Source organism: Electrona antarctica (genome assembly GCF_951216825.1).
Source record: "Electrona antarctica genome assembly, chromosome: 7".
NCBI classification, from domain to species: domain Eukaryota; kingdom Metazoa; phylum Chordata; class Actinopteri; order Myctophiformes; family Myctophidae; genus Electrona; species Electrona antarctica.
In genome coordinates this window covers 41,534,692-41,823,049 of record NC_136812.1, presented here as the reverse complement: position 1 = coordinate 41,823,049, position 288,358 = coordinate 41,534,692, and the positions used below count along the sequence as shown (strand labels likewise).

General features: G+C 42.5%; 10 protein-coding genes and 1 long non-coding RNA gene across 19 annotated transcripts; 6 read left to right on the top strand and 5 right to left on the bottom strand.

Moving 5' to 3' along the window:
- Window positions 1-5,408: 5,408 nt before the first annotated feature.
- On the bottom strand, window positions 5,409-7,832 carry LOC306927291 (dynamin-2-like; the record flags this gene model as incomplete). Its single annotated transcript, XM_079507000.1, has 1 exon — window positions 5,409-7,832. One exon carries the CDS (start codon window positions 7,830-7,832, stop codon window positions 5,409-5,411), a length of 2,424 nt encoding a protein of 807 aa, XP_079363126.1.
- Window positions 7,833-8,968: 1,136 nt separating this feature from the next.
- Window positions 8,969-11,482, bottom strand: LOC306927290 (dynamin-2-like; the record flags this gene model as incomplete). The annotated part of the gene is made up of 1 exon (XM_079506999.1): window positions 8,969-11,482. The coding sequence occupies one exon, from the start codon at window positions 11,480-11,482 to the stop codon at window positions 8,969-8,971; it is 2,514 nt and encodes an 837-aa protein (XP_079363125.1).
- A 54,346-nt stretch (window positions 11,483-65,828) lies between these two features.
- Window positions 65,829-70,266, top strand: LOC306926264 (sterile alpha motif domain-containing protein 9-like; the record flags this gene model as incomplete). Its single annotated transcript, XM_079505531.1, has 3 exons — window positions 65,829-65,991; window positions 67,449-70,100; window positions 70,256-70,266. 3 exons carry the CDS (start codon window positions 65,829-65,831, stop codon window positions 70,264-70,266), a joined length of 2,826 nt encoding a protein of 941 aa, XP_079361657.1.
- A 115-nt stretch (window positions 70,267-70,381) lies between these two features.
- Window positions 70,382-71,050, top strand: LOC306926263 (sterile alpha motif domain-containing protein 9-like; the record flags this gene model as incomplete). Its single annotated transcript, XM_079505530.1, has 1 exon — window positions 70,382-71,050. One exon carries the CDS (start codon window positions 70,382-70,384, stop codon window positions 71,048-71,050), a length of 669 nt encoding a protein of 222 aa, XP_079361656.1.
- A 5,249-nt stretch (window positions 71,051-76,299) lies between these two features.
- Window positions 76,300-82,082, top strand: lsm4 (LSM4 homolog, U6 small nuclear RNA and mRNA degradation associated). The gene is made up of 5 exons (XM_079506405.1): window positions 76,300-76,501; window positions 77,052-77,093; window positions 77,519-77,617; window positions 78,947-79,133; window positions 81,000-82,082. Exons 1-5 carry the CDS (start codon window positions 76,499-76,501, stop codon window positions 81,131-81,133), a joined length of 465 nt encoding a protein of 154 aa, XP_079362531.1. The 5' UTR covers window positions 76,300-76,498; the 3' UTR covers window positions 81,134-82,082.
- Window positions 82,083-83,028: 946 nt separating this feature from the next.
- LOC306926970 (pyroglutamyl-peptidase 1-like) lies at window positions 83,029-93,730 on the top strand. 2 transcript variants are annotated; one of them, XR_013790466.1, is made up of 6 exons: window positions 83,029-83,207; window positions 85,605-85,657; window positions 89,493-89,609; window positions 89,990-90,225; window positions 90,370-92,708; window positions 93,017-93,730. XR_013790466.1 is itself a non-coding variant. In XM_079506526.1 (5 exons), exons 1-5 carry the CDS (start codon window positions 83,174-83,176, stop codon window positions 90,566-90,568), a joined length of 639 nt encoding a protein of 212 aa, XP_079362652.1. In that variant the 5' UTR covers window positions 83,029-83,173; the 3' UTR covers window positions 90,569-93,730. The 2 variants fall into 2 exon arrangements, 1 of the variants encoding a protein (XP_079362652.1); XM_079506526.1 differs by having other exon boundaries at window positions 90,370-93,730.
- An 8,437-nt stretch (window positions 93,731-102,167) lies between these two features.
- LOC306926485 lies at window positions 102,168-131,160 on the bottom strand. Of its 3 annotated transcripts, XR_013790392.1 has the most exons (7): window positions 131,075-131,146; window positions 130,885-130,946; window positions 130,335-130,553; window positions 128,726-128,899; window positions 128,572-128,627; window positions 126,866-127,049; window positions 102,168-102,684 (listed from the first exon to the last, which is right to left on the bottom strand). It is a non-coding gene; the product is annotated as an uncharacterized lncRNA (long non-coding RNA). The 3 variants fall into 3 exon arrangements; XR_013790393.1 differs by lacking the exon at window positions 102,168-102,684 and having other exon boundaries at window positions 126,773-127,049; XR_013790391.1 differs by lacking the exons at window positions 102,168-102,684; window positions 130,885-130,946 and having other exon boundaries at window positions 126,773-127,049; window positions 131,075-131,160.
- A 3,403-nt stretch (window positions 131,161-134,563) lies between these two features.
- LOC306926483 (regulator of nonsense transcripts 1) lies at window positions 134,564-155,946 on the top strand. 2 transcript variants are annotated; one of them, XM_079505790.1, is made up of 24 exons: window positions 134,564-135,063; window positions 137,446-137,588; window positions 137,704-137,793; window positions 138,470-138,637; window positions 139,494-139,674; window positions 140,859-141,020; window positions 141,462-141,549; window positions 141,889-142,002; window positions 142,901-143,009; window positions 143,547-143,706; window positions 144,356-144,474; window positions 144,711-144,875; window positions 145,118-145,232; window positions 145,617-145,760; window positions 146,157-146,370; window positions 147,107-147,224; window positions 147,916-148,072; window positions 149,350-149,492; window positions 150,347-150,521; window positions 151,054-151,135; window positions 151,536-151,703; window positions 152,153-152,379; window positions 152,735-152,857; window positions 153,491-155,946. In XM_079505790.1, exons 1-23 carry the CDS (start codon window positions 134,884-134,886, stop codon window positions 152,852-152,854), a joined length of 3,342 nt encoding a protein of 1,113 aa, XP_079361916.1. In that variant the 5' UTR covers window positions 134,564-134,883; the 3' UTR covers window positions 152,855-152,857; window positions 153,491-155,946. The 2 variants fall into 2 exon arrangements, with proteins under 2 accessions (XP_079361916.1, XP_079361917.1); XM_079505791.1 differs by having other exon boundaries at window positions 134,565-135,063; window positions 141,889-141,987.
- Window positions 155,947-156,611: 665 nt separating this feature from the next.
- Window positions 156,612-167,898, bottom strand: ddx49 (DEAD (Asp-Glu-Ala-Asp) box polypeptide 49). Its single transcript, XM_079505792.1, has 13 exons — window positions 167,638-167,898; window positions 166,076-166,199; window positions 165,483-165,568; window positions 164,823-164,944; window positions 163,919-164,106; window positions 163,605-163,745; window positions 163,303-163,378; window positions 162,789-162,865; window positions 162,224-162,321; window positions 161,520-161,594; window positions 160,667-160,755; window positions 160,232-160,303; window positions 156,612-159,602 (listed from the first exon to the last, which is right to left on the bottom strand). The coding sequence occupies exons 1-13, from the start codon at window positions 167,750-167,752 to the stop codon at window positions 159,336-159,338; spliced, it is 1,530 nt and encodes a 509-aa protein (XP_079361918.1). The 5' UTR covers window positions 167,753-167,898; the 3' UTR covers window positions 156,612-159,335.
- Window positions 167,899-174,416: 6,518 nt separating this feature from the next.
- On the top strand, window positions 174,417-266,098 carry LOC306926673 (homer protein homolog 3-like). Of its 5 annotated transcripts, none has more exons than XM_079506062.1 (11): window positions 174,417-174,980; window positions 177,576-177,630; window positions 217,874-218,030; window positions 218,553-218,684; window positions 219,751-219,858; window positions 236,243-236,251; window positions 243,847-243,989; window positions 248,150-248,306; window positions 257,245-257,355; window positions 260,212-260,292; window positions 262,356-266,098. In XM_079506062.1, exons 2-11 carry the CDS (start codon window positions 177,608-177,610, stop codon window positions 262,539-262,541), a joined length of 1,107 nt encoding a protein of 368 aa, XP_079362188.1. In that variant the 5' UTR covers window positions 174,417-174,980; window positions 177,576-177,607; the 3' UTR covers window positions 262,542-266,098. The 5 variants fall into 5 exon arrangements, with proteins under 5 accessions (XP_079362188.1, XP_079362187.1, XP_079362191.1 ...); XM_079506061.1 differs by having other exon boundaries at window positions 248,147-248,306; XM_079506065.1 differs by lacking the exon at window positions 177,576-177,630 and having other exon boundaries at window positions 248,147-248,306.
- An 8,760-nt stretch (window positions 266,099-274,858) lies between these two features.
- uba52 (ubiquitin A-52 residue ribosomal protein fusion product 1) lies at window positions 274,859-278,552 on the bottom strand. Its single transcript, XM_079506874.1, has 5 exons — window positions 278,436-278,552; window positions 277,890-278,001; window positions 276,750-276,836; window positions 275,446-275,548; window positions 274,859-275,026 (listed from the first exon to the last, which is right to left on the bottom strand). Exons 2-5 carry the CDS (start codon window positions 277,990-277,992, stop codon window positions 274,933-274,935), a joined length of 387 nt encoding a protein of 128 aa, XP_079363000.1. The 5' UTR covers window positions 277,993-278,001; window positions 278,436-278,552; the 3' UTR covers window positions 274,859-274,932.
- Between the last annotated feature and the right edge of the window lie 9,806 nt (window positions 278,553-288,358).

The following is a 288,358-nucleotide window of genomic DNA, read 5'->3' as shown; positions in this document are numbered from 1 at the left end:
GGAGGATGAGAAGGCAGATGCAAGCTATATCTTCCTGGTGAAGCGTCATGTGATGAACACTACATACGGTATACAGATACCCTTATATGGTCGAAATGACTGGACACTATTTTGGGGGTCTTGTCTGAGGACGATCTAGAAAGAGAAAGTTGGGCTGATTTTAATTAGGCCTACTTTATGTGCTGCTGGGTAGCTTAATCATGAATAATAATGTACCAGTCCATGTAAACATATAAGGTATAAATAATCTAAATCTGCAAAGTAAAGTCATCAGATATGTTTTGTGAAGTAAAAGTATAATATTTGCCTCTAAGCACCTCAAGGTTTTATTTTTGATTGATTGAATATTTTATCAACTGTTTAAAAAGTAGGCTACAGTAGTATGAAAAAAGAAAAGCCTATGGATAATCACAAGAAAGCAAAAGGCGTGTTTCCATTGTTGTCCATAAGCATTCAAAAATATAGCACTCAGCCTTCAAGGGCTGGAGCCAGGCTAATACAAATATGCTGTTTAAAACAATTAAAGATGCACTGATATTACACTGATATTTATAAAAGCTTTTCCATAATAGGCACAAATAACCAGAAAAAAAACATTTACTTTTATTATTAATGTTTATTCATACACATGGTGCATATATCCACTGTAATCATGTATAATTATGGTTTGTCTTAATATGAATATTGGGAGTAAAACGGTTTAATATTTGAAACAATCCGCACTTAATCATAAATGAAAATTATTTAAACCATTTAACTTAAATATGCATTTTCATTTACACACGGTGCATATCATTTGGGAATAAAATGGTTTAATATTTGAAATACTCTGCATGTCCTGTACTGACACCAAAGGGCACTCCCGCTGTGCATACTCTGGAGCTTAATAGGGTTGGTGTTCATAACCTCACGTCACCAGGCTTTCCGCAATACCTGGTTCCTTACTGCTCAGTGCAAACATAAAACGTCCATAGACTTGGCCACACACATGACGTCAAGGGCGGCACACTCAAACCCAAGTCGACAATAATAAAATGACATAACTACGTGTACATCATAGGTATCTATTTCCACTATGTCATACTTAAATAACCACAAGACAGTTCCATAAGTGGGACTTTTGCCAAGCACACAGTATAACATCAGTCAAAAGAAAACAAAAATCTAAGTTGAAAAATCAACTGTTGTCTTTAAACGGCCACGTTAATAATGTCAATGAATGATTGACATTGGTTGATGACAGCAGACAGACAGACAGACAGACAGACAGACAGACAGACAGACAGACAGACAGACAGACAGACAGACAGACAGACAGACAGACAGACAGACAGACAGACAGACAGACAGACAGACAGACAGACAGACAGACAGACAGACAGACAGGATATACTGTAGAAGGAGAGTAGTACTGAACCTGAGATAAAACACTCAGTTGTCAATCTGAAGGATTCTTCTTTGTCAACAGTTTACCGGGCAGTGAATGGTCCCACTGCTGTCAAACTGATATATGATAAATGGTAAACACTGATATGATGAATGGTAAATGGTAGAAGCCCATATGACAATTGGTAACCCATTATAATAAATGGCAGTGTGGGGTGGGGGGGAGTTGCAATTCCAGGCCCCAGAGCCTCTCAAGATCCATTGGTCATGTTCTGGAAACTCTTCTTGGCCAGCGTTCGAGCCACATCCAGCTGTTGTAGCCATGGTCTCTCTGTGAATACACTTCATCATAGAAAAACACAGAAATTATTCAGTTAATTTATATCAGAGATTATTTTGTAAAATGTCAAAGTGCATGTGTAAAAGGAAAGTAATGAAATAAGTGCAAATTGCAAAGTGCAAAATCTGACCTAGCCATAGCCAAGCAATACATGGCATTCTCTCTTGGGGTTCGACCAAAGTGTTGAGAGAAGGATTCTAAAGACGACTCTGTTGGAGAGGAGCTTGGCGATGAAAACATATACAGATGCCTGGGATTGGTGTTTGTGGAGATGGGAGGGAGCGGGACTCTGCTCCTCCATTGGCTGCTGTTCTCATCATTGGTTACAGTTGACAGGCCTTTCTCTCTAGTGTTAGTTCCAACGTGCCTCAGTGTCTTCAGTATCTTTATGTCACCTGCAACACACGGATGGGGAAGTTGCTGTGGTGAGGCCTGTTTGCAAGGTAGATGGTTCGGCCTAGGGGCATGGATGGTTGGCAAAGGTCGCAGGGGGTTTTCTCTGACCCCTCTGCCTGCTTTACCCTTGCCCCTCCTGGGTTTGGAGGACATCTTTGGCTGGGTGTAGCCATCGACGAGCACCGTATCTCCCACCCTGGCTTTGAGCGGAGCTCCGGTTCCCTGGCATCGCTTCGTGGCTGCCTTCTTCCGCCCCAGTTTCACCCAGCGTTTCACCTGGACGTAGATGTGCGCGGGCATGGACATATGTGGCAAAGACACTACCGAGCACAGTTTGGCACCCAAGTAGCGCACACACTCCCTGTGGCTGTGTCTGATGGCAATCCGCAATGGGTCGCGACCGTAGGGGTTCCGACAGGCCAAGGTCGAAAGGTCATTGCTGACGAAGAGTTTGAGGATAAGGAGCTGACCTTGCTCCGCGGCAACGTGGATGGGACACTTGGCGCTGTCTGGGTGGGCTGTTTCATGGCACCACTGGCGGTACGGGTGAACCCCCACAGGCTGATGTGCACGCACCCCTAGCTGCAGTAGCCAGCTGGCCAGATCTAGGTGTCCTAGAAAGGCAGCGATGTATAGTGCCACCTGCTGCTGAAACCTGGAACAGAAGAAAAACATGATGTCAAAACCGTATTGAGTTGGAAAGGCTATATACATTGATTCCCTCTTCGAGATAATTAATAGGACCTGAAGACCTATTCTGTATAAAATAATGCCTTGTGTCAGCAGCACTGAATTGACCAGTGGTGGAGTAAAAAAGTAGCCTACTCACATTTCTTTAATACTCAAGTAAAAGTATCAATAGGCCTACAGCAATGTAGAAATAGCCTGGTAAACACCTCCCCCCTGAATGAATGAAATGTTTTCAAGGGGGAGGAGGGGTTTACCAGGCTAATGTAGAAATACTCAAATATCAAAATGAATTGAAAAGAAGTTTTCAAATTAGCAGATCTACAAGATTGACTATTTTCAAATGGGTAATGTATGTTTCGCAATAATAAGCCAAATCTACGAAGTAGGGGGGGGGGGGGGGGGTCTGACCTCATCACTGGCCTCTCCTCAGAGAGGTGACTCTGGACTCTCTGTCTGTGTCCCAGAAGGCATCCATGGAGAAACTCCACCCACCCATCCCATGTGTCCAGACGAACCGTGGTCCCTATAGGTTCAAAGCAGATGATAACGAAGGTTACGTAGGTAACCACGGTTTGGTTCGGTTATGAGAGGGATTGGATCACTCCAATATATAGTTCCTAACTATCAGAGAAGTATCAAGGCACTTTATTGGTCTCTATCTGATTAAAATAAATCACTCTTGTGTGAAGAAAGGGGCACCTTTGCACAGTGGTGTAGACTAGGAGAGTGGTGTCGCAGAACATAGCGCTCAAGCGCTGCTCATGCAGCTCTGGAGTGTGATAAGGCTGAGCACTCATCATGAGCAGCCTTCAGCTGGGTGAAGCTGAAACCCTGCAGGATTAACAAAGGTCTCTCCTCCTCCCATGTGGATCTCTAACATCATAATGATGATGTTAGTCTTTCCCGATATGGTGAAACAACAGCTAGGACATTATGCATTCTGTTCTGCGCTTTGCATGACTGAATTCGTAGTGAGAAGGAAAGACTAGCTCAGAGACATGAGGTTTATACAATATTTCTGGTGTATTTGATGATGTAATATTAAAATGAATCAACACTGTGAGGGACGCTCTCATCATCATACATGATGTACGATGATAAGACATAACATGTCGATTTGCTCACACATAATTATGACTTAAATTCTCCATTCATTGTCAATGGGGATTTTTGTGTAGGACGAAAATAGCCGATTTGGTATATAGATAGATTTACAGAAAATGACATAATTAAAAAAAAACGCCAAATGGCCGAAAAAGCCTTCAATTGTTTTCATTGTGGTCCACGAAAATAGCCGATTTGGTCAGACACATATGATGTAAATTCTCCAATCATTGTGCAAGACGAAAATCTACACTAAGCTGAATATAGGAGGGGCCCTCAAAAACTGAAAAGTAAGTTGAGGACAAAATTTGTTGTCCACTTATCTTTCATTTTTTTAACAAATGTGGAGGTACTAAATTGACACATGCAAGTTGTGGTTAGTCAGCTGGTTTACAAGATTATCTTGGGTTTAATATAGATAAGGTTTCACCGGTAGTAGTATACTGTAATCCATCACTCAAATAGCCCATAAAGGGATATTACGGATTATTTAGTGTAAAAATTCAATGTTTAAAATAAACTTAGTAATACATATATTAACTTTATGAACTTAAATACAAATGCATTGGACATAAACAAAATACAATAGGCCTATATACAATGTACTGTGGCAAATTAAACAGGTGATTTAAACTTCCATGTTTGGAATAGGAATAGCTGAAATCAACCCACAGATGGCATTAAATTAAGGTGGGGCCTATATAGATCATAAATGAGACAGTACACAGTGTACAAGTGAGTAGAATTTCCCTTCTTTTTGCATAATGCCACCTGGTGGAGAATAAAAACAAAAATCACACCCATGTGAAGTGAGGGGCGCTTTTATCATCGTACATCATCATGACGTAAAATACACACTATGCCTATTTGCTCAGACACTATGACGTAAAATTATCCATTCATTGTCAATGGAAATGTAATGTTTGGTTAAGACAAAGTTTGTGGACGGTAACTAATAGCTGGATGTAGGAGCGCCCCTCAAAAATCACAATTTACAATTTCAGCATTTAGCAGACACTCTTAATCCAGAACCATTTACAGTAAGCAGGGTAAACACAAGGTAATACATCAAATGCATAGAAATAGTAATCTAAGATCATAGGCAAGTTAGGCAACCATGAACCTTTCATCAGCCTAAACAGTATAATATCAATAGTTCAAAACATAAATGATCTGTACATTGAAACTACATATTAACATCACTTGAGAGGTTTGGACGATGCCGACTGTGACTAAAACACAACAGGCCGCCCAACCCTATTGTGAATGCACACAGAATGATGCGTGTGATGCTCACACGAACATGCACAATCTTCCTTTCTCACATACGCACACCTACAGTACATACACACACAAGCGAGCGCAAGTAAGCACGCACGCACACGCACACACACACACACACACACACACACACACACACACACACACACACACACACACACACAATCGCGCGTGCTAAAGTAGTCCTGGCTATAGGTCTAGTAGGGAATGTTTACAAGGACCAAAGCGGAGGTGTTCGGCGGGCTGACCGGGAGGGAATCGGTGGTGGGGCATTGAAGGGGTCCTGGCCATTGTTGAGGGCTTTTGTTGGTGAACCTTCAGCTCTCACCACAAACCTGTGCTCAGGGGTTGGGCTGTACTTCTTGAGCCAGATGTCCCTGATGGCCGGTGGCACGAAGGTGGGGAGGGTGGTGGTGCTTATGTCACTGATGATGTGGAGGGCCTCTTTGAGGGCGTGGTACATGCGCAACATCTCCACCTTGCGCTGAGCCTGCTCACTCGGCACCTCCATCAGTCTGTTCAGGTCTCCGGATGAGTAGAGGTAGGATGGTAGCTCTGTGTGGATGAAGTCCTTTGTGCAGGTGATCATGAGGTGCATGATGATCTTGGGCATGAGGTCTTTGATGGACTTCTTGACGATGCCCATATACGATTCCACCAGGTTGCGGATGGTCTCCACCTGCCTCTCCAGCTGAGGGTTCTGAGAGGAATTGCCGCCATTATACACTGTGTCTACAGCTGCACCCTCATCATTTTCAATCTGGTCCGTCTGAAGATAAACTCCTGCCCTGAGGAAAGAGGCCTTCCAACTCTCTACATCCTCCTCCGAATCACGGGCCAGCTCAATCTGACGCAGATCTTTATACACATTTCTCTGCTCAGTGTTAAAAATAGCAAAGACGTGCTTTGTAGACATGAAGCCTTTCTCCGCGTCTCGTAGCTTCAAGTTATCCAGGGGCAACATGTACATCATCTCTTTCTCCTGCTCATCTTTGTACCAGGAGAGGGACTCGGCAGTCAGGACAAACCAGTACAACCGGGGGCCTCCCTTCATGATTCTGATGTTCATGGTGAGCCAGCCTTTACGGATCACCTGATTGGTCCTCTTCTTGTTCGCAGCTGTGTTCCCCTGCTGGGCATTAGAGAAGCCAATGAAGTCCTCGTGGTTTGTGTTGATGTAGGACTGCTCAATGTCAATCAGGAGGAGAACCTGGTCCTTGGTTTTGCCTTCCCTCTCTCTGACATACGTATAGACAATAATCTCTGCTTCCTCCTGCAGTCTGGGGTAGAAGCTGAGCTTTTTGGTGCACTGCTTGACTGTGTTGATGAGCTCCTCTATGACCATATCAATACATTTGAGACAGGGCGTTTTCAGCTCAGCAAGCTGCTTTTTCACAATGGTCTCAAACGCCAGGTCGGGAACAAACAGCCCACCTCTGACACCACGGACGTTCCTAATGGCATTCTTGATCTCCCTCCTTAGCTCTTTCTCATTAGAACTGACATTAAGCAGCTCATAGTTTAAGCACTCGTTGAATATGTGGTTGATCTTGGCACCGCCTGATAACTCATTAGTGTCCACCACCTGGTATCCAGAGCCCTCAATGCACGTCTTAAAGTCCGCGCTAAACTGCTGCACCATCTGCAATAAGGCCTTGGTCTTGTGTGTGGGGTCATCAGGGAGGAGATTCTTGTACTCCTCCACCTCTTTCTCCAGAGAGAGGAGTTGGCTCTGAAGGTTATTGCGCAGGCCAGGCAAAGTATCACGGATATGATTAATAAGTTGCTGGTTGAGGGTCTTCTGTAGGTATGGTGTGCCCATGCAGTCGGCCATGTGTCTATAGACTGTGTGGGACAGGAGGAACGTCCTCTCTGCAGCCAATGCAGCGTGAATGTCCTTCCTCTCATCTATGTCCTTCTGACTTCGGTTTACCACACCAATATATCCTCTACGCAGTGGAAAAACCTTATTCTGTAGGATGTCCTTTGCGTCCGTCCCTTCGTCCATCAGGTCTAGTTTTGTGATAACACCAATGGTGCGCAGACCATGTGGGTCCACCTGCTTGGCGATCTTGAGAGCGTCCGAGTTGGCAAGGTCGATGTTGGCGGGGGTGACGGCCAGGATCAGACAACTCTCTTTGGAGATGAACTGCAACAGCATGTCCCATATCTGGTGCTCGATGTCCACAGGCTGGTCCCCGACCGGCACCTTGATCATCCCTGGAAGGTCAACCAAGGTCAGATTCAACACGTTTGGGGAGTACACCCTCAGGGTAATGGGGATGGGAGAGATACCCTTGTTGGAGCCTGTGATCCGGTCGGTCTCTGCCTCAATCTCCGATCGGACCTCATTGAAGTCCACAAACATCTTCCCTTTGCAGTGCAAGAACTCTGCATATTCTGTTTTATTGTTGACCAGCTGCAGGATGAGAGGTCGGCGGGTAACAATGCCTGATCCACGTGGAAGGAAGTCTCTGCCAACAAAACTTTCCAAGACTGAGCTTTTTCCAGAACTCTGTCCGCCGACAACAGCAATTTGTGGAAGGTCAAAATTACAACTCTGGCCAATGGTGGTGAAAGTGTCTTGAAGCTTGTTGATCAGAGGGATCAAGCCCTCCATCCCCGGGTTCCCCATTTGGCTTTGTTTGTTGGGTAAGTTCTGATGCTAACTACAACCAAGTATTGAGATTCCCAGTGATTTAAAAACTCCAAATGCATTTCCTTAAATAGATGCACACTCAGCTGCACACTGATTGGACAAAGAATTTTGATGATGTCAGTCAGGTTTGAGCGATATGGTAGCAAAGATCGACATACTTAGTTACCATGTGTATGCCCAAAAATGGAGTTCCACCCAGCCATTTTGATGGTTATGCTTATGTACAGTGTATGTATGTATGTATGTATGTGTGTGTGTGTGTGTGTGTGTGTGTGTGTGTGTGTGTGTGTGTGTGTGTGTGTGTGTGTGTGCGCGCGTACGTATGCTTTTCGTGTTTGTGTAAACACAAACATTGAAGACAAAAGTGAGGACAGAAAAGTGAAGACACAAATTGTGATTGGCCCGAATGAGATGATGATAAGAGCACCCCTCACTTAACACGGGTGTGATTTTGTTGAAATATGTCTTTGTTATTTTTGCGGCTTTCGCCTTTATTTTATATTATAGAGGGACAGACTGTAGGCTGACAGGAAATGGGGGAGAGAGATGGGGGAGTGACATGCAGTAAAGGCTCGGGATCGGGAGTCGAACCCGCGGCACACTGCCAGACTCAGACTACCGGCCAAGGTGCCTGGACCGCTGAGCCACGGCCCAGGCCTGAAATATGTCTTTGACAATACTTTCTAGAGATTGGAAAGATGAAAAGATGAAGTGAGGGGTGCTCTTATCGTACATTATCATACATCATCTCATTCCAGCCAATCACACTTTGCATCCTCACCTTTGTCATCAATGTTTGTGTTATGCAATGTTTGTTTAAAAATGTTATGTAATTTGACTATGACGCAAAATTCTCCATTCATTGTCAATGGGAATTTAATGTTTGTGTAGGACAAAGTTTGTGGACACACACCAAAAGCCATAGGACACATAGGAGAGGATAGTGCCCCTCAAAAATATAATCACTCACCCGGCCTCCCTGCCCTGAATATGGGCCAATTGTGTTTGTGTAGAACACATTGGCCCAAATTCGGGCCCATGGCCCATGTAGACGCCCGACAAAGCCAGTTGCACCATGGTGGATTCAAAATGCTCTTTTATTAATAGAAAACTTAGAAGAACTTCCTCAACCACAACTGTATGGGGGCTGGCCGGGAAGGAATCTGTGGCAGAGCACTGATGGCAGCCGCAAATGCTGGGCTGTGGTTGAGGGGCGGTTGCAGGTCTTGCACTGCAGGTGGGCAGCTCGGAGCGGGCGCAGGTGCTTCTGCAACCACTGGCCCGCAGTGAGGGTTTGGGCTGGCCTTTTTGATCCAGTGGTCGCTAACAGGTGGTGGCACGGGGGTGGAGATGGTGCTGATGCTGATGTCACTGATGATGTGGAGTGCCTCTTTGAAGGTGTGGTACATGTGCAGTATCTCCTCTCTGTGCTTCAACTGGTCGGCCGACTCCTCCATCAAACTGTTCTTGTCCACAGATGAATAGAGGTAGGATGGTAATTCTGTGTCGATGAAGTCCTTTGTGCTGTTGATCATGAGGTGCATGATTATTTTGGGCACGAGGTCTTTGATGGACTTGTTGATAATGCCAATATATGAGTCTGCCAGGTTGCGGAGGATCTGCACTTGCCTCTCCAGCTGAGTGTCCTGAGAGGAATTGCGGTCATTAGACACTGTGTTTGCAGCTGCACTCCCACAGTGTTCATCCTGGTCCTGAGGATAAACTCTTGCCCTGATGAAGGAGTTCTTCCAACTGTTCACATCCTCCTCAGAAACACCGGCCAGCTCAACCTCATGCATATCTTTATACACATTCCTCTGCCCAGTGTTGAAAATTGCGAACGAGTGTCTTTTGGACATGGAGTCCACTAAACACCTCTTTGGGATTTTCAGCCATGTCTCGATGCCTTTCTCCTCCACATCTCGCAGCTTCAAGTCATCCAGGAGCAACATGTACATCATCTCTTTCTCCTCCTCATCTTTGTACCAGGAGAGGGACTCAGCCATCAGGACAAACCAGTACACCTTGGGGCCTCCCTTCATGATGCTCATGTTCATGGTGAGCCATCCTTTACGGATCACCTGATTGGGAAGGGCCCTCTTCTTGGCAGATGGGTTACATTGCTGAGCATTAACAAAGCCGATGAAATCCTCGTGGTTAGTGTTGATGTAAGACCGCTCAATGTCAATCAGGAGCTGAACCTGGTCCTTGGTCTTGCCTTCCCTCTCTCTTACATACGTTGTGACAATTCTCTCTGTTTCCTCTCTCAGTTTGGGATAGGAGCTAAGCTTGTTGGTGCACTTCTTGATTGTGTTGATGAGCTCCTCTATTACCATATCGATACATTTGAGACAAGGCGTTTTCAACTCAGCAAGCTGCTTTTTCACAATGCTCTCAAACGCCAGGTCTGGAGTGAACAAGCCACTTCTGACACCATGGACGTTCTTGATGGCATTCCTTATCTCCTTCCTCAGGTCCTTCTCATTAAAAGCTATCTTAACCAATTCGTAGCTTAAGCGCTTGTGGAATATGTGGTTGATCTTGGCACCACACGATAGCTCGTTAGTGTCCACCTCCTGGTACATGGAGCCCTCAATGCAAGTCTTAAAGCCTACGCCAAACTGCTGCACCATCTGCAATAATGCCTTGGTCTTGTGTGTGGGGTCATCAGGTCGGAGATTCTTGTACTCCTCCACCTCTTTCTCCAGAGAGAGGAGTTGGCTCTGAACATTATTGCGCAGGCCAGGCAAAGTATCACGGATATGATTAATAAGTTGCTGGTTGAGGGTCTTCTGTAGGTATGGTGTGCCCATGCAGTCGGCCATGTGTCTATAGACTGTGTGGGACAGGAGGAACGTCCTCTCTGCAGCCAGTGCAGCGTGAATGTCCTTTTTCCCATCTATGTCCTTCTGACTTCGGTTTACCACACCAATATATCCTCTACGCAGTGGAAAAACCTTATTCTGTAGGATGTCCTTTGCGTCCGTCCCTTCGTCCATCAGGTCTAGTTTTGTGATAACACCAATGGTGCGCAGACCATGTGGGTCCACCTGCTTGGCGATCTTGAGAGCGTCTGAGTTGGCCAGGTCTATGTTGGCGGGGGTGACAGCCAGGATCAGGCAACTCTCCTTGGAGATGAACTGCAGCAGCATGTCCCAAATCTGGTGCTCGATGTCCACGGGCTGGTCCCCGACCGGCACCTTGATCATCCCTGGAAGGTCAACCAAGGTCAGGTTCAGCACGTTTGGAGAGTACACCCTCAGGGAAATGGGGATGGGAGAGATACCCTTGTTGGAGCCTGTGATCCGGTCGGTCTCTGCCTCAATCTCTGATCGAACCTCATTGAAGTCCACAAACGTCTTCCCTTTGCAGTGTAAGAACTCTGCATATTCTGTTTTATTGTTGACCAGCTGCAGGATGAGAGGTCGGCGGGTAACAATGCCCGATCCACGTGGAAGGAAGTCTCTGCCAACAAAACTTTCCAAGACTGAGCTTTTTCCAGAACTCTGTCCGCCGACAACAGCAATTTGTGGAAGGTCAAAATTACAACTCTGGCCAATGGTGGTGAAAGCATCTTGAAGCTTGTTGATCAGGGGGATCAAGTCTTCCATTTCCGGGTTCCCCATTAGGCTTTGTTTGTTGGTTTGGATCTTCTGCTAAACGGCAACGCAACTCGAAAGTATTCCCACTTTCAGTGATTAAAAACTTGGTTCCTGCAATTGCGTTTGTGGTGAAACCTGGTATTAGTATATCAACCTCTCCACCGCTAGAGAAGATAGAATCAATCTATGTATCTATCTATCCAGATCAAACTCAGATGGAGGTAACTCCAAAGCTTTCACTTATAGGCCTACCGTCAAAAGCTTGTGTGTCACAGCTGCACAATGATTTGTACAGGGTATTTTGATGATGTCAGGGTTGCTATGGTAGAAGAGATCGAACCGTACTGCAGTTATGAGTACGGTTTGTGTGTATTCCCAAATATGGAGTTTCACCTGGATACTTCGATAGTTATGGTTTTCCTAAGACTTGTGGGAAGTGTAAGAATTGTCTTACTCTACCCTATATTTCATGGTGCTACTTGAAGACTTGATATTCATGTTTTGCCATGAATGTGTTTTTGCCTTTGTACAATATGACATGTTCGGTCTATTGATGTTTAACTAACTCTGAATTCTTTCTATACCTATTTTCCTGTAGTTTATACATGAGTGTATATGTCAGTCAGTGTACACTAAACCTACGGCCCTATGCTCCATCTAGGAGACTGGAATAATCAAGTCAAGTATGCCAGTAACAATTGTAAACCATCGGCTTCACGTCGAGCTACAGGTATTACCAATTCATGGCTTGCCGAAATTATGTCATGTGGCAGCCAAGTCTATGGACTTTGTTTAGAGCACTTTGAACAAAATTGTTTGCCAGACAAGTCTATGGACTTTAATGTTTGTTTAGTGAACTATGTCAACGTGACGTCATATGGCCGATATACAGTAAATGTAACTTAAGTAATTTTGTTTCATACATGGAGGACAATTAATGAGGATGATGATGGTGCAAGACTTTTAGCAACACCACTAAAGCATGAGAAGTACATTTACTTTTCATGCCCCCTCACCTTGTGACATCATGTGGCAGCCACATGCATGCGGGTTATGGTGCCCCTCACTTCACATGAGTGTGATTTTTTACTTTTGCACCATAATGTTACCTGTGTATTTTAACAATCTATAATCTATTGTGTTAAACTAGAGATTTGTGCCACAACGCTTCTCCTCCCTCTCTCTCTTTACCTCTCTACCCCTCTCTCCTCCTCTACCCCCCTCTCTCTTCTCCCCCTTCTCTCTCACCCCCTTCTGGGGATTCAAAGACCAAAATGGACTTGATCTTTGCATTGCTGAAGTATTTTGACTTTGCACTACATTGCACTAGCGCTATTGCACTTTGGGTTATTGTACACAGTATGGTAATTTATTTGTATGCCAGTGGTGAAGCTTTAAACTGAATTTCGTTGTTTCGTGCAAGCAATGACAATATCTATCTATCTATCTATCTATCTATCTATCTATATCTCTCCCCCTTCAGATCTACGATGATCCAGTCTTCTGTCCGGGAAGGAATCTGTTGCAGAGCACTGATGGGATTGATGGCAGCCACAAATGCTGGGCTGTGGTTGAGGGGCGGTTGCAGGTCTTGCACTGCAGGTGGGCAGCTCGGAGCGGGCGCAGGTACTTCTGCAACCACTGGCCCGCAGTGAGGGGTTGGGCTGGCCTTTTTGATCCAATGGTCGCTAACAGGTGGTGGCACGGGGGTGGAGATGGTGCTGATGCTGATGTCACTGATGATGTGGAGTGCCTCTTTGAAGGTGTGGTACATGTGCAGTATCTCCTCTCTGTGCTTCAACTGGTCGGCCGACTCCTCCATCAAACTGTTCTTGTCCACAGATGAATAGAGGTAGGATGGTAATTCTGTGTCGATGAAGTCCTTTGTGCTGTTGATCATGAGGTGCATGATTATTTTGGGCACGAGGTCTTTGATGGACTTGTTGATAATGCCAATATATGAGTCTGCCAGGTTGCGGAGGATCTGCACTTGCCTCTCCAGCTGAGTGTCCTGAGAGGAATTGCAGTCATTAGACACTGTGTTTGCAGCTGCACTCCCACAGTGTTCATCCTGGTCCTGAGGGTAAATTCTTGCCCTGATGAAGGAGTCCTCTTCTTGGCAGATGGGTTACATTGCTGAGCATTAACAAAGCCGATGAAATCCTTGTGGTTAGTGTTGATGTAAGACCGCTCAATGTCAATCAGGAGCTGAACCTGGTCCTTGGTCTTGCCTTCCCTCTCTCTTACATAAGTTGTGACAATTCTCTCTGTTTCCTCTCTCAGTCTGGGATAGGAGCTAAGCTTGTTGGTGCACTTCCTGATTGTGTTGATGAGCTCCTCTATTACCATATCGATACATTTGAGACAAGGCGTTTTCAACTCAGCAAGCTGCTTTTTCACAATGCTCTCAAACGCCAGGTCTGGAGTGAACAAGCCACTTCTGACACCATGGACGTTCTTGATGGCATTCCTTATCTCCCTCCTCAGGTCCTTCTCATTAAAAGCTATCTTAACCAATTCGTAGCTTAAGCGTTTGTGGAATATGTGGTTGATCTTGGCACCACACGATAGCTCGTTAGTGTCCACCTCCTGGTACATGGAGCCCTCAATGCAAGTCTTAAAGTCTACGCTAAACTGCTGCACCATCTGCAATAATGCCTTGGTCTTGTGTGTGGGGTCATCAGGTCGGAGATTCTTGTACTCCTCCACCTCTTTCTCCAGAGAGAGAAGTTGGCTCTGAACATTATTGCGCAGGCCAGGCAAAGTATCACGGATATGATTAATAAGTTGCTGGTTGAGGGTCTTCTGTAGGTATGGTGTGCCCATGCAGTCGGCCATGTGTCTATAGACTGTGTGGGACAGGAGGAACGTCCTCTCTGCAGCCAGTGCAGCGTGAATGTCCTTTTTCCCATCTATGTCCTTCTGACTTCGGTTTACCACACCAATATATCCTCTACGCAGTGGAAAAACCTTATTCTGTAAGATGTCCTTTGCGTCCGTCCCTTCGTCCATCAGGTCTAGTTTTGTGATGACACCAATTGTGCGCAGACCATGTGGGTCCACCTGCTTGGCGATCTTGAGAGCGCCTGAGTTGGCCAGGTCGGTGTTGGCGGGGGTGACGGCCAGGATCAGGCAACTCTCCTTGGAGATGAACTGCAGCAGCATGTCCCAAATCTGGTGCTCAATGTCCACAGGCTGGTCCCCGACCGGCACCTTGATCATCCCTGGAAGGTCAACCAAGGTCAGGTTCAGCACGCTTGGAGAGTACACCCTCAGGGAAATGGGGATGGGAGAGATGCCCTTGTTGGAGCCTGTGATCCGGTCGGTCTCTGCCTCAATCTCCGATCGGACCTCATTGAAGTCCACAAACGTCTTCCCTTTGCAGTGCAAGAACTCTGCATATTCTGTTTTATTGTTGACCAGCTGCAGGATGAGAGGTCGGCGGGTAACAATGCCCGATCCACGTGGAAGGAAGTCTCTGCCAACAAAACTTTCCAAGACTGAGCTTTTTCCAGAACTCTGTCCACCGACAACAGCAATTTGTGGAAGGTCAAAATTACAACTCTGGCCAATGGTGGTGAAAGCATCTTGAAGCTTGTTGATCAGGGGGATCAAGTCTTCCATTTCCGGGTTCCCCATTAGGCTTTGTTTGTTGGTTTGGATCTTCTGCTAAACGCAACTCGAAAGTATTCCCACTTTCAGTGATTAAAAACTTGGTTCCTGCAATTGCGTTTGTGGTGAAACCTGGTATTAGTATATCAACCTCTCCACCGCTAGAGAGGATAGAATAAATCAAACTCAAAAGCTTTCACCTCCAAAGCTTTCACCTATAGGCCTACCCTCAAAAGCTTGTGTGTCACAGCTGCACAATGATTTGTACAGGGTATTTTGATGATGTCAGGGTTGCTATGGTAGAAGAGATCGAACCGTGTATTCCCAAATATGGAGTTTCACCTGGCTACTTCGATAGTTATGGTTTTCCTAAGACTTGTGGGAAGTGTAAGAATTGTCTTACTCTACCCTATATTTCATGGTGCTACTTGAAGACTTGATATTCATGTTTTGCCATGAATGTGTTTTTTGCCTTTGTACAATATGACATGTTCGGTCTATTGATGTTTAACTAACTCTGAATTCTTTCTATACCTATTTTCCTGTAGTTTATACATGAGTGTATATGTCAGTCAGTGTACACTGAACCTACGGCCACTTGCACCATAATGTTAGCTGTGTATTTTATTTATTATTTAATCTATTGTGTTAAACTATAGAGATTCGTGCCGCAACGCCTCCCCTCCCTCTCTCTCTTTACCTCTCTACCCTCCTCTCTCCTCTCCCCCTTCTCTCTCACCCCCTTCTGGGGGTTCAAAGACCAAAATGGACTATGGACTATGCATTGCTGAACTATTTTGACTTTGCACTATTACATTGCACTAGCACTATTGCACTTTCGGTTATTGTACACAGTATGGTTATTTATTTGTATGCCAGTGGTGACGTGTGTCACGAGGCATGATGTCATGAGGCGTGATCATATATGGAGATGCTAAGGGTCTCCATGATTTCACGTGATGTCACAAGGTCAGATCCATATATGGAGATCTAATGGTCTCCATGACGTCACATGATGTCACAAGGCATGATGGATTGGCAACCATATATGGTGGTGTGACGGATGTGAGACGCAGGATTTCATAGTAAATGCGACCTTCGGTTGCAGTAAACGTGTAATATGTCATCCCCCCCCGACATCATGTGGCATACATCATCATCATGATAAAGGGCACTGCTCACTTCACACATTTCTTTTAGATGTATAAGTGTTGTATAAGTGTTGTATAATGCCTTTTTTATTTCCCCTTTTTTAATGTGTTGAATTTGATTGATTGCAAGTACACTGGCAACATATTTTTAGTGGTATTTCTCGTAGAGTTTTCAGAGACAGATTAGAACAGATAAGTATGGTGGTGACTTGTGTTGGAGTCTGGTAGAGCCTAATGTCTTCAGACATTTTGATATTTTTTCTTTTTTTCAATTGCATCAATCTATGTACATTTATTTGTGCTTCATTGCTACATGTTTTGATTTTGTATTGTATTATGATACTGTTATACTGTATTGTATTTGTGGAACATGTCCCACCAGCATTCTGCTGCACATAGAACTAAACAAGTCTCCATATTCAAATGCATTGACTTGACATTGCATTGTGTTTTACCCTTTATTTTAATACATATTCAAAGGCAATAGTTGTTTGTTTATCTGTGGTTAATAAGAGTCCAGTTTGCTCATGACAACGGCAGTCTGTAACATGAGATACCCATTTAGGTAATAACCCTTCTAATGTTACATTGTTATTATTGCTGCATTATTCAATTTCATTCCCAAATATTATTCTTGGTTTCACTGTAATGTTACATGCAGATATGCTGTAGGCCTACATTATATTTAGATGTGCTCTGTCTCAGAAGTTGATCACACTTTGTACATTTTATTTGTAGATAATAATAGCGTGGATAATCTTTTAGTCAGTCAAATTACTTAGAAGTTCACAATGTTGTACACTGTGTACAACTGTTCCGCCAGCTGTGTTGTTGCGCAGTCTGCACTGTTCAGTACACTACACACATGATTACACACACAAACATTTGGACACATGGGGTTTTCATTAAGCTTTATTCTACAGGTAATTAACAGTGTGGACAGCACATCCACATAATGCCCTAACTAAATATACACAACGTAATTCACACTGGAGGGAAACCCTTTCATTCCGATGTGGGTGTAAAAGCTGGTCTATGTTTTATTCCCCGGTGGGGATTATATTTCAGAATGCAATGTATTGCTGAAGTTACCATGAACACAGTAGGCCTGCATGTATAATTCACCTCAAACTGTGTCTGAGTACAAATTAACATTTCATCTTATTTCTGTAAAGGTCACTGCTATCCATTGTGCATGTGCTGCTGTCATTTACATGTAGATGAACAATCTATGCATGTCCTTGAGATGAATGGGACTGTCTCTACCCCCTCTTGTTATTCAATTTGGATCCATTGAGCATATTGGGAGAGGATCCCTCCTCCCCCAATATGCTAAATGGATCAGTGGAGGGCCAGGCCCTATTGTTCTATTTGGCCAATCTTATCAAAGCAGTTAGTGGTTCCACCTCAGACTCTCTGGTATAAGAAGACTTGGTCTGTGTCATTTCTCCACAACTCCTCCAGGATATCAATAATTTCTGATCACATCTGACTGTGGACTCCAGACTTCAGCTGAAGATGAACTCTCTTGACCCCACCAGGGACATTTCTGCTGAACAGGAGGAACCCAAAGACCTTGGTATGTTACTCAACCTCCCCTTTCACTCCCTCTTCTGTTTTTATTATCCCCTCAATATTCTCAATAGTCATTGTATTATTACATTTTATCTTGAATCTTACATTGAGTATCAATGCAAGTTGTCCAGTAGCTTTGTTGTAGATCATTTCTGTTTTGCATCACAGCGAGAATCAAATATCAACTATGACTAACATATAACTACTACTTAATATTATTACTTAGTATTAAGTAGCCACTGAATTCCTATAGTTTTAGTCATGTAATGTAGTATGGTATTTGAGGCCATTGTTAGTTGTGGACTTCAAATTAGTTGTTGTGCGACAAATCCCTGTCATGTAGCTGTTTTTCTACCTATCAACAATATTCTTTGTATTTCTTTCCAATGCAGTGTTGCATCATCAGTCTGACTGCCCTGACCTACCAGAGGTGAATGAACAAAGAAGCTTGGCAAAGAAAAAACAACACTGCTGTGATCAGTGTGGATATGTAACTCCTTACATATCCACACTTAAAAGGCACCAGATAATTCACACTGGAGACAAACAATATGGATGTGATCATTGTGGACAACGCTTCTATAAAATGTCAAACTTTAAAAGCCACCAGTCAATTCACACTGGAGAAAAACCCTATGGATGTGATGAGTGTGGAAAACATTTCTCTATAAAGGCCAGCCTTAAAAGGCACCAGATAATTCACACTGGAGAGAAACCCTATGGGTGTGATCAGTGTGGACATCGCTTCTCTCAAATGTCTAGCCTTAAAAGCCACCAGACAATACATACTGGAGAGAAACCCTATGGATGTGATCAGTGTGGACAACGCTTCTCCGTGATTTCAAACCTTAAAATCCACCGGAGAATTCACACTGGAGAGAAACCCTATGGGTGTGATCAGTGTGGACAACACTTCTCTCAGATGTCTAGCCTTAAAAGCCACCAGACAATTCACACTGGAGAGAAACCCTATGGATGTGATGAGTGTGGAAAACATTTCTCTATAATGGCCAGCCTTAAAAGGCACCAGATAATTCACACTGGAGAGAAACCCTATGGGTGTGATCAGTGTGGACAACACTTCTCTCAGATGTCTAGCCTTAAAAGCCACCAGACAATTCACACTGGAGAGAAACCCTATGGATGTGATGAGTGTGGAAAACACTTCTCTATAATGTCCAGCCTTAAAAGCCACCAGAAAATTCACACTGGAGAGAAACCCCATGGATGTGATCAGTGTGGACGTCACTTCTCTAGAATGGACAACCTTAAAAGCCACCAGATAATTCACACTCGATAAGTTCACAGGGTTGTAGACACTGGATTTAAACTGTTCCCTTGTGGTCAGTGTGGAAAGAGTTGTACTACTTCAAGCAGCAATGTCATGATCGCATGCATATGGAAGATAAATCTGTTTAGTGTAAACAGTATGACACAAGCTTCATTTTAGAAACCCACCCACATTTATATTATGATTATTATTAAACTAAACTCTTTTTAGTGGAATTTCTTATTCACAGGTTCAACAGTTTTCAGAGAGTGGTGACTGGGGTTGGAGTCTGTTAGAGATTTGTTTTTCTTTTTGATTGATTGTTTCTTTTCCCATTGCATCTACATTTATTTTTCTCTTCTCCATTGCATCTGACCCTACATGTTTTTTGTATTATATGGTTGTTTTACTGTGGAACACCAGCACACCACATAAAGTTGGTATAATACCTTTTTTGATTGACTTTTTCTAATGTGTTGATTAGTTGCAAGTAAACTGAACACACAGTTGACCTGTTTTTAGTAAGTAAGTAAGCCTTGCCAAGCCATAAGGCCTCTAGGGCAGGAGCCTATCTCCTGTTTCTGGACTCCCTTGGTGGTATTTCTTATTTACTGTGTCAACAGTTTCCAGGGACATTATTAGAACAGAAATGTATTGTGTTTGAGTCTTTTATAGCCTATTTTTTTACTTCTGTGTTTTGATTGGTTTTTTTTGCCATTGCACCAATCTACCTACAATTTTTGTTTTTGTTTCATTGCATCTGACCCTTCATGTTTTTTTTTATTCTCCATGTTCAATTTCATCCCTGATCTTATTCTTTTTGCACTGTAATTCACTGCAGATTTGCTGTATATTATTGTCAACGCTGAGTAAGGCCCACCTGACTTAAACGCGTTGGCTCATCAGAGGTAAATAAACATGTGAAAGGGACATTCATTGAGTGCTGGCATTCCTTCTTTCATTGTATCTGACCCTACATGTTTTATATGATACTGTTATATTGAATGGTCTCTGTGGAACATGTCCCACCAACATTACGCTGAGATAGAAATAAACAAGTGTCAATATTCAATTTAATTCCCAATCATATTCTTTCTTTCACTGTTGTTGGACCTGCAGATTTGCTGTAGGCTATATTATATTCAGATGAGCTTGTATTTCTGTAATTTTGGGATCCATTGACTGGGTGGCAATGGAACATGTTCAGTAACTGTTTCTGGCTCTGAAATCTAATGCGGATGTGATTCTACAGTTTGCATGTTGTGTTGTTTCTGCCATTGAAGGTATGTGAGTTGTAACAGGGAACAGTATGTGTACATGTGGCACATACTTTGTACAATTTGGAAAGACGGAAAATAATCACTCACTCTGTAGATGCCCAATTTAAAGACTGATGCAAGTCGGGAAGGATGCAAATTGGGAACGCATGCCATGCCCATGGGTTATACAATACCCCTAGGCGCTACTCTCCCTCTGCCAACCTAGGGAGAGCCCCGAACTGAGCTCATGATTCCTGAGTGAGCAGGCCACTTGACAACTCCAAACAGCCCCAAACACATGAGGGGTGTTTATTCTGCAATAAGAACGTATGTGCCAGGACGTTTTACGAGATCCGGTTCCCTAGTAACACTGCTGTTCACTACATCCCATAACCCGGAGAGAAGATTGCTCTGAGATTGGCTTGTCCATTGTTATAGGGCAGGCCAACCAGCCGACCAATCAGTCACTTAGTTCAATTTCATCACTTAGTTCAATTTCATCACTTGGTTACATTTGCAGGCTTGGTCCTTTCAGGTCCAGCCACGGGAAAATTAAAATGTGGCTGAACGCAAAATGAATCATAGAGAACACAGAGAAAGAGAAAATGGCTCATACCCACTTCAATTGCGTAGTCATGCAAATGGTTGCAGTCGTAGAGTTGCACTCCACTGGCCATGCTCAGTCTGAAGGCACTGACAGGGAGGCCGCACTGAAGGGAGACCATGGTTTTGAGTCTGGCTACAGATGTGCTCAGGACAAACTCATCTCCCATGATAGGTAAGGTCTCTCTTGTCACAGCATTGAACACATGCATCACAGGCTTGTGTTCATTCTAGAAAGAACAGACAACAAGAATAAAATCCTCATTTATAAATTCACTCTTCCAAACAATACTATACATAAAATAGAATGCATGAAACAGATTTCATAGCAATTATACTTTGGAAGTGGGCCATTAAGAGAGACCGGATACTGCAATTCTAGAAATGTGCTTTATTCCAGAATGTGTTACATATCAATTTGTCCATATGATTGGAATAATGTAATAATTTCCTTTCTGCCTTATAGGACGAGCAGAGCTCCTTGCTGGAATGTGTTGCATACCTGACCTACATGTAGTATATCCTGCTATATTTCCATCACCTTCTGAATCTCTAAGCGCTTCTCTTGAGTTGTGCTTTTTGGGCACTAATAAAAGCAAGAAGCTTCCAATCTCTTGTATTTTTATTTATGTCTGCTGCTGGGTCATTCCTACTATTCGGTGCCATTTCAGCCTAGTAACCTTTTTCAAAACAAAATACATTTTTACAGGATTTTAATTTGTTCTGAAAGAGGGCATGTTCAGCTGTCAGAAAAACACATTTGTCCAGGTTAATCCATTATTCCCATTATTTCCATATCCATATCCATTATTTACACTGTAACAGTGGGGACATTTTATGCTAAAGATGGTAATGGCCATTACCTCCTCATGTAATGAAGAATATGGTAGGACATTGACATTGTGAACACAGATTAAGAATTGTAATATATTTATCAACCATATCTTCAGAATTATGAAAATCTATCAATTTTCTGCTATAGTTAAGCGTAACAGTGGACATGTTATGCTTTGTCGCAACCTAAAACATTGATATAAAGGCAAATTAAACAGTTATACTTCTACGTCTTCTGGTACTACTTTCTGAAGTCACGTGGCTAGAGGAATGGGACATTTACAGGTGGATAACAGGGGGGACAGAAAAGTCAGGGACAAACAAGATTTTAATTAAAAATAAATGTATCAAAATGAATAACATTTGGTGAGAAACATTAGAACTAATACTATATAATAATAATTCTAAAGTTTGATTTTGTTTTAATTCGTAACTGAAGCTGAATAAACATGATGGGGGACATATACTGTAGCCTACCTCTACTCAATTAAGGGATTATTTATATTTCACCCCAATGGTAGAGAGGCTTTAATAGTATTAAGATAAAATTAAATTAGTGTTTTTGCTTATTTTACACAAGATATTCTGTATTATGTTATGGGGACACAAATGGCACCGAATACTAGGAATGACCCTGCTGCTACCTTGTGGATAAAGTAATGTATTGCACACACTCAATCTAGACTTGAAGTCAGTGGAATATCCCCCCACCCTCCAATCTCTCTCTCTCTCTCTCTCTCTCTCTCTCTCTCTCTCTCTCTCTCTCTCTCACGCACACGCACACGCACACGCACATGCATACGCACACACACACACACACACACACACACACACACACACACACACACACACACACACACACACACACACACACACACACACACACACACACACACACACACACACACACACACACACACACACGTCTCACACACACACACACACACACACACACACACACACACACACACACACACACACACACACACACACACACACACACACACACACACACACACACACACACACACACACACACACACACACACAGTATTAAAGCAAAGTTGCCTAGAGATGGGCCTAGCCGCCTAGTATGTGCAATAGTAAAACCAAACTCTTGTGTTTGATTGTCAGTTACAACATCATCAACATGTTTTGTCAATGTAGAAAACTAAAGAAGAGTCATAAAGCCATTCTCCATTAAACTGGCTTTCCCTTGGGGACACAGTGTTGCTATCGCAATACACAACCACAGTCTCTAATGACGTCTTTGGGGTAACATAACAAGTTATTACTGTGTATTGTATAACATTTTGTTCTGTGATAACTATCTGATAACTATTCTGGCCTCATTAGAATCAAAAAGAGAGTAGGAGTTTATTTAATTTCATGAAATTGGTATTCTGACCAGAGCATTTATTTATTTTCAGAGCTGGAAAGATGGAGAGGCTGGCTTTCGTATATCTTCTTGTGCTCTATTCACTTCACATTTGGCAGATGTATTGCTGAGGAGTGAGGACCCAAGGACAGTATGAGAGCTAAATACTGTAGATTAAAACATTTGATCTGATGCGATTTCAGTGTGTCCTTTGGCAGGCATAAAGTGGTCATCACAGATCATGTTAATAATACATTTCATGGTTCTATTGTTTCCTCCCTGTCTCCCCCAATACGCCATTTTTACAGCAAAGGGGATCTTAACTTTCTTGTTGAAACTGTGCCATTGATTCCATGAGCACACGTCTGGTAGTTTGAAAACTTAATTTAAAGGAATAAATACATTCAAGTTTTTTTAATCTCAGATTGATCTGAGTTTGTCAATTGTACAAGTCATATATAGAATTCATAGCCCAGTCAAAAATCACTCCTAAAGCCTGATTTACATGCCGAAAAGAGCCGATCTACAAGCTCACAGGGGTACTCTATAGACCTTGCCATTCATGCATTTAGAGTAGATAGGCTATTTGCAGCATGTGACCCCACATAGCAGCTATGAATAACACAGAGCAATAAATGTCTTATCTCACATTGTATTATTTCAAGTAAATTAAATAAATCTGTGAAAGATCCCTATCTCTAAAGATCTGAGACAGCGTCTCTGTCGTTTCTATCTGTCACTCCAATCAGTCCAGTGCCATTGAATAAAAACTAGAAAATATCAAATATTCATGAATTGCGTCTGTGTGAACGGTACCTTAATCAGGCATCTGATGGCACTGCCTGCAGTGATGCCGACGTCAGACAGAGTCCAGCTGTCCTGCATGGCTCCGCCAGCATAGCTCAGCTCCAGGAAATGTCGGACCTGGTTGTCATCTGACAGTTGCACATGAAAGAAATCCTTAAAAAAAAAGAGAGATTGGGGACGTTTAAAAAAAGCTAAATTCAAATGCAGCTCAAAGTGCCTAGACATAAGGCAGTTCAATTGTTCAATTAGCGAAATTACATTTGTGAAAATAATTTGCAATATAGGCTATTTGTGATCTACCCACACAGACACACACCCAAATAACACAATTTCCACTGATGCATTTGCCTGCTGCCAAAACAAACATTTGCTGATACAGCTGACTCTATAGCAACGATGTCAAATTACCATAGAGAAAGAATATCAGTCAAATTAAGGACGCATTTTGTTTTTGTCAACAACTCAATCCAAAACAATGATGAGAATGGTCTCTGAAGGCCCTCATTACAGTTTGTTCTTACCTTGACAATCTGCTTAATGGCACCCACAGTCTGATCAGGAGACATATCAAAGGGCTCCCAGGTGTCCTCAAAGGAGATGAAGACCCTCATGATGGAGACGTGTCCGTCCGTCCAGCCGGCCCCTCTGCCCCACGGCAGCACTCTGAGCAGGCTGGACAGTGGGCAGTGAATGAGAGCTGTGTGTTGGAGGCAGGGCCATAGCAAGCATGGGAGGGTCTCTGGAGTGGAGAGATGACAGTCCCATACAAGCAGAAGTTAAATGGTAAATGTTAATTTTCTGCATTTCTATACCTCCTTTATCTATAGCGCTTTACAATTTCCGTTTTGTTCACCCATTCACACACACATTCACACTCTGATGGCAGAGGCAACCATGCAAGGCACTTTGATTATTTAATGGGTTCAGTGTCTTGCTCAAAGATACCTCAACGCAAGGTCAGGAAGAGAGATCAAGCCAGGAACCATTCCAGGTCACAGCCACAAAAGTAAAGCTTAACTAGAAAGGTCGCAATTTAAAAAAATTGCAAAGTGTGGTTGCCGCAGTGGCTTACATATGCCCCTCCCACTGATATTGCTAGCCAATTACAATTTCAAGTCACACATGTGATCATGTGTAAGTATTGTAAGGGATTTATGCCCCCAAAAATCATGTTTTTGCGACAAACGGTTACATTTCTCGCATTTGCGGCGCCCCCTATGGATGCAAATAGAATTGCTTTTGGTACTTGGTTGATTCAACCACCCGCAACATGTGATTCAAATTTGGGATGGATTGGACATTCCGTTCGTGATTTATGGTATTTTTTGTAAAATAGGCCCCTCCTACTATCTTCGGACGACGATTACGGCCGAACGATACGCACTATCAAAATTCTGCAGTTGGTGTTTTAATCGGATAGGTCTGGAGATCATGTTTGCCGATTTTTGTGAGATTTGGACAAAATCTGTAGGAGGAGGAGCCAAAAATGTGTTTTGGAGAAAATTCTAAATGGCGGAAAATCTATCATGACGCAAATAGGCGTGGCCTATATAGGGAGATGCGTCATAACCCAATAAATCCAGGGAAAAAATAATTTTGATTTTACGACCTACGGTTCAAGAGTTATAAGCCAAAAGGTAAAGTGGGCTGTTATAGCGCCACCATGAGGCCGACCGATAACATTATAAGTGAATTAATTTTCGTAAGTATTACGAATTATCCCTCCGAGTTTTGTAACTATAGCCCTTACAGTCTCTGAGGAAAAAATACTTGAATGTGATTTTTCGCACTTTCCCATTCATGTCAATGGGGAAATTTAAATCACTAATACATTCATATCAATTAAACTATACAACATTTCTCTTAAAAAAATACAAGCACATCCTTCCCGATGAAGCCGGTCAATTTGAGATATGGCTCAAGTGCGTACAGTCAAAACTGTGGGAGGAGTAGTACATAAAAAAAAAGGTTACTCCAGTAAAAAGAAAGAAATAAAGTGTTACAATTACAATAGTCTGGTTGCCCTTTAGGGCAACCACACTAAAGGTATATATTCAGTGATTTCACTAAATTCAAATATCACTTCTTTTTTTGATTTGTTGTGATAATCCTCCCTACTATAGAGTGTGCTGACCATATAAGGAGTTCATCCCAAGATCGAGCGGGGGCGGGCCTTGGTGTGTGTGCTGTTGGCCTGTCGCGTGTCCCCCCACTGTAGTGCGTGCATGTGCACATCTTGTTACCGGGGCGGACTGTTTTTTCCCCCCAAATCACTCAAATCACTGAATGCTCCTTTAACAATGGCTATGCCAACTCCAAACAGCCCCAAAGACACGAATCCAGCACTATTTGACCCCACTGATTCCGAAAACAGAAATAAAAGGAGTATGGAACTGTATTCGGAAATACCGATTTGCTTGCCAGGAACTGTCCACCCCCCTTTTCTCACACCAGGTGAGTGATAAATTAATAGAAATGGCTGTTCCAACTCCAAACCTTAGAGTATATATGAATAGAGATGGCACCCGGAGGAAACCCTGAGGAGAAATGGACATAGTGGCCGAATTTGGTATTGCAGCGTGGGCCTAAACACATGACACATGAACGCTGTTTCATACGTGAACGCACGTGAACGCGTGCAATGATAGTCAACGGCAGCGCGTTCATGTGTTTGGGGCAAATCCATCCCAGAATGCACTCTGTTCCTACCCGGAAGGAGGAGTGAAATCGCCTCATGCGCTTTAGAGCAACTTAATGCAAGTGGATGGGAGGAGAACTCGGGTGCCGTCTCTATTCATATATACTCTAAGCTCCAAACAGCCCCAAAGACATGATGACAGCACTATATGGTAGGCCCTATTTGACCCCAATGATTCCGAAAACAGAAATTAAAGGGTCAGGAACTGTCTACCCCCTTTTCTCACACCAGGTGAGTGGTACATTAATGAAAATGACTATGCCAAATCAAAACAGCTGCAATATGTTGTTCCCACAACCGAGAAGAGTATTTTACCCTTTACTGGAGGTCCTAGGCCCTAAAATGACCCCATGAGGAAGCCGTAAGATGAACCTAAATAGGTTTGAATGGGGTTTCTAGGTGTAAGTATGTAGGACTAGTAGCATGCCAAAGTTTGTGCTATTGCCATTGAGAATGCATTGGGCGTTTAAGTTAAATACGGGGAGGAAATATGACAGCAAACTGTCATATTTTCTCCCTATTCCAAAGCCCCCCCAGGTACATTATATATTTAAACTATTAGCAATCAGCAATGGTACACTTATTTTTTCAGTGGGTAGATCTTGTTGAGCTGGTCATTTTGAAAGTAGATCTCACGTCATAAATGTGTGGGCACCCCTGTTCTAGCCCCTAGGATGACCCGAGGCCCACCACTTAAAAACCACATGCTACGGTGCCCAAATCTGAATTTAGGTGCTCAAATGAACTCAAACTGAAGCAATTCAGTAAAGGTCAACACTTCCTCCTGGGGTCATTTTAGGGGCTGGGACCTCCAGTAAAAGGCCTAAATACTAAGAGTTGGGGAACAAAATATCAAGAGAGTGGAGTGGTAGGCCCTTGGATTGACCCAGGACCAGTGATTAAATGTACCCCAATGAAAAATAGCAGATCTACAAGCTCGTAGCGTGGCACTCGGTGCCGCACTACGAGCTTGTAGATCTGCCCAAAGTTGAAGGGCTTCAACCTTGGGTACTGGGTAGCTGAAGTTGAAGCTCTGCCCTTCAACTTTGGGCACTTTTACATGTAGGCTGACCCAAAGTTGAAACAGTTGCAAGGGGGACATCTTTGGGCATGGGGTCCTCATCGTTGGATATGTTGTTCCCACAACCACGAAGAGTATTTTACCCTTTACTGGAGGTCCTAGGCCCTAAAATGACCCCATGAGGAAGCGTTGACCTTTACTGAATTGCTTCAGTTTCAGTTCATTTGACCACCTAACTTCAGATTTGGGCATAATTACACCATTGCTTCAGTTTCAGTTCATTTGACAACCTTCTTTCAATTGTGGGCACTTTTACATGTAGGCTGACCCAAAGTTGAAACAGTTGCCAGGGGGACATCTTTGGGCCTGGGGTCCTCATCATTGGATATGTTGTTCCCACAACCGAGAAGAGTATTTTACCCTTTACTGGAGGTCCTAGGCCCTAAAATGACCCCATGAGGAAGCGTTGACCTTTACTGAATTGCTTCAGTTTCAGGTCATTTGACCACCTAACTTCAGATTTGGGCACCCTAACATGTGGTCTTTAAGTGGTGGGCCTGTGGTCATCTTAGTGGTTAGGAGGATGCCAAAGTTTGTGCTATTGCCATTGAGAATGCATTGGGCGTTTAAGTTAAATAACTCAGAAACTACAAATCATTTCAAAGTAAAAAGTTCCTTTTAGCAAAAGGCCGATGCACACCTCAAGGCTATTGACAGGTGTGTAGGGCAATAAAGTATACTTAAAAGGGTATCTTTGAAAAACAAAGAAGGGTCCCGCACACTGTCAGAAAACTTGCCAGAAATGTTGCTCTTTATTCAACGTTTCGGTCTATTCGACCTTCATCAGGACAGACAATACAGGACACAATAACCACCAAACATTTATAGACCACACCCCCAGTAAGGTCATGGAGATGCAGGTCATTGGCTGCACAGATAAGGTGTATGCAATCCCATAAAACAAAATACAACAATTTATCAGGGTCAGGGCATCACTAAAGAACAAAGGATCATATGACAGTGTAAGTCATCCAGGTCTTCAATATCTAAAAGACAAGAAAAGTCATATTAGTGGACCCAAAAGTTTAAAAACACACACAGTGAGAATACAATATTATAGAGAAGCCACAAGAGTACAAAAAATAAAAGCACAAATATATAAAGGCAGTCCATCCAATCAACGCATGATAAATCACAGCATAATGTTAAGTGTGAATTCATCATTAAGACCCTAGGGGCCAGGGTTTGCAATGTAAAGATCCAGAATGTTTCTCTTCTTTTTAGCATGAGGTCAAGGTCGCCACCTCTGGGTGGCATTTGGACTTGTTCTATCCCCTGAAATCTAAAAGAGGATATGTCATGCTTTAAGTCATTAAAATGAACAGCGACAGGATATTCTCTGTTGTTCCTGCGGATTGAGCTCTTGTGCTCACTCATGCGTTCTTTTAATTTTCGGGTGGTTTTACCGACATATGCCAGTCCGCAGGGGCATGTAATTAAATAGATAATCTGTTTTTTAAAAACAGATTTAATGGCTTGCGAGTGGGGCGAATATGTTGTGATACAGGTCACTGAGAATTTCTTTTCGGTCTTATTGCTGGTAGTTAGTAATTCGGAACGAGGCTTGTGGAGCGCTGCATTATAAGCTTGATCCACCCAAGTGGTCGGGTAGCCACGTTGGTCACCAGAGATTTCGACCCAGGACTATTCGACCCGGACCATTCGACCCGCTCTCGACCCGCTTGGACCTGACTTTTCGACCCGGACCGCGAGAGAGAGAGACAGAGAGAGACATAGAGAGAGAGAGAGAGAGAGAGACAGAGACATAATAATAATAATATGTACATTGATTTACCAAACAATTATTGTGTTGGTGTTTTTATTTACCAAACAATTACAAAGCTAATGGAGGCTAATGGAGGCTAATGGAGGTGATCAACGATCACATTCCTAAGGCTAGCAGCCTCATCCCCATAGCAGAGTATGACGTTTTTTGCTAGTGGGGTTTTGTGAATAATCACATGAAGTATAAAAGTATGATATATAAGAAAAGTTATAGCTATAATGGTAATGCCTTTATTGATTGTATGCTGTGATTTGAATACACTATATTTTGTCATTCAGTCATAAAGTGACGTTCAGTCTACACATTAGCAGCAGCTCTGTGTTGTCTGACAATTATTCTTGCACTCATTTTATTCTCCCATATAGAACGACACAATATAACATAGCTCTGTTTACACAATGCTGTACCCCCCTCCAACTGTATATGTTCCCCATCTTAAATCTTGACATGAAGTATAAAAGTATGATATATAAGAAAAGTTATAGCTATAATGGTAATGCCTTTATTGATTGTATGCTGTGATTTGAATACACTATATTTTGTCATTCAGTCATAAAGTGACGTTCAGTCTACACATTAGCAGCAGCTCTGTGTTGTCTGACAATTATTCTTGCACTCATTTTATTCTCCCATATAGAACGACACAATGTAACATAGCTCTGTTTACACAATGCTGTACCCCCCTCCAACTGTATATGTTCCCCATCTTAAATCTTGAATATGGAGAATTAGGCATCATATATGAGATGCGAATATTATAATTGGGATTTCATTTATATTGCATATTTCATCTTACTTACATTTTGTTTACAAGGTGAATATGTACACAGCATATGACCGTGTCCTTAATCATGTTTAAGGAGGATAGGCTATCATAAGCTTTTAGCTTCTGCCTATTTCCTTTTGATCACCTCAAACACTGATGGATGTAAGATTGTATAAATGTGTGCTTGTACTGTGAGTTGATCAAATAAACTAAAACAGTGCCCCACCTCCGCCTCCAATTAAGTGTGAGAATACCACCTTATTCAAGCACAGTCATTGAGATGGATCTCCCTTTAATGTTAAAACTGTATATAGAATGCAGCTATATGCAGAGAAACACAGGCCATCAACGATCACATTCCTAATTTCCTTTTGATCACCTCAAACACTGATGGATGTAAGATTGTAATAAATATTCCCCAGTTCAAAGTGAATGGGTTGAGATGATGACTGATGTCTCCTTGTCCTCCTTATTCCTCCGTGATTTGCATACTGGTGTGGTGGTTACCTCCAAATTATCCTCAGGTCAGTTTATCTGTTGTGGCCATATAGGAAATAAGCTAATTAAAGTATGTTAAATACATTTCATCAGAAAAGTGAACATTCCAATGTGTTTATAATGCAAACAAATACTAACTTTTAAAAAAAATGGTGTTTAGAACCAAAAATCAGACATCAGGCAGCTTTTTATACAGTTCTAATTTCCATTCCTTGTTTCTTGGCCCAAAACATCTCTTCTGCTTGTTGCCTCTCCTAAGCAGAGATAGGATAGATATGAAATGACCATGAAAGCCTGATTATTGTAGTCATGAAAATGGAGGAAACACATTGAATCAGATGGTGTTTGCCAGGGTTGTGTCCAAACTTTTGGCCTGTACCGTAATACATACATAGACATACATACACACACACACACACACACACTCACTCACTCTCTCTCTCTCTCACACACACTCACTGTCTCTTTCTCTCTCTCTCTCTCTCTCTCTCTCACACACACACACACACACACACACACACACACACACACACACACACACACACACACACACAAAGAGTAAGGCATCAAAATGTACCAAAAGTAATATTTCTAAAAACTGCCTACTCATGCAGGGAAACTCTTCTTTCCTGCTGCTCACAAAACAGGCAAATATAATCCCATCCCATTACCGAATGTTGAGTTACTATAGGCTTTTTTTTGGTTATATCATTTTAGTTGACCTTGTAACAGTAAACTCATGTACTGTACTGGTATACCTTTTCCTGTGCAAACTTCAATCAATCTAAAGGATCTGGTATTTCTATTATTGGCATATCTTTTTAATGTTTAGCTGTTGTTGTACATCATAGTAACTAATCAATTGTTTTTGTATATACTACTATTTTTGACTTGAAATTGTTTTACACTGCCCTGTTTTGTCAAATAAAATAACAGTTACGTTAATTCATTTCACCTCTTGTGTTGTGTTTAATGATGGGGACTACTGTAGATCTGCTACTTTAGGACAAAACAGACAACATTACAATAAGGCATACATTATTATTTCATTTAGAAAAGAAGGTTTACAAAAAAACCTTCTTAAAAAAGTATGCAACTGGGGGAGCATGCATAACTATTTTTGATAACTTGTTTTTCTATGACTGAAATAGTGCACATTCAATCAGACTCAGCCTTTTTGTAATATACATTTTATTTCAATTGTTTTTGTATATACTACTATTTTTGACTTGAAATTGTTTTACACTGCCCTGTTTTGTCAAATAAAATAACAATTACGTTAATTCATTTCACCTCTTGTGTTGTGTTTAATGATGGGGACTACTGTAGATCTGCTACTTTTCAAATGATTTTAGAGGAGAGAAGGACAAAACAGACAACATTACAATAAGGCATACATTATTATTTCATTTAGAAAAGAAGGTTTACAAAAAAACCTTCTTAAAAAAGTATGCAACTGGGGGAGCATGCATAACTATTTTTGATAACTTGTTTTTCTATGACTGAAATAGTGCACATTCAATCAGACTCAGCCTTTTTGTAATATACATTTTATTTCAATTGTTTTTGTATATACTACTATTTTTGACTTGAAATTGTTTTACACTGCCCTGTTTTGTCAAATAAAATAACAGTTACGTTAATTCATTTCACCTCTTGTGTTGTGTTTAATGATGGGGACTACTGTAGATCTGCTACTTTTCAAATGATTTTAGAGGAGAGAAGGACAAAACAGACAACATTACAATAAGGCATACATTATTATTTCATTTAGAAAAGAAGGTTTACAAAAAAACCTTCTTAAAAAAGTATGCAACTGGGGGAGCATGCTTACAATATTTACTCACCACCGTCACCTTGTACTCTACTACCCTCTAGGGGTTACACCGTTTGTCTGTTTTCTGTTTTTCTGTTTTGTGTGAGGACTGCGGATGAAAATTAGCATCTTTGCTAATCCCGGTGTATTTACGTTCATGTGACGTTCATTAATATGCTCTGTCCTGTCTAAATAAACAAATAAAGTAAAGTAAAGTAAAGATAATTCGACCCGGTAAAAACGGGTCGAACGGACTCGAATTTGCGGTTGGTCGAATAGTCCTGGGTCGAAATCTCTGGTGACCGCCACGTTGCACAAACCTTTCTCGCATATCTGAGGCTTTCTCACAAAAGTCTTCAGTAGAGTGGCACACTCGTCTTAGTCTATAGAATTGGCTTTTAGGGAGACCTCTTTTCAGGGGTGTAGGATGAAAACTACTAGCCAAGAGAAGTGTATTTCTATCGGTCTCCTTTCTGTATAGTGTAGTGAATAGACTTCCATTGCCTTTTATGACCCACATGTCCAGAAAATGTACTTTCTCTAAACTGTGGTCCATAGTAAATTGTAAATTGCAATCATAGCTATTTAGCCATTTCAAAAAATCATCAAGTTCATCAACATTACCCTGGTATATACAGCAAATGTCATCAATGTAACGGTACCATTTTAAAATTCTCTTCAAATGGGTGTTGATGTCAGGGTTGGAAACAAAAGTATGTTCAAAATATCCCATATATAGGTTTGCATAATTAGGGGCGCAAATTGAGCCCATGCTCGTGCCCGAAACCTGGAGATAAAAATCATTGTCAAATTTAAAGTAGTTGTACTTCATGACAAGGCGTGCCAACTCAATGATAAACTCATTGGGGGGGTTTATAGAATCGTCTCGATGCAACAGAAAGAACTTTAAAGCTTCAAGGCCGCCGTCATGTGGAATATTAGTATACAAACTTGTCACATCCAAAGTTACTAGTAAAGCATCATCTGGGATATTTTGAATACTGGAAATCTTATTAATAAAGTCTGTAGAGTCTTTAATATAAGATGGTAGGGATTGTGCAAAAGACTTAATATGGGAATCAACAAAAGCAGATAGTGGAGACAGCAAAGTAAAAAGTTCCAGCATTTGTCTTCACAGTAAGCTGAATTATAAAATGTGTGAATGGAGTTTCTAGGTGAAAGTGATTTTTTACGTGCCATTGAGCCCCATTATACATTTCTCAAATTTGAAAGCACTATATTTCTAAAACTGTGAAACATTTCAAAGATTCCATTTCAGGCAAACATGTCCACCGTAAGATGAACCTAAATAGGTTTGAATGGGGTTGTATTATATAGAAATTTCACGAAATACCTTTCGTTTATGGGTAGGTTTCCTTCAAAACCTAGCTGCAGAACATTATTTTATGTACTCCCAGGACAGAAAATTCTAGAATTTTCGCTGTCCTGGGCTCTAAGGGTGACGTAGGAAGCCACGCCTATCCCGTATAGATACCTGCGTGGCTACGTCAGCCCTCATTCAACTTTTCTTCTGCTAAGCTGCGAGAACGAACTTTAACATTCCAGTGTGTGCAGGGTAATATATCTCGCAAACTCGGCCGAGAGATTAATTCTTTAGGACCGTGAGATCTCTGGCACACTCTCGAAGCAAACAGAAGGATACTTCTCGAGAAAAAAAGCCGAACTTCGACACAAGTGAGTTCTAGGCAACTTGTTGCTACGCTAGCTTGTCGAAAAAACAGCTCGCGCCTCTTTTTCTCTCTCGCTAAAGCTAGCGTTTGTTAGCTTAAAGCTATCCATAGTTAGCTTAGCGCTACTAGGCAGATACGCCTGTGGTCTACTATTACACGCCACGAGGAAGATAAACCTGTGGCTGTTAAGCACTCGGACTCCTCTCTCTACAAGCAACCATGTCGCTGACGAGGGAGACCCAGCCCGGGGAAAGACGCCATCGAGGACAGCCGGTGCCCGCCGACTGTCAAGAAGGCCCCAAACAAAAGACGTGCTCCACCTGGGGATGCGGGAACACGATGTCGGGCAAAGACGGGCATGACGAGTGCATGTATTGTCTCGGCCTCACCCACACCCGTGAGTCCATGGAGGAAATCGGTCCCGTTTGCCTCCATTGTGAGAAAATGGACGACGACGTCCTAAACAACAGGCTCGGACGTGTCCAAAGGTATTATGACAACTTTGCCGCCCACGGACTCCGAGAGAGGAGCCCCACTCCTCCCCCGCGACGAGCTCGCATACAAGTCCCGCCAAAGGGGCTTTGGCCCCGCGTCACCACCGGAGAGGGACAACGAGCTACCCCGAGACAGAGGCTCGACTACTCGGGCAACAGAGCCCCAACCGGAGCCTCTTCTTCAAGAGCAGCACCTGCCGGCGCTAGCCGAGACAGGTACGCTACTTCAGCCTCTGCAACCAGGGCTCACGAGGCCACTGATTACGAGGCTCATGGCGCGAGGCCAAGGGATACCTTCGCACCGCGCCGCTCTTCCCCAGCTCCACGTGCTCGACAACACGTCGTGCAGGCCACCATTGAGTGCCCGCCCAGACATACAGCTAGACGCAGACAGCCTGCCGTTGCACCCAGCTATATGGTGGACCGCCTGGACCCTTCCCCAGACCGCGCAATGTCTCCCGGTGGGGAGCATTGGACTACCAGGGAGGAAGGGGAGCTTCGTGATGACGAGCTCCCTTCCTTCCAGGAGCAACTCCAGGACTACCATGTCCTGGACGAGGCCTACGCGGACGAGCGAGATGGCCATGATGACCTCTCCCCCGGGGACTACGTCAGCACCACTCGTCGCCCCTTCGACGACCTGGATGCCATGGACATACAGGAGCACCAGCAAGCCAGGGCTCCTGTCCCCCCGCCTCCTGTACCCCCCATGGATGACTCCAATATTTACGAGATATACAGGAAGGCTAGTGCACGTTGTAACCACACATGGCCTAAGTCAACTGTCAAGGTACTACCATGGGAAGGCAGGACTGATGAGTCCGCCCCCCCCCCTGCACCTAGAAGACAGAAGCTCCCTATGGCACAGGGCTTCGAGGAGGCCATGATGCACGCCTGGGACGAACCCCTCCTGAAGGTGGATTTTCCCAAGGCCAGCGCCAAGGGGCCCAACGACATACCAGATAAACAAACCCTCGCCATAGACTTCATGCCAGCTATGGACAAGGCTATAGCGGCCTACCTGGCCAACCCTGCAGCTCCTAGAGTGGATCACCACGTAAAGGAACCGCAGCTCCTGTCCAGCAGCGTGAGGGAAGCCTCAAAACTGAACAAGTGGCAGTATGCACACATGTCATTCGTGGCGAAGGCCCTCAATGCAGGAGCACTTCTCCAGGGTTCCATGAAGAGCCTCCTCATTGAGATGGGACAGAAGTCCATTAAAGTCCAGCTAGCGGAACTGCCAGAAGACCTGGCCGAGTTACGCCGCCTGAATCACGAGATGGCCACCCTCCAGAGGGACTCCACTCTCCACAACGCCAAGGCAATGGCATGTTCCATCCTCCAGGAGAGATGGCGTTGGGTCGATCAGACCAGCGCCATCTCCCTGGAGACAAAGAAAGAGTTTGTGGCTGGAAATATCCACCCAGACAGTATGTTTAAGGACGCTCTGGCCAAGATGTCAGAGACCATCCAACAGCTCGAGTCCTCCACCAAGACGATGAAGGCGCTCGAACCGCTGGCCAACCAGGCCGCCCCGGTAGGCCGCCCCAAGGCTAAGAAGGCACCCTGGAAGGCCAAGACCGATGACAAACCCAGGTCCCAGGACCGGAGCGGAGATAGACAGCGACAGCCTGCAGGCCGAGGCAGAGCAGACCGCCGCACCTCTCCGCCGCCCTACAAGGCCAGGAGCGCTCCCAGAGGCCGAGGCCAGGGGAAGCGCAAATGACCTGCCCGGGCCGGGTCATCTTCCCCACCACACTCAGAGTTCAAGGCCAGAGGTGGGGATCACAGATCTCACCTCAGAGCCTGCGCTGAAGCGCTTAAGGGGGCCTGTACACAGTGCTGTGAGCACCGTCGTACAGACCCCGAAAATTGTTATGTGCAATTCACATGTGTATGTTTTTCCACGTTGTTCAATAAAGAAAACAAAAAAACAAAAAACACAAAAAACAATAAAACCAACTCTGAAGGGCATAGGCCCAGTGGGAAAGATAACCCACACTGTGACAGCTTTAGCTGTCACAGGCCAAAAACTCCACGCCAATTTTTTCCAAACTCAATACCGAAAAAATTCACTAGAGGGAGACATTTCACACAAAGTAAGTCTTCCCCTAGGCAGGCCATGCACCACGCTGACAAGCACAGGGAACCCTTTGTCACGTCATCTGTCACAATGGCGGATATCCGGGGCTTCCCCGTGGATAATCCGTACAATTCAGACAGGATACAGGCTACAGTTCGCCTCGAAACCGCCCACTTCCAGGAAAATTATTTTCTCAGAAGCGAGCGGGCAAAAGGCCGCCATTCTGCAAGAGGAAATCAATTCATTAATGCAGAAAGGCGCCATCACAGAGGTGGCCCTCGACCAATCAATGAACGGTTTTTACTCCCGCTATTTCTTGGTAAAGAAAAAGGGGGGCGGACTCCGTCCCATTCTAGACCTGAGGGCATTGAATCGTCACTTAAAAAAGCTGCGATTCAAAATGCTTACTCCACCAGTCCTCCTACGCCTAATTCGCGAAGGGGACTGGTTTACGTCAATAGACCTGCAAGACGCATATTTCCACATTCCGATTTACCCGCCGCACAGAAAATTTCTGCGCTTCGGGTTCAGAGGAAAAGTGTACGAGTACACAGTCCTTCCCTTCGGAATGTCACTGAGTCCCAGAGTCTTCATAAAGTGCACCGCGGCAGCTATCGCTCCGCTCCGACAGCAAGGGATCCGTCTCGCTACATACGTAGACGACTGGATCCTACTTGCAGACTCTCCACGAGAAGCACTGTCGCACACACATCGTGTGCTCAGCCACCTCGACTCGCTTGGGTTTATAATAAACCACGAGAAGAGCATGCTTATGCCAACACAGTCAATAGACTTTATAGGCATAACACTGAACTCAATCTCTTACACGGCCCGCCTGAGCCAAGAGAGAATAGACGCAACACTGCAGTGCGTGGCGTCATTCAAAAGGGGACGCTCGATTCCTTTTCATGCATGCCTCCGGATGGCGGGGTTAATGGCCTCTGCGGTCTATTTAATCCGCCTAGCAAGGCTACATATGAGACCTTTCCAACGATGGATAGGCTCTCTACATGTACCAATGCACCGTCGGCACCAGAAGGTAACAGTAACATCACAATGCATACTAGCCCTTCAATGGTGGTCAGACAGGAAAACCCTCTCAGAGGGCGTCCCCATGGGAAAGCCTCTGATCAGGAAAGTCATCACTACAGACGCCAGCATGACAGGCTGGGGAGCCACGATGGAAGGACTCACAGCCAGAGGTTTATGGTTGGGGCCACTACGTGCCCTTCACATAAATTACTTAGAGCTCATGGCAGTCTTCCTCGCCCTGAAACACTTCGAGCAGCGCATCCTGGGTTGCCATGTCCTAGTCAGGACAGACAACACCACGGCCATGTGCTACATCAACAGACAAGGTGGACTCAGGTCCCCTCGTCTTCATCAACTGGCTCAGAAACTGATCCTGTGGTGCAACACACGCGTCCTCTCAATAGTAGCGTGTCACGTCCCAGGTCTTCTGAACACAGGGGCAGACCTGCTGTCCAGAGGACCTCTCCGCTACTCAGACTGGTCACTACACCCTCATGCAGTGGCCCAGGTCTGGAGCAGGTTTGGGAAATCCAAGGTGGATCTCTTTGCCACAGAGGAAAACACGAAGTGTCCCCTCTTCTTCGCAATCAGGGGACCATCAACGTTGGGGCTAGACGCTCTGTCACACCAATGGCCCAAAACCCTTCTCTACGCCTTTCCCCCGCTATCCCTCATCAGCCCCACTCTGGACAGAGTGAGGACTCAGGGTCTGAAGGTGCTCCTAATAGCCCCGTCGTGGGGGGTCTGGAGGTCGGAAATAACCCCTCTCCTCTACGACCAGCCGTGGAGAATTCCCCTTCGAGCGGATCTCCTCTCTCAAGCGAGGGGGGAGATCTTCCACCCTCACCCCCAGGACCTAGACCTATGGGTCTGGCCCGTCAAAGGGTGATGTTGACTGCCGTGGGTCTACCTCCGAACGTAATCGAAACGATTCAGAAAGGCAGAGCCCAGTCAACAAGGGACCGTTACGACACAGCCTGGCGCGTCTTCGAGCATTGGTGCTCACGAAGACCAGACCAAACAGTCCCCTACCAGGCCTCAGTGATCGACGTCCTGTCATTCCTGCAGGAGCTCCTAGACAACGGTCTAGGCCTCTCCTCAGTCAAGGTCCATTTGGCGGCAATCTCTGCCTGCCACCCAGGCTTTGATAACCAGACGGTGTGGAAGCACCCGCTGGTAAAACAATTCATGAAGGGTGTACGCAGGGAACATAGGACATGCAGATCCCTCGTTCCCTCGTGGGATTTGTCCCTGGTTCTAAAGGCGCTGGCTACAGCACCCTTTGAACCACTACAAACCGTGAGCCTCAAGCTCCTAACCCTGAAGGTGGCTCTCCTGATCGCACTCACGACAGCAAAAAGGGTCAGCGACCTACATGCGCTCTCGATCTCTCCAGACTGCATGAGGTTCGATGAGGGGTCGACCAAGGTCACCCTAAAGGCAAACCCCGCCTTCATTCCCAAAAATGCTCTCTCAGTGTGTGTGCCAGTGAACCTACAGGCTTTCCATCCCCCGCCGTTCTCCTCTGACGAAGACAGCAGGCTTAATTGCCTCTGCCCAGTCAGAGCTTTACGCATATACGCGGATAGACTGGCTCCCTTCAGACAAGGAAGCCAACTCTTTGTGTCCTGGGGTGCCAGGACCAAAGGAAAGCCCGTCACGAAGGTCACTATCTCTAACTGGATAGTGGAAGCCATCCGTCTGGCCTACACTAGCCAAGGCGTGGATTCCCCTCAAGCCCTGAGGGCCCACTCCACAAGAGGTGTGGCAGCTTCCTGGGCACTCTACAAGGGTGTCTCCATTCAGGAAGTCTGCACAGCAGCAAGCTGGTCTACACCCTCGACTTTCGCCACATACTATAACCTAGATGTGGCAGCGCCTTCGCTAGCGCACGCGGTCTTGGGGGCCGCTGCTCAGTAAGGCATCAGGGCAGCATAGCGCTGCCTCCTGCTCTCCACAAGGACTAGGTTCTGGACCCAAAAGGGTCCGAGCCCCTCCCAAAAGGTTTACCTGGGACCCACTGGAAGTTCAGGTCACGGGAGTTCATAAAGTCCCATAAACGAAAGGTATTTCGTGAAATTTCTATATAATACAACGTTAAAGGTTACTTTAGTAACCACGGTTGTATATATAAATTGAACGAAATACCTTTCGTGGAACGCCCTTCTGTTCTCTAAAGCAGAAGAAAAGTTCCGAATGAGGGCTGACGTAGCCACGCAGGTATCTATACGGGATAGGCGTGGCTTCCTACGTCACCCTTAGAGCCCAGGACAGCGAAAATTCTAGAATTTTCTGTCCTGGGAGTACATAAAATAATGTTCTGCAGCTAGGTTTTGAAGGAAACCTACCCATAAACGAAAGGTATTTCGTTCAATTTATATATACAACCGTGGTTACTAAAGTAACCTTTAACGTTTCTATAGGTGTAAGTATGTAGGACTAGTAGCATGCCAAAGTTTGTGCTATTGCCATTGAGAATGCATTGGGCGTTTAAGTTAAATAACTCAGAAACTACAAAACATTTCAAAGTCAAAAGTTCCAGCATGTGTCTCCACAGTAAGCTGAATTATAAAATGTGTGAATAGAGTTTCTAGGTGAAAGTAATTTTTTGACGTGCCATAGAGCTGCCATTGAGCCCCATTATACATTTCTCAAATTTGAAAGCACTATATTTCTAAAACTATGAAACATTTCAAAGATTTCTTTTCAGGCAAACATGTCCACCGTAAGATGAACCTAAATAGGTTTGAATGGGGTTTCTAGGTGTAAGTATGTAGGACTAGTAGCATGCCAACGATTGTGCTATTGCCATTGAGAATGCATTGGGCGTTTAAGTTAAATACGGGGAGGACATATTTTGACAGCAAACTGCCTGTCATATTTTCTCCCTATTCCAAAGCCCCCCCCCCCCCCCAGGTACATTATATATTGAAACTATTTTCAGCAATGGTACACTTATTTTTTCAGTGGGTAGATCTTGTTGAGCTGGTCATACGATGCCAGCACTATATCTATATCTATATCCACACTGATTCCGAAAACAGAAATGAAAGGAGGCGGACTGTATTCGTCAATACAGATTTGCTAGCCAGGAACTGTCCACCCCCCTTTTCTCAGACCAGGTGAAAAAGATGGTTATGCCAACAGCTGTTATTGAATTACAGTTATTGTATTCGTCCGGTGTCATGAGAGGAATGTCAAACACGCTAATGGACATGATCACACACACGGAAAATATAAACAGGAAGGTACAGGGTCAGGGAAAACAAACCATGTCCTGACAAATGCCAAGAGAGGAAGATGACAAGTACAGGAGGACTTGATGGTTCTATGGAACAACAAAGTATAATGGGACCACCAACAAAGACCGTATAGGTACAGATACTGAAAATATACTTAAAGGGATTGTGACATTAAAAAAACGTTTTTTGTAATTTTCTGAGCTCAATTGCACCCAAAAAACCTGAACTTTTAACATTCAGTAGATTTTCTGTGGTCTGGGGTTTTCTGGCTCAAACAAGTGCTCTGCCTGCTGTTTGTGATGTCACAGCCTGCAAATCCCATAAATGTCAATGGGATTTGCCAGTAGATGTCACTGTTTTCACTGTTTTGCCTGTTTTCATTGCAGCTCAAAAGGCTTCAGAACACACAGAGAAACCCCAGGCCACAGAAAATCCACTGAATGTTCAAAGTTCAAAGGCCTAATATAATTTCAAAAAACTCATTTCTCATATCACTCCTGTTAGTCCGGCAGTCGAGGTGGACGGATGGGAAATTTGGTATATAGTCTTTTTTATTGGCCTAAAATATTGTCTATATATTTTCATCCACCAGCTGTCTAAAAACCCGGAAGAGACGCCGGCAGACAGCTTTTTTTGTCCGCGCATGGAATCTTAGGTGTGCTTACACTCAGCCACAACCCCCTTTTTTAAACCAGTCCCTTGACTTGAAGTGCTCTTGGGAGGTTCCCTCGTCAGGAAGTGCCCCTCCAGCTGAATCAAGTTCCCTTGATTAGGGTGTTGTTGTTTTGTTTGTGTGATTTCATTTACAGTTTTTCACAGTGTCTTACACTGGGTAAATTGTGAACATCAGTTGGAGAGTTGTTTATTCTGCATCAGATGAAGAAATGTAAATTTCTACCTTTAGACAAATGCAGGACATCATGGTTTTTTTTTTCAACAATGTATTTATTTTCCTTTTTACACACATGACAATACAAATATACAAAAAAACAACAATGAACAACACAAGACAATTACTGATATAAAGAAAGCAAAACAACAATAACCAAAAAAAGAAAAACAACAACAGCACTACTCCTCTTCAGCTTCATCCAAATTACTCATACAAAGAAAACAAAACAATGACCAAAAAAGAAAAACGACAACAGCACTACTCCTCTTCAGCTCCATCCATTAAATGTGACAAATTATTGTTCTTAATGTATCTTATAAAACGGCCCCACACCTCCTGAAACATTTCTTGTTTGTCCTAGGACATCATGTTTTAGTTAAACACAGGTTGGCACAATAAATGCAGTTTTTTTTCCAGCTATGAATCGATCATGACATGGTCTGCCTGGTGTTACAGGCAGTAGAGAAGTTTTTAGAGCAAACAAGGCAGAAGTGCATTGTTGAAGAATATACCATTTTGGTGTGTCTACTCTTGGTTAATAGATTTGCTGAATTTTGTGCTGCACAAATTCATCCATAAAGGCTATGAGAGACTAGAAACCAGGTATAGATGTCCCAATCACGTTTTTGTGCTCCCGATCCGATTCCGATCATTTGGTTTTGAGCATCTGCCGATACCGATTTTTCCCGATCCGATATTTATATTTTATAGAACAAGTTTATGCCATATCACAATAGTACAATATCACCAAATCATAGACAATTTCCAGTCTAATATCATGATATGGATATAATATTGATATAGGGATCACGTTTTTTGGCTCCCGATCCGATTCCGATCATTTGAAAATGACGTGATCGGCCCCGATTTCCGATCGGGACAATCTCCACCAGTCTTAAGTCTGGTGGAGATAATAATGTGACGGCAGGTTGAGGAATACTCGATTACAAGTAAAAGGCTTATTCAAAATGTATAAGTAGTGAAGAAAAAGTACAATATTTGCCACTGAGATGTAGTGGAGTAGAAGTATAAATTATATTGAAAATTGGAAATACTCCAGTAAAGTAAAAATACATCAAAATGGTACAGTACTTTAAATTTACTTATTACTTTCCACCACTGGGGAAAATACTGTAACGTAGAGGTGAACATATATGTACCAGAACATGGAGCTGCATTATTGAAGGAATGTCGCTGACTGTAGTTTAACATGCCATTTGATAGACTTTTACAGTTCTGCTATAAAGTTGTACAATGGGCTGCTAATTTGCATTTGACCTTTTAAAGTTTATATCTGTTCGAGGTTTTTGTGTGAGTCTTGGCTGGGAAGTCTTGTGAAGCCGGCTTCACAAGATCTTCTTGGCTGCAGATTTCCTTCACCTTATTATCTCCACCAGACGGAAGGTTGCACTCCTGTGTGCACTCCTGTTATGTGTGGAGTGCAACTGACTGAGATCATTTTGCATAATGTCGCCTGTCACATCAAATTAAGGACCCCAAAAAACGTATCTGGCCGCAGAACCTAATATGAAAATACCATATATAGTTACAGTTTTAATAAAACCTTTTTCAGGATTATTTGAAAATAGCAGGTCTACAAGCTTGTAGATCTGCTATTTTCAAATAGCTAATGAAATAGTTATAGTTATATAGTAATAGTCTTACATAATAGTTTTATATATTATTATATATAATTTGGCCAATTTGGTATTAAAAGGTTCTTAAAAGTCATTAAATTGTTACTTTAGAAATGTGCAGATACCCTGTAGAATACACACTTGTATTGTATTGTATTGTATGTTGGTTTATTTACTGTTGAGTGAGACAATTTTGCACATTTATAGATAGAGATTTCACATTTCAAAGATATTTATGAAAATAAATGAAAAAAGTAATGGAATTAACACGGCCCCTCACGTATTAGGAGGGCTGTGTGAGTAACGGAACCAAGGATGGGCGTTAAAATTGAGTTTTAACACAATTTGAAGTTGGGTTTGTATAGGAAGGGGGCGTGTCGATACAATGAATATCAAATATCTAAATACTGAATCAAGCAACTTAAAAACTGTCCGGTATGCTCCCAAAAAGCCTGATTAGGTGATAAACTAAATGTGAAGTTGTGAACGTGAAATATCCCTTTAATAATCTGGAGACAACACCCCCCCCCCCCCCCCCCCCCCCCCCCCCCCCCTTCGGAAATGTATGTGTGCAATGCAATGGAATGCAGCTTTGTTGTCATGCTATTGTGCAATGTCATTGCAGTGTATGGGTTGAGCTTTTCCCTATTATTCAATGCCGATGACAGCTGAGACACTGCCGGCTGATTAAAAGAGAGCCTAGATATGTCTATATGGCTGGCTGGCTTGTTGACTGGTGGTGTGTTGGGTCGTGGGAGCATTGTCATGACGACATGTGGAGCTGCTGTGCTTAACTCCTGCTGATGGTTCGGTGGCGTGCTGCTTCGTGGTCCTCGTGGACCAGCCATCTGGGACCACTGATGAGAAATGACCGCATGGCATGCTCCCCAACCTGTCGTAAACTAGCACTTACAGGTGGCTGCAATTCGGAACTGCCCCTGTAAAAACGTTAAAGCCTATACCATAAGTGCCCTGGTTGCATAATGATTTCTTCTGAATTATGTGTTATGTTAGAAATGATTTGACTGATTTATAGTGTTATTGCGACAGCAGGTCGCAATTAACTATGAAATCGTGCATTTCCCGTCAGTCAGTCACGCCCCATATGAAAGGGACTGTTTTGGGTAGAGCTGCACCTTGAATGATAGGCTGGCCAATCGTTAAAATCTTGCCACTACATCGCCACTAGTGACTAGTCCTCTCTCCTCTGGGTGTTTATGACTGCTGGCTTTTCAATCTGCAAAAGCAGAATACAGACGATAATTCATTGGTGGTCGGTGGATGATGAAACAGGCTGCAAACTGATTTGATCAGTACGCAAAGTAGAATGGCATCTGGAGTCTCTGGAAAAAAAGGCACCTTACCCTAAAAAAATTGCAACAGAAGGTTTCTCAACTGTTTTTTGTAGTAGTAGGTGTCCTTAATAACATACTAAAAGTTTACCAAAGTTTGACCATGCAAAAGGTGTTATTTTCAAGGTGGCGTCCAAGATGGCGTCCGGAATCATTAAAATAGCCTAACTCCTTCATTATTCACCCTAGACAAGTATTTTTTGTGTCTAACCCTATGTTTTTGGGGTCTACGAATCCATTGAACTTGTCCAAATTGCAGAGATACATTTAGATAATTAGTGTTCTGTACCATACTGTACTGTACTATACCGTACTGTACTGTATTGTTCCATACTGTACTGTATTGTTCCATACAGTACTGTATTGTTCCATACTGTACTGTACTGTATTGTTCCATACTGTACTGTACTGTATTGTTCCATACTGTACTGTACTGTATTGTTCCATATTGTACTGTACTGTTGCAGACTGTACTGTTGCAGACTGTACTGTACTGTACTGTACTGTACTGTACTGTACTGTACTGTACTGTACTGTACCGTAATGTCCTGTCGCAGTTTTTTTGTCGCAGTGTTTTGTCTTCTCCCAAACCTCTGCAGCAACAAAAGCTCCTTTTAACAATACAATATCGAAATCATTTCATAATCATCTAATGGCTTGAGTGGTTAAAATGGTCCTACAGTATGTATGTATGTACCTATTTTCACACAAGCTCTGACGCATCTTATAATGGAGGCAAAAGCACACATCCTGCTGGGAGCCTGTGGTGAGTGTGGTGGTGCAAACGTGGTCAAACAGCTTTCCATTTACCATCACGCTTAAGCTGACTTGTTGAAATGAGGTTGAGTTGCGTAAAAGCAGAGGACAAATCAATGTAAAAGTGTAGCATGAGCCCCATTTCCTTCCAAGTGTTTTGAAAAGTAAGTTAGTGAGTGACAAGGTGGTGGAAACTATAACTGATCACGGAGCTACAGGATGTGGTCGATCCGTTTCATGTATGTCTTTGAACCTTGTCACTGTCATGCCAATACAGTTTTTTTTATGTGAACTGAAGGATTGCAAAGTATTAAATCCGTATAGGCATGATTTCATTTGACTGAAGGTAGCATAACAGCACTCTGGCCTTGAAATATATTGTGTGGGTGAATTGAATATTAAATATCTTGGACATACTGACATCCAACAACAGTGTTGCAAAATACATGATCTGCTTTTAAGTACACTTGTTCTGTGAAATGTACACTGTTCAGAGCATGTGTCTCTCCCCCCCCCCCCTCTTACAGCGTAAAAGTAGGCTGCTGATTCGGTAGGATTGCACTAGTATCCTTTTATTGTACAGTAGTATGTTTTATCTCATTTGCATTTCATTTATCTTATGGTACCGTAAAAAGAAAACATACAAATAAGAGATTACAATTACAGTAGGCCTACTGAAGAAATTATATATATATATATATATATATATATATATATATATATATGTATATGAGGCAGCAGCAAACAGAAAGGACTTTAGCTTTGATTTAAAAGAACTGAGAGTTTTCTGGGAGTTTGTTCCACATACTGTATGTGGTGCAGAATACTGCTTCTCAACATCAACACTGATTCATTCAGTGTTTTGTGTTGTATGCTCGTATCTGTTAAACTGGTATCGAGGATTCTGGATTTTTAAACTGGTATCGAGGATTCAGGATTTTTTTTCTTTTAATCTTTCTGTGCATTTAATGCAGTCTTTACATGTTTGCAGCAAACACCTGTTGATTTGACACATATTACTGTTCAAAATCTACTATTTTGCACGCATGCACGCATGCATCATTATACTCGTATAATGTATTGTATTGTATTGTAATACCCACACAGATGAGAGTCTTCTGCCTCTGTCACCTCAAATCATTTCCTGAAAGTAAAGACCAACAAATTATGTAAGACTCTTTTGGGGTATTTTGAATTGTTATGCTTATATGCTATCTTTCTTGTTGTTTGTTAAATTTGTCCTGAATTCGTGTTTTTCTATGTCAAACTTATTTTTCTTAAAGTTGTTTAATAACAGTATATTATACCTGTTTTATAAATACAAATATTTCTATTTGTTCTAATAGTCCTAGAGAAATCTAAAATGTTTCTCACTGTGGTGGTGTATATCCGCATGCAAAAATACATTTTGGGCTGACTGACATTCAGACAGGAAACCAGAAAAACTGTGAGCAAGTGTCTGCTGGTTTCCTGTCCCTTAAGAGTTTCTAGTCATACACAGTTAGGGATCATACTTGGATATCCTGTGTAATAAGTAGTGGTACCGTACAACATCTCCAACATACGTGAGTATTTATACTAACTACTATATTTTTGTTCCAATTTTACATCTGATTGTAGATCAGATAAGGTATTTGAATGTGGAGGATCATATGATATTAGAAAAGATGCAATTGCATTTCAGTGCCATCAGGACAGTATACTTTCATCAGTTCTATGGTAAAAGTTGATGGTGCTATACTATCAGAATTAACTGGGTTAAGATTTTTAACTTAAAGCATAACCGCAATCAATATGAGATCATCAGCTATGCCTCACTGAGTAAATCTCAATACTGATGCTGCTTGGTTGTCCCAAATTCGATTCCGGCAATTTGTCAATGTATGACCCTGAGCAAGACTTAATTACTCTATGGGCTCACTGCTCCTAGTAGTTATACCGGTATATATGCAGAGGACAAATTTCACGTATGTGCAAATATACTGTGGAGAGGGGGGGGAAAGAGTGGGGACTAACTGTACTGTACTGTACTGCAACACACTGTATTGGACCATACGGTACTGTACTGTGCAATACTGTACCATACTTTTCCGTACTGTACCATACTTTTCGGTACCGTACCATACTGTGCTGTACTGTAGCAGACTGTACTGTACTGTACCATACTATACCGTTCTGTACTGTACCGTACAATACTATACCATACTGTACTGTGCAATACTATACTGCTGCATTTATATAGCGCCTTTATCCAAGGCGCTTTACATAGATTGTGCATTACATTCACCCATTCACATGTACATTCATACACCGATGGCGGCGGAAACCATGCAAGGCACCAACCAGCACATCAGGAGCAATTAGGGGTTCAGAGTCTTACTCAAGGACACTTCGACAGAAACTCTGGGGGAGCCCGGGTTCGAGCTGGTAACCTTGTGGTTACCAGTGAAATACATTTTGCACTTAAACCCCAAAGTAGTACAGTTTCGGGAATAAGAAGATGCCTGTGACAAGTACATCTGAACCCTATCCGTGCCACACTCCACCACCATCCCTGCGCCTATACACCAACTACATACATTATGATAGCTCTGTACTGACTTGAACACCCTCTCTGGGCCCATAAGGGGGCTTTTCTCTCCACTGTATCCCCACTAAGGAGTCCCATCTTCCCCATAGACCAGACAAGTGGCCATTTGTTCCTACTAAGTGTGTTTGCTGCAAAGACTGAGCTTGTAGATCGCCTATTTTCACAATGTTTGTCCCGACCCCCAGTTTGGGAACAACTGCCCTAGGGGACTTGGATTATTATTATTTTGCCAGACACCTTCAGGGCCGCGGGAAGGTATTTACAGTAGGAGGTGCTGAACGTTTAGGAGGGGGTGCACACACGTAAGCGCGTCACAAAATGTGCGTGCACACACCTCGTGCACGCACATTTTCGTGCATTTTCACGCGGAAAAGTGGCTTTTACTTTCCCTCTCTCCACACGCAAGTTATATGAACAAACCAGGGGTCATCATCATGTCAGCTTGTGTTGGACATTTTGATCAATATTTTATTTTTGTCACAAAATAAATGGTCAATAATTTTACCAGAAACCCAAATAGCTAGCCCTAAATGTATACGAATGGACTCATAATGTGCCATAGTGACTATTCCTGTGTGCTACACATTTTAAAGGGGGGCTAATTCAAGAAGAACAGAAGGGCCCAACAGTCTCATTGTGGGCATGGCATCTATCTATCTATCTATCTATCTATCTATCTATCTATCTATCTATCTATCTATCTATCTATTTATTGGGCATGGCATCTATTTAGCCCTTGTCTTTTCATCTTATTATAGACCACTAATTCAGATGTGTAGGCTATAATTATGAAAAAAAAGTGTAATGCACATCAAACAATAATAAACATTATTTATGATTAACATACTGTCTATTACTGATGATTGCACCTGACTTGATAAGGCAAAATGGTTGAAATGTCAGTTCCTTATTTTATTTCCTTTTCTCAGTTATAGTCTGCTGGGAATGTCTAAATAATGATGAGAGAGCTCTATCCAGTTCCATGTATGGTACACAAATACATATGGCTGAGATTTCACTTCTTTATTTCTTGTTCTCAGTTCTCTGTTTGTTGCTGGGAACTTCTAGTCAAATGATTTGTGGTTTGCCAGAAAGGGTCTTTCCAAGTTACCTTTATTCACTTTCAGTTTCACTGCATAGTTGTACTACCGTATATGTATTTTGTGTCATGCCGTCTGTTCCCAAACTCATTTAACTGATGTCTTGTCTCATTAGTAGTAGCTTAATAAACAGGTCAATCCTGTGTTAATTCACTCCATCACAATCATATTTGTTAGTTTCAAGAGTAGTGGTTTCCGTTAAGGTGAACAAGTACCGGTATTCAATGTTGATGAGAAAGTCTTAGACCATGCATACCGGTAGGTGGTGTGATGTAAGTTATGCCAGTGGAACAATGAAAGAGCAACAATGAAAGGCAGCTACTAGAAAACATTACTTCTAGCTGTCTGTCTTGTCTTGCATCCTCACCTGACATTAATGAGCATGTCATCCCGACACTTCACCAGTCACCAAGATAATTCAAACTAATTATTTAAATATTTTGATATATTGTCTTGCCACGGACATGTGTGTCCATGTACGAACATGTTGATGACCCCTGAAACAAACCGAATTAGGCGCCGATACTGGGATACATACAGCATATTTATTAGGCATAGTAACAGAAATCTGTTTTGAACATATAAATACTTTTTTTTTTTTTTAAATATCATTATTTCTCCCCTTCTGTCCGCGGGGGGGGGGGGGGGGGGGGGGGGGGTCTATGCCTGGGGGGAGGGGGTGCTCCAGCGCCCCCAGCACCCCTACTTGCCTCAGCCATGGACACCTTTACAAACAATAGTGAAGACATTTCTTGTTAAGAAATTTCTTCCAAGATGTGTGTAATATTCCCAGTCTATCACTTGGCAGCCATGCTTTTACAAATGTCACAGTACCAACCATTAATAATAATCAATAATGAATGCACTCCTTATTGGTATGGAATCAAATCAAAATAAATCTCCTGAAAGCTTCAACAGAATGTGAATTATGTGTATATGTGATGAATTCACCAATCCTGGGCATTACGGCATATAGAAAAGGGAGAAATGTCCTATTACACTGTTATAACCTTATAACCAATTGCTTTATTATATAATTGTACTTGTAATTGCTTGACTATAATTTAAATATGCTAATTGGATTCCTAGATCACCAAAACATGGGGTTAGGCACCAAAATTACTTGTCTACCGTGAATAATGAAGGAGTAATGGCCTTTTATGGAACTGCGGCCATCTTGAAAATCTGACCTTTCGCATGGTCAAACTTTGGTAAACCATCTTGAGCAGCTATCTGCTCGGTGAATGTAATGGAAATGGTTAATTTTACAGTGAAATGTGTCGCATATTTATTTTGGATGTGGTCTTTATTCACATCTCACTATCCTCATCTGTTTTTAAATTATTATTATTATAAACCAATCAAGCTCACAACATGGCATTGTGAGTTTGTAGATTTTTTGTTTTTTCAAACAAAAAATGTATGTTATTATTTTAGAAAACTTTTGAAAGTAAAACTGGGTTATTGTAGTCTGAATTTACTCTGAAAGTCCACAATCCATGTTACATATGGCAATTGAAATTAGAAATTGATTTTTTTTAAATGTATTATTTCAAGTTTTCTTTATGCTTGTTCATGTTCATCTTTATTTTATTTCTCACAAATACAAAACAATCACAAAATAGGCTACCACAAAATGTGTATGGAAGTATGGAAGTATGGGAGTGTATTGGGAGTGTTTGTGCATGGCCGGGCGGGCGGATATCAGCCACACTAATCCATACCAGAGTGCGTTTGTGGTTCATATAAGTTGCCACTGTGGTATATGGAAGTACTACTAGAGTGTAATTGGGAGAGTTAGTGTAATGTAAATCTGTGAAGATCTGTCTCTTCTCTAGAGTCAGCACTAAGTGACTTCCTCTTTACCCTTCAACCAAAAGACCAAAAGAGTTACTACAATGTAATGCATATATGAAGAAATATATTCCAGGCAAAAAATGGAGAAAAAAACCAAAAAAAACATTTGGCTACAAGCTACATACAGTTGGAATCCAGACTGATTGCTACGTTCAGCGTAGCGAATCAGTCTAGATTTCCTGGCTAACATACAGTTGCTGTTTGTCTTGTCTTGTTTTTTACACCGCTTTTTACCCATGCACGCACGCACGCACGCACGCACAGGCGTGCACGCGCACACACACACACACACACACACACACACACACACACACACACACACACACACACACACACACACACACACACACACACACACACACACACACACCTAGGCTGATACTGACTACTAGTACTGACTTAGTTTCATTTATGTGAAAGAGAAAGTATGGTACAGGCCAAAGCATTTGTTTGTTGTGGCTAATGATGCTACTGACTTTTGTTTGTTTGAGCACGTTACTTAGTTTGTGTGAACATCATTGTTTTATTTGGTCTTATTCAAATGTATTTATTTATTTCAGTTTTCAAATGAAGTGTTCTGCTTGCTGTGTCTAGAGACCTGGAGATACTGGTAAAACAGTATACATTTTATGCACTGTATGTGTATATGTGTCTGCGTTAAATGCAGTTTTAGTTTTGTAACATCACTGTCTTTTCTTGTAGCTGCTGCGGTGCTGTGGATGTCCCCTCCGCCCTTGGCCTCGCACTGATTGCACTGTAGAATAATTTGCTGCAAATCAAAGTAGGTTTTATTGTTTGTTATTTTAATAATTATTTGAATGCAGACATGCAGTGTTTGTATTATGTTGAAATACTAGGGCTGGCACTAATGTTCCTTAAACTTAAAGGGACCAGTCCAGCCAGTTTTCCACTGTTATTTTACCCTTTTGTTTGGTGTTAGATTTGAGTTTGTTTTCTACTGGCATGTTTTAATTGTTTTCTCTCTCTGTTTTCTCTCTCTGTTACAGTGTAACCTTGTTCAAGGCCTCTCTTGTTGGAACTGCATTGTGGGACCTTTGGGTTTTTATTGGTGTGTATGTTTACCCCCTGGCCTGCACTGTATGTTTTTGTATTGATTTGATGGTGCTAGCTAGGCCTGTCCCCTTTCTTTCCCCAATATAGTTTTGGTATAGTTAAGGTCCCACTCCCTGCACACTGGACGCATTTTCGTATTTTTAGCTGCGTTTTTCCGTCGGTTTTCCGAAAAACGTGTCCAGTATGCAACCACCTTTACAGTGACCCACCTTTCCCTACAGCCAGGAGAGCTAACTATAAACCTGTCATCTTATCTTGCTTCGTGCTGCCCTAACATTTTAACATATTATTTGTGTAGGCTATAGCTATTGATATAAAGTTGTTGCCTCTCGTAAATTGTTCCTGTTAAGGGGAAGTTCAATTGAACAATCAATCAATCAACTTTATTTGTTCAGACTCAGGGTCCAATAAAAACAGACAACATAAAACACTACATACAGAGAAGAAACACCCCTAACCCATAAAAACATACATTTTACAATAAACATTCATACCAGTGCTTCCAAAAAGCAGACCGGTACCTTGTGCTACTGAAGCTGGGGTTACATAGCAGCATAATTATACAGTTTTGAGACTCATTGAGCCGACACATACATTTATACATTAAGTTTCTCAGTAAGGCATGAAAAGTGTATAAATACTCCCACACTACAGAATAACTCACTTGCACTGCTCCGCCTTGGTTTTTTCAACAATATCTGCATGCAATCATTATAGGCAACCTGCAATTTATAAATGCTTGCTTTCTTAAATTTAACCCACAAGGGGGCGGTATAGAGGGGAGTGCAGTATGCTCTGAAAAGATTTACTTTAACCTCAGGTGAACATGAGTGGAATTTCCTCCCAAGCATGTTCGCCTGAGCATACAGTATACGGCGCTGCCTATACAGATCATCAGATAGTTGGTCAGTTATCACATGTCCCAGATATTTGGCTTTACTGCAAATGGATAACACCTGACCAGATAGATAAAAGGAGGGAAAGGAGAGGTCTTTATCCCCTTTCGTCCTGCAGACCATTACTACGCTCTTTTTGGCATTATATTTGATATCATACGCTACCCCATAGTCAGAGCATACATTTAGCAGCTGTTGAAAGCCAGCACTACTGGGAGAAAGTATTGCCAAATCATCAGCGTACATTAGATGGTTTACCAGGGTTCCAATCATACACCCTGTGTTACAGTTAAACAGAGAGATCATTCATATAGAGATTAAATAGGGCTGGGGAGAGTAACCCCCCCTGCCGGACCCCATTACCTACAGTAAAAGGAGCCGAGACCCCACTTCCCCATCTAACCTGCATGCTCTGGTTAGCATACCAGTATGCCAGGATTCTTATGGTGCTGTCAGGCACCCCCCTTTCCCTCAGTTTTAAGAACAGCTTCCGATGACAGACCCTGTCAAAGGCACGGGACGCATCAATAAAACCAACTATAACAGAGGAATTATGTTTTAAGGTTAAGGTTTACATTTTAGGGGTTCCTCCTGCCCCCCTCAACAAGCGGGAGGTAGGCGTAGTCAGACTATTAGTACCAGTTACTACGTTATAGCACAAATAAAGTTTGTGTGAGTTTAGCCTAGCATGACCAGACTAATATTTTTGCACTGGCAGATTCGTCTGCAGTTTCCAGGCTAGTGTGAGTTACCGCTTAACAAATGGGGGCTTGTCCAGGATAAGTCTAAGACATACCGTAATATCAGTCGAATAACGTCCTCATTATTCCATAATATTATAGACATCCTGCTTTTTATGACTCTGGAGACCACTGGTTTGTTTAAAGGTGGTAGTGCAATGATACAGTTAGTGCTAATGGACTCAAAATGGAGCCTGATGAAAAGGGAGAACCACCACAAGAACACTGGCTTTAAACTTCATCTAAACTCCATAACGGGCCAGGACTCAACTTGTTTCACAATCATGTATTTAGTATGTGTATTTAATGTTTAATCTTTAGTATCTCCACTAGGCGTGGGTTATGGTTTGATGATTTGATGATGCGATGCTTTATTATGATCCATGTTCTGCTTTTGTTTTTAGTTGATCCAAAATGAGCCACACAGGAAGGGATCTGCCGCCTGATGTTGAAAAATGGACATTGGAAGAAGTTCATCTGTGGTTAACGACAAAGGTCAAAGTTCATGACAAATACGCAGACACATTCCGTAAAGAGGAAGTGCTGGGAGAGCATCTGGTTCACTTTAAGAAGGAAGACGTGTTGGAAATGGGAATAAAACATGGACCTGCAGTCAAAATCATAGCTTTTTTACAAAAAAAAAAATCAAAGTGCCCAGCATATGTGGAAAAATGGACAAAGGAGCAAGTGTACCAGTGGGTGAGCCAGGAGTTGAAACTGTACACTTCATATGCAGAACGCCTTCAAGAGGAGGAGGTGTCAGGAGATTGCCTGGTTTTCTTCACAAAGCAAGATCTTCAGGCTCTAGGTATAAAACAGGGTCCTGCAGTGAGGATTTTGTCTGAGCTTCATGATAAATTGGACAGAGAACTTGAACCTACACTACAACCCAGCACACATGTTAGCAGTGAACCATCAGATTCACCAAAGCATATTGAAAGACAACCGGACCTGTCTGCCAGTGAACTAGTACCAGTCAGTACTGAAGAACCAGTCAAAGACGAGGACAGAAGTCTGAAGCAACACGTTTCACAAAAGAAAGAACCCAAACATGCTGCAAAGATAGAAAGTGCTAACTATGTAAGAACTTTTACGATATTAATTTATTTCATAAGCAGAGGGCAACAAGTGTCACACATGTGTAATGTGTGTATTTGATTGGCAGAGGCTATAAGTCACCTCATATCACACTTGATAATGGTTGCACAATCAGGGAACCAATCACTTTAAACAAACAGGAAATGCATGTGCATTAACATCAACAAAACAAAAAAACATGACAGAATCAAATACCAACGTGACACATACTGTAACCAGGCCTACACATGGAGAAAATAAATTCCAAACTGACCAGTGGCATCTGGTCTACGCCCCCCCCCCCCCCCCCCCCCCCCCCCCCCCCCTCTTGAGGCATTAGTTTGACTCGGTCAATTGTGAAAATAGCTGATCTAGTTAGTTAGTTAGTTAGTTTCATTTGTTTGTCTTCGGTCTCAAACAACAGTAACAACAAACAGCAACAACAACAACAGCAACAACACTAAAGGTGGCCTTACACTAGCCGATAATCGGGCATTTTTGACGCTCGGGGGGTGTCCGACTCAATCGGGCACCCCCCGCGCGCGATCGGGATCGGCCCGATCAACATCAAGAATGTTTGATATTTGCTCGGCCCCGCTCCGATTATCCTGTAGTGTGTGGTGCTGTCAGATTTCAAATGCCCGATTATCGGCTAGTGTAAGGCCACCTTTAGGCCTGACTCACACCTTCGCAACAGATTGATGTATAGCTGATGCATGAGACTTATTGACTGATGCAAGCTCACAATGCATTTCCAATGGGAGTCACATGGTTTGACACATTTGTGTTGTATGAGGGGGTGGGGGGCAGTCGAAACACAGCCGAAAGCCGTACAACACAAATGTTGTGTCAAACCATGTGACTTCCATTGGAAATGCATTGGGGCAAGATGTAAACAAACCCTTTCATACATCTACTGTAGCATGCATCAATGTTGTATGCTAGATCGAAAGGTGTCAGTCAGGCCTTACACAATTAGCTTCATGGCAAAAAATGGAGGGAGGGGATGCAGGACAACAGTGGCAAATACATTAAAAAACTAATCTAGCGAGACATGGTATCATTTAGTTCCTTAATGGCATTAGGAATGAAGGAATTTTTAAAGATGTTACGGACTTAAGGTTAGCTTTTGGTACTTTGTACCGTCTACCAGAGGGAAATAGTTCGAACTCCCTGCAGAGTGGATGAAAGGGGTCATTTGCTATCTTGACAGCTTAATTGTTGTTCACTATTTGCTGCAGCTTGCTTCTTCCTTTTACATTAAGATTGCCATACCACATTGCCATGTTAAAAGTCAAGATTCCCTCTATCAGGTTCTTATAGACTGTTTCTATGATATGCTTGCTCACTCTAAAGGAGTTGAGCTTGCGTAGTAGGTGGAGGCGTGGGTTACAAGTTTTAAAAATCTGGTCAGTATTTTTACTGAAATTGAGTTTGCTGTCAAAATATGTGCCTAAATATTTACATTCTACACACTACAAGCTCTCAATGCTAACATGAGTTGCTTCTATCGGCTGAGCTGAGCTTTTGTTTTGATAGCATTGAGACATGATATTGAAATAACATGACTGTGTACAACAGGATGCTGCTGGTGACGGCTTGACTTCTGCAGAAAAAACTGATGCAAAAAAAGAAGGTGAGCTACTGTTCTGTACAGTGAGTTGTGTACATCCTCGGTTTCTCATTCCAAAACTATAGTCTATAAATGTACCATAGTTGCATTACTATTAATGTGGGGTGTACATATGCAGAGACTTCTGTATTTCTCATTGAAATAATGACTACATTATCTGTGATGCATCTGTTGTACCCCTGGAACAGGGGATAATAGTATGTGAAACAATACGCAGACGTCTTCTCTCATTCAAGGCTTTGTATTCAATCAATTATCAAATAATCAACACATCATAGATAAACATACATATTACAGCATCTTCACAATCAAGGTACGTATGAATCATCATCAATTATACAGGACGAGAACCAGGTAAGTGTATAGGTAGCTCGGTGTCCATAATAACACATTTAACTTGGCTTACTGTACATTCCATATCCCTGAGATAAATACTGTATATAGGTAAGCATGTGTTAATAATCATTTTAAACCAACACTTTTAGCTCTAGATTAATTATCACTTTTAACTTCAATAAACTTATGTCTTCTTTTCATACCATTTGCAATGTGACTTTAACCAGCCTAAAATGTACCCAGAAAACATTAGTGCAATACAGAACAGTAATGATAACTATGCACCACTTCTTCAGAGTTGTGCATTCTGGCATCCAGCAAAACCGTAACCCCTTTTCTATGAGTGACGTCATCACAAACAGCGACGTGCTGTCTGCTGACATGGCTTGTGCTACGTTAGCTTAGCTTAGCTCATAGTATACATGTTGTGGTCAGTGAGTAAGCACTACAAACGCTATTAATGTTCTTTCTCCCATCAAAACACACAAAACCCTGAGTGCAAAAATAGCATGAAACTATGTATCCACAGGGTAACGTTTCCCCATATATTTACCTGGAACAGGGGATAATAGTATGTGAAACAATACGCAGACGTCTTCTCTCATTCAAGGCTTTGTATTGAATGGAGATTGGTGCTGCGGTTCCCCCTACAGGCAGGCTGAAGGCATGAGCAATCGATCGATCTCACAGACATTACTAGTCAGTTATCTTCACTGTAGAAATACTATGCACTGTATGCAGTTCACTATCATGCAGAAATATGTAGAAATACTATGCACTGTATGCAGTTCACTATCATGCAGAAATATCATTCTATTACATACTCCCCCTCAAAAACAGATGTTGTCCTCAACATTGTGATCAGTAATCCTGTAGTGACCGGCAATACCCTAGTCCCCACTATTGAAATCTGGAACTCTTTTGAAACATGAAACTCTTTCACCAAATAAAAGTCATTGCAATGTTACATTCTTGGAACTCTTTTGCAAACATTCACATTCAAGTATGACAATCCGGAACTCTTTTTATACCCTCGTTAGTAGTTTGCTGTGTGTAACAGTCTGTGAGTTTATCTGTCACTCGGCTTTGTTTCAAGTCCACGAGTAAGTGACAGTTCAGGACAATGAGTGTATATGAAAAGGGGTGCATTCAACAGTCTATAGATATTCCATATATGAAGGGAGGCTGGTAGCAGTATGGCTGCATCGGAACTGTCCATGGCACATGGGCATTTGCATAATAAGGCAGCACCGCTATGTTGTGGCAAGTTGGATTGCCAAGCTGGTCATACGTGAATATCTTCGGTGGTCTGCACTCCCTCTGAGGCCGGGGAGATCTCTGCTCTTCCCCAACACCTCGGGCTGGCGACTGAGGTACTTCTACAGGTAAGTTCTCCATTTGATTATTCTCAGGTAGGTTCCGGTAGGTTCGGTTTCCATCGCTGTCAGGTAAGTTATCCTCTTGACCCTCCTCGCTCTCAGGTAAGCGTTCCCCTGAGCTCTCCCCGCGGTCAGGTACGTAGTCCACTAAGTCTGTCCATTCATCCATGTCCTCCGGTTCAGACAGCCAACTGTCGACAGGTTCCCCTGTAACAACCTCCTGCTGATCCTGTGGTTGCCGTCGTGGCATGTCCACCAAGTAGTACTCCTCTTCATCATCGTCGTCGTCGTCTTCAGTAATGTCTTTGTCCGTCTCCGCTGTTTTCCGCGGTTTCACGCGTGGGTGTACTTGATCCTCCAGTGGCAGGTAGTCGCAGGGCAAGAGAAGATTGCGATGTAATACCCTAGTTCTCCCTTTCCCTTGCTCTGGTTTCAGCTCATAGACTGGTACATCTCTCCCCACTTGACGAACGACAGTATGGATCGTATCTTCCCAATGATTCCTCAACTTGCCTGGACCTCCCCGAGGCGTCATATTCCTCACCAGGACGCGGTCCCCTGGATACAATGCTGAGCTCCTGACTTTGGTATCATAAGCTCCTTTGCTCTTTACTGTAGCTTTATGCATGTTTTCTTGTGTGATCTTATAGGCCTCTTCCATGCCTTTTTTCCATTTCTCCACATAGTCACGGTGACTGCCACCGCTTGGTTCAGGATTCAAGTCGAATAGCATATCAATGGGTAGTCGTGGGGACCGCCCAAAGAGGAGGTAGAATGGGGAGAACCCCGTTACTTCACACCGAGTGCAATTGTATGCATATATCAGCTTGTTCAAAGAATCCTTCCAATTTGACTTTTGTTGGTCAGTGAGCGTCTTTAACATCTGAAGTAATGAGCGATTAAAACGCTCTACTTGTCCATTCCCCTGAGGGTGGTAGGGCGTCGTCCTCGACCCAGCGACGCCGCAGTACTTGCTCAGTTGGGAGAAGAGCTGATTCTCAAACTCCCCCCCCTGATCATGATGTATCCTCGACGGAAATCCATACTTGAGTGCGTAGTCATTAAAGATCCGATCAGCCACAGTTTTTCCTGACTTATTTGTGGTAGCATACGCCTGGGCGAAGCGAGTGAAGTGGTCAATGATTACGAGTATATATTCATACCCACCCTTGCACTTGTCGAGGTGGAGGAAGTCAATCGAGACAAGTTCAAATGGTTGGGTTGTGATGATACTGGTGAGTGGTGCTCTTGTCTGACGGCAGGGTGTTTTCTGTTTCAGACAGCTACAACTCCTAAGGACATACTGCTCCACTTCTCTTTGCATATATGGCCAAAAGAACCGCTCCCGTATCAATGATGTTGTCCTGTCTATTCCTTGATGGCCCATTTCGTCGTGTAGTTCCCTGAACACTGTAGCTTTATGCTTTCCCGGCAGCACCAGTTGTCTCCGTTTTGCTGTCTTCCTGTAGAGTACTCCACCGTCACATATCTCAAGCCTATCCCATTCCCTTAACAGGCATCGACTGTGCATGCTGAGACTTTTCAGTTCTCTCCCAACTGGTCTCGTTCCTGACAATTTGTACTGTACCACTGGTGCTATGTTTGGGTCATCGCTCTGACTCTGTTGTATCTCTGCTACGGTGAATGGTATAATAGATGCACTCCTGGTTGCCACTGCACATGTAGCCGAGATAGCCATCGACCATGCGACGTCAGACTCTTGCTGTGCTCCTACTGCCTGTGAAGTTGCTCCCACTGCATCAGATGACATCTCCTCGGTACAGTGTCGCATTAGGGTCTCCATGTCTATGGGCATCCTAGACAAGCTGTCCGCATCTATATTCTCTTTTCCTGGGCGATATTTAATGGTGAAATGAAAATCAGCAAGTTCTGAGACCCATCGACTCCCTGTTGCGTTCAATTTGGCAGTGGACAACACATATGTGAGCGGGTTGTTATCGCTGTACACTGTGAAGAATGGGGCGTAATATAAATAATCACGAAACTTTTCGGTGATGGACCATTTAAGAGCCAGAAACTCCAGTTTCCCCGAGTGGAGATTGTAGTTCTTCTCTGGTGCTGTCAACGTTCGTGATCCATACGCAATGACTCTGAGTTTCCCAGTCTGTCGCTGATATAACACAGCTCCTAAACCCTTGTTGGACGCGTCCGTGTGAAGGATGAAAGGCTGAGAAAAGTCTGGGAATCCAAGGACTGGAGGCTGAACTAGACAGTCAATCAGCTGCTCTAGGATCCGTTGGTGCATGTCTGTCCACTTGACTGGTGTGTGTGATGGTACTCCTCTGATCTTTGCTTTTGTCTGCAGCTTCCTTCCTCTGTATTGTCCCTTGTTTTCTTCTTCCGGCCCTTTGAGTAGGTCGTAGAGTGGACTGGCGATGCGTGAAAAATCCTTTATATATTGCCTATAGTAGCTTAATAGGCCCATAATACTCCTCAGCTCACCGACAGTCTTTGGCTTTTTCTCCTTGAGGGCCCGTACGGCTGCAGTGTCGGCTGGGTCCATTCTGCTACCTTCCGCAGACACAATTCTGCCAAGATACCGGACTTGAGTCTTGAAAAGGTCACACTTACGTGGCTTGAGTTTAATCCCATACTGCCGCAGACGCTGTAGTACTCTTCTGACATCGTTGACATGGGTTTCAAACGTTTTGCTGAATACAATTGTGTCATCCAAATATGGAACACATATTTCATCCCTTAAATCATCTAAACACTCCTCCATGCAGCGTTGGAATACTGCAGGTGCATTCATGAGCCCGAATGGGATTCTAACCCACTCATACAAGCCCCACGGGGTCACGAAGGCTGTCAGGTGCTTGCTTTCTTTGGCCATGAAGCCCTGGTGGTACGCTTTTCCCTGGTCCAACAGAGAAAACAGGGTGTTCCCCCCCAGGTTATCCATAATGTCCTGTACCCGGGGGATTGGTTGCCGGTCAGGGTGAGTCTTCTTGTTCAACGCTCTGTAGTCTATACATAAGCGCAAAGTGCCGTCTTTTTTCCTTACACAGACCATAGGAGAGGAATAGGATGAGTTTGATTTCTCAACCCAGCCTTGTGCAATCAAATCAAGTATATATTCCTTCATTTCCTGGTACAACGGCTTTGGGACAGACACGTATGTTCGTGCCACTGGGTCACTGTCTTTCAATGAAATGTACAACTGTAACTGTTCAATACAGCCTATGTCATCATCAGTCCTGGAGAACGAACTGGATTCCTCCCGTAGCATTTGACTTACTATTTGTCCCTGTTCTTCACTTATGTGACTCAGGTCAACAGGGGGGTCCCACAGCTCCTCACTGATATCATCCTTGTTGGCACCACGATTCTGAATGTGGTTTACATTGACAGGTGAGTGAGCCTTTTCCAGTATGCTGGCTGGATATATTGACTTGACGGGCTGTGCAGTGCCAATTAGGGTTTTCCCTGATAAAATTATATCATGGTTGGTGGGGTTTTGCACATCCACAGTGACTTTTGGTGAAGCTCCCTTTCTGACTAATAAGAGGGTGTCACAAAATTCAAGCCCTTCTGGCCATTGCTGGTTCTCATCTGGCTCAAATACAAGTGTTGTGTCCTCTTCAAAGGGCCTTGCCTGCACCCGACATTTAACCTGAACTGCACAATGTTTTGGCACAGTGATCTTCCCAATCATTGTTTTTACTGAATATTCACCCATCTGTTCTGTACTCACTGCGTTGATGAAAGCCCTTACTTGGTTCTTTTTCAAAGTCGGGAAAGCCATCTCCACGGTCTTCACCAAATTCTCTGGGTGAGTGTATTCTGTCTGCTTCTTTAGACTGTTTACGATGATGCACTCAATAACATTAAAACCAAGTATGGGGCAAGGCTGCTGGTTACCTTTCAGCACCAACACTGGGATTTGGAGCTCTGGGATTTGGAGCTCTTTAGCGTCCGCTGCCAAACTGAAAGTCACTTCTACATACCCGACATAGGGCATTCCGGTTCCATTTGCAGCTTCAAGGTGTAAGGGCTTAAGTGGATCAATAATCTCTGCAATCTCTCTCAGTTTTACATCCGGTAAGTGTTCAGCCTTCCACTCTTCATCTATAACACACACCTGTGAGCCTGTATCCCATAGCATCTGAGTTCTCTGTCCCTGTAAGTAAGCTTCAACTAGACATTTCTTTCCCACCAACTCAATCACTGTGGATCGACTTCTTGTCTGGCTGTTCCTGCCTTTATCATTAACACTGTGGCATGTGTAAGTTCTTTGTCTCTCTTCTTTTGGCAAGTTGCATGGTGTACAGTTGTTTTTATGTTCTGACCAGTGGATAACTTGACATTCTCTTGAACAGTAAATTGTTTTCTTACAGACAGAGCACTGTTTCAATGTTTGGTTTTCCTCTCCTCTTCCACAGTTTGCACAGCGTTGGGACACATTTAAGTGTCGGGTCACTCCCGGTCCCGTGGAAGCGACCGCTCTTCGTTTAAAGGACTCTCACGGGCTGGTCTTGGTTCTCTGTACATCCTGCAGCCTGCACGGAAGTGCTCGCTACTCCCGCAGTTGAAGCAATGCTGGCAGTACTCCACACCATTCTGTCTGCAGTTGAAACATACTGACCGGGAACGTGGTGCGGTGTAGAATCGTTGGGGTGAAGATCTCTGTTGAAACTGCGCTGTTTCTCTCGTTGGCCCCTGTCCTTGAGCTGACCATTGACCCTGTATCGGCCCGGATGGGTGATTGTAGGCTGGCATATTTCCATATTCTCTATCGGCCGGCTGATATTGCTGAGGCCCCTGTGTTGGCTTCTGGATACTTTCTCTGATGTGGGCGACCTCAGCTTTCAGATCCTTTAACATCACCATGTCTGATCGTAATTCTTTAAGCTCCATTAACAAATCAGATGCAGGGGTGGTTGTCTGCTGTTGTGAGTTACATTTCTTCTCGACAGAAACATCACTGGACTGGACTACATGGACATTAGTGGAACGAGGTGGTAAGTTCTGTCTCTTTTTATCCTGCCTCTCTTTGTCATTAGCGCATGCAACATTAAGTTTCTCCAGCAGCATTTCATCCGAGGTAGATGTCTGTAGGAGGTAAGGTTGTAGGTCACTCTTTACACTGTCACTCTGTAAACCAGTAAGTACTGTATGCATGAACAGGCTCTGTACTAGTGTGGGGTCGTACTTAAGGCCAGACTCTGCCTCCTGAGAGGCAAACAGAATTTTCTGTCTCAAGTCCATTGTACGCAGGAGAAAGTTCTGTGGGGTCTCCTTTTGACCCTGTGCGTCCGCGGTAAGTTGCTTGTACAGCTCTGTTGCACTCTTCTCCTGATAATGAGACCTGAGGATACTACGTAAGGTAGGTAAAGTGAGATCTTTTTTTCCTTCAAGGTAATTCCGCAGCTGCAGGCCTGGTACGATAGCTCTGATCACAGCGTCCACTATTTCTAGGTCTGAATAACCTTTACTCAGCCCGTTCTCCATTTGACGCGCCAGACTAGAAAACGTGAGCCGGTCTTTCTGTCCAAGTTCTCCTATTTGACCAGATATCTTGAACTCTTTGCGCCAGGGTGCACTATCTGGATGGGCCGGTACCACATTATTTTGTGGTGAGTTGTGGTCTAGAGTAGGATCCACCTTTTTATTCACCAACACCTGCATTTCACTCTCCTTCTGCTGCAGAGCAAGTTTCAGTGTCTCTAGCTCCCTTTGCAATTTTTCCTGCTCCTCATTTTGTTTTGGTTTAGCTGATGAACTCATTTCACTAGTATCTTCAAATTTCTCCATCGTATCCTTTAAACTCAGCATCCATGCCATGCCATCATCTTCTAGGTTCGCCAAATAATCACTGTCCACATATTTTATGACATGTGAGATAAGAGCGTTGCGAGTTTTGTCCATCACATCCTCCTTCACTGACTGTGGTATTTGCAGCTCAATGATTTTTATCAGTTGGTCTCTGTTAAGTCTGTACAATGCTCCTTTAATCTCCAGCTGTAAGGTCTCCAACATAGACTCCATTTTAGCAGGTAGGTGGACAACAGTGCTAGTGTAGAGGGTTTTCACTGAACGTTGCTGCTCCCTAGTGGTCACTTGGTTCACCTCAGAATGCACACGTACCAGTCACTTTTGGCCCTCTTTTATAGCCACTTTGTCCTCTGCTGCCTGAGTTGTTTTTGGAAGATGCTTGATGAGAGGGGTCCTTGTGGGTACTGAGGATGGTCCTCCCTTCTGGCATCTCAGCAGTGCCTCCAAATGTTGTACCCCTGGAACAGGGGATAATAGTATGTGAAACAATACGCAGACGTCTTCTCTCATTCAAGGCTTTGTATTCAATCAATTATCAAATAATCAACACATCATAGATAAACATACATATTACAGCATCTTCACAATCAAGGTACGTATGAATCATCATCAATTATACAGGACGAGAACCAGGTAAGTGTATAGGTAGCTCGGTGTCCATAATAACACATTTAACTTGGCTTACTGTACATTCCATATCCCTGAGATAAATACTGTATATAGGTAAGCATGTGTTAATAATCATTTTAAACCAACACTTTTAGCTCTAGATTAATTATCACTTTTAACTTCAATAAACTTATGTCTTCTTTTCATACCATTTGCAATGTGACTTTAACCAGCCTAAAATGTACCCAGAAAACATTAGTGCAATACAGAACAGTAATGATAACTATGCACCACTTCTTCAGAGTTGTGCATTCTGGCATCCAGCAAAACCGTAACCCCTTTTCTATGAGTGACGTCATCACAAACAGCGACGTGCTGTCTGCTGACATGGCTTGTGCTACGTTAGCTTAGCTTAGCTCATAGTATACATGTTGTGGTCAGTGAGTAAGCACTACAAACGCTATTAATGTTCTTTCTCCCATCAAAACACACAAAACCCTGAGTGCAAAAATAGCATGAAACTATGTATCCACAGGGTAACGTTTCCCCATATATTTACCTGGAACAGGGGATAATAGTATGTGAAACAATACGCAGACGTCTTCTCTCATTCAAGGCTTTGTATTGAATGGAGATTGGTGCTGCGGTTCCCCCTACAGGCAGGCTGAAGGCATGAGCAATCGATCGATCTCACAGACATTACTAGTCAGTTATCTTCACTGTAGAAATACTATGCACTGTATGCAGTTCACTATCATGCAGAAATATGTAGAAATACTATGCACTGTATGCAGTTCACTATCATGCAGAAATATCATTCTATTACACATCTATTCTTATCTCAAGTTCCACTCCCCTTTTCTCTTAATTGCAAAAAGCAGATTTTGTGATCCAGTACAAGGGACAGTTGATTCAAAGGGTTATCCCAGTTCTGGCTATAGTAGAGAGTCTACAAACCATCAATCCGGAAATGGTCCATTCTGAGATCTATGACAAGATTCTACATGAGAAGATCCATGTGAACCAAATGAGGACACTGTATGACCTGGTGTTAAATCCAGGGGGAACAAAGATTAGAGCAGCGTTCTACAATGCCCTTGAACACCACCAACCCCTCCTGATGGAGAGTCTTGGTAAGATCAGATGTACTACTATTGACTAGATACATTATTATTAATTGTACATTCAGTTTAGTTTGTTGTTGTTGTTATAATAATAATAATAATAATAATTAAAGCTGCATGCAGCGATGACCGGGCCCTCCCACGTCTGTGCACGTTACGGGCAAATATTGACCAATCAGAACTGGGAGCAGAGCTAAGTAACTCTACTGAAGGTCAAGGATCAGTGAGGCGCGACTCATGACTCTGCATGTGACAAGTTATGGCAAATTATAGAAACTATGGCATATCGACCAATCAGAAGAGGGGGAGGGGCTAATTTTCACAAATGAAGGGCAAGGACTCTGAACCAAGGCCAATAGATTGACCAATCAGAAGAGGGGGTTGGGCTAAGTTACACCAATGAAGAACAATTAAGGACTCTGAACCAACTCCAATGACACCACAAGTCTGTACACAAAAGTTATAGCAACAGATAGGAATTAAAGCTGCAAGCAGCGATGACCGGGCCCTCGTGTGTGCAAGTTACAGGCAAATATTGACCAATCAGAACTGGGAGCAGAGCTAAGTAACTATACTGAATGACAAGGATTTTCAAATGAGTCCAGTGAGGTAACTCATGACTCTGTACGACTATCTGTTCAAAGGTTATGGCAAATGATAGACACTATAACATATTGACCAATCAGAAGCGGGGGCGGGGCTAGGTTTTACCAATGAAGGACAAAGACACCACCCACAAGTCTGTACATGTCAAACCATTGAAAAGTTATACCAGACAATAGTAACTATCAAATATTGACCAATCAGAAGAAGGGACGGCGCTAAGTTACACCAATGAAGGTCAAAAACACGATTCATTTTGGATAAAATAAGAATAATCATTGCGATTTCAATAGGGACTCACTGTGAGTGCTCGGGCCCTAACTATCAAATATCGACCAATCAGAAGAGGGGACGGGGCTAAGTTACACCAATGAAGGACAAGGACTCTGAACCTATAGTCTAATGACACCACCCCCAAGTCTGTGTGACAATCAGTTCACTACTTTCACTTTCTGTTTGGCGTTGACGTTTGCCGCTTCGCCACGGTCACACCATTTTACAAAAACTCAAAAACTTGTCATCGTTAAGGTCTTTTGTGTATGCTGAGCGAGTTTTATTTGGAACGGACCATCCTGCTAGGAGTGCGACCCGTAGAAATGGCATAAATTGCACCAAAACACCAACCAGTATACAGTGAAACCATATTATGGGGCTTCAAGCACAAACTTTTGTAGGGGGCCCTGTTGAGCCATTATACAACTTATTTTGAGATGATTAAAATACATAATTTTTCGCCACTTGTGATGTGTGTGCAAAGTTTGATTAAGGCCATTTGAAGTTATGACATGCATCAGTTTCACTGACAAAAACATGGTAGATTTGAACTAAATTTTGTTTATTGTATTTTCCACTTTTTCACATAGGTCAACTGAAGAAGCCATGCAACGTAAAACATGTTTCAAGTTGCGAGGCAAACCATGGTAGCAAGTTGATTAATTTGTTAACATGTGGGACGGACTCTCTTGACCACTATGATGACTTTGTTGTTGTTGTGAACAAGAGCACCCAAGAACAGATTCAATATCTTCAATTCCTATGCAAGTTGAAGTTGTTCTGTGTTTTGGAGTTTGACCCAAACTCTGCAACTCTAGGTGGACTATGCCATTCCTACAGAGAATCACGATGGGCCAATCTGCATATGCCTTCTCAGTTTGTCGGACAGACAGATGTTATGAAGAAACTTAATCTTGACAAACAGACCAGCTGGGTGTTCTGCAATGGGAGAAATGACCTTGGTGACATTGAATTGGACTACAAGAACTGGCTCAGAAAATCTTGTGGAGATGTAGAGCAATTAGTATCATTCATTTGCCAACCAGAAGTTCTTCGGCATAGAAAACATCTTGTCATATTTCTCTTGCTTTCACCTGTGCGCAATGAGAAAGACCCCATGCTCGACATTTACATGGCTTTCATCAAACACACAGCAGAAGAAAACATCATCAGTATTTGTGAATCTCGGAGTACATATGAGCAATGGAGCCGCCTAATAAAGAAGAAGTCTGAGTCAGACATCAGTATACATTCAGTATATGAGCTGACACTCAGTGAGGTTAATGGAACTATATTGGCACTTGGACCATTTAACCAGTCATCTGAAAGATTACTTCCCTCTTCTGATTCCAGCTTTGTTGTGCTGAAGCAAAAAGATGAAGATTTAATGCCAGCTCTTGACATTTTGTGCTTGAATCAGTGTGAGAATGTTTATAACGATGAAAGTAGCCAAACGTTCCAAGAATTCAAAATCAAAGTTGAAGAGGAATTTTTCAGAGGAGGCAAAGTCAAATGGTGGAACTTCTACTTATGTGAGAAGTCAAAGCCATTCATCCGAAGAGACAAATTTGAGAAACTCAAAAACATCATCACATGTCAGGAAAAGAAATCCACTTGTATGCTGATCAATCTCTTCCACCACCCAGGTTGTGGTGGCACCACCTTAGCAATGCATATACTGTGGTATCTTCGTCAACAGTTCCGATGTGCTGTGCTGAAAGACAACACATTACCAAAAAGAGAAGTTGCTGATCAAGTCAGAAAGCTAATGAGGCTGGAAAGCGAGAAACCAACTAAAGTTTTGCTGCTGGTCGATGATGAGGAAACAGAGAGTGTTCGTGATCTTGTCAACTGCATCCAAAAATGTGCTGTAGAAGATGGCCTCAGGAGAAATATGGATGACACACCAAAGTCTAACGTTATCATTCTAAATTGTGTTCGTTCCCATAGTCCTGAGGTTAACTATCGGCAACATAACACAGCAGAATGTCAGTGGATTACAAAATCATTGACACCAAAAGAACAACATGATTTTGAGGAAAAACTGAAAGAGCTTAAACAATATCATGAAAAGCCTGAAAACTTCTACAGCTTCATGATCATGATGAGTAACTTTGACAAAGAATATATAAAGGGCGTTGTTCATTATACGCTGAACGTTGACATAACTACACAGCAAGCTCGGCTCTTTGGCTTCATTGCATTGTTGAACACGTATGTGGATGGATCTAAAATCTCTGTGTCTCTATCTGAGGATTTTTTGGGAATCAAAAGTGTACACTGGTCACGCCCAGAGGATAATGATAATGTCTTTAAGAGAATGGAGCCATTTTCAAACCTGCTCATCAAAGACGAACGCGGAGGATACAAAGGAATCCGAATCGTTCACAAATCAATGGCATCTGCATGTCTTGAAGTATTGGAGAAAAGACCCAACAAAAATGTAGGTGATATAGCTTACGACATGCTTTGTTGTGACCTGTTTTTTGAAACTGGAGTTGTGAAAGATGCACTCATGAAGTCAATTCGCCGTATGTTGATTGAAAGGCCATGCAAGAAAGATAGTGATGAGAGAGAGACATTTTCTCCACTCATAAACAAAATTCATGAGGAACAAGGGAGACAAACTGTTGAAGAACTGTTTGAGAAAGCATCTTCCCAATTTGTTGGAATTCCATCTATTCCCCAGGCACTGGCAAGGTATTTGTACATCAAAGAAGGTGACTTTCCAAAAGCTCTGGCATGGGCAGAAAATGCCAAGAAAATAAAAGAAACCCCCTACACAGTTGACACAATTGCACAGGTGTACAAAAGTGAATTGACATCTCATATCAAGACTGAAGAAAAACACAGAACTTTCAATCCAGAAGACTTGGACAGAAACATCAAAATATCACATGAAGCTATAAATGCTTTTGAAAGAGCTCAAGAGTTGGCAGATACACAGTACAAACAGAACAAACCCGAGGAGAATACCACTGAAGAGGATACAGGAGACAGAAGGTCAGACTCATCATACAATGTATATGGTTATGTAGGGGTGGTGGAAGTTATTTTCCAAGTCTTTCAAATATTGAGAAGATTGCCATTATTTGATGAAAATGATCTCATGAGAAAGAGAAAGAGATACTTGCAGAGATTTCTAAAGGGAAAACTTCCAATCAGTAATGTTGACATGGAGAGCAATGCAATCAACAACAGATACATTGACATTATCAAAGAGCATGAGCAATTTCTACTTGGTTTGAAAACTAAAGTAAAAGAAAACTTTGAGTTCTTTGTCTGTTACTTTGCACACATTAAAGGGAACAATAAAGAAGAATTTGATTCAAAGAATCGCTGGACTATCTGTGATCACTGGAAAAAGTATCTAACGCTGTTTTGTGCATCACCCGAGGAAAGACGTAGCGAACAATTAAAAAGCCCTACGATGGAGATAGAAGAACACAGGATTTTGCTTGAAGAGAAAGAAGCAGACACATTTGCTGGGATAATTATGTATCTTGACAAATCTGTTAAGGATATGGAGATGATCGCCCAAAGCTACACTCTTTTACAACAACAGAAAGTAAAAAGCCCAAAACAAAAAGCAAAGGAAAGAATCAATTACATTTTGTCAAGCATAATTCTCTACCTTTTGGAACCAACATCTAAATATGTTAAGAGTTACAAAGAGCTCTCTGGTCTTCTTTTAGACACGCTGAACGACATTGGATTAAGGTATCCCTTCCCAGATCCATACTATCTGGCTCTGCTCTTATTTTGGCCAACTCAAGAAGACTCAGAAATAAAGAAATATGTGAATGCGATTAAAATTGCATCCCGTAAGAATGTTCTGTTTCGGAGACGAGGCACTGTTGCCCACTTGTTCTTAGGAATTGGACAAAACCTGAGGAGACTTGTTTCAAAACTCAAACTTGACAAGTGTTTTCCTAATATGGGTCGAAATACCTTGGCAAATCTTTGGCAGACGGGTGCCATATTTAAGGAAAAGGAAATCATCAGCCGCCTTCAAAGAGTCAAAGGGATCATCGAGGCTGAGGAGGTGTTTGCCACATACGGTAAACTTAAAATCCCTGTGCGACCAGCTTTACTTAGAGCAGTAAGTGGATGCAGCACAGAAAAGGTCTCCTTCTACATTGGTTTTGCCATTGATGGTCCCCTTGCATATGATATTATGAATGAAAATTAGGCAAAGTTCGTAATACAGGGACAGATGTGAAGGGACACACATGACCATAGTGGTACTATAGGTATAGGACTCATCTGAGAACAAGGAGAACTTGTAGCGCTGTGCACTCATAATAACCATGATCTTCCACTTCAACAAGCTGAAGTGGAACAAGAAAGTTGCCTCCATTGTCAGGAAAACACAGCAGAGACTGTTCTTCCTAAGCCTTCTGAGGAACCGTCGAACCGTAGTATCTCACCAGCCATCCTGGTGAACTTCTATTCAGCCATGCACCACTGAGTGTCCTGACCACCTCCATCACATCTGGTTCCACTTCGCTTCCTCATTCTACAAGACCAGGCTGCAACATTTAGTCTGCTTTGCTGAGAAGAGAACCACCCAACAATCAGATAATCAAAAAAATTGAGTTTTTGAAATGATTATATTTGGGGCCTTTATTCGACCTGAAAGGCCATCCAAATTCCCATCCTGAAAGACAGCTGTGTAAACATGGAGAGGACTATGTACAGTACTGGACCTTTAGCACAAAGTGTCGGCCAGAGAAAGAAACCACTAGCCTGCAGTTTCTAAATATATTTACAAGTATTTAGTTTAAATGTATCCATCTTCAGCATTGTTCTGACTCATGTGACTGTATAGTGACTGGAAACAGAGGTTTCTCATGCTTAAAGATTGTCAAACACATCTGAGATCGCCCATGCCCCTGCTCGAGCATCAAGTAACAAGATCACTGGACAAATATGAATCAGTGCATGCATACTCAACACTCATGAATAAGAGAAGATCCAGTTCCAGATAGGGCTATACTGTTCATGAGATTGAATTAATGGTAAGTCTTTTTAACACATTTGTAGATTTATTTTTTACAATTTTGATATTATTTAAATAATAATGTACTTGTTTGACTCAACATGTATAGGAAGCAACCCACATATTGTTTTTCCAATAGTAAATTCTCTTCCGGTCTCTCTGCTTTATGCTCTCCAGGCCTGATGTGAGCTGTCCATTCATGGTGCTGCAGAAGTGTGAAGCGCAGTTCCCACTTCCCTGTAAACTACCCGTTGTTGCAGACACTTTATAATTCCCAAATTTGGCATTACTTTTCTTTAATTTGAGGAATTGTTGAACTGCCCTAGGGAAGAGCACAAAATGCATATTTTAACATCTGAAAATCATCATTATGGAATATGGATGCAAAATACATCTGTTTTCGTGTGATGTGGGAGCCCTACAATAGCTCTAAAAATCACACCTGTGTGAACGGAGCGGTGCAACTATACATTTATTGTTATAGTTACTGTACTGTACTGTGCTCTGTACTGTATTGTAGTGTACTGTGCTCTGTGCTGTACTTTGATTATATTTGGAAAAAATATTTGAGAAATGAGTTACTGTGTGGGGGTCCCCCGAACATCCAGACCCCCATGAACATGCCCAGGGGCCCTGCCCTGTTCCAGCAAGCCTTCCCGCGTCCGAAACGGTCGAGAAATGACAGAGTTAACGTGTTGCAGCTTTCGTGCTCGGACGGACAGGGACAGGCATACATACATATACGTATGGACACACATAGCTGCGTAATGGAGCAGAGGCACCGCTCTAAAATGGGCCTCAGATCCTTAAGTGCACCTCTGCCTCGATCAACAACACCACACAGACTTCCTCAGTACTGCTGAACGGTTTTACATGAAGTGGATGATTTGTTTTGATAGAAATACTGACTTAAAATACTGATACTGGGCCTGAAGGTTGTCATAATGTCTCCTGTAAATTGCTACTGTCCTGTTTAATTTTAAACCTTTACCAGAACTATAAAATGTATTTCCTACACTGGCAATGAAGTGCCTCTGATTTCCGAGTAAGGGTGAATCGGACCAGAGAAAAACAGACCAGTGTAAAAAAGACCATTAAATCATTATGCTTCTCCAGCAGTTGTTCTTATTGATGAGCAACCATAAGGAACTAAAACATACGCACGATGTGAAGCTGTGAACACCAAATGAAATATTGGGTACAGCTCATTAGTGTTGTTTTTAAACAAGCATGGTATAGTCATGAAAGTGCAAGTTTGGTTTTATCTTCAAATTGTTTTTACTTGCACTTATAATCATAGAATGACTTTAAGATTATATGCAGACAGCATATAAACTAAATCAAATTAAACCTCTAACCCTCCTCATCTCATTATCAGGACGCAATGCAAATGTTTTGTCATTAATTGTATTTATTGCATGCAACAGTCAAATATTTTTGTGTAATACGTTATTTGGTTGTTGGAAAATTATTATTATTGATAAAAACCTGACCAAGGTCATAAGCAGTCTAACTGAACAATTCCTGCTATAGAAACTGGCAGGATTGTTGGAAAACCTCCATGGCACTGCTTTTCAATGTTCAAGTTCTATTTGAGGGATGTTTTTTGTTGGTTTCTTTCTTTCTTTCTTTCTTTCTTTCTTTCTTTCTTTCTTTCTTTCTTTCTTTAATTATTACTTTCTGTCACATGTTTTTATTTATTTAGACATGATCTCATTGAGAACTGAAGAGATATGTTTTAATTGATTTGTTGATTTTTTTGTTGACAAAAATGTACATGAACATATCTTTTAAAAGGATAAAACACAGGAAAAAAATAGCTTATTTCCATTATGGTCTTTTGAGTGTAAATGTTTGGTGGTTACATTTTTGTACACAAAGGTAAAATATTGAGCCACGTATGGCTTTAATGTTTTTGTTTAAAAAAAAACTCTGGCTCTTCCAGACCAAACATGCATGCCAGCTGTAACAGCTGTAATTTGATTGATTGATAGATTGATTGATTGATTGATTGATGAATTTATTAACAGATTGGAGAATTACAGTACATTTCAAGCACAACTCAATACAAAACTGTTAACTGTGGACGACACAGTTAAGTATTACACTTGTTTACAATAGGGTCCATGTTGAATTCATCATAACAATTAGAGACGGTACAAATATACTCTAAATAGCCAAAAACAGGAAATCATCATAGAGGAGGTAAAAAGAAAGAAAAAACATATACAGTGAGGGGAAAAAGGGGTGGTTGTGGGATTCAGGTTTTACGGGGGCCAGTTTTGAATTGCAGCCGTCCGTAGGTGCCCTTTGAGAGCGGTTTTGAAGGAGTCAAGGGATTCACATGTCTGAATGACTGTTGGTAGGGCGTTCCACATTTTGGTGGCGAAAATAATTTAGTCCATTGTTTGTGCCGAATCTGGGTTGCACATGGTTTGTTGAGCTCCCTCTGGTGTTGTGGGTGTGGACATTAAGGAAGTATTTAGACAGGTACATGGGTATCTTGGTGCTGTATCGAAACTTGTGGACCAGACCCATTGCTAGATGCTGTACTCGGTCGTCAACCCTAAGCCATTCCAGTCTGTCAAAATGGGCAGGGGTGAGGTGGGTTCAAGGAGTGAGGCCAAGTAGTAACCTGACCAGTTTGTTTTGGGAAGTCTGGAGCCTTGTCTTAAGGGCTCCTGTTAGGGTCTTCAAGGTGTTTTTGTTGACCAGTGAGGAGATCCTGTATAGGAATCTTGTTCTTTGGTTGACTTTTTTGATTACGTTGGTGGCCATTTTATCACCGGAAAGATTTGCCTCCGGGATGGAACCTAGGTAGGTAATTTCATCTTTTCGTGTGATAATATTGTCACCCACTCTAATCAAGAAGTCATCAGCCTTGCTGAGATGATTCTACATGAGAATGTTGAATCACTGTTGTAATGTAAAGAATTGAAGCTAACTCTGTGAAAGTAAAAAATATATATATTGCTAATAGCCCTACTGGACTTAGGTAATAGCATAGGTAATATTGAACATTTTGAGAGTGCACTACACCCCAGGAAGAGTAGCTGCTGCCGTGTACAGCAAGCTAATGGGGATTAGATCTAATAAATAAATAAATCCTGTTAATCCTCTGTAGCCTCTGTTGCTGCAGGTTCCAATTGGTAACCAGAACGGTGGGCACCAGGTATTTCTGGGCACCATTATTTCTTGAAATGTGTTCATATGATGTCCAGTCCAATTGTCATGTAGGGTATGTAGGCCTAAATTGCAGGGTCGTTTCAATAATTCATTGCAAATGGCACAACATGTTGGATATGATTTGTGTGGTTTATTTGGTCACCTTCATAAGGAAGGTGCTAATTTACTTTGGCCTCCTAAGTGGATGGCCTGTTTTAAAGGAAGCCAGTGAACCAGAAATAAAAACGTCTGGGTTTCCGAGGCTAGTGAACCAGTGATGACACAAAACGCTCTAGAATTCATCATAAGCTAGCAGACGACTACAACACCCCTTTTCATCAACCAAGCTGCCTCAAATCCATCTGATAGTTTACTTATATTATTTATTATATGCACTTTATGCAGCCTAGATTACCAATGTCCTAGGCATGGGATGACAATTCTACTGTAGTCAAACCAATAGTTACTATAGTTAATAGTCAACACTTAAGACACACTCCTGATTCCTGAACTTTGCACACATGTTTTTTATAATAAGTCTGTATGTTTTATTGGGTGTATGTTGCAACTTAACTAAACTTTTGTTCAATCCACCTCCCAATAGAGGCAAGGAGAGCTCAGTTTATTAATTCAACAGAGACATACAGAAAAAAATTAATCAGACATTAAATAAATTCAATTAATTCATATAAAACAGCACTAAGTCTGTTACGATCCAGGACCAGTAGAGGTCACCATTATACAACGCAAATGGACGCCAACCAACCACGCACCCGTGGAAGGCCCTTTTTGAAACTAGCTCCTCGCCACTCGCTCTACACACTTCCACTCGGTTAAGTGTGTACTTCCAACGAGTATGCTCAAACAAAGTGGAAGGGCGAGTGGCAAGGAGCTATTATGTGGCATCGGTGGCCGAACGGATTGCGGAGCGGTCTTGATACCGGAAGGTCGCCAGTTCGAATCAGCGGTCCGACACGTTAAAATTACCACCGCTGAAGTGCCCTTGAACAAGGCATTGAACCACTACGATGAAATGTTCTATGAGCAGGGCCTGGCTGGAAACAAGTTCTTGAGCTTAGCCCAGATACCCTGGGTAAATATAGTAATCATTTCAATCATTTCATCATTAGTTTAAAAAAGGGGGGAATAATAGTAAGAGCGTGGCGACAGCCGCGACACGATTGATTGATTGGGAGTCAACGCTAGTGTCGCCACTCTCCTACTAGAAGTAGATTACTCTGGTCTGGTGTCGCCACTCTCTCCACTAGCCTCGGTCCCAGGCTTACAACAGAGAAGACGTCCGGCCTTAAGGGTCCGGCACCGCGACTCGTGATTGGTCAGCATGTGAACGTCATCAGCGCTGTAGAACAGCTGATTGGCCCAGACACGCACAGCTCAAGGAAGTTTAGGTTGTCAAAGCGTGGACATCTCACACAAGCGTCTCGGATACGAAACAAATCAACAAATATCATAATGGTATGTTTTTATAATGATTTAGTGACACGTTTATAATTACAGGAAAAATGGTCTATCATTAAGTCACCTGTGTTTCTCTGTATTATAGGCAGCTCTCAAACAGGCTGCGCTACTTGCATGCTAATGCTAACAAATAGCCGATCTACAAGCTCACAACGCTCCGCAGCGCGACGCGTTGTGATCTTGTAGATCGGCTATTTTCGTCCTACGAAGTATGTACGTAGGTCTCAAGTGGCTAACTCTCCGTAGCTGTACATGTTTGCAGACTGCAGCTCCAAACATAATAATAATGCGTTAAAACAAATGCTATTTACAAAACATATGACATTGTTTACTGGTAGTTCGCTCATCAATCATTAGCTTTAGCTTCTGTTAGCTGTGTTGTTGGTCAGAGTCAGATAACAGAAGCGTGCGTGGAATCAATTTGGATTGATCATGATGGGATACTTAATTAACAGTTTGCGGATTGTACAGAGGCATGTTAAAAGGATAACCCTAAAAAGGCATGTTTCCATTGTCCTGGCTGTAATGCGTTTCATTGTTCCACCAGCTTCCCCTGTCTTTGCTGAAGACTGCTCAGAACCATCCCATGGTGAGTAGAACACAGAACTCTCAAATCAATCTCTCATCTTCAAGGTAGCCGCAATTTGCAATACTAGATTTTTTTGTAATGGTCCTGGAATTCATCTAGAGTTTCAATACCCTCCATTCAGCCTAGCCTAAGATTTAGACTCTCGTAGAGGTCTAAATTCAGATTTCACGGGGGGCAGTTTTTGTTGACCAGTGAGGAGATCCTGTATAGCTGTGAGGCAGCTTGATGTAGTTGTACTACAAGTACACCCCCTGGACAGGCTGGACATGACGCTAGTATGTCGCAGGGACTTACCCCCAATCCAACCATTGATGCTGATTGCCAAGCAGGGAGGTCCCTAGGTCCTACTTTTCACAGTCTTTGGTATGACCCGGCCGGGGTGATTGAAAGTTAATTAATTACTGTGTGTGTGTATGTGTGTCCAGCTGGTGGAGTTGAAGAATGGAGAGACGTACAACGGTCACCTGGTCAGCTGTGATAACTGGATGAACATCAACCTCAGAGAAGTCATCTGCACCTCCAGAGTAAACATCTCCTTTCACCTCACAATATGAACTAGATAGAGAAGTCGTCTACACCTCCTTTCACCTCACAATATGAACTAGATACACTAGATAGAGAAGTCGCCTACACCTCCTTTCACCTCACAATACACAATATGAACTATATAGAGAAGTCGTCTACACCTCCTTTCACCTCACAATATGAACTAGATAGAGAAGTCGTCTACACCTCCTTTCACCTCACAATATGAACTAGATAGAGAAGTCGTCTACACCTCCTTTCACCTCACAATATGAACTAGATAGAGAAGTCGTCTACACCTCCTTTCACCTCACAATATGGACTCGATACTAGATAGAGATGTAATCTGCATCTCTAGAGTAAACCTCTCCTTTCACCTCACAATATACGGCAGTGGCTCAGGGGTAGAGTGACCGGATGGAAACCGGAAGGTTGCCAGTTCGAACCCGGGCTCCCCCAGAGTTAGTGTCGAAGTGTCCTTGAGCAAGACACTGAACCCCTAATTGCTCCCGATGTGCACGTTGGTGCCTTGCATGGTTTCCCCCGGCATCGGTGTGTGAATGTGTGTGTGAATTGGTGAATGTAAAGCGCCTTGGATAAAGGCGCTATATAAATGCACCATTTACCATTTACCAAAAGTGATGTGAAAATAAAGTGACACAGAGTGAGACAGTAATGTCAGATTAGTGTGAGCAATGTGCTTGTGATCAGAAATTCCTTGCCACTTTTGGTTTGCAATGGGACGGGTTGAATCACTTGCGGTGCAGACCTGCAACGGGGCAATTGAGGCGGTTTTGTTGCATTGTTGAGAATCAATGGTTTGGACTGGTCTTCAGAGTGACTTATCTTATCGTGGAGGGTGTATGTCTAGAAATGGGACCAAAATGAAGCCTATTTACCTCGGCTTTAATTAATTCTACTGCTTATCAATGTTTTAATGATATTGACTTTATCATATGTATTGGTTTAGTTAAGAGTGCATGTTATCTTTTTATCATCGTACATCATCCATTCATTGTCGATGGCATTTAATTTTGTTTGTTAACAAACACAAAAATAACCGATTGCTCAGACACATATGACATGAATAAATTCTCCATTCATTGTCAATGGCATTTAATGTTTGTTAGGACAAGAATCTACACTATAGCTGATTATAGGAAAAATACCATATAATAAAATCTTTCTACCTTTTTTCAACATACCAGATCATGTGTTTTATTGATGTATATATTGTATAGAATAGGGCAGGCCAAAGTAAACCGTAGTTTGGGTTGACCACCACAGGGTGGTGCAAGTGCTCTGACTGCACTCTGTGTGTTGTTTAGGATGGTGATAAGTTCTGGAGGATGCCAGAGTGCTACATCCGTGGCAGCACCATCAAGTACCTGCGAATCCCCGACGAGATCATCGACATGGTCAAAGAGGAGGTGGTCTCCAAGGGGCGTGGCAGAGGAGGGGCCATGCAGCAGAATAAACAGCAGGGCAAGGGGCGAGGGGGCGGAGCCGGCAGAGGTAAGACAGAGGATGACCAATCGGATGCATTCTGGGGGCTTGGACTAGGGTTGGGATCCTTTATTTTTTACAATATTTTTCCCCTTAGAGATTCCCTCTTAATGGTTTCCCTTTAACGATTCCTATATTTTAGAATTGGTAATGGTTCTCAAAAGTGAGGCCCAGGGACCCTCTGGGTTCCTTGAGGCCGTTACAAATGGACCCGTTCAGGTTCCATTTGTATACTGTCAACTGGACACTGGAATAGAAATTACATTTCTGTTTGACAATTGGGTTTTGAAGTTGCTCAGGGCAGATATGATAAATAATTTTATACTTAATGGTAGTGGAAATAGCCGTTTTGAGCTTGTAGATTATTGATTAGCTATTTCCACTATTTTCAAAACATTTTGCAAAAAATGTTTGCGACTATCCCTAATAATTATGATTAAGCGATTTATATAGGCTAATAATTGTGATTGGCCTACTCAAAGTTACCAGCTATGTGTGAACAAGTCCACATGCCAACTCATGCCAACTTTTCTGGAAACGGTTCCAAATGTGATCCCAACCCTAGTTTGGACCGTTGGTGTGCATGGCAACACATTAACCCTGGCAATGGCACAGGGCGATATCATGACTTCAAATCAAACTTTCAAACTTTTGCCTCGTTTTTGATTAATGAAATATTATTTTCTACACCTCCCTCATAGTTATCTGACGATGTCTATACTGTAAATATTATTGTCTACTATATGCCACTATTATACAAGTATATTTCATGGCATAAGTGGTTAATCTGATTCAATTATTCCCCCCCCCCCCCCCTGTTTGGAATGCCCCTCTGGTTATTATGCAGTACCCGACCCGTATTCATAGTACTTGGATATTCAGTTATAGATATTTCGATGATGATGATTTCAACCCAGAAAGTTGATTGTGTGGGCGATGAACCAATTGGTTGTCGAGTCACCAGAACCAACGCATTGACGGCAGAAGTGCTCTTCAGGCTGCTCGGCTCTTGCCTCGCAGAGCACCTGGGCGCCTGCCTTCCTGTCAATGTTTTTAATAATTCTAATGTTTGACAACATTGTTGTGTTCTCAATATGACGTTCTCACATGATGCCTCCCGTGTCTATTTCAAATGTTGTGAGTCGTATATACTGAACTGTGAACTTTTAATTCCACTTCAACTCTGTATACCATATAGCGATAATAGCCGTAAGCCGATCTACAAACTTGTGAGCTTGTAGATCTATCTACTATCCCCCCCCAAAAAATACAATGCTCAAAATAAGGTATGCCAGGTTGAAAGTGGTTCTTAAAAATAATTTACTGGTCAGAAAAGTTATTTAAATTTGAGTTTGCAAGGCAAAGTCAGGGTATGGTCACACTGTTTTTAAAAACATTGTTTCACGTTAACATCTATGAGAAATCTTATACTTTGTATAAAAATAGATTATTATATTCATGCTCACAAAGTGTTGGACCGTGACATGTGATTTTCGAGATCTGCTATTTTGTGTTTGTGAAATGGATTTTTTAAAATGTGTGCCTATAATGTCATGGCCAAAGTTGGGTTGACAGTTGAATGTGCCTAAAACAGGCAGACAGCGTGAACATGTCCTCAAAGGAGTAGTTCACCCAACAAGTGACATCATTTACACACCTCAGGAAGCCTTAGGAATGCAACAAAAAAACAAATCTCCATAAAATCAAGGCTTCATGGGGTGTGTAATTTGGTTGAATTACTTCTTTAAAACTGTATTTTATGTGTTTTCCTGTGCTGATGTAGGTGTGTTTGTCTCTTGTTGGTGTAGGTGTGTTTGGCAGTTGTGATGGAGGCATGTTGAGCTGTATTTAATGTGTTTCTCTGTTTTGGTGTAGGTCTGTTCGGGGGTCGTGGGAGAGGCATGTCTACCGGGCCCGGGGGAAGAGGAGGAGGACAACAACAACAGCAGCAACAGCAGCAGCAGGACAAGAAACCTGGGAAACCCCCGGGGATGAAGAACCAGCACTGATGCAGCTCTGCTGCTGACAGCCAGAGAGAGTTTGGGTTTGGGTCGGAGCCTTGGTACTGGCTCATCTTTCTCTGGGGTTTCCCAGGGCATGATGAACCAGCACTAGAGAGAGAGGGATATAGATGGATCAGGGGAGAGAGAAAATGAGTAAGTGGATGAGTGACTGACTGCATGCAGAGTGAAGGGAGATCATATATCGTCGCTGTCGGGTGGAAACCTTGCAATGTTCAAAATGTTTACTTTTCAGGTAAAAGAAAAAGTGTGTCAGATGGATCCAACGTAGGTATTTAGTTTCAAGCTCTCGTTACGGATTTCACTTTCAAAAGTTTTCAAAAGTAGCTCAAATGGCAGATCTACAGACAAGCTCACAGAAAGGCTATTTTTGACCCTTCTTGTGCAACACTTTTGTTCGAAGTAGGGCATTAATTTCCGAAAATATGTAGATACAAGGTTTCTGCCCGAAAACGGCATCGAAGTGTGATTCCCTAAACCCTGTGACCCTTGTAGTCATGCTGTTTTTTTGTTTTTTTTATTCAGTTTGAAAACTGTAATTTAAGTTTTCTGTGTAAAAATGTTTTTTGTTTTTTAACATTTTCTGTCCATAAGGCTGGTTGCTTTCTGATTAGTTTTACGTTTTCATTGGGCTACTCTGCCCCAACTCATCATGCATGAATATTTCTGTATAGTGATTTGGTTTGATTCATATGAATATGATGGCAGGTTAATTAAACCCTCATCACGTTGGATTTGTTTTAAGTACTGGAAATTTGAGTACTTTAGTTAAAGGGTTTATACAACCTTTTGAATTCCAACAAATGTCCTTGTTCTCTCGTCTGAAATGGATGTGTCAACCATGTGGTTGGTTGCTTGGTTTTGTTTTAATTTAGTAAACATTACGTGTTTTACGTTATTTACAAGAGAACATAAGAATAAAATGGCTTTTGTTAAAGTGGTTGTTTTGATTGATTACGTTATTAACAGTTTGAAGAAAAAAAGCACAGGAAAGTACAGTTCAATACAATGTCTGCTAAGAGGATTTACCTGGTAAAACCCAAGAAAACCTATGGATTCCATTCGGGTAGAGCAATAAGGGCATTCCACATTTAGCTCACAGAGCAAAACAAATGTACCCCCCTTGTTTGAGCCAAATCTGTGTTGAATGTGATTAGTGGAGCTCCCTCTGGTGGTGTGATTGTGGAATTTGTGGATGATGTTGACATTATGGAAGTAGTTTGATAGGTACATGGGTGTCTTTGTGGTGTAGCATATAGTGTAGACCAGGCCCATTGTAAGTTACTGTCCTCTTCCCTGAGTCATCCCAATCTAGCAAAAAGTTGTAGAAGTAAGGCCAAGCAGCAGCCTGACAAGTTTGTTTTGGGATGTCTGGAGCCTTGTTTGTAGGGCCTTTGTGGTGTCATGTTACTGGTTCATGCATAGACTAGTCGAAGAAACCTTGAACCTCAACCTTGCTCTTTTCTTGTCTTGTGATAACATTGTCACCCACCAATGTTAGCAAGACTGTTGTCTTACTAACATGAAACACTGATAATGTTTGTTTTTAGTTTCCTATTTCGAAGGTCAAAGGACTGGTTTCTATTGCTGTTTACAGTTACTATTATAAAATAACGCAAGTCCAGCCACACAGACAGTGCACCTACATTTTAGTTATCACCTTTGCAGTTGTTAAAGATTATGTCTTAGCCTAAAGATGGTCTACAATGCAGTATTGATACTTTCAAAAGTAAAACAAAAAAATGTGAGTACTTTTTCCAAGGGTTGCCTGACAACGTAAAGTAGCCAATCGCAGGGTGCCGCTGACCCTCCAGACTATGGGACATGATGACGCATGAGCCGGTGTCGCAATCAGCTGCAGCTCTGTCTGTGTTGTTGGCCCAGAGACTAGAGCAGCAGGGCAGAGCAGAGCGGACGGGCTGCTGCTTGTTGTTTTGGTTCTATGGTTCTGGTAGAATAGAATGCTCCACTTCCCAGGTTCCCCACCCTGCAAAAAGAAAAAAGGTTCTTTGTTCCCCACAACACGACATGGATAACAGCAAAACAACGGTGCTTGTGACAGGTTAGTAACACTCGCTGGGGGTTTCCTCTTCCAAATGTCGGCCTGTTAGACGCGTGTCGAAAAAGTTATGTAAAATGTAACCAAAGTTATGTAAAATAGATTATGTAAAGTCTATACCAGGAATATGAAGGATGTTAGTCCTATCTATGTCAAATCATCAAATGTAACAGTGTCAACCAGTCAATGACAGTGAACGGGTTGTTACTTTGCTTCTACTTTGCTTATAGTTGTGTTGTGAATTAAACACACTGTTTTAATGTTAGTATTTGTAATGACGGAGTGACACGGTTAAAATATGTCAATGCATTGAAGTGTTCACCACAATTACCAGTTGCCAATGTTAATTAATAATGGTTTAGGCGTACTGTTAACATGCAGACATTTTAATGTTTTTCCCCCAAAGAGTGCACTTTGTTCTTGACTTTATCAAACCAAAAAGGTGACATTTCAATGTATCGAAAAAAACTCAAAACATTTGAGATGTCATCAAAATAATATATATATAATAATATATGTATTATTATTTTACCGTTAGCGTTAAATAAAATAGCTGTGTACTTGTTGTTTGTCTCCCAGCCTAGACAGACACAAAGGCTAGTTGAAGTGCACAGTTAAAGGGCTGATTAAAGATGTGTAGATGGCATGGGAACAGCAGCTTCACAATGGAACGACTAGCTGCCAGCTGTCGCCCCCTATGCACCCCCCATCAGACAGACTGATCCCCGACCCCCATGGGACCCCCCCCCCTCCTCCACACACACACACACACACCAGGAGCAGGCTGTGTGATGGGGGATATTATATTGTCCATGAAGGTATAATTTTAACTCTTCAAACCCATTAAAGACCTGGGGCCTTCTAAATCAGTAGTTTTCACACTTTTAAGATTTCTAAAAAGTAGCAAATGTACAAAGTCACAGCGCTGTGAGCTTGCATGTCTGCTATTTTTGAATAGCCAATGCTAAAATATAAAACAACACAGATGCTTTCCCGGTTTGAATGGGTTAATTAATTGATGGTCGATCGATAAAGTGAATCAACTATCGATGAATAATTTCATTGATAATTTGCATCACTATCTACATTCGTGTTTGATTGCACTCTGAATTAGTAACTAGTACTACTGTAGTTGCCAACGGTTGGCCCTGTACTTGTTCCGCTCTACACCAAATCTCTTAATAGCCGATCTACAAGCTCACAATGCAGTTTGTGTTGCGTGCTTGTAGATGGGCTATTTCCGCCAAATGTTCTACAGAACAGAACAGGGACACTAGGCTCAAGTGGTTAATAAGCTTCAGAACATGGCATGTGACACTTCCACGCTGTCATCTTGCTTTGTGAGTGCGGCACATGCTCACAGAGGTGCATTTTAACTGACGTCACCTATAACTAAATGCTTTTTGGGATATCAACAGACATTGCTACATGACAATGGCAGGGCAGTGTTTCTCAAATTTTGTGCCAGGGACCTTCATAAGAGAATATGTTTTTGACTTTTTGTTATTGTAGATTTGATTTTGTACAGAATTCTACAACGGTCCACCCATACTGCACAGTAGGTGCAGAGGTGATAACAGGGAAGACGGACAAACCTATGATCTGATCTGATCTAGTAATTTTGTTGGGGAACCCGCTTTGAGAACCACTGCACTGGGGAAGTGATTCTACTGTAGTAGGTTACTGCTAAATAATGATTAATGAACAATACTATTTTTTGGGGGTGAAAATAGCCGATCTACAATCTCACAGATCATCTACATTCTACACTCTTGTAGATGGGCTATTTTCACTGATTCTGATTCAGATACAGCCTAATATGGTCAGATGAATCAATTTAGTCGATTATAAACAATCTATTAGAAATGCCTAAACAATCTATTAGAAATGCCTAAATTATAGATTGTTTTCGGGTTGATTAGAAAAGGAAAAATCACACTTGTGAAGTGAGCAGTGCATCATCATTTCATCATGAAGATGATGTATACGTCCTTCCAGCCAATCACAGTGTACAATTCCGTGCTCAAATGGACAGACAGACACAAAGCTGCATTGGAGCGGCGGCATCACTCAAAAAAAGAAAAACGGAAGTCGATGATTGGTTAATATTATCGGTTTTGATATATTTTCGGTTAATTGTCCAGCCCTTGTAGATGGACTATTTCTACCTTGTGACTCCAATGTATGACAACAGCTTAAGTGGTTAATTGGCTGAACCACCTTTCGGTACAACTATGAATGAGTTTCATTCTGAGTAGGTTTGAGTTTTTGCATTGATTCATGCAACAAACTGGATCATCATTTTGTATCTGTAACAGCACATTTCCTCTGGGGGGGATGCTATGTAATCCTCACTCTAACTCGGTTATCTTTTTCTTTTCTTTTTCTTTTTAAACTCAGGTTTTGGGCCTTTTGGAGAGCACAGCATCAATGCTAGCTGGGTGGCAGTGCAGGTATGTACTTTATGATATTATGTGCAATCACTAGCCGAGTAGTGTTGTCATCAGGTTAGTTTCTTATGGTTGCTATGAAAATAGAACTCGCATTGAAAAATCATCCTAATCGGACGGTTAGGGTAATCATTCTGTTGGTATTCGCTCTCATTTTGAGCGACCTGCCAGGTATGTGACTGGCACCTGAACATGGATCCTGCAACTTTGACAGAGATTTGTGACTTCGACTACCGTTTTTCAAAATCTCGCAGCGAAGCAAGGGTGAGGAACGGGTGAGGAACAGGGACGGCCACGTAGCGCTAAGCGGTCTTTTATTTCACCAGTCTCACGGAACTTGGTGCTAAGTTTGGAAATGGTACCAGGGCTGACACCAAATTACAATTTACAATTTAGGCATTTAGCAGACGCTCTTAATCCAGAGCGATTTACATTAAGCAATAACAAAAAGCATGGCATACATCACATATATAAAAGTAGTTATCATGAAACATGCGTAAGCTAAGAACGTAACAGTGGAGTATCTATGTAAACTATACATACTATACTATATTATATATTATACATGTGTACTATAAAGTGATATGACTACATAAAAATGCAATTCTAGTGCTGTCTACGTAACATGCTATAAGTCTGTTTAAAATACTATCTAAGTCTACATAACGTGCTATATTTAAAATACTATCTAAGTCTACATAAAGTGCTATCTAAGGGGCTAGTGCTACGGGCCATGGTGGAGTCTGAACTCTGAAGAGGTGGGTTTTCAGACTATGGCGGGAGATTGGGAGTGAGGCTGCAGTTCAAATAATGCTGAGACTTGCGATGGAACATCAGCTTCTCCACGTGCCCTATTGCACAGGCCTTATCTTGAAGGACAGGGGTCATCAATATGTCCGTACATGGACAAGAAATGCTTTTGTGGCAAATACCTTGTCTGTGGCAAATTTTAGATTTCCTTCACATTTACACAATTTTAGATGTTCTTATTTCCATCATAAGACACAACTACTGAATGTAAAGTCTCCAGAATATGTACGCCACTGACTTACTATGGCACATTGGTACTAGTGGTCCCCAAATTCTTTGTTTGCAAGGACCCCCATAACTCTGAAAGTGTACAAATGGAACCTATGTGTCCATTGGGTTCCATGTGAACACTCTCAGAGTTACAGATCTGTTATGGTCATTCAGGGCTAGCTCTTTATGTGTTTCTGGTAATGTTATTGTCCGCTCATTTTGCATGTTTGTATTGTCGTGGCAAAGATTACATTTTTTACAAAGATGTCCACTACAAGCCAGCATGGTGAGAACAAGCTGCGCCAGGCTAGTGAGAACCCCTGCTGAAGGGACAAACATGGCCTCTTTCTATGGGGACAGTGTTGCTGCTTGGAGCGCACACAAACTCAACAATGTTACAGGACCCATCCTCAGGTGCTAGTCACACACCTTGCTGGCAGTGTTTGCTGGCAGGTTTCACAAAACAAGAGCGATCACCAATAGAAGCTTTAATATTGGTATTTTGGCACATTTTGGTGGCGAATCAGCGATACACAATAATGTAGCTGTGTTGCTGAATTCCACAATTGCATGATCCTTACAGGTTACACATCCTTGTAAAGGCAATGAATCAACAATAACAACGACATAAAATACAACATGCTATTGAAGGGGAGAAATAATCGACTGAACTGAAGTTTCTGAACTTATTTTGAGGATTTTTGATTTGCCAGTAATTCTCTTAAGGCATTATTATGATTTGTCTTTCTATAAACCAGCAGCGTAGGTTAGATTTATGAATAATGTTCATGTTTTTCAAATCAGGCTATGCGTAACTGTCATATTTGAATGATTCTGTGGGCTCAGAGATGGTACTGCAAGGGCTGGTACATCACCGCACTGGGTTCCTTTTCCTTTTTTTGTAAACTATTGTTCATGCTGACGATGATGAGCTTCTCTCTCCTGAATGGATGCAATTGGTATGACACCTGACAATATACTTTACACTCTACAGTATATACTATCAGAATACAGATAAACAATAAACCTTTTGTTTTAACCAAAAGATTTCACCTACAGTACAGCACCTTTTTTAATGGTCCATTTGTACCCTCCCAGGGTTATGTTAGCACTGAGGATTTGTGTGTGTGGAGCAGGTCCAGAGCGTTGCTGTGAAGCCCCACACAGGACAGCAGATGAGGAGAATGGTTGTTAATGCCGTCTAGACGGCCCGGAGAAGGATATTAAAAGCAAACAAAAGGCCCCTTTGTGACTGGGGTCACTGACGTGGTCAAACACCCCTCTCTTCAATATATGCAGGGCTGTGGCCATTTTGTGTGTGTGTGTGCGCGCGTGTGCGTGCGTGCATGCGTCCAACACACCATGATGGTCACGTCTTGTCTTTGTTGTGCTCACACACTTAATATGGAAACCAAATCCATGTGGTTACATTTGTACACTCACATTTACAAATGGATAAGTTATAGTGGGTGTAAGTGATCCGTTTTGTTTAAGAGTTAAAACTATTATGAAATGAAGCAGCACATATAAGTAACAGATTATGTACACAAGGTTCTAGCCTGGCATGACCAGACTAATATCACTAGATGCAGATTTGTCTGGTTTCCAGGCTAACAAGGTGCATTAATAGAATTGCAACAGATATATAGAACATTCCAGACAGTGCAGCAGCAACAGAGCACCCCTGCAGTCTTATACACACACACAGTGTTGTCAGGACAGCCTGGTGAAGGACGGTGCTCAGCATTTGTTCAACTGTCTGATGGTAGCCAGGTGGAAACTGCTTTAGATATCACGGTAGAGCTTGCCTGGTGATGCCCACAGCAACGGTAGCCGTGTGAAGGCGTATATCTCGTCTGTGTCCAAGCATAGGCATGGTAACGCCCCGCCTGCCTCTGATTGGCCTACCGACACTGCCCGTCTTGTCTGATGCGAGGTTACTCCGTGGTGGGAAATAAATTAATAATACAAGTGGCCTACGGTATGATACAAGAGAACTGTAACTTGTAACTTTTATTTTTGTAGAAGAGGGCAAACTAATATTGTTTATGCCGTTTGCTTTGATGGAATAATTGATTGAACATGTGTGTTCCAATTCTAAATAAAGTATTTGTGTTGATTATTGTGAATTTGTATACAGTGTAAACTTGAAACATTATTGTACTGTAAAAATGTCTCCTTTTCCTTCATCTTTATCCTTTTTAGTATAATAGTATTAGTTTACTATAAATAGAAAATTAGATGATACACGATAATCAACACTAACACTTTATTTAGAACACACCCAAAACAAATCATATAGTACACCGTACGTGTTCAATCAATTATTCAATCAAAGCAAACAATATTAGTTTGCCTCTTCTACAAGTTAGTTACAAGGCTGCATTCTGTCGTGCTTGCCAAGCTGTCATTCTCTTGTATTATTTCTCAACACGGAGTAACCTCGCATCTCGGAGGACAGTCAAGACGGGCAGTGTCGGTAGGCCAATCAGAGGCAGGCGGGTCGTTACCATGCCTATGCTCGGACACAAACGAGATATACGCCGTGTGAAGGGATTGTGTCTGGGCTGGTGAGTGTCTTTGATGTCTGGTTTACCTTTACTACACGCCACTTTCTTGTGTGTATATTCCCTCAATGTGCTGGGCAATCCGCAGCATTACTCTGTTACTCTGCAGGGTTTTCCTGGTGGTGATGCAGCCCGACAGGATGTTCTCTATGTCGAGGGCTGCAGAAAAGCATTCATCAACGCGTCATGTTAGCATGTGGGCTTTTGCATCCATAAGCAGCATAATATCCATGTATCTTCTTGTCTTGTAGGAACTGAAGAAGCTGGGTCTGGGTCATGAGGTGGACCTACACGTGTATGAAGTTCCTGTTGAGTATCAGGCCGTACAGAGTTTGCTTCCGTCGCTATGGAAACGATATCACCCGCAGGTACGTACATACTGTAGAGTGGTGGTTCTAAAAGTGAGGTGAGAAGGCTCCAGGGGTCCCCAGCTAAATAATTGCATAATTGTGACTCTCAGTTACAGGTATGCAGGGACAGTATTTTATAAGGGGTCCATGACCTAATGCATAACAAACTGGGGTTGAAATTAAAACGTTTGAGAATCACTATGATTAGCATTGCTTTTCAAAGTGTGTGTGTGTGTGTGTGTGTGTGTGTGTGTGTGTGTGTGTGTGTGTGTGTGTGTGTGTGTGTGTGTGTGTGTGTGTGTGTGTGTGTGTGTGTGTGTGTGTGTGTGTGTGTGTGTGTGTGTGTGTGTGTGTGTGTGTGTGTGTGTGTGTGTGTGTGTGTGTGTGTGTGCAACCAGTTGGTAGTTCACGTGGGCGTGTCGGGCATGGCGACCACCGTCACGCTGGAGAAGTGCGGCCGTAACCACGGCTACAAGGGCCTGGACAACAGCCGCTTCTGTCCGGACTCGCAGTGTTGCATTGTGGGAGGCCCAGACTGCATAGACTCCGTCATTGACATGGAGTTAGTGTGCAAGAGAGTCTCCGCCTCCAGCGGCCTGGGTGTGGCCGTGTCCGTCTCCAAAGACGCTGGAAGGTGAGGCGTTTGTAATGCAGCTCGTGAACCATTGCATGCCTACACGCTCTGGTTTGGGCGTTAAAATATCACATCTGACAGACGTGTCCACAATCAGTACCTCTTTGAATGCCGTTTCTTATGTGTTGCGTCCGATCTCCTCAGATACCTGTGTGACTTCACCTACTACACCTCTCTGTACCTGAGCCACGGGCGCTCCGCCTTTGTCCACGTGCCTCCCGTTGGGAAGCCGTACAGCGCGGAGGACCTGGGCCGAGCCCTGCAGGCCATCGTCCAGGAGATGTTGGGTCTTCCGGACCAGGCTGAGGAGAAGATGCACTGCCAGAATATGAAGATCCACTAAGATAAAGTGACCTCTTTTTGCTGAATTTATACTTGGTGTGACGGTGTCGTATGACTAAGTATAAATCGGGCCTTACACCGATGCAGCCTATTGAACCCCTGACACAAGAAAGAAATTGCACTTAACCACAAGTAGCCAAACATTTTATTATGATTATTATTATATTCTGCTGGGGTACAGCAGTGATTCTCTCAAGCCTTTTGGTTTTGTTTTTTCCCCCCAAACCAGGGACCCCCGTTTAGAATTTTCTTGTTTCACTTTGGGTCCAAATAGTGAATTCTCCATAGTGCTGTACTCGGGTCAGTTCTGGTTTTATCTCCCTACTCCCTGTAGTGAAAACATGCAATGACACGGCAGTGACAGCACTGACAGCAGTTGTGGCGGGTCAGGTTTTATGTGACTATTTTGTTCCACTTCCATAGGAACATGAAAATGTGTGATCTACAAACTAGAAATACAGGAAAAGCTAGATGGCAAGAGTGCTTCTGTCATAGTTCACACATGTCTAGCACATGGATCAGAAATGTGGTGGTACTGTAACTACTGTACTGTATGCAATCTGCTCCCCCAAATGTGACTCCTATTAATGCACCTTATAGGGTTAGGGATAGTGAAATTTTTATAGAAGTTACCTTTGGGGCAACTGTTGAATGTGCTTCACATTATTTGAGTCAGTGCTGTTCATGTTTACTTCCCGTTTCATTGTGTGACCTGAGGTACAGTTGACATGTCGGGATGTCTGTGTTCACTTGTTGTGCTGTAAGACTATTGTACCTTATTGTGTATCCATGTAGAAATGTTAGTGGCTCATTGTTATTAGCTTAGCTCCTCATTCATTTGATTTCCTTCAACTTCAGTTTTCCAAATTTGAAGCTGAACAGTTTTTTTAATCTTTTTTTCTTTATAAGAAGTTGTCATTTTGCCTGCTTATACGAAGGTTATTTAATCGGGGAACGGGTTGGTTCCTGTTCATACCCCACCCCCAGCTTGCTGGCCCATTTCTGACGGACAACCTTTTGACTAAATCTACACCGCTGAGATCTGGCCTTGGGCTGTGCAATGTTATTATACAGATCTCTTGTTGATTTAGGATGTCGACAACATTAAAACTGCAATACTTGGCAACAATACAATGGGATTTTTGAATTGTTTAGACCTAAATTTTGCTCCCCTTTAAAGCTTTATCCGGTTCTCTTTATTCAATCAGACCTAGCTGCTTATTTTATCTGAAAGTTTGATTTGATAAAGTTGGACTCCCAGATTGTCAGTCTAGTCCGATTTGGGCCATTTTTACTTCTGTAGCACTTTGTTCCATTTTTGTTTCCCCTTTTTGTTTCTTTAATTTCCTGTATTACGGAAAAGGCTTTTGTCGAGTTGTGTGAAATGCTTTTCATTTTCAGTCACTTTAACTTCTGTAGCCTGGTAGACACGCTTACATAGGTCCTTTACTCCTTTTTATTGATGGCGTTGTCCTCACTGTTATGTTTTTACAGGTGAATTGTGCTTTGTTTGTCTGAGGTTGGACTTCTCCTGAACATTACAGACCTCTCAGGTTTAAAGTCACATTGTTGTGGCGTCTTTCATTGGATCAATTGTCTTTTAATTTTCACAATGTACATAATGACTCGTTATAGTCTTAGCAACCTAAACACTGTGTGCTTAGTGTCAACGGTGCTTTGCGATAGATGTTGAAGCACTGCGCTGTGGATCGTCCTTGGTCATTTATTCTGTTAGTGGGTTATTTTCTAAGGTTCATGTTCTAAAACTGTCTTAAGGAATTATAGATTATATAATTGGGTAGGTTTAACCAGTTAGGCCCTATATACCTCATTGTACGACACATACGACCAAAATAGGGATGCCAGGGTTAAGATGGTTTGGAAACCTGTATTATTCTCATTGTGCATGGCATTGTGAAAACAGATTATTATAACAAAGTATGTGAAAGGGTTGTGATGTGGACTGACCCTTTAAAATGTCTCCAATTAATCACCTGAAAGTGAAAGATGTATGAAGTTTACATCTCTGAGATTACTTTCTCTTCCGTTGGTGCTTTACCTGTGCCTTTCTGTTACTCATGAAGTGGTAAGAAGGCCTTAAATAGACTGACTCACAGTCCATGCATCAGTTTATACATACAGTTGGGTGCCACCGATATTGTCCCTTATCATTTGACCCATTTAGGCCTGACCTCAACATTTTAAAAATCCTTCTAAATCCTCCAGTTTTCTGAAATAAATATTTTCACGATTTTTCAAAAATAGCAGACCTACAAGCTCGTAGCGCTATGAGCTTGTAGATCTGCTATTTTTCAATAGCTAAATTATAACAATGTTTAAAACACCAAAAGGGGTTCCCGCCCAAAATGGGTTAACTGTCCTTTTGCGCAGATCACGCAAACCTCAGCAAAAAGAAAAGGACAATATCGATGGCCTCCAACTGTATCAGCGCTGTCGGGGGGAGAAACCTACACATTTTCTCATAAAAAAATCCTATTTCATGCTTTGTTTTTTGGCAACTTTTGAAAAATACTTTTGAATATATTCACTTAAACAAGGATGTTCACCCAAAAAAATATTTTCTGTCAATTAGGAACCCCTTGAAGCCTTGAATTCATGGAGATATTTTTGGTTTTGTTGCATTCCTGAACCAATCATTTGATGACCGGGAGAGTGTCTACCGGAAACTCTGCCGGACATCAAATGATTGGCTCAGGAATGTGACACAAACATCTCTATGAATTCAAGGCTTAATGGGGGATGTAAAACTACTCATTTGAAGTGTTTATCCAGTGAAAACTATGAACAAGTAAAGAGCTTGTGTTATAATATATTGGTTCCATTGGACACAGGTTCTTTTTTTTCCATTTCCTTAAAAGTTTTACTGTAGTGTAGATTTACAAGTTTTCCTCCCGACAGCGATAATATATTAATTTACTTGTTAATGGCCCCATGTCCACTCAAAAGTGTAGCTACCTCTTAAATACTGATTCTCCATGTGTATTCAATTGTATGACACTGTATATTGCTTTTGGATTTTTTTATTCAGTCGGGGGATATTCTCTTAAAGATATTGTCCTGCTTCTGAAAATTAACAGCATGGTTATGAAAGGCGAGAGTGAATTGGCTTTGTGTGTAACAACATTCTAAATAAACTAAGTAATTATTTGATTACATTTGTTAATTTTTTTTACCCTGGCTATCTAATCCTGCCACATTTTCATGTGTGAAAAACTTAGTTTAAAAGTAACTTATTTTCTATAAATTACACCCCTCATGAAATTTAATTCATTTTGTTTTTTCGCATTCCTAAGCCAATAATTTGATGACCGGGTCATCGGTCAGTAGCTACTGTAGGACAGTGGTTCCCAAAGTCTGCAGTCTAAATGATAGTTTGGAACCAAATGGACCCTTATGGGTCTGTAACTCTGGGAGTGTTCATATGGAACCAAACGGACCCTGACGGGTCCATTTGTACACTCAGTTAAATTAACATTGATTTTACAATATAAATTGTGGGTCCCAGACTCCCAGAGATAGAAATGCCATTAAATGGGGGTCCGTAGACTAATGCATGTCAAACTGGGGGTCCTTGAAATTAAATGGGTTGAGAATCTGCTAGTCGTAAAAATCTTCTTATGGGGGTCCCTGGCATATCTCTTCAAATGGGGGTCCACGGGCTAATTAGTGTCAACTTGGGGGTCCTTGACATGAAAAAGTTTGGGAACCACTGATGTAGGACATGTCTCATCTTTGAGTCTCTTCCCGGACCCCACTTTGAGGACCAATAGGGTACAATGAATAATAGACTGCGTGATAACATTTATTAAATACAGAATTGATTGATTGAAATTTGTATTCACAGTATGCAGAATGGGTACATTTCAAACGAAAGCACAACTCAATACAAAACCTAACGACACCATTACAATTGTTTACAACAGGGTCCACAGTTTTATTAATGAGAATTATCTCATTGAGATGAATGAGAATTGGAAGAGACAGAGCTGAATGGAGTAAAAGAATCAGACCCGTCTTAAAGGGTAAGACCACTTTTTTAGAGGTTTGGGTTGTTTTCTTACCTTATTATGGTCAAACTAGTCCAGTCCAGGAGTTATTTCGCTCCATAGTGCAGTTTTACAGAAAATAACGTTATAAAAAATACCAGCCCATTGACTTCCATTGTAACGGGGAAACAGCTCTCAAAGTCACTATTTTAGTACGTAAACAAACACAAACAAAGTTGTTTCATACAATATAGAGCAACACCAAAACTCATGTGGTTTTATTTCTTCATAAAAATGGTAACTTCCTGTTGATTTTACTATATGAAGATCTGGATCCGGATCCATGGATCCAGTCCGGGTTTTCTTCTGAATAAAAATGGACAAATCAACAGGAAGTTAACATTTTTATGAAAAAATAAAACCACATGAGTTTTGGTGTTGCTCTATATTGTCTGAAACAACTTTGTTTGTGTTTGTTTACGAACTAAAAGAGTGATTTTGAGAGCTGTTTCCCCGTTACAATGGAAGTCAATGGGCTGGTATTTTTATAACGTTATTTTCTGTAAAACTGCACTATGGAGCGAAATAACTCCTGGACTGGACTAGTTTGACCATAATAAGGTAAGAAAACAACCCAAACCTCTAAAAAAGTGGTCTTACCCTTTAAGTGAGTGGTACTGTACTGTACTGTACTGTACTGTACTGTACTGTACTGTACAAGCCCTCCTCCCTGGCCTGTGTGTCTGTCTGTGTGTTAGGCTGTGCAACAGTGACACAAACGCTATAACGCTATTTTCTTGCTCGGACACAGGGACAGACCCAGGGACACAGCCACACACATACCTGTTTATAGGAGTGGTTGCACCACTCAAAAAAGTAGTGGGAGAAACTAAATTGGCTCGGTGTCCGAACCAAGCGATAATAATGAGGTTGACTGATCACAATTCACAAGTCGATCTACTGTGACAAGACTTCTCTTGACTTCTATGTAGGTTGGCATTCATATGTGTTGCATTGGCGCCATCTACTGGATGGCCTACAGCTTCACACCCAAAGTGATTCCATTCACCAAACAATTGAACACAGACACCTAGTCAGTTAGTGTGAATCTATCATAGTCTGGCATGGGCGAAATTAGGTATAGTCTTTATTGGCCTAAAATATTGTCTATATACATATATTCATGAATCCACATGCTGACCGGCTGTCAGCATTGAGCAATTCTTTATAGGGGTTTATATGTGACCAATATACCATTAACATCCTATATAAGGCAAAAATGTCATTATGTTTTAAGTAGCATGTGACAGTGACATTTTTTTCCTTGTGATTCTGAATCCATTGTCCATTAGTTTTGCACAAAAAACACATGAGGGTGAGACAAACACACTTGGAATGGGGAAATAGAGGAAAAATGGAATTGGTAGGGTTTTTGTATATAACTTTGTAATGCTACTGACGTTTGGGCACAGCAATCTTTTTAGGACCATGCCATGGGATCTGCACATTTGTGCACCCCTGGTATGGGGGGGGATTGATTCGAACCCCCGACCTCCCAGTCTCAGGTTGTACACTCGCCACAAGGCCACTGAGCTGGTTACATACAGTACATACAGACATACACACTTGGCCAGTCATTGGAGCTGTTAGGCACCGCTCAAAAAACTATATGCAATACTCACAATAAGCCATAGAACATATAGAACACTGAAGTTGAGAGAAAGAAGACCATACAATTAACAACTGAGCATTTTAAATAGCTGACCCTAACCTAACCTCAGTAAAACTACTGTACCTAAACCTAGTGTTGTAGTTCTCGAGACATGGTCTCATCTCGAGACCGGTCTCAAGACCAAATTTTCGTTGTCTCGGTCTCGTCTTGGTCTCGGACCAATTGTCTCGGGTCTCTTCCTCCACCGAGACCACTCGACACGAGACAATGCAAAATGTTCTATTATATCAACCCGATCGCAAGGACTGATCCCATTCATATTAACATTAAAGACAGCTGTAGGAGCACAGCGCAGCGCTGAAGAAGAGCACACATCTAATCTTAAGTCTATTGAAATTCCGTTGGAACATGTTCCGATTGTATGAAATGACCATAGGCCCTTCGAGCTTGATCCCTTAATTCAAAATAATGGGTAATCTAAAGGTCAGAGGTCAAAAGTCACAAAAGTTGTTCGGCATGAGATGTATAATAAGAGTATCAAAGTTTTATTGCTGTAGTGTCAACGGTTCATACATGAGCTATGCCTATTCAAAGTTTGCATTTACAATTGAGTACTATAGCGCCACCATTTGGCCAATGGTTGTGGGCTTCGTGTGTGCAGTCTACCGGAGTGTTGTGGAACTGTGCTGGGCTTCACCATGACTAATTTGCATTGATGATGATCTTTCTTTCACCAATAAATCCCAAAATAGTGTGAATACTTCCATGGCCTTACTAAAGGATAAACTCTCCATCTCTCAGTCATTTCGCACACATGCGACAAGGAATTTAAACAAGACAAGCAGTGTGTCACACCAAAAGTGATGACCTATTGAATATGGTAGATTAGAATGATTAGAATGATGATATTTATTTTGAAATTTCACTGGATAGTCCCTTGAGTTGCAGCATCTCATTTTCAAGGGGGCCCTCAAAACAATTACGCAATCGCCACAGACTGCAAAGTATGGTTCACATGCTTGCAGCCTTGCACGTCTCCGTTGACAGAGATGAGTTCATTAATTCAGGAAACATTGCAAATGCATCAGGATTCTCTTTCCTTTGTGGCAACAGAAAGAACAGGGAAATATAGGTCTTAAATGTAACAAAGTAACGTTATATTTTTTGGAAAAGGTGAGTAACTGTTACCCAAAAAGGTATTCTGTTACAGTAACACCATTATTTGTCGTTACTCCAAGTGCCCCAACACTGCTTCTGATGCATTGAAGGAAGCATGAGCTCAGTTCAGAGCTCTCCCCAGGTTGGCAGAGGGAGAGTAGTGCCCAGGATTACAGCTTAGGCAGCAGGGTGAAAAATGGGTTACAAAATCGGGGGATAAAAAACAAAAACGTATTAGCTCATGTGATAAGTGTATGACCTAAATTAATAATGCACAAGTTAATATTCAGTGATAATCATGAATGTTCTCATAACGTGTCATATACGGACATAAACACATCATCACTGGTCTTCTAGAATCTAGATGTATTACAGTCTTAATATTAATCAGTAAAACATACAATAGACAACAATGCTTTTCAATGTGTTTATTGACACAATGAATATGAGCATTATATAGAGGTAACAGTGTTACATAGAATAGACCAGAACACCACTGAACATAGTGTAGTTGTCATCATAGTCTTCATAGATCCTGTCCCCTGCGTCTAAACGCATGTCAACTGTGTCCCCCTCCTCCAGCTCTACGATCATTCCATTAGATACCTGTTCATTACCTCCACGATTGTATCCACAGTTAAGCATGAGTCTCTGCTCATTCTTATACATGTGGATACAGAAATACTCTGATGACCAAGTGCCAAGTGCAGCAAATGTGAAGTGATAGACTCCTGCCACTGGTGCCGAGAAGACCCCTGAGACACATGAGAGAACAAATTCAATTAATAGGGGGAAATATAGGAGGAAAAAAAGTTTCTCACACACACACACACACACACACACACACGCACGCACGCACGCGGAAGTGCCCTTCATGCCTGTGCTCTGACATCACTCCCTTTACCTATGCGTTTTCAACCCAGCTTTTGCAGTTTCCGTTTCTGAAAGCTGCGATGGACAGAAACTTTAAAAACGTTATTTCAGTCAGCTAACTCACAAATATATTTATTATAGACTACATTTTTCTCCCTGCTTGGCACAATTATACAACCATCATTAACCATTAAAAGCAGGGAGATACATGTAGATATACAACAACCCCCCCGTGGGGAACGGAAATAGAGGAGCCCACCGGTGGTGCTGGGGTGGCAGAAGCAAACAGTGCATAACACCAGGAACGCATATGCAGAGGAAGGAACAGAGGAAGAATCCAATCTTAGGTGAGCTTAAATACCCCGCCCAATTGGTCAGTTGATTGCCACGTCAGCGAATACCATGTGGGTCCTTGCATAATCTGAATGAGCCCCTTGAGTATAGTATCATTTCTCTTCATAAGCGTTAATATTGTAACCCACGACGCAGCAATGAGCATCAAACATGAACCCAGAACGTCCGCAACTCAGCATTATGTTCAACTACAGCAGATGCAGCCTAGATTGACAATAAAAAACGTTTTAAAAACGGCGCTGAAACAGGAAGTCGATGACGGGCACAGCCGACATGATTGGTTCAGTATGATTGGTGATCTAATAGCCTAGTTGGAGAAACACAGACAGATGTGTAAAGATAATTAACATTTGGTTTAATAGGCACCAACCTGTAGATGGATTGTATGAGTTGCCAATGTTACTGAAGACCTTCTTGTAGATCAGAGTGGTGGTAGAAACATACGGACCAACTTGTCCATCAACACCCAAACCAGCCGAAAAGGCCACCTTCGGTTTGTCTGTCAACACAGGAGCATTATCAAATTGTTTAAATATCATAAAAGCATAACATTATACTACTCTCTCTGCTCTCCCTCTCATTCTCTCCCCCATTTATATTGGCTCATGTGGCACACTCGTTATGCGATGCTCAGCCGATAACAGCGCAGAATGGCACACCTTCCAGCCAATCACAGCACGCAATACGTATGTATTACGTCCTAAAAAGTAAGACGCCCTGAGGGCGAGAAGAAACCTCATGTCTGGGAATGCCCATATGGATTTATTTTTTAATTGACGTTTTCGGGGCGGGTAGGGCGAAATATGTGTGCTAATTAGTAAGGCCAGGCGGGGCCTCAGGCCGGCCCAGTTAATGCCCAGGTAGGGCCAGGCCTTCATTTTCGGGCCTGTTGAGAACTCTAGTTTTTGCCGGCTGCTGGGCACTAATAACTTTAAGGTGGGCCCATCCAGAGATTGAATGGACAGGTATAAGTCAAGAAATTTGGCAATATGGTTTTGGCCCGGGTCGTGGGAATCGCTCAAGAACTGAGGCTCACAGTAATTTGTCGAATGACCTCTGGCCTTTAGGTCTCCCAATGAGTCAATTATATGATTTGCTTGATCCACTCTGACTACGTTAAAAAAGCAACATCAAGGACTTTCGTAGCCTAGTTGACCACTCCGCCTTGAATTCACATTTCCATTCATTTGTGCGGAGTCTGGCATGGTTGGCTGCAGGAGTACAGCATTGACAGACAACCCCTTCAGCCAATTAGCATAAAAGTGAGTCTCCAACTTTATGGCTTGGCCTTATCGCTGCTTGCAAAGTTGCAGCTATATTTACGGTATTATTATTACTTACTCCACAGTTCCTGCACTTGGCGTTGAGCAGCAGTGAGCCTGGTTTCTATGGTGGACAGCTGAGCAAGATGGGCTGAAATCAGTAGTCAATCATACAGTAAATACTCATGCAGTTTCAGTGTTGAGTGGCTAAGCTTTCTCATGTGGATTATATGGATCAACTGTAGGCCTACAGTAAATTACATGATCAAAGGTATACATTTTCTGAGATCAGAGTAGTTCACCCAAATTACATTAATTACACACCACATGAAGCCTTAAATTCATGAAGATTTTCATTTCTAAGCATATAATTTGATGACGGTAGTCATCAAAATATTGGCTCAGGGATACTAAGTAAGTCCCTTTTCAACACTACATGTGTACTTGCATTCACTGAACGCCATCCTGATCAAATTACCTTCACTTTTTAACTTCAAGTCTTCGACCTGGACCTCACCGGTGCCGACTCTGGTCTGGAGGGCTGCAACATGGACCTCACTGGTACCAAGTCTGGTCTCAAAGCCCTCAATCTGGCTCTCACTGGTACTAAGTCTGGTCTCAAAGCCTTCAACTTGACTCTCACTAGCACTAAGTCTGGTCTCAAAGCCTTCAACTTGACTCTCACTAGCACTAAGTCTGGTCTCAAAGTCTTCAACTTGACTCTCACTAGCACCAAGTCTGGTCTCAAAGTCTTCAACTTGACTCTCGCTAGCACCAAGTCTGGTCTCAAAGCCTTCAACTTGACTCTCACTAGCATTAAGTCTGGTCTCAAAGCCTTCAACTTGACTCTCACTAGCATTAAGTCTGGTCTCAAGGCCTTCAAATTGACTCTCACTAGCATTAAGTCTGGTCTCAAGGCCTTCAAATTGACTATCACTAGCATTAAGTCTGGTCTCAAGGCCTTCAAATTGACTCTCACTAGCACCAAGTCTGGTCTCAAAGCCTTCAATTTGACTCTCACTAGCACCAAGTCTGGTTTTAAGGCCTTCAACTTGATTCTCGCTAATATTCAGTCTGATCTGGAGAAATTTAACGTGGCTCTCACTGGTGCCGACTCTTGCCTGGAGGTCTTTCACGAGGCTATCGCTATCACTCAGTTTGGCAGCCATTTCTGAAAAACAGAGAACCGTACGTGTTAAACACATTTCAACCTGTAGCGTTATAACTTCTTCAAAGTCAATTTTCTTTAAGACCATCCTAACCTGTTATTAACATCCCCTGATTCTTGGCTTCTTCCTCGCTGATTGCCAGCCTGGTCTCCGTGTTGCTCAGCGTACCAGTCTGTAGCACCACGGTGGCTCCCAACCTGTGCACCATGTTCCTCAGCTCAATCAGCTCCCCCCAGAGGTCAGATGTTAAGAGGGAACCTGGTTCAACATCGCCCCGTCTCTCATTGACCAGTCTATTCTCTCCCTGAGCCCCAGACAGGCAGAACAGTAAAACAAGCAAAGCCCCACAGCCCTTCATCCTGAAACGAGTTACTATTGATATTGTGCAGCTGGTTTTTATACTCTCCCTACTCGTACACCAACACTAGACACGTCATTGTACCCAGTGGAAAGTACTGGACACTAAATGGTGTCAAGGACGACCTGAGAACTCCAACATGTGCTTTGATAAGATCTGGCAAGGATGGCCTGGCTGACTCTGAAAAGAGTGGCTGTGAATATCTTTAATGTAATCAGCTGCAGATAATTTCTTCAACAGACATAAACCACAATGTTTTGTGTTCATGTACATCGTCTCTGTCTAAAGGTTTGTGTCGAGACCAGCATTTATGTTCCGTCCACTGATCTGAGAACACAGAATGTCAGACAATGTAAAATGTGCATCTTTTTAAAATTACATTAAGTCTACTATATATATATATATATATATATATATAGATATCTATGATCAGTGGCGTATCCAGGAATTACGTTTTGGGAAGGCAAGATGTGTTAATTGTCGTCTGGTCATTATCAGGTTACTGAAAATCACCACTAGTTAATCAGTGGTGAAAGAGGAATTGTTGATGGATGCATACCACTATAGGACAAGTTATTTGTATAATGGAACACAGTATAAGTTTATTCATATAATGTAAAACATAAATACAATAGTATGATGGATAGCCAGACAAGACAAGTTTTACCTTTTCTTTTTTGTGATAGTTATTTTATTTTTTGTTAAAAGAAAAAGGGGGTTTCCCCCACCCCACCCCCAGGTTGAACAGCAAAACAGATACAAAATTACAATACATCAAAAACAATCATAATAATAATAAATAAATTAGTTTATTTACCATTTTTAACATGTTTCATACAACAGGTAGAGACTCAATGAGCTTGACCGTATAATGTAGGCTAATCTAGAAAGGTTGGTTCAGTAGAGAGAGCAAATGACCAGCCTTCTGCTGCATGTATAATAATGAGATTTATATAGCACTCACTTGATAAGTACTCAAATAAAAAGATTAAAAGCATTAAAACAGTATGCCTACAAGTAGAAATCAAGTCAACTTGGAAAGGCTAGTCTAAACAGGTGTACCGGTAGATCTTGTATATTCTGACTATCCTAATATTTCTTTTTTATATTCTACTACACACAGTAAAACAACTTTTATACTTGGCGTTTAACAATTAAACCCCAACATTCCTATTCTGGGGGGGGGGCGGCATTCACCACAAATAGCAGATCTACAAGCTCACAACATGTCAGGTTTCGGTGAAGAGACTTTGTGTACTGTAGGCTGAAAAAGCACAGTACAGTTTAACTCAGGTCCGTTTTACCAAGTCTAGACGGTTTAAGTGATAAAACGGAAGGGAGAATTCTGAGGCACCCTTGGACTTGAGTTAAGGCACCCTAGGGTGCCACATCACCCACATTGAGAAGCTCTGGTCTACAGCAGTCATTTTCAACCCTTTGAATTTCTTTTTGATACGTACCACAGACCTACCATTTGATACAATGTTTATCCCATGGACCCAATCTATACTGTAAAATCCTCAGTATTTGTATTTGAACTCTGAGAATATACAACCAAATGGACCCATAGCTGTCTCACACACACACACACACACACAGAACAGTGGAAACTAATATAGGTCATTGTACCCAGTGGAAAGTCACTGTACACGCTGAGCACTAAATAAAGTCAAGGACTACCTGAGAGTTCCAACATGTGCTGCCTTTGATAAGAATTAACTGGCAACACTGAACAGAGTAGCTGTGAATAGATTTAGTGATCAGCTGTCGTTTTATACAATATAGAAGGGTTGTTTTTATGGTGTGGTTTAAAGTGAGTTTAAAATGTGCCATGAGATTTTCAGGTAAATGATCAAATATAGATAATGTCTTCAACAGACCACAATGTTTTGTGTTCATGTACATCATCTGTCTAAGGGGTTTGTGTCGAGACCAGCATTTATTCTGTCCAGTCCACTGATCTGAGAACACAGATATTGATATTATGCTACCAGGAAAACTATGTAAATAATAATAAATATAGCTGCAAAGTGTAATAAGACAAGGCCAAGCAATTAAAAAAAAAAAGATCACACCCACGTGAACTGAGCGGTGCAGGCTGCTCAACAACACAGCTGGCTGGCTGCAGTTAGTGCTCAGTGTGAATGAGACAGACAGACATACTCAGCCACACTGTTTTACTTTTCATGCCAGGAGCTACCCCTGTGTCTCATATAGCAACATGTTTTTTTTTATTTTTTTTAATCGGCCTCAGGTCTAAACGGGTTAAAACAATTCCAACATTTTTCTAGGGAAAAAAAAAAAAAGTTAAGTGGTGTAGATCTGCTATTTTCACAGTTTGGGTCCCGGGCAAACTTCTATTTCTCTTTTTGGTCTTGAGCTAAAAAGATTGGGAACCACTGATAGGCTAGCCCTGTGGTTCCCAACATATTCATTCCATATGATACATCCTACGGGGGAAACTCCCCTGTCAGGTGATAAGTGGCCTGCTCACTCCTCACACCTCATCTGCACAGGCAACGAATGAGCGTTCCGCCGGCGATATCGCACGAAAAACTGTCCCGATATGGAGCGGCCGTCGCGTTTCCACGTAGCCTTAACCAATCAAATAACCAATAAATAGTAGCGTGTAAATTGCATGCAACCAATAAATGTTTGGGGCCGTGAAACCTCGCTCAAATAGAGAATATAAAATGTTGCTGCACGGAATCAGGACAGTCTCATTGAAAAACATGTGTTCTAATGACATTTCATCGTTCGCATCGCTGGCAGTGCAGATGTGTTCTCATGCTTGCTTCAATGCATGACCTCAGTTTGGGGCTCTCCCCAGGTTGGCAGAGGGACTGTAGCGCCCAGGATTACATTTTAGGCATTGGCACCGGGTAAAAAAATAAATAAAAAATAAAAAGTGGGATAAAAACTATAAGAAAAAACCCGCCCCTGCAGGCTGTGAGTTACTGATACACCGTTCTCTTAACAAAACAACGATGTATCCGTAACTCACAGCCTGGACAATCATCAAGAATAGGAGTAGAATAAAATCCATTATGAATTAGTGGTGGTAATAGTTTACCAAGTTTGGCTCCAACTTTGGGTCTAAGCTGAAAAGGTTTATGAACAAACACTAATAGAGCTCTGATTCTCTGCTCCCATGTCACTACTTGAGAGTAAGACGGCAGTACTTGCAGGCACACTATGACTAATGCTGCCTTCACATGAATCAGGCACGCGGTAGACGGCAAAACCTGCTGGACGGCACGGAACGGTAAAAAGTTAAAATATTTTAACATTGATGCCGTCTGCTGTCTACCGCTTGCCTGATTCCATGTGAATGCAACATATGGCATCGCTGTCAGGATGGAAACCTTGCATGTCCATGTCCAAAACCGCCGTCACTTTTCTCAGGAAATGTAAAAGTTGATTTTATTAAAACAGACAGTTACATACTGTTTAACATTAAACAACGTTTTGTGAGTTTGTAGATCTGGGATTATGTGTGCAACACACTTGTGTGATGAAGCAGTACATTAATCTACAAAAAAAACATGTTGAATATGGACTTGGTTTCTGCCTGACAGCAGAGATATGCTGTTATAGGAAGTATTCACAAACAGAACGGTCATTACCAGTTCAGCAGATGCAATATGGAATGTCATCTTTGGCTATTATGAGGTTATAAGTCCAATGCAAACTCATTAGATCAACAAGGTCACTGACATGCGTGTCAGCAAAATGTTAGTCTAGTCTACTCTACACAGTCTTAACACTTTGAGAGCCCACGCAAAACTGCCAAAAATCACTTTCACCTAGAAAATCCATTCACATTTTTTATAATTCAGCTGACTGTGGAGACACATGCTGGAACTTTTTACTTTGCAATGTTTTATAGTTTGAGTTATTTAATTTAAACGCCAAATGCATTCTCAATGGCGAAAACAAACTTTGGCACCAGTTTTTTTTTTTTCAAAGACGTCCACAGACGTCTTGGGCTCTGCCCGTGCGGTAATACCAAAGACGTCCACAGACCTTAAGATGCTTAATTTCCTCCTTGTAATGGCTTAAAAATGGAGTGCTGTGATTTTTGTACTTTTTGTACACGTCTATGGAGTTACTCTTACTGTGTATTTTTTGGTTTCTTCCTAAAAGCTTTGAGTCAAAAAGGCCCAATCGAAATGCACGTTTAACGTTAGTGACATTACAAAATCATCCCTTCCCTAACCTCTCTCCATTTATTATACAGCTGTGGGTGCAAATTCAGTTCAGTTCACCACTCACCTGAAAAGCAGGCATACTTAATGAACTGGTTGTGATGTGGCCACATAAAAACATAATTTTAACACTTCTGTACACTAATATTATTATTAATAAAATAATGTTTTAGGGGGGGGTGCAGGGGGGATCACGGCACTCAATCTTTAAATAAAACTATTTTTCATGCCCGTCTTCAGGTGAGGGAGTCAGGAGAGCAGTGTGAGATCGAGGGCTGGCCATCCCAGCCAGCCACTTGAGGTGCCTCCCAACCAGAACAGCCAAGACCTCTATAAGTAATATCACTTACTTTTACAGTCAGGCAATATTATCAGAAAAATACAGAGGAGTCCAGAAACAAGGAGCGGGTTGTCATTGAACCGTACATGATTCACACAAGAGCCCGTTCCAGTGCTTACTGGGTTGCCCGTCAAATATGTAGAGACCAAAGGGGGCACGGGTTCTTAATAGTTTCTCCCCAGAAGAAAGCCATCCGAAGCCCAACGGGGGATGAAATGAGCTTGCCAAACAAGCTTGTTTTGAGCAAGCTGAGGTGGTGCAAGAGAACCCATCTCTGCCAGCAGATGTGGCACGGCAGGCGAGTGACACTGAGGCCTTCAAGGAGAAATTTCGCGGAAGGAGGAAGGAGGAAGGCAACGGGAGAAGTCGAGGGTCCCGTGTCTTGGGTCCAGGACAAAGCGCTCGTCGCCACAGAGAAGTCCAAACGGGTGACCAGGGCCAATGGAAGGGGCTTTGCGGGGATGCAGGAAGCACCAGGGACAGCTCCTCTCCGAGCCCTTCCTGACGCTGCCCTCACGCAGGGAGTACCCCGACTACTACCAGCAGCTCACCTCTCTGCAACTCATCAGGAATGGGAGCAAAATTGCTACCCTCAAGCAGTGCCCCTTGCTACGGCCATCGAGACTGTTAGTCTTCGAACCATTGGCCAACAGTGCTAGCGGTACTTCAGTAGGTGAGTTTGTGGCGGCAATCAGTGAGATCAAATGCATTAAAAAAAAGAATCACCCCCGTGTGAAGTGAGGGGCGCCAATATATTAAAGTCTAACTCATGTTGATTAGGTGATGTAAAACAAACGGTGCAAACAAACATTAAACACCATTAACAATAAAGAGACAATATGACGTAATGAGGCACACTATGACGTACATTTTCCCTTCATGGTCAATGGCATTTACAAAACAAACATTGAACTAAAGACAAACATTAAACCTGTGTATAGGAGGGGCTGGCGCCCCTCAAAAATAATCAAGAATCATATGTAAGCTAAGAACCTAACATCCATCTAACAGTGGAATATCTATATATTGAAACTATGGCTATGCATACACTATAGAGTGCTATGTCTACATAAATGCTATCTAAATTACATAAGTTGAGCCTTTGCATACGCCTGTAAGGTCATCGAGGCTAGGGCAAGTGCTACGGGCTAAGATGGAGTCGGAAGAGGTGGGTTTTCAGACTACGGCGGAAGATTTGGAGTGAGCCTGCAGTTCTGATTGCAATGAGAAGTAGCTAGTTGAAGACCAAGCAAGCTGCGGCATTCTGTATCGATTGGAGGCTTAAGTGCGCATGCCAGGCCAGTAAGGAGACTTTTTTTTCTTCTACGGAAAACGATAAGATGGGAACGATGCACAGAAACAAATTTCATGCACTACTTCTGTAAACCTGTGATGTGACAATAAAGCTGATTCTGGGGGGGGGGGGAAGCATTGTTTCCCAAGTAACTGGGCAGAGCTTCAGAGAAGCCTGCACCAAGGAGTTGGTCGCACTCATCATCCTCACAAAGTACAACAAAACAAAACATATAGGATTGCTTGAATATAATTTATGTATGGTGTACAAGTAAAGGAAAAACTACTTATCGCTTACACCCAGTGCTTAAAGGAAAGCAGGGATTGTGTAAAAATTATATATTATTTTTTATTATTATTATTATCACATAATTATTACCACCACCACAGAAAGCTCCGACAGCTCACTACAGTAACAGCTCAGCAGCCTTGTGGTTAGTGTGTCTGCCCCGAGACAGGTCAGGGTTTGATCCCCGGCCGGGTCATACCAGAGACTGGGACCCAGTTCATCCTTGCTTGGCACTCAGCATCAATAAGTCCCTGCAACATACTAACGTCATCATCTCGTACATCAAGTTGCCACGCGCTACAGAAACAGGAGACATGCATTATGGGCCTCATGGCTCTGCAAGGCTAACCAACTTATTTACAACTTTGGAGGAGGTCCTTCCTTCCACCTTCGCAGCCTGTCCCAGTCCAGAGTGGTGCTGCCTCGACAGGGCAGATCTCCCCCAGCCATGCCCGCTCTGCTGAGAGCCCAGCTCCTACAGCTGTTATCCCAGATAGGCCTGTCACAATTTACATAATCGCCTAAATCGCAATTATTTGAGATACCGTAATTGCAATTATTTTGTCATAATCGTCAAACGACAAAAAAAACAATGTCCATCAGTCTTCACTTGTGGGGACAGCTGTGTCTCAGCTGGAGAAGACACTCAGTCAAGAGATGAAGAAGCTGTGTGATGCTGAGCTATCGGACCAGCTCAACAAGATCTACCCACCAAAATAGTTTAAAAATATACACCATGGGGTGCTGATCTCAATGGGATCCCCCCCAACATCGTCCATGTATCGTGAGACGTATTATACCCCAATATATATATTTTTTTTTAAGAACAAAATAAAATGAAATTAAACAAAAATAAAATGATTCACAGGAGGCAGGCAGTGATCAACCCATGTGCACACGCCCCCCACCACCTCGTACAATTCAGCAGTCAAAGTCTCGAGTATACCGGTATATATATTATATAGAGAGAGCTTTATTACTTATTTAGTATATAACTAAAATACGTTGAAGAAAATCTATACTGCTCCAACAGAACTAGGGAATATGCTCAGATGGCAGAGCAAAGAAACTTAAACACCGCAACCATGACCCGCCGGCAGTGCCCGGGAAACCAAGGTTATTGGGTTCCAGAGGTTCAAACAACGATACGATGGACAATGATGCACAGAAACAAAGGCAAAAATCTACTTTCTGGCCTTGACATCCCATTCATCCGAACAGAAAAGTTGTATTTGATTCCATTAAACAATGTTAAACGACATTAAATACCCTCTATATGCTCAGATGGCAGAGCTCAACATCTTTGTCAGCAAACCAAACTGTCTAATGTTAGTTTGACAAGTCACAGTAACCCAGTGGAATGTGTGCGGTTAAATCGTTCAGAGGTGCAGGTCGTAGCAGGTTCACAGTCAGGATCCCTGCACATTTGGGACTGGGAGGCTGCTAAGATCTTACAGACTCTGGAGGGACCATTAAGCTTTGGGACGTACATGCGAGAAGATCACAGAGTTCACAGCTCACAGTGGACCTGTCAACATTGTTCAGTTCAGGACAATCAAAATGTGGGAAGATGAACACTACTTCTATGATGAATGGACCAGTGCGTTAAACACAGCCTACACCAATCTTACTAGCAGACTTCACCCAGGGGCAGAACCTGACTGAGGAGGAAACTCAGAAAACGACCCAGAATTCATGAAACGGAACACAAAGTTCCAGAAGATGAGCAGTGCATTACACCCTGACCCATGACCCGCCGGCAGTGCCCGGGAAACCAAAGTTATTGGGTTCCAGACGTTCAAACAACGATACGATGGACAATGATGCACAGAAACAAATTTCATCCACTTCTCTTCTTCTGTAAACCTGTGATGTGACAAAGGAAAATAAATAAATAAATAAAGTTAAAAAATAAACTGGGTCAGTTGTGGATATCAACACGACATCAGTAGCTTTGGACAATCTAGACAGTCACCGAGAGGAAACACTGAAGTGATGGCCGAAAGTGCTATTGCACTATGCTCCATAGTCCATACGTGAACGCGCGCAATGCTATGAACGGCCCAGCGCGTTCACGTATGGCCCATAACCAATCCCAGAATGCACTTTGGTCCAACCCGTAACCACACCTCATGCGCTGGGTGACCAACTCAATGAAAGTGAATGAGGAGAAATCCAGTGACACGTCTCCCTCTCTTCTAGCATCAAGCTGCCACACGCTACAGAAACAGGAGACAGGCGCCTGCCCTATATGGGCCTCATGGCTCTGCAAGGCCAACATAACTTTTTTCATTTACAACTTCAGAGGAGGTCCCTCCTTCCACCTTCGCAGTCTGTCCCAGTCCAGAGTGGTGCTGCCTTGGCGGGGCAGATCTCTCCCAGCCATGCCCGCTCTGCTGAGAGCCCAGCTCCTACAGCCGTTATCCTAGGTAGGCCTGTCACGGTTATTACATAAATCGCCTAAATCGCAATTATTTTGTCATAATCGTCAAACGTTTACATGTTGAAAAATTGTAGTACATTACAAATTGCTGATAAGGAGCTGCACCAAGGAGCTGATCACACTCATCCACACAGTACAACACAACCTACAGGATTGATGATATTGCATGGGATCACACAGCTAAATAAGTAGCTAGCTATGTGGAGACCGCAGGCTCACACCATTCTTTGGAGTCCAAACTGCAGGAGAAGGCAACATCTCCAGACTACACCAGGGTTGAGGAACATGAACACCAATCTGATCTCAACACTCATTCCGTCCAGACTGGTGAAGACAAAACATCTCTATTATGATTAGTGACGTTTCATCTTATCGTTTGTCCTATATGTTGTTAAAAAGCCTCTGTATGTACAGTTTATAATAGTTTGTTATGCCAATTCATTTTTAAATGTGCTCAATAAACTAGATTTGATGCTTTGATGTAGCCTTACTGAAAAGCTTCAAACACAAATCACTGTGACCAATGTTGGAAAAGCTACAAAACATCTGTGACTAGTGGGAAAATCTTCAAAAACAAACCCTAAAAACTGAACACACATTGGAGAGAAGCCAGACCAAAGAATGGCCATTGTGTGGGAAGGTTTTACACATTTTACTCCCAAGTCATGGATGGATGGATGGATGGATGCATCCCTGGGAATCAGGGATTGTGTGCAAAGTATGCATGTATAATAGCGACTACATAATGTATCTATGATGGTATATTATAAAGGAATATATATAGCTTTATTACTTATTTAGTATATAACTAAAATACGTTGGAGAATCTATACAGCTCAGAGCTAGGGAATATGCTCAGATGACAAAGCGTGAGACGCAAAGATCAATGCCTGAGAAAGCGTATATTTGGTTATAATCCTGCCTTAGTTTGGTTATGTTAGGGTTTATTTGTGACGGGTGTCAGAAGGCTGTTTTTCTTTTTCATATGAGTTCCCTTATGTTTTGTTGTACAATCATATATGGTGTTGGCCGGGAGAACGCAGTACCTCGCTACGTTACCCAGTTCTAGTCCTACATGCTGAAGTCATATTGGTTCGAATAGAAGACTGGCCCAGATGTACTTGTGTGTTCACAGTGATTGATTGACGTGATGTAAGAAGAGTACCCGGCTATCCTCCACAACGACACTTTATAGAGAGATCCTCCACAACTCTGAGATCCTCCACAACTCTGAGATCCTCCACAACTCTGAGATCCTCCACAACGACACTTTATAGAGAGATCCCACTTACCGCTGCCTCAATCATTGCATATTTGCTGTACCGGAGTTTTAAAGAAGTATATTGGTTTTGTGTGTTTTCTTTATCGTTTTGGTTTATTATTTTGTTAGGGTATAGTTAGTTAATTTTAGGATTGGGGTTTTAGTTTGGATATTGTATTTTAGTCGGCCATATATAGTGCCCCCTGTATTAGATAAATAAATTACGCTTTACATGGTTTGTCACCACTTTAAGCTGCTGTGTTGGTCTCAGTCATTGGCCTTGCACCTCTCAAAAAGCAAGTGGTGACTTTTATTATTATTTTATTATTTGTTTTAACCCTGGTCTCCCTCCCTGTTATTTGTCATCACCAAGAGTCAGCCATGACAGATATAGCGTAGTACGGACTCATTGGCCATTTTTGAAACAGGCTCCTCGCCACTCGCTCTACACACTTCCACTCGGTATGTGCGTTCACGCATATTAGTCTGGCAGCCAACAGGCTTCTTTTGTTTAAAGTGCAAAATGTGGTATATAGTCTTTTATATTGGCCTACAATATTGTCTATATACATTATAGGCTACATACATTCATGAATCCACTTGCTGACCGGCTGTCAGCATCGAGCAAATCTAGGGGTTAATATGTGACCCTACCATTAATCCTATATAAGGCAAAAATGTCGTAGTAGCAACTAGCAAGTGACAATTCAAGTTCACGGAACAGCAATTCAGGCTAGGAACCCAGGTTACCGAAGATGACCACTACTTCTGCTATGATGAATGGACCAGTGCACTACACCCAACCTATTCACAAATCTTAATAGCAGACCTCACCCAGGGGCAGAACCTGGCTGAGGAGGAAGCAGTGCATTACACCCATGTCCCACCGGCAGTGCCCGGGAAACCAAAGTAATTGGGTTCCAGAGGTTCAAACAACGATACTTTTGAATCTTTTTTTTTAGGCCTGTTAATGTTCTACCGGTAGTTTGAGTTCCAAGTTGTATATAAATACCCCAAAAGGTCTATGGGAAAGTCAATATTATTTCAACTGAAACCCCCGTTTTCTTTCACTTGTTAAACGTATTTGTTTTGTGTAATGTAGGCCAATACAAAATAGCATGCAGCTAGCAGGACACCATTAGGGCCGATTCATACTCCTATTTTAGAGCCGAATAAAAGTCGGTTCGGCGCTGTAGAGCCTACAATGTGACGTCATTTGAGGTTCGGGGGGGCGGGGACCGTCCTAAAGTCGGCTCTTCGGTGCTACTGAAAATGTCTGACGAGCCGAACTCATTGGCACTACAGCGCCGAAACAGCGGTAAAATAGGAGTATGAATCGGCCCTTAGTTGTCAGTTAACTAGACAGGAGGGTAGCCTACTGTATGTGAAACAGAAATAGAATGAAACTTACATTCTCCTTTGACCATTATCCCATTCAGTACTGTCCCATTAAAGATTCTACTGTTTAAATGCATATATTTCTAAATGGTTGAATAATTGATGGAATGATCTAAATTGGCCTACATGATTATTAAAGGTTATTCAAGTTTGTGTTTGTCACGGGGCAACCCGTGCCCTATATACAAATGCATTGAACACATGAAACTGCTTTCTATAATATGAAAGGACTAATGTTTTAACCTTATTATTGAAAGTGTAATCACTGATTTGTTGTCTCCTGCACTGCTGGTGGAAATTCCCTTGATTAGGAATGGGCCAAGTGCTGTGCAGGAGAGGGGTGTTTCTTCTTATGCTTTGAGTAATATAATTGTCATTGAGTTTTCAGGCTTATTTATATTTGTTTAATTGTAACGCATCTTTAGTATGTTTAGGTTACTTTTATACAATGGATTATTTATGGAAGTATTTACAAGTATTTATGTATAAGAAATGTTGTTAATTGATTCTATGTCCTGTGGTAGGATCCACTCCTATTTAAGGGAGGCTGCAGGGACAGACTAGTCAGTTCCTGACGCAGCTTTACTTTATACCTTTACCTTACTCCAGTTTTGGCTTCACTGCACTGGCTTCCGGTTGTTTTAGGATTGATTTTAAAATTTTACTTGTTTATAAAGCTCTCAATGGTCTCGCACCTTCCTACCTACATGGCTGCCTGCCTAAATATGTCCCAAACCGCCCCCTAAGGTCTTCCACTGCGGGCCTGCTCGCTTTGCCTAAAACAAATGGCAACTAAAAAATACGGGGAAGCAGCGTTTTCCTTCTACGGGCCGACGGCGTGGAACAAACTCCCACTGTACCTTCGACAGGCAGCCTCTGTAGACATTTTTAAAGCGCAGCTCAAGACTCACTTCTACACTCTGCTTTTAATTGATCTTAATTATTTTTTGTTATTCATGTCCTCACTGTATTGCATTACTGCGCTTGTTTTTTTTATGTTTATGCCTTGCTTTCTTTTTCTCCATTGCTCTGTAAAGCACTTCATGTCATGAAAGGTGCTATACAAATAAAGTTTTATTATTACTACGGATATCTGATCTATGCTGAGGTCCGTGTGGGGCAACATTGTCTCATCATGATTACCTCACCTTCTGACGTTTGGCAAATACTTCAATTACCTCAATTCTTGACATATTTCGGAAAAATATTACGTCATGGCGTGACTTTAATGTAAAAAGGTCTGACGTTTATTTATTGGCTTGTTTTTCCGAGGTGGGTTGGCTTATATCTCTCACGAGAGTTGGCAACAATGCATTGCGCCGTCATAAAACCCCACGAACAAGAAGAACAATGCATTGCGTGATTTGCGTCCTTTTGGCTCCGTTCTTTTGGCAAATCTAGAACTTCCTGCCAGAGAGCTAGCAAATTTAAGACATCCGGTTGCTTTCAGAATAAAAGCGTAGTTAATTAAATAATTATTACATTACATTATTAGTATTATTACATTACAGTTATTGTGAAGACACACATTATGTTTCTGTGTAAAAATAAGTAATTCAATAACGTAAAAAAGTTATCTAAATGGATAAATGCCCAAGTCCATGCACTGGAGTGCCCAAGTCCATTCACTGGAGTGCATGGACTTAATAAAGTGGATGCTGGACAAAATCCCTGCTATGTTTCGACTAGTGTGACATATGCACGCGTCCGGGGAGACCTCCTCTACAACACCACACTGTCCGCTAAGCAGCAGAGGTGTAAAACAAAAATTGGCACCAGGTCACAGGTCAAAAAACTTCCCATTTCCAGACTACAGTGGACTAAAGTGGACACTGGACAAAAATCCCTGCTATGTTTCGACTAGTGTGACATACGCAAGCGTCCGGGGAGACCTCCTCTACAACACCACACTGTCCGCTAAGCAGCAGAGGTGTAAAACAAAAATTGGCACCAGGTCACAGGTCAAAAAACATAAAAAAACTTCCCATTTCCAGACTACAGTGGACTAAAGTGGACGCTGGACAAAAATCCCTGCTATGTTTCGACTAGTGTGACATACGCACGCGTCCGGGGAGACCTCCTCTACAACACCACACTGTCCGCTAAGCAGCAGAGGTGTAAAACAAAAATTGGCACCAGGTCAGATGTAAAAAAACTTTAAAAAACTTCCCATTTCCAGACTACAGTGGACTAAAGTGGACGCTGGACAAAAATCCCTGCTATGTTTCGACTAGTGTGACATATGCACGCGTCCGGGGAGACCTCCTCTACAACACCACACTGTCCGCTAAGCAGCAGAGGTGTAAAACAAAAATTGGCACCAGGTCAGATGTAAAAAATCTTTAAAAAACGTCCCATTTCCAGACTACAGTGGACTAAAGTGGACGCTGGACAAAAATCCCTGCTATGTTTCGACTAGTGTGACATATGCACGCGTCCGGGGAGACCTCCTCTACAACACCACACTGTCCGCTAAGCAGCAGAGGTGTAAAACAAAAATTGGCACCAGGTCAGATGTAGAAAAACTTTAAAAAATTCCCATTTCCAGACTACAGTGGACTAAAGTGGACGCTGGACAAAAATCCCTGCTATGTTTCGACTAGTGTGACATATGCACGCGTCCGGGGAGACCTCCTCTACAACACCACACTGTCCGCTAAGCAGCAGAGATGTAAAACAAAAATTGGCACCAGGTCACAGGTCAAAAAACTTCCCATTTCCAGACTACAGTGGACTAAAGTGGACACTGGACAAAAATCCCTGCTATGTTTCGACTAGTGTGACATACGCAAGCGTCCGGGGAGACCTCCTCTACAACACCACACTGTCCGCTAAGCAGCAGAGGTGTAAAACAAAAATTGGCACCAGGTCACAGGTCAAAATACATAAAACTTCCCATTTCCAGACTACAGTGGACTAAAGTGGACGCTGGACAAAAATCCCTGCTATGTTTCGACTAGTGTGACATACGCACGCGTCCGGGGAGACCTCCTCTACAACACCACACTGTCCGCTAAGCAGCAGAGGTGTAAAACAAAAATTGGCACCAGGTCACAGGTCAAAAAACTTCCCATTTCCAGACTACAGTGGACTAAAGTGGACGCTGGACAAAAATCCCTGCTATGTTTCGACTAGTGTGACATACGCACGCGTCCGGGGAGACCTCCTCTACAACACCACACTGTCCGCTAAGCAGCAGAGGTGTAAAAGAAAAATGTAACAACAGACATTGTAATTACTGGTGTTGGAACACTAATGTCTGCATGAATGGTAATGGTAGTACTTAACTACTGTGAAGTACTATGTAGATCGACCATTAACAGTCATAGTGAAACATTGATAGCTCTAAATTAGGGCTTTTAGGGTTTGACAAGTTGTTAACGGCATGCATGCACACTTGAGTACAGCCATTACTGCCCCCCCAACCCAACCATCTTTCTTCTGGCTGTCCACCACTGGCTGGGCGGTGCCCAGGTAATGAGGTGACAACGATCAATCGTTGTCACCTCATTACCTGGGCACCGTCACCTGGGCACCTGGGCAATCGTCGTGGAATGTCTTTGTTTCAACGATCAGCTCCCATTTGTTGTCATCAAACATGGGAGTGTCCTCCAGTTTTAATATAAATTGAGGTCAGATAGAACTGACTTTTAATTCCAAGTGACTTGCGAAGTTGCATGAAAGGAACTTCCCTCTGCTGCTTAGCGGACAGTGTGGTGTTGTAGAGGAGGTCTCCCCGGACGCGTGCGTATGTCACACTAGTCGAAACATAGCAGGGATTTTTGTCCAGCGTCCACTTTAGTCCACTGTAGTCTGGAAATGGGAAGTTTTTTTATGTTTTTTTACCTGTGACCTGGTGCCAATTTTTGTTTTACACCTCTGCTGCTTAGCGGACAGTGTGGTGTTGTAGAGGAGGTCTCCCCGGACGCGTGCGTATGTCACACTAGTCGAAACATAGCAGGGATTTTTGTCCAGCGTCCACTTTAGTCCACTGTAGTCTGGAAATGGGACTTTTTTAAAGTTTTTTTACATCTGACCTGGTGCCAATTTTTGTTTTACACCTCTGCTGCTTAGCGGACAGTGTGGTGTTGTAGAGGAGGTCTCCCCGGACGCGTGCATATGTCACACTAGTCGAAACATAGCAGGGATTTTTGTCCAGCGTCCACTTTAGTCCACTGTAGTCTGGAAATGGGAAGTTTTTTAAAGTTTTTTTACATCTGACCTGACATCTGACCTTGTTTGATACCAGGTATCAAACAAAATATGAACGCTGCACGGGAGAAAGACAGAGCAGCAGTTACCGTAAGTAAAGAGACATTGTGTACTACTAGAAACTGTACACAACCTAGCCCTAGAATGTCTGTTACATACAGTTGGTACAGTATTCCACATAAAGGAGCTATAGATCAGTGTCATGATTTGCGGTAAATTGTTGGTTAAGCTGGGTATGGTAGAGAGTAATCATGTAGTGTGTGCTGACCATTAAACTACAGCAATGTTGCTTCTAAGATTATAATCTAGATGAGACTTGTGGCAGAACAATGTGTGTAATTCAATGGGTTTAATTTATGTACCAACTGCTTTTGTTAATTTCAGGTGACCAGACTTAATGCTTTAGGCTATCAACCACTTTTACTATACGGCACTAAGAAAAGTAATGGATGGGTTGCCAACATTGAGACAATGCTCCTGCCAAGCTCCCTGTTGAGCAATTTGCGGAGAATATATGAATTTATCCTGAACGGTAAGAAGTTTTTTTTAATCTCTTCTGAAATTTGAAATGCACATTTTGTCTTTGTACACACAAATGAAAGTAAACATGTTGACCAATCAAAACCACTACAGGTCCCACTAAGGAGCAGCCATCACAGGACACAGAGAGTCCCCCAGAGGAGGAGATGATTGTACTAGATCTGATTGAAGTGGACCCTTCTGATCCTCTCCCTGGCCCCACTGTGCCTACACCTCTCTCTTCTGCTTCCTCTCTCACCACTCTACCAGAAGTGGACCCTTCCGCTTCCTCTCTCACCACTCCTGGTACGGTAGGAGTGGTGAGAGAGGAAGCAGAAGGGTCCACTTCTGGTACGGTAGGAGTGGTGAGAGAGGAGGAAGCAGAAGGGTCCACTTCTGGTACGGTAGGTAGAGTGGTGAGAGAGGAAGCAGAAGGGTCCACTTCTGGTACGGTAGGTAGAGTGGTGAGAGAGGAAGCAGAAGGGTCCACTTCTGGTACGGTAGGAGTGGTGAGAGAGGAAGCAGAAGGGTCCACTTCTGGTATGGTAGAAGTGGACCCTTCTGATTCCTCTCACCACTCTACCTACCGTACCAGAAGTGGACCCTTCTGAAGGGTCCACTTAGATCTAGTACAATCATCTCCTCCTCTACTCTCAGTACTGCTCTGTCTGTCTGTACAACTGGTCCGTCTGGCAATAAGAGGGAGGCTGACAAGAAGCGGCAAGAACAAGGAGAACAACAAGATGAAAAGACAGGGTAAGTTTTGTTTTGCATGGTTTTACACCACACTTAATACATTCAGTGGTAATCCTGGCTTAATAGAGCTCCGAAGTCTGACGTCACTTTCAGTAGAGGTCGTCAATCTCCAGGTTCATGTATTTGTTTATTTGCATTGAGATCCCCAAACGGCGATTTTAGGTCGCTTCATACAAGAACTGTGTTTGAAAAATAAACCGACCACCTCGGCGTTTCTGTCAGGGGAGTGGCTGTGCGTCGTTAATGATGTCCATTCATATTTGATACAGCCAGTTTCTAGAGAAAATGGAATTAATGTGACCGCAAAAGCCTTGAAACTACATATGAATGCAATGTCGCTGAGCATATACGTCACGCCCAGCTGTCAACATATTGCGTTCATGAGATTCCTCGTTGACGTAAGCTCAGCTGGTGGTGACTCGACTCGTACTAACCACGATACATTATATATCAATAAAATAAAAATAAACGTAATTAACGTTCAGTTTCTGTTGTGCGACGGGCTGCGGGAAGAAGCAGCCTACCCGGAAATGTAGTCTCTGGGTTGTTTGGCTCGTTTCTAACGCTTATTTTGTTACTCTTTGGGTATATTTGTACATTTCCACCTTCAGTCGATGCTTCATATCCATATGAGTGAAAAGGCCGGGGTGATCGGTTTATTTTACAAACACAGTTCTTATATGAGGCGATCTAAAATCCCCCTATGGAGAGTACAATGCTTATAAAAACATACAGGAACCTTTGAGCTCACTGCCCTCTACTGGTAGTAGAGGGCAGTGACGTCAGGACTTCGGTGCTCTATACAGGTTATTTTCATTGAATTTGGTAGCCACAATACCCAGTTTTTATTTTTTCTCTGTAGTTGTGAAGATGAGTTCTCCAGAACCAGTCGGAACCATTTCTCCAGAGCTCCCAGCAACAGGACGGGGGAAGAGACCGATCAGATCTAGTACAATCATCTCCTCCTCTACTCTCAGTACTGCTCTGTCTGTCTGTACAACTGGTCCGTCTGGCAATAAGAGAGGGAGGCTGACAAGAAGCGGCAAGGAGAACAACAAGAAGATGAAAAGACAGGGTAAGTTTTGTTTTGCATGGTTTTACACCACACTTAATAAATTCAGTGGTAATCCTGGCTTAATACAGGTTATTTGGGATGGGATGAGAATGTGTTGTGTGGGGACATGGCCGGAGACAGGAGGGGGTGACGAGTTGGCGTCTTACGCACAGGAGTCAGACCACGAATCTCAAACAGAGAAGGAAAAGAGAGTAGGATATGAAAACAAAAGGAAAACTGAGACATCTAGCAGCTCAGCTGGTGAAGATGATTCTGAGGAGAAATATGTCGTTGGATTGCGTGACGTGTCCAAGACAAACTGCTTGTTTAGCGACCCACATGCAATGAGCAAGTATATTACAAAGTAGGAGAGATACGATCGATGTGGGTAACAAGGTCTGGGATGGTTATCATAAAGTGCAAGGACAAGCAGCAGATGAAGGATGTTTTGAAGTGCAAGCGGTACAACGGGAAGGAGGTAACATGTTTTCGGATGAGTGACAGACCAAGGAAGAAAGGAGTGGTTAGTGGCGTTCCACTGTCGGTTGATATGGATGCGATTTATATGGAGTCTAATAATGTGTACGAAGCCAGGAGGATGTCGAGATTCAGGGATGGAATAAAGGAAATGAGCGAGTCGGTCTGTGTTACATTCAATGATGAGTTGCCAGACAGGGTTTTCATTGAATATGTCAGTTACAGAGTCAGGCCGTTCGAGGCAGCACCCTTGAGGTGTTTCTGTTGCCAGGAGTATGGGCATGTGGCTGCAGTGTGCAGAAGAGATCTGAAATGTGGAAGGTGTGGAAAAGAAAACATTATGCAGGAGCTGCAGAGTGCCCAAAAAGAAAGAAGCAAGTCAAGGTGAATAGGATCAGGAAAGAAAAGAATACGACATATGCGGAAGCTGTGAAGAGTCTGGAAGGGAATGACAAGGACATGGTGCAAAAGGAATCCGAGGGAAAAAGGATCGGAGCTGGCCAAGTCTGCTTTGATATTAAAAGGTTTCTGGCATTCATCGCAATGGTGATGAACTGTGCGGTGGAAATAGAAAGGAAATCTGAGAGAATAAAGATGGTGTTGGAGGCAGCTAGGAATGTTCACCAAGTTCAAGAGGCAATCGATTGTTTTTGTTCTGCTCGGGCACTTAATGTTCATTTTGAAGATATCATCTATCGATTGGTGAGATTACTGGGGAAGATCTGGATGACATCCTACGAGAGGAATTTGCGCCGGCCCAGACAGTGATGTCTGAGCCATAAATGGGCAATGGTGTGAAAGGGATATATTGGGGTGGGGCACTATATATATATATGTATATTGCACTGATGCTGAAACTAAGCAGTTAATGTAGTGGAATCTAAGTTCCACACTTAGTCTAGTAGGTGACTAGTCTAGTAGGTGACACTGTCTGGGCCGGCGCATTGATGCGTGATGTGATCACAACTGTGCCACGTCACCCATCGTCTGCAGGACGGAGATCAAGACCCTGACCCATGGCTGGTTGAATCTCGATCTTTATCGAACAAATCACACAGGCTGACTAATATAGCCTAGTGTCCAATCCAAAGACCCGGACATCCAGACACATCCAGCGAAGGAGGCCGCCTCCTAGGGTTTTGTATCAACTTACTTCCTACTATTACTATTATTATGTTATAATTATTAGTTGTATTTATTATTACTCTATTATTATTATCTCTTATATATCTGTTTATAATGTGCTTTCCCACCGTCCCTATACTGTCCTCATGTCGCCCTAGACACTACCTCTACCGTCACAGAGATCCCTCAAATCTCATCTATCCAGCTCGTTCACCCAGTCACCACATTGTGGTGGAGGGAGGCCTATGGAACTGCCACGCAGCTACCAAGAAGAATATGCCTGAATTCATTTCAGGCCAAGCCTCCCTCAGGTCTCTGCATTTCCTTGCTGACTGAAACCTGGATTACCCCAGATAACACTGCAACCCCGGCCACCCTCTCTGTTTCTCACAAGTTTACCCACACCCCTCGCCCAACAGGTGCAGGGGGTGGTACAGGACTACTAATGTCCCCCAAATGGAATTTCCGTGTCTTAAATATCTCTCACCTTTCTCTGTCCACATTTGAATTCCATGCTATCTCAATATCACAACCAGTCCCCCTCACCCTCATTGTGCTCTATCGCCCCCCAGGAACTCTAGGGAACTTCCTGGAAGAACTAGATTCTCTGATCAGCTCGTTTCCGGAGGATGGCACCCCACTGATCCTACTGGGTGATTTCAACCTACCTACAGCAGATAAGTATCTTCCCGTTACATCCCTTCTGGCCTCATTTGACCTCTCCCTATCTCCCACTCACAAGGCTGGTAATGTTTTGGACCTGGTGTTCTCCAGAGCCTGCTCTCCCTCTACACTCTGTTACACCCTTAATTAGGTCTGACCACCACTTCATAACCTTCTCCCAACAAAAGGCAGTGATTGACTTTCTGAACGAGATAGGGATCTTTCACAGGATGTAGGGTGCAACACCCCTCAATACTAGTATAACATAACATTTAAGGAATAAGGTGTATGGAGTCGAACTAGACACTCCGGTGCAGTAGGTGGAAAGCCAAAGAAGAAGAAAAACAGACTAGTCAGTTGGATGTGGGCAAACTGTGCATTGACACAAATAACATCCATGAGGGAGAGCTACAGGGCCTTGTGTGATCAAGGTACAGCCTGCAGAGAGCTCTCATCCCGTTTGGGTTTTGTTAAGGAGTGTTGCCTAAGTATTTATTTATCTTTGTCTCTTTATTTGGTTGCCAGTATTAGTTTGCTATTGATAATTCTTGCACTGACCAATTCTGTATGTCTGGACTTTTGGTGGAGTTGAGAAAATAAAAGCCCTTAACTTCAATTTCTGACTGTTCTTGGAGCCTTGGCCATTTGGGCAATTTCACAGTGTTCCTGTACCGTTTCAATGCATATATTGCTAAATGATTGAATCATTGATGTAATGATCTAAATTGGCCTACATGATTATTACATTTTGTTCAAGTTTGTGTTCCTCGACAAAAAAAAAAGGGTATATCCAATGATCTACCAACACGTCTCTCCCCAGTCCAGGAGAAAGAGGAGTTGCAGCAACTCAACGACCGCGTCGCCAACTATATCCAAGACGTCAATGATCTGACAGCCATGTTTCTCCGTCACGAGAAAGAGAAGTTAAAGACCCGAGAGATGAGCAGCTCTACAAGACAGAGACATAGATTACTGTCTGAGCCTGGATCTGGAGGAATCATTCAACTTCAGCTGACCTGGGCCTGGACTCGGCCAGGAGGAACCCATCTTCATCCCTCAATGGCGCCGGACCACTCAGAAGCGCCCTGGGGTCAGTGAAGATGACTTTCCATAGGGTGGCCAATCCCAACCTCTCCTCCAATGCAAGGTTATTATACCTAACTAAAACCAACAAAAAAAAAACTATAAAACTAAATAAACATTTTAGTTAACTGAACTAAATAAAAACTAGGAGAATGAAAACGATAACTGAAACTGTATAGTGTGCTTACAAAAACTAACTGACAAGATAGATTAGTTAGTTTTTGTTATTTATAAGATTAATCTGTAATGCTGCATTCACACGGGCAGATGCAAAGGTACAGTCTACCATTCATTGTCATTTGTCAATGGAAGCCAGCATTTTGAGTTTGGGGGTTGCAGCATGAAAAGGTTGAGAACTGGTTTAGACCAGAGTGGCTAAACACCATCTGATACCTAATGTTCAGCTGGGTTATACTATGTGTAGGCTATATCATTTATATCTTAGATATTTGCCCATCAGACATGTTTCTATGGACCCCCCCCCCCCTTCCTGAAAACCACAAGAATGATGTAGGTTGCACAAAAATGAATGCCACGCCTGTAAAATGTGGCAAAAGTTGATTCTGAAAGGGAAAGATATCGATGGTGTCGCTTGCTGAAAGAACACAGCTACAAGCATTGCATCAACAAGTCGCCAACCGTCGTACTACAGACTATGAATAAGGCTCTAGTCTATCCAGACATCCACCTGTACAAACCCCACATGCATGGCTGAGGGAAGTAGGGGTGCTGGAGGGGCTGGAGCAAGAAAAAGGAAATTATTTTAAAAAAAAAGATATATGTATATGGATGATTGTAGCATTCACCCAGAATCGCTAATGGGAGCTGTACTTATTAGGGCTGCAAGATATTGGGAAACGGTGTTGAATATTGTGATATGATCCGGTTTGCTGCTCACATAGAACCCAGGTGTGCAACTGTGCGCGACTGGGTCTAAAAGAAAAAAAACATAACCTGAATTGTAATGGATTATTTTCCATATTTTGTAGCCCTACCTACGACCTAGTATGTCATCTTAGCACATCAATTCTGATCTTTATTTCTTTGTACAGGTGGAAGATCAAAAGATATGCGTGTGCATCCGCAAGCGGCCATTCAACAATAAAGGTATGTGGGCCATTCAACAATGTTTAAAGAAGACACATGTTATCAAAACCTTTCATCAGTTTTGCATGGAATAAAATGTACACTACTAAATGTACTATATCTGTGTTATCTCGGTGATCCCATGTTTCTGACCTTTACCACTTACATGATGTTACATCCTATACTTTGTTCCTATGAGGTCGCTGGGAATAGTCAATCATACCTACCCAGTGATGTAAATAGGGTGCGTTTTGCGTCCCAAAACGCACTTTATAGTTATGGGACGCAATAAACCACCAGCCTCTGCATCCTGTGGACGCAACTTTATCCTGGCTGCACTGAAGACTATGGCACTCTCTCGGTCACACACTGTTCTACGTGGAAGTCTAGCACTCTTTCGGTCACACACAGGCTGCAACATCGGGTCTCATCACAACCCAATGCGCGACCCGTGGGGAAAATAATAAGAGAGAAAAGAAAAAGACGGAGTGACAAATCGTTAGCAACAAGCTATGCTAACAGACTGGTGGTGGTGTTGGCTATTAGCTTGTTGCTGCTGCTGATTCAACGCACTGATTGAACTTCACTTCATGTCCGCCTGTAACGTGAACGAATCCTGACACCAGCGCTGCAAAAACAGACAGATCTACAAGCTCTCAACGCGCTGCAAACGGCGCTGCAGAGATGGGCGCATCTGCGGGTTCTCAACACGTTTGTTTTTGCAGCGCTGGTGTCAGGGTTCGTTCACGTTGATCTACAAGCTCTCAACACGTTGTAAACGGCGCTGCAGAGACAGGCGCATCTGCAGGTTCTCAACGCGTCGCGTCCGCGGCCAGTTGAGAGCTTGTGAATCTGTCTTTTTTGCAGCTGCCATTCTTCCCTGTAGACAGGGACTCAAGTGACTTCTAAGTTCCACTTTTCCAAATAAATTATTTTACATCAACAATGGCAAACCTATTTGCATTTTGGCTAAGTACAATAATTGCAACTGCAACTTTTGGTTGGTATATTAAGCTATGTTAAATCCACTGTTGCCCACTATTAGTATTTCTTACTGAGTTGTGCTTGCTAATACTACTAGCCTACATAAAAATATATACTGTATAGGCCTATTTGATATTCTTATATATATATTTTTTTTTTATAAAAATGGTTTTATTATTATTTTTGAGTGGTGCAACGGAGCTATGTGTGTCTGGGTATGAGCACAAAAATAGCATGGTTGTTTTTCACCATCTGTGCGCAACCTAACGCACACACAAACACACACGCACGTATTAACTGTATATATGATGCTTTCGGGGGGTGCCAATACATTACAGTACAGTAGAGGGTACAGTAGAGGGACCGCCACACGGTAACTGTCCTTTCTCAACCGTTTCGGACGCGGCACGGCACGCCGGAACCGCCCCGGTCCCCTGGGCGCATTCCTGGGGGTCTGGAACTCCCCCCCCGCGAACCCCCTCACGGAGTTGCACCACTCACTTCACACAGGTGTGATTTTTTTTGGGACTCATAAGAATTTTTTGGGACTCATTTGAATGACCACCTGTGCATCCCGGGACCCATTACATTGAAAACCTATTTACATCACTGTATATATATATATATATATATATATATGAATAATAAAAATGTCACGTATTTATATAAATAGGTGACATATATTTATATAAATACAAGTGGACTGGTTGGAGGATAAAATAAATTGTATTTTTAAACTACACTTGTGTGACTTTGTTTGTTTTTATATTTATCATAGTCTCTGCTCTGCTGCCGACGCCATTTCCGGTTACCTTTACGCAAGGGGTGCACGAATTTGAATTTCTCCGGCCACAAACCATGTGGAATGTTACAACCCCAAAACCATACAGTGGTCCATGACCATGTGTACTCCCATGAAAACACAACACTTCTGGGCATTCGAGTACTCTCTCAGTACTACACACTCAAGTACAGGATGATAGTCCGTTTCTCCAAAAGAAACATCACATGGATTTGAGTACAGTATGCAACTATGCATAGCTTTTTCTTCTCAGTGCTAAATTCTTTTGCAGTGATGACAAGCCATTATTTATAGGGCGAATGTGGCTCAGGAGGTAGAGCAGGTCGTCCAATGATCCCTGGGTCGGCGGTTCGAATCCCGGCTCCTCCTGTCCACATGTCAAGACACTGAACCCTACATTGCGTCCAATGAGTTGGTCGGCGTGAGCTTGCCACCATAGGTGTGTGAATGTGGGAAGTGGTTCGCCGCTTCACCTCCCAATGTATGAATGAATGAACCATTGTAAAGCGCCTTGAGCACTTGGAAAAGCGCTATAAAAATGCATGAAAAACATGAAACAACTGAAGCATGGAGGAGTGTATTAAGATCCTCGGTTATCAATAATAATTACTGTAGGAGCCATTATGATAGTGGTAGGCCAGAGGCCTATATTTGTTCTGTTGGCAGTATTATTATTGGACACCATTCTTACCAGCCAAGCAGACAGAACAGGAGAACAGATAATCATACACTGCAATATCAATGGTAGGCCTACAATATGACACAATACTATGGCCATAATAATGTTTCTGGTGTGAAGTACATAACTGTAAAGCCGCCAATATGTTTGGAGGGCCCACCCTGGGAATCTTCTCATAAGGCTCACAGTCAACTCTTAGGAGCACCCATGGTAACACACTTGTTGATCTACTTCTCCTGTGAGGTTGCATTGGACTGTTATGGCAAAAAAAAAAAAACACATTCCATAATGCACCGGCCGAACTGCTAATGACAGCAATCTGCTTGACTTTGTGACAGCATATTGTTGCCGTCAGGCAGAAACCTTGTGTTTTTGAGCAGTGCAGCCACTGCTATGCACAGCTTTGTGTGTATGTCAGTCGAGTGCATGCGTTCGGACCATAGTATGCCTCCCATGTCAGTCTGAGCACGGAATGTGCTTATATGATTGCACATCATGTTGACATCAGATGTCATTGTGATGACGGACATCATTGTGATGATCAGATGTCATTGTGATCACTTCACACCAGTGATTTTCAATTAACGGCCTACTTCATCATACAAGAGTGTGTTGCACAAAAGTAGTGAAAATAGCAGATCTACAAGCTCACGATGTGACACGCTGTGAGACTGTACATCGGCTATTTCTACCATTTTATTTTAAAAATACCAAACAATTTAAAAATAAAAAAGGAACGTTTGACATACAAACACGACAGCGATGCCATGTACCTGCAAGCACGGTAATCTCTTCTATAATGGTGTCTTCTTCTGTGGTAACGCAGACTTCCTGGAGGCACTGCAGTCTTCTAGAACGATGTCTTCTTCTGTGGTAACGCAGATTTCCTGTAGGACCACACCTGCTGCCTGTCGACCTCCACAACGCCAAGACGTTTTGTTCCAGTACGTTATACACCTGAAACCACACAACAGAAATTCGCGTACTTCTACTTTACCTAGAATCAGTGGTGTAAAGTAACCAAGTACATGATTTACTCAAGTAATGTACTTAAGTACAACCAAGGTTTTTTCTCTTTACTGTAATATTTCCAATCATTTTACTTCTACTCCACTACTACATCTCAAGGCTAACATTGCACGTTTACTTCTACTCCACTACATCTCAAGGCAAACATTGCACTTTTACTCCACTACAATTATTTGAAAACGTACTTGTGAATTTTGATTATTACTACAAAACATACAGGCCCCTTTTCCACCGGTTGGTTTCCAATGGGTTCAGTGCTTTGTGGTTCTATTAGTCCATGAGCCAGAACTCCATTGGAACGTTATTATGAATTGGGTGTGCAAAACCATACGTACCTATAATAGATTGTCATCACCATGAAACTTCCCCTGTTGTTTACTTACACGAAGACAATGATTTATTGTATTACAAATTTTAATGTTTTATATGTGCAAATGAGGCATTAGGCCTATATAGGAAAATATGCAAAACATTGAAAAAGCTACTACTGTGGAAGGGTTATCATATATGAATTTACTTATATTGATCCTATAAACAATTTAATATAGGAATAGTTTTGCCCACTCAATTCATAAATAATGTTCCAATTTTGGAGCTCAGGCTCATGGACTAACCACCAAAAATAACTAAACCGGTTCCCATTGTGAACCAACCAGTGGAAAAGGGGTCACAGTAACCACTTCAGCCCTATATGAATTTTGTCAAGCTCATAATGCGTTGTGATGACTCATTGTGAGCTTGTAGATCTGACAGTTTTAAACAATTTGTATACATTCGACAACTTGTAACAGTCTGCCTAATGAGTTCGCTCTGGATTAAGAGCGTCTGCTAAATGCCTAAATTGTAAATTGTAAATTGTGAGTTCCTTTCTGCATAATGGAGTTCCCTCTACTTTTGGTACTTTAAGTACATTTTGAAACCAATAGCAGTATTTTTGCATTTTACTCAAGAATATCTTTAATTCTGGACTAACAGAATATTTGTACATTGCAGTATTGCTACTTTTACTTGAAGGAGTACTCTTTCCACCACTGCATAGAAGGCTTTGACAACTTAACCGAATAAAAAACAGTAAAAACAATAAACCAACTGAAACTGTTTAGTGTGTTTTGTGCACTACTTTCTCAAAAATATTAAAACGGAGCAAAAATAGCAGATCTACAAGCTCAAGTGTCGCATCATGGCACATTGTGAGCTTGTATAGGCATTCTGCTGACATTGTTGAGACTTGCCCCCTGATTAATCCATATTACTACAATAAAAACACATGAACCTAATGACAAAACATTAGATAGTCACAATCCTGCTTGAAAGAATTTAAATCAAACTGAAATAAAAGTTAAAACAAAATTAAAACTGTAGTTCATTCCCCACTCGTTTCCCCCCAGGCTTTTTTTTTTGGAGCCGGATGCAAACGAAAATGAAATAATTTTGACATCTTTCAACATACCTGGTTTGTTGTTGATTGGCCGCTTGTGAACGCACACAAATATTCTCATCTTCAACCTGTACAAGATCAGAAACTGTAAAGTCCATCACAAAGACACATAGTCTGACAGAGCCGTTTATTCTGTAATGCTCATTCATCCTGAATCCAGTTTTACCGTGTCCATGGCTGACAGACAGATTATCTTATCTCCAGTGGGTCTCTTCTGAGACTCCAGGATGCAGAAATAGTACGTCCTATGTGGATGCACTAAAGAAAGATGCAGGAGTGGAAAGTAGTGGCGAGCTGGCCAGATGACTGTAGATGGCTAGAGGGCTTGATCCAGGACCACCTAGAGACAAATGGCAAACATTATTTTTATTCACTGGCAATATTCACCTGCCATTATTGGTCCAATACAAACACACAGATGCCTACATTCTTTAGCCAACTACCAAAATATGTTCACAATTTGTCAATCCTTCAAAAATAGCAGATTCACAAGCTCAGCGTCACAACTGATCGCATCCCGGCGGGTTTTGAGCTTGCTGCCATTTAAAACTAGACCAAGTATAAAATAGAGCTTAAAGGACAACTTTCAACCAAAGTCCATGTTTTAGGTTATTAGAGAAAGTAAAAGATGAGTTTCTTCATTTGCAGCTTTCTTTTGTTTTAGCGATTTTAACTAGGCAGGGACATTCGAACATGGGGCTAAATATGTATATATTTTTTAAATATTTTAACAATTTTATAGCGATTTCTTTTGTATTATTTACAAGTCCTACTAGACCACAGAAAATTACATCTGGCCACAAAAGATCACAGAATCTGTTGAATGTGAAGGGGGAGGTGATAAACTGACATATTGAGCCTACGACACACAGTATGGCATCCCCCGTATCCCCCTTCACATTCAGTAGATCCCGTGACCTTTTGTGGCCAGATGTAATTTTCTGGGATCTAGGAGGACTATAGTAAATAAAAAATAAATCGCTATCAAATTTAGTAAAATACATATTTATCCCCATGTTCGAATGTCCCCGACCCCCTGTCAAAAATAGCTAAAATCGCTAAAACGAAAGAAAGCAGCAAATGAAAAGATTAACACTCATCTTTTACTTTCTCTAATAAACGTCGTAAAACATGAACCTTGGTTGAAAAAAAAACAATGTTGTCCTTTAATGGGTTGGTTAAGCTATGTTTTGTAATAATCTAAATCTTCAAAGCAACTTGTAGCTTAACTAAAGTATTCAAATTATTGTTTTGGGGTAAAAAGGAGAATAATTTAGAATAGAATAGAAGTAAAGTAAAACTGCACAGTATTGAGTAAATCCACTGTTGGCCAGGCAGTAAGAGTTCAATTTGTACGTAAGTATGCCACTTGGTGGACTTTGATAGTAGTACAATTAAGAGAAAGTTTGGTTGGAAGGTGTTGATTAAGTTAAGATAAAGTTTAAACAATGTTTTGATGTGCTGTAGTTGATGAAAGTAACTAGCACCCGGCTTGCATGTGTGTGTGTAGGCTGAAGCAGTTATTGTAGGTTTTGTAATAAATTAGAAAACTTAAAGTAACTAAAGTTTTCAAATACATATAGCAGAGTAAAAGTAGGCTACAATATTTGGATCCGATATGTACTGGAGTAGAAGTAAAAGTATTGAAAATTGGAAGTACTCCAGTAAGGTTAAAAAAGAAAGAAAGAAAGAAAAAGTACTTAAATACAGTACTTTAGTTAGACAGTACATATGCACTTAGTTACATTCCACCACTGCGTTATGTCTTCTCTTGCCTTAGTAGAACTGTCTGGAGAGGAGAAGGCCTCACAAGGGCCTGGTCGTACACATCCATCTGCTAGTCTTGGGAGATAATCTGGTGGTCTCCTCTCTCTGCAGGTCTTCCACTGGCATCCTTCTCTGTACTCTCTGGTTTGCCTCTTTACTTGGATCATATCCAGTCTAGAGGCCGGGTTCTTTCCAACTCCAAGGACTATGAATGGATGGATGATTTTCTGTAGAATACAAGAAACTCATGTAAATGAATACTAGGTTCCTTAGTCTGCATACAATAATTTATGTATTAACAGTTTGCAGAATTACAGTACATTTCAAGCACAAACTCAATACAAAGACTGTTAACTGTGAGTGGACGACCCAATTAAGCATTACACTTGTTTACAAGAGGGTCCACCATGTTCAATTCATCAAAACATTTAGAGACGTACAAATAGACACTTCTATATAGTCAAAGAACAGAACAGGAATTCATCATAAAGGAGGTAAAAAGGGAAAAGAAACAGTGAGGGAAAAAAGGGGGGGGCGGTGGGGGGATTCAGATTTTACTGTTTTTTTTAATGCTTCAACATCACAGTGCTGGACGGTTCTGGTTCAAACATTTGTTTGGTCTGTACATCAAACGGGGACAAAACAATGCATCATCATAATCTGTAACTGCTCATAAACATGCCACCTGCATAACAATGAGTCAAATATATAATTGACTGAATCATTATAGACAAACAAACAAACTCACTGGTGTAGCAGCATGCTATATCAAACAAAGCACCTGAGCATGAGCCACACCCAGCAGGCCAGCACATATAGATGGATCCACAGGGGTGCCCTTGGCGCAACGCAACACATCAGCAGTGATTAGTTACACCTGGCCTACTATCTCTTACTTAGCTTAAACTCCTCCCCTGTGCAATGGTGGAAGAAGTACTTAGATTTATTGTAGTTGAAGTAGCAATACCACAATGTAGAAATACTCTGTTAAAAGAGCATTTCCCCCTTTCAACTATATCTCTGTATAATTGGTCCTCATTGATTCACATTATTATAAGATGGCTCCATATATTATAATGAGCAGCATTAGTGAGATATTGATATTCAATTGATTGATTGATTGAATACTGTTTTAGTCAGAAATGTGTCTGATAAAATTAATATAAAATATCCAAATATTGAATCAAGCAACTTAAAACTGTCTGGGGTATACACACAAACCAGAGTTGACGCTAAAATGACCCCAGGCCAGAACCCAGAAGTGCTTTAGAGTTAAATACCCCCAGTTGGCAGATCTATTAAGCCATAATTTGCAACACCCTTTGCATGGTTGGTTAGTTATGAATTTATGAGATTAGACTAGAGGGACAAAGGGGTCTGGTGACTCTGGTTGGTGCAGAGCCCTGGGTGACTCCAGACAGTCAACGGGCAGGGGTCTTCAATGTTTTCAGGCCAAGGACCCCTTAGCTGAGAGAGAGGTGAAGTAGGGACTCCCACACTACTACATATTGGATTCATGTGTATTTATGATCTATTCTAAACCCTCAATACATATATATAAACTTGACCTTTGGATGAAAAGCTCAAAATTAAATTAATTGGAAAAATTAAATAAAAATATATAATAATATCCATCCATCTTCAACTGCCTATCCGTAGTCGGGTTGCAGGGGCAACATCTCCACCAGAGAGCTCCAGACTTCCCTCTCCAGAGCAACATTAGTAACTTCCTCCTGGGGGATCCTGAGGCGTTCCAAGGCCAGTGAGTCGATGTAATCCCTCCATCTCCTCCTTGGTCTGCCCGGGGGACTCCTCCCAGTGGGACATGCATCGAGGACCTCCCTAGGGAGACGCTCGAGAGTCATCCTAACCAGATCCCTGAACCACTCTGGCTCCTTTCCAGGCGAAGAAGCAGCAACTCTACTCCGAGTTTCTCTCGCGTGATTGAACTTCTCACCCTATCACGTGGAGAAAACTCATTTTGGCCGCTTTGTATTCGTGATCATATTCTTTCGGTCATGACCCACACTTCATGACCATAGCCTGGTGAGAGTAGGAATGAAGATTGCTCGGTAGACAGAGAGCTTCGCCTTCTGGCTCAGCTCTCAGTCTCTTTTCGTCACAACAGTGATGCACAGCGACTGCAATACCGCCCCTGCTGCTCAGATTATCTGGCTGATCTCCTGCACCAACAAGACCCTGAGGGCTCTGAATCGGCTGAGATACTTAAACTCCTGGGGTAATGTCTCATTCCCTACTTGGACTGCACAATATATATATAATATATATAATTTGGCTCAGTACTTCATGGTATGCTCTTTTTTCCCTGTACAGTGTATGACTGTACGCCAAGACTCTCGGGACACAGTGTCAGCTTGTAGATCTGCTATTTTTGGCTAATGTTCCCCCAGATTAAGGATGTGAGGGTTCAAGTGGTTAGTGTAAAAATAAAATAATAAAAGTCCCTTCTATCACACAAAGATCCCCCCCCCCCCCTACAGTAGAGTAGATCTGAAGACAACTGCTCTAGGGTTTAAATCAGTGGTTCCCAAAATGTGGTCTGGGGAGGTTCCAGGGGGTCAGGTAACCCATTAAAACCGGGAAAGCGTCTGTCTCATTTTAGATTTGAGCTAAAAAGAATTATTTTATACTTACAGATACTTTGAATACAATATTTATTTTTTTAATGTTTTTTTGTGGCTTTCGTCTTTATTTTATACTGTCATTTCCTGACAGTAGGCTGACAGGAAATGGGGAGAGAGATGGGGGGAAGACATGCAGTAAAGGGCAAGGCCGTCGGGATCGGGAGTCGAACCTTAACCTTGAAGACCTTAACAGGAGCCCTCGTACAAGGTTTCTTTGACTATGCATGCACCTCTTGGTACCACACCACAGCACCTCAAAGGCCCTTAAAACAAGGCTCCAGACCTCCCAAAACAAACTGGTCAGGCTCCTACTTGGCCTCACCCCCCGAACCCACCTCACCCCTGCCCACTTTGACAGGCTGGAATGGTTTAGGGTCGACGACAGAGTACAGCATCTTGCAATGGGTCTGGTCCACAAGATTCGATACACCACCAAGATACCCATGTACCTGTCTAAATACTTCCTTAACGTTAACGAAGTCCACACCCACAACACCAGAGGGAGTGCAACAAACCATGTACAACCCAGATTCGGCACAAACAAGGGACTAAATTATTTTCGCTCCTATGCCACCAAAATGTGGAACGCCCTACCAACAGTCATTAAGACATGTGAATCCCTTGACTGCCTTCAAAACCACTCTCAAAGGGCACCTACGGACGGCTGCAATTCGAAACTGTAAAAAAAACAGTAAAATCTGAATCCCCCCACCGCCCCCCCCTTTTTTCCCTCACTGTTTCTTTTCCCTTTTTACCTCCTTTATGATGAATTCCTGTTCTGTTCTTTGACTATATAGAAGTGTCTATTTGTACGTCTCTAAATGTTTTGATGAATTGAACATGGTGGACCCTCTTGTAAACAAGTGTAATGCTTAATTGGGTCGTCCACTCACAGTTAACAGTCTTTGTATTGAGTTTGTGCTTGAAATGTACTGTAATTCTGCAAACTGTTAATACATATTTAAATCAATCAATCAATCAATCAATCAGGGGTAGAGTGACTGGATGGTAACCGCAAGGTTGCCAGTTCGATCCCAGGCTCCCCCAGAGTTAGTGTCGAAGTGTCCTTGAGCAAGACACTGAACCCCTAATTGCTCCTGATGTGCTGGTTGGTGCCTTGCATGGTTTCTGCCGCCATCTGTGTGTGAATGTGTGTGTGAATGGGTGAATGTAATGCACAATCTATGTAAAGCGCCTTGGATAAAGGCGCTATATAATAATATAAATGCACCATTTACCATTTATACCCATTACCTACATCGAACCCAAAAATAATATACAAATATGGACACATTCAGTTTAGTGCTTGAAAGTCTACATGGGTTAACAACTCCCCAGAGAAGGGGTTCGATCCTTGACATGAAAAGGTTTGAGAACCAAATACCAATATGGCAACATAAGTTTTTCAGAAAAACGGATATAGACGACATCTCTAGAATCGAGCTGAGGCCGATTTTTTTTACCACTTTATAATTAAAAAAATATATTCAAGCAACTTTACAGAAAGAGCGGACATAACATGGCAACACTGCACACAACTCGGGGCAAAAAAGCACCCTAAGTGGCGATACGGTATACATACGGCAAAAAGCACCCTATGCTATGCTAGGGAAGTTCGTCGTCACAGAGTGTCCATCCGCCCGCCGTTACGTTGGATTGTGTCTCGGCGTGAAAAATAATTCTGCTACTGCGGTTCCAACAAGTCGTGTTGTTTGGGTTCAAATCCAGGTCTGAACGAACGGAGATCCGCGTTCACAGGAGCAAAGAAGTCTCGGATGTTTTCTTTTTAGATCATCTTGTTAGGAGAGTCCGGAGAGAACAGAACATCAAACATCTCTGTTTTGCTTGAAGCTAGAAGTGTGTGTGTGGGTTTTTTTTTATTAGTATTCTTATTATTATAATATTTTAAAAGATGAGTGTGGAGGCGTACGGGCCGAGCTCCCAGACGCTCACCTTCCTGGACGTGGAGGAAACGGAGCTGCTCGGGGCGGACACCCAGGGCTCGGAGTATGAGTTCACCGACTTCACGCTGCCGAGCCAGACCCAGACCCAGCCGGGCCAGGGCCAGAGCCACAGCCAGCTGGACGGACAGGTACCCGACGTGGTGGGCTTGTTTTGAAAAAAAGAACCGCGGTGCTAGCTTTAGCTTTAGCGAGTGGCTAAAGGAGCTAACCTAGCTAGTACACAGCCAGGCTCCTAGCAGGGATAGATAAGATAACCGCCAAAGGATGCGTGGGGTATGTCACGTCAAAGCGTCCGTCTTGCGGAAGTTATTTTTTTAGAGCACTGGAAATGTGATGTCTGTCTGTCTCCCCCAGGACCCAAGTTAGCGAAAAATGGCAGATCTACAAGTTTGTAGATCGGTAGCCATGGTTCACATGACGCTCGTACTTATGACTGTCATGTTTCAGGGCTAGTAGATCGGCTATATTCATGGTCTGTTTTATAATTTATGGAATTTCTTAGATTTTATTTATTTATTCGTGAAATTGTTTTGAAAAACAATTACATTTTTCCTAATTCATGTGAAGAAAGTGGGATGTTATTTATTTATTAAATGTTTGGGAAATGGCATGCTCACAGATCTACAGCTCTAAATGTGCCTTTGACTCAAGGAAAGGAGCATGGGTGAACTTGACTGGACTTTTCAAATATTCTATTGTATAACATTTTTTATACAATATTTTATTTATTTCTTGATTGTATAGTGCAGTTTCCGTGTAGCTCAATAATAACTCGTCTCAACTAACAGTACATGCAGCTACACACGCCTCCGATTGTTCGTGACTTCACTGTCCCATCCATGGTATATTTATTTATTCTCCCAGCTTGCTAACAGTCAACATTAGCAACCCACGGCTTGTTGGCTACATGCTAACGCCAGTGGTCTAAACGTTATTTGCGTGTGTTTTTCAGTGTTTATCGCGCCATATTATGCGCACGAACAACATTGTACACATGGATAAGGCATATATAATAGCTGAGTGTGACGAAACACAAGGGTTGACAACAGTCTGTTACTGTTAATTATGTTGTGTACTTTCAGTATAATGCGCCCACCTGTATGTTAGTGTGATGGTACAGCTAACTTAGCGCTTCAGTGCAGTAGTTAGTCCCAACCCTGGTACTTAAAGATGACTTTCTATTAGTCCTGTTGGTTTTATATATCCTACCAGGACCTCTAGTACTGCTGGTTTTATACAGTATATCCAGGATCTCTAGTACTGCTGGTTTTATTTATCCTACCAGGACCTCTAGTACTGCTGGTTTTATACAGTATATCCAGGATCTCTAGTACTACTGGTTTTATTTATCCTACCAGGACCTCTAGTACTGCTGGTTTTATACAGTATATCCAGGATCTCTAGTACTGCTGGTTTTATCCTACCAGGATCTCTAGTACTACTGGTTTTATATATCCTACCAGGACCTCTAGTACTGCTGGTTTTATATATCCTACCAGGACCTCTAGTACTGCTGGTTTTATATATCCCACCAGGACCTCTAGTACTGCTGGTTTTATACAGTATATCCAGGACCTTTAGTACTGCTGGTTTTATATATCCCACCAGGACCTCTAGTACTGCTGGTTTTATACAGTATATCCAGGACCTTTAGTACTGCTGGGTTTATATATCCTACCAGGACCTCTAGTGCTGCTGGTTTTATATATCCTACCAGGACCTCTAGTGCTGCTGGTTTTATATATCCTACCAGGACCTCTAGTGCTGCTGGTTTTATATATCCTACCAGGACCTCTAGTACTGCTGGTTTTATATACTTATCCTACCAGGACCTCTAGAACTGCTGGTTTTATATATCCTACCAGGACCTCTAGTGCTGCTGGTTTTATATATCCTACCAGGACCTCTAGTGCTGCTGGTTTTATATATCCTACCAGGACCTCTAGTACTGCTGGTTTTATATACTTATCCTACCAGGACCTCTAGTACTGCTGGTTTTATACAGTATATCCAGGACCTTTAGTACTGCTGGTTTTATATACTTATCCTACCAGGTGCTTTCTATCCTATCCCAAGTACAGCTGGTTTACTTTAAATTATGGTGCAACTATTAGTACTGCTGACAGGATGTTGACAGATTGACTTGCTATCACAGCTCTGTCTAGTTCTGCACCTGTAAGGCTAGTAAAGCACTCTGGAGACTCCCAGAGGATCAAGTATGTCTGGTGGTCTTCTGGGTATTTGTAGATCCGGCCTCAGGTCTTAAATGGTCTATAACAGAGGTTTTCAACTGGTGGTTCGTGAAGGTATTGCATGTGGTCCCTGACCATGCATTTAGTATCGATATTAGTTATTCGTTTTTATCGATCACTAGTTGGGGAAACGAACTAGTTCACTAAATTACCTGGTGATGTATGATGACATCAATGTTGTCAGTTACTGGGAAGTCGGATGTCAAGAACTTCCACAGAAAGGGAGTTTGAATTTCATTCCATTATTGTGTTGTGCAGGTGAACGGCCCTGATGAAGGCCTCCATAATGGCGGAGTGGACGACTCCATGGCCAAGGCCAGCCAACTGCTGGCTGAGCTCAACTTTGAGGAAGATGAAGAAGACACCTATTACACCAAAGACCTCCCTCTGCACGCATGCAGGTATATGCACGCATACACACAAACACGGTGTTGTCAGACTAATGCCTGTCAGAATGTCTAACCAACGTATGCACCCCGTGAATTCTGTATGATGCGCCTAATGTTATCATTTCAGCTACTGTGGTATTCATGACCCGGCATGTGTCGTGTACTGCAACACCAGCAAGAAATGGTTCTGCAACGGACGTGGAAACACTTCTGGCAGGTATGTTATCTTGCCATAGTGTTCATATGTTGTTGTGTTATAGTGTTCATATCAATGTCAGGCCAGAAAACTAATGTCTTTGCTTGAATTGTTGGTTCTAAAATGTATTCCACACTGACATGACTACCCAGGGCAGTCTTCGTGGACCCCCAGGGGTCCTCAGCAAGTCAATGTAATTCGATACACTTGAGATTATTACGATACAAGAATGTATGAGTGACAATTGCAACATGTTTTAATACAATTATGATACATGGAAAATTTGAAACCAAAATGTGCATATATATTTCATATCGGGGTCCCTGGGAAATTATTTGAAACGGGGGTCCATGTTCTCGTAAAAGAACATTTGGGAGTCCCGTGACATGAAAATGTTTGAAAACCCCTGACTTGGAGTATAGAAAATAATGTTTTTTTTTTATGGATGATGCAACTGGTTGTCCACTGACAGAAATAATGACCTATTTCCGCTACCGTAGCACTAAGAACAAATTTATGAGCATTTGGTTTGGAACGTAGAGACGTGTGTATAATCTACTGATCATGTAAGTCATGCACTGTATGTGAGGTCCTGTTGCGTTTCTTTTGAACCGCCTTTGGATTTCTGTTAAGCATCCTGGCCTGGCTGTCCGGGCGGTGTTTGGTTTGATGTGGTGGTCCTCCCTTTGCCCTACAGCCATATTGTCAACCACCTGGTGAGGGCCAAATGCAAAGAGGTGACGCTGCACAAGGACGGTCCCTTGGGCGAGACGGTGCTGGAGTGTTACAACTGTGGCTGTCGCAACGTCTTCCTGCTGGGCTTCATCCCCGCCAAGGCCGACTCTGTGGTGGTGCTGCTCTGCAGGTATGCATGGAGTGGTTCCCAAACCTTTTAGCTTGAGACCCAAAAGAGAGATTAGAGGTTTGGCCGGGATCCAAACTAGTGAAAATAGCCGATCTACATTCTACAAGCGTTTGTATTCTTCACAAATGGTTTCGACTGTGTTGTCATGGAATATACTGTGAATGAGAGGTTAATATCTTAAAGGGCCACTTCACCCCTTTTGCAACCAGATCTTATTTTAATGATGTTTAGGAGACAAACACTTTCCTGGGGTTTTTATGTGGGTATATAATGTGTTTTTAGTATTTTAGTAAGTGTCCATGGGCTCCATGATGTCATGGACACTGGGCTCACTTATTTCCTGGACTACATGTTGTCTCAGTAAGACAGCCCTCCCCCTATCCACGAGGAGGAGCAGTGGACCAAAGCATTATGGGAATTGTAGTTAATTGATTAGTCTCGGCAAGCGCCAATACACGTAAATTACGTTAATTCAGTTTTATACATGTTTTGTTCTGATCTAGTTCAGTCGCTTTCATCTCCAATTCCCCGTCCCAGGCGGCATTTCTGGTCAAAACAACGCTTATTGCACGGAGCATAGGGGTCGCTCTAATGGCGCCGGCCTGTACTTCTCGTCGGCTAGCGAGAGATCAACACCTAATCCGACAGCACACACACCATTATGTCAACATCCGGTCGCGGTGTTTTGGATCTTCAAAATAAGGGTTGAACGGGGGGGAAATCCGTGAATCAGCCGTGTGCCAGTCAGTCTGTTGTAATGCGTCCCCACAGACAGACAGCCATGTGCCAGTCAGTCGTTGTAATGCGTCCCCACAGACAGCCGTGCCAGTCAGTTTGTTGTAATGCGTCCCCACAGACAGCCGTGCGCCAGTCAGAGCAGCCTGAAGGACATCAACTGGGACAGCTCCCAGTGGCAGCCTCTCATCCAGGACCGCTGCTTCCTGTCCTGGCTGGTCAAGATCCCGTCTGAGCAGGAGCAGCTCCGAGCGCGCCAGATCACCGCCCAGCAGATCAACAAGCTGGAGGAGCTATGGAAGGTAGTTGGCGGCTTCCTTCAAATTAAAACGCTACTCTGTGTGTAATTGTATATCTTCCCCCCCCCCCATGGTTGTGATGTCATGGCTGCTATAGCTCTCTGATTGGATATGATTTGCTGTCAGCTGTACACCCCACCAAGTGCCAAGTCGGAATAACACACAGGGATTTATACATGGATGTTTTTTTCATTTGTCAAATTAATCAAATCAAAGGCTTTCCAGCGGGAGGAGTGCATCACATGATTAGTTGTGACTGTTTTGACACTGTTGCAACACATACACACACACACACACACACACAACCCAGGTGGTTGTACCGCAAGCGGAGGTGCTACCGCTAGTGAAACAGTCTTACAGGGGCATGAAACACATATGAAACCTTCTAATGTGTTTGCATTTCAATTCTGCTGCCAAGCCAATCAAACGAAGCTACGGGAAAATTAACCTGAACAGGAAGTGGGTATGCCTCCCTCCCATTATTAATCTTAACTCCCTCCGCGCCATTGCCGAAGACCTTTGTCAATTGAACCTAATTTTGATACTAACACTTAACGCCATTGCCGAAGCCTTTCGGCAATTGCGCTTTTATAGTGCGTTCGATTGCTCGAGCCAAAATGCTACTTACGTTAGCCGGTTAGCTAGCTGTGTTGTTGGCACAGCACTGGATCGTCGTCGCCATAATAATGCATTCTATCCGTTTCTTTCAATCCCCTGTATCTCCTATTCCTTGTCCCAGATGGCATTTTGGTCAAAACGGCACAGAGCCGGCCATGAGAAGCCCCCAAGTGCACTGGCATGGACCCAAATTGTAAACAACAGTTGAACGGGACCTGTTAAACTTCCTAGAATAAGCTCCCTACCAGAAGTCTGGAACTGTGGCTTTTCAAAATAAGAGCTCAAATTTTAAAAAAATGCTGGCGTGAATTAGATCCTAATTTTTCAATAAATGCTAGCGCTAAATTGGTTAATATTAGCTGCAGCTGTGTTACTTGCATTCTTATGCAGACTGTCATGTTATTTTTTTCTTTTTTCCTAGCTATAGTTTTTAACCTGAACTGGAAAGAGAACTACAAAATAAGTTTCATGCCCTCCCTTTTAACAGCCCTACTGGCTACACCCGATGCACGTTTGAAAGGCAGGGTTCCTAATAAAGGCTGTGTCCCCTGACTCGCTCCCCTTCCCAGGACAACCCCGGGGCCACCCTGGAGGACCTGGAGAAGCCGGGCGTGGACGAGGAGCCGCAGCATGTCCTGCTGCGCTACGAGGACGCCTACCAGTACCAGAACATCTTTGGCCCGCTGGTCAAACTGGAGGCCGACTACGACAAGAAGCTCAAAGAGTCCCAGGTAACGTCGCGTCACCAAGACGTCACTCATGATGTTCGTGGAGATTCTGGCCAGGTTAAAACCCATTTAAGACCTGAGGCCGATTCTACAAATGCCTTCTAAATCAGTAGTTCTCAAACTTTCACATTTTCTAAAAACAATGTTCAAAAATAGCAGGTGTACACTGAGCTTGTACATTGCTATTTTCAAAAAGCCACCACAAAAATGTAAAATGACACCGATGCTTTCCTGGTTTTAATGGATTAAAATCCCCAAACTTCTTTGGGACATTTATCAAAACGCCATGAAAAGTGGTGTGTGTGTGTGTTCTCGCTAGATGTGGAAGGTATAGTTTGTGGTGACTATTTTGGGAATGTCAACAGAAGAAATCTTTCAAAAATGTTTCACACTTTTCCAAAAAATTCTCTCCTCTCCTCTCCTGTCCTCCATCTCTATCCACAGACCCAAGACAATATAACGGTCAGGTGGGACCTGGGGCTGAATAAAAAGAGGATTGCTTATTTCTCTCTGCCCAAGACGGACTCGGGTGGTAATTATGTCATACTTTTATCTCCTCGTCTTATTGCACCACCCCGCCCACCGCCCCTTTCCTCCAGTGGTTAATGTTGTGTCGTATATAGAACCCACATTCCTCTCAGCATTTCACGCAGCATCAGCATCTCCACCCCATACCTGCATCCCTGCGTGGTGTGGTGTGCTGTGCTCGTCTTATTTTATTTTGCCCAATTTGTCATTTGTTTAGCTTTTTTTTTTTTTGTGTATGTGTCACGGTATTGTATAACAACAAAATATGAATAAATCATGAATAATTTTCAGCTGTGAGTATGGGTTTCTTTCTAACTGGCTTCTCGTTTGGTGCGGCTCACAGATATGCGTTTGATGCAAGGCGATGAGATCTGTCTGCGCTACAAAGGAGATCTGGCTCCCATGTGGAAGGGCATCGGACACGTCATCAAAGTCCCCGACAGTATCCTTTCTGTCTGTATCTGAAATACACAAAATGGTCACCTCCACTTTCATCGTCATATCATCTCTGTCCGGTGTAAACCGCTCGTGTCCAAAACTGTTACTTTTCAAGATTCAATTTCAAAAATAGCAAAAGGAACAGATCAACGAGATGCAGATCTGTTACTTTTGATAATTTTGTGTGACGCTGGTGAATGATCAAGTAGGGCATTCATGTACTGTCTAAATAACACAACGTTTATATCTAGACGCCGGTAGTCACTCAGCGGTATGTGCAATACTTACAATACCATTGTTTTGTAAGAAAGGATGGAAACAGTCTCACGTAGTGGATGGCTGGTGTTTGGAATGGCAGTCTTTAGTAGTTCTCACACTCAGATGTTGTGTAGATGTGTCAACCTTTCAGCAGAGTGACACCATCATCTCAATGTGTCTGTTCCTGAGATGAGACCACAGGCAATCTGTTTTTAAGGTGACAGCAAAGACCAGGGTAGCATTTCTCAGATTCAGAAAAGACAACATGAAGTGAAGAGCACGCACACCGTACAATATTGGCCTATAAATGTATGTATGTACATTGTAAAGGTCTCTTGCAGCTATATTTGAAATGCTCTGGAACCCCTTCTACTGTGAAATATTAAATGAAATGCATATTGATGAGACAAATAAGTATCCTTATATTGTTTTAAAGGGGAGGTCGGGTGAGTTTACCAGGGTGGACATTTTCCACCCCTCACACCACAGCCTTGACTATGGCAGATTTAGTTGTTCGAACACAGATTTCCTCAATACATTTATTGCTTATGAGCTTGCCAAATTATAGGTGAATTTCCATATTTAAAAAAGAGTTGCCCTATGTTGAAGGCTGTCTGGCTGTGCTTGTGCTGTTTTCCTTAGCGGCAATGTGTTTTCAGACTATGGAGATGAGATTGCCATTGAGCTGCGGAGCAGCGTTGGAGCTCCAGTGGAGATCCCACACAACTTCCAGGTGGACTTTGTATGGAAATCCACTTCCTTTGACAGGTACATTACACACTGCAGGTTCCCCACAGTGATAGAAGACCAATATATATACTCTAAAATCAGAACATTACTCTTAACCTTTTTCAGGGCATTATTATTTCAAGGGGAAGAATCTGGCTATGTATACTTTTAACGACTTAAACAAGAGTACTATAGATGAATAACAGTTTAAGTCCACACTAATTATCCATAATGTATAAATGATGGATAAGGGGTCAGGACAACGAGGCCTTTTCGTGGAGGGGTCAGAATACAATTTGGACTTTAACTGTTATTAGTCTATAGTACTATTGGTAAACTGGACCCGAGTTGCTGTGGTTCAAGTGATTAACCACTATGCTAGGTCCGCTCCTTTTTTTCCCACTACACCTAATCTCTCAAGTCGAAAATAGCAGACCCACAAACTCATGAACGTGTCACATTGTGACTGATGAGTCCAGTTTTTTGCAAGGTTAGCTCCGGACAAAACGATCTCAGACGAATCCTTGATTTGTGACCCCATTGCCTCCCCTATAACACGTCTGTTTGGTGTCCCAGGATGCAAAGCGCTTTGAAGACATTCGCGGTGGATGAGACATCAGTGTCTGGTTACATCTACCACAAGCTGCTGGGCCACGAGGTGGAAGATGTCATCATTAAATGTCAACTACCCAAACGCTTCACTGCCCAGGGCCTGCCTGACCTCAACCACTCTCAGGTAACACACACACACACACACACACACACACACTCTTACAACATTGCTGGTGTGGCCTGCTAAAGAACAGAGATTGGAGAACCGATCTCTGAAGCTAGCAACTTGAAGATCTGACCTTGTAATGTAAATCCTTTCTAAAAACCTGGTTGGCTAACAAGGCTTTTCAGATAGAGAGTGACACGACGCCGCCCGTGTTCTCGCTTGCATGTGCAAGGTCACACTGTGTGCTCCTCGTGGAAATAGACACGCTTTTAATGTGGAGAGTAAAATAATGGTCAACACATTTCAACTCTTAGAATATGAAAAACCAAGGACACTCTTACAAATGTGTATTAATATAGGCTAGTTGACTAGTTCATCATTGGACAGAAAAAAGGGCAATGATGAACTAGATATGATTTAATCTTTTTTTAACTTTTTGCAAGAGTGCCTTGGTTTTCAGCTTATTTGACTCTGGAGGCTCGCCCAACCAAAGAGCACTCGCGTCTCCGTAGCTGCCCACTCGCCTCTCGTTGGCAACGAATGAACAAAGCACGTCAATCACTCCTCATGTTAAAAGCCCTTAAACACTTGGTCCGCATAGTGTTGTGACCATTATTCACCTAATGATGTGCGTTAATAACCAATGTCCTTTTCATGTGTTCGCCAGGTTTACGCTGTGAAGACGGTGCTCCAGAGACCTCTCAGTCTGATCCAGGGTCCTCCTGGTACAGGGAAGACTGTCACCTCTGCCACCATCGTCTACCACCTGGCACGACAGGGCAACGGGTAACACGGCATTAAACCACATGTTTTCTACCAGCAGCATAAACAGTGTTTTGTTTGTGCCAATTATTTGTGGGGTCCACAGACTTCGAGCCAGTGTTTTATGCAATCTATCACAACAGGGCAACACGTAACACGACATGCAAAATGGCTTATTTTCAACGCAAAGCGCTGCACGACACTTTTATTTTGTCTGCAATACATTCCTTCCTCAACATGTGCTCGTGTCTGCCCTGCAGGCCAGTTCTGGTGTGTGCTCCCAGTAACATCGCTGTGGACCAGCTCACAGAGAAGATCCACCAGACCGGGCTGAAGGTGGTTCGGCTCTGTGCCAAGAGCCGAGAGGCCATCGATTCTCCCGTCTCCTTCCTGGCTCTGCACAACCAGATCAGCAACATGGACAGGTCAGTGGCATGCTGGGAGTTTTTGCATGTTCAAAGGAAGTTAAACGTGTCGCAAGTTCACGTTATGAACATGCAGATCTGCTTTATACCGGACATTTTTCGATGACATGACCAAATAGATTACTAATCAATCACTAATCAAAGTCTGTGACCTGTGTGGAGTGTGGACACAGTGTTTGCTATCCTGTTCGCTATGCTAATGTTACAATATTGTGTGTGTGTGTGTGTGTGTGTCTTCTCAGCATGCCAGAGCTTCAGAAGCTGCAGCAGTTGAAGGATGAAACCGGGGAGCTGTCGTCTGCTGACGAGAAACGCTACCGAGCTCTGAAACGCACGGCCGAGAGAGAGCTGCTCATGGTGAGAAACACAGAGGCAACTGATGTTGACCAGGGTGGTTACTTCTAGAGCCTCAATGATATGGGAATCTATTATTTGACTTTGTTGACAATTAAGCAGCCAATATGTCCCAATTTTGACCTGCAACATGTTTTTTGAAAATAGCCGATCTACAAGCTCGAAACTGTACGGCTATCTTAGAAAGGAAATTGGATAGGGCTTAAGTACAGTTGTTAGGGTGCATTCTATATGTATTATTCATTTGCTTTTTCATCGAAGAATCATAATCAAATGTTGTTTTCAAATCTTGAAGTTTGATATATACTTTAAGACTCTTTTGGGCTAAAGTTCGGTTCTGACCCGGCGCCTCTCCTTCGCCTCCTCTCTCTCTCTCTGTTGGTGCAGAACGCTGACGTGATCTGCTGCACGTGCGTGGGGGCCGGGGACCCCCGTCTGGCCAAGATGCAGTTCCGCTCCATCCTCATTGACGAGAGCACGCAGGCCACCGAGCCAGAGTGTATGGTACCTGTGGTGCTGGGGGCCAAGCAGGTATACACACGCACACACTTAACACCAAAGGACGACAATGTAAATACAAGCCTTCAGGCTTCTTTGTGTTTTATACTTTTGACATACAGTAGGGGTGCATAGCATTATGCATAGGATTTGAACGATTCCTATTCCTTAATTGGTTCCCTTTAACGATTTCTATAGGGGCTTCCAAATGGACCCTAACGGGTCTGTAACTCTCAGTTATGATGATCCTTGAAATGTAAATGTTTGAGAAACACACCACAAGCTCTAACAGTGTGATAAAAAAAATCTGATTACGCAGATTCTCAACCATAATTCATGCATTGTACAATAAAGAAAGCTGTCATTTGTGCTCTCATTTGTCTGTTTTAAAACGACGTGTTAGTTAAAACTTCCCATTCGTCCTCCTAGTTGATCCTGGTGGGAGACCACTGCCAGCTGGGACCGGTGGTCATGTGTAAGAAGGCGGCCAAGGCGGGCCTGTCCCAGTCCCTGTTTGAGCGCCTGGTGGTGCTGGGGATCCGGCCCATCCGCCTGCAGGTCCAGTACCGCATGCACCCGGCGCTCAGCGCCTTCCCCTCCAACATCTTCTACGAGGGATCCCTGCAGAACGGAGTCACTGCCGGTCAGTGCAATGTGTCCACTTTGGGAATGGTGACACTTTCATTTATGTTGTACTGCAGCGTGCCCCGGAATCTCCTTCTGGCCTCAAAATTAGAGGTCGCCGGGTGTCTTTGAGATTGACAGCTGTGACAGCTGGCCAGGCAAAACACTGTATTTTGGGACACGATACAGTCAATATAATGGAGTGAAACATTTTTTTATGTCTTCAGCAAATTTTAATCCTCCTGATCATTTGTTTCTAGCCAATGCCTGTTCTAACATGATTTAATATGCTCAGATGATCCGGTGCAAAGTTACTTGACCTGAATTGAAGTAATATTTTTATAATATTGGAAATGGACAGACCGCTAGCTGAACGGTAGTAAATGGAGAATATTCATATAATATTATGTTTGCCAAAACCACCTTGCAGTGGATCTGGAATTGTATCTGTGTGTGCTCGGTGATAACAACAAGAACGTGAAAAATAGTGAAGTAATGTGAACGCATGTTGCCAGCGGTAGCAAGATCAAAGAGTTTGTCCTCACTGAAGTTGTTTCCCCTCCCTCCCCTCTCCTCTCACTTAATGAAGCGTCCGTAGGCCTACAGATAACAACATCATAGAAACAGCAACATTAACTTTAGGTTATAAAGACACTGTAGAGAAAAGCTTTCGCACACCTATAGTAGAGGCTTAGCAGCAGGTGCGTAGGCAAGTGCACTTCAATAATAAAAGACCCTCTTCTCGTCCCTTCCAGGTGACCGCATCAAGAAGGGCTTTGACTTCCAGTGGCCTCAGCCAGACAAACCCATGTTCTTCTACGTCACTCAGGGCCAGGAGGAGATCGCCAGCTCTGGAACCTCCTACCTCAACAGGTAAACGCTTCATAATTGATGTTGTCAGGCAGATAACGGGTTAATACTTTCAGCGCCATTGCCGAAAACCTTTGTCAATTGAAGCCTAATTTTGATACTAACGAAGCCCTTCGGCAATTGCGCTTTTATAGTGCGTTCGATTGCTCGAGCTAAAATGCTACTCACGTTAGCCGGTTAGCTAGCTGTGTTGTTAGCACAGCACTGGATCGCCCATCTTAGATCGTCGTCGCCATAATAATCCATTCTATCCATTTCTTTCAATCGCCTGTATCTCATATTCCTTGTCCCAGATGGCATTTTGGTCAAAACAGCGTTTCTTTGACGGCACAGAGCTGACGATCTGGAGCTCTGCAGAGCTCCCGTCTGGATTCACAATGTAAACAAGGCCAGCCCAGCTCCGTGTAAATTCCTAACTTAGGACTACTGCAAGTGGAGCGGAAATGGCGGCTTTTCAAAATAAGAGCTTAAATTTAAAAAATCCTAATTTTTCAATAAATGATGGCGCTGAAAGGGTTAAGTATCTTGCTCAGGGACACTTGGACTTGGGCAGACTGGGGGGCAAACAGGTGACCTTATGATTATCATAAGGTCACCTCCTTTACTTTACTCAACAATCTACGACCGCTCCGGTCTTCTGTTCCTGATTTGCGCACCAGTAAGTAATTTTTGTGTGTGTGTTGCTGTGTTGCAGAACGGAAGCGTCCAACGTGGAGAAGATCACCACCAGGCTGCTGAAGGCCGGAGCCAAACCGGACCAGATCGGCATCATCACCCCCTACGAGGGCCAGCGCTCCTACCTGGTGCAGTACATGCAGTTCAGTGGCTCCCTGCACACCAAGCTCTACCAGGTACACTGAGCACTGAGACATGTACAGCTACACAACTAATGCCAAACTCTACTAGGTACACTGAGCACTGACGCATGCACAGCTACACAACTACTAGCCTCGGAAACCCAGACGTTTTTATTTCCAGGGAGAAAAAAAAAGTCTGGGTCCGAGTCCACTTCAATTCGGCATAGAGTAGCGCAAACATCTCTCACTCTCTGCTGATTTCTGATCGTCTGCACCTTTGTTAAATTGACACACACTCACACATGTACACACACACACTCCTCTCTCTCTCTGTCGCTCTAAGTAATTAGTCTCATGTCGCGCAGCTGCGCATAGTTTCTCCCGCGGATCCTGCCGGGAGCTGCCTATGCCATAAAAAGCATAGGTGAGTTCCAGGCTACACAACTACCAGCTCTTCATCGCAGTACGTTTGAATGAGCATCGTATAAATGTATGTATGACACGACAGACAAGTACAATAAAGCACGCACATCCACTCGCTTAAAGCCAGTTGACGGGCCGAGGTAGTGCGATGAGGAGCCGAGAGGCTCGAAACGTCATGACCACTTAGGTGTAAGGAGCCTTAATAAATATTATTTACGCTTAGTTTGGAGCATTGCTCGGTGTGCTGAGTTTACTTTTTGTTCTATCGACATGACAGACAAACATCGGCCACTGGCATCAGGGAATATCTTAATTACCGCGCCGATGGAAATCAACAAGTATCGGTCAATACTGATGTATGGCCGAAAAAGTGGTTAACCCATAGCTACACGCCACGGTCGAAGCAAGTAACCTCCAAATGTTCCCTGCTTGAACAGCTCTAAGGGCAGTTTGAATGCGTTTACATCCATACTTGTTGACCAGCTGACCCAGGACACATAATTCACCCTTTGTCAAGTCCCGCCCGTGGTTGTGCCCCTCTTCGCACCTATTGGTTGCTGTTTCGTGGTTGGACAAAAATCCTCTCTACATCCACTACCATTGAAATAAGGTGTTTTTCAGTTGCTTCGTATTGATATTCTGTGCACTCAATTCTTATTTTAAACTTGGTGTCAGTAAAAAGGAACATCACAGACTGTGCAGCATGGTGACTCGGCATATCATGTTTGTTTTTAGTTTTTTCCAAAAATGATATTTTTGCAAATTCAACATAAACAAGGCGGAACAAGGGCGGAACAAGGCAGAAAGAGCCTGCTGGTTAGTCAGTCAGGGACCAATCAGAAGGCTGACAAAGGATGAAATGTGACCAGGGCCTCTTCCAATGTTTTGTCCCTGCTCTCTCCCCGTAGGAGGTGGAGATTGCCAGCGTGGATGCCTTCCAGGGCAGGGAGAAGGACTTCATCATCCTGTCGTGCGTCCGTGCCAACGAGCACCAGGGCATCGGCTTCTTGAACGACCCTCGCCGTCTGAACGTAGCGCTCACCAGAGCCAAGTAAGTCTGAGCGGTGAGAGCCCTGCTCTCTGACACTAGTGATGTGTGGAGTCCTTATGCCTGATCTGTACTTAGTTGCACATCATGTTGTGCATCTGCATACAACAGCAGCAAAACACCGATGCCAGTAGAGGGCAGTGTGACTCCAGACATCACTGAGAGAAGATGCTTTCTAGTTTCTACACATTTTCTAATCAGACCACCAGGAACCTCCAGAGTCCTCACTAACCATTCAGCCGCCCCTTATCAACATGTTATAAACACGTTGTCGGCATCTAATGTAAACATGTGAGCAATGCATGCAGATGCTGTTAACCTGTGGTAATCAAATGTTTTAATTTCTAGGACCCACACTTTAGTATGCAGGCCACATACCCCCATAATTCAGAGTGGACTAATGGAGCCAAATTGGTCTATCAATAATTTAGCTGGGGAACCCCATCAAGGACCGCTGGGGGCGGTCTCAGGGGTAGAGTGGCTAGTTCGAACCCGGGCTTCCCCAGAATGAATGTCGAAGTGTCCTTGAGCAAGACACTGAACCCCTAATTGCTCCCGATGAGCAGGTTGGTTTCCTCCGGCATCGGTGTGTGAATGGGTGAATGTAATGCACAATCTATGTAAAGCACCTTGGATAAAGGTGCTATGTAAATGCACCATTTACCAGACCCAGGGTTGGGGACCACTGCTGTAAAGTGACCTGTGCCACTGTCCTTGGCCCGACCTCCCTCTCTCTTCTCTGACCATTCTTGTTGCTGATGGTATGGTAATGTTTAGATTACGGGGTCAGGGTGATTTATCTTCTCTGTCTCAGCGCTCTTGTTTATGGTGTGTGTGTGTGTGTGTTTGTGTTTTAGATACGGGGTGATCATCGTGGGGAACCCCAAGGCCCTGTCCAAGCAGCCTCTGTGGAACCACCTGCTGAACTACTACAAGGAGCAGAAGGTGCTGGTGGAGGGACCGCTCAACAACCTGCGAGAGAGCCTCATGCAGTTCAGCAAGCCCCGCAAGCTGGTCAACACCGTCAACCCGGTGAGTTACACTCAAAATACCCACCATTGAGATCGGAGTTATACAGAATATTAAATATGCCTTTTGGTTCCCAACTATCAATGATTTAGCTAGGGGACCCCTAGGGAAGGACCCCATGGGTGTCCCCAGGTCCCACGTTGAGCACCAGTGGTGTAGAGCATGTCACCTGGTTGAATTTCTGGACATTTCTCATGGACAGTTCTTAAAAAAATAAAAAATAAAGTTTTGGAATATTGCTATTGGGGAAAAGCATAATATCGTCGCGTATGTCCTCATTATGTCTAAAAGTGTTACTTTTCAGAATTCAAATTCCAAAAGTACCATATGGACGAGCTCAAAAGGTGTCACATTTTGAGCTTGCGGATGTGCTACTTGTGATGCTTTTATGTGATGCTGTAGTATGATCAAGTAGGGCGTTAATATTTGGGGAAAACGGAGTTAGAAAATGGAGATTTCTGCCCGACAGCAACGATATAATGATCCCTGTGTGTGTGCACCGTAACAGCTGACGTGTGTTGATGTTTGTTGTCAGGGGGGACGTTTCATGAGTACAGCCATGTACGACGCCCGTGAGGCACTCATTCCAGGCTCCGCCTACGACCGCAGCAACCCGGGTGAGTCTAATGATTAATCCAAGGGTTCCCACACTTTTCAGGCCCCAAAGAAATAAATAATAATAATCATATTTGACCACCAGCCACCCACCCACCCACACACACAGTAGTACACCCTGACAAGAACTAAGGAATTGTAGGAGTTACACTACATTCGGATTGACTCCGATCCAGAGATGAATATTGTGAAAGTAGCTGAACTATTGACTCACTACAAGCTCCTTGTAGATTGGCTATTTTCACAATGTTTGCCTCTTTCTTACATCATTTTTTACACTTTGGCCTATTCGATCTTAAAAGTTATTAAATTGTAACTTTAGGTAGAGCTTCCATGGTTCACTTCATCCAACAACGCACTACTAGTCCAAAACTGCAATAATGTGTGTCTGTCTCTCGGCAGGGCGTCCAAACAACATTTACTTCCAGACTCACGACCAGATCGGTATGATTGGGGCGGGGCCGGCTCACATGGCCCTGAACATCCCCATCCCCTACAACCTGGTCATGCCCCCCATGCCCCCGCCAAGCTACCTGGGCCACCAGGGCCTGAGCAACGGACCCATCCCAGGTACAGCTACCACCATATCCACAGTTTGGTCTGAATAGGAAACGCAGAACGGGTGGTTCCGTCCAAGCAACCTACTGTCTTCAATATATAAGTTGTTTTAAGATTTAAAATTGAGTTGGTCAAACGAGCAATAGAATACTGTTTGGCTGTGTGTAGAACAACAGGATCATAGGGTTAGAACAATCATGACAAAACATCATTTTACATACAGAGTCCTAGTGTGGATCCAACTCGCACACAATTTCACAGATTGGGACTTGGCCTAGCAAAACATATCTCTCATGGGATTCTTTTGTTTGTTTTAATCTGTGTATAATGTAGGGCATATTGTCTAATTATTGTAAAATGTATTGCTTATGATGCTTATGAAGATGTATCAGTATATCTTGTAGTACAGCATTGCTTTGCACATTGTGTATATGTCCGTGATTGACTTGTGGTGCCTCCAGGCCGCGGAGGTATGAAGGGGAAGCCGGGCCGCGGAGGCCGACAGCGGGGCCGCGGCGCGGGCAGCGTGGGAGCCGCGGGCCAGGGCCCCAACGGCCCCACCAGCCAAGCCAGCCAGGACGGGGCCTCCCAGCCCTTCTCCCAGGGACCCCTGACTCAGGGCTACAACTCCATGAGCCAGCCTTCCCAGATGAGCCAGCCTGGCCTTTCCCAGCCTGAACTGTCCCAGGTAAGAAGAAGCCACAGTCCATCAATTCTAGCCCTGGTCAAACCTGAATCCATCTGTTGTTTTGGAAGTATCAAGTGGAATGTGTATTTCAAATGCTCTGTTATATTTTGTGTAATGCTTAGTACTTTGTTCGTTCTGTTTTTATCCGATTTGGTTATCTATCATATTATCTATCAAACTATCATATTTGTGATATATTGTGATATATTATCATGTCATATTTGATATACTATATCTATTGTACGATCTATCATATTTGATTTAATATTAACAATTCATTTCGCCGCAATAATCGCTGCATGAAGTTCTCATATCGTATGGCTTTAACACAGTTTGTTTCCCTCTTGTATCACAGGACAGTTACCTTGGTGATGAGTTCAAGTCGCAGATGGACGTGGCTCTGTCTCAAGACTCCACGTACCAGGGTGAACGAGCATACCAGCATGGCGGCGTGACAGGCCTGTCACAGTACTAGAGAGTACGTACCTCACACAGTACTGCTTAACCCATTTTGGGCGGGAACCCCTTTTGGTGTTAGCATTGTTATGCTTTAGCTATTGAAAAAGCTCGTAGCGCGCCACCGAGTGGCACGCTACGAGCTTGTAGGTCTGCTATTTTTGAAAAATCGAAGAACGACTGGCATAGAAACATAGCTTTTTCAGAAAACTGTCAGGATGTAGAAGACATTTTTTTAGAATCTGATCTCAGGTCAAAATGGGTTAAGTGGTTAAAACCCTAAAAGAAACATGGCATGGAAGACTGAATATGGTGCACTAGACGTCTTCTTTCTTTATCGAGAAACGTAAAAAGAAATGGGGGCGGTGGGGGGAGGTTCCATTGGTTCCATCTGTACCCTCACACAGTTAAATTTAGATCTAAGAAAAACACCATGGTCTGTGGCAAAAGATAAAATCGAGAGCTGGATCAAGAAACTATGGTTGTTTTAGCAACATATTTTGGCTAAATGCTTCAGTTTACAAATGTGTACAGAACCACCTCCATAGCTTTTATTGATATAGCGTTTTAGGGAGTGTTGAAAAAAAATCCCTCATGGTATAGAAAGGTTTGAGAAACCCTGATCTAATGTGTTCCTCTCCGTTTGGCCCTTCAGGTTACTGGAAGAACGGAGCTAGGCTTGTGTGGAGCTTAGTTCGTCCACATTTTAATCTGAGTAATGATAAAAACACAAAATGGATACAATCTGTTTTCCTCTGCTACAACCGAAGCAACCACCCTGTGAAAAGCGACGGGAGAGAGCGAAACCAAAACCAATCATGATGAGAGGGCGAGAAAACGAGTGAAGCGACGGGCGGCAAGCGAGAGGGATGGAGAAAAGGGAGCGGGCGAGAGAAAGCGACAGAGTGGAAGAGACGGAGCGCTGCCCGGACTCGAGGGACGACGTGACGAAAGAAGCAAAGAAGACTAAAACGGCGTGCGCCGTGGTCGCACTGCATCCAGGAAACCGCAAGTCAGGAGACGTCTACACGGTTTCTCTTGTAGGGTGGGTGGGTGGGTGGGGGGATGTCATTCGAGGCTGTGACCTCACCAACCCCCCTCCCCACATGTCTCCTCCTATCACCTCCACAATACTTCCTCCCCCCCCTGTTCGCTAACGAGGAAACGGTCGGGCAAAAACTGACATTTGTCAGAGCAGGGAAAGGAGTCAAAGTGCTTGAGCTGAATTTGTAGAAAGGAAGTAGGAACGCCATCACACTGGCGATGCCCCCCCCCATATCCTCTGAAGTCTATTTGTTTGTTTTTGAAGCCGCTTGAGCCCCACCTCCCCTCCCTGGGATCATTTAGATTAGGACGGCAGGGGAAAAGTAGAGGCCGTGAACTTCTGAACCCCCCCCCCCCCCCCCCTCCACCCCAAGAAAAAAAATCCTCAGCGAGCCTGAAAATCAAGAGGGAGCAGCAGCAAGTCGACACGCTTTCTCCTCGTCGTTCAACTCTTGAGTTGGTGGGGAAACGTCAGGAATCTAGAAGATGGTTTCTGCGCTTAAAGTCTGACGTTAAAGAACTTAGCGTTGAAACGCCACTTGGCTTTTCCAACGGCTCTTTACATAGCAAACGGGTGGTTTTTGGACGACACGTCACTTACAGAGTGGCATGAGGATCTCAGACGGAAAGATTATCGAGGTGTGACTCGCGGACAAACCGGGACCCCCCCCGGCTTACACCGCCACCATGAGATGATTCTTTTTAGGAATTACCTTTCTTATCGCAGAGCACAAAAAAATGAAATTATTAAACGCGACCAGCATTGAATATTCTACTCAATGTCATTTTGAAGTTCCAGCAAAAAAAAGGAAACAAAATAAACCTTTTTCTTTTAATATTTTAGAAGGGGCTGATGCTTTGACCCCCTGTTTTTTGGGCAGAGGATTATGAGAATTATTTTTGTTTTGCTTATGTATGCTTAGATTTGGCGATGGCTTTAAAAGGACGGCTTTGCTTAAAGGGGAATTCTCTTGTGAATGTTGGGAACTTTAACCTCGACGTCGTACAAAATCCCTGTTTTTAAAGTGACTGAAGCAACGAGGAGGTAGGGGGATAGAAACCTGGTGTCATTAGCGAGATGTTGGTGCATTAATTATCTACAAGCGTTCCCATTTTGGGTCGAACATTCGGCAAAAATAGCCAGCTTGCAAGGTCATAACGTGTTGCGATGCATTATTGGGTTGTGGACTGGTTATTTTCTGCAAAGATACTTTGGTCTATAGGGGGGGAAAGGTAGGAGACTAGACTTAGTATAGAGCCTGGAGGAGTTAAAAAAAAGAGGGTTTAAAGATAGGGTTTAAGTGATTAAACCAGTAAGGAGAGGAAAAGGAAGGTGGCTTAGGTTGGAAGATTCAGAACGCAGCATAGCCCAAATGTCACAGGACAAAATATTAGTTTTTCCCCAAGATGTCTGGGGAAAAAAACAACAAGGGAGTGCTTGTGTTACTTCACATGATAAACCATTCTGTTCACCACAGCTTGCCAACTCAGATGGCACGCGCGGGCTATCGGCCGCTTGCTGCGAGCACTCGCCAGCCTCGGGGCCCGTGTGGTCGGCGTGCCTGCCTTGGTGTCAAGTGATGTATGGGACAAAAACACATAAAGAAGCGCTCCTCTGACCCAAATCCTAGAGCCTAGTATAGATCCCTAGTATAGTATGTATGTTGGGTTTAATACAGACAAATCATGTACTTTTTAAAATAGTCCCTAACAAATCCTTATTACTGCATTCTACAGTAGCTGTTAACCCCTAGCATCCCTATTCTGAGGAGGCGCGTGATAACTTATGACGTGTTGTGAACTTGTAGAACAGATATTTCCAGGCAAAGAGATTTGGTGTGTAGGTAAAATATAGGTGTGTTACTGTTAGTATAGAGCCTCCTGGGGACTCCACTCAACTAAGTACCTGTATATCGTCTGTCGGGTCGAAACCTCATATCAGATCTGCTGCTTTTGATGCTTTTTGTGTGATGCTGTAGTATGATGGGACATTAATTTACAAAAACTTGGAGATAAGAGGTTTCTGCCCGACAGCAACGATTTTTTAAGGTGACAGGAGGAATCCCAGGGGAAAAAACAGTGCCTCTAAACAATCTTCAGACCAAACATGAATGTAGGTGAACCCAACGTAATACTGTACCAGCACACCACAGGGCTCCCGAATCATTACCAAAACATTGTTCATGTCATATTTTATTATGCTTTTTTTTAAATGTAAGGTAGTTGTCAGAATTGGCCAGTACTATTGAGATGTGAGGCCCGATCAAAGCGAGGCGAGCCACCTTCCTTCTCTGGGGACTATCAAGAAAGATGTATTTGTCATTGTATGGACTTTTATTTGTTGTTCAAGCTTTTTTTGGACTGATCACGCTTCAGATTTCTGTAGGAACCCTATCCCAGAAGTTGTGACCCAGGTTATTTATACAAACTCCTGAATTGCTACGACCATAAATATATATATATAATTTTGCTTTGATGCGCAAGGTTTTCCTTGCTGTTTGTGTGCCATGTTGTTTTCAGGTCACATGATGTACTTTTACTTTAAGTCCTTTTGTGTAGCGGTTGGTTTGACAACATCAGGTATGTGGACCCCCAGGCAGTCCACATTAATGGACTCTGTCGGGTCTGTAACTCTTGAGTGTACAAATGGAACTGTAGTGTGTAAATTGGGGTTATAGTATCGTTTAGTTCACTTCACTGCTTCTCAACCTTTTTCATGTCAAGGACACCCAAATTGATCTGTACTTGGCCATGTACCTCCTAACCTCCATCTGAAAAGGTCTTGCTGGGGATCCTCGGAAGAGATTTGTGTAAAAATAAATGTAAATGATTCAACATTTCCCAATATTCTCGATTAAAAAATAAAAGTTCAGAAATAGATGTACAAATTCTCAATGCGGTAAGCTTGTAGATCTGCTATTTTTGAATAGCCAACGTATAAATGGATAAGTGGTTAAAATTGTGATAAATGATATCTGAACACATTTAGCTGGGGACCCCCTACTTTGAGAACGACTGCATTAGGTCACAGACCCCTATTCGATACCATTGTTTTTTAACGGGACCAAAATCTACACTGTAAAATCCTCAGTGTTAATTTAACTGAGTGTACAGGTGTACTCAAAAGTTACCCGTGCTGGTCCATTTGGACCCCTGGTGGGTTCCCTGAAACCCAACGTTGAGAGGCAGTGTCGACCCTATAAAGAGAATGTATGTTTTTATTTCCATTTCCTTCTAGTTAAAACAATTGTCCCTGTGTAGTTTGTTTCCTGCTTTATATTTTTTACCACAAAGAACAAGATGACAATCACGCTGTCCAGTAGACCTTGACACGTTTTGAGATCGACATGCTTAATAAATAGAAACATTTAGCCTGTTTGATCAGCATTGAGAGTTCTTTGTCATATTGTTTACTTTACCTGTGCAATCATGTTCCACCACATTCTCTTTCACCTGGCATCCATATTTTGAGCAGCTTTGTTCACGTTTTAATAATTATCCAATTGATGTAAACATTTTAAAGTTGCAATCTTCCAAATGTGTCAATCAACTTTTACATTTTCAGATTTCTATTTAAAAACAAAAAGAGCATATCTACAAACTCACACCTCAACGTGTTGAGTTTGTAAAAATGCTATTTCTGAAATATGGCGTTTAAATGTATATTGCCCTAAAAGCCGAAGTGCAGTAACTACACAGAATCAAACCGATAAATGTCTTCAACTGATAAGCCAAATGGTATACATTACAATATACAAGTGATATTCGCACTAATTATATTGTATCGGGTGGAAACCTCGTCCAGTCATGATTTAAATTAAAAAATAGCAAAATTAGGGTTAGTTCAAAGCTACTCTTGATGCTGTGGTAGTTGAGTCCTCAACGGGCCTGAAAATTGAGGCCTGGCCCGGCTAATTAGCATACATCTAACCCAGACCCGAGAACTCTAGTATTATGATCGAGTTATGTATACTATGGAGATAAGGTTTCTGCCTGACAGTGACGATATATTCATGAGGCAATCCCTCCGAATCATGAAGGCTGATTTGACCTTTGAGTTACATAATTCGGAGTATCCAAAAAATGTAGTCACTGCACTTGTGGCTTTGTTGGGAAGTATAGCTGACATTTGTCATGTCCACTGAACAAACACATACGTTTATACACGCATTTGCATCAAAGTGCATCTGTTTTATATCGGACAACTCGACGAACAAGACAATGGAGTGATTAAGTTCATATTTCGATTGGAATGATTAGTCTTATTTGCAGTGAAGATTAATCGCAGCGTTAACATTGTTCCGTTGTTGTGAAAATGTGTCAATAAAGATTGAGTCAAACCAAGCAAATTATGTGGAAAAAACGCACATTTGTTGTTTATTTTTTTTAAATGCAAATTTCAATTACACCATTTAATAAAGGCTATTAAATTATATACAAGGGTTGATCTAATCCAGTCTAGTGTCATTTATGAAGGGTTAACCCAGAACCTGTTCTGTGACAATGTTTCCATTAGAACCAGATGAAGGTAGGATATGCATATCCCAAAGATAATCACATGAAGAAAAAAAGGTCAGCCCAAACTGCTTAACGAAATAGCAGATGTACAAGCTCACATCTTGTACATCTATATTAGAAATTTGAAGAAAAAAAAAAAGTGAGAACTGATTTAGAAGGCATTTGCAGATAGAATCGGCCTCAGGTCTGAATGGGTTAAAAATAAAGACAGGAGAGCAGTGTATCGTGTGACGACATTCATTTTTCCTCCATTAGAACTAGAAAGGTGAGTCATGTTGGAAGTATACGTTCTGAGTTTGTTTAACCTGAGCAGCACTGAGGCAGTGGATAGGGGTAGAGTAGATCGGCCGGATGGGAACCGTGAGGTTCCCAGTTCGATTTCGAGTCCATCCCCCAAAGTTGGTGTCCTCGAGCAAGATGCTGATCCTTTAAATGCTCCCGATGTGCAGGTTGGTGACTTGCATGTGTTCCTCCACTATCGGTGTGTGAATGTAATGCACTATGTAAAGCGCTTTGGATAAAAGCGCTACATACATTTACCATTTACCACAGCAGGACCCAAAATAGGTTCTGAGAACCTCATTATCTGAAACCCAGCTGTAGCATATGGAAACGAATGATACAAAACCTGTGAAATATCGATGTTGGGAAGAAACCTTATGTCAGTTTGTCTCCACCAGGCCGAAGGCATGGGGAGAGTGTTTTTCTAACTTTGTGGGGGTTTTTTTGGTAAATGAATGCCCTGCCTACTACTGCAAAAGCATCAAAAGTAGCAAATCCACAAGGTCGAAACGCAGTGTGAAGCGATGCATTTTGAACTTGTGTATCTGCTACTTTTAGAGTTTGAATCCTGAAAAGTGTTGGAAATCATGAGGTTTCCACCGGCGGACAATGTTACACAGCACGGCTCGCAAAGTTCCTGTATTAGAAAAGGGCCATTAGATTTTTTCTGCAGAGGTTTCTGGTTGCTTTCGACTGGCTGTTTCTGCTGATGTTGTTGGTTCTACTTGTTTTTTGGGTGCAGTTCTCTTCTTGTTGGATTCGTCATGTTTTTTGTTCCCGTCTGTCTTGTCGGGGTGTTTCCCACCGTGCTGTTCCTGCTCCTGCTGCCTCTTCATGTCCTCCCGGATCTTGTTCTTGAACCGTTTCTTGTGTCTCCTGATCTTGTCCATCTCTGCTTTCCTCTTTGCCTCCAGGTCAGGATCCTGGAAAGAGAGCAGACCAGACCAACCCATCACTGCACTGTATACGTAGCAGAACAAAGATCAATCACTTAAAGCAGCACTATGAAACTTAACTAAATAGTAGTGCTGCACAATGAATCGAAAAATGATCAAGCTCTAGATTCAGACACCTATGCAATCTCATGTTGTGAAGAATCGTGCAGCACTAGTTGGCTGTTTTGGGTTTTTTTAATAAATATTTTCATGGAAAAAATGAGAATCAGGATCTCAATTCTTGTGGAGGAAAATCGAGATACACATTTGAGCAAGAATCTTAAAACCCTTTTTTCTCAGAATTGAGAAAAAAATGGGTTTTAAGAACGTCGATGTTAGTGGCTCATTACTAAATCGTCGCTACCTCGTGGTTACAATATTAACGCTTCTGATGACTTATAAAAAGACGGTAGCCACATTAGCTTTAGGTGACTTTGCTTCCGCTTCATTTTGGGGTGAATTTTGGACTCTTCAAAATAAAATCTGGAGGTTAGTGACATACAGATTGAATACATTTTTACATTTACTCAGGCTTTTGTGTGCAGCCCCGGTTTTTACGTTTCCTGATTCGATATTTAATTTATTTGATATTCATTGCAATACATAATTAGTTTTACCTTCCCCTCCATGATCATCTGTTTCCTCTTGTTAGTCTCCTTCTTCTCGTCAAAGTCTGTCGACTCCAGTTTCTGTCAAACCATTCACACAGTGGAACATAGAAAAGCATTACAATACGATCATGAATGAACATCTAACTATCGGTACCTAGGAAATGGAATACAGACTAGTTGTGTTGTGCGATGCAGGGCAGATTTAAGATTTGACAGTCAAATCCACACAAGGCCTTTTAGATGAAGAACAGCAGCATATGGGTTTAGAATGATAACACCTAAACAACATTACATTTTCAGTCATAAGATTTTATTTTAGCTTTATTCCATGTAAGCTTTAAAGGGGGGTGTGTGTGTGTGTGTGTGTGTGTGTGTGTGTGTGTGTGTGTGTGTGTGTGTGTGTGTAGAACGTATGAACAGAAAGACGGAAGCTTTGCGTACAATCTCACAGCGTCTCCTGGTCATGTTGACCTGGGTCAGGATGCTGAGTACTTCCTTCTCCTCCATAGGGAACTCCTTCAGCGTGGTCTCTGCACAGATCATGAGAGCATATTGCTGTTGAAACCGATTATCGCCATATTTTAACTTTGTTTCTTTTTTCATAAATTACTACTACTTGATCACACGTCACACAAAAGCATCAAAAGTAGTGGATCCACAAGCTCAAAAGGTGGCTCACATAGGTTGGTGGACCAATAGGACGCTAGTTTGAATCCGCCCCTCTATGGGTGTCAGCACACCTAGGAGTCCATGCGCGGACAAAAGCCGCTCGTAGCCGGCGTCTCTTCCGGTGTTTTTAGACAGCTGGTGGATGGAAATGGAGCTCCACCCACGCGGCAAAATTCCCGGAAAAGTTCGCCCCTGCGGCATTCTGCCGCATGGGTGGAGCTTCATTTCCATCCACCAGCGGTATAAAAACCAGGAAGAGACGCCGGCCACGAGTGGCTTTTGGCCACGCATGGAAGCTCAGGTGTGCCTGCGCTGGCTGCCTTGAAAAGCTTGAGTACTGTCAGCCTAGGCAGGGACTAACAAAGTCCCAAGTCAGTCTGCATGTGCTCCGAGCCATTCCAATGAATGGTAAACAGCACCACCTTTTGGACAATGAATGCCATTTACCCTCAGCCATCAGCTTAAAACATACTCAAACATTATGACCTAATTACACATCCCAGTAGCAGTTTACATTCAAAGCTATAAAGCAAATAATGGTACTAATGATGACCACCTCATCTACTGAAATAGCCATTCCTATTATTCAGTAACATTGAAGACATCATCATACACTTGGACTTACGGGTCTGCGCCTCAATGGCGTGGACCAGGTGGATGTCATACTGAGTCACCAAGGTGATGGACACTCCATTCCTTCCTAGACAACAAGCACAGCACATGCTAAGACTTGTGATATATTCTTGCAGTCTTCCCACCAGTGTTAAAGTGCATCATACATCTTCATTCCATCTTCGACCAAATCTCATGACCGGCATTTTTTTTGTTAGACAATCTGTGATTTGTGAAACTGAGTGTTTTCAAAAACAATTAGCACAACATGTAGAATTATGATGTTTTGTTCATATTTTTCGGAACCTAAATGATGTTCTTCATTCCCAGTTGAAGAAATCGCAGATCGAGGCTTTAACCTTTGATTTGATTAAATATGCGGGATTATTTGGAAGAGGCTTCTGAACATTATATAGCCATTTTGACCAATTCAAACACTCTTAAATCTAATCTATTGCTAGTTTGAACACTTCAATAACTCCTTCAAAAATAGCCTATCTACAAGCTCACGCGTTGTGAGCTTGTACATAGCCTATTGTGAGCTTGTAGATAGGCTATTTTTGGGGTGACTTGAATGGAAGACTTCTGTAGTATCCAAATGACTGAAATGATTTCTGGTGACTGAGAACTTTAATTCATGTAATGGGGTCTTGCAGGGATCGAACAAAGGACACTGTGTGTGTGGTGTGGTGTGCGTGCGTGTGGAGCTGATGTTACCAGCTCTGGCCGTTCGCCCCACTCTGTGGATGTAGTTCTTGGGCAGTCCTGGGGTGTTGTGGTTGATGACCACCTGGACGGTAGGGATGTCCAGACCCCTGGGGATGTGAACACACAAAGACCACAGTCAGAGACCACCTTTAACCCCTTAAAAGGGCATCATGAAACCCTGAGCAGGATTTGTACTTTGTTTTCCTGTTTGGGTGTGATTTATTTCTTTATTGCTACTAGTATAGATCAGTGGTTCCCAAACTTTTTGTCAAGGACCCCCAAATGGACACTCATTAGCCCACGGAAAGTAGAACATATATGCCAAGGAAGCCCCATAAGAGAAGATTTGTACAGCTCTGGCAGTGAATTAGGCTACGGATCTCTGGGACCCCAATGTATATTCAATCAAAGTTAATTTAACTCTGAGTGTAGATATTATTGTATGTCTTTGAATACACAGACCCACAATGGAAGCCACGCCTCATGGCTTTCTGTGTTATCCTTTAAGCACCATTTGTATAATTGTACCACTGTGTCTCTTTGCGTGTGGCTCGCAGACAAGGAACATGATTACCTCGCCGCCACGTCCGTGGCAACCAGGATCTTGTAGACGCTGGACTTGAACATGGAGAGGTTGGCGAACCGTTGTTTCTGTGAAGAAAAGTCGACGAATGAGGCAAGCTGTGATTTACTGTGCAGAGTAGACCCCATCACCTGATTGAATCCTCTTTAGTGCAGATAGGGGGATGATTGCTTTGTGCCGCCGCACAAATTTCAATCACACTCTTTTCAGAAAGCAAATGGGATTTTTCTCTCTCAAGAGAGAGTTGTTATCGGCTCAGAGGGTTTTTATATTTCCATTTTTCTTATCCTGCTCCATTCATAAGATTGAGTGGAGCAAGATCAGAGTTCAGTGCGTTGCTGAAGGACACAGGGACCTTTCATGACATTTCAGTTTCTCTATAAATGAAGCACAACTTGATTGTTACTCTCATTTTTGGGGCTGCCATTTTTTGGCGATTATTCTATCGATGGCAGACAATCAAATGGGTCAGTTTGATGACGTGTTTGAGTCCCACATCAATCACCTGTTTCATCATGGAGTGTAAGGAGATGGTAGGGAAGTTGAATTCGCGCAGCATCATGGTGAGGATCTGGCATTTTCTGGAAGAAGAAGTGAGGGGCACCTGGTTATGTTTGTTTAAAGTGCTCTAAACAAACATTTAAAAAGTCCATAGACTTTGGCTGCCACATGACGTAATTCCGAAAGACAGACGTTGGGAGCGGCTAGCGCCCCTCAAAAAACAAAGAGCTTATTATTATTATTTAAAGCCAACAAACACGCATAAATATCACAGCAAACAGAAGTGCTGTGCGACTGTTGTCTTACTTGCAGGTGTTGGTGAAGATGAGGATGGACCAGTCGTAGTGCTCGTCAGTGAAGTTCTGGATGAGTTGGACCAGGTAGGCGTCCTTCACCGTCTCCGGGGTCAGCAGGAAGCGCTGGTCCAGTTCATCCACCGTACGGGTCCTGACGTCGCAACAGAAAATACGTTTATTCGTCGTGGTGGCACGACGTGACGAATAATTCATAGATGTTCAGACCATTGGTTCTCAAAGTGGGGTCCTAAGACCCGTGGAGGTCTTAGGGGGGAGCCTCACTTTGAGAGGGGGGCCACAAACAACCTAGCGGCTCAGACTCACTCAGACTTGGCCTCATAGAAGAAGGGCTGGTTGAGGGCGACGCTCTGCAGCTCCTGCAGCGTGTCGTTGAGTGTGGCGCTGAACAGCAGCGTCTGGCGCTTCTTGGGCACGAAGCTCAGGATGGTCTCCAGGTCTTTAGTGAAGTCCTCACAGCCCTGCTCTAACAGCCGGTCAGCCTCGTCCAGGATCTGACACACACACACACACACACACACACACATTACTAATATACTTATAATAAAATATTTTATAATTTTTACTTTTTTTTGGGCCATTTTAACACTAACCCTAAAGCCTGAGTTATACGTTGGGTGCCAGTAGTAACGCACACCAAAAATCAAGCTTGCATGTCACCATCACCAAGTTTAAATCAGGCCCAACTCTAATTCCAACCCCTAAATAAGTAAATATATGGTCTCCTTGAGCCAGGTAACCCGTTGATGCCTGAGGCCGAATCTGGGAAGGCCTTCTAGGGCCTGACCTAAGGTTTCTGAAAACCTTCAAATTCTGATTCATTCATTATTTTGTAATAGTTATGTTGCTACTGTACATGTATAGCATGTATACATGTATAGCCCAGAACAGGGACAGCAGGTTGAAACTAAGTGGTTGATGAATAAACAAAGTTGTAGATTAGACCATTTTGACCTGAGATCAGATTCTAAAAATGTCTTCTACATCCTGACAGTTTTCTGAAAAAGCTATGTTTCTATGTCAGTCGTTCTTCGATTTTTCAAAAATAGCAGACCTACAAGCTCGTAGTGCGCCACTCGGTGGCGCGCTATGAGCTTGTAGATCTGCTATTTTTCAATAGCTAAAGCATAACATAATGCTAACACCAAAAGTGGTTCCCGCCCCAAAATGGGTTAAGAAGGAGAAGAAGAAACACTATATGTCGACAGACCAGGAACTGCAGTCTGCTCATGCTGAAGGTGTTGGAGCTGCGGATGTGATCGGCCAGTCTTCCTGGAGTCGCCACCACAACATGAGGCTTCTTTGACAGCTCCAAGGCCTGCGTGATGATGTCTGTTTGGAGACACGGCGGACTTGAGAGCATAGAATGGAATACAAACGTCTGTCATACAAAAAAATACAGTACTCACGCAAAGCCCAGCGCAAAACCCAACGTGAGAGCAGTGCAGAGGATGAGGCGAGATAAGACAACTGCTATATCGTTGCGGTCGGGCAGAAACCACTTATCTCCAAATTCTAACTTTTTGTGTGTGTGTGTGTATGTGCATTATCTTCCTTGATCAGCGTGACACAAAAACACGTTTTGAGCGTGTACTGTAGATCTGCTACTTTTTAATTTTACAGTTTTGGACATAATATTATGAGGTTTCCAGTTTCCACCCGACAGAGACGATAGGAATCAGTGAGGGAACACTCTCTGTTATACTGTACATAGATATAATGGGTATGTTGCCGTGTCAAAACATTGTGTTTAATCACAAGAAAATTGTCTGTGTTTTACAGGAAAATTAAATGTATTTGAATTACCCATTTTGCCTGCTCCCAGTGGCAGAATACAAACAGAATGGGCATGATATGATTGAAACGTTACCCATTCCACCGACCACGATGCAGTCTCGCAGACCCAGAGGTTTCCCCAGGACTCGGAACTGTTCAGCGATCTGGTACGCCAGTTCCCTGTCAAACAAACACCATGTTTACAAGTGTCGACATTCGACAATGTGTAAGATTAATACATGTAAAGTAACGTTTCATCGTTACAACACAGCCATGTTGCCTATATAGGCTTTACATTTCAGAAAGATGTTTTTTGTACCACTACATACTACAGTGGTGTAATTTATGTATACATTCTATTGAATACAGATCAGCATACTGTATGTCAGACTTAATATCTTCATTATCAGTAACAGTAACAAGACATTGGGCACTATTCTGTCTCATTATACCCAATTCTCATAATTTAAAAAAAAAAAATACAAAATAGCAGATCTACAAGCTCCTATTGCAGCACAAAGTGACACGCTGTGAGCTTGTAGATCTGCTATTTTTTTGTTTTAATCGTGAGCCCATCATAATCTACAAGCTCATATCGTGGCCCCAAAGTGACGCGCTGTGAGCTTGTAGATCTGCTACTCCCCACATTGAGATCCAATACTGTAGAGATGAGCAGATACCACCAACCTGGTAGGCGTCAGCACCAAACAGTAGATACCGTACGGGTCTTCAGACAGTTTCTGTAGAACCGGCAGGACAAAAGCTGCCGTCTTACCACTGCCTGTCTTAGCACAGCCCAGACAGTCCCGACCTGCACAACACAACCGTAATGAACTACTGTCACTAGCAGAACGATGTTATTAAATGGAACAATATCAACTTCATTTGTCTAGACTCAGGGTCCATTAAAACAAACAATATAAAACACTATACATAGTACAAAAAGAACACCCCTATAGTATACCATAAAAACGTCAGGTTTTGCATAATACAATAGACAATCATGCCAGTGTTTCCAAAAATGTAGACCAATATCTTGTAAGACTGAGGCTGGGGTTAGACAGCAGCATATACAGTCTCATTCTCATTCAGTCGACACAGACATACATTTGTACTACATCAAGTTTCTCAATAAGGCATGAAAAGTGTTGACTCCCACATTACAGAACAACTCACTTGCACTACTCCATCTTGTTTATTTCAATAGTACTGTAGTGTATATGCATGCAATCATTATTAGCAACCTGAAGTTTATACATGGTTGACTTCCTGAACTTAACCCACAAGGGGCGGTATACAGGTACAGGGGAGTATGCTCTGAAGGGTACCGTGACAAAACGGTTACCTTTTCTGCCGTCCAAAATACAGAAAAGGTAACCGAGGGTCCCGAAAGGGGCTAGGGTTTACCTTTACACCAAGTGAACATGAGTGGAATTTCCTCCCCAGCATGTTAGCTTGGGCATATAATATACGGTGTTGACAGATCGTCACCATCATAATCAGTCAGTCAGTATCAAACCATGTCACTAGTAGAACCATGTCATCATTAACTAGAACCATGAAGTCAACCCAACAAGCGAGTAAACAGCATCAAATCTAGTCTAACAAATAATAACAATGCAGTCGCAGTGCCTCAAAGAAACTAGCATCTGTCAAAGTACAGCATCTTGCAATGGGTCTGGTCCACAGGTTTTGATACACCAGGCACCAAGATACCCAAGTACCTAAATACTTCCTTAATGTCAATGAAGTACACACCCACAACACCAGAGTGAGTTCAACAAACCATGTGCAACACAGATTCGGCACAAACAAGGGACTAAATTAATTTCGCTCCTATGCCACAAAAATGTGGAACGCCCTGCCAACTGTCATTAAGACATGTGAATCCCTTGACTCCTTCAAAACCGCTCTCAAAGGGCACCTACAATTCGAAACTGGCCGCCGTAAAATCTGAATCCCCCACCCACCCCTTATTTTTACTGTAATTCTGCAAACTGTTAATACAAATCAATCAATCAATCAATGTCTAAACTGTAAACAACATGCTATCTAAAATGTGCTGTAGCCCTGAAACATGACTGTCACTAAGTACGAGCGTCATGCGAACCAAGAACCATGGAATTGTATATAGGCCTACATAAATATCAATGTCATTGTAACACTTACCTAATGTAAGTGTCATAACGTTTAAAGAAAATTACATTAGTCATTCAGTCATTCAGTAAGTTAGTATATATGTGCTTTACCTTGTAGGATGGGAGGCACACAGTTCTCCTGCACAGGAGAGGGCTTAGAGATCCCCAGTTGTTTACATTGTTGGATGAGCCAATCAGAGAGGCCCAGGGACGAGAAATCGCCCATTCTGTTATCTTCTGGATCCGCTAGTTATTTACCTTATTATGTTTGTTTCATATGCAAGAGAAAACAAATAAACATAGAAATACGCTGCTATCTCAAGTTGTAAGAACTACACATCCTTCCTCGTGGCGAATGCTTCGTCGATGAGTTATGACGTCAGGGTGGAGGGGGGGGGGGTATCCGATGTTGAGCAGTCTGTGATTGGTCAATTTTCCAGACCGGGGGCAGTGACAGGCTAGGGCAGTGAGTATAAAGAAGGATAGACACTGAACTGAGGTTTCAACTGAAAAATCGTCCTTAAATAGACGCCTTAACAGACGACGTCACACTGATGAGCAACAGCATACGTGCGCATAACGGCAGCAGAAGAACACCACTCTCATAAGATGCAATAGAAAAGTTCTAACTGCACTCACGTGTAAAAAATGCCCCATCAAACCTTCAGATGCTGTTTTTATCGTAACTTTGTAAACAAGTGTAATGCTTAATTGGGTCGTCCACTCACAGTTAACAGTCTTTGTATTGAGTTTGTGCTTGAAATGTACTGTAATTCTGCAAACTGTTAATAAATATTTCAATCAATCCCAGTGTGGAGGAAGAATGATTAGGATTTGTATTGTGATCTCTCGCCCTTGCGGCCCTTGAAATATATAATCCATTGGTTTCTGTTTTGAACAATAATAGCAATTCAAAACAGTTGTCCTCAAAACCACACATCCAGTCGCTGTCATAAGAACTGCCTGTCATAATTTCTCCCTCCCTATTCCAAAGCCCCCCCAGGTACATTATATATTTAAACTAGAAAAAGTGCCCTTCTGGGCACAGGTCTCCACCAGGAGGATAGGACTGTGTGAGATGTTTGGCAAAATGTTTAGGAGTAATATAAACATGTTTGTTTGTTTTAGTTTTTCGCAACAATTTTCTTCATTTTGTTGAGGAAATGCAGAGCCACTCATAGCATCTCTGAGGATAGAATTATGGATGAGCAGGACATATCCAGCATTTTGAACGAAACGGGCCACTCCTGAAAACTTTGGAAGGCAATCTTAGCCAATCTGTGTAGAATCTGAGAAATCCAACAGACTCGTCTTGATCACATGACTACAGAGATCATGTGGACCGATTTGCGTGAGATTTGGATGAAATCTGTGCACTAACATAAGCAATGTGTTTTGCAGAAATCGGCCTCATGGTGGCGCTATAACCGGCAGATGTGGAGGGATGCAGGGACAATGTTTTTCCATGGCCTCTAGGGAGTGTACATAAGTTGTATACAGATCGATGCAGTTATAGCTAAAAACAGGAATTGGCCTGTTATAGCGCCACCGTGAGGCTGATTTGGGGAAACAAATTGTGGCATGTCGTCCTCGACCTAGTGGAAATGTGCGTGTATAATTTTGCACACTGTTTGTGATTTGTGGCATTTTGTTCGAAACGGACCAATCGTGTGAGCTTTGGAAGCCAATCTTAGCCAATCAGGATGGAAGATGGGAAATGGTGCTGCTCCGTGTTGATCACATGACTATGGAGATAGTGTATACCGAATTGTGTGATGTATGGATAAAATGTGTACGAGTAATCTACATAAATGTGTTTTGCCTAAATCAGCCTCATGGTGGCGCTATAACAGGCCGTTGAGGAATATTTGGGGCAGAGGTTCGTCGTTGGCATCCAGGGAGTGTGTGTACAAAGTTTGGTATGGATCGGGCCAACGGTGCCGGAGATTAGCTGATAACGGACGGACGGAAGGACGGACGGATGGACGGAAGGACACACACACACACACACACACACACACACACACACACACACACACACACACACACACGGACGGAGTGCAAAACATACTCTCTCCCCATGCCTTCGGCCTGGTGGAGACAACTATTTTCAGCAATGGTAGGCCTACACTTATTTTTGCAGTGGGTAGATCTTGTTGAGCTGGTCATTTTGAAAGTAGATCTCACGTCATAAATGTGTGGGCACCCCTGCAGTAGACCAAAGGGATATCTCTCTGGACCGGGGGAGATGAATTTATCCAACCGGGCAATAGTTTATTAAATGAGTTTGCAACGCACTCCAGCTCAACAGAAGTGCAAGGTGTGTGTGTGTGTGTGTGTGTGTGTGTGTGTGTGTGTGTGTGTGTGTGTGTGTGTGTTTCACAGAATCAAAGGTTTTATGGTCATGATTCACCAGGATCCTGGATGGCTTGATTCTATTGTTTTATTGGTTCACTTTTCTAATATTCTAGCCCACAAAATAAATCAGGACCATATTATGCTTCAATTTTCGGTCCACGTCCTTGGTATTTTGGCATAACATGATCAACAGTAGGAATTGAATAAAAACAAACACCTTTTTTCTGTTTTTTGATGTTTGTTTCTGAACAAATATTAAATATTGGTTCGTTTTTCTAATGTTCCCTAGCCTACAGGAGAAATCAGGACCATGTAGAAATAAAGAAGGTGGAGGACTTTAAGTACTTTAAGTAGTAGCCTAGGGTCAACATTTCAGAGCAATGTAGAGTGTGGAAAAGAGGTGAAGAAACGAGTGCAAGCAGGTTGGAATGGGTGGAGAAAAGTGTCAGGTAGGTGTGATGTGTGATAGGAAAGTATCAGCAAGAATGAAAGGGAAGGTGTACAAGACGGTGGTGAGACCAGCTATGTTGTATGGTTTATAGATAGTCACACTGAGAAAAAAGACAGGAAGCAGAGCTGGCGGTAGCAGAGACTAAAATGTTGAGGTTCTGTCAGGGAGTTAGATGGCTTGGACACATGCAGAGCAGGAGGTATAGAGAGTATATTGGTAGAAGGATGTTGAGAACTTTAGGGTGGAATAACTGCCAGGCAGGACTCAGGCCTAGAGGAAGACCAAAGAGAATATTTATGGATGTAGTACTAGTGAAAGAGGACATCAAGTTTGTTGGTGTGAGAGAAGAGGAGGCAGAGGAAAGGGTGAGATGGAGGCAAATGATTCGCTGTGGCAACCCGGCCTGAAGGGAAAAGCCTGTCATTCAATATTGACATTAAAGATTGCCAGTCTTTATTACTGGCCACAAGTGGAAAGCCCAAGCTGAGGTTGAGTGGTTGTTAGGCTGTAACACCAAAAACTTGTTGGCAGAGATAGTCCAGACAGGAAGGACAGGACTAGGGTGGGGAGAAGCACACAATGTTTCTGATCCAAGGCCAACCGGAAAGAGAGGAAGGAGATGGAGGTGTCAGAGGTTACGAGGATGGAGGAAAAGCGCTACAAGATCAAGGTTGTGTTGTGACATGGGCTGGCCGACAATTAAGGAAGCTGGACAACCTGGGAACTTTGAGGAGTTGTCAGAAAATCAGTTGGACAGACTTACAATTTCCCACAGACAATTTAAGGCACAGCTTTCTCATCAAGTCAACTTGTTACACATTCTCCTCTGAACCTTCACCAATGGCTTGGAACGAGGAATGGTACTGTATTCGGTCTGCAACACTTTCAATGCAATTCGGTTTGTTTCACAAACTAACATAATTAGGGGGTGGCAGTGGCTCGGGAGGAGGTAGAGAAGCTGCTTTGGTTTGGAGTCTGAAGAAGGTTTCCAGTTGGAGCCACGGCTCTTCCTGGATTGGTGTTCGAAGTGTCCTTGAGCAAGACACTGAACCCCTAATTGCTTCTGATGAGCAGGTTTGAGCCTTGCTTGGCTGTCTCTGCCGTGTGATGAGTGAGTGAGTGAGTGAGTGAGTGAGTGAGTGAGTGAGTGAGTGAGTGGATGAACGTATTGCACATCGTAAAGCACTACGTAAAAAGACAGATGGCGCCATGACCAGGTCCTGAGAAAAGGTGGCAGAGGTGCTGGAGGGGCGTAGACAGGATAGAATGGTATAAGTTCTACCACCCCAAGGGGAACATCACATTATGGTTGTCAGGGAAGGCTGAGAATGAAGCATCAGGCCAAGCAAAATGCCCAGGCTCTATTTCCTCCTACTAGGAATGAAAGATGAGAGTTGATCTCAGCAGGCAGCTCTGGTTCGCCAGTGACTAATGAGATTATACCACCACGTCTCTCCACCCCCCTGACATTGTAGTGTGGTCCACCAAGGCAAACGCTGAATTCCTCAGTGAACATAATAGTACCGCTGGCATTGGAGGAGACAGGCACTAAGTTCTGCTGAATTCCTCAGTGAACATAATAGTACCGCTGGCATTGGAGAAGGCAGGCACTAAGACTGCTGAGTGCCAGGAGGCTGGCTGCTGGTCAGATAAACTGCAGGCCGTTACTACAGTATGTGCTTTATTGTTGACATTTTTATTGAATGGATGAATCGCTTGAAATGAATCATCTCGTGTTCACGTGGAGTCCTTATGACACAATAAATAAAACAAAGCAAACAAACAAAAGCTCTCCCCCATGCGCCACGCCACCACCTGCACAAAGATACATAAATAAAACACGAAAGAAAGAAAGAAAGAAAGAAAGAAAGAAAGAAAGAAAGAAAGAAAGAAATCACTCCAATCAGCTCCAGAGAGAGAACTGCATGATGCAGGTGTGCTCTGTGCACTCTGGACTGCCAAACATGATGAATGTCCTGGCCTGTCAGGCCCTGTACAGCAGATGGTCTGGTCCAGCCTGCATCACTGAGGACCACGAGATGTAACGTCGTCCTGGTCAATGAACATGAGAGCTGCTTGCATCATGGAACACATATACATTATCATCGCTGTCAGGCAGAAACCTCTTATCTCCATATTTTAACTTTTTATGTTTTTTTTTCTCCTTTTCTTTTTGCATAAATTAAAATGAACACCCTACTACAGCCACACAAAAGTCATCAAAAGTAGAAGATGTGCAGATCTGCTGTTGCTGTTTTTGTATTTGAATCCTGAAAAGCAGCTTTGGACATTTGAGGTTTTCACCCGACAGAGACTATATACACATATTATACCTCGGGGAGGTATAAGCACGCACGCACGCACGCACGCACGCACGCACACACGCACGCACGCACGCACGCACGCACGCACACACACACACGATATATACATACATACATACACATTATGTATTCCCCACCGAGTCAGAGCAGTGGTCTGAAACAGGCCACTGAGCAACATGATTAGTTCATGTATGTAAGCTACAGCCAGGGAACACTGAAAGAAATGTGCTGCCTCTTGCATTCATGTTCCATTTTCCACTAAACTGAACGCTTTAATGAGTCCATCTTATATCTCCAAAATAATTTGTTTAAGACATACTATCTACTGTAAGTACATCTGTGTATGTGTGTGTGTGTGTGTGTGTGTGTGTGTGTGTGTGTGTGTGTGTGTGTGTGTGTGTGTGCGTGCGTGCGTGTGTGCGTGCGTGCGTGCGTGCGTGCGTGCGTGCGTGCGTGCGTGATCACACCAGAGCTGTGGTCTGTCTATGTTGAAGATACAAGCAGCGAGAAGGAATGTAAGCATCTATTGTGGAAAATAATTCATGTGTGTGTGTGTGTGTGTGTGTGTGTGTGTGTGTGTGTGTGTGTGTGTGTGTGTGTGTGTGTGTGTGTGTGTGTGTGTGTGTGTGTGTGTGTGTGTGTGTGTGTGTGTGTGTGCGTGCGTCAATAATAGGCTACTCACAATCATTAGGCCAGTGGTTCTCAACCTGTGCACATACAGTATAAGGTCCAGATATGACAGTGAAGTGACTTTAAGGACTTTTAGGACCTTTTTAATTAATCAAAAAAGAAAATAGCAGATCTACAATCTCACAACGCCTCGCAACTGACCTGTTGTGGGCTTTTAGATCTGCTATTTTCACAATATATGATTTATCGGTAGAACAGAATCAAACTAAATGTAATGACTCAACTCTTACATTCCAAGTGCTCATCAGGGTGGATTGAAACATTTGATTATTATGATTATTTCCCAAAAGAAACTGATTCGACTATATTTCTCGGCCTAAAGCTCATGACCCACCCGAGATGGCTCAGGGTAGAAGACAGGGTTAAGCAATTGCAAATGGGATTGGTATTTAAGACAGTCAAAGGAGCAGTGCCCTAAATACACTCATATACCTGACTAACTACTTCTCCAAAGTGAGTGACACCCACAGCCACAATACTAGAAAGTGGAAAGAATGACAATGATCTGGTACCATGACCCAAACATAGAACAAACGTGGGAAAATTCTCATACTACTCTGCCACCAAAATGTGGAATGCCCTGACACCATCATTAAAATATGTAAATCACTGGTTTCTTTCTAAACTATCAGGAGACCACTGTCGACATTTTTCCCCTTTCTTTTATTTATTTATTTACATATAGTGTTTTGTATTTGTTGTGCATATATTATTATATATATTTTTGTATGCTACATTGATTAATTGAATGCATATAGGTCCAGGACCACAATGGAAACAAACTTTTTTGTGTTAGCCTTTTATTTTGCCTTAATGTCTGACTGTACCTCGTGCTGTTTATATTTCTGACAAATAAAGTATTCAATCATTCAATTAATATTTTTTTGGGGGGGAGGGGGAGGGATCACAGCCTGTCTGAAAAGGTTGGGAACTACTATTGCATTTTAGACGCAAGGCATAAAGTGGAAAGGGAAAGTCACATTTTGAGTTCACCAACCAGGATCCGCCACACGGTGGCGGTGATGTGCACATCATCATCCGAACACACCACACATTACACGTACATCCATGAATGGGACCAGACAGCAGTCCGCGGCTCCAGCAGTGATCTGTCTGGGAGGAGGAGGAGGAACCTCAACCACTGCACAACACAACTACAGAAGTGCTGAAGGCGATTTCATTTTGTGCAACTCGAGTCGACACACAGCTCAGTGCTTCAGGCAGTGTGTTGTTAGCGGGGACACACTTTCCGTCGATACTTCCTCAACTCACATTTAACTACAGCGCTAACAGGAGTCACGTTGCACACAAACTAGACGCTGTTTTGTCCTGCGCTTTGGCTGCTTGTGTCTGCTAAAACAAAGGAGCGGACGCGCTGCTGTAACGTTACGCTAACATTACTAAAACAACACTAACACAACTGTACTTCTGCTCTAGTCTGGAATTGATTTATTATCTCCGGTTTTTCTTTTTCTTAAATAACGAAATGTAAACGTGGAGGAAAGAAGACAGGGATCCGTTCAGAGACTAAAGGAGATCTGGGGAGGAATCCAGTTGGATCTCCAGTCTGCTTTTTATTGTCCCATAAAGATCATCTTCCATATCTTCTCTCTCTGCGCAACAGTAATGGGGTGAGTTGAACAACACTTGTAAAATGCTTCTTCTGTTCTGTGCTCCAAGGTTGAATGCTGCGGGGCTTCTTCTGTGTGTATGTATGCCACGTCGTACGACGGTGTCCCTTGGATGAAAAATAACTGATTTATACAAAGCAAACAAAGTCGTTTAGATCCAGAGGACAGTGGGGGACACCCTGCGTTTCCTGAAATGTCAGCAGTGAAAATGGAGAAGTGGGGTTTTTGATTTGTCACTTTCTATTGCTGCACAATAATCCTCAGCATTAACTATGATGAGAGGGCGCAAAATGTAACCACATCATCCAAATGGACCCGGTTTACGGGTCCATTTGGTTTAATCTTGCTAAATTGGCTACATTTTGTACTTGTGTGGGTTCCGTTTTGGATTTAATCCCGGTGGTTCTCAATATGCGGTCTGGGGTCCCGCAGGGGTCCACTGCCCCCATATGTAATTACAGAACATACAAGTTAAGAATGAGTACGGTAACTATTTAGATCCGTTTCACAGACAGACAGACAATTACAGAGGTCACACAACAGCCTATAGCCTTGGAAGATCATCATCATCTGTCATAATAATGACATGAAATATGTCATCTTGTATGGAGGCTATAAACAACAGACTATGCCCCGTGGTCTACAGTTAGAGTAAGACCATTATCACCCCAAATCATATCAAGTTCTTAATAATGAAGATGTTCAGAGATAAAACATTTTTTTAATCAAAAGGGGGAGTCCCTTCCCAGGATTAGATGATCTCCCTTTCACACACAGCATTTTCGTGGTTCTCATGCTCAAAGCGGGCCCCGGGGGCCCCCAGGGGTCACTGCATGGGGGGATTCCAAGGCGTCTGGGGGCCCCCAGGGGTCACTGCATGGAGGGATTCCAAGGGGTCTGGGGGCCCCCGGGGGTCACTGCATGAGGGGATTCCAAGGGGTCTCCAGCAAAATGAGTCAATATTGCATCACGTCAGTTTAACCACTTTAACCCTATTACAGGCTATTTGAAATAGCTATTTTAACAATTATTGTCCCTGACATAAACTATTTTCAGATGGGGGTCTTGTCTGTGGCCATTAATGCATATTAATTCGGGGGTCTTTGACATGAAAAAGGTTTCAGAACCATGTGTGGAATTTATCCCATGTCAGTTGGACCAATAATGCCATGGATATTTAAAAATGTAACATGTTGTATTTCCACGAGAGAACCTGACCTCATTTCATCATGGGTCGATGACAATGTCCTTTTCCACGGTGGCAGTTAAGTGACCGCAGCATTAGCTTTGATATCCAGGACTGTGGGTATATTTATAAATGTGATTGCTTTTAAAATGCTTGAATGCATTCCCGTTCATCCCATAATGGTGCGTGCACACAACACACACACACACACACACACACACACACCGACCGTGCGTATTGATTTGTCTGTTCCAGGACAATACTAAACATAAAATACACAAATTACATTTAAAGGCGTAATATGTAGCTTTGCGCCGTGTTTACATAACGCAACAATAAATACATTTCTTTACCCATCACCCCCCTCTATACCAGCAGCAGTTATCAGCCACTGGATACTGGATAGTGTGGTGGTGTTTATCTGCATAAACACACTGTCCTCTCGCTCGCTGTATTTTGTCGTTTTCACTGTTTTTTTTTGTTAGACCGGGATGTTTCAGGGCAGCCTAAACAAACTGTAAAAACACCAAAAAATAGCAAGAGAGAGGGCAGTGTGTTTCTGCAGGTAACCACTCCAGTGGCTGATAACGGCTGGTATGGAGGCAGATGATTGGGTACAAATATTAGTTTTGTACTAAATAGTAATATAGGACAAAGTTACATACTCCGACATAGGGACATAGGGACTCCGAGGTTCATGTGGTTAATGTAATAAACTATACTAGTATACATGTAAACAAAATGCAGATTTGTTTTCTAACTTGAACTAAGAACTTGAACTTGAAGAGTGCCTTGGATTTTGTTTTGTTGAGAGGCACTAGCCCCTCCTATGTCCAGCTTTGAGGGTTTGTGTAAACACAAACATTGAAGACAAAAGTGAGGACGCAAATTGTGATTGGCCAGAATGAGATGATGTATGATGCCGTGTGATGATAAGAGCGCCCCTCACTTCACACGGACACAGGTGTGATTTTTTTTATATATGGATATTTTCCCGCCATCTGAGCCAAAGAGCATCTTCTAACAAGTCTTGAACGGTGTAGCCCTTCTTTTCTCTCTCTTCTGTGCGGTCAGGTGTATGTAACTATGGAGTGTGTTTGACTGCTCAGGCCGCTGCATGTGAGGCCTCGGTGAAGATAAAGCCATTAACAGTGATAGATCTATGCCTCGTTAAATTAATAATGTGATGAGATTTAGTCCTCCTGCGAGAGAGGAGCCTGTGAGAGAACAATGCGAGATGGACTGAAGATGCTGATGAGCCACTTCGTCTCTTGCCTCTTTATAAAAGGCCCTGAAAGAAATCATGAATTGTTTTGCTGGAATAATAAACTAACCTTGTTTAACTGAAAGAAAAACGTTGTCCCCATTTGACGTTCTTCTCCTTCCTCCTCCTCCTTCTTGTGCTGCAGAAAAGGAGTCGTCTAGGACTAGGAGGTGTAAAATGATTCCGCTACATCGAGAGAGGTACACCCGCTGGGTGCTGCTGCTGGCACCCCGATCTGTGTTGTGCTTTTTATTTTTTTCATCTTGTCAGTTCCGCCATCTCATTCCTCATTAGCTCTATCTGTGTGACATACTACACTGTAACCAGAGGCTATATGGTTTTATGTGGTCACGATATTTATTTAGTAGCATTGGAAGTACTGGTAGCAGCCGCAGCTCTGTGGTCTTGTGGTTAGACTGTGGTGTCCGACTGGGAGGTCGGGATTCAATCCCCGGCTGGGTCATACGAGTATCCAATTCATTTTCCCATAGCTTTGTTTGATTGGCTCAGCAGCAGATTTGAACTGTTAACTTAACACGCATGAATGTGTCATGTGATTCCAGTTCAAATCTGCTGCTGAGCCAATCAAAACACTTTATATCTATGGGAAAATAAACTGGATCAGTAACCGGGTATGCCACCTTCTGAAAACTGGGACTACAGTTACGCACAGAGCCGATTGGGTTTGTAGTTTGTACCCTGTGTGACATGGTAGCGTCATGTCCAGGGGGTGTACTTGTACGCCGTGTGACATTCTGGCATCATGTCCAGACCAGGGGTATACTTGTATATCAAGATGGCTCACGCTACAGAAACAGGAGATATTAGCTCCTGACCTATGGGGCTATACATGGCTCAAGGAAACCTTGGTTCTCAATGCTACTTACTTATTTATTAGTGGAAGGAACGACTGTGAACCACAATACTATGGGCCCTTCCTTGAAGCCTGACTCATACTTAGTGGTGTGGCAGGCAGTGTGACAGTGTCACATGCTGACAATGTCAGATCTACAAGCTCACGACACGTTGCGAAGCAACTTTCGTGAGCTTGTGGATCTGCTGTTTTTGGCATGAGACCGCAGTGGTTGAAGACCATTGGTTTAGGCTTTATCCAGATGTGCAGAGAATTCTCACCACATTTTTCCTCTGGATGTAGAACGTGTTCAATTAAGTGGCCGATGTGTCAGGGTGAGAGGATGTGCTGTGATGGAAAGGTCAAAGGGTCAATCCCCACACTAGCCCAGGTGAAGCAAGCCGGGGAAGCAATAGGCGAGGGGACTCGCCTATTGTTAGTCCTGTCTTCGGTGTCCTTGGTGATGTGCCCCCCTCTCATTAGTCTCTGTGTGGGTCCGCCATGGGTCTGAAATGTAAATATGTGCGATACAAATATTTACAGTACACAGCAATGCATCAATGAGTTCACCCCCTCTGGAAACCCAACACATTCTGCAATGTCTCTCTCTCTACAAATAAGACATTTCTGGTGTTACTTTCATGTTCGTTTTTGTAAATGAATGCCCTGCTTGATCATACTGAGCTTGTCGATCTGCTACTTTTGCTATTTTGAATTTGAATCCTGAATCCTTTTGGACATATGAGGTTTCCACCCGATAGAGACGATGTGATGGAATTGTATAGAAACTGATTATCATTTACCAATGGAACAGGGAATTATTGATATGTCTGATCATAATGTTGAAACTTGAAAGGAAATGTTGCAAAAATTAGTATACCCTCCTAGAAGTTGTAAAATAAAATATTTTCAGAATTCGGTTTTGCTTTAAATAGCAAATAGTTTAGATTTTTTTTAAATTAATTTGGAAGGCAGAAATACTTCTTGTGGAAATGGAAACATATTTGGTTAAAGTTATGCGTGCATATAACTTTAGTTGTTAGTTGTGCTTGCGAGCGTGCGTGCGTGCGTGTATATATGCCTCTCAACAATCAAACAAAGTAATTGGTTGCAGCCCTGCATGCAATGGAAAAGCACCACAATAGGTCACTGCTGATTTGTGCGATATGTACAAGGTCACACTTTAGCTCCTGTAGTGTGTGTGTGTGTGTGTGTGTGTGTGTGTGTGTGTGGGAGAGGGGCTCATAGTGGTAGAGCGTGTACCTGTGGAGAACTGTGGGAGCACATCAATCATCAGGGCTCAGGAGATCATCCCGCAGCAGAAGAAGCGGTTGGCTCCATGCGGAGAAGAAAAGGCTCAGTGCACTGCTGAAAAGTCATGGAGGACATGATACCACCTCCTAACACTATTTCTCAACCTGTGGTGGGCCGGCGCGGCGGGGTCCCCAGATGACAGTGAAATGACAATTTAAGTCACCCACAAACTATACTATGAAAACCGGTCAAACATTGGCCAAGTTGTCAAATAATATAAGTGTTGCGAAGGCTTTCACTTAGAGTTCCATATATGGGATAACCCATAGTCCCATATATGGAGACAACAGCGCTATCCAGCGCTGACATCAGATTAATGTAGAAACTCTACATTAATCCAACAAAGATGGATATACACAGTGGTGACATCATCGTAACACTAGACTTGCACAGCATAAAAGGCGGCTCCCATGGCTTCTAAACCTGTGATTCCAGGCAACGCACGCGGTATCTCCAACAGGTCAACATATACGAATCAAGGTATCTGGCTTTACAACCCATATACCTTGAATGGCTTGTATTACCTTGGGTACGAGTCTTCTAGATGAGACAGAATAACTGGCTAATGGCTAAGCAACTCGTAGAGCATTGAAGTAGAGGTTTCCACATCCCGGTTAAGTTCGTATCGAACACCACTGTAGTGGGTCCTAACGAAATAATCAGCACTGGTTCGAGCTATTTTACAATAAGAAAGAGGCAAATCTAATGAAAATAGCAGTTGAAATATAATTATTTTGGGGGGTCCCCAGTTGAAATATGGGGGTCGCGCCAAAAGAAAAATATTTTTTTATAATATAACTTAACATTAATACATGTTAATTACATCAACATTAATTTTAATCTTAAAGGACGACTTCACCCATTTTCAACTATATTCATATAATTGGTCCTCACTTAACATTTTTTGTATAGCCTGTCTGTGTCTCAGAGGAGGGCTGTTGACAGTACAGAAACTTGCCTGCCACTGTCATCTATTCAATTGGGAATCTAAATTAGATTAGTTAATGGAAAGAAGGGTTTCTATTCCTGGAGTGTTCGCATGCTATAATGGAAGACATTGTGCTCACGTTAATAGTACAAATCTAATAATCTGCATAATGTCATGTCACCGGTAGGTGTGACAGTGTCCACACTACAGCCTCTAAACCTAGAGGTAGATTTGTTTTAAATCATTTTATCATGAGCATCAGTGAGGACCAATTATATGAAGATGAAATCTTCCTTTAATGTAGTTCAGTGTTACATTTTGATTGATTCAGTGAATATCTCATAGAAATGTGTTTAATTGCAGGCATTTACAGCAGTGCATCAAATTAAGAACGCCGAGTGGATGAGACACAAAAAAGGCTTAAAGTTTCTGTTGTGGTCCATTAAACATTCAACACTCAATCAACTAGACAGACAACAAAGTGCAACAAACAACGATACACTATAAAATGTCAAAATATACACTGTATGTTAACACTGAGGATATTTAACTGTTCAGAGAGGGTGTATTCATTCATTTATGCTGTGTATGTACTGTATACAGTAGGAGCAGTTGATCTGCACAGAACTCGCAAAACCGCTGTGTGTGGGTGTGTGCGTGCACTACGTTTATTACTATACTTGTGAGCGCCAAATGTACCCACGTCCCACAAGTATCGTAGAATCTGAGAAATATACATTGTGAGGACCATTTTATGGTTACAATGTTTTATTTATTTATTTTTAGTTAGGCTTACACAATTATAGGAAAAGATTCCGTTTTAGATTTGTAAAGCTTATAGTAGGTTTGAAGGTTGGGGTTAAACTTTGCCTATTTTATATGTGGTAGTAGTGTGAACTTGTAGATCTGCTATTTCTCCACTACCTTTCAGCTAAGTTCTGCTATTTTTGCTATCCTCCTAAAAGGTTGATATCCTCACAAGTATACTGTCCGTAATACTTACATAGTATGTGTGTACTGTATTACCATGTCTACACAAGTATAGTAGAATTGTTATTGGGTTTAGGAGTAGACATTTACAGGTTAGGTTTAGGGGCTGTGACTAGAGTACAACATGATTTATAGTTTTTATACATAGTTGCGTGCCAGTGTCACTCACCGGACAATAGTCGATCTCCAAGTTCACAATGCGTTGTGAGCTTGTAGATCTGCCATTTTTAAGCATGATGGCATTCATAAAATCATCATGCTAAAATGTTAATGTCCTCACAAGGTGTGTGTGTGTGTGTGTGTGTGTGTGTGTGTGTGTGTGTGTGTGTGTGTGTGTGTGTGTGTGTGTGTGTGTGTGTGTGTGTGTGTGTGTGTGTGTGTGTGTGTGTGTGTGTGTGTGTGTGTGTGTGTGTGTGTGTGTGTGTGTGTGTGTGTGTGTGTGTGTGTGTGTGTGTGTGTGTGTGTGTGTGTGTGTGTGTGTGTGTGTGTGTGTGTGTGTGTGTGTGTGTGTGTGAGTGAGTGATCAGTTAATGTGCTGCATAATGCCATGGTGTGTTGATCATCTGCCCTCCCAACTGCTGAAGGACAAAATACTGCTTTGTAAAGCCATATTCATGCTCCGTCGCATGGCGGTGTTGCGCACCGAAAATAGCAGACCTATGAACTCACAACGTGTCGCAGATGCAACACATTGTGAGCTTGTAGATCGGCTATTTTTGGTGCAGGACACCGCCATGGGTTGAAGTATTCTAATAAATCGGGCTTACTGCTCTGAAGAAGACACCTCTGGCTCTCTCTCCCTCTCTTGCTCCCCCCCTCTTTCTCTCTCCTTCCCTAGTTCCTTCTCACTCTCTCTCTATCTCTCTCTCTCTCCTCCCCCCTCTTTCTCTCTCCTTCCCTAGTTCCTTCTCACTCTCTCTATCTCTCTCTCTCTCCTCCCCCCTCTTTCTCTCTCCTTCCCTAGTTCCTTCTCACTTTCTCTCTCTCTCTCTCTCTCTCTCTCTCCCCCCCCCCTCTTTCTCTCTCCTTCCCTAGTTCCTTCTCAGTTTCTCTCTCTCTTTCTGTCATCGTCCCCTCCCAAACAAAACGAAACAAAACTTGTATTGTTCACATTTTCATTTCCTGACACTACTGCAGTGACTCAATGTTGGCTGACCCTCAGTCACTGTGCAGCTCAGGGATGGGACCAAAATGTCATGTCACCATTATTGTGGCCAAAATAATTGTGGATTAACAATATTATATTATCAATAATCAAAGACGGAGCCAACTCGGTTCTGGTCCAGACAGGATATGCAGTTCAGCAAATGCAAATTGATCCCAGTGTATGATGGACAATTTCACCATACATTTGCCTTCTAATGATAGATTACAGTAGTCTGACAGGAAATGGGGAGAGAGATGGTGCAGTGACATGCAGCAAAGGTCATTGGGATCGGGACTCGAACCCGCGACATGCTGTCAAACTGGATTACCAGCCTAGACAGCTACGCCAGCCGCCCGGGCTGTGAGTGTTTTTTTATTGCGATATACGATAATAGAAAATTATCGGTACCCAGGCTTTTATTTTCGTTCGCGTTCGGCTCAAGAGAGTCATTTCCTGGTCTAGGATAAGGAAGCTTTGAAAAGGAAAGGACATGGTCACGTGACTGGGCTGCGCCATGACACTTTCATGGATGCTTTCATGGGAGCCAAACTACACCTGGAAGTTCGGCAGAATGCACTGGAGTCGATGAGAGCTCAGTGACCAGCTCATGAACAAACACTATTTCTGAATGACTGAGACCTTTTGTAAAGTAATCGCTTCTGGAAAACAACAGAAGACATATAACACATTATTGTCTCCACCAGGCCGAAGGCATGGGGAGAGAGTATGTTTTGCACTCCGTCCGTGTGTGTGTCCGTCCGTCCGTGTGTGTGTCCGTCCGTGTGTCCTTCCGTCCGTCCGTTACCAGCTAATCTCCGGCACCGTTAACCCGGTCGATGCCAAACTTTGCACACACACTCCCTAGATGCCAACGATGAACCTCTGCCCCGCATTTTCCAGAACGGCCTGTTATAGCGCCACCATGAGGCAGCTTTTCACATTGTTTACCTAAAACTGCACCGATCTGCGTGAAACGTTGCATGCACACTCCCTAGAGGCCAAGGACAAACCTTTGACCTGCATTTTCCGCATCTGCCTTTTATAGCGCCACCAGGAGGCCGAATTTTGTAAAACACATTTTTGGATATTACTCCTCCAGATTCTGTCCAAAAATCTCACAAATCGTTACACAGTATCTCTATGGTCATGTGCTCAAGTCGGATCTGTCCGATATTTCATATTCCATCCTGATTGGCTATAATTGGCTTTCATAGTTTGCAAGATTGCCCCGTTTTGAACAAAAGCCTCAAATCATGAACGCAGCATGCAATTTACGTCAAATCTTTCACACATTTTCTTACTAGGCTGAGGAATATATCCCACCCTTTTCACATTGGCCTGTTATAGCGCCACCAACAGGTTGATTTTTGCAAAACACATTTTTGGAACAAAATGCCTCAAATCATCCAATTGCCATCAAAGGCAAACATATTACTTATTTATATTACTCCTAAACATTTTGCCAAACATCTCACACAGTCCTATCCTCCTGGTGGAGACCTGTGCCCAGAAGGGCACTTTTTCTAGTTGTCTGCTGTGTTGCTTTTCGATGTGTACACTGTGTCATTTTTATAGATGTATGGTATCTAAAGAGCACAAAGTACCTTTCTGAACGTGCCAAGTATCGCAAGACTTCCCACCGTTTCCTGTCTGGCAGCCAAATCTTGCGATACCTCTGAGCCAGAAACGATACCTGCTGCTGTTTAGATCCTCGGATAAAATGATATACTGTGCACTCTGTGCACATCAAATCTGATTGGTGAACCAATATTCTCCAGCGGTTGCTCCAGAAAGCAGGCTGGCTAGACCAGGCTATATGTTGTTACCTACTACTGAATCTCAATTTCCTCAGTTCCCAGAAAAATTATAATTGGATCTTGGATATTGTTATTTTGACTCAAGGGGTGTAGTTATAGCAGGGACAGATGAATGTCAAACATTAAAATGTGTTGAAAGTGGCCGTGCATTGAAACAATGTCAGTCATTTGTCACTCGCTGTTTCTAGACAGGCAGCTGAGCTGACATCTCTTTGCTCTAACCAGCCTGTCGAACAGACGTCTCTGAGCACTTGTTATTTTTCATGATGTCATTTTAGATGTGTCACCTGTGAGTGCAGTTAGATTAATTAAAATTCATAACAACAGAGAGAGCCTGCTCACAGAGATATCGCTGTTGTGTCGGGTCAAAACCTTGTTTGTGGGAAAAAAACTTTTCAGGAAATGTAAAAAAAACAAAACAATTACACCCGTGTGAAGTGAGGGGCGCTAATATATTAAAGTCTAACTTATGTTGATTAGGTGATGGTGATGTAAAACAAACGGTGCAAACACAAACACAAAACAAACATTGAACTAAAGACAAACATTAAACCTGTGTATATAAAAAAGAAAACATGCATTCCAATGGATCCAATGGAGTTATTGTTTCACTTGGACTTTAAAAAAAATCACACCCGTGTGAAGTGAGGGCCGCTCGCCGCTCTAATCATCGTACATCATCATCAAGAATGGTGGTCCCTTATTAGTCCCTTATTATTAAGGGTTCACATATGCCGATTTGTACAGATACATATGATGTAAATTCTCCATTCATTGTCAATGTTTGTGTTCAGAAAACACACACATTAAACTCTATAGCTGTTTATAGGAGGGGCTAGCGCCCCTCAAAAATCTCAGAAATAGCTAAGATCAGCTACAGACCAGTAGTTGTACTGTTGTAGATTGTCTATTTTTGCTACTTTTGTGACTACTGCAGTATTGACTAAGTAGTGCTTTCATTTACCAAAGTAAATCTCTATTATAAAGACATCCTGCTAGCGCCCCTCAAAAATCTCAGAAATAGCTAAGATCAGCTACAGACCAGTAGTTGTACTGTTGTAGATTGTCTATTTTTGCTACTTTTGTGACTACTGCAGTATTGACTAAGTAGTGCTTTCATTTACCAAAGTAAATCTCTATTATAAAGATTAAATATATGGAGTTACGAGGTTTCTGTCCGACAGCAACAGCATGTTGTCGCTGCACCTCCAGGTCATCATCAGTCACCTGTCTGTCTGTTGGTGAAACTCGGCTTGCTGCCGCTTCAAGCTTGTCTAACGCTTGCGTTCTAACATCCTGCTGCGTGGTTTTCATGTTTTTCTCTGTTTTTCTCTGTGTGATGATGTCAGTACGGTTTGATGTTGAATCCCTTGCAACAGTCACCTGTTGCTAGCATATGACAGTGACGCGCACTCGCGCGCGCACACACAGTCACACACACACACACACACACTGACACACACACACTGACAGTCTGACACGCGCATACACACAGGTTTGCACAGAAGAAAATTGCATCTTTTCAATTATCTTTCTTTTTCTCCTGCCTTCCATGTCAACTTGTCTTTAACTTGGACAGCATTTTGAAGCACAGCAGTAAACAGCCTCAGCTTTCTGCTTGTGATATGTACTAAGTACTAGTAGGGCAGCGGCTGGGCAGTATATCAAAATGATGATACCCATATCTATATTGTGATATATATATTTTATTTGCTATTTAACTAAGTTTTAATAGCTCTATATTCACATAGTAATCATTGTTCTAGAGTGTTTGTTCAGGAACGGGGCTCGCCCCTGTCTCTCCAGCTCAGAAACAGAATACATTTTCAGGTCAGGATGCCAATTGTATCCAATCAGAGAGAACTCATAAAGGATACAAGTAGATTGAAAACAAGTGCAATTGTAACCCAAAAAACATTAACAGAACAAATTGAAACTGGAACACTTTCATCAACACAGCTGTGTTATTTGCCCTGATTGTAATTGTATCTCGGTGGTCAGATGGTAAAGAGCACTGCCTCTAATGGGTTGATGCATGACAGGAGGGTTGATGCATGACAGATTCAGGGCAGCTCTCTTCCATTAAGTAGTGATTCATGATCAAACGTATTATTTTCTATTTCAAGGACCTTTTGTAACGAAAAGACCTTGTGCACTCCTACAAGGACAGGTGCGTCTGAGCCGGCAACCAAATGCGAATCATGAGAAGAAAAGGGTCCCGCACACTGTCTGATGTATACCTTCATCAGGTATACCTGATGAAGGTCGTTTAGACCGAAATGTTGTCATCTAATAAAACTACTGCTCTATAAGTGAAAGACAGTGTGTGGGACCCTTTTCTTCTCTATTTCAAGGACCCCCAGTTTGCTATGCATAAGGACCACGGAAGGACCCCCATAACTCTGAGAGTGTACGAATGGAACCGTCAATTTGTACACTCTCAGAGTTAAGGCTCATTCATAGTCTGGATTTTCGGTGGTGAGGTGACCCCCGCTCCGGTGGTGAGCTGACCACCGGATCTGAAATAACGTTGAGCGGTGGTGAGTAAAAACAGAGAGAAGGTCTGGGGCGGTGGCGGTGGTTTGCTCTTCACCACGGCTCGTGACGTCATGACTCATGTTGTAGTTCGGTGGTCACCTCACCACCGAAAATCCAGACTATGAATAATAGGCCGTGAGCCAGGACCCCAAATCTGGGGTCATCTGTACCGATGGGGTGAATAAGTCTCATAGTGATTTTTGGGAAGGTATACATCCCTAGTGCTAGGAAAAATGTGATAGCATTGCATCTGTGGTAGCTTTCTGTGTGTTATCACTCCATTTATAACCACATGCCAAAACTCAATTTTCAAAATCCGAATGGAGCATTCTACTTCAAACTGATGGTTCTCTCCTATTATTGATCATATATCTTTGAAGAATGGTTGGGATACAGCTCAGACTATATATTTCTCTGAAAAGTTGTTAAAATTAGCACATCTAGAAATGTTATCTATTACAGGAGAGACAACATATAGGGACTATATATTACATGAGACGTACTTCTGTTTTCATGAAAGATGCAGCACAAAGGTTCCCTCTGTAAATAACTGTAAATATTTAAAACCATCTTAGAACATAAATTCTAATGAAATGTTTTATGAAATTCAATAAACTAAATATAGTGTAAGTGTACAGTGTAAGTAATGCATAAGATAACTTTCCGTTCACCATTACATCACCTTTTAGTCCATTTGACACTTCTATCTGTTCAATACCAAACCTAATAATGCTGTTTCATATTACGTTTTTGTTGTTGATTTGTATTTGGGGACAATTTTAGCTTGGTTGCCCAAACTTTGGTAATTGGCATAATCAAAAAAGGCCTTTATATCAGGTCAATCTCACATGTTAAAGGTCTGGTCAATGAAACAGAAACAACTATTTCTATTTCTATAACAACTTATACTTATACATTTGTAATAATAGCATAAGAAAATATGATAATATTTATCTTTTGCAACTACATTCAATATCTGTAAGCTTCAACTCATAATCAGGAACATAAAATCAACCCACCACATCCCCCTAGCCCTCCTGATTGGCAGCAATATCTTACCCAAATCCTGATCTACCTCATCGTCTCTTTATTATCAACATCACTTCTCATTTGTAGCTTCAACATCTCATCAGGTGTCAGGTCACCCTTAGCAAAATGTGGATCTCCCATCCAAATTGTGTGACATCACCTGAACTTTCAAATTGAGCTTGGTGGTCTGCCACATTCCACTTGTATATGAGTACAACTGTCGTGGTACAACAGCAGCAACAGATTGTTACATTGTGACACCCAACTCACCCAGCACATCAGGGTAGTCTGGGAAGTTCCCTGCCAGCAAAGTATTTTGTGCTCTGATCTTGCCTTTGCACATGGATATGAGGTTGCACAGGACTGTCCCATTGAAGGTCGTTAATGTCAATGCATTATGTTTATGCACTGTCAAATAAGTCTACATCTATTCTATGGTAACATATAGCTGTATAGTCATATTATCCTGCTCATTACTGTGCACAAATGTATACATCTTTGTGTTTGAGCACAAATGCATTTTGAGAACCCCCACATTTTCAGTAAAGCGTGCACGCTGTGCGGCCCCCCACACACCATCATTCTACAGTTCAATCTAGTTGAATACCCCTGCTGTAGGTTACAACAACAAACAGCTGCATATCAATGGTAAGGTGAATACTGTGCATGTCAACCAGTGACCATACTGTATCTCCTGCATGCTTGGACACACCTGCTTATGAGACAGACATTGACCTGACCTTTAGCACATAAGATTGACCTACTTATAAGAAATTGATTTTATGTGACAGTTATTCTGTTCATTTTGTAATTGTAATGTTTTTACATAATGCAGTACAATAGAACATCACTTTGGGTGTGGTATGGACACCATTTTGGATTTGGCAATACATAATTAACTAGTGATGGGAGATTAATCGGCAAACACATCGGTATCGGACGATTTGAGTTGTTTTTAGATTAATCGGCATCGGTTTGATTAATCAGACCGATTACGTTTTTCAATAAACTTTTCCCTACTCCTTTTTCGAACATAGTAACTGCGAGAGTGAGGTCTAGCCAACACCAACTCGGGATTCCTGGATCGCTGCCCTCCACAATGTCCTATCCAACATCAGGTTATTGAGCTCTGCAGTGTTGTTAGCCAAGCTGTCGCGCCGCAGCACGTCTACATAGGTGGTACGCTTCTTTCCCCCCCTTGGCTTTGCCCTGGGTTTGGCTCCCATAGTCAATTTACTTGCCTCAAGTTCTGGGTACCTGACGCAGTGCCCTGCCAGCCTCATCCTTCTCTCTCTGACTTTGTCCATGACCCGTGGTAGGTCCCCATAGAAGAGGTCCACATTTCTGATGTGACACCTAGTGCCATTCGTAGCATTCTTGTGTAGACTCCATCCAGGGATTTTTCCTGTTGTACTGTGAGGGTCCATGTCTCGACAGTATCTATGAACAGCCGCCTCTTAAGGTCTTCTCCCATGTCTGATTTCCACACTCTCCTCATCCCGTGCAAGGCTTTCCAGGCAAGTGCTCTCCGAACCTTCAGATCCTTTTCAGTTGAGGCAGTCCAGGCCCCGAGGTACTTGAAGTCCTCGACTCGCTCGAGCACCGTCCCGTCTGCAGTGGCAATGGTTTTGTCCTCTGTGTTGACTGTCATTACCTTTGTTTTCTTGGTATTGAGCTTGAGGCCGAACTTGGACCTTGGCTCGAGTCTGGCTGTAGCTTGACTCTATCATCTGGACCAACTTTTCTGGAACTCCGTAGGCACGTAGAATACTCATGAGTTTCCCCCGGTGGATGGTGTCGAAAGCCTTTTGGAAGTCAATGAATGTGATCACCGCTGACAGGTTGCGCTCCCATACCCCTTCCAATATCCTCCTCAGTGCCAGTATCTGCCCGACTTTCGAACATAAACATAAGTTAAGGATTATGAAAGATCATTATTATTATTATTTTTGGACGTTTATTTCCTTTGTCTTTTCTCATTTATATTTTAACATGTTTGGAATAAATAAAAAAATGAAAATAATTAAATTAATGAATCGGTCTGTCTTTACAGATAAACAAGCCCAAAGTAACAGTTTGAACAGATCTACAAGCTCACAATATTATAAAGGTATTTAAGTTAGATGTGACTTGCCTAAGCCTGCAGTGCAGACACCCTGTTACATGTATTTTTCAGAATAGACAAAATTATAATCTTTCAATACAGAATGAGATCGACATTGGTAATATTGGTTATCGGCCATAACAGCAATTAATTATATCGGATATCGATATCGGCCAAACTGTCTCATCGGCACATCCCTATAATTAACTGATCACTTTCACTGATTCAGCCACATTCCTTTAGTCCTAAACCCCCAAATAATGATGTTATAGCCATTTTAAGCTCCTGGCAGCCATATTGGACGCCATCTTGAAAATGTATATTTTCCTATATTTTCAGTATATTCTTAAGCATGCCTAGATGTACCAGAACCAATTGGAAAAACCTTTTCTATCATTTTTGGGGGGTGTATTACTATTTTTTTTCATATTGATCCATGCAATTTTCGCCTAGTGTTATAAAATAAAATGCATGATAGCACTCATAAAGCTACCACGGGTGCAATGCTATCACATATTTTCTAACTCTAGACATGTATACCTTCACAAAAATCACTATGAGCCTTATTCAGCCAGATGGTACAGACCAACCCCCCTGGCTCACGGACTATAACGCTTTACAGACCTGCAAAGGTCCATTTGGTTACATTTGTACACTCTCAGCGTTACAGACTTGCAAAGGTCCCTTTGGTTCCAATTTGTACACTCTCAGACATGTAAAGGTATCAGTCATTTAGCTGGGCACCCCCCTGCCCACTGAAACCAACCCCAGACCGCACTTTGAGAAGCACTGCCATAAACGGACCAGAGCAGAGTCAGTGGATGTAACGGAAGACAGTAAGACACGGAGGGAGTGGACAGAAATGGTTCCGTCCTATAAAAGTATTTGTGAGGACCACTTATATGGAGATATGGTTGAAAATGGGCGAAGTGCTCCTTTAAGATAAGATAAGACCTTTATTGATCCCACGAGAGACATTCCGTCGCCAAGGACAGCACAGCAGTTAAGAAATACAGATTGTAGAAAGCACTGTACATACATTATGGTGGAAACGCATCACAGTTAAAGCAACACCACCATAAGAGGAAAAATACAAATATGCACAACATACAACAATACAATACTATTCACCGTCAGCAGTCCTTGTCGAACTGCTTGTTTCCTAGCAATTAGTCTACTGAGCCTTTGGTTCTCAAAGTGGGGTCTGGCGGGGACCCCCAGGGGTCCTGGGGGTGGGGGGGAGGATGGACGGATTGGAATCAAATTAACCCTTACTGGTCTGTAACTCTGAGAGTTTACAAATTGAACCAAAGGGACCTTTACAGGTCTGAGAGTGTACAAATTGAACCAAATGGACCTTTACAGGTCTGAGAGTGTACACATTGAACCAAATGGACCTTTACAGGTCTGTAACTCGAGAGTGTACAAATTGAACCAAATGGACCTTTACAGGTCTGTAACTCGAGAGTGTACAAATTGAACCAAATGGACCTTTACATGTCTGTAACTCTGAGAGTGTACAAATTGAACCAAATGGACCTTTACATGTCTGTAACTCTTGAGTGTACAAATTGAACCAAATGGACCTTTACATGTCTAACTCTTGAGTGTACAAATTGAACCAAATGGACCTCGGCCCAGCAAAGGTAGCTAATGTTGCATCACAATCATTGTAACCATTTCATCCATTTATACACTGGCTGTTCAAAAATTGTCGATCCACAGAACAAGCTTGTACATCTGCTTTTCTTGAACATTTCTAAAATATATCGAAAATGTTTGGAAACATTTAGATTATTATTATTTTTTTAACATAAATCTTCCCTGGCACAAACTCTTGTCAAAATGGGGATCCGTGGTCAAATACATAACTCGAATGGCCGGAGAAGACTTTGTGACGTTCAGGGCGGCGACTCGCTCGGTTGGTGCCTCTCTTGGCTCAAGTCCGCTTCAGACAGCGCGCCTCCACTCCGGGCTGAACGAAAACAAGCGCTCCCACTTCCCTCTCCTCCTAGGGAAACAATATTAGCATCGAGGGTAGGCCCCATGGGGAGCCCGCTTTCCTGGCCAGCCTGTTCCTTTAACTTTGTTGTATCAGAGCAGACTGTAAGCCAGCAGTTTGTCCATGCAGCGGCTGGCCTCTGGCTATTTTGGTCTTCAGTTGTCCAGTGTCAGGTTGCTGGTCTGGCTTTTAGACAGACCCAGGAATGTGACTGGCTGCAGGGTGTGTGTCTCTGTCTGCCTGCCTGCTCCCTGGGAGGGAGTGGGAACACGGGCACCCAGACACCTTAAAGCAATGTTCAGCGGTACAATGAACCCCCACATTTATGTATGTATTTGGCCGTGGAACCCATCTCAAAATATTTTGTGCCGGGAACACCCACACAACAACATGTGTGTCAAATATTCTAAAATTTTCAAATATTTTCAAGATTCCTTTGAAAATAGCAGATCGGCTGTAGCCGATAGCCAGTGTATATAGGGTTAAAGGTCGGACATATTTTTATAGAGACCCCCTGTAACCCCCTCAAAGAGTCCTGGGGGTCTCCGGACCTCGCTTTGAGAACCACTCTTTTATGTAGTGATTTTTCTAGGTTTAAACAAAAAGGTTTTTGTTTAAAAGTTATAGCTCTGAGTCATGACTCATTGTTATCCAGTGTTTGTTCAGTAACAGGGGTCTCTCCATCTGTCTAGGCATTTAATAAACCTGAATTACATTTTCAAGTGGACCTGGAGAGAGAACCCATTTACCAGCTTCAATTTTCTTGTGTTCCCAATTCCACTTTTGTCTGCACTCTGATTATATATTTTTTTCGTCTCTTCAATTGGCACTTGTTTTTCTTGTAGATTCCTGTAGTTATCTCCTCTCTCCTGTTGCAACGCGTTGTGAGCTTGACGCTTGTACACCTGCTATTCTGCTACCCTCGAATAGCGAATGTATTAAATAGTGCTGAAGTGGTTGATGTATGTTTTTTATTACGGTAATTATCTAAATCTGCAAAGTAACTAAAGCTGACAAGTAAGTAATTGTAGTGGAGTGCAATATTAATGCAATATTAATGCCTCTGAGATTTAGTATGAAGTACAATAAAATGGAAATACTCCTGTAAAGTAAAAGTAACACAACATTGTACCTTCAGAGCTTTAGTAAATGTACTTTCAAAGTTTCCACCACTGCCAGTAAAACACTGAAATGATTTGTTTGTATTGGGAGTTGATGAGAGTTGCGTTTGAATTTGTCAGGACTCACGAGTCAGGACATTTTGTGCTGTGTAGCGTTTAATACAGATTAGGGAAATGATGCAAAAAGGATCAGAAACCCAACCCAGCCTGGGCTGATGTTTCGCTGCAAGAACATTAATGGTTTCCAATGAATGAGTTCTGTTATGTACTGTGAGTTTGCTCTGTTTGGGACCTCTAAACAAAGCACTGAAAGCAGATATCTGTAATGAACTACACACCGATACCAATTCAAAAGCTTACGCTGTATACCTCCTGGGCCACTGAAAGAGAAAAGAAAAACTATGTTCGCAAATCGTTCCCCCACCCCAAAAAAAACTAAGTTTACAAAAAAAAGAGAACGCATTGCATCACAGATCTGCAATTTATCTGTGGAAATGGTTACATTTTATACAGGGTCTTTTATACAATATTTAACCTATGAAAAGTAAGGGCTTTGAAGTGACACTAAATCATAACCACATTGGATCCATCATCCATTGGAACACAGGTTCTGTTTTCCATTTCATGAAAAGTAACTTGGTCTTGGTTTCCACCCGACGGTGACGATATAGTATACATGACTGCAGCCTATACTGGCAGTGGGCAGAAGAACGCTAGCGCTGCTCAGTCAGTCCAGTGGTTTGAGAGATTAGGTCCAGACAGACAGACACACACATACTGTACACACACATTATACAGTATTTTAAATGCCTATCCCCCTTAGAGTCTGCACCGTCAAAACCACCATGTTTTCATGGTTCATTCAGGGTTTTGAACGTAATGCCCTGATGAGTCACGCTGCTCATTGCTTCTGTTTGTGTGAAGATAAGCGAGATGGAGATTCACACGCAGAGCTCCTGGTCTTTGAAACGAGCCCATGTCGGCTGCACTGCTGTGACAAAGTCACCGGACAAAATTACTCTGCCTTCGATTACACTGGCGATGGCTTGCAGATGAAACGTGTCTTGTTTGTTTGTTTGCCCTTGATAAATAAATATAAATGGATGGTTGTGTGAAGCCTGGAGTCCGACTGAGGATTACAGAGCTCACACTTCACGTTGTTCACTTGGACAGACCAACATAATCCCACCACCAGGTTCTGTCCATTAACACTATGAAGTAAAGTATTACGCCTAAACTACAAGCTACCTAAGAGTGAAATTAACCCACTGGCAGTGAATGACAAACTGATGACTTGGGCTACTCTTCTACCCACATTACTTGGTATACATTTTCCATGTATAGCAGATCTATAAGCTCAAACCGTGTAGATTGGCTGCTTCCACTATTAATCCTTTTTTATTATTATAAACTCATTAAATAGTATGTTATTTGTCATATCTGTCCTGTGCAACTTTTGTTTACCTAGCCTAAAAGCCAAACAGAGATTTTATTTGGATTATGTTCCAATGTTCACCGACAGGAATGCAATTAAATTGTTAATAACGCTTGCATTTTATTGATGTTCCTCCCACGTTATGACCTGTTTCACATCACTTGTATGCCATGCCTCAGTGATTCAGGAATGAGCTTTTATATTTGATGAGATATATAATCCATTTAATCCTGTGGAAGTTTTGCTGAGCTTGCATACTATGTCTTTTACTGTTGTACTGGGAGCTGACCAGTACAACCACAGTCTTTTACCATTAACAACCACAGTCTTTAATACTGTTGTACTGGGAGCTGACCATTACAACCACAGTCTGATACTGTTATACTGGGACCTGACCAGTACAACCACAGTCTGGTACTGGGAGCTGACCAGTACAACCACAGTCTGATACTGTTGTACTGGGAGCTGACCAGTACAACCACAGTCTGATACTGTTGTACTGGGAGCTGACCAGTACAACCACAGTCTGATACTGTTGTACTGGGAGCTGACCAGTACAACCACAGTCTGATACTGTTGTACTGGGAGCTGACCAGTACAACCACAGTCTGATACTGTTGTACTGGGAGCTGACCAGTACAACCACAGTCTGATACTGTTGTACTGGGAGCTGACCAGTACAACCACAGTCTGATACTGTTGTACTGGGAGCTGACCAGTACAACCACAGTCTGATACTGTTGTACTGGGAGCTGACCAGTACAACCACAGTCTGATACTGTTGTACTGGGAGCTGACCAGTACAACCACAGTCTGATACCGTTGTACTTGGAGCTGACCAGTACAACCACAGTCTGATACTGTTGTACTGGGAGCTGACCAGTACAACCACAGTCTGATACTGTTGTACTGGGAGCTGACCAGTACAACCACAGTCTGATACTGTTGTACTGGGAGCTGACCAGTACAACCACAGTCTGATACTGTTGTACTGGGAGCTGACCAGTACAACCACAGTCTGATACTGTTGTACTGGGAGCTGACCAGTACAACCACAGTCTGATACTGTTGTACTGGGAGCTGACCAGTACAACCACAGTCTGATACTGTTGTACTGGGAGCTGACCAGTACAACCACAGTCTGATACTGTTGTACTGGGAGCTGACCAGTACAACCACAGTCTTCTACTGCTGAAAGCTGACCTGTACAGCATTAGTATTCCACCACTTTTAACTTTCATTTTCTAAAGGGTTCTAAAATGGGAAAAATCAGCTATTGTTGCTATTTTTTGTGTGAAACTCTTGCACGGTGAACAAGGGCATTAAAAAACATACAAAAGCTGAAATATAGAGATGCAGGGCTTTTTGCCCAACAGCGACAATATGCTGTTGGCTTGTTTTAACTCATTCAAACTGGGAAAGCATTGTGTCTGTGACATGCCATGCTGTGAGCTTGCCTTGTACATTTATTTGAAAAATCATCTCCAAAGTGCGACAGATTTAGAAGTAGAATCGGCCTCGGGTCTTAGTGGTTTACCGGCTATATAAGCACCTGCTATAGGGTGTCTGCTAGTAAAAATGTCAGTGATTCCAACTCGTTTCAGATGAGAAAGCTTGATCTGCTCCGCAATCTGCTGCCAGAAAGCTTTTCCTCCTGAAATGCGTGTCTACTGGGATGTTGTATTGATCGGTGTGGTAAATACTGCATGTTGTATGGGGGTGGAGGGTGGGCTGGGGGGCAGTAGCTCAGGAGGTAGAGCGAATGGAAGGTAACATTCAATGTAATACTTTGTTACATCTTGAGGAAAACAGATTTATTTAGTTTGGCGTCCTTCAGACAGTGTAGCAGCAGCGTAGGTAACAATAATAAGTAAAGAAAGAGAGAGAGAGAGAGGAAAACTAGAGCAAAAAAAGGAGTCTGTACTCTGTAGTTACTAGTGTTATATTAATAGGATAATAAAAACAGATCAGCTTATGTGCAATGTGCACGTATAAGCTTGGCATATTATTTAGGCTATATATATACACCATCAGCATGTATCTGTACCTTCTATAAACAACACAGTATATTCTATAATGTCGTCTCTGTCGGGTGGAAACCTTGTATGTCAATAAGTGTTACTTGGATTCAAATTCAAAAGTAGCAGATCTACAAGCTCAAAACGCGCCGCTTTGAGCCTCGTTTCGAGCTTGTGGATCTGCTACTTTTGATGCTTTTGTGTGACGCGCACGCTGTAGTATGATCAAGTAGGGCGTTAATTTACGAACAAACACAAAAAACAAGTTAAACTAGAAAAAGTGCCCTTCTGGGCACAGGTCTCCACCAGGAGAATAGGAGTGTGTGTGATGTTTGGCAAAATGTTTAGGAGTGATATAAACATGTTTGTTTGTTTTTTGCAACAATTGTCTTCATTGTGTTGAGGAAATGCAGAGTCAGATCACTCATAGCATCTCTGAGGATAGAATTCTGGATGAGCAGGACATGTGCAGCATTTTGTACAAAACGGGCCACTACTGAAGACTTTGGAAGGCAATCTTAGCCAATCAGTGTAGAATCTGAGAAATCAGACTCGTCTTGATCACATGACTACAGAGATCATGTATACCGATTTGCATGAGATTTGGATGAAATCTGTGCGACTAATATAAACAATGTGTTTTGCATAAATCGGCCTCATGGTGGCGCTATAACCGGCAGATGTGGAGGGATGCAGGGAAAATGTTTTTCCATGCCTCTAGGGAGTGCATACAAAGTTGTACACAGAACGATGCAGTTATAGGTAAAAACAGGAATTGCCCTGTTATAGCGCCACCATGAGGCTGGTTTGGAAAATAAATTGTGTCATGTCGTCCTCAGCCTAGTGGAAATGTGCGTGTATAATTTCACGGAAATTGCACACTGCGTTTGTGATTTGTGGCATTTTGTTCGAAACCGACCAATCATGTGAGCTTTGGAAGCGAATCTTAGCCAATCAGGAAGGAAGATGGGAAATGGTGCAGATCCGTGTTGATCACATGACTATGGAGATAGTGTATACCGAATTGTGTGATGTAGGATAAAATGTGTACGAGTAATCTACAGAAATGTGTTTTGCCTAAATCGGCCTCATGGTGGCGCTATAACAGGCCGTTGATGAATATTTGGGGCAGAGGTTTGTCGTTGGCATCCAGGGAGTGTGAGAGAGAGAGATTAGCTGGTAACAGACGGACGGAAGGAAGGAAGGACGGACGCACACACATACACACACACACACACACACGGACGGAGTGCAAAACATACTCTCTCCCCATGCCTTCGGTTCCCAAAGTGGGGTCTGGGGACCCCCAGGGGTCCTTGAGGGAGTTCCAGGGGGTACCCAGCTAAATGATAGTTTGGAACCAAATGGACCCTTATGGGACTGTAACTCTGAGATTGTACAAATGGAACCAAATGGACCCCAACGGGTCCATTTGTACACTCTCAGAGTTAAATTAACATTGACTTTATAATATAAATTGGGGTCCCAGAGACAGAAATGCCATTAATGATTAAATGGGGGGTCCGTAGCCTAAATGCATGTAAAACTGGGGGCCCTTGAAATTAAACTGGTTGAGAATCACTGCTAGAGCCGTAAAGATATTCCCTCATGGGGGTCCCTGGCATATGTTTTCAAGTGGGGGTCCGCGGGATAATTAGTGTCAATTTGGGGGTCCTTGACATGAAAAAGTTTGGGAACCACTGCTTCAGAGGTTTTTAGAAGAAACTAGAAAAAGTGCCCTTCTGGGCACAGGTCTCCACCAGGAGGATAGGAGTGTGTGTGTGATGTTTGGCAAAATGTTTAGGAGCAGTGTGTGTGTGTGTGTGTGTGTGTGTGTGTGTGTGTGTGTGTGTGTGTGTGTGTGTGTGTGTGTGTGTGTGTGTGTGTGTGTGTGTGTGTGTGTGTGTGTGTGTGTGTGTGTGTGTGTGTGTGTGTGTGTGTGTGTGTGTGTGTGTGTGTGTGTGTGTGTGTGTGTGTGTGTGTGTGTGACGCGGCTTGGCCTGTTGTAGCGCCACCATGAGGCTGATTTGAAAACAAATGGCATGTCAAGTGGCATCTCTTCCAAAGCCTAGTGGGAATATGCACGCTGCGTTGAGTAGTTGTGGCGATTTGTACAAAACGGGTACAAGCGGGCTACTCCTGAAAAGTTTAGAAGCCAATTGTAGCCAATGAGGGTGGATTATGAGAAATCAAACAAACCCGTCTTGATCACATGACTATGGAGAGCATGTGTACCGATTTGCGTGAAATTTGGATAAAATCTGAAGGAGTAATATTAGAAAATGTGTTTTACATATGTCAGCCTCCTGGTGGCGCTATAAAGAGCAGATGTGAAAAATTCCAGGCAAAGGTTTTTCCTTGGTCTCTAGGGAGTTGGCATACAAAGTTATCCACAGATCCGTGCAGTTAGAGGTAAAAACACTTTTCGGCCAGTTATAGCGCCACCATGAGGCTGAGTTGAAAATGTTCATGTGGCATTTCTTCCTCGGCCTAGTGGGAATGTGCGTGCACAATTTCACGGAAATCACACAATGTGTTCATGATTTGCAGCATTTTGTTTGAAACTGAGCACTCCTGCGAACTTTGGAAGCCAATCTTATCCAATCAGGATGGAGTCTGAGAAATCTGAAAGACACGTTTCGTTGAATGGCTCTAGAGAGACTGTGTACCATTTTGCGTGATGTTTGGACAAAATCTGTAGGTGTACTGTCCAAAAACTTGTTTTGCACAAAGCGGCCTCCTGGTAGCGCTATAACAGGCCGTTCTGGAATTTTTGGGGCAGAGGTTCATCGTTGGCATCCAGGGAGTGTGTGTGCAAAATTTGGCATCGACCGGGTTAACGGTGCCGGAGATTAGCTGTTCACAGACGGAAGGACAGACACCCGGACACACGGACACACGGACACACGGACGGACGGACGGACGGACGGACGGACGGACGGACGGAGTGCAAAACATACTCTCTCCCATGCCTTCGGCCTGGTGGAGACAATAAGACTGAAATGAAGAGTAAATGGCAAGTCAACAAACAGGGTAAATGGTCACCTAAGTAGTGCTCACTCGAGAACAATTTAGTGCTTCAAAGAAACTAGGATACCAAACCATTAGGCAAGGCTATTATTTGTATAGTACATTTCAACAACAAAGCTATTCAAGCAAGTCCTTTGGAAGTAAACATTGAGTCCATTAAGACAAAGTGCAAAAGAAATTAGAGGACATTTTTGGATACAATTCAAAACAGTTTCTGAATCTGTCTGTCTACCTGAATTGATCCCTTTTATGCCCATATTGGAGGTCCCTGTATCTGTCAGTCCTTGTCCCTTTTATGCCCATACTGTATATGGAGATCCTTGATGTCATTGTCATCAGTGTATGCCCATACTGTATATTGCCATGCCCCATATATGGGCATATTGGTCGGATCAGCAGTTCCGCCGAGTATCCGAATGACTCGACGGCGAGCCGCTCACATCCCTCGAGACCTTGCCGATGCGAGCACCGAGTTTGAAGTTGGTCGGTGTGCATAATATGACCAATTTGACCATATGGGCATAGCGGTCGAATCTGTGGCTCTGGACAACCGGTGGTGTATCAGGCTTGTTTATGGCAGCGTGATCTAGTATGAGAGTGACGACACTAGCGTTGACTCCCATTGTAACAATGGAATGTGGAAGTGCTCATTCTATCTCAATGGGATAGTTCCAATGTTTGGAACTATATATAGCCCATAGCACCCCGCTTTGCGGCGATATCCAAGCGTGTCGCCACTCTCTTCTTCTACGGCTCTGGTTTATGGTTATTATATCTGAGTCATAGTGACATGCATAATACGGTATGCATGTCACTATGACTCAGACATGACCATAAACAGCCTCTCTGAGTCAAAGTGACGTGGTCGTTGTCCGCCCGCCAGTCGGCCATCCCATTAGCCAGTTTTAATTACGACAGTAGGTCTTTGCGACATGAAAACGTCCATCTCCCGTTAGTCACGCCGCCATATATGGTCACGCCTCGTGACATCACGACTCCATATATGATCACACCTCGTGACATCACACCTCCATATATGGTCACGCCTCGTGACATCACGCCTCGTGACACGTCACACCACCAATACCATATATGGCCATCTCCTCATATCTAACCCTGGATAACCATACATGGAGAAGACTGGATCATCACCTAGATCTGAATATATGGAGCCGGCCAGCAACTCTACATCTGACCTCAAACCCTTAGATCTCCATATATGGAGTTGACCTGTTCTGACATTCATGTTGATCTGACCTCATCAAACCTCATCAAACCCTGTACAAGACACGCTCCATATATGGCCAGTACAGAATTAATTCCATATGTTGATCTGACCCCCCATGCCAAAGCGCCAGCACTCGCCCAGCAGTCTGCCGCAGTGCCGTCACCCAGGCGAACGCGTGCATGCGACCTTGTACTTTAGGGTGAGGTTGCTTCTAGCCCTCAGGGCGTCTTACTGGTAAAAGATGAAATAACACAGACACATACAAATATATTAATACAATATCGTGCAGCACAAGAAATGCATCAAAAACTCTGTAAAACTTCATCAAAAGGCAGCGACAAACGGAGCTGTACAGTATCAGACCTGCAGTCATCTCTTTTAAGTTCAGTTTGTTCCAGATACGTGGTGCATAAAAACTGAAGGCTGCCTGCTGCTTCAAGTTTAGTTGTATTTCTGGGGACAGAAAGCAGACCTGTCCCCAGACGACCTGAAAGGTCTAGAGATGTTGCAGCACAAGATCAGAAATGTACTGTAGGCCTGTGTCACAATTATAACATGATCGGCCTAATCGCAATTATTTGATGTGACGCGTTGTGAGCTTGTAGATTGGCTATTTCCGCTATTTTGTATAATATTAAATGTGATTATTTTTGGCCATAATACCTTTTTTATTTCGATTATTGCCTTGTATCAGTCATTGTCTGTCATTTCTTTGTGTATTCATTAGTTTTTGTCATAACTGCCCCATTCAACCTTTGTTTACAACTTCGAAAAAACATTTCATTTTACGCTTTCAAGAGTTACATTATTGTTAAACATCTCCATTACTTAATTTAGAAGAAGTCTACACAATTAGATAAGGTAGATTAGAATTGTCTGGAATTGTACCACATCAACACTTATTCAGCATGGAATTGTCGACAACAAAATAGTTTTGGGTCCGAGAGGCTAAATCTCATCAAATGGTGGTCTGTGGCTCAAATGTCGAATAAATAATGGACCTTGACATGAAAACCACTGAGATAGTGTAAAGTGTGTTCTGAATCAGCTGCAAATTGTCTGATCGATTTCTTTAGTGATTGGCTGGTGTTCTGTTTGCTGTGGCAGTAATCTGACACTGAGGCAGTTGAATCCAGACAGTTTTCTTTGGGTTCTAAGTGTCTGGTCAGGCCAGACTGAGCGAGGACCAGATACGTTCAATAACTTGTCTTAAATTATTTTCTAAGCCATTGGATGGACACAATCAATGGCAAATTGAGGACTGGAGCGTACTTATGCTGGCATTCAAAGCAACCAAAGGTATGGCATCTTGCAAGTATGATAACACACAACAAACCCTGAGTGCTCAGATCAGCCGACGCAGGGAAGCTGGAAGTACCTTCGCTAAAAACGCCAGGACAACGCTCCACGTGTCCCAAACTCTTCTCCCTTCTGGCTCCAAAACTAGGATTGTAGCGATTGTAGAGTACAAAACTCTGATGCTGGCATTCAAAGCAACCAAAGTTATGGCACCGCCATATCTTGAAAGTCTAATCGCACGCTACAAACCCTCCCAAGCGCTCAGATCAGCCGACGCAGGGAAGCTGGAAGTACCTTTGCTAAAAATGCCAGGACAACACTCCACACGTCCCAAACTCTTCTCCCTTCTGGCTCCAAAACTATGGAATGCACTTCCCATTGCAATCAGAACTGCAGATTCACTCCAAATCTTCCGCCGCAGTCTGAACCTCTTCAGACTCCATCTTAGCCCATAGCACTTGCCGTAGTACTTGCCTAGCCTCGACCTCCTACAGGCGTATGCATAGGCTCAATTTATGTAACTTTACGTAGACATAGCACTCTAGTGTATACACATATAGTTTCCTTAGATAGATATTCCACTGTTCTTCTTCTTAGCCTACGTATGATTCATGATGACAATTTTTTATGTTTTGATGTATTACCATGTTTTTTGTTCTTGCTTACTGTAAATTGCTCTGGATTAAGAGCATCTGCTAAATGCCTAAATTGTAAAATTGAGCGTGCGACATGACACCTTAAATCGTTGCTATCGGGCAGAAACCTTGTATCTCCCATTCTCCCATAATTATTTTCTTCGTATTTTATCGTCCTATTTGATCATACTACAGCGTCACACAAAAGCATCAAAAGTAGCAGATCCACAATCTCAAAACGTGGTGCGAAGCGACGTGTTTTGAGCTTGTAAATCTGCTACTTTTTATATTTTTGAATTTGAATCCTGAAAGTAACACTTTCAGGATTTACAAGGTTTCCCCCGACAGTGATCCAATCATCGCCATATTGCTATAAGACGTTAATGAATAGATATGTGTGTGGTATAACTAAACAGAATAAAAATGTGTGCATAATCAAATGGCATAGGTGCTGATACTGATAGACATGCTTTTGTATTCATTTTGTGCAGTCAGGCACCATCCTTGAATGTGGAATGAGGATATTTAGTCAAACGAAAAAATAATAGAAAATGTTATCTGTACACAGTCCTACTCCTTTCAACAAGAGCTCTTTCACACTATCAAGGTTTCTTCTTAGAACAGAGAGGAACAATGTACTGCTTTAGGGCACAGTCACACTTATTTATTCTAACTATGAGGACGGATTCTGTGTATTGATTATACAAATGCCTTCTAAATCAGTACTTCTCTTTGCTTTCAAGAAGATTTTTTTTCTTCTCCCAAATAGCAGATGTACAAGCTTGCAGTGCAGCACAAAGTGCAGTCATAGGTTTTTAAGATTGATTTTAATGGGGTTCCCAAACTGTGGTGCGCGAACGCCCTCTAGGGGTTGCGTGACATGAAAAGGGTAATGGTGGTTTTATGGTGTTATTTAACACAAACGCCAGAATCTGGTAAAACACTGTAAGGAGATGCTTTTTTTTCCCACCGTTGCCTCGCCAACCGGCGGATAGAGCAGCTGCAGCTGCATGTCTCATTGCAGTGACATTCTGTGATTATTTTGCCATAATCATATTAAAAATTCGGTCAGCTAGGTCAGGAGGTAACTGGGTGCACGGCCAAAAAAGTTTGGGGACCGCTGGGCGAAACACAGTTTTGGTTAGTTTTTTCTTTAAGTTTCTTTTTTTTGCCATATTTTTAAAGAGTACCAATTTAACAGTGAAAACAGAACATTCAAAGAAGAATGGAAAGAAAACTATGTGTCCATTCTATCTGGTTTCAGTACAAAGCCAACGCTTTCCATATCCTACCCGTTCAATGCTTTATAAACCAACAGTAGCATTTTGAAATCAATTCTCTGACAGACAGACACAGTAAAGTGTGTTCTGAATCAGCTGCAGTGGTCTGATCGATTTTTTTAGCTGGTGTTTTTCTGTTTGCTGTGACAGCAAACTCCAGAGAGTCCAGAGAGTTGTTGTGAGTTCTTTTTTTCTTCTTTTTTTTAATGTTTTTTTTGTGGCTTTCGCCTTTATTTTTTTATGGAGGGACAGGCAGTAGGCTGACAGGAAATGGGGAGTCGAACCCGCGGCACACTGCCAGACTGGATTACCAGCCAAGGTGCCTGGACCACTGAGCCATGGCCCAGGCCGTTGTTGTGAGTTGTAAGTGTATGCCTGGCCAGCCTAGACTGAGAGGAGGACCAGAGATATAACTTTTTACAGTGGTAGACAATAGGATGTTCACTGGCCAGCCATTAGCCACGCTCTGTGATTTGGGTCAAATCAGATATCATGATATTGTTGACCATATAGTTTATCTTGTGACATAGTATGAATTGTCTTATTCTTTTAGCACTAGTGTTGAATTGGTTATATTCGATTCAATTCAAAGGAGCTTTATTGGCATGAGAAATATAACATCACATATTTACATTATCAAAGCAAAAGTAGAACAAAAAAATCCAAATGAAACAATGTATGTACAATTAAATGTGAATAAATAAATGCATAAACAGAGCTGTGTTACATTGCAACTTAAAGGAAGACTATCTTACGAAACTATAAAAAAAATTGCATTTTATGTTAGAAATAGCTGTTCAATGTTTTGCATTAACTTGGTATAAAACCATCGCGAAACAAATAGCAATGTATTTAAATGTAACGGCACTTCTATGTACCAAGGTCATTTGGTGTAACCAGTGCAGGGATACACAGAATGATCGTCAAAATAATAGCGATTATCTCAAATAATTGCGATAATAGGCGATTGTGTAATAATTGTGATTGTGACAGGCCTACACTTCTCAACCTTGCCTCTCTTGCTTGATCCCCAAACAATATATATAGCGCCATGTACTCCTTTCACTCCTTTTGTGTTACCGTGCTTTGTAAACGTGCTGAAATGAAATGAAATGAAATGAAATCTATATTTACCCAGGGTATCTGGGCTAAGCTCAAGAACTTGTTTCCAGCCAGGCCCTGCTCATAGAACACATTTCATCGTAGTGGTTGATGCCTTGTTCAAGGGCATTTCAGCGGTGGTAATTTTAACGTGTCGGACGGCTGATTCGAACTGGGAACCTTCCGGTATCTAGACCGCGCCGCTATCCGTTCGGCCACCGCTGCCACACCGCTGCCGCTGCTACTGCAACATATTACGGACGTAATGACAGTGTTCCACTCAGGTTAATGCTTTGTAAACGTGCTACTGCAACGTATTACGGACGTAATGACAGTGTTCCACTCAGGTTAATGATGTAGCAGATTATAGTTCATATTTCATTCACATTGGCCCTCTTATCTGCCTGTATTCATGCATGGCAAACTAGCAGGCAGTTCCAGTCAGACGCGACGGGGGGAGAGGTGGGGTTTCTACGATCTGAGGGAAGGAAGGATCTATATGGACGCCACATGCAGCCCTCCCACTGCATGTGGTGGAAGAAGTACACGGATATTTTTACTTAAGTAAAAGTAGCAACACGCCAATGTATATGATAAAAATACTCTGTTATGAGTAAAATGCCTTTTATTCAAAAGTATTACTTGAGTAAGAAGAGTACAAAGCTATTGACTTCAAAATATACTTGGCCTGGGCCGTGGCTCAGCAGTTCAGGCACTTTGGCTGGTAATCCAGTCTGGCATTGTAACGTGGGTTCGACTCCCGATCCCGATGGCCTTTACTGCATGTCACCCCCCATCTCTCTCCGCATTTCCTGTCAGCCTACTGTCTGTCCCTCTATAAAAAAATCAGACTTGTCTGAAGTGAGTGATGCAACCCTGTTGGTACCCTAAACATACATAGGGACAGACAGACAAAGGGAGGGACAGACATCGCTGTTCCTAGGAGACTCAAGAATATAAAATAAAGGTGAAAGCCACAAACAAACATTTCAATAAAAATATATACTTACACTACCAAATGCGAATGTCCAAAACCTCTTTTTCGAAAATTGCCGATCTATAAACTCACAATGCGTCACGTTGTGATGTGTTTTTTAGCTTTGTCGGTCGGCTAGTTTCAAATAGTCCAAGTATATAATGGGGCTTAATTGGTTTATGTAATGTTTTATAATAAGCAAATCTAAATCTACAAAGTAACTTGTCACTTAAGTAGTGGAGTAAAATATATATGTCTCTGAGATGTAGTGGAGTAGAAGTGTAAATTATTGCAAAAATGTGAATATCGTCTCTGTTGTTGGATGGATGGAAATCTCATATGAGATTTCATGTTACTTTTCATGTTACTTTTCAGGATTCAAATTGGCAAAAGTATCAGATCTACAAGCTCAAACACGTTGCTTTGCGACGTGTTTTGAGCGTGTTGATCTGCTGCTTGTGATGCTTTTGTGTGCTGTGGCATGATCAAGTATAGCGTTAATTTCAGAAAAAACAAACAAAAGTTAGTATATGGAGATAAGATGTTTCTTCTGACTATCAGCGACGATATTCAAGTAAAGTAAAAGTACCTCAAAGCTGTACTGTACTTGAGTCAATGTACTTTGTGTGTGTGTGTGTGTGTGTGTGTGTGTGTGTGTGTGTGTGTGTGTGTGTGTGTGTGTGTGTGTGTGTGTGTGTGTGTGTGTGTGTGTGTGTGTGTGTGTGTGTGTGTGTGTGTGTGTGTGTGTGTGTGTGTGTGTGTGTGTGTGTGTGTGTGTGTGAGCAATTGAGATCTTATCGTATATTATACGATAAGATTTTAGATTGTGTTTCTTTTTTGTGAATTCCTACCCGATCCTTATCGGTATTACAGAAGGAAAATCCTATTAGGACATTTTGACAAGGGACTGAATAAATATTCAAATTCTAAAAGGGTAATAACACTGGGCACTTAAAAGAAAACACTTTCGCCCTGGCATCTCTATTATTTGGGCATTCCATTAACCCATTCAGGCCTGACGTCGAAATTTAAAAAAAAAAGTTTTCTAAATCATGACAATTTTCTGAAAGATTTGAGGCACATTTTAACGATTTTAAAAAAATAGCAGACCTACAAGTTCATAGCGCGCCACTCGGTGGCGCGCTATGAGCTTGTAGATCTGCTATTTTTCAATAGCTAAATTATAACATAATGTTTAAAACACCAAAAGGGGTTCCCGCCCAAAATGGGTTAGTGGTTAAACGCTAACGTGACATGGATGTGTTCCAGGTCTCAATGGATTAAAGAAAACACTTTCGCCCTGGCATCTCTATTATTTGGGCATTCCATTAAAGAAAACACTTTCGCCCTGGCATCTCTATTATTTGGGCATTCCATTATAGGCAAAACTTTCAAACAACGTAAACATTAATTGATTTGTGAAAATATCGATTCTACAGTATGAGCTCTGCTCTCAATGCATTGCGATGCGTTGTGAGCTTGTAGATCGGCATGTAGACTGGAGCTTGTTAGCATACATCGGATCATTTTGAAATGGCGTTGACCATTGTCCCCCAGGGGTCTATATTTGGCCCCCTCCTTTTTTCCCTACTACACCAAATCTCTGGTGATGCGTTGTGAGCTTCTTCTAGATTGGCTGTGTTTGCCGAACGTTTACTCTGGAATAGTGGTTAAGTGATTGGAAAATATATTGCCACAGAATCCGCTTTGTTTGTGATGATTTATTATGTGCTAAAAGTGTGATTTAGTGTTGGAGCAGCGCAGCTGCAGTGTATTGTGTTGGCTCTCTAACCCAGTGGTTTTTCTGCTTTTTTTTTTACTCGAGTTTTGTGACCCATAAAGGTTGGTCGGTGACCCACAAATGGGTCCCGACCCAGTGTTTGGGAAGCAGTGCTCTAACCTATGTGGCTAGAACCTGGAGGCTGATATAAGGGTTTGGAACGTGCTGGAACCTGGAGGCTCGTATAAGGTTCGAACGTGCTGGAACCTGGAGGCTTGTATAAGGTTCGAACGTGCTGGAACCTGAAGGCTTGTATAAGGTTCGAACATGCTGGAACCTGGAGGCTGGTATAAGGGTTTGGAACGTGCTGGAACCTGGAGGCTTGTATAAGGTTCGAACGTGCTGGAACCTGGAGGCTTGTATAAGGTTCGAACGTGCTGGAACCTGGAGGCTTGTATAAGGTTCGAACGTGCTGGAACCTGGAAGCTGGTATAAGGGTTTGGAACGTGCTGGAACCTGGAGGCTGGTATAAGGGTTTGGAACGTGCTGGAACCTGGAGGCTGGTATAAGGGTTTGGAACGTGCTGGAACCTGGAGGCTGGTATAAGGGTTTGGAACGTGCTGGAACCTGGAAGCTGGTATAAGGGTTTGGAACATGCTGGAACCTGGAGGCTGGTATAAGGGTTTGGAACATGCCAGCTGGCTAGTCTGTCCCCTGAATGTGTGTCACATGCCCCCCCGAGGCTCTGCGTGACAGATGTGACAATGCCATGTGAAATACGCATGCTCCTCTGTCCCTCCACTGACCTGGTGGGCACAGCGCTGCATGTCACAGGGCCGCTGTATGACAGCTAATCAACATATTTGAGTATAACGTCGGGTGGAAACCTTGTATGTCCAAATCTGTTTCACGACCCTTTGCAGGATCATACAACATTACTACAAACGAACGTGCAACAGCCCGTAAATGGAAAATAGCAGCGGAAAATGCGAGGGAAATTTCAATTCACAAGATACCGGAACATATTAAATAATCACGTAAACAGGACACATGGCCTGGGCCGGCCGGCCTAGCGGTCCGGGTACCTAGGCTGGTAATCCAGCCTGACGGCGTGTTGCGGGTTCGACTCCCGATCCCGACGACCTTTGCTGCATGTCACCCCATCTCTCTCCATTTCCAGTCAAAATACTTTCATCTATCAATAAAGGCAGAAAAAGCCACCAAAATATCAACAAAAAAAGAAAAACGGGACACATCAGGAGGACCACAATATTACAACTCAATAAAACTAATGGATAATTGAAACCAATTCATTTTAGTACATGGGGTTATATAAAATAGCCTTTCACATGTTAGAATTAATTAATTGTCAATGTACTGTACTGTACTTGTACTGTACATTGACAATACATTGAATCTCTCATCTCTACATATAAAACAGCCTTTCACATGTTAGAATTAATTAAACAGACCAGAATAATGGCTTGAGCATAATTCACACAATACGCACAAACGAACGCAGGCATTAAGCCCACAAGTGGTAAGACTGACTAATGAAATGCATGATCACTGAGTGGAGCAAAACGAAGACAAAAGGATATATCTAGGGACGATTGAATACACAATCACTGAATGGGGCAAAACGAAGAAACAAAGGAACTGCAAGGTTCTCCTGCCATGTGTGTCGTGTCGCCCCCCCAGCCGCACACATGACAGGAACAAATTCATTCAAACTCACAAAATTCACTAACTCAAGGTTAACCATCAAATGCAGTTCGAGTCCTGATCCCGACGACCTTTGCTGTCGTGTCTTCCCTCCCATCTCTCTCTCCCCATTTCCTGTCAGACTACTGTGATCTATCAATAAAGTCAAAATATCTTAAAAAATAAATGAAATAACACGCACAAGCCTCTGAATATACATTACCATTAGCTAACTGCAGAGAGTCTTGCAGGCAGGCAGGCAGGCAGGCAGGCAGACAGACAGACAGGCAGGCAGGCAGGCAGGCAGGCAGGCAGGCAGGCAGACAGACAGACAGACAGACAGACAGACAGACAGACATGTTATGAGATGCTGACACAGAGCTAGACCCACAGCCGTCACTCATCTTTTCTCATTAACAGGAGAATATGGTCACTGTCGGGTGGAAACCTTGTATGTCCATGAAACGTTACTTTTCAGCAGAGGTCCTCTATCTACTACCACTACTGGAGACCAATACTACAAGTAATAAGAGTAATTGTTTAAAACCCATGCATTAAGAATTAAATATTTTTTTTTAATTTCTTTTTTATATTGTGTTGAAATTTAGAACATAAAACACGTTTTGAAAATATTTAAATGCTAATGTCCCCCCCCCCCCCAAAAAAAAAAATAATAATGCAAAGATATAAAATATATAAATAATTTGAAAATAGCAGATCTTTCTTGTAGATCGACTAAATGTCTTTGTGAGTTTGGGTCCTAGGAGTCTCTTCCTTCCTAGAAATGTAGTGGAGTCAAAAGAACAACATTTGTATTACATGTATTCACTAACAGTTACTGTTCTGTACTGTGCTATGTACTGTATTGTAGTGTACTGTGCTCTGTACTGTACTTTGATTATGTTTGTAGAAATGACAGAGTTACCGTGCGGGGTCCCCCGGGGGTCCCCGGAACATCCCGACCCCCACGAACATGCCCAGGGGGCCGGCCCTGTTCCGGCGAGCCTTCCCGCCTCCGAAACGCTCGCGAAATGACAGAGTTACCGTGTTGCAGCATTCCGTGCTCGGACACAGGGACACGCATAGGGACATACATATAGGGACAGACATAGGGACACACAGCTGCGTAATGGAGCGGAGGCACCACTCAAAACCAGCAAAAGTAGCAGATCTACAAGCTCAAAACGCGTCGCTTCGCGCCACATTTCGAGCTTGCGGATCTGCTACTTTCGATGCTTTCGTGTGAAGCTGTAGCATGATCCAATTAAGGTAGGGCCGTTATTTATATACAATAAACATGAAAACGTAATATAATATGGAGATAAGAGGTTTCCTGCCTGACATCAAGTAAATGTAGTGAGTTACGGTCCAGCACTGTGGAGCAGCTGAAGGACCTGAAGACTGACAGCACATATTAATATTTGTTATGAGCTGCTGACACACCGCTAGACCCACAGCTGTCACTCATCTCCACTCATTAACCAGAGAAATGTCCTCACTGTCGGGTGGAAACCTTGTAGGTCCATAAGACCCTTACTTTTCAGGGCATGGGATAAAGCAGTGGTTCTCAAAGTGCAGTTCGGGGACTTTCCAGGGGTCTTTACGGGGGGTTTCAGGGGGGTCCCCAGCAAAGGTAACGTGGCATCACAGTCATTTTAACCACTTTATCCATTTATACGTTCAACTTATCAACTGTAGATTTAGTCAACTCCTCCGCGTCATCAGTGCCCATACCCTAGGCGGGGTGGCGAAAGGGCCGTTCTGTGTGGAGTTTGCACGTTCTCCCGTGTACCCTAGGGTAGGTAGTAGGTACCCTCACAAAAAACATGCAGTAATCCTGGTCTCTATACTGTATCCCCCTAGCCAGCCGGGGAGCCGGGGCGCCTGATGGAGGGGAAAGGAACTGGTTGGAATAACGTGTTTCTTCCGCGCGCTACGTCCAACCGGGGAAACTCTCCCCTGTCGGGTGATAAGAAGCGGCCTGCTCAATTCAGGGCTCTCCCCAGGTTGGCAGAGGGTGAGTAGCACCCAGGATTACAGCTTTTGAAAAAATGGGTTACCTACAAAATCACAGGATAAGAAATAAAATAAAAAGCGAACCACTGGAATACATAACCTGTGTTTAATGGATCCAATGTAGTTTATTAGTCACAAGCTCTAACCCGGACCCTTACATTTAAATTAAATATTCGTTAAACCCGCAGACGGACTTAATCACCTTCACATTAAAAATGATTAGAAAGCAACGAAAATAGCGTCTATATTGTGCGAGAGAGGGCATTAATTTACGAAAAAATAAAATATATAAAAATATGGAGATACATGGTTTCTGCCCGACAGACGATATTATGTAAATCTCAGTGGGATCCAGATGTAATATGAATGTAATTAACTGTAATTGTTGTAATGGCTGTCATTAATTGGTTTTTATAAGCATCACTGAATCGAGACGGGGTTCAAGTGAGCCGAGAACTATGACTGAGTTGGACCGGAGTGCATCAGGTGTAATGGTGTTGTGTTGGAGTGGCTGGAGAGGGCTTTTAAATAGGATTGCGTGTGCCATTTTATCTTTTACAGCATTGGTTCCCAAAGTGGGGTCTGGGGACCCCCAGGGGTCCTTGGGAGGGTTCCAGGGGGTCCCTAGCAAAATTAGTTAAAGGGGAATTCCACTCGTCTTCAACATTGAACTATGTCATTAATAATGAATATACCTTTAGAGTTGTTGTGTGGAAATAATAATGAAAAAAGTCCCCCCCCTTCTGTGTAGCCTACAACTGGAGGTCTAGAACCTAAATGTCTTACTGTGTCAACAGTACATGTTTAGCATGGATGTCTGCAGTGAGATTCAGTGAGTGCTCAGTGTGTAGTACAGTACTGCCACAGGGATATACTGCACGTTGGTGCCGTGCTGCAGTGAAGACAAATATGTCATGCTAACACCACTCATCTTTTGCCAAAGTCCTTGGATGTGCGTATAGGCTCTGTAGTGCTATAGAGCTTACACACGCATCCAAGGACGTTGGCTCCAGTACTGAAACCAAAGTCCTTGGAATGCACGTGTAGGCTAGGCTTATACGTACTGAAGCCAACCGTGTGCAAAGCAACAGAAGCACGACGAGTACCCACGTTGCTGGGCAGCGGATAACCTTGCTCGTCCACAAGCGCGCCAATACAATCATAATAGAATATAAGTATTGTAATTATTATTTTTCCACTAGTATGTTATGGATAGACTTGTTCTGATACCGATACCAGTATCGGAAAAGCTGCCGATTCTAGGCAAAAATGCTGGTTATTATTACCGGCATACTATCGGCGAGTGTGCCAGTCTATGACCATTACGATAGGACGAAATATATCTCGTATGACATATGCCATTTACAGAAATCAGTTTGAATTTTGTATGTTTCTGTTTCTGTACATTTACTAACTTGCCCTGCACATTTTTGTAACAATATTAACGGAAATGTAAATTATTTTTTGGTCAGTGGTTCTCAAACGAGAGTACAGATGGAACCAAATGGATTCCATTTGTACACTCAGGGTTACATTCATACCTGTAAGGGTCCATTTGGACCCAACTTTGTAAGCTACTAAGTAACTGGTATCTGATCGTTCTCAACATCGACCGATAGGCAAGTTATGCGTATCGGAATTGAGATTGAAAAATGGTATTGGTACATCTCTAGCAAACATCGCTATGTTTTTAAGCTAACAACAATGTGGTGTACAGGGAACAAAGTGGAGGTTCATTATGTGGTTGGAACGTTCACCGTTACGGTTGTCACTTTGAAACACATCAATTCTAATCAATGGCCACACATCTCAGATCTTACAGCACAACTCTCTTCACTGATGAGATTAAATCTGATGTATTGTTCTGCACTGGCCGAAAATAGCCAGTGCTGCTTTAGCCACGCTTTGTGGGCTTGTAGATCGGCTATTTGAGGTGCGGGACGCAATCACGCATAAATATATTTAGTTCCCATCCCGTTCCCATAACCCTTTCCAAACACAGTTTATTTGTCTCAAGGTAGGTTTGCTAGAGATGTGTGTCCTACTTTTATTCAATACTGTTACATTCTGACCAGGAAACTCAGCTGACCAGGAAATGTGTTGCTGTTGGGCAGAAACCTCTTATCTCCATATTCTAACTTTGTGTTTTTTTCTTCAATTAATGCCCAATACGTGATCATACTACAGTACCACAGAAAAGTATTAAAAGTAGCAGATCTACAAGCTTGAAACGAGGCACGAAGCGACACTTTTTGAGCTTGTAGATCTGTTACTTTTGCTACAGTTTTGGACATGGGAGGTTACCACCCGACAGACGATTTATAAAGTTAGTGTGTTTAAAACAACCAAAGTGCTGTACAGGTCAATGATCAGAACAAAACAATAGTCAGTAATGAAAACATTACACAGACGAAACACCAAGGGTTTATAACAACAGTAGCCTGCACTACAGCAAACACCATGGTGTGAAGGTCAACTAGAATTGCATGCCAGGGAGAAAAAGTGAATCTTCAGTAAAGATTTCTAGCCACAAGGGTCTGGGCAGATGGAAAGTGGAGAGGCTAGCTGATCCAGAGCACTGCTACAAATGCTTACTCACCTCTGCTTTTGCTTTTTATCCTGGTTCTCGGTGCATAACAGAACCTGAGGTGTGACAGTGCAGGAGTTCGGTTAGGCCCGTTTTAGAGCGTGAAAAACAAATAATAAAGCTTAAGCTAAGGATGTTTAATTTGTATGGCACATTTCAACAACAAGGCAATTCAATGTGCTTTACACAGAACACCAAGCAAAGGAAACACATTTAAAACATTAGGATGCATAAAACAAGTCAAGTAAAAGAATTAACAGATGCAATTACAGTGCCGAAGAGAAAAGTAACTCAATCAGCGGCAAACGGAAAGGTCTTTAGTTGTGTGTGTTTTTTTTTTAAATAACATTTTTTATTGAATTTTTATGTTTTCACATAAAGATGAATCAAATGTATACAGATAAAGTGAGACAAACTAGAAAGGTATAAATTAAAAGCACAATACAATAAAACAGACAAGAAAAACAAAAAGCACAAAAACAAGTTCAGACCTGCAGTTTTCTGGGAGTTTGTTCCAGATATGTAGTCCATAAAAACGAAATGCTGCTTCCCCACATTTATTTTTGGTACTTTTAGGGACAGAACACAGACCTTTCCTAGATGACCTGCTGAGAGATCTGGATGGTTCATGATATCGCACAAGAACCGAAATATTTATTTCTTTGGCTCTAAAACCATTCAAAGCGTTCTAGACCAACAGTAGTATTTTGAAATCAATTCAATGACAGGGAGCCATTGTAAGGAAGGATTTAAGATGGTCCAATTGTTAGATGTTTTGTGTATCTTTATGTGATGGCGAAACGGCTCACACATTTCGCTGTCCTCCCCCACATTTTTCGAGAGGAACATTTTGAACAATTTTCTCTTCGTTAACCCCCTCCTCTAACCTTTAGGCTACCTCTGCCTCTAATTAGTTGTTGCATTGAAAACGTAGCCGGGTACTGAATGTTGCGTGCTGTTCTCTCCTCTCTATTGCCTCCTCTGGTCTCTCCTGGGTTCACTAAGCTCTGCTCCAAACAAAATCATCATGCCATGTTCTGTTGTTCTTATGCAAATCCAAGTGCAACGTTGTTCCTTCCAGTTGACTGCAACAGTGTTCTAGCGCCGGCTTTGGCCTATATAGATAGAGACATACTTCTACGCAGTTTGCAGAGAACAATGCATCCTCACTGTGGCAAAATGGCAATGCTCATTATATGTAAATTATGCATAGCGTTACATTATCATTATGTGGAGGCTATTAGCAGTGTAATGTTGATTCCTCCCATCAGCATCAATTAGTTGAATGTACATGAGTCAATGAGCCATATCGAGACTAGCTTTCATTCATGTGCTCTCCATAGACCGTGCCACTGTGGATCAATGCAGTGCAGCGGTTGGAGTTTAGAAGAGCATTCTGGGGCCTCATTACACCAGCACTTTACAACCAGGACTGGGCAATTATCTGAAAAATATATCAACTGTAGGAAAAAGCTTCCACACAGCTAGAAATCAGGCGTACAGTTGGTGGCCATCGATATTGTCCTTTTCTTTTTGCTGAGGTTTGCGTGATCTGCGCAAAAGGACAGTTAACCCATTTTGGGCGGGAACCCCTTTTGGTGTTTTAAACATTATGTTATAATTTAGCTATTGAAAAATAGCAGATCTACAAGCTCATAGCGTGCCACCGAGTGGCGCGCTACGAGCTTGTATGTCTGCTATTTTTGAAAAATCATGAAAATTTAGAAGGATTTTTTCAGGATTTAGAAGGATTTTTAAAAGTTTTGAGGTCAGGCCTAAATGGGTCAAATGATAAGGGACAATATCGGTGGCACCCAACTGTATGCACAGGTGCGTAGGCCAGTGGACATCAATGAAGGGAATGAAAATACACCCGCACACTGCGTATCGGTACAGGAGGCAACGTTTTGGTCCCTCCGGACCGTCTTCAGGCATACGCAGTGTATTTTCATTCCTCTCTCTGAAAAATATATCAAAACCGATATTTAGAATCAATAACCCACTTATAATTCACCAGACAGTGGCCTTGTGGTTAGAGTGTCCGCCCTGAAACTGGGAGGTCGGGGTTCGATCCCCGGCCGGGTCATACCAAAGACGAGAAAATGGGACCTCCCTGCTTGGCACTCGGCATCAATGGGTTGGATTGGGGGTCAAATCGACTGATGATTCCTGAGCGCGGCGCACGCTGCGGCTCACCGTTCCAAGAGATGGGTCAAATGCGGAGAACAAATTTCACTGCGGTAACGTCTGTGACTAATCATACGACTTTGACTTTGACTTTGATAATGGATTATATATATTTATATATGTTTTTAAAATGTAATATTTTTTATAATCTAAAATTGATTAGTCTGATTAACCACTTAACCCTGCATTATACCTACCTAAGCTGTAGGGTTAGTAGTACTATTAACCTTGTATTATACATACAGTACAAGATTGAATTAGTGAAAATAGCCAATCTACAAGTTGTAGATGCCATTTTCACAATTTTTTTTATCATTCAAATAATCATGATATTATTGATTTGAAGTCATATCACCCCTCCCTATTTGCTATATGAATGCTATTTCCCTATTTCTTTATTTTATCTCTGGACCAATAGGATATTTCAAGTAGTCCTCCAGGCATATTGGTTGTTCAGTTTGACCCACCAGTTTTGGAGATATGGCTTATAGAGTAATGTATTGCAGAAAACAGCGAGTTGACAAAACGGGACTTGAAAGGTTCACTTATGTGGTCTCTAACATTACACCTAGCTACATGTTTACGCACGGACGGACACACACACACACACACACACACACACACACACACACACACACACATGATCACACAACACACAGCTCACAGGCTCTGCTGCAAATACAACCAAAACATCCTCCCAGGGTTTGTAGACTGTAGTTCACAATGTCAATGTTATTTCAACTTTACAAAGCCCTTGTAAAAAAGAGAAAACATATTGTCGCTGTCAGGCACAATTAATTGTGGATTAAAATATCAGACCGGTTAAACTTTTGTTGAGGCTTGGAGGGGAAGAGGTGTAAAAACAGGAGCATTGCTCGTGATATCTCTCTGTTAGAGACTGCTTTGCCCCAACAGATCTAAAATCTAAAATTAGAAGAAATTCATGATGACTTTCTTCTTCTCCAAATTAATATATAGGCTAGCATATAGTTATGCAAATTGACTCTCCATATGTAACAATATGCTAATCACGTAATTATCTTTCCTTCTGTGTGCGTGTGCGTGCGTGCATGTGCATGTGCATGTGCGTGTGGCTGCGTGCGTGTGGCTGCGTGCGTGCTGCTCTATACTTGTGAGGACCAACTATCTTGACAAGTATAGTATTCCTGGTCATCACAGGAAAATTGTTTCATCATGACAGGTTTACAGTTAGACAAATGCTCAGGTTGGGATTAGACATTTAGTGGCTAGGGTTAGGATTAGATTTTTAGGGGTTAGCTTTAGACTTTTCCCTATTTTAAACTTGGTTGAGTGGCGATGTCACACAAGTATACTAATACAAACCTGTGCCTGTGCGTGCGTGCGTGTGTGTGTGTGCATCCAGGGAGCAGCCTATCTTCAGCAGCAGAGCCCATGTGTTCCAGATCGATCCGGCCACTAAGAGGAACTGGCTCCCAGCCAGCAAGCACGCTGTCACCGTGTCCTTCTTCTACGATGCCGGGCGCAGCGTCTACCGCATCATCAGTGTGGGCGGGACCAAGGTGAGACACTGCCCACTTATATTCAGACAGACAGACAGACAGACACACAGAGGTGGGGGAGGGACAGAAGGAATAGTGACAGTCAACATATATTTAGTTTGAGTCAGACTGTTTGAGTTTCAGTTCCTCACTTGAAATGTTTCAATTTCAAACCCTCGTGCGTGCGTGCGTGTGTGCGTGTGTCCATTGATAGTCAGAATAAACTGCTTCATAATTTATACAGTGATGTGTTGCTGTGTCCGTGCTTATGTTGCTTAATATGCAATATGTTCTGTCACCACCAAATTATTTGTCCTTTATGTGGACATGAATAAATCATGTTGTGTGCGTGTGTGTGTGTGCGTGTGCGTGTGCGCGTGTGTGTGTGTGTGTGTGTGTGTGTGTGTGTGTGTGTGTGTGTGTGTGTGTGTGTGTGTGTGTGTGTGTGTGTGTGTGTGTGTGTGTGTGTGTGTGTGTGTGTGTGTGTGTGTGTGTGTGTGTGTGTGTGTGTGTGTGTGTGTGTGTGTGTGTGTGTGTGTGCAGGCCATCATTAACAGCACCATTACTCCCAACATGACGTTCACCAAGACGTCTCAGAAGTTTGGGCAGTGGGCTGACAGCAGAGCCAACACTGTGTACGGACTGGGCTTCAGCACAGAGCAACACCTACAGCAGGTACACACACACACGCACGCACACACGCACACACCAACACTGTGTCTGGACTTCTGACAGAAACAGTTACAACAGGTAACACGCACGCACTCAATGGGTTTAATTACATTTATTTTTAATCCCCTACCTCCTACCAAACCAATCTGTGGTCTGTTTTATCCAATTTTACTGTGATTTATGTGGGTCGACCCGTGTTGTTTTAAAAATGAGCTTTAAGTAAATGATGACTTGGCAATGAACAATTCAAAGTAGAATCTACAGAGACACTATTGAAAACAAAGAATTGTCAGGAGAGGACATGCATATACAAGAAAAAAAGAATTGCATTGTTTGTTTGAGCTGACAGGCCCTTTTTGATGTCAATTAATCAAGTCACCTTAATTCAAGTGGCAGATGCCCAAAAAGAGTTTTTGATATATTTAAATATATATTTTTATCCTGAAGTAGAGGATATACAGTAGATGAAACCCAATTTATTCTGTGTTCGTATGCTAGTGTCATGCAGAGTATAAACTCAGCATAAAAGAGTGAAATAGAATATTGAGGTCCTGACGTCACTACGCCTGGGTCACAAAGTAATGTTTTATATTGGAATTCCCATAGGCACGTTTTAGTGCTAACAACCACCCAGGCGATTATGTCACAGGATGTGTGACTGTCGTTTATGATATCGAGTTATAGGCCTATTTGATAATGTCTGTGTTTGGAGAAAAGGATTTGTTTTTCTCACTTCTTCTGCATGAATAGTTCTTCTTTTCGGTTGATGCTTCATATCCATAGGGATTGGGATGGGATATCCATGGGGGGTTCCAATAGAAAACATGACCCTCTAGTCGCACTGATGTTGTCAGACTTGTTCCCAGACTTTTTAGCTCCCTGGGAGGAACATGTTGCGATGTGATGTGTTGTGAGCCTGTAGATTTGCTATTTTCACTACTTCTTAAAAGGTTAACTCGTGTAAATTTGTGATCTTTTAAATATTCTGATGTTCCATGCACAGTTCTCAGATCAGTTTAAAGAGGTGAAGGGAGTCGGTGAGTTAACAGGCTGTATGTTCCCTGCACAGTTCTCAGATCAGTTTAAAGAGGTGAAGGAAGCGGCCCGTTTGGTCAGAGAGAAGGCCCAGGAGAGGTTTGAAATGGCCAACCCTGCGCTCAACATCGCCGCCCCTCAGGTGAGTCTGGGAAATGCTTCAATGTTCTTCTTCTTTTTCATCGTGTTTGTGTTTACACAAACAGACAAAGCTGGGCATAGGAGGGGCTAGCCGGCCCCTCAAAAAAAGAAAATCTTGAAAGTATTGGAAATGTTTTATTCATTTTGAAAAAACCTTACACAAATCTTCTCTTTTGGTCAAATTTGGCGGTCCTTGACTTGCAAAAGTCAGTATGTTCTTGTCTTTACGTTCCTATAAAGAAGAGTGTAAAAGTGTGCCCTCACAGCCCTGAACAGCTGTAGTGTAAAAGTGTGCCCTCACAGCCCTGAACAGCTGTAGTGTAAAAGTGTGCCCTCACAGCCCTGAACAGCTGTAGTGTAAAAGTGTGCCCTCACAGCCCTGAACAGACTCAGGGTAGAAGTGTGCCCTCACAGCCCTGAACAGACTTGGGGTAGAAGTGTGCCCTCACAGCCCTGAACAGACTCAGGGTAGAAGTGTGCCCTCACAGCCCTGAACAGACTTGGGGTAGAAGTGTGCCCTCACAGCCCTGAACAGCTGTAGTGTAAAAGTGTGCCCTCACAGCCCTGAACAGACTCAGGGTAGAAGTGTGCCCTCACAGCCCTGAACAGACTCAGGGTAGAAGTGTGCCCTTACAGCCCTGAACAGACTCAGGGTAGAAGTGTGCCCTCACAGCCCTGAACAGACTCAGGGTAGAAGTGTGCCTCACAGCCCTGAACAGACTCGGGGTAGAAGTGTGCCCTCACAGCCCTGAACAGACTCAGGGTAGAAGTGTGTTCTTACAGCCCTGAACAGCTGTAGGGTAGAAGTGTGTCCGTACTGCTGTAGTGTTTTCATTCATTCATTATGTTTCACATCAATGACTGCTGTCTTATCTACTCTAATCAATACAAACTGTGTGTGCGTGTGCGTGTGTGTGTGTGTGTGTGTGTGTGTGTGTGTGTGTGTGTGTGTGCACGTGCGTGTGCACGTGTGCGCTCTCCTTCCTACAACAGTAGGAAGGAGAGCTTCTGACAATTCAATTACCTCTCTCTTGGTTCCCTTTCCTTTGGGGTATCTTTGTCACTGTATAATTAATTATGTGAAAAGTGTCCTGTGCATTTCCCTATCCTATCATAACTGCATTAGGAGCAGTGAGCACAGCGCTCGGTCGGGACACACAGACAGACTGGTGTTAATCGACAGTAAAGGCATCTCGGCTTATTTAATGACGAACTTGCATTCATTTCAGAGCAGTGCAGCTAAGTCCCACAGATTCCTTTTAGTCCTATTACGTATATGTATATGTACTGTATATCGTATGACATCCTCGCATACGTAGGAGTTAATTTGGTTAATAACATTGCCCCATCAGACTGACAGAGCCAGGTTAGAGAGACTGTGACTGGAAGGTGACAGATTCAATGTCTGTGTTCTTATAGTCATTTTATGCTTCTAATGTTAGCACTGTAGTGTTTTAACCCATTAAGACCTGAGGGCGATTCTACAAATGTCTTCTAGTTTTCTCTCTCTTCAAACTTTTTCATGTCAAGGAAGGACTTGGCCGCTGACCCAATTACAATTTAGGCATTTAGCAGGCGCTCTTAATCCAGAGTGACTTACATTAAGCAAGAACAAAAAGCATGGCAATACATCACATACATAAAAAAGTAGTTATCATGAATCATATCGTCAGTTAAACTAATGGCCTAAGTCATTTTTTGCCGAAAATGAGTTTTTGGCCTAAATCAACTCCTGGTGATGCTGGCCACCTCTGGTAAAATCGCCTAAGCCCTAACGTAAAAGGCCTCCCTGTTACACCCTATTAAAAAAATGGCCTATGTCAAGAGTGAGACTTAGGCCATTTTATTTTGCCTAAGTCATAATAAAATGTGACTTAGGCCATTTTAACACACCTTTCAAAATGGGAGTGAATGGGACTGAATGGGAGTGAATGGGAGGTACTGTTAATATGGGACTGATACTATGGGAATGAATGGGAGTGAATGGGAGGTACTGTACTATGGGACTGATACTATGGGAGTGAATGGGACTGAATGGGAGTGAATGGGAGGTACTGTTACTATGGGACTGATACTATGGGAGTGAATGGGAGGTACTGTTACTATGGGACTGATACTATGGGAGTGAATGGGAGTGAATGGGAGGTACTGTACTATGGGACTGATACTATGGGAGTGAATGGGAGGTACTGTTACTATGGGAGTGAATGGGAGGTACTGTTACTATGGGACTGATAGAATGGGACTGAATGGGAGTGAATGGGACTGAATGGGAGTGGATGGGAGGTACTGTACTATGGGACTGATACTATGGGAGTGAATGGGACTGAATGGGACTGAATGGGAGTGAATGGGAATGCATGGGAGTGAATGAGAGTGAATGGGAATGAATGGGAGGTACTGTTACTATGGGACTGATACTATGGGAGTGAATGGGAGTGAATGGGAGTGAATGGGAGGTACTGTTACTATGGGACTGATACTATGGGATTGAATGGGAGTGAATGGGAGTGAATGGGAGGTACTGTTACTATGGGACTGATACTATGGGAGTGAATGGGAGTGAATGGGAGTGAATGGGAGGTACTGTTACTATGGGACTGATACTATGGGAGTGAATGGGAGTGAATGGGAGTGAATGGGAGGTACTGTTACTATGGGACTGATACTATGGGAGTGAATGGGAGGTACTGTTACTATGGGACTGATACTATGGGAGTGAATGGGACTGAATGGGAGTGAATGGGAGGTACTGTTACTATGGGACTGATACTATGGGAGTGAATGGGAGGTACTGTTACTATGGGACTGATACTATGGGAGTGAATGGGACTGAATGGGAGTGAATGGGAGGCACTGTTACTATGGGACTGATACTATGGGAGTGAATGGGACTGAATGGGAGGTACTGTATATGGGACTGATACTATGGGACTGAATGGGAGTGAATGGGAGGTACTGTTACTATGGGACTGATACTATGGGAGTGAATGGGACTGAATGGGAGTGAATGGGAGGTACTGTTACTATGAGACTGATACTATGGGAGTGAATGGGACTGAATGGGAGTGAATGGGAGTGAATGGGAGGTACTGTTACTATGTGACTGATACTATGGGAGTGAATGGGACTGAATGGGAGTGAATGGGAGGTACTGTTACTATGGGACTGATACTATGGGAGTGAATGGGAGTGAATGGGGGGTACTGTTACTATGGGACTGAATGGGAGTGAATTGGAGGTACTGTTACTATGGGAGTGAACTGGACTGAATGGGAGTGAATGGGAGTGAACTGGACTGAATGGGAGTGAATGGGAGTGAATGGGACTGCATGGGACTGAATGGGAGTGAATGGGAGGTACTGTTACTATGGGACTGATACTATGGGAATGAATGGGAGTGAATGGGAGGTACTGTACTATGGGACTGATACTATGGGAGTGAATGGGACTGAATGGGAGTGAATGGGAGGTACTGTTACTATGGGACTGATACTATGGGAGTGAATGGGAGGTACTGTTACTATGGGACTGATACTATGGGAGTGAATGGGAGTGAATGGGAGGTACTGTACTATGGGACTGATACTATGGGAGTGAATGGGAGGTACTGTTACTATGGGAGTGAATGGGAGGTACTGTTACTATGGGACTGATAGAATGGGACTGAATGGGAGTGAATGGGACTGAATGGGAGTGGATGGGAGGTACTGTACTATGGGACTGATACTATGGGAGTGAATGGGACTGAATGGGACTGAATGGGAGTGAATGGGAATGCATGGGAGTGAATGAGAGTGAATGGGAATGAATGGGAGGTACTGTTACTATGGGACTGATACTATGGGAGTGAATGGGAGTGAATGGGAGTGAATGGGAGGTACTGTTACTATGGGACTGATACTATGGGATTGAATGGGAGTGAATGGGAGGTACTGTTACTATGGGACTGATACTATGGGAGTGAATGGGAGTGAATGGGAGGTACTGTTACTATGGGACTGATACTATGGGAGTGAATGGGAGTGAATGGGAGTGAATGGGAGGTACTGTTACTATGGGACTGATACTATGGGAGTGAATGGGAGGTACTGTTACTATGGGACTGATACTATGGGAGTGAATGGGACTGAATGGGAGTGAATGGGAGGTACTGTTACTATGGGACTGATACTATGGGAGTGAATGGGAGGTACTGTTACTATGGGACTGATACTATGGGAGTGAATGGGACTGAATGGGAGTGAATGGGAGGCACTGTTACTATGGGACTGATACTATGGGAGTGAATGGGACTGAATGGGAGGTACTGTATATGGGACTGATACTATGGGACTGAATGGGAGTGAATGGGAGGTACTGTTACTATGGGACTGATACTATGGGAGTGAATGGGACTGAATGGGAGTGAATGGGAGGTACTGTTACTATGAGACTGATACTATGGGAGTGAATGGGACTGAATGGGAGTGAATGGGAGTGAATGGGAGGTACTGTTACTATGTGACTGATACTATGGGAGTGAATGGGACTGAATGGGAGTGAATGGGAGGTACTGTTACTATGGGACTGATACTATGGGAGTGAATGGGAGTGAATGGGGGGTACTGTTACTATGGGACTGAATGGGAGTGAATTGGAGGTACTGTTACTATGGGAGTGAACTGGACTGAATGGGAGTGAATGGGAGTGAATGGGACTGCATGGGACTGAATGGGAGTGAATGGGAGGTACTGTTACTATGGGACTGTCACTCCCATTCACTCCCATTCAGAGTGAAAGGGAGTGAATGGGAGTAAATGGGAGTGACAGTCCCATAGTAACAGTACCTCCCATTCACTCCCTGGGAGGTACTGTTACTATGGGACTGATACTATGGGAGTGAATGGGAGGTACTGTTACTATGGGACTGATAGAATGGGACTGAATGGGAGTGAATGGGACTGAATGGGAGTGAATGGGAGGTACTGTACTATGGGACTGATACTATGGGAGTGAATGGGACTGAATGGGAGTGAATGGGAATGCATGGGAGTGAATGAGAGTGAATGGGAATGAATGGGAGGTACTGTTACTATGGGACTGATACTATGGGAGTGAATGGGAGTGAATGGGAGTGAATGGGAGGTACTGTTACTATGGGACTGATACTATGGGATTGAATGGGAGTGAATGGGAGGTACTGTTACTATGGGACTGATACTATGGGAGTGAATGGGAGTGAATGGGAGGTACTGTTACTATGGGACTGATACTATGGTAGTGAATGGTAGGTACTGTTACTATGGGAGTGAATGGGAGGTACTGTTACTATGGGACTGATACTATGGGAGTGAATGGGACTGAATGGGAGTGAATGGGAGGTACTGTTACTATGGGACTGATACTATGGGAGTGAATGGGAGGTACTGTTACTATGGGACTGATACTATGGGAGTGAATGGGACTGAATGGGAGTGAATGGGAGGCACTGTTACTATGGGACTGATACTATGGGAGTGAATGGGACTGAATGGGAGGTACTGTTACTATGGGACTGATACTATGGGAGTGAATGGGACTGAATGGGAGGTACTGTTACTATGGGACTGATACTATGGGAGTGAATGGGACTGAATGGGAGTGAATGGGAGGTACTGTTACTATGGGACTGATACTATGGGAGTGAATGGGACTGAATGGGAGTGAATGGGAGGTACTGTTACTATGAGACTGATACTATGGGAGTGATTTGGACTGAATGGGAGTGAATGGGAGGTACTGTTACTATGTGACTGATACTATGGGAGTGAATGGGACTGAATGGGAGTGAATGGGAGGTACTGTTACTATGGGACTGATACTATGGGAGTGAATGGGAGTGAATGGGGGGTACTGTTACTATGGGACTGAATGGGAGTGAATTGGAGGTACTGTTACTATGGGAGTGAACTGGACTGAATGGGAGTGAATGGGAGTGAACTGGACTGAATGGGAGTGAATGGGAGTGAATGGGAGTGAATGGGACTGCATGGGACTGAATGGGAATGAATGGGAGGTACTGTTACTATGGGACTATACAGTCCCATAGTAACAGTACCTCCCATTCACTCCCATTCACTCCCATAGTAACTACCTCCCATTCAGTCCCATTCCCTCCCATTCAGTCCCATTCACTCCCACAGTATCAGTCCCATAGTAACAGTACCTCTCATTCAGTCCCATTCACTCCCATTCAGTCCCATTCAGTCCCATTCACTCCCCTTCAGTATCAAATGTCTTTGTGCTCTGATATTATTTTAAACACTCTGTGGCTGACCCTAAACCATGGTCTATTAAAAATAATTGGAATAAAAACATTTTGCCTAAGTCACCTACTGCAGTAAGTAATTTGGCCTAAATAAGGTTTATAATTGCCTAAGATAAAATGGCATGTTCAGATATTGGCCTAAGTCATTTTATCCTTACATGTTACATGATTGACATACAACTTTATTTGTATGTCAATAGTCATATTTTTTCATATTTTTGGGAATTGAAATAATTAAGAAATATAATATATTCTACATTTGGCACAGTTTTTTGTGTTTCCTGAAAACCTTGAAAAAATGACTTAGGCAATTAGTTTAATAAGGTGACGATATGTACTGTAAGCTAAAAAGAAAACGTAACAGTGGAATATGTACATGATAAAACTGCATATATATATATATAGTGCTATGTCTACATAAAATGCTATAAGTTTACATAAAATGCTATCTAAGTTACATAAATTGAGCCTTTGCATATGCCTGTAAGGTCGTTGGGGCTAGGGCAAGGGGGTTTTCAGACTACGGCGGCCCCATGTTAAAATATATTGTTCAAGGACAGGGTCCCCCAGAAGCAAATGTTCGCTTTAAAATATATATATTTAAAGAGCACAAAGAGCTCCATTTTAATATAACTCTATGAGTTACATACCCCATGAACTGAAGCCTTGAATTCAGCAGATTCTCCGTCACCACCCACCATCAAATTATTCTCTCAGGAATGTGCCAAAAACGGAACGTTCTCCATGAATTCAAGTCTTCAAGAGGTGTTTAATGGGGAGGAAATGAGTCATTTTTGGGGTGAACTACTTCTTTAAGGGTCCCTGGGGGTCCCCAGACCCCACATTGAGAACCACTGCACTAGAAGACTTAAAGGACCACTTCACCACTTTTCAACATCTCTTCATATAATTGGTCCTCACTAATGTTCATGATAAAACACCACCATTTTTTCCTACTCAGTCTGTGTCTCATAGGAGGGCTTTGGGCAGTTCGGACACCCGTCCACCAGTGACATCATCATTAGGCAGATTTTTTTTAAAACAAGATTTGTTTTAAAATATATTTAGATTTGTATTATCGTGAGAACGATGGCTTCAACTTTTGCATTGCAACTTTTCAGGAAAAGAAAACCTGCCGTTTCTATTAGCTTGGATTCACCATTGAAGATGTCACTGGTGGACGGGTTTCTGAACTGCCCACAGCCTTCCTATGAGACACAGACTGAGTAGGAAAAAATGGTGGTATTTTATCATGAACATTAGTTAGGACCAATTATATGAAGAGATGTTGAAAAGTGGTGAAGTGGTCCTTTAAGCCTCTCACTTTCTACACAGTATGTCAGAAGTTTAGTTTTGTTTGTGTTGACAGTTTTGTGTTGTTGGGATTCTTTAATGCATTATACCATTGTAATTATTTATGCATTGTGCCCGAGGAGCCACTTGAAAAAGACATGACCCATATCAAGAGGCTTATCCACTAATTTAATGTTGAAATACAAAAACAAGGGCATTTTTTGTCACACAAAGAAATGTAGCATAACAATAAAGTGCGTGCGTGCGTGCGTGCGTGCGTGCGTGTTTGAGTGCGTGCGTGCGTGCGTGCGTGGCTGTGGGTTTATCAGTTAATCTGATTTTACACTTGGTTGCATGCTTAAAATATTTCCAGAGTGCAACACCCGAGTGCAACCAAACATAAAAGGACTTATCTTTTAGTTCTACTGTACAATCTCTGCTCCACTAGTCTTAGTTTTATAATAGCTTAGTTTTTATTTCGTTTTCGTCAGTCGATGAAAAATCTCCGTCATGGTTTTAGTCGGCAGCTGTGGTCCATGTCCAGCCTGACGACAACAACACGTGCTACAGGGACATGTAGGGAAGTGGTTCCCAAGGTGGGGTCCGGGGACCCCCAGGGGTCCTTGAGGGTCCACAGCTATATGATAGTTAGGAACCAAATGGACCCTTATGGGTATGTAACTCTTGAGAGTGTACAAATGATTTGGTTCCATTTGTACACTCTCAGAGTTAAATTAACATTGATTTTACAATATAAATTGGAGGTCCCAGACATAGAAATGCCATCAAATGGGGGTCCGTAAGACTAATGCATGTCAAACTGGGGGGTCCTTGAAATTAAACGGGTTGAGAATCTCTGCTAGAGACGTAAAAATCTTCTCTTATGGGGGTCCCTGGCATATCTCTTCAAATGGGGGTCCACGGGCTAATTAGTGTCAATTTGGGGGCTCCGGGTGCCAAGTGAGCTCCAGCTGGCAATTTCCAAACGGCTGTAGTTTGAGAAGTAGTGCATTATGGTAGAAAGTAACACTCACTCCACTGGTAGACTTGGACATGTTCATTCATGTGGAAGTGGACATGAGACGCTGTCGGTTTTGCCACTTTATTATGTTTCATCACCAGAGAGAGAGAGAATGAATGAAATTCACCTGTTGATAATTAAGTGTGATGGCTGTGTGAACTTCATTCTATCTCTCTCTCTCTCTCTCTCTCTCTCTTTCTCTCTCTCTCTCGGTTATCTATGTTTCTCGGCCAAGTATATCCACATTCCACAACAATGCAGTTTATTTTGAATAAAACGTGTTCAGTTAATGACACAGAGGTAGGAACAACAGGAGCTTGCGTGCGTGCGTGCGTGCATAGGGACTGGGAGCACATGGGGGGTGTGTGTGTGTGTGTGTTAGCTTGCTGAAGATAACAGCGTGTTAGGACACAGTCTGCTGCCAACATGTTATCAACTGTTAGGAGTATTGTTAGTGTTGTCTACAGGTTTCAACATAGGAAGAGGCATGATGCAGAATAAACAGATAAAAGAGATGCTGCAGCATTTCAACCATTATTCATTGTGTTGGGCGCGGCAGTGACTCGGGGAGTAGAGTGGCCATCCGGGCAGTTCAATTCCAGGCTACTGGTGGCTTGGTGTTGAAGTGTCCTTGATCAAAGACCTTTTAACTGCTCCGTCCTGGTTGTGCCTAAAGGTCTCCTCTGCTGTCGCTGTGTTACTGTGTGTGTCTGAGAATGTCATGGCAATTGTAAAGCACTTTGGATAATGGCCGTTATGGAAATGCTGACCCGTTTTGTCTGAAATGTGACTTTGTACAGTAGGAGAGGTGCAGGCTGCTGACAGCACGACATGGTGTACTGTCCAGACCGCTTTATAATGCAAATCCATCATTCATGTTTCTAATTTTCACCCAATTTGCCCTGCCAATGTTTCCATTTCATACCATACAGCACATACCATAATAAGCCATCATTCATGTAAATGTTAAATAGTGTATTTATATAGTGCTTTCACCCAAAGCACAAACCTAGATTGTGCATTACTTTCACATCTTTCAAACCATGCTGCAAGGCACCAACCTGCTCACTGGGAGCAATTAGGGGTTCAGAGTCTTGCTCATGGACACCTGGACTCTGTGGGGCGAAGCAGTCGTTTCTCCACTAGTCCAGGCAGCCGCGCACCCCCCGTCCCTCTGCCTCCCCGTCTCTAATTCCATTACAATTGCAATATCTATCTATTTTTTCAAAGATAGATGGAAGATAACACCTGTGTGAAGTGAGCGGTGCAACTCCGTGTTGCGGAAGTTCGAGACCCACAGGAACGCGCCCAGGGTGCCGGCCCGGTTCCGGCGAGCCGCCCCGCATCTGAAATGGTTGAGAAATGACAAGAGTTACCGTGTGGGGGTCCCCAGGGGGTCCCTCTACTGTACTGTACTGTCACTGTACTGTACTGTCACACCAGAAATCCTCATATATACAGTTAATATGTGTGTGTATGCAACAGTGACACTTGGTAGTGAAAACCAACCAAACGCTATTTCAGCCAGCCAGAAACACAGCCAGGGACACACATAGCTGTCTATAGGAGTGGCTGCACCACTCAAAAAATTCTGTGTCGCGAATATTAGAGCCTATACGCCCCCCCCCATAGGCTACATGCACCTAATTCCATTAAAAAAGCAATATCTATTTCCCTTGTTTTTTCTTTCTTCAAAGACAGATATAAATGTACTGTGTAGCTAATATTAGAGGCTATATCCCCCCCAAGTTGTGCATTAATTACAAAATGGTGGCATTTTCTAAACACGAGCGTTGTGTTATTTTCATTCCATTAATTCATATTCTTCTCTGTTGCCTGTGCATGTTCATTGACGTGTGCGCTGTGTGTGTGTGTGTGTTGACTGGGGGGCTGTGTGTGTCTGTGTGTGTGTTGACTGGGCAATAGAGGGGGAGTCGGAGGGGCGGGGGATGCGCTGCCCGGACTAGTGTAGAAAACGCCTGGGCCACTGTACACAGCATTGCAAATTCACACACTGTAGTGACCTAGTTTTAACCATGATCATTACAACAAGATCCAGCCAGGCAGTATCATTGTCTTCATGACAGGGGAAACAATAGCTAACATTACAGAGTCAAGTTCACAGTTCACACACACATTATCCATGTCCTTACACCTCACTCCAATGACTCCACACAATGTATTGTCTCTGAGGTGCACGCACGCACGCACGCACGCACGCACACACGCACTGATTTGGTGTTCTCTTACTTCATGAATACATTCACTGCAGTGCAGTGTTTTAGTCTACAATATATCCAGTGCAGTTCCGGTTTCCCTACGCGTTGATTAGGGCTGTCACCATTAGTTGACAATTGTCATGCAAATAATTGCGATGAATGATTTAATTGTGTTTCGTAATCAAAAATTGTACAGGGCAGATAATGACAGATAAATGTACAAAGATTATGTTTAATAATTTATTTAATCATGTAATGCTTGATGAAACTAGTGGTGCTTACAATGCGTCACGAAGTGATGTGTTGCAACTCGTAAAAAAAACATTTTACATTTCACACTACTCATTTTACGAAAAAACACAAAAGGTTCAAATATGGAGATTTCTGCCCAAAAGCGAGAATATATTAATGCCCTTCATCATCATTGTGCTTGAGTGTCGAAATCTATTTTTGCTACTTGGCCTTTGGCCTGACAAAACTTTTAAGTAGCCATGGTTGATTACACATACACGCACGCACGCACGCACGCACGCACGCACACGAACACGCACACAGCTGTAGCTAAAGACAGGGTCACATTTATCAGCCAGTCAATTGGCAGTAATTAGCTGTCCAAACGAGGCCGAGTGGAACCAATCATTATGAAGTTCTTCTGGGGTTTATCCAATCACTGACCTCTGCCACAAGGTCACCACGGCAACCGGGTGACCCAGTTCAGAGCCGCGGTGTGTGCTTCTGTCCACCCAAGGAACCACACACCCCTTCATCAGCACGCACACGTGTCTCAAACACACACACACACACACACACGTCACACACACACACACACACACACACACACACACACACACACACACACACACACACACACACACACCACACACGTAGACACATCTGTATCTCTTTTCTTCGATTTGAAGTGGATGTAAACAAACATGCACGCACGCACACACACACACACACACTACAGTGCATGGCTGAGCCCGGTTAGTATCGATTAGCAGATAAGACAGCAGTCATTGGTGTGAAGCATAATGAATGAAACAGCGCTGTGAGGACACGCCTCTACACTGAGGCTTCTGTTGGCTGCGCTGTGTTCTCCTTGTGTCTAATCTAATCTATTTTAAATGTGACACCATATAATGAAACAGTGTTATCAACAGTATGAGGACACATGAAGGTGATAGACTTGGGCTGAAATCACAATTCATTTTAGCATAATCGTCACTGTCAGGCAGAAACCTCTTTATCTCCATATTCAAACTTTTGGATGATGAAGGAATTCACCCAACACAGACGCTATGCAATTTAAAATAAAATGTGTATATACTAGTGTGCTTGCATGTGTATAGATAGACGGACAGAGAGGCAGGCAGACAGTATACTGTATAGTGTATGTATACTGTACACAGCATTGTCATAGAAAATATATGGACATTAAAAAAGAGGCATACTCTCAAACCAACCACAGTGCCTTAGCAAGCCTCTAAATTGATGGGGGGGGAGAGAGAGAGAGAGAGCAGTTCATCATATATCCATGACCTTTATTCACAAGGATGAACTCCTCCTATGTGCCTTGAAGCGAGCACATAGGAGGAGGCTAGCTCTGTGTATGTAAGGATTAACCCATTAAAACCAGAAAATATGGCTATATATAGCAGCGCAAGTTATTCCGAAAACTCTAAGGATTTAGAACAGTGGTTTTCAGAAATGGCAGATATACAAGCTCACAGGCAGCGCTTCTCTTCACGATGTGGGCCGGTACACTGCTATTTTCCTTCTTTTTTTTTTTTTTTTTAATATATCTTTATTTTTAATCTTTAACAAATCTTCTCTTCTCGGGGGTGACCTTGCACAAAAGTTAACATTTTCAGATGATGGTCCACGGCCAAATATATATCATTTTGTTGAGAACTACTGATTTACAAGGCATTTGTAGAATCATCCTCAATTCTTGCTGGGTTAAAGCAGTGATTCTCAACCTCAAATCTCAAGGACCTCCAGTTTGATATGCATTGGTCCGTGGACCCCTGCAGTGCCTGTGCTGGAAGCAATCATTTTCAAAGGGGGTGCTGAGGCTCTCTTGGGGTCGCTAGTTTAATTCATTACACGGCTTGGTTGAATGCTTGATTCAACAAAGTATATGGTGTGTGAATTTTTATTCTTCTTTGTTACCTTGAAGAGCCATGACAAAAACAGTCTATCTAGTGAAGCCCACAGTATTCTTAGCTAAGATACCGGTAAGCAAACTGTCACATGAAGCTTTAATAGTCTTTCTGTGTCCTCTGTCACTTTATACTCAAACTACATATGAAGTTATAATTGCCAGTGGAAACGTGTTCAAGTGCCCTGTACCATTTTAGCTGCCTGTGGGATATTTTGTTTTTGTTTTTCCCCTTTGATGTTTTTCACAGTTCTTCAACGTTGGGAGTTTAATAAACTCCGTTTATACTTCCCTTGCCTTGCCACACTTCTTGGTTTGGTTTTGGTTTGAAAAGAGGGGGTTCTCTGCATAGCGCAAAGGCAACGAGGCAAGTGACAATTATCATGCATGTGTACAATGTACATGTGTGATAATTGTCAGTTGCCTCTTCGCACTACATTATATTCAAGGCTTCAGGGAGTGAAAATAAGTCATTTCTTAATATAAAAAGTGTATTTTCTCATTGTCTTTCCTTTACCACAACTCGTGCTGCCTGTGATTGTCATTCTGCTGGCACTGTTACTCATCGTCTCTGTCGGGTGGAAACCTCATATGTCCCAAACTGTTACTTTTCAGGATTCAAATTCAAAAACGGCAGTAGTACCTGATCCGCAAACTCGAAAGAAACGCCATGCGAAGTGACTGATACTTTTGATACTTTTGTGTGACGCTGTAGTATGATCACGTAGCGTAGGGCTTTAATTTACAAAATAAAACACAACAAGTTAGAACACAGAGATGACAGCGACGTGATCCTCATAGCTTGTAGGTCTGCTATTACGATGGAGAGAGACGCCACAGGCCTCTGAAAAGAGCATTTATCAATATTTCAAACGGCTTCTAGACGTTAACGACAACAGAAATAGGCAGTGTTGCCATGTCTGCTTATTAAAAGCGTCTTTGGGCTTATTTTTCTGTAAAGTTGCTTGCAAATATTGGTAGTTGCTGGTTGCGTTTCTTTTTTTAGGGCTCGTTTCCAAAGTGTAGTTGCTTGGGCTTGCTTTATTTTTTTCATTGTTTTGTCATGTCAAGGACATCTAAAATTAATATGTATTTTTCCACGGAGCCCCATCTGGGCATATTCTGTGCCAGGAAGGCCCATACACGATTTGTGTATTTAAAATGTTTAAAAAAAATCATTCAACATTTTTCAATTTCCCCCCACAAGACTTGTAGATCGGCTTTTTTTCAAATAGCCAATGTGGGTTCAAAAGTGCTCATGTGGCCTATTTGGGCTTGTTTTCATGAACCAGGCTGCTTATTTCTCTCTCAGAATCTGGCAACACTGCAAATAGGCCACGGTGTTTTTAAGACACGGTATAAGGTGCAGTGTGTAGGAATGTAAGCCGTGATGCACCCTGTCATGAATTAATGATTGGGGTTTGGGGTCTCATTGAAAGGAAATCTGTAGCAACTGTAGCTCTGTACAAGACAAGGACACGAGTGCAGATAAATAAATAAACAGGTTTTAGATGTACTTAGATGGTACTTGGTGCAGTGATGTCACATGCTAGTAGGATCAAAAAAATGGACCGCTTGAACACATCCCCAGCGTCCCTATTGTGTTGGAGAAAATAGCAGATCCACAAGCTCACCATGCGTTGCGTTGTTGTTGCGACGCATTGTGAGCTTCGCTCTAATAGAAAACGGGAGGGGGCTTAGTATAAAGCCTGGGAGAATGCCGCTCCACTACGTACAGTATATAGGGTATAAGTGGTTAATATTTCATGGTTTCTGGATATTGTTTGTGCATTCTGTCATTTTAGCACCTTTTCCACTGGATATATAAATATACTGTATATATAAAGAGGGCGTGTTTCATGTCATCTTGTGTATTCAATTCATCAATACATATACATACAGTACTCTATACGAGCAGTAAAAGTATATTTACAGAAAAACATTAGGGGGTCATTTATTTTGCTAATTGCAGACAGGTGCTTGTAGCGGTTGTGTAGCAGCAAAGGATCTCCACTCTGTTCTGGGCCAGTGTCTTTATAGAACCCAAGCTGTTCCTCAAATCACAGATTGGGGCAGCCTAGCAAAAGAAATGTGAGATTAGTTTTTGCCTGTGGGCATTTCACGCACATTGTCCCCTAATAATAGATATAATACTTTATGTGAACCAGAAGAAAGGAAGGACCGTAAAGATTACAGCCTACCTTTTCAATCTTTTCAGTACAAAGCTAAAGAGTGGTCGCTCAAAGTAATTTTGAACTTTTCTATAATTATCTATTATAAAAGCCCCACAACCACCCCCCCATGCCTTTTCATAATTGCAAGCCATCACAAAACAATTATTGTCATCGGTTTGGAAAGGTGTAATTGTATATTGCCTCTGGGCAGAGAGAGAGAGAGAGATGTGCAGGCGCTCAATCAACAATTCCTTCTATGTATTTAAAAAGGGTATTATGATCATTACCAACCCAGAATATTGAATGGTTTTGTCTTCATTTCTCCAGGGAGACTAAGCACAGCATGGCTGCTATTTGATTGATTAGATAGATAGATAGATAGATAGATAGATAGATAGATAGATAGATGGATAGATTGATACATATACGATCGATACATACGATCGATAGATTCATACGATTGATAGATACGATAGATAGATTGATACTATAGATAGATTCATGGTATAACCAGCAGCACAGGATCAGAAGAATACTAGAAACTGTGGAATTTCAGGAAACAAGCTTGTTTGTCTGTCTTTGGGTTTTGGACTCAACACTGAGCGGTAAAACTACTTATTCGAGCTAGAACAAATATAACGACTGAAAATGGAAAGGACACCTGGCTTGCAGGTACACAACAGTTCTTTGACGCACGGTAGTATCTCCTGCACAGTGGTATTGACGTGCCTGAAGTACAGCACATGGCATCAACTGAAAGCTGCCAGGGAGAACACCAATTGAGAACACACTCAAATAATTTGTCACTGCACGCTGACGCCTGGAAATACTGTAACAGTGGCATATTGGAACATCTTGTTCCAATACGCCAGGACAGGCCCATATATCAAGTGTTCTCAAACGTCTCAGCCTGTGACCCCCCAAAATAATCACATATTTGAACTGGGGACCCCCCACACTTAACACCCTGACAAGCTCACAACAACTCACATTTTCACAATGTTTACCTCTTTCTTATTTAATATTTGACAGTAAAGAACAGTTTGTATATGTATTTCAGAAATACACATACAAACTCACTGTACTGACTGAATTCTCTTCTCTTCTCTTCTCTTCTCTTCTCTTCTCTTCTCTTCTCTTCTCTTCTCTTCTCTTCTCTTCTCTTCTCTCTTCTGGGGTCCGCTGTGTCTTCGCTGTTGCATCATGGAAACCTCTCATCTATCAGCTATCCCAGGTGAGTTTGGATGCACCATCTCCCTCGGCCCCAGGCCGACATGCTGTAGCTCTCTGGTTGTAAACGTATTTCCCAGAACCTCCCTCTGCCTGCATAATACTGTATCTTCTCTGGGATTTCAGAGTTCACCATTGTTACATGAACTTGCTCCGCGTTCAATAATTTAGCTGCTGCGTGATAAAAGTCGACTTCAAAGCGATGGTGGACGCTCGCTGGCGGAGACCAGTGTAAACGACACATTTGCATTTGCAGTGGTGGAAGAAGTACTCAGATTCTTTACTTCAGTAAAAGTAGCTATACCACCAGTAAGACCCCTGAGGGCGTGCCGTACACTGGTCATATATGGAGTGTGTCTTGAGTGTACAGGGTTTGATGAGGTCAGATTAACATATGGAATGTCAGAACAAGTCAGCTCCATATATGGTGATCTAAGGGTGGCAGCGGGGGTAGTGTCTTGAGTGTACAGGGTTTGATGAGGGCCCAGGTAGCCTGTTGAGAACTCTAGTTTTCGCCGGCTGCCGGGCGGGGCTGCACAAATAACTTTGGGGCAGGCCCGTCTAGAGTTTAAATGGACAGGTATCCACATCGAAGAGGAATGATGGATGGGGAAGGATCAACATACAGTATGGAATGTCAGAACAGGTTCTGACATATAATACTAATATTGATGACATCAGGGATCTCCATATATGGCCTTAATTGCGACAGCAGGTCGCATTTACTATGATCCCTGATTTACTATCATCCCTGATGTCACTGATGTCATGAGATCTGGGAATCATATATGGGGGCTTTCCCCATGTATGGGGATTTTGAGTGATTGACTGACTGACTGGAAATGCACGATTCCATAGTTAACTGCGACCTTTGGTCGCAATAATATAAACATACACTGTGACAAGTAAATGGCCTGTATTCACGATTTTACTTAAATAAAATGAGTATAGACTTCAATATATCTAGTATACTTACAGTACAAAAGTAAAAGTTCTCATATGAATGGCACATTTCACAATTTCTTTCAAATTTGTCAAACCTTTCCAAAACATGTTTTTAGCTTGCAGATTGGCCATTTTAAAATAGCAGAAGAGTAATATATTGCTTATAAGTGGTGAATGTATGTTTTGTAATAATAATCTAAAACTGCAGTAACAGTAAGTTTTCATATAGTCTAAAGTACAATATTTGCCCCTGAGATGTAGAAGTAGAAATGATTAAAAAATGGAAATATTCAAGTAAAAGTACTTGTACTGTACGCTAGTGAATCTAGTGTCGCGTGGAAACCTCATGTCAAAAATAGCAAAAGTAGCAGATCTACAAGCTCAAAACGCGTTGCTTCGCCGCCACATTTCGAGCTTGTGGAACTGCTACTTTTGATGCTTTTTGTGTGACGCTGTATTTGTAGTATGATCAAGACATTCATTTAAGAAAAAACACAAAAAGTTGGAATATGGAGATAAGAGGTTTCTGCCCGACAGCAACAATATTATTAGTCCACCACTGACAGAGAGGGAGCTTTTAGAGTGAATCTTTTAGAGGACTTCTTTTCAGCTCATGCTAATTAACAGATTGGTCATTAGCACATCATCAGGTTTCGGTTTCTCCGCCCGCCTACGACTCAAATGTGTTGGTCAAAGACGGGAAACGTTTGTACATTTGTAATCCCATATATCTATGCGTTAAACATGATGCCGAAATATAAATAATTTACTCCTGAGGCTAGCCTGCTGACTTTGGTCTGCAGCTTTGATTTTGTTCTCTTATGTGGATTGCTGGCGTTATCTCTCCTCTCCTCTCCTCTCCTCTCCTCTCCTCTCCTCTCCTCTCCTCTCCTCTCCTCTCCTCTCCTCTCCTCTCCTCTCCTCTCCTCTCCTCTCCGGACGTCAGTGCCCCACTTCGTCTTTGAACGCCCGCATCAAGTGTGTTTTCATGAATTAATTTCATCCCACATCGTCGCTGTGACCGGAAATCTCCATATTTTTCCACTTTTTATATTTTTTACATACATGAATGCCCTACTTTGTTGTACTAGAGTGCAAACAGAACGAAAAGATCCGATCGAAAAGTGGAAGTGGTTAAGTGTGTCTGTGGGTTTAAACCTACTGCTTGATCACAACACAGCGTCACACACAAGCATCGAAAGCAGCAGATCCGCAAGCTCAAAACGCGAGCTCGCCAATCTGTTACTTTTGCCATTGTTTTTATTTGAAAAGTGATCGTTTTGGACATATGAGGTTTCCACTCGACAGCGACGATACGCACACATTCTCTAAAGATAGCCTGCAGAGAGCATGCAGGCAGGCTGCAGAAAACAAAGCAGATGTCCTCAGGGGGAACGGAGGCAGGCGGAGTAGGGTGGAATTAATAATACACACATCTACAGTAACTGCTGCTGCCAAGGCCGTTGTGTAGGACACGTAACCCTAACTGTGCTGCTTCTGAGAGAGGAGGAGAAAGAGAGAGAGAGAGATGTACTTGTCTTTCCTTTTGATTTTGTTGCTGTCGGGCAAAAACCTCATCTCCATATTTTAACTTTGTGTGTTTTTTGGGGGGGAGGGAGGGGGGGGGACGACACCTGACTTGATCATACTACAGCGTCACTCAAAAGTAGCAGATCTGCAAGCTCAAAAGATTCAAGCTGATTCAAGATCTACTACTTTAGCTATTTTTGAGTGGAACATTGCTGTTCCAAGGAACAGCAACGTCCGTGTTAACCTATGTGACTATGAACCCAGTAGGGGCAAAAGTGGCGCTGTTGTGCCAGAAACAGAGAAAGAGAGATAGTGCTGCACTGTTGCCTGCTAATGAGAGAGAGAGAGGGGGGGGGGGGGGGAGTTGCACCACTCAGTTCACACGGGTGTGATTCTTTTATTTGAATAGCTGAAAAGTAACAATTCTGAACATATTTTTCAGAGTTTTGTAACCAACAGAGATGATATACTTTATTTTTTAACTGAACTGGCTTGTAGCGTCTTATTGCGATAAATAGTTTGTAAAGATCTGTGAGGTATGAACCCTTAGTTGGTTCAGAGAACGGTTGGGCGGCTGTTACCAACTCTATCATTTAGCTGTAGGGGATCCCTTTGGATCACTCGTGGTCCCTGGACCTCTGGTTGAAAACCTGCTATGAATCGAACCTGTGCTTACCATGTCGTTCCTTTGACATTAGGAATACTAATGTCGTTCACTGCACACACACACATGCTCATGTTCATACGCTGCACACCAGACCCATTGAAGACTGAGTTGAAGGACATTGTTTGATCTGGGCCCATGTAGCGCCTTCATGTAGCACCATTTACCAATGTAACATCCCCATTAGTGTCACAGCTTACATGTTATATCCTTCACACACATCTCAGGGTGATATACAGTACTTATTATTACTGATTTATTGATGATTTTCAGAGGACAGAACTATGCTCATTAACTCTTGCAGGGAGCCGAGATCAAAGACGGAGAGCTCCATCCAACGTGGTCACCTTATTAACGTCTTAAGTAGATCAGAACTGGGCTGGCCAATCAGGGGAGGCAAGTTCCTCCCAATAAATTTGTCACTGGTGCTCTGTATTCAATTCATCAAGACATATAAAGACATACAATGCTATATATATATTCTATATCTTGTGACAATAAATCATCAACACTAGGAACAGTAAAACGCGTTGTGTTTCGACCGCATCGTGAACTTGTTGATCTGCTATATTTGTCTAATCCGTCCGTCCGTCCCCCAGAACATGGATGCTGGGACAGAGGGGTTCAAGTGGTTATTAATCTTCAGCCGTAACAAACACAACGGTCTCGGTTTGTGCGGACAGTGAATCCTCGGATAACCCCAGCCAGTTTTCCTTTGAATGTGAATCCCATTAGCATTCATGAGCCATCTGCTGTGCTGCAGCACAAGATAGCACTCTGACCAGCTGGGCTCCTCCACCGGACCATACATTTATATTAATATGACTCGTAGTACAACTGTATATCAGGCACAAATCTACTGTAGGCAAAGTAAGGCATGTGCCTTACTTTACGTTGCACTAGTAGTAGTGTAGCCTGGAGCTCACCTATGCTTTCTATGGCATAGGCAGCTCCCGGCAGGATCCGCCGGCAGAAACTGTGCGCAGCTGCTGGACATGAGACTAATTAATTAGAGCGACAGAGAGAGAGAGGAGTGTGTGTACGGGTGTGCGTGTGTGCGTCAATTTAACAAAGGTGCAGACGATCAGAAATCAGCAGAGAGTGATCGACGTTTGCGCTACTCTATGCCAAATTGAAGTGGACTCGGACCCAGACTTTTTTTTCCTCCCTGGAAATAAAAACGTCTGGGTTTCCGGCTAGTAGTAGTGCAACGCCGCCGGCGCCTACAGCGTCCCGAACCTAAGGCCTTCTAGCTGTGAGGAACCTAGGGCCTTCTAGCTGTGAGGCGGCAGCACTACCGACTGTGCCACCCCTGTGCCACCCCCTTCAATTATGATTCCCCACGTAACGATTCGATTCGACGATGCATTGCAATGCGTGACACTTTTCTATATTACAGCACAACATGGCAAATTCTTTTCATCATTCAGTACAATCAGTCAGATATACTGAACATAATATTTTATTTAGAATTATATAATAATACTAGAGCGGTGCCCATTGGGCACTGGCCTACTAGGAACTTGGAAATGCATGCCCCACCCAGTTATTATGTGTCCCTTTTATGCCCATATATGGAGTTCTTTGTCAGGCATGCCCAAATATGGAGTCTATGCAGATGTCAGACCAACATTGTGATGTCAGAACAGGCCAGCTCCATATATGGAGATCTAGGGTGCTCAGGTGTATCAATCGGCATTAGCCAATTGATCACATTGATGGCCCCTGATGGATGGATTGATGGGCCCTGTCCAGAGCCTGGGCAGAGGCTTTTGTGCTGGTTCTGGACAACAGTGTATCCCACCGACTCAAAGCCGAGAACTGTACTCCCTGTGGGGGTGTGGAACGTGTCTGTCACACACACACGCACACGCGCGCACACACACACACACACACACACACACACACACACACACACACACACACACACACACACACACACACACACACACACACACACACACACACACACACACACACACACACACACACACACACACACACACACACACACACACACACACTTGACTTGGTTAATTTATAGACAGATAGATTTAGATTATAATAGTATTATAATTATATATTATATTTAGGCTTCAATTATCGATTATGTCACATTGCTGCATTGCATTGCTGCACGGGCGAATCGTGATGCATTGTTGAATCAATATTTTTTTTACACCACTAGTATGATATAGACATATAGGTCTACTGTAGTTGCTGTGAGTCTCTTGTCTTGCTGAAGGCGTCTGAATGCACCAGCCAACCAATGGTTGGCTGGTGCAAAGGTTTTCAAAGAGATATACCTGCCGACCAGTAGGATACAAAGGCTGAAATGCATGCATTTTCATTCCAATGGGTGATTGAGGGTCGCGCTCTACCGCAACGGCCAGTCCGCTGTCCACTAATAGTTCTCAGGTCTTGCTTTTGTCCTCAGTGTAGGGATTTTGGCCAGGCAGAAAATGGATTTGGACAGGCGGACGCCTGTCCTCGCCTTATTGTAGATACGCCACTGCAGCCAACACCAATGAATATGGAATTCAAATGTTGTTTACATGATTTCAGTCTGCAGCAGGGGATTGACTGTCAGGCTGTGCTGTTGATTGAAATCCATGCAGCCCAGATTTGTCAAGTAATGGAGGACGTGTAGTAGTGCAACGTTGCTGCAAAACCGAGCAATCTTCAGAAGTCTGGATAAATAAATGATTCAGTGTTCTCTCCACACATCCGCATTTCAGATTCAAGGTTCAATAATTTATTTGCAAAACAACACTACATTTCGTTTGGAATATGTTTCGGTGTCTTCGGAGACAGTAATGAACATATTAAGCACAGTTCTTAGATAGACTCTTCTCCTTCCTGTGGAATAAACTCCCCATCCCATTGCAGTCAGAACTGCAGACTCACCCACTCACATCCAAGTGTGCCATAGTTTGAAGACTTGCCTCTTCAGGCTCCACCTCACACTCCCTACTCTCTCCTTATATGCCTTTGTTTCACTTTTCAATAGATGAAACATTTCAATAGATTCTAGTTTACTATGGAGATATGTTGGTTACTTTTTCATATTTAGTTTTTGTGTTTTCTGTTTCATGTACAGTATACTATCTCTGCTCCAAAATTTTAATTTTTTTAAATTAAATTAAAAGTATAATTCTTTCAGGAAATGACAAAAGCCTTATATCTTTCAAACGATGCAATACTGCTTCATCAAAGTTGGTGTTGTGACTTTATATATTGTCAATTCCTTGCATGAGAGGGGGAGAGGGGTGGAGTTAGTTGCTTTAGCAGACTAATATTGGTTAAATATTTTTTATAACCAACACACACATTTTGTGTTCTCTTCTCTTTCTTCTTCTCTTTCCTGTATTTTGTTTGTTTGTATTTTCTTTTTTCCTCTGTTTGTCTGTTTTCCCCTGTTTGTTTACTCCCCCCAACCCCCCCCCCCCCCCCCCCATGTGTGCTAGATGTATTGTATATATTATTATTTCTGTAGGTGTAATTAGGATAGGCAAAATAAGCCACTGGCTTCAGCCTATACCTTTTTGGTCTAAATACTAAGTTATAATGAAATGTAATCAATGCATTCAATGTTCAATTCTATGACCAAAATAAACTAAACTGAACTGAACTGAACACAGACGTAAAGGGTGTTCAATAGCATTGATTTATGAAGAAGAAAAATCGAAACCTATAAAATGGTCTTCCCGACAGCGATGTTTGACTTTGTTCTAGGTTCATTGTTTACTTGGTAACGTAGCTTCTTTGAAGCACTACATTGTTTTCTTTTCAATCTGCTTATATGTGACTATTTGCCTTGTTGTTGTTTACTGACTAGATGCATTTTTAGAGTTATTTATGGCATACATTTTGTTGGCCCAGAGTAGGGTGTCCTTGTGGCCCAGTGGGTAGGCCTGTCCTAATTATTACATAATCACCTAATCACAATTATTTTAGATACTCGCAATTATTTTAGCATGATTGTCATCATTTCCATGTTGAAAAATGTTAATACATTTTTATTTTATTTTTTTGCTTTTTACTTTACTTACTTTCATTGATAGATTACAGTAGTCTGACAGGAAATGGGGTATTAATACATTTTCAAACACTTGCCTAAAACAACAAAAATAGCAAAAGCTAAGGTCCTTGACGGGGTTCCAGGGGGTCCCAGCAAAATCACTATTTTGTACAGTTGGCTATTCAAAAAATAGCAGATCTACAAGTTCACAGCGCGTCACTCCATGCCTCGCTGTGAGCATGTACAACATTGAATTTTGTTATGTCTGGGTCGATTTCATCCGTTTTCCGCAGCTGTCTAGTGGGGTGTTGGTGACAGGCTGACAGCTAGTGATAGCCTACTACTTTCGAAACCACAAAATGCCCACTGGGCCTGTACACTTCTGGGGTAAACGAGAGCAGTAATATCAACAGTACCTGTTGTGTGTTTTGTGCTTCAGGAGCTGTCTGAGGACCGCCACTCCCCGCCCCTCCTGGCGGTCAACGGTCCGGCTAACGGTCCGGGGGAACTGGTGCGCAGTAAGAGCGCCGAGGTAGAGTTGACCTCAGAGAAGGAGAGGATCAAGAAGATGCTGTCAGAAGGGTATGAATAAATAACACTATCTGTAGCACTCTGGAACTAGCTTTCATCTAAGGCTAGGGGTGCAAAAATGTATCAAACTAATCGATTTAATCGACTACAAAAATGAAAAAGTATACTCTTTTAAGTATGACCTCGTTCTTATCTCCACAACCCGCCTTTGCCAGAACAAGGGATTTAATTTAATCCAGTAATTAAAATGTTTTCTTTTACTCACATGTTAGACAGCCTACATACGGATCCGACGTGCACGCGTGTGTGCTTATTTGTCCTTTTTCCGCTCCAAATGTAACCTCGGTACCCAGGCTTTCATTTTCGTCTAAGCAAAAAATGAAATGCTAATGGTCAATGCAAATTCAGATCAATTGGTCCAGTCAGCGAGGAGAAGTGGGGTTAGGACAGACAGTCATTTCATTATTAATAAGTAGATAGGTAGATAGCATCAAAATCAGTTTATACATACCTATACATCGGATATTTGAAAATAGACGATCTACAAGCTCACACACAATATGATGTGCTATTTTTGTTTCACTTTTGTTGCATTATATATATATATATATATACGTATATATGGTTCTGAGGGAGCCTGACACAGTAGAGTCCCTCAGCCAGTGGGCAGTGAGGGTCTTTAGGCAGGAGGGCTGTCCAGTTTTGAAAAGTCCTCATAAGCGATGCCTTCAACTCGCCTCCCTTTCATGCTTCAACTCACCTCCCTTTCATGCTTCAACTCACCTCCCTGTCATGCTTCAACTCACCTCCCTTTCATGCTTCAACTCACCTCCTTTTCATGCGACCCGAGTGGAGCATGAGTGCAGCACAGAACTTCTTCTCATCTATACCGTCCAACACAGCCTCTGTGTCTCTGTACTGGCCATTCAGAATCATCTATACCGTCCAACACAGCCTCTGTGTCTCTATACTGGCCGTTCAGAATCATCTATACCGTCCAACACAGCCTCTGTGTCTCTGTACTGGCCATCAGAATCATCTATACCGCCCAACACAGCCTCTGTGTCTCTGTACTGGCCATCAGAATCATCTATACCGTCCAACACAGCCTCTGTGTCTCTGTACTGGCCATCAGAATCATCTATACCGTCCAACACAGCCTCTGTGTCTCTGTACTGGCCATTCAGAATCATCTATACCGTCCAACACAGCCTCTGTGTCTCTGTACTGGCCATTCAGAATCATTTATACCGTCCAACACAGCCTCTGTGTCTCTGTACTGGCCGTTCAGAATCATCTATACCATCCAACACAGCCTCTGTGTCTCTGTACTGGCCATTCAGAATCATCTATACCGTCCTACACAGCCTCTGTGTCTCTGTACTGGCCGTTCAGAATCAGGACATGTCTACCTACTGCAGGGACAACAGTCTCCAGATGACTCTGGTCTACTTTCAGTTTGTCTCCCGAGCCCATAATCTTCACTACAGCTGTGTATTTGTCTCGCACTTCCCTGATGACTGCCTTCTCCCAGTTTCTTAGTGACAACTTTCACCACAATGTTAGGCTGTAGTTCCAACTGACTACTTCTTCTATTCCTCCATCTCCATGATCTCATCCAGGGCACTTTTCTTCTTCTTTTCTTTGGACTCTGAACTGGAAGACAACTCTTTTTCCTCTTTGCTGATGGCTGCCAGGGCAGTTGGACCTTTGACAGCACTTGTCCGTCCCTCGTCTCATGTTTATAACAAACCAAACCATTTGAAAATCGGTTATTTAAAAGTACATGCCCCATAGACACAATGTTATGCTGCTGGTAAGATGGCCTCCACGTAGCAACGTCGCTCTCCATTGGCCAGAGCGCGGGTGAGCCATCTAGCTTATTTATATATCTATGGCTGCTGCCCCTCCATGACTAATCATAACAACAGCTGTATGAGAGATACGCCATGTGGTTAGTCAGGGAGCCTTTCTTCTTCTTTGGGTTTTCACGCATTCTTCTGGAACTGGCACCACGTTCTGGCCTGGGGTGGTAGCATACAAGACACAAGCCTGTGAGTTGTATTGTACGTGTGTGTGTGATCTGAAACCAGATCGTAGATCAGCCTGCTGGAGTCATAAGGCCAACGGTTAGCATTCATTCTCCTCTAGTGCATTGCTTATTTGCTTTGCAAACTATTTTGAGCTCTATTTTGAACAATCCTCAAGGAATGTTTGTAATAAGTTTTTCAGAAAACGAATCGGCCTCGGGTCTAAATGGCATCATATTTGAGATAGATTCATACTACCGAAAATAGCTGCTCACTTTGTGAGATCTGCTACTTTTGATCTGCTAATATTTCAAGATCCACAGAATGAACACCAAATATCTCAAAATGTTTGTTGACTAAACTTTTTCACTGACAAAAAAAAAAAAACAGTAAATGGAAACTAAATGAAAACTAAGCTATGATGACTAAAACTAAGACTAAATATATTGACAATTTCATCAACAAATAAAAACTAGACTAAAGTGTTTGGAAGTGACTACTAGTGGAGAGATCCAGTATAACTCATTTTACACGCTGAAAATAGCAGATCTACAAGCTCATAACGCGTCGCGCTAGATCGGCTATTTTCAGCAGGTATATATATTTTCAGCCGTCATTACGACGGCAACAAGGCAAAATACATTTAGTCGACTAAAATCTGATGTTATTTAGTCGACTAAAACTAGACTAACGCTAAGACATTCCAGGTGACTAAAATGTGACTAAAACTAAATGAAAACTATTCAAGAGACTTTGACTAAAACTAAAATGTTGCTGTCAAAACACTGGAAAGAAGAGAGTCTCGACTTTTCACCTCAATGTTCTGTTCTTTAGTTATTAGCAGTTGAATATAGCTTGTTTTCACCCAAAGCGCAGTCTGTGAACAGAAAGCAGAGAAAAGAATATTTTTTATAAATCCTTCTTCGGAGGCCCTGGGTTAACACACCAAAAAAGAAAAAAAACACCAGATGATGGCGGTCTGTGCTTGAAATGACATATCTGTATACGTCAATGGAGTCAATTATAAAAAAATATTTAAAAAGAAATGTGTTATCAGATGTACAAGCTTGTAGATCAAGTGGTTAAAATCATTTTCCTGGAGACCCCTGTGGGAGTGTGGGTCCCCACTCCCCGGACGCCACTTTGAGAACCACTGCTTTAGTGTCAAAATGCTCAAGACCTCCATGTTTTGCCAACACTCTCAAATAATCAAGTCTGATTTCCTTGGCTAACTCACTTGTTAGTCTGTTACGACGTAGTCGGAAAAGACTTGAGCAGCTGCGTGATCTGACATTTCCTAGGCTGCCCCAGTTGATCATAATTACTGTGATTGTGAACGCAAATACTATATCTGTACTTGTGTGTACAGATATAGTATTGTGTGAATACAGCCACATGCTGGCTTTGATCTGGTTGCCATGGTGACCAGCTCTACGTTTGGATAAGGCTTGATGCATCACCTCGCCATGGGCAACAACTCTCTCTCTCTCTCTCTCTCTCTCTCTCTCTCTCTCTCTCTCTCACACACACACTTTTTTTCTTTTCTTATTTTAAACTAGGCATAATTATTTTCAGCCCCTTTGTCTCGCACTTTAGTCGTTACACCAATTAATTGCTCCCACTGCTTGCCACTGCTGCTAACAATAATAACCAGAAAAATGCAATTCTGGGGAATTGCGAGTGTGGTTGCCTACTTCCCTATAGTTCACATTATTGTGATGTCACCATACATTGTCCAATCATATGAGGGCAAAAAGGTGTCTTCAAATAGGTAGGGTGTGTAATTGTCGTCCAAGCAGAGGAGGTCCAGGGGGTCCTCAGCTAAGTTGTTGATATAGTAGTTAGGAACCCAATGGAGTCCATTTGGTTCCATTTGTAGACAGTTATTATTACCTAACCATGCATACCATTCTTGAAGTTAAAACGTTTGAGAACAACCTAGACTTCACAGTTGGGGTACCTAGGGGCTGTCTAGAAGAGGGTGTGTGTTTGTGTGTACTGTATGTTGGTCTGTATCTCTGTGTGGTATAAATGTGGTATGTATCTCTCATGTGATATAAATGTGGTATGTATCTCTACAGTATGTGGTATAAATGTGGTATGTATCTCTACAGTATGTGGTATAAAATGTGGTATGTATCTCTGTGATATAAATGTGGTAATGTATGTATCTCTCAGCAGCTCGGTGTGTGACATCAATCTGGAGGCGGAGCTGTTTACCCTTCAGGACAGTAATGCTAAGCTAGTAGCAGCGCTGCAGGAAGCTAACAACAGCGTGGAGGAATGGAAGAACCAGCTGGCCGAGTACCAGGAAGAGACGGACAGACTGCGGAACCAGGTGAGGAGGCCTCTGTGTCCCGTAAGCCGTGGTTCATGTCAAAGACCCCCACAATTGATTCCTTATTGGTGGAGCAGAGAGTCACTAATCACACACCACCCAACGGACTGACAGTTTTTCCCATGTCCGTCCCAATGTCTTCGCCTTACTTGAATTATCTTCTCCAGGTCTGTTTTGGCCTCCCCCACCAGTGGCGTTTCGTGTCCAGACTTTTTAGGCTAGGGCGGCCCAAGTGGGAATAGCATTTATTAGCATTTCAGTCAGAAACACTCACGTCAAAGTAGATTAAGATGAACCATTTATTGCAACAAATGGAATACAGTTAAACTTGGCGTTAAAGGCTCCGCTTTGGGAGAGGTTCCCTGAATGTTTTCTCAGCAGCATGCTAAGCTAAATCAGGGAACGTTAAGCAAAACCCCCATAGGATACAATAGTAATATATTATAAGCAATGGTTGTGGTTATATAAGCAATATATTGATATTTAGCTTGAATCAGCAGACATAAAAGTATTTTAGGCTATAATGTCAGACTCTGATCAAAAGGTGGGGGCTGGGGTGGAGGAGGCGGCTAAGCTGCAGCGAATGAGAAGCAGGCAGCAAGACAAGCAGACCTCTAGTGAATCACCCTGGGCAAGACCTACGCTGAAAAGACTATCAGCGGAAGTGGCGGAAGTGTTGCGTGTAAGATAACTACGTCACGCGGTGCGGCTGTGTTTACTAGTCCCCACCGAAACAAGGAAATTACGTTGATGCTTTACAAATCAGTTCACATTCTCCGCGAATGAAACAAGTGTTGTGATTGGTCGGGAAAATATCGTATCCGGGGGAAATACATCTGATGGATGTTCCGGAGGATACGTCCGCCGATAGCTTCTTTGCCTTACGTTGTGACCAGGCTCTTCTTTTCGCAGAAAAGTAAGCCTGGGACCGAGGCTACTAGTGAATGCAAAGCCATATTTAAAGGGGCTGCTCTGTTAAGAGCGTGAGCTCTGGTTGGAGTATGGAAGTGTGACGTAATGACCAGCAGAGCTGTGAATGAGAAATGAGAAGCTAGGCTGATTGATACAATCAGCTGACTGACAGCCGATTGCAGCTGAGGTATGCAAGTAAATAAAGGATGAGGCCTCTCACTGGGGCAGTGTATGTACGGTATGTGTATGTATATAAAGAGTTTAGTTCCAAAATGACACAGCCAAACCTTTCTACTTAAACATTTAAACAGAAATAAGACAAACTACTTTACCTTTTAAAGTACACATGCTAATGCAGTGTTTTACAAACATGCCCAGGGCACACCAAAGGTCAGGTAAAAATGTCAAAGCACACCTGTATTCATATCTGTGCAAAACAGCCTTTATATAACGTTGTTATCTCTCTTATCACCGTGTAAATGTTTATTTTTTGCAACACAATACTGAGGGCGGCAGGAACTGTGAATGTTCGGCACACCTTGTGAAACGTTTCAGACTCGGAGCCATGAATACGACTGCTGAGCTTCATGACCTCCAATTAGGGTTGCGGTGATCTCTATTATAGTTTATCGTGATTCAAAAATGCTCACAATAATCGTATCATGGAGATTAAAATGTATCGTGAAATCGTCCTCCGTCATACACTAGGATGAATTGGCTTTTGTTGAGCTGTAACCTCTATACGTGATAAAAACGTGTTGGTATTCTATTTCACTTGAATCGATTCGGTAAAAATAGCAGATGTAAGCTCACTTTTTCTGGCGAATGTTCCCCCACGAATAGGGATTTTGGAGTTTCAAGTGGTTAACAAAACTGGCATTTTAAGTTTTAAGCATATTTTATTTTTAACTATCGCGATAATATTTTGCCACAATAATCGTGATATGTTTTCATATGATAACATCCCTACTTCCAATGTTACTCTTAGTGTTGGCCCTACAATACATATTTAGAGATCTGTATCTGCCGATATTTGCCTTGCTGACTGCCATCGGCATATTGGCAAATAGGTTGACGTTCACCGATGGCAGTATAGCCATGTTTATGTTTATCTTTTGTGATAATCAAAGCATCCCTATTGGAAACCATCTTGATTTCCCTTTAATATTACAGCAAGGCCTTCATAATTACCTTTTCTATATAAGATACATACTGTAAATGATCATTTGCATATTATTTTCATCTCTGTCCGCCTTTGTAGTTTTGTTGTTTGCATGGCCTTCATTCAAATCATCAAGGAGCACAAATATAAGCATTTAATCTTCAGTCTGCACACAGATTGTTGGTTAGGCTCCACCAGCCTGTGTTAATGAGGCAAGTTGTAATCCACACACTATTTGCAATCTAGGCAGTTTCTTTAGCAAACACTCTTAACCAGAGTCACCTACAAAGTGCCACAAACAACAGAGTAAATGCTCAAGTAAATAGAATGCACGCTCATGCACGCACGCTCGCTCGCACACACACACACGCTCGCACACACACACACACACACACACACACACACACACACACACACACACACACACACACACACACACACACACACACACACACACACACACACGCTCGCACACACACACACACACACACACACACACACACTCTCTCTCTCTCTCTCTCTCTCTCTACTAAGCTGTCTAGTAGTAAATCACAGATGCTTAAATATGATCCTTAAATATAATCTTTTAATAAAACAGACAGCTGGTTCTGTGTCTAGTCTGAACCAAGGAGCCTCATCCATCTCCCCAAGCACAGCGAAATGTTATCCCCCTTCAACCTCCTCACCTCACCTCACGTCGCCTCACCTGACCCCACCTCACCTCGCCTCACCTCTCCTCTATCCCCCTCCTCTCCTCTCCCATCCTCCCCACTCCTCTCCCATCCTCCCATCTCCTCTCCCATCCTCCCCTCCCATCTCCTCTCCCATCATCCCCCTCCTCTCCTCACCTCCGTGACGATGTCAGCCAGGTGGCACAGCAGGAATTAGAACAGTCCTCCAGGGTTTGGCGTAGCGTAGCTGAAGACAAACAAGCATCTTAATTCTGTTTTAGGATAGGACACCCGTATGTCCCTCCAACACACACACACACACACACACACACACACACACACACACACACACACACACACACACACACACACACACACACACACACACAGCCCTCTGCACTGACCTAGTTAAAAGAAAAAGACAAATTACCCCGGGATGAGAGGGTGAACCAGCAGCCAAGTTGTTGTTGTTTTTTCTTCCTCTAGTCTGCAGGACGTCTCAGTCTCAGAACAAACAGTGTTGTTTTCCTCAGGCAGGCAGGCCTCCGTCACTGTCTGTGTCGGTGCTGGACAAAGTACTCCACCCCAAAGTATACTGTAGATACTCCTGGTCAAATATTACTCAACTACAAGTTGAGTTGGGAAGTTGCTGTGTTCAATTTGTATTCAAAAGTATTCAAGCGTACAAAGTAGAATTTCTTTTTAAAAATCAATGCATTCCTTTATTACAATTTAGCATTTAAAATAATAATCATAATAAAACTTTCAGAAAACATTATAACTGACAATGGCGGATCTACAACCTCACAACGTGTTGCATCGTGACACGTTGATCGCTTAGAGCTTAAGTGATTAATTAACAATCAATGTACGTTTTCCCTTCCTATAACGGCCTCTATCTCAGAATCCTACAACCTCACACTGAACTGCCTCTGTCTCACAATGTTACTTAAATGCAGTATTTGAGTAAATCATCGCTGTCAGGCAGAAACCTCCTATGTCCATATTCTAACTGTTTGTGTTTTTTCGTAAATGAACGCCCTACCTGATCATACTACAGCGTCACACGAAAGCATCAGAAGTAGCGGATCCGCAAGCTCGAAACGCGGCGCAAAGCGACATATTTTGAGCTTGTAGATCTGCTATGAGATATGAGGTTTCCAACCCGACAGGGATTAAATGTACGGCCTCACATTGAACTGCCTGTGGGACTGTGCTGAACAGGAGCACAGCATACGAGACACAATCTGTTGGCTTTCCTTTGTCTGCTCCAAATGTTGGCATCAGCTTTTCCTTGGGCTTATTTAACTCATGTTACACCAATACAGGTGGCCTATCAAATTTGTGTTGCGCTACATAACTTCTGAAACGGTAACTATTTTATTTTATTATTGTAACAAATTTTATGTAGCAGGATAATATTTTTTTTCCCAAACTGCTGGACCATTCAGCATCCAAAATGAACATAGAAATACCTCCAGTAATTGTTTTCATGTGTTATTTATGCTTATAATTTGTAACCAAAGTAAATGGGGTCAGTCCCCCGCGCTAAAACCTTTGCCCAATAAATAAATCAAAACTATCTCTTTTGGGTCTTGAGCTAATTATAAAAGGTTTGGATGGGGACCCCCGGAAATGCTTTGGCCATGTCTCGTGACCCCTGCCCCGCCCCCCCGCCCCACCCCCAATACAAACTGACTGCAAAAAAATAACCTTAATATTAGAGAAAATATATCAAACGAATACTGAAACCAGATATAATCATTAAGGAAAGTTTATGCATGTACTATGTCAACTCTAAATTTCCATTTTCCAGCCATTCAGTTGCAAAACTTTTTTTCTTTTTTTAATATATAATCTGGGGACCGACCCACAGGTTGAGAATCCCTGGTCCCTGGTGTGTGTTGGCTAACACACATCTCTGGACTGCTGAATGGCTGCCCTCCACACACCCTCTTGTCTTGTGTCTGGGTCTTGAGCTCCACACAGTCGGCCTCTTTCCCTTCCCAGCAGTGCCTTGTGTTAATGTGTTGGCTCCCACAGTGTCAGTTAGCTTGCCGCTGCCAGTTCCGGATGCCTGACGCAGTGCCCAGCCAGCCTCATCTTCTCTCAGCCTCCTTCTCTCCCTGAACTTGTCTGTGACCCCGTGGGACTGGGAGGCCTCTGTTAGAGACCGTTGCCTCTCGCAATCTCCAAATGCTTTAACGGAAGAGCTGTCATGAGTAAACTATAAAGCGGAAGTGGATACTCCTCCCCACTTCTGTTTCGTCTTTACAGTCGCGCAAAGTTATCCTAATATGAATAGAAATCATCTAAGCATATATAGCTTGCTGCTTAGCAGAAAAGGAAATAAAGAAATAAGCTCTAAAGATATTTTTAAAATATATTTCCGTGGACGGAAATGGCAGCTTCCTTACTCTGATTTCGGGAGGTGTAGTTCCAGACTCTATAGCATTCGGAGATTGTGGAATAGTTATATAATATACTATCGGGTGGAAACCTCATATGTCCAAAAGTTTTACTTTTCAGGATTAAAATTCAAGTATCAGCAGATTGATAAGCTCAAAACCTGGCGCTTTGCCCAAATTTTTTTCAATCTTGCGGATCTGCTGTAGAGTGTGACGCTCTAGTATAATCAAGTGGGGCGTTGATTTATATAAAGGCACAAAAAGAACAACAACAATATACTGTATAGGGATTATCTGGTAAAGTAATTGTGCTGTTGCCTTGAGAGGAGTAGGATTCCCATTGGAACACACGCCCCGGCAACAGACCAGTGATCTGGAACTGTGGAGCAGCACCGAGATAGAGAGAGCTCAGTGTTGCCACATTTTAGAAATAAGCAGCTAGGTCTCTGAAAACAAGCCCAAAAGATACTCTATGCTGGGTCACCCGAGTGAGGGGTATGATGTTGTGAGACCCGAAACCCTGAGGACCTTGGGATACATCACTGAGGATACGTCCCAGGTGCATCCATGCAATGTTTTTTAGTTCTTAGTTGTTCTATTTATAGTGACTCATAGGAATAGACAACCGGGAATAGTCTGGTGACCACCCGAGAGATGGTTGACAGCCGGAACGTAGACGGCACCCGGGTGAGCAGTGTGGGTTAGCGCCCCAGCCTGTGTCCGCCGTGAGGAGGAAGCCCAAAAAGCCCACGTGAGGCCTTTAGGAGGGCCATTCAAGCCGCAAGTGGAGCCTGCGGCACCATCGCTTCCCTGCCGGTGGAGCCTGCAGAATCCACCACTCCTGAATGAAGTGTCTGGTGCTGGGAATCTGGTGCAACGCATGCGGTCCTGGCTGAACCTGGTGAGATCAGGAGAGGACCTGGTGAGGCGTAGGAGAGGAGGTGCCCGGCCAGGAGTCAACCCACAGTGCCTAGTCCCTCCATGCACCGGATTGCCCGCCCAGTTCCGGCAGAGTAGTTCTGGAGCAGCGGATTGTGTGTCCCTGGTTTTTCCCTAATGGGACTGATCGAGGGTAGCTACTGAGACGTAAGTCGGGACTTGATCACCCCAGCTGGGTCACCCGAGTGAGGGGTATGATGTTGTGAGACAGGAAACCATGAGGACCTTGGGATACATCACTGAGGATACGTCCCAGGTGCATCCATGCGATGTTTTTTAGTTCTTGTCCGTGGGGTGGACAATTGCATGTTAATCTGGGGGTCCTTGACATGAACATGTTTGAGAAGCACTGGTTTAAACAACATTAGGAAACGAGCCCAAATAAGCAACTACACTTAAGAAACAATTAAGGCCAAAAACCTGTAACCCAAAACTACCAATATTTACAAGCAACTTTACAAAATAACAAGCCCAAAGTCGCTTATAATAAGCTAACACTGGCACAGAGCTACACAGAGAGAGGGAAAGGGAGAGGGAGAGAAGAGAGAATGGAGTGGACACTGGACAGCACCGTGTTGTAGAAAGACATGCTTGAAAAATCTGACAGAGGGAAAGGAGTGGGGGTGGTGGAAGTGTTGACATCTGGTCTGAAAAATGGTTGAAAGTAACAGTACATTTACTCAAATTCTGCTGGATTTGGAGGTACTTTTACTTTCAAGGCTTATTTGCCACTATTTGAAAACATTTAGTTACTTACAAGTAATTGTGTAGATTTAGATTATTTTGACAACTTAAGACATGCATTAATCAATAAGCACTTCAACACTATTTTATAGTTCATCTATAAAATGGAAGCACCATAGTAGGAAGTCATCATAGGAAACACCATAGACTAGGAAGGCACCATAGACTAGGAAGGCACCATAGGAAGCATAGAAAGGCACCATAGGAAGCATAGATGACTAGGAAGCACTACTAGTGCAAACTGTTCTGCAGATGTTGTTTCTCTGTCCAGCTGTGTGTAATTGACCTCTAACTAGGGATGGGCGATATGACTTCAAATCAATCTTACAGTACACCATTATTTCGAACTTTTGCCTCGATCACATGATTAATGAATTAAATATGATGAGCGAAAATAGCAGATCTTGTACACCTGCTCTTTTTGAAGAATTGTTTCAATAATGTTTGTTTTTTTTGGTAAATCTTCTCTTCTGGGTGTCCCTGGCACAAAATTGAGATGGGGTCTGCAGACAAATACATACAATATATATAAACTTTTATTACAGGCTCGTGGCCCAAAAGGTAAGACAGTACATCACAAATAGAGAATAAAAATAAATAGAAATACAATACATTTACCCAGCCCCACAGGTTACTACTCTAAGCGAGGCACTCGTGCCAGTGTCCTCTGATGGTAGAAGTGTACCTTACAGAACTACGGCCTGGGTCTGTCATCTGTCCAATGAGTCCATTCAGTGAGCGATCCAGCCTGCTCATGAATTTGAATGTCAGGTTCCTCAACAGAGCCATGAATGTAGTGAGACCCAATGAACAGAAAAGCCCACTGGCTCTAGTGCTCCTGGGTTTTTTTAACAGGATTCGAAGACAGTCATTATAGGCTACTTTCAGCTTGCGTAGACTCTCCTTCTTATACTTCACCCACAGTGGAGCTGTGTAGAGACTTTTGGAGGTCCTTGACATGAAATGGTGATTTAGAAGGCATTTGTAGAATGGGTTAAGACTTTAAAATGAAGCAACAGCTGTTCCACACACATCGTCTGTGATCTGCTATCAAGTTGAATGAAGATGTGAATCCATAGAAGTTTAAGACCTTCAAAGAGCCGTTTAGTCAAACCGTCACTCAACTCTTTAAGCCCCACAGTTTATATGCTAATCACCAGCAAATAGAGCCGGCTGCTGCTTTTCTGTTACACGTCAAATTCCTCCCGGCATTAAAGTAAAAAAAGTGTGTGTGTGTGTGTGTGTGTGTGTGTGTGTGTGTGTGTGCGCGCGTGTGTGCGTGTGCGTGCGTGCGTGCGCGCGCGCGCGTACTTGTATTGCTATACTCGAAGGGCCAAATATCGTATTCTTTGAGACACGCATGTGGGTATTTCGGGGCGTGATTACTATTGGAATTGCATTAGGGAACGTACACATGGTTACATTTGATGGGTTTATTTCGTTATAGCGCAACATATGGTGACGTACTGTGGGTAATTGCAACAACCACGATATGCTGTGAGAAACGAAAGCAGGACTGCCAGATATTATAAACTTTCCACGATTCTGCCAATAATCACATTCTTTGAGACACACATCTGAGTTTATGCGGGGTCAAACAAAGAATCATGTGGCGTTGCTCCCCTCCCTCTATTTGCTCATAGGACATGACATACTGTGTGTGTGTGTGTGTGCGCACGTGCGTGTGGACATGCTCATTAAATTAAGGAGATGTTCCTGTGCTCCATGTTGACGTGGGAGGCTGATGAAATGAGTGTAAATGTTTCAGTAGATACACAGTACGTCGTCCATGTTGTCTGAGGAGTTAACAGCAGATGGCTGACACTCCTGTTCTCTATCAACAACACTGCACACACAACGGCCAAGAGAAAAAAAGCTATCCACTTTCCTGTTAAATCCTGCCAATACATGCAACCTGTGTGTGTGTGTGTGTGTGTGTGTGTGTGTGTGTGTGTGTGTGTGTGTGTGTGTGTGTGTGTGTGTGTGTGTGTGTGTGTGTGTGTGTGTGTGTGTGTGTGTGTGTGCGTGTGCGTGTGCGCGCGCGCGCACAGCGGTACATACTACATACAGGCTTTCATTTCTGTAACCGTGCGTGTGTGCAGGTGTCAGAGCTGGAGGCTCAGAGTGGGCGTCCTGCATCCAGTGACCCCGGCAGAGAGCAGCTGAGCAGATCTCTGGAGGACCTGGAAGCTCTGCTCCAAGACAAAGAACAAGTAAGAACACACTCCACTCCACACTGCACTGGAGTCACTACGTCTTTAGAACAAGTAAGAACACACTCCACTCTACACTGCACTGGAGTCACTACGTCTTTAGAACAAGTAAGAACACACTCTACTCTACACTGCACTGGAGTCACTACGTCTTTAGAACAAGTAAGAACACACTCCACTCTACACTGCACTGGAGTCACTACGTCTTTAGAACAAGTAAGAACACACTCCACTCTACACTGCACTGGAGTCACTACGTCTTTCCATACATAAGGGCTCTGTTTTCGCCCCTTATCCCTAAACTTCTTTGCCTTTTTTGAAAAAACATTTTTGAATAGTTAAAATAGCCTACAAGCTCACAACATGTCGATGTAGATTGGCTAGTTGGACTATTCAAAATCGTTTTTCAAAATAGTAGGGGTTTAGCATGGACGAAAATAGAGCCCATAGCATACCTATAGTTCAAGAGTCATAGGCCAAAAAGGTGTGAAGTGTTATAGCGCCACCATGAGGCAAATTAAAAAATGTGGATATCTTTCTTGGCCTACTGGGAGTGTGGCGTGCACTCTGATCGGGCCGGCCTGGTGGAGATTATAAACCTTAATTTTCAAAGCGGCAACTTAGCCTATGTTGGGTGTGGACTGAGTGCGACAAGGGACCTGGATATTGGATAGGGGGGGTGGGGGGGGGATGTTGAACTTGAGATCCACTGTTCTAGTGTGTTAGTCTACTCTAGTGTATTTAAATTGTCCTGTAAAGTGATTTAAAGTCTGTCCTTTTGGCTCCAGGCTCTGAATTAATCTTTCATTCCTCCCTGATTCACTGCTCTGTCCTTTGCAATGGAATCCTGCAGCGAGAAGCCCAGCTGTTCTTCCTGTCTTTGTGTTGAAAGGTTAAAGTAGAATGTCATTTCTGACAGAATAAAATACAATCTTTCGTAACTTTCCACGTGTGGATGTTGTTGTGGCCTTTGGCTTTTCTGTATTACATTTGGAAACAGACAAAAACAATATCAAACACACACCACTAAGTAACACGCCACGTGTGATGCTTTTGTGTGACGCTGTAGTGTGATCAAGTAGGGCCTTCATGTATGAAAGAAGTTAAAAACACAAAAAGCTGTCGGAAAGAACCATCTCATTCTTTCCGACACCAACGATATTCATTACACACACTCGCTCGCTCACTCACTCACTCACTCACTCACTCTCATATACACACACACACACACACACACACACACAGCACGAGCACGCGCATGTGCCACGAACACTTTCATGATTTTCTAGTGCATCCCCCTGATCCAACTAAAAGGTTGTGAACCACTGTTCTAGAGAACTATAAAGAAAATGAAGATGGATTCTGGAATGCTCATAGAAGAGGACACTCTCTTCCAGGTCAAACAGACGGTGCTGAGTGGACAATATGCAAATCCTTGCTGTCTGGCACCAACCTTGTACAGTATCTCCATACTTGCTTGTAGACAGGCAATATATGTATCATTTATGTGGATTTTATGAATATTTAACCATGGAAATGTATTTACCAGAGCTTGTGACTAAATAATATCTACAATGGAACACAGGTTATTTTTGTCCATCTCCTGAAAAGTAACAGTTAGGGACATACAAGATTGCCACCTGACCCAACAAAATGCACAATAAAGATTAAAACTAAAATGTGTTTTGTGTTTGCATTATTTACCACACGAAAAGGTGGAAGATAATGGGGTTCACAAAATATAGAGGGAGGAAAGCCACTGTGTAATGAAAAATACAATTAATACATTCCTGCAGTATATGCTCTTTACAGCGTTTTATATAAAAAGCTGTAAAGGGCATTAATAATTGTATTTTGCATTACAAGGTGGTTTCTCTCTTCATTTCTTTGTTTTATATTTTAGATGCTTGAGTTTCTGGGAACCCCATTGTCTTTTTTGTGTGGTATCATTATGCAAATGCAAAAACAATACAAGGACGGAACTATTATTCAGAAATGACAGAAGCACACTCAGCCAAAACATTCCATCTAAAGTCAAATGTACCTTTTACTTGATTGGTTCTCAATGTAGGGTCCCTGAGGGGCTTCCAGGGGGTCCTCCTCAGTTGACTGATTAGTTTGTTTTTGTATTTGTTGATGACATGTCTTATTGTGTTAAATTGTTATGCTATGTTGATTAAGTGAATACATACAGTAGGACCACAATGGAAACAAGTCCCCAGGACCTAGTTATGTTATCATTTTAGCCCTAATATCTGACTTCTGGCTGATAAAGTAATCAATCAATCAAGGAAGCAAATGGACCGTTGTCTGTACCTCTGCTGTGAAGTGTGGCAACTAGTATTTTCCTCTACAACAAAATCTGAGAAATTCTACAGATCTACAAGCTTACAACGCGTTGCGCTGCGGCGTGTTGTAAGCCTATCGATCGGCTATTTTCAGTAGTTTTGGTCACAGGGAGGGTAATTTGGGTCACTGTTGGGTGTCGAGCTAAAACGCTTGGGAACCACTGCCGTGTGACTAACTAAACCATAAGAAGTGTTCCCTGGGTGACATCAAGCCGGTGTCCCAAATGCCAAATCCTATCAACACTGCTGTTTCATCCTGCCAGCAGGTGACAAATGACCCCACTGCTTTTGGAACTGGGACTATAGGAACGAACATATTTTTTACTACTTACTTCAAACTCGGACCGCTCGGCAAGGGAATGGCGCGCCTGGCGTCAAGTCAGTCGGATAGGCGGTTGTCTAGAACCACCAAAGCGCCCATATATGGGCATATGGGAACAGAATGTAGTACAGCATGTAGTTCTGTATTTATATCTATTTACTTTTCTTTCATTCTCTTTAATTTCAGGAAATCCAAACCTTGCAGAGTAAGAAATCAGATGTCGGTGAGCTGGAGAAAGAGAGAGAAGAGGCCCTTCACAGACTCCAGGTGAGAGGGGGAGGGGCTGGGACAGGCATTGGACAGGCAGTACTTAACATGGTGTTATATGGTACCATGGCACGTCACTCGCACGCACATTCACTTGCACGCATGTGCGCATGCACACAGAACAGCTGATAGCCTAAGCCTATATTGTTTACAGTGTATGAGAGTTTTAGACAAACAAACACAAAATTAGACTTAAAATAATCAGACAAACTTCTTTACTGCGCTGCCGCCTGCCTGCCTGCAGCAACGAAACTAAAACGTTTGGATGAATCTGTTCTTTGATGGTGGAGGAGGCATTAATGTTGCATGCAGAACAACACAGAAGTAGTAGCCTATTGGAGCCATACTGCTGTGCTGTGTTGCTTACCGTGTATGAGAACGTGTGTTCACGTAAATAGTTACACCCGTTGTTATGCAAAGTGTGGTAGCCATTTGATTTGGGCACGGTACTTAACACGGCATGAAGATGGGGGGGCGGGGGGGGTTTGGGGTCGACTCGTAGCTTGTTTGATGACTAAGCGGTCGGATGGTGTCCGAGTCATGCCATATTTTGTCTGACGCACGCACGCACGCACGCACACACGCACACATTCCATAAGATAGATAATTGGTCCTCACTAATGCTCATTATAATGATGGTCTGTGATGGTCTGTGTCTGTGTCTCACTGTGGAGGACGAGGACCAATTGTATGAAGAAAAGGTTTACAATGGGTATAGTTTAGGTAGATAACAATACATCCAGACCAGATAAACCAACACACTATTAAGGTTTATATATGTCAATTAAAATCATTACTTACCAAGAAGTCAGACACAGGAATGGCAAGGATAATCAAGCTAACAGTGCCACCTGCAGGTTGGATTTGTACAATGGTACAGTGGTTCCAAAAGCTTTTAACGAGACCCAAAAGAGAAATCCCCAAGACCCAAACTAGTGAAAATAGCTCATCTACACGCTCACAACGCGACACGTGAGCTTACAGATCGGCTACTTTCACTACTTTTCTTTTTTAATATATATATATTTTTTAATCCCACGATTTTGTAACCCATTTTTCACCCCTGTGTCAATTATCTAATGTGATCTTGGGCTCTACACACCCTCCGCCATCCTAGTCCCCATATACTGTATGGGGGACATGGGGAGAGCAACGGACTTGAACTCATGCTTCCTTCATGCCTGAGTGTCCAAGTTGCTCCTTTACACTAGACAGGGGGGAGTTTCCCTGGTTGGACGTAGTGCGTGGAAGGAACACGTTATTCCAACCAGTTCCTTTCCCCTCCATCAGGCGCCCCAGCTGGCCAGGGGGAGGCAGTTTAGAGACTTTCACTACTTCTTGAAAGATTTTTATTTATTTAATTATTTATTGTAATTCATGACATAACTTTGAAACCCATAAGAATGGGTTCACGACCCCAAAATGGGTCTCTACCCAGTGTTTGGGAAACACTGTCCTACAGCAGGGGCGAGCAGAGCTGAGGTATAGTGCTTGGTTTCTTATTAGACAGTACAGCTCAGCTGTGATTTATGACCATTCCTCGCTGTCCTTCCATGTCCTTCTGTTCTCAGCCCAGCTATATAGTGCATAGTGCATAATATCAATGAAAATTTATAGCTGCTTTATGGATGCACAATCACTTCACAAAGCAGCAAACTGCACATTGACTTCATAACTTGTGCAGGATAAACCATTTGATGAGGAACCGCATGCATGCAATGAAACATTTCACATTCACTATTTGGGTAAATTGGGTGCATTTATATAGCGTTTTATCCAAAGTGCTTTACATAGATTGTGCCATGCAACCATGCAAGGCAGCAACCTGCACATCTGGAGCAATTAGGGGTTCAGAGGCTCAAGGACACTCCGACATTAATCTTAATTCCCAAAGGTTTTCGCCAGCTCCCGCATTACAAACGGGAGGGGTGGAAAAAGGTAGTCGACGGGCATTTTTTGTCATAGTTTTAGTCGATGAAATCAACCCCTGGACAGTGTTCATGTCACGTTTGGCACGGATGGATTGAACTAGTCATGAATGTTGTGTTATTGCATTCCACCAGGAAGTGGAGAGTCGTAATGTGGAGTTGACTGAGCGCGTGCAGACGGCGGAGGGCACTCTGGCCTCCAGCAGAGACCAGAGGGAGAAGTCCGAAACGGAGCTGCAGACCCTCGTCCAGGTGCTGGATGTCAAGATCTGCGATCTCAAAGACCTCAGACACAGCCTGGCCAAACTGGTGGACAAATAACCCCTCTCCCCCCCCTCCCCCCAACGCTGCCAGGTTCAGTCCACTGGTTCTCAACGTCTGGTTCTGGGCACCACCAGGGACCACCTAACGGGACGTCCACACAAAGCCCTATAACTGTTAGGATAACTATAGTAGGGCGGGGCAACTAATCCAAACTACACTGCTCATAGAGGTCATCGAGAGGCCGTTTTCCTTTTCTTGAACATCAACGAATTGACACATTCTAATGGATTCTTCAGAATCAACCAAATCGATTAGTCTGATTAACCACTTAAGCCTTGTATTAGGCTAGGCTATACTTTGTAGTACAATGGTCGGGTGTAAAAAAAGAAAAGAAAATTTGTTTGTGAACTTGAGAACCAGTGGTTCAGTCTCCCACACTCACAGCACACAGGGACACATCTCAATAGTTGTCACCATTGTCTCAACAGCGTGCAGGCCAGGGCTGCCCTTCTGTTTGAGTAGTCAAAGATGTCTGACAGGAGAGACAGTCGGACACTTCTAAAACACGAGCACAGACTGATTTATAATATATTGTGGCTGTTGGGTGGAAACGAACCAAAACTAAAAATATACTACTTTTGTATTATGACAAAGTATGGCAATGAAAAATAAAATAAAAAAGTGAAAAACTTGGCGGTTTCTAATAATAATAATGGATTGCATTTTTATAGCGCTCAAGTGCTCAAATCGCTTTACAATGGTCCATTCATTCATACATTGAAGCGCCCGACAGAAGCGATATACTATATCTATACATTTCAATCTGTTACACTGAAATCAGGTTCTTAGGGCCTGTGTCCACAGAATGCCGTTTATGTAGGAGCACAACCACTATCGACAGTTATTATTTAAGCACGAATTGCTTAGCTGAAATGGAGTAATGGACTTGTGGTAACGATTCAGAATCAAGTTGTAATTATAAGTCACCCGGATGCCAGACACAGGTCAGGAGGATCAAACGTTACGATTGATAAGTGCCGCTCTTTCTTTCAGAAGTTGAATTATTTTTGCTGTTAGAAGGCCCAGGGCGTTCTGCCAAAACACGCTGGGAAGGGGAGTGCTCTGGCACGTCTTTACCATAGAAATGCGTGGCAGAAAAGACCCTGGCAGCAAAAAAACAAATGCTTTCTGTGGACACCGACCCTTCTGCACAAGGTGTGAGGCATTTAGTTTTTATTACAATGTTTTCACACCGTGTGGATTAAAAAACAAACCCCTATGACATCTCAGAAAACCTTCCCCTGACAGTTATGTTTCTGTTCTTATATAATGTTATAAAGATATTTTCATATGTATACATGTAGAATTGATACTAGGCAACAGGAAAGTGACGGTCCCGGAACACATTTCCATAAGTAATCTGACTGCGTATTAGTGATGTCATGGCTTTGCACTTTCCTTGATTATAAGGAAAAGGAAAACTTAAAATAGAGAGGGAGGGAGGGAGGGGGGTGGGTGTCATAAACATCAACATCAATTTTCTTGCAATAAACAACATAACTGGTGTTATTCACCTTAACATTGTAAGCCGTATTTTGGGCTTTGTCCAGTGACATAATGAGCTTGTAGATCGGCTATTTTCCATTATTTGTGAACCTGTCTAGGAATGTCGGGACATTTCCACCTTTGCCCAAGATAGGGTCACCAGGTTGAGTGTGTTACCGACACACATGGACAGAGAGTGTGTGGATGTCTGTTCGTGTTTTAAAAGGACCATTCTTACATGCGCTATTGTTTATTTGCATTGATTTCTATAATCAATTAGTAAGTAATGAACGTAATGAGTAATAAAAGAGGAATGAATGAGTAAAGAGTAATACATAACCTTTTTTTTTCCACAAGCCCAAAACCGCTAAACCGCCGTTCATCTCGCACAACACAAACGCGCCTAAACCTCATACAATACATCGCTGAGCGCTGTAGCTCCCATTCCTGGATGGAATGCACTTGTTGATGTCGATGCCAAACCACCTGTTTCGTGACACTAATGTTTGCCATAGAAATACTAATGATAACCATAGAGAGAGTATTTTTGTCAACATGGGTAATTGGGTATGTGAGAGGAACACAGTGCATGAGCTGATCTAAGGTTAGCTGAACAACCAATATCAAACCATGTACGTACGTTGTACGTACATGCACGCACGCTACAGCAGCGATTCCCAGCCTGTGGGCCGTCAGGGTATTGCAGGGTGCCCCCGAATATAGGCAAAACACTTCGTATAATAATATAACAGTAATATTAAATAAAACATGAATGTAAAGGAAATGGCATGGTATTTTTCCTTTAAAACCTTAAAAAAAGTATAATACGCTAGTTCCACTGAACCAAGGCGGAACGCAATCGATTGATCATTACAAAACATGCTCTGAAAATGCACCCATCTGACCATGGGTGGGCTGTGTGCATTTAGAGTGGGCCCTGATCCAATAAAGGTTGGGAACCACATCATGACAAAGCTGCGCGCAACAGCAACTACTAGATTTTAAAGCACAATGTAAAGTAGTTTTTTGTGAATGGGTACTTGGTACTGTACTTGATTGCTTAGTATGTGAATTTCTGATGAACATTCTCTGTGTTATGTTATTTTTTCCCATGAACCATTGACTTCTTCTGATTTATACTTTGTTGCACGTCGGTGTCTCACACCGGAAATTGCCGATCTACAAGCTCTCAAGCCTGTAGATCGGCTATTTACAGCATCAAACACGACCTGCAAAACAAAGTGTACATCAGGCTTCACAGTAATGTTGGTACAAATAAGGTCCAAGCATTGTCAAATTTAGCAATAATCATTCTAGCTTAGTTCCTATTTATAGTGAATAAATGACAGGTACTGTACTTTTGTAAGTAGCCTAACTAGATTTCACCAAAGCCAGCTGCGATATATTTTAACAAAAGAGTATAGCATTCATCGAGTAAGCAGCGTTTTGCTTTTTTGGCTTTACTGTTAGATGAGTGATGGATCATCCGTCCTTAAATAAATGAAGTTCGTACCACGCCAGCAACTCCTCTGTACCTCTAATATATCTTTGTTAATACGGTGTGCACTGTGCACCTGTAATACATCTTTGTTCAAAACGGTGCACCTGTTCGGATTTCATTGTGCCAACGTCGGAAGAAACACGATCTCTGCACCAAAGATGCACTATTGGTCTCTCCCACTCTTAACTGGAAAGCACAACCATCTCGAATGAAACTGATCCTACAATGACTCACTAGATGTCTTAAAATTGCTCATGAAGTGAATCGCTCCGTTCAGTCCTTCTAAAAATCCTGGCTCTGCTCAGAAATACCTCAGAATAATTGTGTCTCATCGTGTAGGGCAGATTTAAGAGCAACATATATCTACACTCCAGTGGTTTGTGACGAGTGAAGGACGTGATGGAGAAGGAAACATTGGCATTGACCAGCAGGGTTACATTTTATTTTATTTTTCTTTCCTAAATTGTTTTGAGAATCTGGTTTGTGGATGTTTGTGTGGGATCTGATGCTATTATTGTAAACTAGGAGTTCCATTATATTTGTATTCAATTAAAACAATCATGAGTTACGTTTCTGTTTGTCTATTATTGTCAAGGCTGACAGTGGGAAGGGGAAGTGTCTTCTGGGATGAATTCATTATGACATATGTAGGCTACAGTGGTGGAAGAAAGTACTCAGATGTGTTTAATAAAAGTAACAATACCACAGTGTAGAAATAGTGTAGGAAAAGTAAAAGTCCTGTGTTAAAAATGTTACTTGAGTTGTGTAAATGTACGAATGTATCGGCATTGGATATTTCAAATCTTATTGAATCATGTTTAGTTATTTTAACATAGAGGGTAAAGTGCTTGGGAGTAGTAAGGAATGCACAAAGAGACTATTTGATGTAAGTTTATTTCACCTTATGTTTATTGCAGGTTTAACGTGACATTTATAAAGTTAACATACATATTCTGAGATAACGGTCATAAGAATGATACCTTTCAAACGTGTCAGTAAATATGTGAGTTCAAATCTTTGACATGAACATTTTAAGTTTAGAAATGTAAAGCATGAATAAATCCCTCCAACAGTACTGTACAGTACAGTACAGTACAGTACTGACTCGGTCAGTAGTAAGTTCCACCCAGAGCAACACATAATTGACATAAAGCACTGATAGATCTATGGTGGAACAGTGAGTATGGAGTGTCACTGTGTTGAGACCTTCTCTGGGTGTTCCCAAGATCTCTGGTTCAAAGTGGTCGTCCCACTCTTCATTACTAAACTGGCTTTGAAGGCTGACATCCAGAACAAACAAGCTTGGACATTTGGCAACCCTAAAAACAAACTGTTGGCAGAGCCCAGTATCAAACCCAGAACCTTGCAATTCAAAGGTGAGCATTCTACCAACTAAGCTACCTGCACTACTTGGTTAATAATGTTCTGTGGAAGGAATATAACCAAGTAACAGGAAGTGTAACCCTAATACACTATGAATTCACTTGCTGAAACATTTTAATTTATGTTCATTGGAGTAATTGACTACCTCTGAACTACTATACATGAACATATGGGTAATCTCTGGACCGGATCACCCCTATATCTCCATATATGGAGCTGGCCTGTTCTGACATCACAACACTTCATATTTGGGCATGCCTGACACAGCACTCCATATATAGGAATAAAGGGAAACAGAGAGACAGATACAGAAATCTCCATATATGGGCATAAAAGGGACACAGACAGATGGTTGGGACGGGTACTCCAACATGGGTACAACGGGTATTGCATAGCTGGGTGGGGCATGGATCTCCAACTTCCATCATCATCGACTCTGTGCGCTACAGCCGGGCACCGGTGACCGGTCTAGTAATTTTAAATGATTTTTAATGATTTCCTCATTTCCTAGTCGAGTGCGGGAGGCGAACTCGGAGCAAATTTCAATCACAGTTCATACGCCCCACCCTGTTTTCACTTAGGCAACTGACCACATGATGTACAGTATTATATTTTCATAGCCACTATGCATAATGAGCCCTAATAATAATTAAAGTGTAATTTAATTATTTTTGGGTGAATGATTACGTTCGTGGAATGACAATGTACAATAAAGTTACTTGTATCTGGATAGCTCAGTTGGAAGAGCTCTTGACTCTGAACCACAAGGTCATGTGACACAGACCGCTCAGCTATGAGCAATCTGGCTCCCTGGCCTGGAGTATAGACTACAGCAGCGGTTCACAAACCTTTTTGGCCATGCACCCCCTGTTACCTCCCGACCTATAGGTCACCAAAGGTCAGGGGATTTTAGTATAATCTGATTGAATTTAAGAAAACTTGAAGAAAGGAGGAGAAGCAAGCACTCAGTTGAGTAGTTCAGAGTAATAAAGTCTCAGGTGCACGGTTCAGGTAGATAAGAGATAAGAGTTTTAAGAAAACGCATTTTATTTTTAAACTGAATCAAGTTTATAGGTTAAAGTATGAAGGAACAGCAGGGTGCAAAGGTTTTAAGATTGAAGTTTTAAAGTTAAATAACATTTCAAAATAAAACATTCCACAGTATGTTTGCCTGAAAATTGAATGTTTGAAATGTTTCATAGTTTTAGAAATACATTTTAGAAATTTATAATGGGGCTCAATGGCAGCTTTTGGCACGTCAAAAAATCAATTTCACCTAGAAACTCCATTCACACTTTTTATAATTCAGCTTACTGTGTGGACACATGCTGGAACTTTTTACTTTTAAATGTTTTGTAGTTTCTGAGTTATTTAACTTAAACGCCCAATGCATTCTCAATGGCAATAGCAAAAAATGTGGCACGCTATTATTCCTACATACTTACACCTAGAAACCCCATTCCAACCTATTTAGGTTCATCTTACGGTGGACATGTTTGCCTGAAAAGGAATCTTTGAAATGTTTCATAGTTTTAGAAATATAGTGCTTTCAAATTTGAGAAGTTTATAATGGGGCTCAATGGCATGCAGCTTTTGGCACGTCAAAAAAGTCACTTTCACCTAGAAACTCCATTCACACTTTTTATAATTCAGCTTACTGTGTGGACACATGCTGGAACTTTTTACTTTGAAATGTTTTGTAGTTTCTGAGTTATTTAACTTAAACGCCCAATGTATTCTCAATGGCAATAGCACAAACTTTGGCATGCTACTAGTCCTACATACTTACACCTAGAAACCTCATTCAAACCTATTTAGGTTCATCTTACGGTGGACATGTTTGCCTGAAAAGGAATCTTTGAAATGTTTCATAGTTTTAGAAATATAGTGCTTTCAAATGTGAGAAGTTTATAATGGAGCTCAATGGCAGCTTTTGGCACGTCAAAAAATCACTTTCACCTAGAAACTCCATTCACACTTTTTATAATTCAACTTACTGTGTGGACACATGCTGGAACTTTTTACTTTGAAATGTTTTGTAGTTTCTGAGTTATTTAACTTAAACGCCCAATGCATTCTCAATGGCAATAGCACGAACTTTGGCATGCTATTAGTCCTACATACTTACACCTAGAAACCCCATTCCAACCTATTTAGGTTCATCTTACGGTGGACATGTTTGCCTGAAAAGGAATCTTTCAAATGTTTCATAGTTTTAGAAATATAGTGCTTTCAAATTTGAGAAGTTTATAATGGGGCTCAATGGCAGCTTTTGGCACGTCAAAAAATCACTTTCACCTAGAAGCTCCATTCACACATTTTATAATTCAGCTTACTGTGCAGACACATGCTGGAACTTTTTACTTTGAAATGTTTTGTAGTTTCTGAGTTATTTAACTTAAACGCCCAATGTATTCTCAATGGCAATAGCACAAACTTTGGCATGCTACTAGTCCTACATACTTACACCTAGAAACCCCATTCAAACCTATTTAGGTTCATCTTACGGTGGACATGTTTGCCTGAAAAGGAATCTTTGAAATGTTTCATAGTTTTAGAAATATAGTGCTTTCAAATTTGAGAAGTTTATAATGGGGCTCAATGGCAGCTTTTGGCACGTCAAAAAATCACTTTCACCTAGAAACTCCATTCACACTTTTTATAATTCAGCTTACTGTGTGGACACATGCTGGAACGTTTTACTTTGAAATGTTTTGTAGTTTCTGAGTTATTTAACTTAAACGCCCAATGCATTCTCAATGGCACTAGCACGAACGTTGGCATGCTATTAGTCCTACATACTTACACCTAGAAACCCCATTCCAACCTATTTAGGTTCATCTTACGGTGGACATGTTTGCCTGAAAAGGAATCTTTGAAATGTTTCATAGTTTTAGAAATATAGTGCTTTCAAATTTGAGAAGTTTATAATGGGGCTCAATGGCAGCTTTTGGCACGTCAAAAAAATCACTTTCACCTAGAAACTCCATTCACACTTTTTATAATTCAGCTTACTGTGTGGACACATGCTGGAACGTTTTACTTTGAAATGTTTTGTAGTTTCTGAGTTATTTAACTTAAACGCCCAATGCATTCTCAATGGCAATAGCACGAACGTTGGCATGCTATTAGTCCTACATACTTACACCTAGAAACCCCATTCCAACCTATTTAGGTTCATCTTACGGTGGACATGTTTGCCTGAAAAGGAATCTTTGAAATGTTTCATAGTTTTAGAAATATAGTGCTTTCAAATTTGAGAAGTTTATAATGGGGCTCAATGGCAGCTTTTGGCACGTCAAAAAAATCACTTTCACCTAGAAACTCCATTCACACTTTTTATAATTCAGCTTACTGTGTGGACACATGCTGGAACGTTTTACTTTGAAATGTTTTGTAGTTTCTGAGTTATTTAACTTAAACGCCCAATGCATTCTCAATGGCAATAGCACGAACGTTGGCATGCTATTATTCCTACATACTTACACCTAGAAACCCCATTCCAACCTATTTAGGTTCATCTTACGGTGGACATGTTTGCCTGAAAAGGAATCTTTGAAATGTTTCATAGTTTTAGAAATATAGTGCTTTCAAATTTGAGAAGTTTATAATGGGGCTCAATGGCAGCTTTTGGCAGGTCAAAAAAATCACTTTCACCTAGAAACTCCATTCACACTTTTTATAATTCAGCTTACTGTGTGGACACATGCTGGAACGTTTTACTTTGAAATGTTTTGTAGTTTCTGAGTTATTTAACTTAAACGCCCAATGCATTCTCAATGGCAATAGCACGAACGTTGGCATGCTATTAGTCCTACATACTTACACCTAGAAACCCCATTCCAACCTATTTAGGTTCATCTTACGGTGCACATGTTTGCCTGAAAAGGAATCTTTGAAATGTTTCATAGTTTTAGAAATATAGTGCTTTCAAATTTGAGAAGTTTATAATGGGGCTCAATGGCAGCTTTTGGCACGTCAAAAAATCACTTTCACCTACAAACTCCATTCACACTTTTTATAATTCAGCTTACTGTGTGGACACATGCTGGAACTTTTTACTTTGAAATGTTTTGTAGTTTCTGAGTTATTTAACTTAAACGCCCAATGCATTCTCAATGGCAATAGCACAAACTTTGGCATGCTATTAGTCCTACATACTTACACCTAGAAACTCCATTCCAACCTATTTAGGTTCATCTTACGGTGGACATGTTTGCCTGAAAAGGAATCTTTGAAATGTTTCATAGTTTTAGAAATATAGTGCTTTCACATTTGAGAAGTTTATAATGGGGCTCAATGGCAGCTTTTGGCAAAAAAAATCACTTTCACCTAGAAGCTCCATTCACACATTTTATAATTCAGCTTACTGTGTGGACACATGCTGGAACGTTTTACTTTGAAATGTTTTGTAGTTTCTGAGTTATTTAACTTAAACGCCCAATGCATTCTCAATGGCAATAGCACGAACGTTGGCATGCTATTAGTCCTACATACTTACACCTAGAAACCCCATTCCAACCTATTTAGGTTCATCTTACGGTGCACATGTTTGCCTGAAAAGGAATCTTTGAAATGTTTCATAGTTTTAGAAATATAGTGCTTTCAAATTTGAGAAGTTTATAATGGGGCTCAATGGCAGCTTTTGGCACGTCAAAAAATCACTTTCACCTACAAACTCCATTCACACTTTTTATAATTCAGCTTACTGTGTGGACACATGCTGGAACTTTTTACTTTGAAATGTTTTGTAGTTTCTGAGTTATTTAACTTAAACGCCCAATGCATTCTCAATGGCAATAGCACAAACTTTGGCATGCTATTAGTCCTACATACTTACACCTAGAAACTCCATTCCAACCTATTTAGGTTCATCTTACGGTGGACATGTTTGCCTGAAAAGGAATCTTTGAAATGTTTCATAGTTTTAGAAATATAGTGCTTTCAAATTTGAGAAGTTTATAATGGGGCTCAATGGCAGCTTTTGGCAAAAAAAATCACTTTCACCTAGAAGCTCCATTCACACATTTTATAATTCAGCTTACTGTGCAGACACATGCTGGAACTATTTACTTTGAAATGTTTTGTAGTTTCTGAGTTATTTAACTTCAACGCCCAATGTATTCTCAATGGCAATAGCACAAACTTTGGCATGCTACTAGTCCTACATACTTACACCTAGAAACCCCATTCAAACCTATTTAGGTTCATCTTACGGTGGACATGTTTGCCTGAAAAGGAATCTTTGAAATGTTTCATAGTTTTAGAAATATAGTGCTTTCAAATTTGAGAAGTTTATAATGGGGCTCAATGGCAGCTTTTGGCACTTCAAAAAATCACTTTCACCTAGAAACTCCATTCACACTTTTTATAATTCAGCTTACTGTGTGGACACATGCTGGAACTTTTTACTTTGAAATGTTTTGTAGTTTCTGAGTTATTTAACTTAAACGCCCAATGCATTCTCAATGGCAATAGCAAAAATCTTGGCATGCTATTATTCCTACATACTTACACCTAGAAACCCCATTCCAACCTATTTAGGTTCATCTTACGGTGGACATGTTTGCCTGAAAAGGAATCTTTGAAATGTTTCATATAGTTTTAGAAATATAGTGCTTTCAAATTTGAGAAATTTATAATGGGGGTCAATGGCAGATTTTGGCACAAATCACTTTCACCTAGAAACTCCATTCACACTTTTTATAATTCAGCTTACTGTGGACACACATGCTGGAACTTTTTACTTTGAAATGTTTTGTAGTTTGAGTTAAACATAAACGCCAAATGCATTCTCAATAGCAATAGCACAAACTTCGGTACGCTACGATCACACAATTTGTGTATTTCTGCAAAAAACTGCTCCATTCCCATTGAAATGCAACGGCAGAATCCGCCCTCATAGGTAAGCCTACAATTAAAGTGCTGTTTTTTGAGGGGCGCTATAGCCACTATGTCCAGCTTTGAGGGTTTGTGGCTGTGCACGCACATTGTGTTAACACAAACATTGTATGAACATTGACAATGAATGGCCAGCTTTGAGTGTTTGTGTAAACAAACATGGAAGACGATGGTGAGGACGTAAATTGTGATTAGCCGGAATGAGATGTATGATAAGAGCGCCCCTCACTTCACACCGATCATTATTTTATTACTTTAATATATTAGCGCCCCTCACTTCACACAGGTGTGATTTTTAACTACATTATCAGCTTAAACTAACTCTTATTTATTTTAAACATACGAGTGGTACATAAGAAATGCATTCATTCATAATTTGATCAGAGATGAATTTAGGTGTCATCATAGAACATAGTCTACAGTCACCAGGGGGCGCTCTGTACCAAGACTGTCTGACAAGGAGTATAATAAACTGGAAGAAAATGAATGAGTTCTGGTCCCTGCTGATTGAGCTGAGCAGAAATGAAAATGAAATGAAATGAGGGCATATTTACCCAGGGTATCTGGGCTAAGCTCAAGAACTTGTTTCCAGCCAGGCCCTGCTCATAGAACACATTTCATCGTAGTGGTTGATGCCTTGTTCAAGGGCATTTCAGCGGTGGTAATTTTTAACGTGTCGGACGGCTGGTTCGAACTGGGAACCTTCCGGTATCTAGACCGCGCCGCTATCCGTTCGGCCACCGCTGCCAGGACATCCATTCATGGGGAAGTCAGAAGCAGCAGCCATGGCGTCACATTCCCCTCAGCTGTATGTGACCTCCACTCTCTGGACCTTGAAGACCTTAACAGGAGCCCTTGTACAAGGCTTCTTTGACTATGCATGCACCTCCTGGTACCACAGCACCTCAAAGGCCCTTAAAACTAGGCTCCAGACCTCCCAAAACAAACTGGTCAGGCTCCTACTTGGCCTCACCCCCCTCACCCCTGCCCACTTTGACAGACTGGCATGGCTTAGGGTCGGCGACAGAGTACAGCATCTTGCAATGGGTCTGGTCCACAAGATTCGATACTCCACCAAGATACCCATGTACCTGTGTAGATACTTCCTTAATGTTAACGAAGTCCACACCCACAACACCAGAGGGAGTGCAACGAATCATGTTCAACCCAGATTCGGCACAAACAAGGGACTAAATTCTTTTCGCTCCTATGCCACCAAAATGTGGAACGCCCTACCAACAGTCATTAAGACATGCGAATCCCTTGACTCCTTCAAAACCGCTCTCAAAGGGCACCTACGGATGGCTGCAATTCGAAACTGGCCCCCGTAAAATCTGAATCCCCCCCCACCGCCCCCCCCTTTTCCCCTCACTGTATGTTTCTTTTCCCTTTTTACCTCCATTATGATGAATTCCTGTAGTTCTTTGTCTATATAGAAGTGTCTATTTGTACGTCTCTAAATGTTTTGATGAATTGAACATGGTGGACCCTGTTGTAAACAAGTGTAATGCTTAATTGGGTCGTCCACACAGTTAACAGCCTTTGTATTGAGTTTGTGCTTGAAATGTACTGTAATTCTGCAAACTGTTAATAAAATTTTCAATCAATTCAATCAATCAATCAATCAATGGAAGTAAAACCTGACAACCCATCAGGCACACTCAACTGATACAGGTCAACGATAGGCTGCCATCAAACATGAATATCCAAACAAAGATTGTGTTATTCACCCAATCGCCTGTGAGAATCTGTTCATTATATGTTCTCTTCACATATGAATATGTAGCCTCATTTTGTAACATCATTAATCAAATGTTTTTGTTCATTGAAGTTTGGCCTTATAGATGGACATTTTAGACTAGTCGTGTAGTCGGTTCCAAAATAAAATGGTTTCAAAAGAATGCTGTCATTTTTAGCTTGCCGCCCTTGACTTTTGCTGAGTGGCCCCCGAGTATCCCTGATAGAGCGTTACCTGCTTCAATAAAACAAAAGCTACTTTTAAACCACCTTTACCTACATGATCAAAATATTTCACACAACATAATTGAACCATTTCACCATTTATTGAACAAAGATGAATATGAACAAAGATAATGTGCAAACAACCATGCGAGTTGTCTACTTCAGCTTCTTCTTGGGGCGCAGGTTGTTGGTGTGTCCACACTTCTTCTTGCGACAGTTGACCGCACGGGGGTGGAGACGGGCATAGCACCTGGAACACAAGAGGCCATGGGTCATGGTTGGGGATGGGTTCTTCTGAATGGACCTGAAGGTTCTTGAGACTAAACATCGTTTCACGTTGCTTTTCATCTGATAATAATCTAATCGCAATCATTTATCATTGCAATTATTTTACATCATCGAATGAGAAATCTATAGCTTTACCAGTATTTGTTCATAGGGGGAAATGTAACAGTCTAATTAGTGTTCCAGGCCTTTCGGCACAGAGTTGCCCATTCATGTAGGCAGCCCTGCTTCCTAGAGCTGGGTCTATCTGAGCCTCCACTGGATTATACTCAGTCACTCTGACAGACAGGCATAGTGGCGGGAGGCTACACACGTCATTTACTCTTAAAGTTGTATTAAGTGCTATATAAAACTATAGTACAATGATTTCTTTGTTGTACTTACTTGCGGCAGATCATCTTGTCACAGTTGTACTTCTGGGCCAGCATCCTCAGAGATGGCTCAATGATGCCACCACGCAGACGCAGCACCAGGTGCAATGTGGACTCTGGTGGAGGAGAGCACACGGTTTAAAGTTAAACATGCTTTAATGAAACAGTTTAAGATTAAAGGGGTGTAAGTGATCAGTTCGATAGTAAACAAGTTTGTTCAAAAGTTTAAGCTCTAAAGCTAAAAAAAAAAACCATACATAATCCTGTATGAGTCACTACTGTACTGATGATAGCAACAGGGGCAATCCCTGAACAAATTCTATAGCAATGATTACTATTTAACACTTTCATCACCTACAATGCTTACTAACATTTAAAATCCATGACAAAACTGTGTTGCTTGCCAAAAGTAAAGTTTTTTTCAAGGCTACAGTGCGTTGCATTTAAGATCAGTTCTTGATGGCAAATGACACCATAGCACTAGAGTATAAATGATGCTTTGGACAGTATAACTTTATTTAAACAGTCCTGATTTAAAACTACTTCATCTTGGGTTAGAATGGTGAAAGTGGCTGATCTACACCATCGAGCAATACGCTTGTAGACATTTTCGCTGCACAACATTTTTATAACAAAGTTGACTGGTATGCTCCCAGAGCTCTTCCTTTTACCCCTCTACACAAAATAAATATCACAACAAAATAAGCAATTACAGTGCAGTCTCTGCAGTCCATTCAATGAATTTAGATGTTCTCAGACGTATTAGTAGGCAGTACAGACATAATCTGGCTACACAAGAATACATGCTGAATCAACGGCTCACCAAATTCTTCAGCCTCAAAAAAAAGTTGCAGATGAGAAGATTCTATAAATATTCTTTTTAAGGACTTCCCCTTAATACTTTTATTGAATTGTGATACTGCTTTATGTTTTACAGGGGTTAATATAAGAACATTATACGTGTTATTAGTGTTCCAGGCCTTTCGGCACAGAGTTGCCCATTCATGTAGGCAGCCCTGCTTCCTAGAGCTGGGTCTATCTGAGCCTCCACTGGATTATACTCAGTCACTCTGACAGACAGGCATAGTGGCGGGAGGCTACACATGTCATTGTCTCTTACGCTTTTATTATTAAGTGCTATATAAAACTGTAGAATGATGATTTGTTCTACTTATGTTCACCGCTCAACTAGGGATGCTAGCTAGCATTGCTATGGTTCATGGAGTTAACCTTGAACCAGAACCTAGACTGGGTTATTTACACTTATCTGTGCTCTTTCATAATAGGCATTAGCATTACAGTGACAGTTAATCTCACCTTTCTGAATGTTGTAGTCTGAAAGGGTGCGTCCATCTTCCAGCTGTTTGCCGGCAAAGATCAGACGCTGCTGATCAGGAGGAATACCTGAAAAACAAAACAAAGGCAACCTTTAACAGCCATCATGAACCAGTATGAGCCATCTCCAGTTCAGTGGGTGTTGCCACTCAAAATGGGTCTGAGTGGTTGAAGTAGTTGTGAGATGCATTTTATTTCACTTCCATCAGAAAAGTGCTTTAAAAAGCACCTTTTCTTGGACCATCGATCAACTCGATTACCTGCGGTTGTCTCAGGGTGAACAAATGTTCCAGGCCTTTCGGCACAGAGTTGCCCATTCATGTAGGCAGCCCTGCTTCCTAGAGCTGGGTCTATCTGAGCCTCCACTGGATTATACTCAGTCACTCTGACAGACTGGCATAGTGGCGGGAGGCTACACAAGTTTGCAGTATGCCAAATAAATGCATTTAATGGGTCCACCCACTTAAACCCACCAGATACAGGATTGGCACTAGGGACATCTGTGTAAAATTGGCCATTTTGTCCAAAATGTTAAAAAAATAATATAACATTTGAAAAATGGTCTGTTTAGTATATGATGTTAACATGCTCAGGTACATTATCAGACCTAATTTTATACTTATGCTTTTGTTATTTTCCAAAATGACTGGATACACAGGTTGTCTTAATTGTCAAATGTTCAAGCATGTTCATATATACTTTACTTATATGAATTAGGAAAAGATTACCATTTGGGGGGGGGGGGGGGGGGGGAATACCAATTTAACACTGAGGTGCCCACTCTTCCTGGGGCCCACCTATCCTGTCCATCCTACCAACCCACCACCCACTATAATGCCCTACAAATTGTAGGGCACAAAGCCAAGTGCAGTATCTACGTTTAACAGACTTTTGTATCCCAAAGGTAAAATGAGCCTTCGTGATTTGGGAGGATAAACAATTACCTCAAGAACATATAAAATTAGTGTAAATATGTAATCACTTATTTGTCAATATCTCATCTGGCTGACTAGTTACACTTTGGCTTTGTGTTTATCCCCAATGGGTCACCTCTTTTCCTCCTTTACACCAAATCCTTTCATCCAAAAATCGAACCCATAAGTTAATTTAATTGTATTATACCTTCCTTATCCTGGATCTTAGCTTTGACATTTTCAATTGTGTCACTGGGTTCCACCTCGAGGGTGATGGTCTTCCCCGTCAGGGTCTTCACGAAGATCTGCATCTTGACAGGCTTTGGGAGAAACAAACAGTCATCAAGAGAAAATAGATACAAGCTCACAACGCGTCGCTTGTTTATCTGCCATTTTCGGAGTCATAATAATCAGTCAGTATAATACAAAATAAGCTAAGAGGGGATGGCTATGTTTAGTTAATCAAATAACGGGTGGATTATCTAATATAGAACTGTAATTAATGTCCGGACGTCACGTCAGAAAACAGTGAATCTGGCAGTTAGCAATAGCATTAGCTCGAGGCCTCGCCACATGTAGGGTAGATTTTAACGTTTACTTTAAAGTGTCATTTTCGGCGTGACGGCAACCCGCCGACGGTTCGATAAGTCATATAAACTCTAAAGAAGAGCGAACCGTGTGTTTATAACAGTTTGTGGACGTCCATTAATAACTAAAAACGTATAAAATGTGAGCGCACGAGACGTGAACCCACCCGGCCGACAGCTGAGCCTCCACGGAAAGAGAGAGCATGCGCGGCACGAGCGGAACTTCTATCGGCTCATTTCCTGCTGTTACTCAACGTCTGGTCCGGGGCCCGGCCCCGGGCCTGATCATAAGGCCTCAAATGGACTCTTTTACGAGTCTGACTCCGAGATGATTTTATAGTGTGGGGGTCCCAGAGCAAAATTAATACATAGATAAATAAAATAAAATGGCTATCAAGGTGTGGTCTCGTTTGGACCAGTGACCATAGCATCATGGGAAATACAAATGAAATACAATAACACAAATATTAAGGGGGTCCCTTGGACAAAATATTTTCTGCAGCCAAATAAATGTTAATTTGGGGACCGGGATCCTTGTCCCTTGACATGAAACAGGTTGAGAACCACTGGACTGCATATCAAACGGGGGTCCTCGAAATTGAAAAGGTTGACAATTAATTTGACACTGCATGAGGAATCCATTTGGTTCCACATTTTACAAAATTAAATAAATTGGGACATAGAACCCCACGACCCCCCCCCCCCCCCCCCCCCCCCCCCCCCCCAATGTATGGGTTCACAGTGCTCTTGGGACCTAGGGCAAGAATAATAATAATAATAATCTAATAATAATCAAAATCTACTAAGTAACTAGTACATGGGTTGACACTAGGTCTCAGAGGCACTTGCCCGGCAGGCAAGTACAGGTCATGTTCTACTTGCCCAAAGGTCATGCCCACTTGCCCAAAAAGTAAATCCTCCATTATAAAATGACAATTATCGTTCAATTTAACACTTACCGTATTTCTTTTAAAGGAAAGGTACTCAAACTAGAGCTGGTTGTCTGGGTTAGGAGGACCCGCCGCAGTGGTGTCCTTAACTTAACCGGGATGCCGAAATCTCTGACACGATATCAGGGTTGTAAGGCCAGATATCGGGGCGATGGATTCTCTCGCAAGGAGTGTAGCAAATTATGCTTTCCTGTACCCTCAGGGCAACAACCACTCATAGGGTAGGCTGAATTCTTGTCACGATGACGATGCGAATCGTCCATATCCATATATGGAGTTTGTACATTGACCTGATGTCACCACTAGATATCTCCGTTTGTTACAGGCTGTGATAATAAATGTCATACCTCAATTTGTATGCCAAATACCTACATAGAATATGACTATGGGTTCACACTTGTTGCTTGGCAGCCAGCATCAAGGGTTGGATTGTGCTAAGTCCCTGGTGACACATACTAGTGTCATGTCCAGTGCCAGGGGTGTACTTAAAAAGTTGTACATCATGTCCAGGGGTGTACTTGTACATCAAGCTGCCTCATGCTACAGAAACAGGACATAGGCTCCAGCAAAGGCTTACTTACTACATGTGCACACACATTCAAAGTGGGATTATGTTGAACACAATAACCATTGGCGGGAAAAAGACCGATCATTGGTTATTGAATTTAACATCTTTATTAGAAATGTTTTATATAAAGAAATAAACTGTTTGGATCTACAAAGTTCTGGTAACGAAAGTTTTCATATAGGTTAGTGGAGTAAAAAGTAGGCTACAATATTTGAGATATAAAAGTGGAGTAGAAGTAAAAGTATAACCTATACTGAAAACTGGAACCAGTTCCAGTAAAGTAAAAAAAATAAAAAATACCTCAACATTTTTATTTAGTTACATTACACCACTGGTAACTGCAGAACAGAGGGATCCACAGTGCTATGAATAATTTATTTCTGTGGGGGGTGATCAGGCTTTTATACTTTGCAATAAACATTATAGGGCCTATCATGTTTATGGCCTATAATATAGGCCATCCAATGATTGTACTGCACTTATATTGCTTACAATAATTGATTTTAAGTTTGTACATGTATTTGTTTTTCTATTGTGGTTGATCTATGATCTATGTTTTTTCCGCTCATGAGACACATTGTTGACATCATCATCTCTGTGTCATCATGGTTGCCATGACGAGGGACAGTCGCTGCTCAGGAGAGGATGGGGCAGCTCGCTACAAAGTGTAGAAGCAGTAATTCAGCGTAAGGATAAGAAGTTGGGCTGCAAGTTAGTATCCAATATTTTCTAAGCGATAATTCTATTGATTCCTTTTTTCGATTAATTGAATAATCGAGAAGTGTGACTATATAGAGAACCACTTAACTGTTTTATACTGAGATATATAGTTAGTTAAATTGTGAAAATTGCACATTGCGATGCGTTTTGAGCTTGTAGATCGGCTATTCTCAGTTTTTTCATTTTACACATTTAAAAAAAATATTTTGCCTATATGCCATGTCCAAAATAGGTATTGATCGATTTGTATTATTGATTATATTGATTATAGCTGTTGCTCCCCTGGATAATCCAGTAAGGCAAGAGGGGCCAACATGGCTGTGGCGGTCAGAACACCCATCCAAACCCCCCTGGAGGGCATCAACTTCCTGCGGTCCAGTCACATCCCATTCTCTGGTCCCAGCGCTGCTTTCACTACAAGGTTATTTGAGTTTTGCATTTGTCATTATTTCTTTTCTTTTTTTCTTTTTCTTTTTTTTAGACTTTTTGTTTAGTTTAGTTTATATTTTATTAGTTTTAGTGTTAGTTTAGTTTTTTTTTAAATATTCAACAGGGTCAAACAAATGGCAAAATAGCAGGTCTGTAGATCAGCCTTTTCCCCCTATTTCTGAAGATTTTTAAATTTTTAAAACAGGGCTTAAATTTTTACTTTTACTCAAGTAAAGCTTGTATACTGAACTTGTACTTGTAACAGACTATTTCTACAATATGCAGTTATACTTTACTTCAGTAAAGGTAGGCTACTTCTTCCATCACTGCCTGTTTCCCAACTAGTTTCCAGGCAGACTTCGGCTCTTTCTCCAGCCCACCCTGCAGGACCCCGGCCGTTCCTCGCCCCACCCCGGCCCAGGTGGCGCACAGGGACGTGGGGAACATCAAGGAGTTCAGGACAGAGTCAGGGGACTCCTTCCAGCGGCACCCCCATGCGGTGACGAGGGGTCAAACCCCACCGGCCTGGACCAAACTCACCACCAACTTCAAGATGCATGCGGACCCCCGGGAGGTGACGGAGCTCAGCGTGCAGAGCCACAGCTACACCCCACCACACACCTCCACCTTGTCCAGGGAGGTGACGGAGCTCACAGACCCCCAGAGCCACCCACCACCACCACCACACCCTTCCAGCTCGAGGTTCTTGTAGTTTAGCATTTTACATTTTGTTGTATTTTATTTCCTTTGTTTAAAATGTATGGACGTTTAGATTTGAGATTATTCGTTTTTATATAGTGTATAGGTAGTTTAGCGTTGTGAGATACATTTCCCAATACTTTTTAAGATTTGGGAAAACTTTTGACAACAGGGCTTAACACTTTCATATCCCCATTTCCCAAATATTTGACTAATGCTATGAAATATTGACAAAAAGGCCTACTGAAACGAAGAACATTTTCTACGTTGTTTTTATGCACAATGCAGTCTAAGTTTGTTATCCTTTTTTTTTTTTAAAAGCCTTGTTTTATTTGGATTTCAGGTAACAAAAAGGTTTTGTCAGTTCTAGTTTAGTTTATTAGGTTTATTTCCAGCCTCTCCAGGGACCGCATGGTGCAGACCCAGAGCTCCACCCGTCCCAGCCGGGCAGAGGAGAAGCTTCCAGAAAGCACACACAGAGCCTCCTTCACACCTCTCTGTCTCTCTCCTATGGTTAAGGCCTCAGCCAAACATCTGGGTCAGTGACTTCCAGTGCTGAAAAAGGTTTTTTACAAGTCCGGAATTCAAAATTCGCTTGAGTAAAAGTACAAAAGTATTGGTACAAAATGTACTTAAAGTATCAAAAATAGAAAGTAGGCCTTCGTTTCATACGTTTTCAAATGAATACAAAACTTTTTAAAATAGCTGATCTAAATAAGCTTACTTGTAGATCGGCTTGTAGACCGAGCTTCGGAGCTTGTAGATTGGCTATTTTCTTTTTTGTTTTTCTTTTTTTTTATCCCACGATTTTGTAACCCATTTTTCACCTGTGTCAATTATCTAATGTGATCCTGGGCTCTACACACCCTCCGCCAACCTAGTCCCCATATATGGGGGACATGGGGAGAGCAACGGACTTGAACTCATGCTTCCTTCATGCCTGAGTGTCCAAGTTGCTCCTTTACACCTGACAGGGGGGAGTTTCCCTGGTTGGATGTAGCACGTGGAAGGAACACGTTATTCCAACCAGTTCCTTTCCCCTCCATCAGGCGCCCCAGCTGGCCAGGGGAGGCAGTTTAGATACCAGGATTACTGCATGTTTTTTGTGAGGGCACCTACCCTAGGCGACACAATGGCTATTTTCAAATGACCGGAATGTATAGGGCTGAAGTGATGAATGTTTTGTAATAATAGTCAAAATCTACAAAGTAACTAGTAACTAATGTTTTCAAATAGTATACAATTAATACAATTAATACAAATAATACAGTATAATATTTGCCTCAGAGATAATAGTGGAGTATTAAGTACTGAAAATTGGAAACAGTAAAGAATACCTCAAAATTGTACCTAAGTAATAAGTATGGTACTATAGTAAATGTACAACTTTACACCACTGGTGACCTGCTGACCTCAAACCTTTTCATTTCAATTTGGTATGAAATTGGACCACCGACCCACATTACTCAGAGTTACAGTCCAGTAAGGGTCCATGGTTCCCACTCATCTTGCTAGGGGGATCCCCGGAAGCCCCACTGGGGGTTCCCGGACCCCACTTTGAGAACCACTGATTGGTCAGTGATCCCAGAGAGTACAGATCCATGTCAAATGACTGATTAACCAAAATCATATTTTTGCTAGTTGACTGACTATTTATTTTTATTTTTTAGTTCACTGAGTTCATAATGTAGGGCAGGCTATATTAGTTTGGTATTAACTTTAAGTGGGTCATCATCACTGGGTCAACTTAACTTTCTTTCAGAATGAGTAACAGCATATACACTCTAAACACAAATGGTGCAAAATCGCACTAAAAGCACTAAAAGCTATCGCACTAAAAGTTATTTTCGTCGTAATGATAGGGGAAACTATACATTGATTGATTGATTGATTGAAAAATGTATTAACAGTTTGCAGAATTACAGTACATTTCAAGCACAAACTCAATACAAAGGCTGTTAACTGTGAGTGGACGACCCAATTAAGCATTACACTTGTTTCCAATAGGTCCACAATGTTCAATTCATCAAAATTGATAGCACATAATAGCACCTATCTTAAACGTGTTATATATATTTTATATATATAACATATAATTATATATAGTGCTATATACGTAGAACCCTTAGGTAACTAAACTAAGCTGAAGTTCTTTCTATGACAGCGGTTCTTTCTTGTGGCAGCGGTGGCCGAACGGATAGCGGCGCGGTCTTGATACCGGAAGGTTCCTGGTTCGAACCAGCCGTCCGACACGGTTAAAAATTACCACCGCTGAAATGCCCTTGAACAAGGCATCAACCACTACGATGAAATGTGTTCTATGAGCAGGGCCTGGCTGGAAACAAGTATCTGATGCTTAGCCCAGATACCCTGGGTAAATATGCCCTCATTTCATTTCATTTCATTTCATGACAGTGGTGCATTATTTTCAAACAATGGGTCTTTTAATAAATAGATGAAATAGCAAAATTTATATTTGGGGTCTTGGGATGAATCGATGGGGAACAAACTCTGCTCTATTGCACCTCAACCATCCCAAAGAGAAATATCTGAAAAAGCAATATTTTTCTGTATATTGTTGGAGTCCAATAAAACACAGCAGCTGTGTTTGTGTGCTTCAGAGCGATGTTGCACTGTGAAGGGGGACAGCAGAGGTGACACTGCAGTCTCACACTACGGTGACACCTTCAGAGGACAGTGTCAACCACCACCCCAACCTGTGGACAAGGTAACAAACACCCAGCGAGCACACAGTTGTCACATATTAACACAATGTAGAAATACTCTGTTAAAAACGGTTCTCGAGTACTATAAGTGCAAGCATTTGCGTGACAAATGTACTTTAAGTATAGCAACGGTAAAAGCAATAACAGTACATTTGTTGTGTCATAATGTGTTTAGCAGTCCAGCTCCTCTGTGCCGATGGGCGATCAGGTGAAGACGATAGAGAGAGAGACCACGCACGCTGCAGCGTTCGCACACACAGCTGTCTCTGGGTGTGTGAGGAGAGTCTTTGTAACTTGTCATTGATTATGGCAGTGGTTCCCAAAAAGGTTGGCCGCAGATCTGAAAAGAGAAGATTTATGTTGTTAAAATTTAGCAAAATTATTCAACACTCTTTAGAAGTTTGCCCCCAAGGAAAACACAAGTTGCACAAGAGAGCTTGTAGATATGCATTTTTCAAATACCCATGGTATTTAACATACGGTTATACTGATTTTGATTTTATATTGGCACATTTTGCTGGTGACACCAATGGAATCTCCTCAGGGACCTCTGGGTGTGTCTGGAATTCACTTTGAGAACCACTGGTTTATGACACCTCATAAATGCAATGCACACATACAGTAGCAGCATACAGTAAAATGTGTCAGAAACATGACGAGTCACGAATGCGACGATGAACAGTTTCATTTGTGATTTTAACCACTTAAGCCCTATATACTTTGTGTCCTACAACAACTAGTGAAAATAGCAGATCTAGCAGCTCCAGAAGAAGTGCAGCTGCAGTGGCACCGCGTTGGAAACTGAATCTTGGGGATGACTTTAAAGAGCCGTGGTCATCAACGTCCAGGGAGGCCTTTGGTGACACTGGCAGGTCAGGTGTGTTCTCTGGTCACCACACAGGATTTGTTCCTGTCAATACTGTACCTGACTGATGACTAATTATACACATCGGTGGAATCAATATGCCTACTGCAATGTATAAATACTCTGTTACAAGTAAATGTTTGGTACACAACATTTACTTGAGTAAAAGTGCAAGTATTGGTATCAAAATTTTAAAGTAGAACATTATTATTACATTGTTATGTCATTATGCAGAATGTCCCGTTTTCAAGTTTTCAAATGTAATGTTCTTATAGTCTGCTATACTGTAATTCCCCCCTTTTTAAAAGGAAAGAGGAAAACTTCAGTTCAGCAAGGATCCTTAGACCAATGGTTCCCAAGGTGGGGTCCGGGAACCACCAGGGGTCCTTGAGGGAGTTCCAGGGGTCCTCAGCTAAATGATAGTTAGGAACCAAATGGACCCTTATGGGTCTGTAACTCAGAGAGTGTACAAATGGAACCAAATGGACCCAATTTTACAATATAAATTGGGGGTCTGTAGGCTAATGCATGTCAAACTGGGGGGGTCCTTGAATTTAAACAGGTTGAGAATCTCTGCCAGGGCCGTAAAAATCTTCTCTTATGGGGGGTCCCTGGCATATCTCTTCAAACGGGGGTCCGCAGGGCTAATTAGTGTCAATTTGGGGGTCCTTGACATGAAAACGTTTGGGAACCACTGCCTTAGACCATGCACCTTATGTTACATATCTGTCATTACATATGGGGCTATATTTACTGCCTTATCCCACTGTTACTTTAGTCACAGACACACGTACACCTTATACATAGCATGAACCATATGTATATACAGTATTTCACACTGCCATGTTGATATCTCACCTGTTTTTTTCTTTCTTTCTTTCTCTAGCTTGTTACACCTTTCTTGTTGAATAAAGTAGTATAGTCTATAGGCTTCCCTTTAACTCAGTGACCATCCAATCTTTTATCCTCGACTCCAAAGACATGATTCATACTGTTACTGTCCCACAGCAGTGTTTTAACAGGAGGCCTAACGGAGAAGCACTTCATGTAGACTGAAAGTAAAATGCATGAACGCACAAGTCACACATCAGTGGTGGAAAGTAACTAAGTACATTTACTTAAGTACTGTACTGTACTGTACATTTTCATCTGTACTTTACCCATTCTGCTCCAATACATTATAGGCTACTTTTACTCCAATACATTTATTTGAAAACTACTGTGTAGATTTTGATTATTAATACAAAGCATACATTAACCACATACATTTTGACCATTTGAAAATAGACGATCTACAAGCTCACAATGCAACGCATTGTGAGCTTGTAGATCTGCTATTTTCAAAAGATTTGTATACATTTGTATATTGCAGTATTGATACTTTTCCTTCAGTAAAACATTTGAGTACTTTTCCCACCACTGAATACACCTGCACCGTGCTGAAGGAGGTCTTGTCCTGCCCAGCCTCGGTCCCAGAGAGTCCTGCCTGACTGACTCTATTGTTGTGTTGATCAGGTGATGCTGTCCACCTGATGAGGAGGAACAGGAACCTGAGCTGTGTTCCCAGGGGGGACACCCATCAGGGACGCAACCGAGACATGATGGCTACCACCAACACATTCTTCTTCTCTGAGGTGAAACGCTGACCCCTGCTGGGGTCTTTGACTTGAGAAGAACAACACCTTGGTTGTCAAAACGTGTCCAAACTCCGAAGAGGGGCAGAATGGGTTAATATAGCATCAAGGTCAGGTTAACCACTTTAACCCAATGTTATACTACGATCTGCTATTTTTGGTAAAGGATGAAAAGATTGACACAATGTGGAACATTTTGTAATCATTTAAGACATTTTCTTTTACACAAATCTCTTCTATAAAAATAGTTTGTTGGCACAAACTCTTTTCAGATATGCCAGATACGGTACATATCAATTTGTGTGTCTTTGACATGAAAGTGAAAACCACAAACTTACTTTATGTATATGTTGCATCAGTCTATGAATGTCAGGTTATGTTAAGTGAGAATCACTAATCAAATCAGTACTCAGTGTTCCTAATATGTAAACGACATGACATCTGCATGTGACTGCAACTGTTCGCTGATGACTCAGCACGGCTGGTCTCGGACAGGAACTGCAGGTTGAAAAGGCCCTCAGCTCCGAACTCGGTAGAATCTGCACCTGGCTCGCTGATAACAAACTATCTTTACAACTGGTAAAACTGAATCCATTCTCTTTGGATCAAATCGTAATCTCAGCAAGGCAGATGGCTTCTTGGTTAGAATGGGTGACAATATTATCACACGAAAAGATGAAATTACCTACTACCTATAGGTTCCATCCTGGAGGCAAATCTTTCCGGTGATAAAATGGCCACCAACGTAATCAAAAAAGTCAACCAAAGAACAAGATTCCTATACAGGATCTCCTCACTGGTCGACAAAAACACCTTGAAGACCCTAACATAACAGGAGCCCTCGTACAAGGTTTCTTCGACTATGCATGCACCTCTTAGTTGGTACCACAGCACCTCAAAGGCCCTTAAAACAAGGCTCCAGACTTCCCAAAACAAGCTGGTCAGGCTAGTACTTGGTCTCACTCCCTGAACCCACCTCACCCCTGCCCACTTTGACAGGCTGGAATGGCTTAGGGTTGACGACAGAGTACAGCATCTTGCAATGGGTCTGGTCCACAAGATTCGATACACCACCAAGATACCCATGTACCTGTCTAAATACTTCCTTAATGTTAACGAAGTGCACACCCACAACAACAAAGTGCAACAAACCATGTGCAACCCAGATTCGGCACAAACAAGGGACTAAATTATTTTTGCTCATATGCCACCAAAATGTGGAACGCCCTAACGGTCATTAAGACATGTGAATCCCTTGACTCCTTCAAAACCGCTCTCAAAGGGCACAAACAAGGGACTAAATTATTTTTGCTCATATGCCACCAAAATGTGGAACGCCCTAACGGTCATTAAGACATGTGAATCCCTTGACTCCTTCAAAACCGCTCTCAAAGGGCACCTACGGACGGCTGCAATTCGAAACTGGCCCCCATAAAATCTGAATCCCCCCCACCCACCCTTTTCCCCCCTCACTGTATATGTTTCTTTTCCCTTTTGAC

What these genes read in the sequence shown, in the direction of transcription:
- lsm4 (XM_079506405.1), top strand. An exon ending in CTGCTCAGAACCATCCCATG is followed by an intron (nt 77,094 to 77,518) that starts GTGAGTAGAACA and finishes ATGTGTGTCCAG; the next exon opens with CTGGTGGAGTTGAAGAATGG. An exon ending in AAGTCATCTGCACCTCCAGA is followed by an intron (nt 77,618 to 78,946) that starts GTAAACATCTCC and finishes TGTGTTGTTTAG; the next exon opens with GATGGTGATAAGTTCTGGAG.
- LOC306926970 (XM_079506526.1), top strand. Translation starts at nt 83,174, where the DNA reads ATGGATAACAGCAAAACAACGGTGCTTGTGACAG. An exon ending in CTAGCTGGGTGGCAGTGCAG is followed by an intron (nt 85,658 to 89,492) that starts GTATGTACTTTA and finishes CTTGTCTTGTAG; the next exon opens with GAACTGAAGAAGCTGGGTCT. An exon ending in GTCTCCAAAGACGCTGGAAG is followed by an intron (nt 90,226 to 90,369) that starts GTGAGGCGTTTG and finishes CGATCTCCTCAG; the next exon opens with ATACCTGTGTGACTTCACCT.
- LOC306926483 (XM_079505790.1), top strand. Translation starts at nt 134,884, where the DNA reads ATGAGTGTGGAGGCGTACGGGCCGAGCTCCCAGACGCTCACCTTCCTG. An exon ending in GTGGTGGTGCTGCTCTGCAG is followed by an intron (nt 138,638 to 139,493) that starts GTATGCATGGAG and finishes GCGTCCCCACAG; the next exon opens with ACAGCCGTGCGCCAGTCAGA. An exon ending in CTGACCTCAACCACTCTCAG is followed by an intron (nt 143,707 to 144,355) that starts GTAACACACACA and finishes TGTGTTCGCCAG; the next exon opens with GTTTACGCTGTGAAGACGGT.
- ddx49 (XM_079505792.1), bottom strand. Translation starts at nt 167,752, where the DNA reads ATGGGCGATTTCTCGTCCCTGGGCCTCTCTGATTGGCTCATCCAACAA. An exon ending in CATCGTGGTCGGTGGAATGG is followed by an intron (nt 164,945 to 165,482) that starts GTAACGTTTCAA and finishes GTCTCCAAACAG; the next exon opens with ACATCATCACGCAGGCCTTG. An exon ending in ATCTTCACCAACACCTGCAA is followed by an intron (nt 163,379 to 163,604) that starts GTAAGACAACAG and finishes TTCTTCTTCCAG; the next exon opens with AAAATGCCAGATCCTCACCA.
- LOC306926673 (XM_079506061.1), top strand. Translation starts at nt 177,608, where the DNA reads ATGATTCCGCTACATCGAGAGAG. An exon ending in ATTCCGCTACATCGAGAGAG is followed by an intron (nt 177,631 to 217,873) that starts GTACACCCGCTG and finishes GTGTGCATCCAG; the next exon opens with GGAGCAGCCTATCTTCAGCA. An exon ending in CAGAGCAACACCTACAGCAG is followed by an intron (nt 218,685 to 219,750) that starts GTACACACACAC and finishes TTCCCTGCACAG; the next exon opens with TTCTCAGATCAGTTTAAAGA.
- uba52 (XM_079506874.1), bottom strand. Translation starts at nt 277,992, where the DNA reads ATGCAGATCTTCGTGAAGACCCTGACGGGGAAGACCATCACCCTCGAG. An exon ending in AGACTACAACATTCAGAAAG is followed by an intron (nt 275,549 to 276,749) that starts GTGAGATTAACT and finishes CTCCTCCACCAG; the next exon opens with AGTCCACATTGCACCTGGTG. An exon ending in GACAAGATGATCTGCCGCAA is followed by an intron (nt 275,027 to 275,445) that starts GTAAGTACAACA and finishes CTTGTGTTCCAG; the next exon opens with GTGCTATGCCCGTCTCCACC.